The sequence below is a fragment of the Heterodontus francisci genome, chromosome 36, assembly GCF_036365525.1.
Source record: "Heterodontus francisci isolate sHetFra1 chromosome 36, sHetFra1.hap1, whole genome shotgun sequence".
NCBI lineage: Eukaryota > Metazoa > Chordata > Chondrichthyes > Heterodontiformes > Heterodontidae > Heterodontus > Heterodontus francisci.
This window is the reverse complement of record NC_090406.1, coordinates 9039053-9327410: the sequence shown is the minus strand read 5'-3', so window position 1 is coordinate 9327410 and position 288358 is coordinate 9039053. Positions and strand designations below refer to the sequence as shown.

The following is a 288358-nucleotide window of genomic DNA, read 5'->3' as shown; positions in this document are numbered from 1 at the left end:
GCGCTGCACTGTCAGAGGTGCCGTATTTCAGAGGAGACAGATCTACCCTCTCTAGTGGATGTAAAAAGATCCCATGGCACTATTTAAAGAAGAACAGAGGCGCTCTCCCTGTGTCCTGGCCAACAATTATCCCTCAGGATAACATATATTCTGATCACTTATCACAAGGCTGTTTGTGGGAGCTTGCTGTGCACAATTTGGTTGCGTGTTTCCTACTTTACAAGTCTGACTACATGCCAAAAAGTACTTAATTGACCTAAAGCATTTTGGGATGACCTGAGGCTGTGAAAGGCGCTATAGGAATGCAAGTCTAACTTTCTTCTGTTACACCATTGCCTCTAGAGTTGGGTCTTCCTTTGTGCGGGGGTGGGGGGGAGGCAGTGAGCAACACTGTCAAGTAAATAAATGACTAATTTGGAGAGGACAATGACCCCAATGTCACTGGTTACTGAGCAATAGATGTTGATGAACAACAACAACTTGTCATTTGATAGAATCCATCATGGAATAGAACATCTTAAAGTATTTACAAGATGTCTAGGAGGATCCCAGCAGAAGGTGAGGAGATCTGGGGAGTGGACAGAATGCCGTTTCTTTTGAAGGAGGTGGGTGGGAGGGGGTGTGGGGGAAGTTGGTGACGCAAGATTGTTTATGGGAGAGAGTTCCAGAGGGCAGAGGCATCATAACTGAAGGATTGGGCTCCAAAGGTGAAGTTGAAATGTAGGAAAGATCTGCAATCCATTGTTGGAGGAGCACTCAGTGACGTATCAACTGATTAGTTGGCGTCATCTTTAATGCTAAACCAACCTGAGCTATGAGACATCCTATCAAAGTACAGATGGATTTAGGAGCCTTTCTATGTAGTTATGCAGAGATGACATTTTTACAATGATTTGTGCAGTGAATCACAAAGGATATTTCTTCCCTTCCCCTTGTTCCAGCTGTGTGCATGAATACAATAAGAGAGACTTTTCCTTATCGGTGGGAGAAAGTAGTCACTGCCATATACTGCAGGTGCTGATATTGTGTTATCTCACAGTCCATGTATGTCAAACAATAAACAAAGGTGTTGCCTCAGCTCGGCCAGTGCCAAACATTTAAAAGAAAGCTTTGTTTTCAAGAAATAGAGAGGGATTTTGAAACCAGTTTCAGCTAAAAATACCTGATTTGACTTGTATTTCAGGATTAGGGACCCAGATAGAGATTCATTTATACAACACTGGCATGTAAATTTTCTTTTTTATTTAAATCTTGCCTGCGTTGCTGATGTATTGTCAAACAACCTCCTCCTTCTAAAAATAGGCAGTTAACTAAAAGGCCTGATTTCTTTCCTGCTTCTGATGGCACCAACTCATGCTGTGGTGTATTACCAGCAGTGGATGGGCACTTCACCAGCTGAGTAAGCCGACCAGTAAAACCTCCAGGCCTCCTTGCGGGCTGGGGCGATGCCCTCCTGATCCGGCATCCAGTGCCCCACGAAAGGCCTCCACTCGGGCACAAGCTGCTCCGCTGGAGCACCTCCCACACCTCCTCAACCAACTCACACCCGCTCCCAGTGACACTGCTGGGACTGAAAAGCTGCCGGCCCGCTGATTGGCTGGCAGCACTTGGAAGCGGGTCCTTTTTTTACTCGTTTGGGGGATGTGGGCATCACTGGCTAGGTCAACATTTATTGCCCATCCCTAATTACCCTTGAGAAAGTGGTGGTGAGCTGCCTTCTAGAACCGCTGCAGTCCATGTGGGGTAGGTACACCCACAGTGCTGTTAGGAAGGGAGTTCCAGTATTTTGACCCAGCGACAGTGAAGGAACGGCGATATAGTTCCAAGTCAGGATGATGTGTGGCTTGGAGGGGAACTTGCTGGTGGTGGTGTTCCCATGCATCTGCTGCCCTTGTCCTTCTAGGTTGTAGAAGTCACGGGTTTGGAAGATGCTGTCAAAGGTGCCTTGGTGAGCAGTACATCTTGGTACACACTGCTGCCACTGTGCGTCGGTGGTGGAGGGAGTGAATGTTTAAGGTGGTGGATGGGGTGCCAATCAAGCAGGCTGCTTTGTCCTGGATGGTGTTGAGCTTCTTGAGTGTTGTTGGAGCTGCACCCATCCAGGCAAGTGGAGAATATTCCATCACACTCCTGACTTGTGCCTTGTAGATGGTGGACAGGCTTTGGGGAGTCAGGAGGTGAGTGACTTGCTGGATTATTTCCAGCCTCTGACCTGCTCTTGCAGCCGCAGTAGTTATGTGGCTGGTCCATATCAGTTTCTGGTAATGGTGACCCCTAGGATGTTGATAGTGGGGGATTCAGCAATGGTAATGCCATTGAACATAAAGGGGAGATGGTTAGATTCTCTCTTGTTTGAGATGGTCATTGCCTGGCACTTGTGTGGCACAAATGTAACTTGCCACATATCAGCCCAAGCCTGGATATTGTTCATATCTTACTGCATCTGGACACGGGCTGCTTCAGTATCTGCTGTATCAGTATTCTCTTGCCTCAGCGGGGGGTGGGGGAACGTCCCCCCTGAGGCCTATTAAGGGCCTGGGCCACGTAAAATTCTTTCTTTCTTTTGGGCCTCCTTATCTCGAGAGACAATGGATACGCGCCTGGAGGTGGACGTAAAATTACGCCGTGGCTTTCAGGCCAGGCGGAGGCAGGCTCGCCCCGACTTTTTGAACGGTGAGTGGGAACTCCACCCCAACGTAAAATTCCGGCCTTGGTATCAGCAGGCACTCTGGCTGTGGGATGCACAGCCCAAAACTCCTCAGATTTGAGGGCTACATTTGCATGCATTCCACCAGAAGCCACTGTGGATTCTGATCAGAAGTAGGAATTCTGATATTTTTGCCTCTTCCTAATCTAGGGGCACAGCCACTGTCCCAGACAAGACAAGCTGACAGCACAAACTAGTGGTTAAATCTGACAACTTCCTGGTTTGTATTGTTCATTAACACACCTTGTGGTACAGTTATCTACTAAACTCTAGGGGGAAACCAATAATCTGCTGTACTCTACTGTAATGTCTACCACATTCCCCACACCACGTCTCATCTGATAACACGTTAACTGAGAATAGAGCAACCACTCTCAGCTTCTGCTAACGCTGCTTTACATCCTGGCCCAACAGAACAAAGTGACTTAAGGGCCAGTCTCCCCAATTGCCTACTCCCCCATCCCCACCCTGCCTTCCAGTAGAAATGTGCCTGGCTTCAGGTCAGTGCCCTCCTCTAATGGAACGCTGTGATACGGAAATCTCCATATGTACAAGTCTGAATTATGCTGTTCCATAGCATAGTGTATAGCTTGAGCTCCACACCTCTTCTGCTAAGCTATGGGATTCCAAATTATGATCTGTCAGACACATGTGGTAGGCAAACCCTGGTGGTTCAGTGCAGACAAATCTGTTCTATTTCCACATTTAATTCTTACTCTCTGATTTGTTGTTTCAATGCAAAGATAGCCCCCGATTTCTTTTCTCACCTGCAAACCATCTTCTTAAACCGCCCTTCCCTGTACTCCCACCTTCACCTCCAACAGTAAGTGCAGGGAGCTCATGCACTTTGCCACTAAGATCGAGACCATCCGATCAGCTGCCTCTGCCACGTCCCTCCCTTCCACTAGCCCACTGTGCCAACCTTCCTATGATGCTCCTCCCAGCCCTAGCCCTGAACTCACATCTTTCTCGAGTTTCTATCCCATCTCCTCTCATGCCCTCTCTGAGCTCATCTTGTCCATGAGACCCACCTCCTGTTCCCTCGATCCTATTCCCACTAAACTGCTGATCAACCAACTTCCCCTCCTGATCCCCATGTTAACCAATATTGTTAACGGTTTTCTTCAGGTTTTGTCCCTCTCCTTGAAAAACCAACTCTTTACCCCACCGACCTTGCGAACTACCATCCCATCTTCAACCTCCCTTTCCTCTTCAAAGTCCTTGAATGAGTTGTTGCCTCCCAAATCCATTCCCATCTTTCCCGGAACTCCATGTTTGAATCCCTTCAATCAGATTTCTGCCCTTGCCACAGTACCAAAACAGCTCTTGTCAAAGTTACAAAAGTGACATCCTATGTGACTCTGACAAAGGTAAACGTTCCGTCCTTGTCTTTCTCGACCTGTCTGCAGCCTTTGACACAGTTGACCAAACCATCCTCCTCCAATGCCTCTCCACTGTCATCCAGCTGGATGGGACTGCTCTCACCTGGTTCCATTTTTATCTATCTAATCGTGGCCAGAGAGTCACATGCAATGGCTTCTCTTCCTGCTCCCAAACTGTTACCTCTGGTGTCCCCCAAGGATCTATCCTTGGCTCCCTCCTATTTCTCATCTACATGCTGCCCCTCGCTGACATCATCCAAAAGCACAGCATTAGTTTCCCAGCTCTACCTCACCACCACTTCTCTCAACTCCTCCACTGTTGCTAAATTATCAGACTGCTTATCTGACATCCAGTACTGGATGAGCAGAAATTTCCTACCATTAAATATTGGGAAGACTGAAGCCATTGTTTTCGGTTCCTGCTCCAGTCTCTATTCCCTAGCTACCAACTACATCCCTCTCTTTAGCAACAAAAGAACAAAGGAAAATTACAGCACAAGAACAGGCCCTTCGGCCCTCCAAGCCTGCGCCGATCCAGATCCTCTATCTAAACATGTCGCCTATTTTCTAAGGGTCTGTATCTCTTTGCTTCCTGCCCATTCATGTATCTGTCTAGATACATCTTAAAAGACGCTATCGTGCCCGCGTCTACCACCTCCGCTGGCAACGCGTTCCAGGCACCCACCACCTCTGCGTAAAGAACTTTCCACGCATATCCCCCCTAAACTTTTCCCCTCTCACTTTGAACTCGTGACCCCTAGTAATTGAATCCTCCACTCTGGGAAAAAGCTTCTTGCTATCCACCCTGTCTATACCTCTCATGATTTTGTACACCTCAATCAGGTCCCCCCTTCTAATGAAAATAATCCTAATCTACTCAACCTCTCTTCATAGCTAGCGCCCTCCATACAAGGCAACATCCTGGTGAACCTCCTCTGCACCCTCTCGAAAGCATCTACATCCTTTTGGTAATGTGGCGACCAGAACTGCACGCAGTATTCCAAATGTGGCCGAACCAAAGTCCTATACAACTGTAACATGACCTGCCAACTCTTGTACTCAATACCCCGTCCGATGAAGGAAAGCATGCCGTATACCTTCTTGACCACTCTATTGACCTGCGTTGCCACCTTCAGGGAACAATGGACCTGAACACCCAAATCTCTCTGTACATCAATTTTCCCCAGGACTTTTCCATTTACTGTATAGTTCACTCTTGAATTGGATCTTCCAAAATGCATCACCTCGCATTTGCCCTGATTGAACTCCATCTGCCATTTCTCTGCCCAACTCTCCAATCTATCTATATTCTGCTGTATTCTCTGACAGTCCCCTTCACTATCTGCTACTCCACCAATCTTAGTGTTGTCTGCAAACTTGCTAATCAGACCACCTATACTTTCCTCCAACAGTCTGAGATTAAGCCAGTCTGTTTACAACCTTGGTGTCACATCTGACCCCGAGATGAGCTTCCGACCTCATAGTCGTGCCATCACTAAGATTGCCTATTTCCACCTCTGTCGACTGACTTCGCCCTTATCTCAGTTCATCTGCTGCTGAAGCCCTCATTCATGCCTTCGTTACCTCTAGACTTGACTATTCTAACACACTCCTGGCTGATCTCCAACATTCTACTCTCCATAAACTTGAAGTCGCCCAAAACTCTGTTGCCTGTGCCTTAACTTGCACCAAGTCCTGTTCCCCTATGTTTGCAAACCTACAATTGACTCCCGGTCAAGCAAAGTCTTGATTTTAAAATTCTCGTCCTTGTTTTCAAATCCCTCCATGGCCTCGCCCCTCCCTATTTCTGTAATCTCCTCCAGCCCCACAACCCTCCGAGATATTTGTGCTCCTCTAATTTTGGCCACTTGTGTATGCCTGATATTAATCGCTCCACCATTGGTGGCCCCAAGCTCTGGAATATCCTCCCTAAGCCTCTCTGCCTCCCCACCTTTAAGACACTCCTTAAAACCTACCTCTTTGACTAAGCTTTGGTCACCTGACCTAATATCTCCTTTTGTGGCTCAGTGTCCTATTTCGTTTTATTACATTAAAGGTGCTATATAAATATAAGTTTTTTTAAAGTTTCATAGGCCTGAAGGTTTGGAAAGGACTGTTCTTAATGCTGTTGCCTCATTGGTGCATAAGTGTCAGCCTTGGATCAGTGGTTGCACTCTTGCCTCTTAGTCAGAGGATTGTGGGTTCAAGCTCCACTTCAGAGACTTGAGCGCATATTCTCGGCCGCCCCTTCACTGCAGCACTGTCGGAGATACCGTCTTCTGGATGATATGTTAAACCGAGGCCCCAACTGTGGTCTCGGGTAGATGCAAAAAGGCTCGTGGCACTATTCAAAGAAGAGCAGGGGAGTTCCTGCTGGTGTCCTGTCTAACATTTATCCCTCAATCAAAATTTACTGTGTACAGTTCTGGGCACCACGCTGTAGGAAGGATGTGGTGGCACTGGAGAGGTTGCAAAGGAGATTCACCACAATGTTGCCTGGGATGGAGCATTTCAGCTATGAAGAGAGACTGAAAAGGCTTGTTTTCCTTGGAGCAGAGAAGGCTGAGGGGGGACATGATTGAGGTGTACAAGATTATGAAGGGCATTGATAGGTTAGGTAGGAAGAAAATTTTTCTCTTAGTGGAGGGGTCAAAAACCAGGGGGCATAGATTTTGGGTAAGGGGTAGGAGGTTTAGAGGGGATTTGAGGAAAAGATTTTTCCCCCAGCGGGTGGTTGGAATCTGGAACGCACTGCGGTGGAGGCAGGAACCCTCACAACATTTAAGAAGTATTTAGATGAGCACTTGAAATGCCATAGCATACAAGGCTACGGGCCGTGCTGGAATATGGGATTAGAATAGTTGAGAGCTGGATGGCTGGCACAGACACGATGGGCCGAATGGCCTGTTTCTGTGCTGTATGACTCTATGACTAAAAAAATAGACTATCTATTCATTGTTGTTTGTGGGAGCTTTCTGTGGGATAATTGGGTGCACCACTTCCTACATTCTTTCTTTGGCCTCCTTATCTCGAGAGACAATGGGTAAGCGCCTGGAGGTGCAACAGTGATTATATCTCATTAGCTGTAAAGTTCATTGGGTCATCCTGAGGTTGTGAAAGGTACTATATAATTGAAAGATTATTCTTTCTTAAATCATTAAAATCCGTTAGCTTCCTCAGCTTGAGACTGATGAAAATTGATTGATTTAGACTATATATATGACCCGTAAAGCTGCATGGTATGATCCTAGCAGCCCATCACAGCTAAAAGCTTAGACTGGGTTAAACTGTTTGATTTTGCAGTATTGCCTCTTGATTTCTGTATTCCCTGGATGACATGCTTTGAAATTAATCAGTTCAGTTATGAATATGACAAAATAACAGATTGTAAGTGAAACTAACAGCCAAAAGTGACACTCACACTGAAAAAATTGCTGTGGTTTTTACAGCGGAGTCGGGAAATGATGTGACAAAATACTCTAGCACTGAAGTTCTCCTGCTGACAGCTGTCAGCAGATCAAGCCTCGTGTCAATGATACAGTATCATCACATTGTCAGTATGCTGCAGTATGATTTGATCGCCACATTTTGGCAAGCCCCACTGTTAGACAAGAGGATTAGACAGGGGCAAGGCAAGGCAGTGGGAGTTTCATTTCTGATGTTTGCTTTCCAGCTGATGAAAATTCATTGAAGACTTTAGGGCCCAGTCACCTGAAGGCATGACCAGCAATGGTGGCGAGATTAAAATAAAAGCAAAATACTGCGGATGCTGGAAATCTGAAATAAAAACAGAAAGCGCTGGAAAAACACAGCAGGTCAGGCAGCATCTGTGGAGAGAGAAACAGAGTCAACATTTCAGGTCTGTGACCATCAGATCTGATGAAAGGTCACAGCCTGCCAGACCTGTTGCGTATTTCCAACAGTTTGTCTTTATTTTATATTAGTGGAGAGTTTAAAGTTGGGGTTGCTCAAGAGACCATAATTAGAGGAGTGGTTACCTTGGAGGGCTGTATGGCTGGCAGAGATTACAGAGATAGGGAAGGGTAAGGCCATGGGTGGGATTTGAAACCAAGGATGAGAATTTAAAATTTGAGACATTAAAGTAAGGCCTTTTCTGTCACTTCAGGTGGAAGTAACAAATCCAGTGGCAATGTTTTGAGGAAGAGCAGGGCAGTTCTCCCAGTGTCTGAGCTAATATTTATCCCTCAACCAATGTAGGTTATCTGACCGTTATCACATTGCTGCTTGCTGTGCACAAATTGGCTGCCGCATTTTCTTCATTACAATGGTGACTACGCTTCAAAAGTTGGCTGTATCACTTTGGGATATCCTGAGATTGTGTAAGGCGCTATATAAATTCAAGTTTCTGTCATTTATTGATTTTTTTAATATCTTACCTGTTTTCCCCTTCCCCTCCCTGACTCATTATATCACCTCAGGTGCCTGGCAGCCTTGTCCAAGTGTCATTATTCAGTGTGTGTTAGCAGGCTACTCACAGCCAAATCCAATACAGCCCTTGCCCATTGCCCACATGTACTCACTTACTACAGGGGTACTGGATCACAGAGTAAAGCAGCAATCCAGACTTCCAGCCCAGCTGAGGCTGATTGTGGAAGCATTGTTGTCACCCTGGCTAGATCAGATAAATCAGGAGAGATAGAACCTGAGACCTTCATTGTCCAAATGACCACTCATTGTAGAAATTCAGTAAAGCCACTGGAGGAAATCGATCCATACATATTAGAAATTCTCAGACACTCCACTCAAAAACAGGACTGTCTGGGTCAGAACCGGCCGATTTCAGTGTCAGAAGCTTAGCATCCTGTTTTCCCTTTATATTTACATATAACCACTGGCTGCTTCGATCAGTTCTTCCTCTGCTGTCATGTAGACTTTTTGCATCACGGGACCAGGAAACCAGCTTAACTCTTTAAGATGAATTTATGGTGCAATTGTTTAGCAGAGGATTTCCTGAATACAGAGCAATGGGTGAGTTTTTCACTAGATGAGCTGTTGTCTTATTTTCCCTGAAATGGAGGCAATGCTTAGTGGAAGGTGATTCCCCACAGTCCCATGGTGGAAGGGAAAGTGAGTAAAGCAGTGGAGCAGTGGTTGTTTTACTCAGACTTGTCTGCGTAACTTGAATGCAAACTTTAAGCCAAGATGCTTCCTGTTCTGAGTGGCAGTTTCCTGTTCCATGGTATAGTTGCTAAAAACAGTTTTAATTTCCAGCGCCTGTGGTCTGAACAGATTCGAAATGACATGCAGTTCAGTATTAACTGTCCATTGGATTATAGGAAAACAAAACAACGTAACTAGTTATCTTCTTGTGGCATTCACTGTGTGGAAAACTGTAAAATGCATGATAGATGTGCAGTGATGATCTCTCAGTGACTCACTGAGTAAATGCACCGCCAGGTATGATACCAAGGCTCATGAAACAGTAAGGTCCCAGATTTTAATCCCTGGCCTATGTTCGGTTAGTTGGTATCAACCAGGATGCAGGTTGGGCTGCAAAAACTGGCTCCATATAACCTACAACAACAACTTGCATTTATATATCACCTTTAACATAGCTAAATATCCCAAGGTGCACCACAGGAGCATTATCAAACCAAGCCACATATTAGGAGGTATGAAGACAGGTGACCAAAAACTTGGTCAAAGAGGTAGGTTTTAAGGAGTGCCTTAAAGCAGAAGAGAGAGGTAAAGAGGCAGAGAGGTTTAGGGAGGAAATTCCAGAGCTTAGGGCCTAAGCAGCTGAAAGCATGGCACCCAGTGGTGGAGCAATTAAAATAAGGGATACACAAGAGGCCAGAATTGGAGGAGCACAGAGATCTGAGAGATGTAGGGCTGGAAGACAAGGCTGCAAATTTTAAAATTGAAATGTTGAGCATGAGGGTGATGGGTTAATAGGACTCAGGAGAATGAGGATGTAGATATGGAACTTAGAGAGAGACTGTGAGGTTCTTGAGCAAATTGTCATAGGGAGTGACAAGGTTTTGGAGGTTTTGGAAGGCTTAAAAGTGGACATATTAGTTTAGTTTAGTTTAGAGATACAGCACTGAAACAGGCCCTTCGGCCCACCGAGTCTGTGCTGACCATCAACCACCCATTTATACTAATCCTACACTAATCCCATATTCCTATCACATCCCCACCTGTCCCTATATATTTCCCTACCACCTACCTATACTAGGGGGCAATTTATAATGGCCAATTAACCTATCAACCTGCAAGTCTTTGGCATGTGGGAGGAAACCGGAGCACCCGGAGGAAACCCACGCAGACACAGGGAGAACTTGCAAACTCCGCACAGGCAGTACCCAGAATCGAACCCGGGTCCCTGGAGCTGTGAGGCTGCGGTGCTAACCACTGCGCCACCGTGCTGCCCCAGGTCCGGACAATTTGAGTCCCAGGATGCTGTGGGAGGCGAGGGTGGAGATTGCAGGGGCTCTGACCCTAATTTTTAATTCCACTCTGGCCACGGGGGAGGTGCCAGAGGACTGGAGAACAGCTAATGTGGTCCCACTATTTAAGAAAGGTTGTAGAGATAAGCCAGGGAACTACAGACCAGTGAGTCTCACGTCAGTGGTAGGGAGACTATTGGAGAAAATTCTGAAGGAGAGCATCTATCTCCACTTGGAGAGGCAAAATTTGATTAGGAATAGTCAGCAGGGCTTTGTCAGAGGGAGGTCATGCCTAACAAATTTGATTGAATTTTTTGAGCATGTGACCAGGTGTGTAGATGAGGGGAGTGCAGTTGATGCAGTTTACATGGATTTCAGCAAAGCCTTTGACAAGGTCCCACATGGGAGACCTATCAAGAAAGCAAATGCACATGGGATACAAGGTAACTTGATAAGGTGGATTCAAAATTGGCTTAGCTGTAGGAGACAGAGAGTGATGACAGACGGCTGTTTTAGTGACTGGAAGCCAGTGTCCAGTGGCGTACCACAGGGATCTGTGCTGGGTCCCCAATTTTTGTCATTTATATAAACGACATAGATGACTCTGTGGGGGGTGGGATCAGTAAGTTTGCGGATGACACAAAGATTGGCCAAGTGGTTAACAGTGAGGTTAACAGTAGGTTACAGGAAGATATAGACAGGATGGTCAAATGGGCAGAAAAGTGGCAGATGGAATTTAACGCTGAAAAGTGTGAGGTGATACACTTTGGAAGGAGTAATGTGACATGGAAGTATTCAATGAATGGCCTGACACTGGGAGGTTCTGAGGAACAAAGGGACCTTGGTGTGTTTGTCCATAGATCTCTGAAGGCAGAAGGGCAGGTTAATAGGGTGGTGAAAAAGGCATATGGGACACTTGCCTTTATCAATCGAGGCATAGATTACAAAAGCAGGGAGGTCATGTTGGAGTTGTACAGAACTTTGGTAAGGCCACAGCTGGAGTACTGTGTGCAATTCTGGTCGCCACATTATAGGAAGGATGTGATTGCATTGGAGGGGGTGCAGAGGCGATTCACCAGGATGTTGCCTGGGATGGAACATTTAAGCTATGAAGAGATGTTGGATAGGCTTGGGTTGTTTTCGCTGGAGCAGAGAAGACTGAGGGGTGACCTGATCGAGGTGTACAAGATTATGAGGGGCATGGACAGGGTGGATAGGGAGCAGCTGTTCCCCTTAGTTGAAGGGTCAGTTACGAGGGGTTACAAGTTTAAGGTGAGGGGCAGGAGGTTTAAGGGGGATTTGAGGAAGAACTTTTTTACCCAGAGGATGGTGATGGTCTGGAATGCCCTGCCTGGGAGGGTGGTAGAGGCGGGTTGCCTCACATCCTTTAAAAAGTACCTGGATGAACACTTGGCACATCATAACATTCAAGGCTATGGGCCAAGTGCTGGCAAATGGGATTAGGTGGACAGGTCAGGTTTCTTTAATGCATCGGTGCAGACTTGATGGGCCGAAGGGCCTCTTCTGCACTGTATCATTCTGTGATTCTGTGACTCGGTGCAAGTTAGGGTGCAGGCACCAGAGTTAAATCCATAAACTTGGCTTGTACTCCTTTGCGTGATCAGATTGATGCGTGATCAGATCATGATGTTTAAAATGTTAAAAAAGGATTTGATTGGGTAGATGCAGAGAAACTGTTTCCTTGGTGAGCAAATCAAGAACAAGGGGATACAATTACAACCAGGCCATTTAGAAGGGAAATTACAAAGCACTTTTTCACACAAAGGTTGTAGAAATCTGGAATTCTCTCCCTGCAAAAGACTGAGGGTCCTGGGACAATTGAAATGTTGAAGACTGAGATCGCTACATTTTTGTTCAGTAAGAGTTACAAGGAATATGGAGCGAGGGTGGGTAAATAGAGCTATGATCTAATTGAATGGCAGACGAGGCTCAAGGGGCTGAATGGCCTCATCCTGTTCCTAAAACAAATTCTAAGGTTGTTTGCACCTTCCAGCACCAGCAAGACTGGGTGCGAACCAATCCTCCTGCTAAGCAACTTGAAACTTCCCAAGCAGGCCATGCACATGTCGATCCCTTTAAGTTACCACGCGTGCACAGCCACGCCAAAAAAAAGGGCCCACGCACTTAAACAAATCAGCCATACACTGCACACAAACAAAAATTAGAGGGTACGTTACTGTGAACCCTGTCTGCACTTACAGCTCTTATTTACTGCTTTGTTTCGGAGATTTGGAAAGGACTATCTTTCGCACTGATATCTCATTGGTGGATAATTGCAAAATCAGAAAAGTAAGATCTCTTCGACATCGGTAGCCAAGGTGGCTGTTGGAATTGCTGCGTCTCGTTTCACTATTCCCACTTAATCAGCCTGCACCCAGTGTGAAGAGCTGCTCTGTGCACAATTTATGAAGAACTATTTACATTCTTGGTGGAGAGAGGAGAGTTTCCACCCCCGATGCTATTTGTAATTCTGCAATCTCTGGTGGAAAATGTTGATGTGGGGACTGGGTTGGATCTGGCAATGGTGCAGTCCACATTTAAATATGCCAGCTGACACTGACTGCCTGGGCTCATTTGGGTGAGATACTGGAGACCATCTGGCTGGTGCACATGGAAGCATACTTCAGCATGAGTCAGTACCACAAAGGAAGAAACTTTATGGGATGGGTGGGAAAAATAATTTATTAAAAAATTATGATTATACTAAAATTATCTGACTGAGCAGTCTAGACTCACACCAGTAGGACTGACTGACTCATTGCTTATCGATCTTGACGGGATAAAACCAAACACTCCTTTAAAAATGAGTAACACACTAAACTAAGGAAACTCCAACAAGCCCCATAGTTTAGCAGCTCTCGTGTAGTGCTCTGTTTCCATTGACAGAATTGAAGGACCTGGTCATTAGCAAATATGAGCCGAGCCATTAGAAAGATTTACGACACTCCATTTAGACTTAATGGGTCCAGGGAGGAACTTTGCTTTGTTACAGAGATTTAGTGAAGGTTTAAGGAATATGCCATACTAGCTGGCAGATGTCTATGAGGGCAGGGTCATTTGAGCGCACATAATTACAGACAAATAGTGACCTGTTCATTTGGAACTTGAGACAAAAAGAAACCTGGTACTGCAATTAGAAAGAATGAATGAAAATAATTAACTCCCGATGAGCACATAGAAATAAAGGAGCTAATCGCCAGTTGATGCTGAGTTGGCTGATGTAGGGGTGAAATTGGACTCAACTAGGGAGGGGATTATAAGAAAGGATTCCAATTCCTGATCGATCCTATTCCAGTGATCACCACCCCCCCCCATCACATCTGTCTTGGAATTGCGTATGTGTGAACACCATTCTCTATGACAATGGCATATACCATGGTGGTGAATTTCATCAGGGATCTCCCAATCAGCCACTGTAACTTTGGCAGAACATCGGAGGTGCCTGCCAATCTTCCGCCAAAGTTACTGCAGCTGATCAGGAGAACCCCAGGGTGTGCTGCACTGCTGGAGGTGCTGCCCTTCAGGTGAGACATTACAATAAGGCCCCATCTGACCTTTTAGGTGGATGTGATAGATTGAGATTTGAAAAAGTGCAGGGCAGTTCTCCCTGGTGTCCTAGCCTCAACCATCACCATCAAAAAAATCAGATTATCTAGTCATTTATCCCATCGCTGTTTGTAGGAGCTTGCTGAGCACCAATTGGCTGCTGCATTTCTTATATTACAGCAGAAACCACACTTCAAAAGTGCTTCATTGGCTGTGAAGCACTTTGGGACATCATGAGGTCAGAAAGGTGCCATTTCTCTTACCGTCTTTACATCAGTACCCGTGCAGGTGCAGCCAGCCTACACACACGTTTCTCCTTATCACTGGTCCACAAAGAGACCGGCAACACAATTTTAAATTCAATTCAGGATAGCATTGCCCTTAAGGTGCATTCCCAAGACTCAGCCTGTAAAATAAAATGCTGGATATGTCACTCTAACACTTTTGCTTCCGGCATCTCCTACTGGTCTCCATGAGCCTGCTGGGCTCTGCATGTAATCCAAACTGTTCTTGTACAGCAGCCTGGATCTTGAGACACTGAGATAATTGCCCCTTTCCCACACTTGGCTGTGGATACTAAAGCCAGTCTTCCTATAAAGCAGCTGCTCTGGAGGCTGGGGAGAGCAGGGCGAAGGTATGGATGTCACTATTTTGGCACACACAAATCTGTATATGTGCAAAGTTGCAGTGTTGCATCAGGACTTTAGTCTAATACAAGCTGCTGTCGGCAGAGCTGCAGACTTACTGGCTCCACTAAATACGGCACCAGGTAGGAAAGCTCAGGACCAGTTTATCTTGATGTTACCACCAGCCGTGCAAGACCCATGCAATGGGAGCCAGTGGCTGAAAGCCAATATTCCACATCACAACAGTGACTATGTTTCAAAAGTACTTCAGTGGCTGTGAAGCTCTATAGGATGCCTTGAGGTTGTGAAAGGCGCTGTATCAATGCAAGTCTTTCTTTTCTTTATATAAAAGCAGCTACCAAGACCCAGAATGCAGAGATTTAGTCTGCATGGGTCTCATATCAGTTCCCTACAGCTGTTCATACATGGCACTGGTACAATGCATCTGCAATTGGCTGCAGTCCTGTAATGCAGAGAGTCTGCCTGTGAGTCCTGACGCAACAACAACTACCTGCTTTTATATAGCTCCTTTAATGTAGTAAAACATCCCAAGGTACCTCACAGGAGCACTGAAATAAATTTTTACACCAAGCCACATAAGGAGATAGTAGTGTAGGTGATCAAAAACTTGGTCAAAGAGGTAGGATCTTAAAGGAGGAGAGAGAGGCAGAGAGGTTTACCAAGGGAATTCCAGAACTTAAGGGCCCAAGCAGCTGAAGGCACAGCCACCAGTGGTGGAGAGATGAAAATCAGGGATTCACAAGAGGCCAGAATTGGAGAGCGCAGGGATCTGGGAGGGTTGTAGTGCTGGAGGGGGTTATAGAGTTAGGGAGGGGTGAATAAGGTCACTGAATGCCCAGAAATGAAAAAAAAAAATAACCATCTCTCACTGTGCTGAGTAGAAATAACCAACTTTCTTCACCCTGCTGAGGCACAGTCTGTACAAAAATCAAATATCATGCTGCGGCAGTTAGAACTTTCCACTGGATAGGAAATGGGACACTTGGGTTTATTCTTTTCTCTTAAATTTGCCCAGATGAATGATGTAGTTTCCAGAAGCTATGACTGGAAACTTAACTGGAAAGAAGCAAGCACTGAAATGAAGCACAGGGAGTTTCTAAGAAGCAAGCACCACAAAGAACAGACTGCACTGGGAAAGTAGGAGGGCCATGAAGGAGACTGAGGGGCTCCAAGACGGGGACGAGCTCATGCTTAGAAGCCAACTGCTTGCTTAGCTATACAGTTCACCACACCTGGAAAACATCAGCTCCCTTGCAAAATTGGCCAAGAGAACTTTCCATCGCTGTAAAGATGTTTTAATCTAATACACAACCACTAAATGTCCCTTTTTATGTGTCTGAGTCTCCCCGTCACCACCCCCCCCCCCACCCCACTTCAATGTATTCCTCATGAAATGCTGCATTTATACAAAAGCAGTGCCACGGAACATAGATGTAAATAAATTTGGTGAGACAGATGTTCAGATCAAAAGGGTTGTTTCTCCAGGCAATGACAAAAGCAAATCACAACTGATGGCTTATACTGATTCAGCACTTGAGGCTGCAGCTTCTGTTCAGTGCCAGCCGCAGATATTGAAAGCTAAGACTGTTACTTTTAGGTTTCTAGCCCATACGGGCCTTTGCCCAGCATCCAGTAATTTCTGAAGGCAAGGAAATGCAAGCTGTAATCCTGATTCTTGAATAATTGCGTGTGCACGGTGTCCTGACAGGGTTTGCAGCAGCAGCAAGCAAGCTACAAGAGGCATCACTGCACAATAAATAAATTGACGCCGGCAACCTGCATGAGAGGAGGTTTCCTGGGTGTCTCTGACCTCCAGTTAGAAGTGTCAACCGTGGCTTAGTCAGTAACCCTCCTGCCTCTGAGAATGAAGATGGTGTATTCAAGCCCCACTCCAGAGACTTAAGCACATAATGTAGGTTGACGCTCCAGGACAGTAGTGATGCAGTGCTGCACTGTTGGAGGTGCTGTCTTTCAGATGAGATGCTAAACTAAGGCTCCGTCAGCGCTCATAGATTGATATATAAAAAAAATCCCATGACCACTATCCCAAGAAGAGTAGGGGAGTTCAACCAACATTACTACAATAGATTATTTGGTCATTACATTTCTGTTTGTGGAACCTTGCTGTGTGCAATTTGGTTACAGTGTTTTCTACATTATAGCAACACTTTAAAAATTGGTTGTAAAGCTCTTTGGGACATCCTGAGGCACAAGATGAATGCAACTCTTCCTTTTTGCCTCAAAATCTCTCTTCTCTCACTATCAGCTCGTTCCCTGCCCAGCCCCTCATATTATTTTACTTAATAATTCCTCCTATCCATGCAGCAGCTGTGTTATGGTTTACATTGCTCTCCAGTTATAACTTCTCCAGCCCTTGTTACTACCCTGCTCTGATTTCTGGTTTGCATTCTTTAATCATGTGGCAGAGAAGTCAGCTGACCTGCTTGTGCAATGTCTACTACCAGGATCCTAAAAAAAAAAGGTTAACCCAAGTTAAATGGATGTTATCGGAACCCTTTGTATGCTTTCCCAGATATTGGCCATGTGCACAGTAAGTCAATGGAAATTGTGAAATAACACTGACCACTTGCTGTTATGTATCCAAACCTATATAAATCATTTGGAAATCTGGAAGAACTCTGTTTAATTTTCTCAGTTCAGACCCTTCCCACATTCAGTGTCAGGAGTCTGCATTTTACTCCCTTATTTGTGTTGAGGACATGGGCTACAGTCAGGAACGAACCATGAACAACTGCAATCCTTGTTGGACTGCTACCCTATTGACTTTTTCCTCACTGCCTCATGGAAAATCACCACTGATAGCCCAACCAAGATTTAAGACCAGAGCTTATTTAGAACTTAGGTCAAGTACCCACATCGCAGTACAGTCTGGGACAAAGCCTAGGGTCACTGGTCCAACAGGAAGCATTAAAGTTTATAAAACAAAATGTATACATTAAGGGCTCTCTGATGCATGAAGCTGAGCCATACAGACCAGAAGATCCCAAGCCAAATTACAGTCTGTGCTGAGTTAGCCCATCTCAGACTCACTGGTGGTAGAGTGTCCACAATCAGTCCTTGTACTCTGGAGCTAGGGAGTGGAACATCAATTCCTCATGTCCGTGTGCGGACATTACGGGAGGACAATACTAGGCTTGACTGTGATGCCCTCCATAATCAAACAGCCTACCAGCACACATCATCGAGACTTGTATAATGAATGGCAATTCGGTGAGGTAGAGATGGGTGGTGGGGGTGGGAGCTGGTCCTGATCGAACTCTACCCCAGAAGAGTGTAAATGAATTCAGGAGAGGAGGAGGAGAGAAAATCGGAAAAGTAAGTGTCTCCCATGTTGCAACCACTGCCTGGAAGGATTGGGACAGTTCTATTAAATATTAGCAGGCCCGGCTGCATGTGCAGAGAGAGAAACAGAGTTAGTGGGCTGGGTTTTACCCTGATGGTGGGGTTCCCTTTAAGGATGGGAATCCCGCCCCCAAGAGCTGCCGGCCAATCAGAAGGCTGGCAGCTCAGTAGTATCGGCAGTGGCACCAGGAGCGGTGGCCACTGTTGGTACTACACTAGTCCCAGGACCAGGAGCATCACTGGAGCTGTGGATCCCAGGTAAGTGTGGCGGGCTCACTAGGGCCAGGTAGGGGGGAGGGTGGTCATTGAGGGTGGGGAGCTTGTTGGCGGACGGGCAGCCTTTGCCGCCAAGGGTCCTCCGTGGGCCACAGATTGCTCAAGCGGGAGGGTTCTCTCTCCAAGCCCACAGGAAGGCCTCCTGGTTTTACTGGGCAGCTTCCCCATGTGGTGAAGGGCCTCCTACCGATTGTGAAATGCCAACGGCAGCAGGATGAGGCCCTTAAATGGCTATTTTATTGTCCCACCCCCCACACCTTCTAGACCAATGCTTCTGATCGATAACCATTCATCAGAACTGGAAAAAGTTAGAGATTTAACAAGTTTTAAACAAGACACAAGCAGGGAGGAGGTAGGGAGAGTGGAAAGAAAAAAAGGACAGTTCATGATGGGTGGAAGGCAGGAGAGATTAAATGACAAAAGGGTTGATGGTGCAACGCAAAAGTTGGATGGTAATTGGACAAGTAATGAAACAAAAGATGGGTCTAGAAAGGGTGTAAGTGTGAAAAGCAGAATCATCAGTGACAGCCACTATCCAAAAACAAACAAATTGGGAGCAGATGTGACGATCTGAAATTGTTGAACTTAATGTTGAGTCTGGAAGGCTGTAAATTGCTTTAACACAAGAAACAGGAGCAGGAGTAGACCATATGGCCCATCAAACCTGATCGGCCATTCAATACAATCTTAGGCTTCAATTTCACTTTCCCACCCATTCTCCATATCCCTTGATTTCCTAAGAGACCAAAAATCTGTCTATCCCAGTCTTAAATGTACTCAACAATGGAGCATCCATCAAGAGTTTACATTGAGCTTCATTGGAACTGTGTAGGAGGCCAAGGTCAGAGAGGTCAGTGTGGGATTCGACCAGAGAATAAATATGACAGGTGACCAGAAACACGGGGTTATGCTTCAGAACAGAGGTGTTCTGCAAAGTGGTCACCCAGTCTGAGTTTGGTCTCTCCAATGTAGAGGAGGCCACATTGTGATCAGCGAATACAGTATACTAAATTGAAAGACGTACAAGCAAATTGCTGTTTCATGTGGACGGTAAGAAGGGAAGAGGTAAAAGGGCAGGTGTTGCATCTCCTGCACTTGCATGGGAAGGGGAGGGAGTGTTGGGGGTGATTGAGGAGTAGACCAGGGTGTTGCAGAGGGAACAATCCCTTTGAAATGCTGATAGGGCAGAGGAGAGGAAGATGTACTTTGGTGGTGGCATCACACTTGGAGTTGGTGGAAATGGCACAGAATGATTTGTTGAATGTGGAGGCTTATGGGGTAAAAGGTGAGGACAAGGGGTGCCCTATCAGGGTTCTGGGAGGAAGAAGGGATGAGAACAGATGTGCGAGAAATGAGTAGAACTGGAACAGAGAGTGTTCCACATATCCCACAAAAAGGCAGGCATAGCCACGGGTTTCCCTAGCAACACCTGAGTAGTTAAAGGAAAAGTTTTTCAATGTGAGAACAAGTTCAGCCAGGCAGAGGGAGCAGATGGTGGATGGGGACTGGTTGGGCCTCTGTTCAAGAGAGAAAAGGAAAGCTCTCAGGCTGTCCTGGTGGGGGTTGGAGGTGTAAAGAGATTGGACATTCACAGTGAAAAGGAGAAGGTTAGGGCTAGGAAACTGGAAATTGCTAAAAGGGCGGAGGGCTTGGGCAGATTCATGGATGTAGGTGGGAAGAAAAGTCATCAGGATCGGCAACACTGGCTGATTTTTCCTATCCTCAACTCAGGCACACTGAAGCCAGTTGCAGCCCCCAACTTCTGATCTGGCTCATTAATCTGTACCCTCTGCGACTTCACCATGTATATCCGTAATAACACCCGGTAACTGGACAACACAGATTTAAGAAAATTGGCAAAAGAACCAGAAGAAAGATGAGAATTTTTTTTTTAATGCAGAGTGTTGTTATAATCGGGAATGCATTGCCTGAAAGGGTGGTGGAAGCAGATTCAATAATAACTTTCCAAATGGAGAGTTGGATCTATACTTGTAAAGGAGAAATTTGCAGCTCTATGGGGAAAGAGTTGGAATAATTGGATAGCTCTTTCAAAGACATGCCACAACCATGATGGGCTGAATGGCCTCCTTACTTGCTGTATGATTCTATGATTATACAGTCATCCAGGAATCTGTTGATGACACAGCTTGGGAGGGCAATAATCTATAGAATGCATAGTGACTAGGAATGTGATGTAGATATGGATAGTGCCTGTTGTGTTGTTGATTGCTTAAGATCATAAAGATTGACGCATCATGTTCCAGGTTTGAACACTGGCCTGGGGGATGGGACGGGGAAATATGTGGGTTGTACAGCAGGTTGTTTTAGATTCAAGCTTATTTTGTAGTATTCGATAAAACTTTAGGAATTATTGACGGCAGATATGTGGGGACTACTCTGCCAAGGGATAAGGAGTGTCCTTAAATAGTTCTGTTAAAACAATCTGAATGATATCATTAACCTGTTTTGCACAGTCGTTTCAAATAGTTATAACCTCTTAGTTCTGGCATTAGCTTTGTAAATCTTATTTACACCTTCTCTAGTGCCTCAAGATACTTTTTGTAACATGGAGATTAGAACTGTGCACAATGCTCTAAGTAAAGGCCGGCTTGGTCTGCAAATGAGACCCAACCCGAGTCCGACAGAACCCCATCTGACCTGAGCCCGACCCGACTCCTTCCATTTTTTTCCCGTGCCCGACCCAACCATCAGTTAACCTACCTTACATTTTTCAATTTGTTCCTTACCTGCACAAGCTTAAAATAACTGTAACAAAACCACCTTTAAAGTCCAAAAAGTAAATTAACATTAGAGTCACTTACCTGAAGTGGTGATAGAGCATGTCCATGTCATCGGGTCCCCTCGGGTTCGGGTCAGGTAGCATGCCTTTCGCTGTAAGTATATCAGCTGTGGCTCAGTTGGTAGCACTTTTGCCTTTAAGTTATAAGGTTCAAACCAGCTCCAGAGCTTTAGTGTAAAAATTTAGGTTGACACTCCAGTGCAGTACTGAGGGAGTGTTGCGCTGTCAGAGGTGCTGTCTTTCAGATGAGACATCAAACTGAGGCCCCAACACCCCCTCCCCCCAGCACCAGTGGATGTAAAAGATCCCATGGCACTGTTTCACAGAAGAGTTATCCCTCGTGTCCTGGCCAATATTTATCCCTCAATCAATATCACAAAGAACAGATTATCTGGTTATTAACACTGTTTGTGGGATTTTGCTGTGCACAACTTGACTACTGCGTTTCCTGCATTACAACAGTGACTACACTTCAAAAGTACTTCATTGGCTGTAAAGTGCTTGGAAATGTCCACTGGTTATGAAAAATGCTATATGAATGCAGATCTTTCTTTTTTCTTTTCTTTGATCTAGCCATGTTTCTATATACGTTTAGCATAACTTTACTACTTTCTATCCCTCTAGAAATGAACTGCTAAACTTTGTGTGAATCTGGACCTCTAGATCTTTTTGCTGGTCTAATCATTTAGACCCTGAGGCTGGAATTCTACCAGCCCATTGGAGACCGGCTGGGAGGTGGCAGGGGTGGTAAAATGGCGGCGAAAGGCATCTGGAGGGAAGCCCTATGTCTTTACGTTGAGACTTGATATTACCAAAGACGGCTGGGCTGGCGGGAGGAGGTCACACTGGAACACAGTGGGAAGGTAATTAAGCCTGTTAAGCAGGCAATTAACTACGATTGTTCCGGGTTTTGCCAGGTTTTTCCAATTTTATGAGGGGCATATGGGAATTACGGAACTTCAGAGCCTCACCAGGTATAGCGAAGTGGAGGCTTAGTGGGAGGTTAGTGTCGGCAGCCACTGCGGAAGATAACGTGGCTTGGTATGGAAGGTGAAACTGAGTAGAGAGGGAGTGAGCTGCAGCCACAGGCGGTGGGGTAACAGCACCCAGACAGGTACTAGGACCATGAGCCTGGAACGGGCAGGGAGGAGGGCACAGGAGGGCACACAACCAGCCTCTTACACTCAGACAACAATACCCGCCAGAAAGGGTCTACTGTCAGAGGCTCAACTTCCTGGAAATATCGGAGTAGCAATGTTGCCGAAGACTGCGCATGTGGCCATCAAGACTCCCACAGATCTGGCAGCAGTCTTCATCATGACCATCACAATCGGATCCGTCAGGTCTGTGCAAAGTTCCCGGGAAGCTGTCACAACGCAGTCATACTAAGGCAGTTCTAGAGTTCCAGGTTCCCAACTTTTTCAGACACCCTAAAATCTTCAAGGATGGTTACTGGGTGATGAGGGCTACCCATTAAATGGATGGATACTTATGCCTGTGAGAAACCCAAGCACAGATGCAGAGGAGAGATACAGTGGCGGCACAGTGGCGCAGTGGTTAGCACTGCAGCCTCACAGCTCCAGGGACCCGGGTTCGATTCTGGGTACTGCCTGTGTGGAGTTTGCAAGTTCTCCCTGTGTCTGCGTGGGTTTTCTCCGGGTGCTCCGGTTTCCTCCCACAAGCCAAAAGACTTGCAGGTTGGTAGGTAAATTGGCCATTATAAATTGTCACTAGTATAGGTAGGTGGTAGGGAAATATAGGGACAGGTGGGGATGTTTGGTAGGAATATGGGATTAGTGCAGGATTAGTATAAATGGGTGGTTGATGGTCGGCACAGACTCGGTGGGCCGAAGGGCCTGTTTCAGTGCTGTATCTCTAATCTAATCTAAAACATCTGCCACGACACATCTCGAGTGACCATTGAGCAGGCCATAGGCCTTCCAAAGACGTGGTTCCGATGCCTGTATAGATCTGGTGGAGCCCTTAAATATACCCCAGCAAGGGTCTTTCGTATCGTGATGGTGTACCTGTGCCCTGCACAACCTGGCACTACAGAGGGGAGAAACTTTGAACAATGAGGACATCCTGGAGTGCGATGCCTCCTCCGAGGATGAGGATATGGAGGGGGATGGTGACCAAGCACAAGAGGATGTAAACCCCAAGGGACAGCAGACAAGGTGTGATGAAATACACACAAGGGAGACTCGCAATTCGCAAATACAGGCATATTTCACATGAGCCTTACTTACACGCCCAGTCAATCCAATAAAACCTTCCCCTTCTGCAGACCTGTTGCTGTTACATTCAACACCCTTACCATTTCCCTGGAGCCATCATCACATGAGGCAACAGCATGGAAAATGCGGATCACATCCGGTGTGGTCCTTCTCATCACACCCTGCGCAGGAGTCGGTGAACTGTTAATGGCCCAGTAGTGTTTAAAAGAAGTAAAGAATTCTTTTAGCGGTACACCATCTCAGAATTTGTTTAAGACAAGGTTTAGTTTAGTTTAGTTTCGAGATACAGCACTGAAACAGGCCCTTCGGCCCACCAAGTCTGTGCCGACCATCAACCACCCATTTATACTAATCCTACACTAATCCCATATTCCTACCACATCCCCACCTGTCCCTATATTTCCATACCACCTACCTATACTAGGGGCAATTTATAATGGCCAATTTACCTATCACCTGCAAGTCTTTGGCATGTGGGAGGAATCCGGAGCACCCGGAGGAAGCCCACGCAGTCACAGGGAGAACTTGCAAACTCCCCACAGGCAGTACCCAGAATTGAACCCGGGTCGCTTGAGCTGTGAGGCTACGGTGCTAACCACTGCGCCACATCTAATATCAAAATATAAACCTGTGAAACCTGACTGCAGCTAGGTGGAGTTTTTCATGCACTTGCGGGTGCTCCTGCACTGTCAGCTGAGGTGGAGGAAGCCTGCCAACCTTGCTGGTCCTAGGCTCTCGATGACTGTTGAGGTCATCCTCTGGTAGCCTAAGGGGGGCTTTGAGGGGCCCAGCATATTGAGGTCCTCCTGCACAGTGCAGGAACCCACTCTGTCTCCACAGCTTCTTGAGGCTCTGATGTCACCATCAGAGTGGCTGAGGAGCCACTGTCCATGCCAGGAGTGCAGTGAGAGAAGTCCCCAGATGCTGCAGACAGCAGCTCCTCTACCCTTTCAGGGCACACATGGCCCTCGCTGTTCACCTGAGGAGTCTGAGGTCCTGGTGATGGCTCCAGGAATCTTGCTCCCCCTCTCACTCAGCCATTGCTCCACAGAGGTCATGGAGGTGGCAGTGGAATCCAGGTCCGCACGCATCTCCGGCATCCACTGGGTGGTCTGCTGGATATGGCTCTCCATGAGGGTCGCCAATCTCTCAATGGAGGAAGCCATGTGCATTCATGGCCTGACTGGGCACCTACATCGTCTGTGCATGGGCTTTCATAGCTACTGGAAGCTCCAGCATCTGCCACCTTGTGGATGTTTATTAACCTCTTGTATTTTGTTGCTGGGAGGATATTTACCCACTTGGCCATCGGATGGGAATTGATAAACTAACCTTTCAGACCTTGTCAATTTGAGACAAAGGAAACTTATTTGAATTAAAAACGGAAAATGCTGGAAAAACTAGCAAGTCAGGCAGCATCTTTGGAGAGAGAAAAATAGTTAACATTTCAACTTACTTGAATATTGTGCAGTCTCTGGTTTGCCAGTTGTTCTCAGTGCTGCTCTGGACTATTTAGATATCTGGTAATGGCTGACAGTAAAGCCTAGTTCGGGTATAAAATTAAAACTCGACCCGGGCCCGACCCGACTACAGCCAACCCGAACCCAACCTGAGCCCGAGTCCTTTCATTTTGTTTCGCGCCCGACCTGACCTGACCCGACCCGACCCGACCCGACCCGAATATCCTTCATCCGTTCCGGCAGCAGGCTATTCCTGCAGCTGGAGTTGTGGGGAATCATGGGTAAGCCTGATCCCGTAACTTCCCGGAAGCAGTGTCCAACCCGACCCGATCCGAGCCCAAATGCTGGACTCGGAATATAGACCCGACACATGTAGTTGGGTCTAGTCGGGTTTGAGTCGGGTCGCCAGGCTTTAGCTAACATCCAGCATGTGCTTGATCTACATAACAATAAAGTCAAGCTTTGAACAGCATGAAACAACAAGAAATTAGCCAGAGTACTCTGCTCTGTGACAACAACTCTCCGCAAATAACAGGACAATCTCAATCAATTCAAAACATTCCCAACTCATTTGAAGTGAACATTGGAAGTTGTTTTGTAGATGGAAGAGATTTAAAAAGTTGCTGCCTGTTCTTTATATGATAAAATTGGACTGTTTCCCTCACTCCTCCCCTTTGAGTGTTCTCCCTTCCAGTATCTTCTCTCCTCTCCCAAAGGCATAAACTCTTTCTGGGATATGGTTTCTGCAGGCACTGCTGCCCACTGGCACTGAGCCAAATGGTCATTCTCCATCCTTGAGCCAGGACAGCTGGCATTGCCAAGCAATTCAGCCACAGAGGGCATCACAGCAATGCCTGATCCATAAATCACTCTGACCTCTTTCACCTGTCGCATTATCTCCTAATGTGGCTCAGTGTCAAATTTCGTCTGATAATGCCTTGGGAAGCTTTACTGCACTAAAGGCGCTATATAAATGCAAGTTGTTGTTGTTGATGTCCACAAGATGTACATTCCAGAAAGATCCCTCACTACTAATCATGAGTGGGAACCCCAATTAATTTCCCCCCACTTCTCAGCCAAGACTGCAAGGAAGCTCCTACTGCTGCAACTGAGATTGACCAAACAGACAAAGAATTGAATCTGGGACCTTCCTGCTTTATGTGGCTCAGTTCCACACTTACCAATCTTTCTCTGTCTTATCTTAAAAAAAATTAAAATGGAAAATATCACCTACAATATAACAAGGTCATTGCCTAGCCACATCTTAAAAATCCAGTGAAGTTTCCTGCAAAATAGCCTAACAAATGTCAGTGTCATATAGAAATAAATGTATTCATAGATGATTTCATGGGATCTTACAGTGAAGAGCTCTCCAATTAGTCCCACTCCTCTGTTCTTTCCCAATAGCCCTGCAAATCTTTCCTTTGCAAGTATATATATCCAATTCCACTTTTGAAACTTACTATTAAGTTGCTTTCACCGTCTTTTTCAGCAGTGCAGTTTCTGAGCAGATTATTGATTAATTCATCAAAGTCACAGATCTATGTTAGTGGAACACACAGAGCGACTTAGAGCAGTATGGCTTGCTAATTGTCACTGCCTGCTGTATTGGGGCGCTGACTTTTGTCATAACTCCACACAGCATAAGCCCCGAGCAGACATCTGCTGCATGTGTCTCAGCATCTGCATGACAATGAACTTCACAGCCTTGTGCTCTTACATGCGCCAATATCCACATAGCAACGGCTGTGGTTTCACTCTCCCTTTGTCCTCACGCATGTGCCGGCATCTACATAACAATGTCTGTGACCCCGTGCTCCTCTCGCATGTGCCCATATCTGCATCACAATAATACAAACTCAGCAGCTGAAATGGCCAGTAATCAGCTTGAAGAGCCTGCTGTGCTGCAGAAGGCGGTGAAATGGCCAAATTGGGTTCTTCTTTGTTTGAGAGCTGTAGGTATTTCCCCGCAAGGCGCACATCTACACACACACACACAGCTGGGTCCCTCTCGTCTTTGTATCATTACTTCTTCATTTCCAATTCCCCCTCCCCCTTCCCCTCCACCCCATTTTTCCTGATGGCACTGACTCTCGCTGGGGTGCATTTCCAGCAAAATGCTGCCAGCCCTTTGCTAATCTCATCCATTCTTCAAGTAACGATAAATGTCAACAGGCTTATCCAGCTGTGGGCTGTGGTGGGGCAATTCAACCGAACTCTGTCCTTAACTGCCCACTTTTCAAGCAGCAGTCACGGAACGATGATTAGGAGGGAGAACACAGACTGATTTGTCCTCCCTGGCCTCAGCAACACGGCTATTACCAGCCGAGTTGAAATCAGCTAAATCAGCACAGAGCAGAGACTTAAGATCTTTACAATCTTTTGATCTTTACAGTTCAAAGAAAAGATTGTAGGATATGCAGCAGCTAATTTGTGCACAGCAAGGTCCCACGAGCAGTAAGGTGTTCATGACCAGATAATCTGTTTTTGTGATGTTGATTGAGGGTAAATATTGGCCAGGGCACCAGGGAAAACTCCCCTGCTCTTCTTCGAAATAGCTCCATGGGATCTTTTACGTCCACATGAGAGGGCAGACAGGGTAGAGGCCTGCTTTAGGTTGGGAAAAAGAACCCGACCCGAACCTGACTGAACCACTGAGCCCGACCCGGTCCAAGTCCCTCCGATTTTGCCCCGAGCCCGAGCCGACCCGACCCGAACCCGCCAATAGTTGGCCTGACCCGAGCCTGACCCGACCCGAACCCGCCAATAGTTGGCCTGACCCGAGCCTGACCCGACCATCCCTTTACTTACGTTCCTGACATTGAACCGTCACAGTGACATCACTCACTCACTGTGCAGACTCAGTTTCGTCCCGGACTCCCAGCTCAGGTAAGTTTTTTTATTTTTAATACTTACCAGCAGAGCACTTACCGTGTGTGTCCGGCCTGGCCTGACCCCACTCGACCTAGTCTCAGCCCGACCCGACCCGAGCCGAGCCCGAAAACCAGACCCTGAAGATGGGCCCAACCCGACCTGAACCCAACACATGTCGTTGGGTCCCGTCGGGTTCAGGTTGGGTAGTAGGCCTGAAAGACAGGGGTCTCAATTTAATGTCTCATCCTAAAGACGGCACCTCCGACATTGCAGCACCAGAGGGTCTACTTAGATTTTTATGCTCAAGTTTCTCTGGACTGTGCCTTGAACCCACAAACCCTTCCTGCATTACAGCTGTGACTACCCTTCAGAAATACTCGATTGGCTCTAACACACTTTGAAACGTCCTGAGGTTGTGAAAGGCGCTACACAAATGTAAGTCTGATTCAGGATCAAGAGTGCCACCAACTCAACCACAGCTGACATAGTTCAATTGTATATCAGGTCATGTCTGTGAGCAGGATTCCCACATACAAAGCAAAGGGAATAAAAGTCTAAATGTAGCAAACTGGCTCCTGCCCCACTGCTCCTATTTAACCTCACAACTGGCTACACATGAGTTAGGCAGACGACTATGTAGAGGAAATTGTTTCTGAACAACAGGGTGTTAAATGGAGTAACCGGTGATTATAAAACTCTGAGCACCAGACAGTGTGTAGTCTGTGGTAGTGGAACGTGTCCTTGTTTGGTGCACACCCTTTCAGAGTTCTTCAAAAACCAGAATATATCCGCCCTTCCACCCACCATTCATTTGCATAGAAACTTAACTGAAAAAGGGTTGATTTGTTTGAGGTGTATAGTTTCTGACTTACAGAATCCCAGCCCCACCCCATTGAAAAACCTACTGTACTAGCTAACTTACTGGTAATAGTGCATCTTTTTTGCAAGAGTGGATTGGGCTCAGCTGTGATGCTCAATGTGGTCAAATAGTACGCCAACACTCGTTGCTTAGGCTTACAGAAAAAGAAAATGGTCATTCGGGTAAAGGTACTGGAGGTGGCCCCGTACCCCAGAAAGGAGTCTTCAAAAGAAGAGGTGGAGGGAAAACAGTGGGCTGAGAAAAGCTTTTGTGTAGACTTTACTTCAGTATGTAGCGCTCTCACCTCTGAGTCAGAAGGTTGTGGCTTCAAGTCCTCCCCCATGAACTTCAACATATATCCAGTGCAAGTACCAAAGACGTGCTGCATTATGGCATGTGTTGTCTTTTGGATCTTACATTAATCCAAAGTCTCATCTGCCATTCTCAAGTAACATAAACAATCCCAGAGGACAGTATTAAAAGAAGAGAAGGAACTCTCCAAGTACTCTCCAGTGGTTAGCACCGCAGCCTCACAGCTCCAGCGACCCGGGTTCAATTCTGGGTACTGCCTGTGCGGAGTTTGCAAGTTCTCCCTGTGACTGCATGGGTTTCCGCCGGGTGCTCCGGTTTCCTCCCACAGCCAAAGACTTGCAGGTTGATAGGTAAATTGGCCATTATAAATTGCCCCTAGTATAGGTAGGGGAATTGAGGGAAGCTGGGGATGTGAAAGGGTAATAGGGTTAGTATAGATGGGTGGTTGATGGTCGGCACAGACTCGGTGGGCCGAAGGGCCTGTTTCAGTGCTGTATTTTGTTTTATTTTATTTTTAGAGATACAGCACTGAAACAGGCCCTTCGGCCCACCGAGTCTGTGCCGACCATCAACCACCCATTTATACTAATCCTACACTAATCCCATACTCCTACCACATCCCCACCTGTCCCGATATTCCCCTACCACCTACCTATACTAGGGGTAATTTATAATGGCAAATTTACCTATCAACCTGCAAGTCTTTGGTGGTGGGAGGAAACTGGAGTACCCGGCAAAAACCCACGCAGACACAGGGAGAACTTGCAAACTCCACACAGGCAGTACCCAGAATTGAACCTGGGTCACTGGAGCTGTGAGGCTGCGGTGCTAACCACTGCGCCACTGTGCCACCCATTAAATCTCTAAATAAAATAAAAATAATAAAATACTCTGATCAGCCGAGAAACCAAAAGGCAGATTGTGTGGCCATTTATCTATTACTTGTAGCACGATGCTGTGTGCCATGTTTTCCAACATAACAACAGTGACTCTACTTCAAAAGTTTTCCACTGGCTGTAACGCACTTTGAGATGCAGTGAGAATGTGGAAGACACTATATAAATGCAAAATGGAAATAAAAACTGGAAGAGATGTAAAACAGGCTGCCGATTTGCTATCACCCATTTTACACTATCGCATAAATCCAACCGTACCCCTGTGAATTTAGCCAGTAAGTCACTCGATATAGTTACATTTTTAAGGAAAAACCTCTGACCAATTTAGCTCTCCATAGCAATAAATATCATTTTATTGTGGTTGTATAACAGCAGATTTGATATGCATCCCTCCCTTGGTCATAGTATGCTCTTTCTGAGTGTATAAAAGTTGTGGAAAATCAATTATGTACTTAAAGGACCGCCTTGTGCAGTTATTATCTCAGTGTCTTCCAGATACAAAACACAAAAAGAAAAGAAATATAGAAAGATCGCATTTGTAAACAGCTCTAGCTGCCAATCATTCACCCAGTAACTATGGTCAAAGGCACAGCAACAGAGCAGATTCAGGGAAGGTTTAAGGCAATCACATGTCAAATCATAAAGTAAAAAGCATTTTGATTAGTCACAGACTGCTGTCTCTTTACCCAGATCAAGGCACGTGCAAGGAGCTGGGCAATAGCTTGAACAGGGGGCCGTCACAAAATGAGTCTAACTACATACAAGTGGGACCCTGTCCACGAAAGAGGTCACATGCCGACCCCAGTTCTTTTCTGAATTTCCATTTCAGCTTCAGAGTTGGAGAAAGTGTAACATCAGGATATTATTCTGACTAATTTTGCAGACGTTTGTCACAATGATAATGCAGTTGGGAGGACGGGTGAGGAAAGCATGATATTAATATCAGGATCTCTTCTCTTCTTTGGCCTCCTTATCTCGAGAGACAATGGGTAAGCGCCTGGAGGTGGTCAGTGGTTTGTGAAGCAGTGCCTGGAGTGGCTATAAAGGCCAATTCTAGAGTGACAGGCTCTTCCACAGGTGCTGCAGAGAAATTTGTTTGCACAGTTGGCTCTCCCCTTGCGCCTCTGTCTTTTTTCCTGCCAACTACTAAGTCTCTTCGACTCGCCACATTTTAGCCCCATCTTTATGGCTGCCCGCCAGCTCTGGCGAACGCTGGCAACTGACTCCCACGACTTGTGATCAATGTCACAGGACTTCATGTCGCGTTTGCAGACGTCTTTAAAGCGGAGACATGGACAGCTGGTGGGTCTGATACCAGTGGCAAGCTCGCTGTACAATGTGTCTTTGGGGATCCTGCCATCTTCCATGCGGCTCACATGGCCAAGCCATCTCAAGTGCCGCTGACTCAGTAGTGTGTACAAGCTGGGGATGTTGGTCGCCTCGAGGACTTCTGTGTTGGAGATACGGTCCTGCCACCTGATGCCAAGTATTCTCCAGAGGCAGCGAAGATGGAATGAATTGAGACGTCGCTCTTGGCTGACATACGTTGTCCAGGCCTCGCTGCCATAGAGCAAGGTACTGAGGACACAGGCCTGATACACTCGGACTTTTGTGTTCCGTGTCAGTGCGCCATTTTCCCACACTCTGTTGGCCAGTCTGGACATTGCAGTGGAAGCCTTTCCCATGCGCTTGTTGATTTCTGCATTTAGAGACAGGTTACTGGTGATAGTTGAGCCTAGGTAGGTGAACCCTTGAACCACTTCCAGAACGTGGTCGCCAATATTGATGGATGGAGCATTTCTGACGTCCTGCCCCATGATGTTCGTTTTCTTGAGGCTGATGGTTAGGCCAAATTCATTGCAGGCAGCCGCAAACCTGTCGATGAGACTCTGCAGGCACTCTTCAGTGTGAGATGTTAAAGCAGCATCGTCAGCAAAGAGGAGTTCCCTGATGAGGACTTTCCGTACTTTGGACTTCGCTCTTAGACGGGCAAGGTAGAACAACCTGCCCCCTGATCTTGTGTGGAGGAAAATTCCTTCTTCAGAAGACTTGAACACATGTGAAAGCAGCAGGGAGAAGAAAATCCCAAAAAGTGTGGGTGCGAGAACACAGCCCTGTTTCACGCCACTCAGGATAGGAAAGGGCTCTGATGAGGAGCCACCATGTTGAATTGTGCCTTTCATATTGTCATGGAATGAGGTGATGATACTTAGTAGCTTTGGTGGGCATCCAATCTTTTCTAGTAGTCTGAAGAGACCACGTCTGCTGACGAGGTCAAAGGCTTTGGTGAGATCAATGAAAGCAACATAGAGGGGCATCTGTTGTTCGTGGCATTTCTCCTGTAGATGACGAAGGGAGAACAGCATGTCAACGGTCGATCTCTCTGCACGAAAGCCACACTGTGCCTCAGGGTAGACGCGCTCGGCCAGCTTCTGGAGCCTGTTCAGAGCGACTCGGGCAAAGACGTTCCCCACTATGCTGAGCAGGGAGATTCATTGCAGCAGCTTTTTCGGGAGCAGTGAGTGAGCGAGTGAGCAGCTGGGAAGGTCAGTTTGAAAGTAAATTTAATTTCCTTTTGTTTTTCGGCGGAGGCCAGGGGGCTGCTGGGTAAGTAAAACACTATATATTTGGGCGGTTTAAAATAACTTTCCTTTCATTGCAGCAGCTTTTTCGGGAGCAGTGAGTGAGCGAGTGAGCAGCTGGGAAGGTCAGTTTGAAAGTAAATTTAATTTCCTTTTGTTTTTCGGTGGAGGCCAGGGGGCTGCTGGGTAAGTAAAACACTATATATTTGGGCGGTTTAAAATAACTTTCCTTTCATTGCAGCAGCTTTTTCGGGAGCAGTGAGTGAGCGAGTGAGCAGCTGGGAAGGTCAGTTTGAAAGTAAATTTAATTTCCTTTTGTTTTTCGGTGGAGGCCAGGGGGCTGCTGGGTAAGTAAAACACTATATATTTGGGCGGTTTCTGAACCTGAGACACCACACTTGTCGTGTCTCCCACCCGCCCTCCTCCTCTAACCAAAAAAAAAGGACTCGGTGGGGTGTTTATAAGGTAAGGCTTTTTCGATTTCTCTGGTTTATTGTGATTGGTAAAAACTTTTCGTTCCTTTTTCATTTAACTAAGTTAAGTTTAAGATTAAAAATGGCAGGAGATCTCAGACCCGTGTCATGCTCCTCTTGCTCAATGTGGGAGCTCAGGGACACGGCTGATGTCCCTGACTCCTTCACGTGCAGGAAGTGTGTCCAACTGCAGCTCTTGTTAGACCGCATGACGGCTCTCGAGCTGCGGATGGACTCACTTTGGAGCATGCGCGATGCTGAGGAGGTCGTGGATAGCACGTTTAGTGAATTGGTCACACCGCAGATTAGGATTGCTGAGGGAGAAAGGGAATGGGTGACCAAAAGGCAGAGAAAGAGCAGGAAGGCAGCGCAGGAGTCCCCTGCGGTCATCTCCCTCCAAAACAAGTATACCGTTTTGGATACTGTTGGGGGAGATGGCTCACCAGGGGAAGGCAGCAGTAGCCAGGTCCATGGCACCGTGGCTGGCTCTGCTGTTCAGAAGGGCGGGAAAAAGAGTGGAAGGGCTATAGTCGTAGGGGATTCGATTGTAAGGGGAGTAGATAGGCGGTTCTGTGGTCGAAAACGAGGCTCCCGAATGGTATGTTGCCTCCCAGGTGCACGGGTCAGGGATGTCTCAGATCGGCTGCAGAACATTCTAAAGGGGGAGGGTGAACAGCCAGTTGTCATTGTGCACATAGGCACTAATGATATAAGTAAAAAACGGGATGAGGTCCTACAAGCAGAGTTTAGGGAGTTAGGAGCCAAGTTAAAAAGTAGGACCTCAGAGGTAGTAATCTCAGGATTACTACCAGTGCCACGTGATAGTCAGAGTAAAAATGAAAGAATAGTCAGGATGAATGCGTGGCTTGAGAGATGGTGCAGGAAGGAGGGGTTCAGATTTTTGGGACATTGGGACCGGTTCTGGGGGAGGTGGGACTATTACAAATTGGACGGTCTACACCTGGGCCGGACTGGAACCAATGTCCTTGGAGGTGCTTTTGCTAACGCTGTTGGGGAGGGTTTAAACTAATGTGGCAGGGGGATGGGAACCAATTGAGGTCAGTTGACAGTAAGGAGGTAGTAACAAAAGCCTGTAAGGAACTAGATAATGAAGTCAGTGTGACTAAGGGGAAGAACAGGCAGGGAGCAGATGATGAATATAAAGGGACTGGTGGTCTGAGGTGCATTTGTTTTAATGCAAGAAGTGTAGTAGGTAAGGCAGATGAACTTAGGGCTTGGATTAGTACCTGGGAGTATGATGTTATTGCTATTACTGAGACTTGGTTGAGGGAAGGGCATGATTGGCAACTAAATATCCCAGGATATCGATGATTCAGGCGGGATAGAGAGGGAGGTAAAAGGGGTGGAAGAGTTGCATTACTGGTCAAAGAGGATATCACAGCTGTGCTGAAGGAGGGCACTATGGAGGACTTGAGCAGTGAGGCAATATGGACAGAACTCAGAAATAGGAAGGGTGCGGTAACAATGTTGGGGCTGTACTACAGGCCTCCCAACAGCGAGCGTGAAAAATAGAGGTACAAATATGTAAACAGATTATGGAAAGATGTAGGAGCAACAGGGTGGTGGTGATAGGAGATTTTAATTTTCCCAACATTGACTGGGATTCGCTTAGTGTTAGAGGTCCAGATGGAGCAGAATTTGTAAGGAGCATCCAGGAAGGTTTTCTAGAGCAGTATGTAAATAGTCCAACTCGGGAAGGGGCCATACTGGACCTGGTGTTGGGGAATGAGCCCGGCCAGGTTGTTGAAGTTTCAGTAGGGGACTACTTTGGGAATAGTGATCACAATTCCGTAAGCTTTAAAATACTCATGGACAAAGACGAGAGTGGTCCTAAAGGAAGAGTGCTAAATTGGGGGAAGGCCAACTATACCAAAATTCGGCAGGAGCTGGGAAATGTAGATTGGGAGCAGCTGTTTGAAGGTAAATCCACATGTGATATGTGGGAGGCTTTTAAAGAGAGGTTGATTAGCGTTCAGGAGAGACATGTTCCTGTGAAAATGAGGGATAGAAATGGCAAGATTAGGGAACCATGGATGACAGGTGAAATTGTGAGACTAGCTAAGAGGAAAAAGGAAGCATACATAAGGTGTAGGCGGCTGATGAAAGACGAAGCTTTGAAAGAATATCGGGAATGTAGGACCAATCTGAAACGAGGAATTAAGAGGGCTAAAAGGGGTCATGAAATATCTTTAGCAAACAGGGTTAAGGAAAATCCCAAAGCCTTTTATTCATATATAAGGAGAAAGAGGGAAACTAGAGAAAGGATTGGCCCACTAAAGGACAAAGGAGGAATGTTATGCTTGGACTCAGAGAAGATGGGTGAGATTCTAAACGAGTACTTTGCATCGGTATTCACCGAGGAGAGGGACATGACGAATGTTGAGGTTAGGAACAGATGTTTGATTACTCTAGGTCAAGTCGGCATAAGGAGGGAGGAAGTGTTGGGTATTCTAAAGGGCATTAAGGTGGACAAGTCCCCAGGTCCGGATGGGATCTATCCCAGGTTACTGAGGGAAGCGAGAGAGGAAATAGCTGGGGCCTTAACAGATATCTTTGCAGCATCCTTAAACACGGGTGAGGTCCCGGAGGACTGGAGAATTGCTAATGTTGTCCCCTTGTTTAAGAAGGGTAGCAGGGATAATCCAGGTAATTATAGACCGGTGAGCCTGACGTCAGTGGTAGGGAAGCTGCTGGAGAAGATACTGAGGGATAGGATCTATTCCCATTTGGAAGAAAATGGGCTCATCAGTGATAGGCAACATGGTTTTGTGCAGGGAAGGTCATGTCTTACCAACTTAATAGAATTCTTTGAGGAAGTGACAAAGTTGATTGATGAGGGAAGGGCTGTCGATGTCATATACATGGACTTCAGTAAGGCGTTTGATAAGGTTCCCCATGGCAGGCTGATGGAGAAAGTGAAGGCGCTTGGGGTCCAAGGTGTACTAGCTAGATGGGTAAAGAACTGGCTGGGCAACAGGAGACAGAGAGTAGCAGTAGAGGGGAGTTTCTCAAAATGGAGACGTGTGACCAGTGGTGTTCCACAGGGATCCGTGCTGGGACCACTGTTGTTTGTGATATACATTAATGATTTGGAGGAAAGTATAGGTGGACTGATTAGCAAGTTTGCAGACAACACTAAGATTGGTGGAGTAGCAGATAGTGAAGGGGACTGTCAGAGAATACAGCAGAATATAGATAGATTAGAGAGTTGGGCAGAGAAATTGCAGATGGAGTTCAATCAGGGCAAATGCGAGGTGATGCATTTTGGAAGATCCAATTCAAGAGTGAACTATACAGTAAATGGAAAAGTCCTGGGGAAAATTGATGTCCAGAGAGATTTGGGTGTTCAGGTCCACTGTTCCCTGAAGGTGGCAACGCAGGTAAATAGAGTGGTCAAGAAGGCATACGGCATGCTTTCCTTCATCGGACGGGGCATTGAGTACAAGAGTTGGCAGGTCATGTTACAGTTGTATAGGACTTTGGTTCGGCCACATTTGGAATACTGCGTACAGTTCTGGTCGCCACATTATCAAAAGGATGTGGATGCTTTGGAGAGGGTGCAGTGGAGGTTCACCAGGATGTTGCCTGGTATGGAGGGCGCTAGCTATGAAGAGAGGTTGAGTAGATTAGGATTATTTTCATTAGAAAGACGGAGGTTGAGGGGGGACCTGATTGAGGTGTACAAAATCATGAGAGGTATAGACAGGGTGGACAGCAAGAGGCTTTTTCCCAGAGTGGGGGTTTCAATTACTAGAGGACACGAGTTCAAAGTGAAAGGGGAAATGTTTAGGGGGGATATGCGTGGAAAGTTCTTTACGCAGAGGGTGGTGGGCACCTGGAACGCGTTGCCAGCGGAGGTGGTAGACGCGGGCACGATGGAGTCTTTTAAGATGTATCTAGACAGATACATGAATGGGCAGGAAGAAAAGAGATACAGAACCTTAGAAAATAGGCGACATGTTTAGAGAGAGGATCTGGATCGGCGCAGGCTTGGAGGGCCGAAGGGCCTGTTCCTGTGCTGTAATTATCTTTGTTCTTTGTTCTTTGTTTGTTCTTTGTAGTTGTTGCAGTCACCGCGGTCACCTTTGTTTTTATAGAGGGTGATGATATTGGCATCGCGCATGTCCTGGGGTACTGCTCCCTCGTCCCAGCACAGGCATAGCAGTTCATGTAACGCTGAGAGTATAGCAGGCTTGGCACTCTTGATTATTTCAGGGGTAATGCTGTCCTTCCCAGGGGCTTTTCCGCTGGCTAGAGAATCAATGGCATCACTGAGTTCCGATTTGGTTGGCTGTATGTCCAGCTCATCCATGACTGGTAGAGGCTGGGCTGCATTGAGGGCATATATCAGGATACGTATCAGAATAATGAGGTCGAGTTATGATGGCATTTTGATGCAGTTATGTAATTTTTTTAACAGCCCTCAGGCACACCATCCTATGTGTATTCAGGAGGTTATTTGACTATGGCGACAATGCAGAGGCCTCTGATCCTCTGATCATGAGATCTGCTGCTTTTACCCTCCGCTGGTTCAGGGGCTGGTTGTGAACCAGCTAGGGTTAGTTAACTCAGCACAGATTGATCAAGCCTGGGATCTTCCTACTCTCTGTAGGTGAGTCCTACACCAGGCAGTCCACTTATCAACTGAGGCACTCAGGCCTAACAGTGGAAGGTGTGATACAGACGGATAATCCAAAACGGTTTAATTCAATGCTAAAGGGAGAAAGAAAATAATTGCATTTTTATATCTTTGTTCACTATCTCAGGATGTCCCAAAATGCTTTATAACCAATGAAGTGCTTTTTGAATTGTAGTCACTGTTGTAGAAAATGTGGCAGCCAATTAGCGCACAGCAAGCTCCCACAAACTTCAATGTGATAATGACCAGATAATCTATTTTAGTGATGTTGATTGAGGGAGAACTCTCCTGTCCTTCTTCAAAATAGTGTCGTGGGATCCTTAAAGTCCAGAGGGGGCCTTGGTCTGCCTCATTCCAAAAGAGGGCATAAGTCCAAACATTCTGCCAGCACTCACTGTTTAGGTTTGCATTCGAGCAGTCACTATTACTGGAGATGTTTGGGGTCCATGATGCACGTACTTTGCATCAATGTCAGCAGGAGAGGAGGGGGAGAAAGATTGGAATTTCTTTTTAAATTAATAGTTTTATTTTTATTTGTTCAAGGGATATGGGCATTGCTGGCAAGGCCAGCATTTATTGCCCTTTCCTAATTGCCCTTGAACTGAGTGCCTTGCTAGACCATTTCATTGGGCATTCAAGAGTCAATCACATTGCTGTGGGTCTGGAGTCACATATTGGCCAGACCAAGTAAGGACGGCAGATTTCCTTCCTTAAAGGACATTACTGATCCAGATGGGTTCTTACAACAATCGACAATGGTTTCGTGGTTGCCATTAGACTAGCTTTTAAAAAAAAATTCCAGATTTTTATTAATTGAATTTAAATTTCACCGTGGTGAGATGGTCCCCACAAGTTTGGGAAAACAGGTTCTGCTACAGATTGCAGATGCAATCTACAGGGTGATAAGTAGCCTTCAACCTGCCCTTCCTTCTTCACTTCCCGTTCATGCACGCACACTGTCCATCAGCTAACAACATTGCCAGTGAGGGCATCAAAAACCTACAGATATATTTTATAGCAACTCTTGTTTCATAGGTAGTGGAAAGACATTTGTCAACAATTACACACACTCTCTTGCTTCCATTCTCCCCATTGGAGCAAGGGCAGTCATCCTGTGCCTGCTGCCGTACACCATTCAATCAATGATTTCAAAAGCAGATAAAGGAGTGAGACCCCCTCGAGCAGCTGTTACTGAATCAGACAGATGAGGCACACGCCAGCTGATCCTGACACAGGCTCCACGCTCCAACAATTGGCATTTTGTCTGCAGCCGATGACACACATTCCAAGGATTCACTGCCCTCACAACAAAAGCAATCTTCCTCAAATAATCTGCTCCGGTGCAGACACACTGCTATTGTTAGACTGAGGGTTTTGGCTGGGTTCATTGAGTCTTACTCACGATAAGAAACAACACAACTTCAGTGGGGATAGAAATCACTGTCCAAACATGTGTTAAAAGTGCCCAACCAGAGCTGAGGAATAAAAGAAGTTCATTCAAATCGCCTGAGTATGGTGTAAATTAAATATAAAATAATCGATAGCTGGCAACAACAACAATTTTATTAAATACTTTTCCCTTCAAATTTTATTCCCTCTTCCTCTGCCCCTATTTCCAGGCACCCTCCAATACGTCAACCAAATGGCTTTTCTCCTGTTGTGGGTTTAGGACAGCAAGTGTTGTTAAATCCAGTTGGTCAAAGAGTGGAGATTGTGGCCAAGTCTTAATCCCATCTTCACCTGGCTTTAGCACAATTTTTATTTTTTTATTTTTTATTTAGAGATACAGCACTGAAACAGGCCCTTTGGCCCACCGAGTCTGTGCCGACCAACAACCACCCATTTATACTAACCCTACAGTAATCCCATATTTCCTATCACCTACCTACACTAGGGGCAATTTACAACGGCCAATTTACCTATCACCTGCAAGTCTTTTGGCTGTGGGAGGAAACCAGAGCACCCGAGGAAAACCCACGCAGACACAGGGAGAACTTGCAAACTCCGCACAGGAAGTACCCAGAATCGAACCCAGGTCTCTGGAGCTGTGAGGCTGCGGTGCTAACCACTGCGCCACTGTGCCGCCTGCTACACTGTCCAGAAGGGGATAACCAATCTGTAGCTGGAAGCAAGATCAGCTAACTCAACACCATCCAGGAACTGAACCTCATTTGGTGTCAGGGATCTCACAACATTGGGCCCGTTTGGGCAAAGTGCTGTCAGTGACCTCTGATTGTGGAACAGTACAGCATTGAGACCTGCAGAGTAAAAAATAAAAACGAATCATTTTGTTTTACATTAAAATAAATCAGCTTAGATAACAAAATGAAAAGTGCCCTATGCCAGGGAATGCTGTAGTGGTCGAGGTCCTGTCTTTCAGATGAGGCGTTAAACTGAGGCTCCTGTCTCAGGTGCACATAAGAGGTCCCATGACACTATTCAAAGAAGAGCTGGGGAGTTCCCCCAGTGTCCTGGCCAATATTTGTAGCTCAGCCAACATTGCTACAACAGATTATCTGGTCATTATCACATTGCTAGGATCTTGCTGTGCACAAATTCCTGCTGTGTTCCCAACAGTAACTTCACTTCAAAAAGTACCTCATTGGCTGGAAAGTGATTTGTGACATCCTGCGATTGTAAAAGGAGCTCTAGCTTAGAACACAACAAACTGTGTGATAGAGTTGGCCGGAGTAAAAAAGAAATGTGTTGATTTTACTACCCAGCAGTAATCCCAAGTTCCTAGGTCAACACAAGGCTCTTTGTCTTTAATATTCTAAGTGTGTGAGGTGTAGACCCGTGTTGGGATGATTGCATTTTTCTTCTAATGTTACAGAGTGCTGGCGCGTGCTTTGTGATGGTACAGAGTGTAGCAATTGTCATTGTAATTGTAAAAAGAGGACAGACGCGTGCCTTGGGACAGACTGCCTGGGTCTCTATTCTGTCAGTATTCTCATTGTAATGTTGTGAGCGCTGCAGTGCTTTGCACCTGTTCCTCCCTGGCCTTCCATTCACGACAGTGTCAGTACCAGTGCCATCTGCTACCCCAAGTTAAAGGGTCTGTCCATCAAATTGGGGTGGGCGGGGGGTGGGGGGGAGAGCTGGCAAGAGCACATATAGACACACACATGCAGCACTGAGGACACAATGGCTTTTCATTAGATACTGAAGGTCAAAGGGCAACTCCATCAAAACCGACACAATGAGCAAGGACCACTGCTGACACAAGTCACAGTCCTGAGCTGGTAGCATGTGGCTCTACACCACCCCTGTCCCCCCACTATGTGGCGTTCGGATGCCTTATGATTCATTTCCATGTGAAGGTCAGCTTTGCAAATTGCGTCACTCAATCCTCAACATTACTTTTTTTATACAAATGTTTCATTCGTTTTTGGCTTTTGTTGCCCTTTATCCCCTGAAGGCAGTGGCTCTGATTGGCTTATGGTTTCCAGTGTTTCTGACTTCCCACCAGCACCCGTCTAAATGGCCATATGATATGTGTGGAATCCAGGCAGTGAGTGTCAGCCATGGGCAAGCCGAGTATAATCTGTCCTCAGCCAACATCCAAAGCCCTGCCCTCTTCAGCAGTGGGAACCTTGCCTGACATTCTTCCCTCTCGGTAGCCCATGGGTACTGAAGTCGAGTGTATCAATCACCCCTACTGCTGCTCTGGTTTAAAGCAGCTAACTTAGCACAGATTGGGAGTCAAACCTGGCAATTTCTGGGACTGTATGGCTCAGTTACTCGATGGCCTTACTGAGGCACCAGGGAAGCTAGACAATCTTCTTCTGTTGTATTTGTGACTTCTTGTTGGACACAATGTGCAAAACGCTTTAGACCAGTCTTCTCAGTCTTAGGAACATAGGAACAAGAGGAGGCCATTAGCCCCTTAAGCCTGTTCCACCATTCAATGAGATCATGGCTGATCTGCGACCTAAGTCTAAATACCCCCTTTGCTCCCATATCCCTTGATATCTTTGGCTAATAATGTATCAATCCCAGTTTTAAAATTCACAACAGATCCAGCCTCAGTCTTGTCGTTCGAAGATCATTCTATCATCTTCACATTGTTGGAGGTCTTGTTTATATGACAGTCTCAAACCAGCAGTTGTCGTGAATTTGCAGCTAAAAGACTTGGCGATAAGCCATCGTGAGTTATTTACTCTGATTCAATGTCACTTCATATCATCCGCTGTTCATCCAGATCTCGGATCTAAGCCGTACAGTCAAGTCTTAGCATCATCTGATATAAATAGTCAAAGATGAATCACCAACTGTTTACAACCAAGCTAAAATGCCAGCTTTTATCAGGCAGATCATTTAACACCTCCCTGCTCATGAATTTGACTGTGAACAGCCTACACCATAAGTCCAATGAGAGTTGTCATTCAACTAAGGTCACCCTGACCCAAACAGAAGGTGATCTCCGGCAGTGGGTTTATATGTATGCTTGTACAGTGGGGAGAGAGTATAACAGGTCAGAACAAGTCTGTGGTCAACTTAAGCTGGAGATACTTTCATCTGCAATTATAGACATGATGTGTATTCTGCCTTTGCGTCTCATGGCTTGGTGCCATCAAGGAGTGGGAGGAGGACTGAGTGCACGCTATAGAAGGGATTTGCATGTACTAGCGAGAGAAACATAGATAGAACTTGCATTTATTATAACTCCTTTCAGGTCCTCAGGGCATCCCAAAGCAACTTCCAGCCAAGGAATTACTTTTGAAGTTACTGTTATTAACATTGGTAGTTTTGCACACAGCAAAGTACTGCAAATAGTAAATGGGATAATGACCAGATAATCTGTTTTTTGGTGGAGTTCGATGAACAGTAAAACATAAGAACATAAGAAATAGGAGCAGGAGTAGGCCACACATTCAATACCATCATGGCAGATCCTTGGCCTCAACTTCACTTTGACACCCTATCCCCATAGCCCCGATTCCCTGAGAGATCAAAACTCTGTTTATCTCAGCATTAAATATATTCAGTAATGGAGCAGCCACAAACCTCTGGGGCAGAGAATTCCAAAGATTCACAATCCTTTTAGTGAAGAAATTTCTCCTCATCTCAGTCCTAAATGATCAGCCCCTTATCCTGAGACTGTTCCCCCCGTGTTCTAGATGCGCCAGCCAGGGGAAATAACCTCACAGTGCCTACCCTGTCATGCCTCTTCAGAATCTTGTATGTTTTAATGAGATCACCTCTCATTCTTCTAAACCCCAGACAGTACAGACCCAATTTACTCAGCCTGTCATCATAGGCCAATCTTCTCATCCCAGGAACTAATCTCGTGAACCTTCACAATACTGCCTCCAATGCAAGTAAACCCTTCATTAGATACAAAGGAGGGATATTGTCCAGGAGAACTCCCTTGTTCTTCATCAACAGTGCCCTTATGCAAGGGCAGATGGGGCCTTGGTTTAATGTCTGATCCAATAGGTGGTACCTGCGACCGTGCAGCACTCTCTCAGTACTGACACTGAAGTATCAGCCTAGATTATGTGCTCAAGTCTCTGGAGTGGGCCTTGAATTCACCGCCTTCTGACTCAGGTCACAAAGGTGACAAAGAAGAATAATTCCAGAGAGATTGAGGGGAAGAAACATTAAAACTCAAATCTCTGCAGTGTTCAAGGAAGATGGTTATGGTCAAGCCTCCATGAAGTGTTCAAAACATTAAATGGAGATAATTCCTGCATATATTATTAAAATGAGGCAGGATAGTCATGAGTATAAACTGGGAAAAACAAACTGAGATCAGAGACCAGGAGAAACTTCATCTCACAAAGGGTGATAAATGATTAGAATAATCTGACAGAAAAGTAGCGAACATGATTTTAGAGACACTCAGAATTAAGTTGATTCTAAGCTGAGAGATGCAGAGCACAGGGAGGATGGTTGCCCCTGGGCAGAACAGCTTTTACCTGCCTTTCTGTTATTATGTCAACCCAACAGACAGCTCTTATTATGCTGCTTACCAGACCGTTCCTGAGCTGTTTATACATTGTCATAAACAAGGCACCTGCTGCCATGCACACCTCTAGTTAAAGACAAAATAAAAGCAGAAGACTCCGGATGCAAGAAATCTGAAACAAAAAATGAAAGTGCTGGAAACACCCAATGGTCAGGCAGAATCTCTGGAGAGAGAAAAAAAAACAGAGTTTATGTTTCAGGTCAACGATCTTTCATCAAAACTGTAGTTTAAGGTGCTTTTCCCCCAACAATTCGAAACTTCCAAAACTTTACTGAGGTAATGTGCAGGACTCTTGCCTGCTAAAAATTACCCAACCACCCTCAGATGGTAAATGTGCTGCCTGGACAGGTAAAAAGAAAAGAATAATATTTATGCAGTTCCTGTGCATGCCCCTCTGAAGAGTCACAAAGCACTTCCCGTGCAATGAATTGCTTTTCTGCACAGTCACTGTTGTTAAGTAACAAACTAATTCAGGCACTGAGTGATACACAGAGGTAGGAAGATCCTACATCTGTGCAGAGGAATCAAAGACTTTGTAACATTTATATTTTCTGTATTCTACCTAAACCTGAAGGAAAGCACAAGTTAGAGTGAAAATATTACATTTATGTTTTGTTCAAAACTAAAAACTGCTCAAGCTTTGGGGGGGCATATATTATTTTAACAAAAAGTACCCCTTTTGGAGTTTTCTTTCTGGTAAACATGTTTTATTTGGAGTCCTGAGTTCTATGATGAAACTCTGGAAAGTCCCCTGAAGTAACCTTTGAAATTTGGTCAGAGGCAGACAGTCATTTCCTCCATTCTTCCCCACCTCCCCAGCAAGAATTAGGATAAAGAGTGAGTGAGGAATTCACACTCAGGTTAAAACTGCACTCCGAGCTGGGTGCACATTTGCTTGGACACTTACCCTGGTTCTGATTGATGGGCAACAGAGGAAGCATATCAGCTGATAGGTTGCACGTGTTGCCCATGCTGTAGCTGGAAGCTGTGAGCACAGTTCCCACTTCAAGCCTATGATTAACATGCACAGCAGCTGCAGAGCAAGGAGGCGGCTGAGGGCCGAGATACAGGTTCCTGTTTACACAACTTGTGTTTTTCTCTCACAAACAGCCCCCAAATGCTTCTCGTGCCCTTTAATCTGAATTGTAGCTTTCAGTTTAAGATCACGCTCCTGTCACATGATAGCATTAATGCTCCTTATCCCAAAGCCCATCAGACACTTGATTGTTTTTCATCAGGCATTATTTTTTTGCCAGTTTTTCTGCTGAAGGTGCTGACTCATGCCAGGGCTTCCGATCGTTCATTGATTACGTGTCAGCCTATTGAGGGCATCCCAGAGCTGTTGGATTCTCTCTCAGCCTGTGTCTCACACCGCCCGACCTCTATCAGGAGTCAGAACCCTGGCCTATCTTTTTCTGTGAATGGCGAGTCTAAAATAACTTTTAGAAATGGAATTGGATAAAAACCTGAAAAGGAAAAATTTGCAGGGCTACAGGGAAGGAGCTGAGGAGTGGGACTAGTTGGATAGCTCTTTCAAAGAGCCAGCACAGGCACGATGGACCAAATGGCCTCCTTCTGTGCTGTATAATTCTATGATTGGCAGAGCTCAACATGGCAGTTAATAGATTAAAAAGAAAAGACAACTGCAAATCTGAAATAAAAGCAGAAAGTGCTGGAAACACACAACAAGTCAGCCAACATCCTTACAAAGCCCAACTTTACAAACCTGCTACAAAAACAAGAAATGCTGGAATCACTCAGCAGGTCTGGCAGCATCTGTGGAAAGAGAAGCAGAGTTAACGTTTCGGGTCAGAAGAAGGGTCGCTGACCCAAAACGTTAACTCTGCTTCTCTTTCCACAGATGCTGCCAGACCTGCTGAGTGATTCCAGCATTTCTTGTTTTTGTTTCAGATTTCCAACATCCGCAGTATTTTGCCTTTACAAACCTGCTGTCTGTGTGTTTTCGGGTTGCCAACTCTGGTTTGATGTATTCCTGGAATTTTCATCACATGGCCACCAACCGTCCTACTCGGTCAAACAGCCAATTTTTCTCATTTCCAATTCTTTTTATAACTAATAATCAAAAGTGCTCGCAGAAAATAATAATTTTTAGTGCCCCGATGGTTTTTGTCCCAGAGATTCTTGCAGCAGTGTTCAGGAGATTAAACTCCAGTGCTTGGAGCCCTCAGATCAATCCTGGAGGGTTGGCAACCTGTGTGTTTCCTGCATTTTCAGTTTTTATATTGGGTTCTGCTATGGTGCCCTGTTCCTTCCTCGTGGACCCGGAGGGGAGAGGAGATAACTGGAATCAAAAATCAAAATTTAAAAAGCAACACGTATCATTTAAAGAGTTGTTCTAAGCGTTTTTTCACAATGGCATCAGAACGTTCTTTTAATATCATACCTATTCAGCCAGAGCTCCTAGAAGGCTTAGTGGATAAAGGCATCCCCAAGTGTAGCAGCAAGTTGTTTAGAGCAGAAAGTCCCAGGTTTGATTCCCAGACTGTGCTGCATTTATGATGTCTTCAGAGGGGGAGGCAGGGATCCTTCCTAGATCAGCAATGAATAAAATAAATCCACCAGGATTCGCATTTTGAATCAATATGTCTTGACCAATATTTACTCCTCAACCTACATTACAATAGCGACTACACTTCAACAAAGTACGTCAGTGCCTGCAAAGTGCTTTGGGATTTCATGGGGTTGTGATAGGTTCATAAATGTAAGCCTTTCTTTTCTTTCATCCAGTAATCTCAGTGGAAAGTTGCAATACATGGATCGGGGGCTGGCTGCAATATGCTCTCACGACCAAACATCCATAGGCACTCATTGTTTAGCCTTACTGATGAAGATTGACCATTTGGGTGAGGTATCATGATTCCCATGAAAGCATACCCAAGCAAGAATCGGCGTTTTTGTAAGTGGAAGGTTTGTAGTGGAGTTCCCCAAGGGTCAGTATTGTGACCATTGCTTTTCCTGATATATATTAATGACCTAAACCTTGGTGTACAGGGCACAATTTCAAAATTTGCCAATGATGTGAAACTTGGAAGCATTGTGAACTGTGAGGAGGATAGTGTTAAACTTCAAAAGGACATAGACAAGCTGGTGGAATGAGTGGACAAGTGGCAGATGAAATTCAATGTGGAGAAATGTGAAGTCATTCAGTTTGGTAGGATGAATATGGAGAGACAATATAAAATAAAGGGTGCAATTCTAAAGAGGGTGCAGGAGTAGAGGGACCTGGGTGTGTATGTGCATAAATCATTGAAGGTGGCAGGAGAGGGTGAGAGTGCGGTTAATAAAGCATACAGTATCCTAAGCTTTATAGAGTACAAGAGCAAGGAGGTTATGTTGAACTTGTATAAGATACTAGTTGGGCCTCAGCTAGAGTATTGCGTCCAGTTCTGGGCACTGCATTTAAGGAAAGAAGTGAAAGCGTTGGAGAGAGTGCAGAAAAGATTCATGAGAATGATTCCAGGGATGAGGAACTACATTTACAAAGATAGATTGGAGAAGTTGGGACTGTTTTCCTTGGAGAAGAGAAGGCTGGGAGGAGATCTGATAGAGGTATTCAAAATCATGAGTGGTTTGGACAGTAGATGGGGAGAAACTGTTCCCACTCGTGAAAGGATCAAGAACAAGAGGGCACAGATTTAAAGTAATTGGCAAAAGAAGCAATGGCAATGAGGAAAAACTTTTTCACGCAGCAAGTGGTTAGGATGTGGAATGCACTGCCAGAGAGTCTGGTGGTGGCAGGTTCAATCAAAGCATTCAAGAGGGAATTAGATAATTACCGGAAAAGGAAGAATGCACAGGATTATGGGGAGAAGACGGGGGAATGGCAGTAAGTGAACTGCTTGGAGAGCCGGTGCAGACACGATGGGCTGAATGACCTCCTTCTGTGCTGTAACAATTCTGTGATTCTGTAATTATGAGAGACTGGAATAAGCTTGGGGGAGGGGGGAAATTAAAAAATTGGATACCCAGGCTCCCATAGTTTTTAAATCACAGAATTAGTCATTTTCCATTCTCTTTTTAATCCAAAGTAATTCAAGTCTCCACCATGGACAGTATAACCATGTTGGCATTAGAACATGGTAGTTCTTCTCTATGCCCTGTTTCAGTTGCAATGGCAAGGAAACAGGAGATCTGATTGTAGCACTGTGTCACCTGGAGACGGAGAGAGGAGGGGCTGGGGAGGGAGGGGGGCGGTGAGGAAGAAGAAATCTGAAAGTAAAGAACAATAGAGTCAGACAGCAAGTGTGTAGGCAAGGTGCTGACTAATCGTCTCAGCCCCAGTGGCAGATGCCCTGCAATTGTGCAGAGCCCGAGGTCTGGAGCGTGCTAGAGATATAACAAGCTCCACATGTAACAGCATGCACAAACGGAACAATGCACACTCCTACCAGCACATGCTGGGCGTGAAATTCTAATTGCTCTGCATTATTTTTATGCAGATAATTCTAAACCCTCTCTTGCACTAAAGCTTTAAAGGCAATCACACAAAAAAGCAAATTCTCTTTAAGGGCGAGCGGAGCAGTGAATAAAAAAAACCTCCTCCTAGAATGAATGAGGATCTGCAATATTTCTTAATGAATTTGATCATCAAAATGGCTACAAGGGGCCAAAAGTGTTTTTAAAAATGTCATTATTTGGGAATTTTCCCAATGGATTAGTTGGTAAGACCTCCCATGGGGTGTCACATCCAACTCTCAGCTCACCTGCCTCCAGTTAAAATCAGGCCTTCTGGCTGATTTTTCCCCTCTCTTGTTTTACGTCTCAACCTAACTCAGTCGGAACCATTTCCCCACACCTCTGAGTCTGAAGGTTATGGGTTCACAACCCCTTCCAGGATTTGGTACCATAATCTAGGCTTCAGCGAGTTGCTGAGGGAGCGCTGCATTGTCTGATGTTCTGTCTTCCAGATGAGATATTGAACCAAGGCCCCATGTCAGGCAGAAACGATCCCATTGCCCAATTTGAAGAAGAATAGGAAAAGAATACTTACAGTACTGGCTACTCATGTGACTCCCACCAGCTCTGCCTGTCAGGTTTGGCCCCAGACGGGTCACTTGATTTCTACATTAAAATTGCATGGCAGCACCAGTGACATAATTGCTTCCTGACGTTTCAATGTAAAGTAGGCCCCATCTGCTTTGAGATGGGTTAAATGGCAGCAGGGAAGAGTGGGGTGCAAAAGCTCTTAACCTCCATTTGAACAATCCCTCCCCCCTTCACGCTGGGTAGACTGTGTTAAGATTTAGCCTGGAATTCCAATTCCTGGTCAACTCCCGATTCTTCCCTTCAGGTTCGCACATGAAGAATCATCAAAAATATGGGCTCTGGTTTCTTTGGAAATGTATCCCAGTGGGAATAACGTTCATGGCAGTGAAAGAGGGACACATTCTAGAAGACACAAAAGCCTCCCATCGGTCATTTTTGCATCACCTAACCCAAAGGCTTCTTGCTGTGAGGATTTTGAACATTCACAGCGCAGGTCAATGCCTGTAACACTGATTTGCTCTGTTGCCTCTTAATCCTGGCTTTGTGATTGGCAGGAGGCCTCAAAATGAATAGCAGAGGTCAGTGTTCTGAGTGTAGAGAGATCGCACCTCACTGATATCAATCACCCAGCTTTGAGCAGTTCAAGGCCTTTGAGCAGCTGCTCCAAGCAACCTGTTAGGTGCCAAATATTTTGACAGCAAAAGCTACTGTTTTTTTCCCTACTTTTCCTCCCCCATCACCAAAAAGTTGTGACACATGTTGAGTACAGTTGAACAGGTGCTATCAGCTGTGTATTATTTATGTTCTTCATTTATGAGCCAAGACAACAACTACTCGTCTTTATATAGCACCTTTCATTAATAAAACGACCCAAGGTGCTTCACAGGAGTCTTATCAAACAAAAATTTCACACCAAGCCATATAAAGAAATATTAGGACAGCTGACCAAAACTTGGTTGAAGAAGTTTAAGGCACACCTTAAAGGAGGAGTGAGAGACAGAGAGGTTTAGGGAAGGAATTCCAGATTTTAGAGTTTAGGTTTTGAAGGCACTGCCGCCAATGGTGGAGTGTTGAAAATGGGGAGTGCACAAGAGGTCAGATTTGGAGGAGTAATTGGATCATAGTATGGTCCGGTATAATAAAGATCCCAGGTTCAATCCCAGTCTGTGCTGAGGTTGTTGAGCAGCAGTAAGGGACCACGACAGTAAACCTGAGCATCATTGTCGAGAGAGAAGGAAAATCAGCCGGAATGTCGAATTCCTGATGGCTGAACAGTGGCTTTTGCTGGAAAATGTATGTTTGTGTGGGCGCTGGAAGAGATTGGGATTGGCACTGATGCCATTGACAGGCAAATATGTTTAAACAGCAATTGTGTAGGTTTAAACAAAGAAGCTACCGCTTCGGCAAAGAACTGGGAGCCTGCAAGTTTCAGCACCTTCAGGAGAGGAGGAAAGCTGACAGAGAAAGGAAGTGCTGTGTAAATTTGGGTTGGGGAGCAGGGAGAAGGTGGCTCAGTCAGATCCATGCTACTTTAGTCAGATCTTTTTAAAAATTTATTCTTGTGAGCTTTGCTGAGCAAGGCCAGCATTTATTGCCCATCCCTAATTGCCCGTAAGCAGGTAGCGGTGAGCTATCTATAACTGAGTGGATTGCTTGGCCATTTCAGAGGGCAGTTAAGAGTAAACCACATTGCTGTGGGTCTGGAGTCACATGTAGGCCAGACTGGGTAAGGATGGCAGATTTCCTTCCCTAAAGGGCATTAATGAAGCAGATGCGTCTTTATACAACAATCTGGCAGTTTCATGATCATGAGACTAGCATTTTATTCCAGATTTATTAATTAATTGTTCTGCTGGGATTTGAACTTATGTCTCCAGCGCAATAGTGCAGGCTGCTGAATTACTAGTCTAGTAACATTACTATTATGCCACTGTCCCCATGGGCTAACTCAAACGTGGAAATGGGTGGAGGATTGGAAGAAAGTTCACAACCCAGACCATTTTATCTCAATGGCTGGGAAGATTTAATTAATCAAATAGCTCAGAACTAAATACAGCTCCTAAGAATGTAAGAACATAGAAATAGGAACGAAAGTAGACCACATGACCGCTCACGCCTCCTCTACTATTAAATAAGATCATGGCTGATCTTAATCAGGGATTTGTTTGAGATTAGGTTAGGAGTGAGCAGAATGGGTCAGCCAGTCATTTAATGCACTCACTGATAATACACACTGATAATCTTTACCTGTGTAGACATTTTCTTTACTGCAAATCATCTTCCAGCCATGGAGGTAAGATTCCTATTTTTAATTTTGACTTTCACTTTCCAAGAATTTTTATACTGACAAGGCATATTAGGAAAGAAAGAACTTGCATATATACATATATATATATATATATATACACAGCGACCCAGGTTCAATTCTGGGTACTGCCCGTGCGGAGTTTGCAAGTTCTCCCTGTGACCGCGTGGGTTTTTGCAGGGTGCTCCGGTTTGCTCCCACAGCCAAAGACTTGCAGGTTGATAAATAAATTGGCTGTTATAAATTGCCCCTAGTATCGGTAGGTGGTAGGGAAATTGAGGGAAGGTAGGGATGTGGAAGGAATATGGGATTAATGTAGGATTAGTATAAATGGGTGGTTGATGGTCGGCACAGACTCGGTGTTTCAGTGCTGTATCTCTAAATAAATTAAATAAATAAATAACGTCTTTCATGGCCTTAAAATGTCCCCAAACACTTTACAGCCAATCAAACAGTTGTGATGTGTAGACATTACCACAACGTAACAGACAATTTGTGCACAGCAAGATCCCACAAACAGCAATGTGATAATGACTACACCAGCAAGAACTTTTGTGCAAATAGTGTCATTGGATCTTTCACATCCACCTGAGAGGGCAAGCAGGGTTTCTGACAGATGACACCTCCAACATGACATCTTCAGTGCTGCACAGAAATGCCAGTTTGAGTTTTGGGCTCAAATCTCTGGAGTGGGACTTGAACCCACAATCATCTGACTCCGAGGAAAAAAAGAACAATGCACAGAGCCACAGCTGACATTTATGCCAAGATGCCAAAGCACAACTTGATTCTCTCAATCCCTTGTTTTGCTCCTCTCTGCTGGATAAAGCTACTTACCCACGATAATCTATGGCATCTTGACAGCGAGACTTGACTGACCCATTGCTCTCTACCCTTTCCTAACCTCTAATGACTCCATGATTGGGATGTTGTGTTTAGCCTTTAGCCACAGAGCTATTTAAGGCATCATTATGTTCCCTCTGCATTAGTCATTAGTCCCCATTAGCAATTGTTTGTCAAAGGCACACTGCTTCATTGTAAGGCTGAGACTGGGGCCGAGCTCAAGAACGTCATCAAGTCTTTCACAGTGGTTACATACACTATTGCTCCAAAGTCTAATAAGAGTTGCTTTCATGTTACAGCAAGACCCAGTGGTGCCAGCTCCTGCTGCACAGTCTACGTGCCGCTCCAACACGAAGGTTGAGATTCGACGGTACATATAGTGGGGTAAAAGCTGTTCATCTCAGCCACCTGGCAACACATGCTGAGGTTCAGTTAGGGCTGCAGCTGACTAGCACGAGACCCACATCATCAGAAATTGCTACTAACACAGTCTTTAGCGTAACATAGGAGCTGCAAAATCCCGCATATCTGATTCCAGCAGAGTCACTGCCATATGTTAGAGATTTCTAAAAATTGCATGTATATCGTGCCTTTCACATCCTCAGGACATCCAAAAGCTTTTGAAACGTAGTCACTTATAATTTAAGGAAATGTGGCAGCCAAGTTACACACAGCAAGCAATGTGATAGTGATCAAATATTTGTTCATATATGTTGATTAACAGATAAATATTGGCCTGGACACCAGGGAGAGCTCCCCTACTCATCTTTGAAATAGCACCATGGATCTTTTACGTCCACCTGAGAGGACAGATGGGGCCTTGATTGTTGGCACAGTGCAACACTCCCTCAGTACTGCATTGGAGTGTCAGCCTAGATTTAATATCACGTTCATCCTCAACTGCTTAACTGTAACTTAAGAATGCAAGATTGATACTGCACCCTGCTGTGCTACTGTTACATGGGTGCTGGTCACTCTCCAATACCTTATCCTAAAGGCTATTCTTTATGCACGTGCCTTGCCAGTAAGTCCTAAAAGGTTATTTGATCATGGGGTTGGTGAGATGAGGCATAACAGCTACAACTGAACCAGTCTCACCCAAAGGTCACATAGAAGCACTTACCAACAATTCACTGGATAGTGTTCAGAAGCTGGAATCTTGAGCTAGTTTTCCCCCTTTCTCACCTAGAGGTACAGAGGCTAATAATAGCATTCCTAATTACCACCCCAGCTGACAGCAGTTCACTCAGCACAGACTAAGGATTGAACCCGAGACCTTTCTGACTTAGATGGTTCAGTAGGTAATATAGTGAATGTACCCACTGTGCAATTGTGGGAGCTCACAAAACTGCTGGAACATACTATGGAGATAGCAGGAAGACAGCAAAGGGTTAATAACTCCAAATACAGCACAACAGGACCTTTGCCTTATTCAAATGGGCTGCTGCACACATGCCAAGGTCAGCTCGCTGCCAATAAGTTTTTCTACGAAAAATGTGAAACAGTTTCAGAAAACCACTGAAATGAATATCGCTGGATTTATTTTATTTATTAGTGAGACTCAGAAATAAGTAAAACAAAAATTTTGCTGTGAACACAGTCTGTGAGTCTGACTGAAAGTACAAGTCTGCCACTGTGTAGGGCCCCAGTCTGCTATGGATTCAGTTTGGTCATTTCAGACTACCTCAGTCTATTCTAGGAGAGAGACAATCTGACCACAAAGTCCCTTTTTACCCTTGTTCTTTCTCTTCTTGCCAATTTACAGACATTCTCCTTCACTCTTGAAGATAAACGCACAGTTCAGGAATAAATAAACTGCGCACAGCAAGATGGGTTTTATAAATGATAGTGTGCATTTCAGTAAAAGTGAAAAACATGCTTGATCCCCACTCTGTACTAAGTAATCTGATCGTAGATAGTCCACAGTTACCCAATAAAAGGCACTATGGAGGGGAACCCATTGTTCAATGATACCTGCTAGAAAACATACCATTCTACATCAACTGAAAGTGGGTTCAGGCTTGGCTGTGATGTTGTTCACTGCCAAATAGCTGCTGGCACCCATTGCCATGGTCCACTGTACAGCACTTTTGACACAGAAAATGTCTCATGGTATTTCACAGGATGGTGAAATAAGAATAAAAAGTCTAATATACACAAGATGAACAGATGTGGAGCCACAGAGAGTTAGGAAACTTGGTTGAAGAGATGGATTTTGTGAAGGTGGCAAGAGAAGTGGCGAGACGGAGGGGTTTGACAAGGGAGAATGGCCACTGGTTGACTAAGGTAACAGAGGCCTGAGCATGAATCAAGCCAAGAGGGAAGGAGTCTGGAAAGAAAGAAGCACATTCAATATCTCACCTTACTCAGAGCTTGTTGTTGGCTGCTGCATCCAAATTGTCTCCGAACTCATAGAACAAGAAGCCAGAGTTGGGTCTGAGATGCTACAATGGCTACTTGACCTTTCGGATGAGAAATTAAACTGAGGTCTCGTCTGCTTTCTTAGGCAGACGTAAAAGATCCAATGCCACTATTTCGGAGAAGAGCTGGGGAGTTCTCCCTGGTGTCCTGGCCAATATTAATTGCTTGATCAACATCATAAGAAGAAGTTACCTGGTCATTATCACATTGCTGTTTGTGGGACCTTGCTGTGCGTAAATTGGCTGCCATGCTTCCTATATTACAACTGTGACTTCACTTCAAAATTACTTCATTGGCTGTAAAGCGCTTTGGGATGACCTGAGATCAAGAAAGGTTCTATATAAATGCAGTCTTTCTTTCTTACTTTGGAAAATGAAATGGCAAGGAGACAAAATGACTCCACTGCAAATTTCTGCGACAGGAAAAATATATATTACAGCACTGTGTAGGAGTTTCTATTTAAAGCTTATCTAAATTCACTTTATATTCACCAAACACTTGCACTTTAATTAGGGGGCGGGGGAGGGAGATATGAAAAGAGGATAAAATATACAACCTTGCTTCAAAATAGCATCTGGTCACTGAGGTTGGAGAGAGTTGGCAAGAGGACACTAAAGGATCAGTCAGTCACAGCATGAAAACAGAGAGCAGCACAGAATCAGAGGTGCATGATCTGGTTCACATTACCAAAACTGGTGGGTTGTTTTATTTTGCAGCCTTGGCAACACTGAAGATGAAGTTAATGCTCCTTGTTTCAGTTATCTAGCCCGCCCTCAGATAGCACTGTAAACGTCTACACTGTGCTCAATATTCACCTACTCCTCCCCACACTTACTCTCCTCTTACGTCAGCCCTTCACCCTCTCCTCTCACACTTAAATTCCATTAGTCCCTTTCCCCACAATTGTCGCCTATACTATCCACCATTCCCTCTGCCCCAATTACTCACTGTATCCATCACTCCACGTGTATCCATCCTCTTGTCCCTCATATTCACACACCAAATCTATCAATCCTCCCTTATTTATGTTAGAAGTGGATGTCAAGTGAGGACATAAGCCAGTTCAGATGTGACACGAGATGCGCTGCCAGCACTCCACCTAGTTTTACACACAAAGCAAGTTCAGTTGAGTGAGGAATCAGACTTCTGCTAAACCGACACAAAAAATGGGGAGGGTGGGAGGGTGGGTGGGGTAGCAGAGTGAGTGTAGAGTTGAAGGGAAAAATGGAAAAGTGATGATGTAACAGATTTAATCACATTCCCTGATGTCTTAATCCCACTCCTTTGAGGGTGGAAGCAGTGATTAAGTGAATGTGATTGTTCAAATCCCTCCATGTCCTTGCCCTTCCCTGTCTCTGTAACCCGCTCCAGCCTTACAACTCTTCAAGATCACTGCTCCTCCAATTCTGACCTCTTGTACATCCCTGCTTATAATTGCTCCACCTTTGATGATCATGCCTTCAGCTACTTAGGCCCTAACCTCTGGATTCCCTCCCTAAACCTCCCCACCTCTCTACCTCTCTCCCCTTTAAGGAGCTCCTTAAAACCTATCTCTTTGACCAAGCTTTTGATCACTGTCCTAATATCCTAATGAGAGATATCCACATATGCACACTTTGCAGTAGAAGTCCCTGGATGGCATTCAGGAGCAAGACTTCTGCCATGGCCCTTCCCTCTGTACCTCAGGGGACTGAGGCCTATTGTACAATTCCAAGTTTTGTCCCTGATGAGGTGGGCTAACTCATCACAGCCAAGGAAGCAAGTCTGAGACATTCTTAATCTAAATGATCTAGCGTTGCACTGGCAGTGCCTTTATCCTGGGATCAGCCGTGGCTCAGTTGCTACACTCTCAGTCAGAAGATTGTGGGTTCAAGTTCCACTCCAAAGCCATGTAATCTAGGCCAACACTCTACTGCAGCTCTGAGGAAGCACTGCACTGTTGGGGGTGTCATCTTTTGGATTGTTAAACCGAGGCTCTGTCTGACCTCTCAGATGGATATAAAATCCCTTGGTGCTATTTTGAAGAAGAGCAGGGGAGTTCTTTCTGGTATCTGCCTATTATTTACCCCTCAATCAATGTCATAAAATCGGATGATCTGATCATTACCACATGGCTGCCTGTGGGAGCTTGCTGTGCACAAATTGGCAGCTGAATTTCCTATTTTACAACAGTGACTACACTTCAAAAAGCTCTTCAAGTAAAGCATTTTGGGAATATCTGTCATGAAAGGCTTCTATAAATGCAAGTTATATCTCATTTTCCTTTACCCAATGGGCTAGCAAGGAAGCTCCCATTAACTTCAACCATTGGAATAAGACACTCCCATATTGGAGCCTCTGTAACAGAATCTGACAACTTTATTTTACTGACCATCCATTCTTTTTAATTATCCTAATGTCTTGTTTAATGGCTGTCAGGTAGAATTACTGCGAAGTGCTGTGATTCGGGTTTCAAAACCTCCAGTACTCAGGAGCTTTAATGTAGTTACAAATGTATTGCAAACACGCTCAGTGCAAAGTGTGTGTGCCTGCGTGTATAAATTATTTACTGCGTCGTAACCTGTTGAATAGTTACTGCAGCAGGAACATGGTTTGATTTTTGCTGTGCGATAAACAGGCTCCATTTGGGGAAAAAAAATCGTTCTGCTCCACATGACATCAAAAGGATCTGAAATATCAAAATATCAAAGCTAGTCTGAGCTCAGAACGTCTCGTGAGAAACTGTTGTTATTTGTTATTGCTGCTTCCTTGTTGTCCAGTTTGGTTCTGGTTTCCTCGCATGTCATCATTTACGTGAATGCTCAAGTAGTGAAAGAAAGGGGAATCCTACACAGGGTGGGTGACCTGGCAGCTCCTGCGCAGAGCAGTCGTGTTCCAGGCCAAAGCATCTGTCAACATGAGAGCTGGAGATGCATTTTGTTTTTCTGTTAATCAGTTAGTGACAACGAAACCTACGACTCAGGATAATCCCATCACTGACCCTCTTTCTCACATGCTAACCTGATTATCTGCAAGCACTGCCTCCACTTAGGGACAGCCACGCTGATAAAATCAAGGGCAATTTGCTACTCCTGAACTTCGTTTGAACAGAAGAAAAATATGTTTGACAAATCTACTGATTACAAACTCCCCTAATGTACTGCTTTTATAATTGCAAAACAGCCCTTAAAACTCTGTTAAATTGAATATAACTTATATCGTCAAAAATAAATTCTGCAGAAATAAGGAACAAATTAAAATCAGCGAGTTAACCCTTATTGCAGATCCCACTAAAATACATGTCAGTAGTGGAGGATTCATCACAGACAGGGTTCATCCTGACCTCACACAACATCTATAGTAACAAGGCTCAATGGAATCAGGAGCCAGAACCCTAGTTGATTTTAACCTAGCTCGCCTAAGGATGCTGAATCCACTGAGATCATCTAATTGAGGTTGCGTGTGGAGCCGGGGACTACATTCTCAATACATCACATGACAAAATCAAGGTTGCGGGGGATGGGGGCCCGCATATATGATGAGAGAACAAAGGACCAACTGTAGGACAATGAGTGCAGTATTGGCAGAGGCTTGGAATGCAGCCAGCCCACCTTGTTCATAAACTGAACATGAAAGAAGGAGTGAGAAAAAGAAACAAAAAAGAAGGGAAAGCCTTTGTGTGGGTGTCGTGCTGTCTGTGAGGTAAATATTACTCAACTTGGCCAGTGATAAAAGAATGTAATAGCATGTCATGGGATGGTTAACCTGACGGATAATTGTGAACACATGTCAGTTGTAGCACTGTCGTCAAGTCATTGTTTTCTGCATTTTACAGAATTGTGACTTGCTTATGGTACTGTGAATTTGCAAAAGCACAAACCCAGCCTGGGTCATGCAAAGTTGCAGCACTGTGTACAGTTTTGGTCTCCTTACCGAAGGAAGGATAAACGTGCCTTAGCGGGGGTGCAACAAAGTTTCGCTAGATCAGGAGTTCTCAATCTTTTTGCTCCTGAGGCACCCCCTCCCACATTATAAAAGTTCCACAGACCCCTGTAACATCATAGCACAAGTGTTTTTCTTTGTATAAAAATAATTTATACAATTAAACATACATATTTATTACTTTTGTTTTACTTATGACTGCTCTCCTCCAGTCTTTCTCCTTCTTGGAATTATAGAATGGCTACAGCATGGAAGGAGGCCATTTGGCCCATCATGTCTGTGCCAGCTCTCTCTTTTCTCCACACTCCAACTGACCAGTGACATCTCGCATAATTCTCCTTCCAATTTGCAAGTTCTTTGTAGCTTAAGCAAGCATTTCTTAAAAATACTGTATATACTGTATAAATATGGTACTGGACACAATTCTAATTCTCAATGGTACAGCAGACAATATCTCTTTTGAGAGGGGAAGAGTGAAAACACATGCACGGGGATGAACTAAGAAGAAATTTAAAGTGCAAAGAAAACATGGACACACAGCCAAGTTTGCCACCTGATTTAGCGCACATAATCATGTCTCTGGGGAAACAAGAGATGAAGCTTTAAGCCACATCCTCTCTCTCTCTCTCTCTCTCTCTAGCACCTATTCTTAGTGCTGTTCACTGGACAAAGATTCAGCATTGTATCCCCCTCCTCCCCAGCCTCCCTCCCTCCCTCCCTCCCTTCAGGGTCTACCTCAGTACGCTGCGTCCAAATACCAACCACCACTCTTGCCTTGCGCACAGATCTACTTGCTTTTCTTCTCTCTCCCCACACACTTGAACCTGTGCAAACACAGAGAGACATCAGCTCCGATTCACTCTCATTGGAGAGCATACCTTGATTGATAAGGCGCCTTAGCTGCCGCTTGTCCCAACTCCGATTTTGATTGGTCTGTTTTCACGTCAATCTTTTTCTCTACACGTTCTCCAGCTACTTTTGGCGGACTTGTTGAAACCTTCTCATGGATGCGTCGTGGGCTGCGGACCCCCGATTGAGAACCCGTACACTAGACTGATTCCTAGAATGGGAGGGTTGTCCTATGAGGAGTGATTGTGTAGAATATGTCTATATTCTTTTGGAGTTTAGAAGAATGAGGTGATCTCATTGAAATGTATAAAATTCTTAGAGGTCTTGAAAGGGTAGATGCTGAGCGGCTGTTTCCCCTGGCTGGAAAGTCTAGGACCAGGGATCACAGTCTCAGGGTAAGGGTTTGGCCATTTCGGACTGAGATGAGGAGCAATTTCTTCACTCAAATGACTGTGAATCTTTGGAATTCTCTACCCCAGAGGGTTGTGGATGCTCAGTCTCTGAGTATATTCAAGACTGAGATCTCTAGACATTTGGACACTAAGGGAATCCAGGGATATGTGAATAGGGTTGGAAACAATGTTCATGGCACAAAAAAAATTAAAAGGGCTGTGCACTTAAATAAATCGCCCACACACTCCAAAAAAAATTAGAGGGAATATTGGTGGCAGAGTAGGAGAGTGGCCATGATCTTATTGAATGGTGGAGCAAGCTCGAGGGGCTGTATGGCTGACTCCTGCTCCTATTTTTAATGCTGTTAGGTATGTTGTTGGCCAGCTTTGCAAAATGCTCGTATTTCTGTGCTTTTTTTATATAAACATCACGTATGTGCATGAAATCTATACCTATTATTTTGTATCTATCTGTGGGACATTGTACCTGCCCAAATAGCTGATATAGAGGGTAGAGGGGAAGATGCAGTGCAGTAGTGAGGGAATGTAGGACATAAAGACCTTGATTTTACCCCTCGACAGGCAGCAGAGCTTCGTGGGTGGGTGGGTTGGTGGGGGGGCAGGGTGTTGGGGCAGGAGGAGTGTTAAAATACCAAGATCAGGCAACCCAGCCCTATTCCCACCCCTTTAAATTTTAAGATGCAAAAATGAAGCCATGGATGAGACATCAACACTTCCAATGCTCCATACTCAACTCATACTTAGTGCCTGTCTTGGGGTGCCTTTGCCTGGCCTCATGTTTCTTATGTGGTATCACTCTTGCTTCTGATTCGAACGTTATGAGTTCAAGTCTCACTCCAGAAACTCAAGCACAAGAATTCAGACTTACTCTCTAGTGTGTCAGCTGTGGCTCAGTTGGTGGTATTCTTGTCTCTGAGTCATAATGTTCCAGGTTCAAGTCCCTTTCCAGGGCTTGAGTGTAATAAATCTGGGCTGATGCTCCAGTGCAGTACTTTCAGAGGTGCTGCCTTTCAGATGAGATAACTGAGGCCCCATCTGCCTGCTTTGGGTGGATGTAAAAGATCCCATGGCACTGTTTGAAGAAAAGCAGTGGAGTTCTTCCTGGTGTCCTGGCTAATATTTATCACTCAATTAACACCACAAAAACAGATTATCTGGTCATTATCACATTGCTGTTTGTGGGAGCTTTCTGTGTGCAAACTGGGTGCTGCATTTCCTGCATTATAACAGTGACTACACTTCAAAAGTATTTCATTGGCTGTAAATTCTTTGAGGTGCCTGGTGGTCATGGAAAGTGCTATATAAATGCAAGTATTTCTTTCTCTCTCAGTGCAGCACTGAGGGAGATACCATCTTTTGGATGAAACATTAAAATCGAGGCCCCTCTGCCCTCTCAGATGGATGTAAAAGTTCACTTGACACTATTTAGAAGAACAGAGGAGTTATTCCCAATGTCCTGGCCATTATTTATACCTCAATCAATCCCTGAAACAAATTATCAGGTCGGAAAGAAAGACTTGCATTTGTATAGCACCTTTCACGACACCACTAGATCTCCCAAAGTGCTTTGCAGCCAATTAAGTATTTTTTGAAGTGTTGTAATGTTGTTTGTGGGAGCTTGCTGTGCACAAATTGTCTGCTGTGTTTCCTACATTAGAACAGTGATTACATTTCAAGAGGCTTCATTAGCTGTTAAGTGCTTTGAGATATCCTGAGGTTATGAAAGACGCTATTTCTTTCTGTTCTAAGCAGTGCTACCCCAGTGGTTGCAGCATGGGGGAGAACTGCAAATGGCCTTGGAGGATGTCCTCGAGCAGCTCTAGCCCTAGAAGGCCCGGGTTTGGACTGCACCACCACGTCATGGGCGACAACAGTCTAGGCTGACGGACAGGCAGAGTGGCAGTGCTGAGAGCACACTGCTGTCACCCTGAGACAGGACACCAGGTTCATACTCCGTGGAGGCACCGCCATGTGTCGATCCCACCTCTAAGCTCCCCACTAAAGTCCGCACATTGCCAACATCTGAGCTGGTGGCTGTGAGTATCATATCAAGTGATGATGATCTGGTGATCTGTTCTGTCTTGAGGCCTTCAGCTTCAGGCATCATTGGCTAGCCAGGCAGCATTTCTTGGGTAACTGAAAGCATAAATGCACAAGGGCAGGGTTGGGGTGAGGTAAGAGAGAAGGCAAGTAAGAAGTGCACAGTTAGACCATCAGCAGCTTATACATCATCGCAGTTTGTGGGAGGACGGTGAAGTGGGCTTTGATAAGGTGCAGGTCTGCTGCTGCTGTCTATTATGGGCCACCTTGTCCTGCAAAAGAGAGGGAAATGTGTCAGTGTGTGTGGTGCTGTGTGTTTGGGTGACGTTGAGTAGCCGGTAGTGTGTGAGATGTGAATGTGCAGCTTGCAGCAATGCTAAGTGTGGGAGGGGGAGGTGAAGCTACGAATGTGAAATTTGAGTCATTGACTGTTGGTAGGCGAGTGATGGGGGTGTGGTAAATGGAGCAGTACGTGAGGCTCGTGATGCAGTTGGTAGGATATGTCAGGTAAGAATGCATTCACTGACCTTGAGCACTTTTATGACGTCATTAAACTTCTTGTGGCACTGCATCCAGGTCCTCAGCCCTATTCTGGTGGCATTGACCACAGAGCCACCTACTCCTAGTTCTTTCTCAGAACTTCTCTGGCCTCTTTACCCCTGAGGGAAGAGAGCCTCTCTCCTCCTGTTGATTTCCTGCAACAGTGACTCCTGTGCGATATCCGGGGATGAGGGGGGAATGCTCTCTGTCCCGCTGAGCCATTTCTGCTCCTCTCCCCAGGTTTTCAAATTATTTCCTAGCAGTTTCAGCCCCTGATGCAGTCTGGCTTTAAGTAGTGCCGGCGAGCTTTAAGGGTGCTAACTTCATATGATCGTGGGCCCCCTGCTGAAGCATGCAGTTACTCAGCAGCGTGTTCAACACTGGGCTTCATGCCATCATTATAATTAGCATGAAGTTTGAGCGCTGCCTGCATCACTTTGATTGGATGCAGGGTAATTGCACATCACAAACCCTGCACTTGTTTTCGGGAGCTTTCCAATTTAGCCCCCAACGTCTTTTCACTTGATGAGATATCATGAACTGTGTATATGTATCAAGGTTTTCAATGCACTGATGATTGTTTTGACTCCTTAGTATCACTCTTTGCCAAAGCAATGACTAAATAATTAAAGAGTCAGTTACTAAATTGATTATTCAAGTGTGAAGTGAGCAGACTGGGCCCAGAGAAGGTGTGGTCCTAAAGCCAGGAATCTGATGGTGGTGTCTGCTCTGTGGTTGCAAATCTAAACATCTCACAAAAGCAACTTTAAAGCATTAAATGGGAGCAGACTGCTCTGATGCACAATTAATCAGAGCAGACTGCTGGGCTAAAATCCCATTTTATACTCAACCTGACTTCCTTTTACGAGTTGAGGGTGGGTCGGGGGTGGCTTGGGTAATATCTTCCTTGCCAATGAAATTTGTACAGTTTAATATTCATTCCAATTTACTCAGCACTTTAACTCCCAAGAAACATTTTCTTTATGCTGATATATGGGTGATGTCCTGGTTTATACAAAGGTGCTTTTATGTTCCTTCAAATCAGCCAACAGCAAATGTGTGATCCTCGCCTTCAACTCTATTTGCAATTGTAAATGGCCTGACTTACCTTCCTCAGTTAGAGGCAGAGAACCACATTTTTGTGGGCTCTTACATGCTGGCAGTGTATTCAATGATTCCACTCCATTCCCTGAAATCATAGAATTTTGCTGCATAGAAGGAGGCCATTTGCTCCATTGCACCTGTACCGGCTCTTTGAAAGAGTTGTTCACTTAGTCCAATTCCATTGGCCTTTCCCTGTGTCCTTCACATTTTTTCTTTTTTAAATATTTATCCCCTTCCCTTTTAAAACTACTATGCATTCGGCTCCCCTCGTTATTCCCGGTCAAGTAGTAAATGTCTTAACAATCCCCTACAGTAGATTATGGGGTGATCCAATTCAGGTCTTTAAGATGATTAAGATAGGGTCGATAGAGAGAAACCCATTTCATCAGGTTGGGGAGGGGGAGGGTAGAACAAAACAAGGGGGCATAAACATAACATTAGAACTGAGTTATTTAGAGGTGATGTCAGGAAGAACTTCTTCACACAAAGGATAATGGAAATCTGGAAAACTCTACTCAGAAAAGCTGTTGATGCTGGGGGTCGATAGAAAATTTCAAAACTGAGATTAATAGATTTTTGTTCGATAAAGGTATTAAGGGATATGGAACCATGGTGAATAGATGGAGTTAAGATACAGGGCATTCATGATCTAATTGACTGACTCAAGGACTGAATGGCCATACCCTGTCTTATGTTCCTTCTTGTTTCTCTGTGTGGAAAAACTCATTCCTAGCCTTTTTCCTTCATAATTTTGGTGTTGATCTAATATTGATGTCCTCTAGTTACTGACTCACTCCATCCAGTGTATTTAATGTCACAGCAACAGTAAGTGTCATGACGTTGGTGCATCAAAGGTGCTGGGGGACAAATGCTTGGGTTGAATTCGAGTCCTGTACTTGCATCATCATGCTGCTGCAAACACAGAATACAAAAAAAACTAAGACCTGTATTTAAGTAGCACCTTTCATGACCTCAGGATATCCCAAAGAGCTTTGCAGCTAATATGTACTTTTCAAGTGTTGTCACTGTTGCAATGTAGGAAATGCAACAAGGTCCCACAAACAGCAATGTGATAATGACTCGATCACCTGGTTTTGTGATTTTAGTTGAGGGATCAATTTTGCCAAAACACTAGGGGGAACTCCCTGGCTCCTCTTTGAAATAGAGCCACGGAATCTTTTACCTGCATCTGACAGGACAACAAGCCTCAGTTTAATATCTTATCTGAAAGACGGCCCCCAATAGTGTAGTGCATTTGACCGAGTATGGCATCAAGGAGCCCGAGCAAAACTGGAGTCAATGGGAATCAGGGGGAAAACTCTCTGCTGGTTGGAGTCATACCTAAGGCAAAGGAAGATGGTTGTGGTTGTTGGAGGTCAATCAGTTCAGCTCCAGGACATCACTGCAGGAGTTCCTCAGGATAGTGTCCCAGGTCCAACCATCTTCAGCTGCTTCATCAATGACCTTCCTTCAATCATAAGGTCAGAAGTGGGGATGTTTGCTGATGATTGCACAATGTTCAGCACCATTCGTGACCCCTCAGATACTGAAGCAGCCCGTGTAGAAATGCAACAAGACCTGGACAATATCCGTGCTTGGGCTGATAAGTGGCAAGTAACATTCGTGCCACACAAGTGCCAGGCAATGACCATCTCATACAAGACAGAATCTAACCATCTCCCCTTGACATTCAGTGGCATTACCATCGTTGAATCCCCCACTATCAACATCCAAGGGGCTACCATTGACCAGAAACTGAACTGGAGTAGCCATATAAATACCATGGCTACAAGAGCAGGTCAGAGACTAGGAATCCTGTGGCGAGTAACTCACCTCCTGACTCCCCAAAGCCTGTCCACCATCTACAAGGCACAAGTCAGGAGTGTGATGGAATACTCTCCACTTGCCTGGATGGGTGCAGCTCCAAAAACACTCAAGAAACTCAACACCATCTAGGACAAAGCAGCAGGCTTGATTGGCACCCCATCCTCAAACATTCACTCCCTCCACCACCGATGCACAATGGCAGCAGTGTGTAACATCTACAAGATGCACTGCAGCAACGCACCAAGGCTCCTTAGACAGCATCTTCCAAATCTGCGACCTCTACCAACTAGAAGGACAAGGGCAGCAAATGCATGGGAACACCACCACCTGAAAGTTCCCCTCCAAGTCACACACCATCCTGACTTGGAACTATATCGCCGTTCCTTCACGGTCGCTGTGTCAAAATCCTGGAACTCCCTTCCTAACAGCACTGTGGGTGTACCTACACCCCAAAGACTGCAGCGGTTCAAGAAGGCGGCTCACCACCACCTTCTCAAGGGCAATTAGGGATGGGCAATAAATGCTGGCCTAGCCAGTGACGCCCACATCCCATGAATGAATTTTTAAAAAGTGCACCCTCATTGCTGCATCAGCTTGGATTTTGTGCTTACGTTACTGAAGTGGGACTGTGAACCCATGACCTTCTGATTCTGAGGCAAGAGGGCTACGCACTGAGCCACAGCTGTGACCAGCTGGCATCTTATGGGAACCGAGCGTCAAGCAGGAAAGCAAACGAGGGAGATCAGCAGCAGGAAGCTGGCATAGTAGGTGGTCTCTGAATATAAAACTATCAAGACAAGGATGCTCTGGTTGTAATCCAGGCTCGTGATTTCAAACATGCCCTGATTATCATTGTGTGGCTTACTATATGTATAGATAAAAGCAGTTCAAAGCCTTGTTTCCATCTGCACTGTACCTGCAGTGCAGACCCAGTAATTGATCCAATATATATGGGTTTCAGTACAAAAACTCCCACGACTTCCTTTGGTTTTCAACCAGCCTCCTATCCTGAAGGCAGTGACTCACACACACAGTTCTCTGGTGCTGGCAGCCCTCCAATCACACAGCAACCTAGACAGTGACTGTCAGAAGGCTGCTTGGCTGTGGAGGGGCTTCACAGACTTGTCTGATCTTGTTCTCATGTAGCATCAGGAGACACACACACGCACACACACACTGACAATCAGCTTCCTTCAGCACAGTGATTAGGAATAAGATCACTCCGGGATCCACAGGCCAATTATAATGTTCGCCCCATTCCCTCTGCTGAAATTGAGGCACCTTTACCTTGTCAGGAAGAAGTGTGAGGGACTCCTGCCATTTATAGCATTCCCTGAAATAAAGGACTTGCCCTCTGGCAATATTAGTTCACCCAGATCTACATGGGTCTTAAGCGAGTTAGTGTTGGATTAACCATTTCGTTATCTGGCCTTCTAATTAAACAGTGCAATTCCACGTGCCTCTGTTTCTATTGTGACTCTACTTAACGTTATGATTAATCCCAGATCCATGTAATGACTGTATTGATTGAAAAGTAATTTCAAAGCTACAATTTTAAATTAAAGTGAAAGTAAGTTATTATCCTAAACAATTTTTGAAGGGGCAACTGAAGATTTGAAATCCATACATAATATCACAATTCCGAAGAAGGGTCACTGACCCGAAAAGTTAACTCTGCTTCTCTTTCCACAGATGCTGCCAGACCTGCTGAGTGGTTCCAGCATTTCTTGTTTTTATTTCATAATATCACAATGTTGGGTACATTTTATATTTACTCTCCTGCAATCTTTGTGGTGAGGGTGCTTCCACAATCCTTTGTGGGTAGGGACTTTAAGGATTTTGACCAAGCAACAATGAAGGAACGGTCGATATATGTCCAAGTCGGGAGGTTGTGTGACTAGGAAGGGGACTTGGAAGGGAACTTGGAGGTGATGGTGTTCCCACACACTTGGTGTCGTTACCCTTCTAGGTGGTAGAGGTCAGGGGTCCTGCAAACAGTAAATACTGTGGCCATGGTACACCGGTGGTAGAGGGGATGTAATGTTTGGACAAGTGGCTGAGGTGCTGATCAAGCCAATTGCTTTGCTTTGTCATAGATGGTGTTGAGCTTCTTAAGTGTTGTTGCAGCTGCATCCATCCCAGCAAGTGGGGCATATTCTGTCACTCTCCTGACTTGTGCCTTGTAAGTGTTGGAGAGGCTATCCTCTGCAGCTATGGCTCATGCCAAATGTGCAGGATCCCAGGAGATGAGGCCTCTCTTATTTTTGAAAAAGAATGCAAAATACGAGAACTTTGATTTCCATGACATGCAATTAAACCCAGGTGTCAGCCTACAGTCGATAATAGGAGTGACGACAGTGCACGATCCAAAAAATTACAGTCCATGCAAGCCTTTTGTGGGGTACGTGCATGTAAGAATGTGAGTACAAAAACTTCCAGTTGAATACTGCAATGGCACCATAGGAACTGATGGAAAGCAATGATAGCACTTTAACGTGGAAAGAAAGATTGGAATTTATACGGTACCTCAGGAGATCCCAAAGCGCTTTACAGCTAATGGCATGCTAGTGAAGTGCAATGTAAGAAACATAGTTTGCACACAGCAAGATCCCATCAATGTGATAATAACCAGATAATCTGTTTTAGTGATGGTGGTTAAGGGATAATTATTGAATTGCCCTACTCAATTTTGAAATAGTGCCATGGGTTCTTTTACATCCACCTGAGGGGACAGTTGGGGCCTTGATTTAGCAGCTTATCTGAAAGACAGCACCTCTGCCAGTGTAGCACTCCCTCAGTACTGCACTGGCTTGTTAATCAGGGTGATGGATTCAGGTGTCTGGAGTGGGACTTGAACCCACCACCTTCTGACTCAAGGCAGGAGTGGTACAAACTTAGCCAAGGCTGACTGAAGATGACATGGGGGCGGGCAGGTTCACGACAGCCTGGCACCAATCACCCCCCCCCCCCCCACCCCCCCCGACCCCCACTGCCCTAGTTCAGGTCAGACTCATGTCCAATAAGAAAGACTAGGCTTTATTATCTTGGTTTGCACTTGGTCAAGGTACCAGATGGCTGCCAATGAAACTGTATCCCAGAATGAATTCGAGGAGAACCTCGAGGAGAGGAGAGTAGAATAAAGGGGTTTATATGCTTAGGAAACATTACAACTGTGTCTTATAACTTCAAAAATACTTCATTGGCTGTAAACCATTTTGGGACATCCTGAGGGTGTGAAAGGTGCTATATAAATGCAAGTTCTTTTCTTTCTAACTTCATTAAGTTTCTCCAATTCCTCTCAGAGACCAAGCTTGGATTATGCCACTGTAATTTCTACTTAGATCTGCATCGACTCAGTCCTGCCCTGAACAGCATTAGATTTTTAGCCTAAGCCCTGCAGCAAAATGCTTTTTCCCACAGAGTATGTTCTAGAGATTGGCAAGGTTCACGTATGCCATGTCTGATGGGAATCTCATCTGACGGCTTACTAAGTCCATCATTAACAGGGGAATGTTTCTGCTCACAACTGTCATCAGAATATGTAACTGCATAATGTTTGCATAGTGAATGAGAAACAGATAAAGAGAGTTAAAAACAAACAACGTAATCGCAAGTTCCGATGATGTCATAAACATTTTTGCCTCTAAGTCGAAAAGTTGCAGGTTCAAGTCCCACTCCAGAGATTTGAGCACAAAATCTGGGCTGACACTCTAGGTGCCATCTTTCAGATGAGACATTAAACCGAGACCTGCCCCCACCCCCGTCTGGCCTCTCAGACTGACAGAATAGATCCCACTGCACCACTTCAGAAAAGAAAAGAGCAGGGGAGCTCTCCTGAGTGTCCTGACCAATATTTATCCCTCAACCAATATTATTAAAACAGATTTTCTGGTCATTATCACATTGCTGTTTGTGGGATCATGCTGTGCACAAGTAGGCTGCAGTTCCTACATTCCAGCAGTGATTATACTTCAAAAAAATACTTCATTGTCTATGCTTTGGGGCTGAGGTCATGAACGACACTTCATAAATGCAAGTTCTTTTTTCTGAGCAACTGTACACGATCTCTATTGCCTCAGACGCCCTGAAACCTATCCCCGTAATATAAACTAGGAAATGAGCAAAGAGCAGCAGACTGGCACATTATGCAACGTCTTCTGCAACATAAAATGACATAAATGTTACGAAGGCAATGGAGGAACGTAGCACATCCCTATAAACACCTGCGGTTGCTTAACTTTAAACTGTGCCTGAGCTGCAAATGACCCAAACCAGCATGAGTACTTCTGGACACTTTATCAAGTCTGAGGTGTGAGAACTAGATTTATGCAGCTGGGAAACTCTCTCCTCCCCACCCCAGGAGAGGGGATGTCAGAAGTGAGAGCCCCCAGGAGACGATATGCGTGCTATCCAGGGATGACACCTCATCCCCCATCCTCCTGTTCCTTCCCCCACCTCTACTGACCCCCAGGAGAAAAGGTATGGGCAGTCCAACCCCTTCACGATGAGAAAATCTGTTTTTTTCACACAGTATCCCTGCTTTCTCTGCAGGGATTGAGATCTGTTGTTTATGCTGGCTATTTAACAGGCCAATTCAGAGAATTGTGCAGTGGAACACAGTGTCACTAGTGGGAGGTTCTCAGCTGATGTTGTATTACAAGTGCCTTTAACTCACTAATCAAATGCTGCTGAGGGTTGTAGTACTGCAGCATGAGATAATGTTTCCCGGATGATTAATTCAGTTTTTTAAGCTTTTCTGAAAGGCATTGCCGAGAAGGTTAGAACTTCCAGGAATCATCAGAATGGAATGAAATGAAAAACACTTCCGGAAACATTTTTTATGTAACAATTCTCTAAAAACATGACAAGCCTCCTCGCTTCTCCTGCTGTTGCATTCAAGCCACTGCTTCCAAATGTTCCCATTCCCCCAACCCCGCTGAATCTCCCAAGGCAGGTGAGTGAACAACAGCAACAACGAGCCCGGACAATATGGGGTTATTATTTAGAATTCTCTCTTCAAGTGAAATCTTCACTCACTGAGAAGTGTTATATTAGAAATCCAAGCATGCATTGGACAAGATTTTTCAACCACATTGGTGACGGTTGGTATGAGGACCACTGGTCTTTTTGACCTGGACTTGGGTATAATTTCAAAGTGTGCAGGTGACACAAAACTCGGAAATGTTGTAAACAATGAGGATGATAGTGACCAACCTCAGAAGGACATGGACAGACTGACGAAATGGGCAGGCACACAGCAGATAACATTTAACGTAGACAAGTGTTACATTTTGATAGGAAGAATAAGAAGAGGCAATATAAAATAAATCGAGTCATAGAGTTATTTTATGGCACAGAAGGAGGCCATTCAGCCCATCGTGTCTATGCCGGCTCTCCACGGAGCAATCCAGTCAGTCCCACTCCCCCACACAATCCCCATAGCCCTGCAAGTCTATTTCCTTCAAGCGGCCATCCAATTTCCTTTTGAAGTCAAGATTGTTTCCGCTTCCACCATCCTTGTGGGCAGTGAGTTCCAGGTCATTACCACCCGCTGCGTAAAAAAGATCTTTCTCATATTCCCCCTGCACCTCTTGCCCAAAACCTTCAATCTGTGTCCCCTAGTCCTTGTAACATTAGTTGATGGGAACAGTTTTGATACAATTTTAAAGGGGTGCAAGAACAGAGAACCTAGGGGTGTATACATAAATCTCTGAGGGTGGCAGAACTAGTTGAGAAGGCTGTGAACAAAGCACATGAAATTCTTGGCTTTATTAATAAAGGTATAAAGTACAAAAGCAAAGAAATTATGCTAAACCTTTATGAAACACTGATTAGGCCTCAGCTGGAGTCTTGTGTTCAATTCTGTGCACCACACTTTAGAAAGGATGTCAAGGGTTTTGGGAGGGTGCAGAGGAGATGTAATAGATTAGCACCAGGGAGAGGGGCTTCAGCTACATGGATAGACTGGAGAAGCTGGCGTTGTTCTCCTTAAAGCAGAGAAGGTTAAAAGGCGATTTGATATGGAAGTTCAAAAAATAAAGGGTTTTGATAAGAGTTAATAAGGAGAATCTGTTTCCAGTGGCAGGAAGGTGGTTAACCAGAGCACACAGATTTACAATGATTGACAAAAGATCCAGAGCCAACATGAGGAGACATTTTTTACACAGTGACTTGTGATTTGGAATGCATTGCCTGAAAGGGTAACAGAAGCAGATTTAATAGTAATGTACAAAAGAGAATTGGATAAATACTTGAAGAGGGAAAATTTACAGGGGCACGGGGAAAGAGCAAGGTGAGTGGAACTAATTGGATAGCTCTAGCAAAGAGTTGGCACAGGCACGGTGAGCTGAAACCCTTCCTTCTGTGCTGTATTATTCAATGATTCTATAATTGAGCACCTGACTTTCTAATATGCACCCTGAGCTGGTGGGACTCACTCCCAGGAACGTCCTATATCAATCAGCAGGCACATCTCAGGAGCACACTGTCCAATTGTAGAGTTCCAACTGCTGCTCTGAGAGAAACTAAGTCAGCAAAGGCTGGGGATGGAATTTCCTTCCTGGGCCAAGGCGGATTTTCCATGCTTCCCTCCATCTCTGGTGTTCCTCCTCCACTGGTCCCATCTTTTGTTTCTACACTAGTCTCATTATTACCTTCTGACGAAAACTCATCAACCTGAAATGTTAACCCTGTTTCTCCACGGATGCTGCCTGACCTGCTGAGTATTTCCAGCACTTTCTGTTTTTATTTCAGATTTCCATCATCTGCAGTATTTTGCTTTCATTTCAGTTGGTAGCACTGTTGCTTTTCTGTTAAAAGGTTATGGGTTCAAGCTCTATTGCAGACTTAAGTCTAACCCTCTCTATGCTGATGCTTTGCTGCAGACGCATTTTCTTTTTAGATGAAATTGTTCGAGTGGATGTTAAAGATTCCACTGTTTGAAGGTGAGCAGGGGGGTTCTTCAAATCCTATTGGTTGTAAAGCACGTGAGGGTGCATTCAGGGGTGATATAAATGGCAATTTCTTTTAAAAGTTAACTAAGGGTTAATGAATCTTTTAACTTTGCATCTCGCTCTCAGTGGTGTGCTCACACGTGAACAATTCCAGATCCTGTCTTGTATTCTCTGGCTTGGCCTGTGAAAGGGCAGTGTCTGGAAGCGACAGTGAACGTGAGAACAATCACACACTTCCTCCATGGAGAGGGCAGAATGCTGGGAAGCAGAGGGAGTTTCCTCCACACTTGCACCCTCCAAGTCACAGTAAAATCTGTCTGATTGTATCCTTTGTCAGTCTGTGAGAATTTCAGATATATCAGCTATTCAATTGTATATACAATTATCCTTTGTCCTTGGAATGAATTGTTTTTTTCAGAACTGCTGTTAATTATGTTTATTATAAAATACTCGGTGCCTCTGCAAATACTCTCCCATTTAACAAAGACCCCCCTCAGAAGGATTAGATGTTTCTTCAGTTTAAAAAGGTATTCTTCAAAACAACTATGTCAGACAAAATTATTTCATCTGTATAAACCTCCTTGCTCCTGCCGATCCCTGTAATCTCCTCCAAGCCTATAACCCTCCAAGATCTCTATACTCCTCCATTCTGGCCTTTTGAGCATCCCTGATTTTAATCACTCCACCTTGGTGACTGTGCCTTCAGCTGCCCAGGCCCTAAGCTCTGGAATTCCTTCCCTAAACCTCTCCACCTCTCTACCATTCTCTCCTCCTTTAAAACCTACCTCTTTGACTAAGCTTTTGGTAGGGAATATGGGATCAATGTAGGATTAGTATAAATGGGTGGTTGTTGGTCAGCAAAGACTCGGTGGACCGAAGGGCCTGTTTCAGTGTTGTATCTCTCTCTCTCTCTCTATCTGTCCTAATGTCTCCTTATGTGGCTCAGTGTCAAATTCTGTTTACTAACATTCCTGTGAAGTGCCTTGGGACATTTTACAATGTGCTATATAAATGCAAATAGTTGTTGTTAAGGATTGAGTCTGGGACTTGCGTGGACTGTATTTCACAACGACTCAGTGTGCGTCCTTGCTAAGCACAGGGCAGGTAGGGGAACTTTGCAGCCATTCTGTATATTTGAGCTGAAATGATGAACATCTGCAAGCTATTCGACCACAGGGGCATTGGAGCTAACCCTGTTCCTATACCACACTTGACATCCAAACATTACAGCATGGGTCACTGTATAGCGATTGGGGGCAGCAACCCTCGCTGAACTACATTGCCCAGTGACACAGGCCAGTTCCACTGTTTGGACTGGAATCAACCAGGTCAGCAATGACTAGGAATGGAACCTCAGAGCATTCTGGGCCGTGTGGCTCATTTCCAAATCAGGCAGTGCATTTACTAAGTCGGGAAGCAATGACTGTTTTCCTTATTTCCAAGTTAGACTTTCAGAGGTTGCTTAAAGTGTGGAATAAGCTACAAATGTCCCTGCATAGCGTAGTGCAACTCTATTGCATGAGAGTCAGTTTCAGTTGCAATGATTTTGCAGCTACAAGACCCGCTGTCAATTATTCTTTCAATTCTCCAGCGCTAATTTTCGAAAGCAGTTGCTTTTGGCGCTGATGTTTGCAAATACCGGCTGAAAATTATCCTTGAAATTATCCTCTTAGCACACTCCTGTGACAGTTAATGTTTAGCCGCCGGCAGCCTGTTCTCTTGTTTACTGATTACCTACAAATAGTAACGTGCTGATATTCATGTGATAACTACAGGACAACGGTCACCTCAGAGCTCAGCACTGGCCTGAACTGAAACGGGCTCAAGTGAAACCAGCAGAGAACCTTGTGACTCTTTTAAATGGGCTGTCACAGGGTGGATGAAGCCAGGTTATGGAGCCCTTCATTGCTCCCCAGCATCAATGTGCATTCTGAAAACATTTAACTGTATGTGGTAGAGGGGGAGCTCTGTTCCTAAAACTAAAGCTAAAAATGCTGCTAGTATCCTATCATCAACAACAACAACTTGCATTTATATGTATTTACATTTAACAAAGTAAAACATCCCAAGGCGCTCCGTAGAAGCAATTTTCAAGCAAAGTTTGACACCGAAGCACCAAAGGAGACATTGGAACAGGTGACCAAGGGTTTAGTCGATGCCGTAGGTTTTAAGGAGTGTCTTAGTGAAGGAGAAAGAAGTAAAGAGGTGAAGAAGTTTAAGGGGGGGGGGGGATTTCAGAGCTTGGAGCCCAAGCAGCTGAAAGTACAGCTGCCAATGGTGGAGCGCAGAAACTCTGCGATGCACAAGAGGCCATGTTTGGAGGAGCACATAGACCTTGGAGGGTTATAGGGCTGGAGGAGAGAACAGAGATAGGGAAGAGCGAGACCATGGAGGGATTTGAAAACAAGGATAAGAATTTTTAAATGAGGCATTGCTGAACTGGGAGCCAATGTAGGTAAGAGCGAAAGCGCGTGATGGGTGAATGGGACTTGGTGCGAGTTAGGATACAGACAGCAGAATTTTAGCTGAGCTCCTGTTTATAGAGGTTGCAGGGCGGGAGGTTGGCCAGGTGAGCATTGGAATAGCCAGGTCTAGAGGTAACAAAAGCATGGATGAAAGTTTCAGCAGCAGATGAGCTGAGGCAGGGGCGGAGACGAGTAATGCCACTGGAGTGGAAGTAGGTTGTCTTTGTGAAAGAGAGAATAAGGAATCAAATAGAATGCCAAGGTTGTGAACTGTCTAGTTTGATAAAAGACGGAAAAGACTTGCATTTACATAGCAGCTTTCACAACCTCAGGATGTTCCAAAGCACTTTATAGTCAATAAGGTACTTCTGAAGTGTAGTCACTGTAAGAAAGGCAGCAGCCAACTTTTGCATAGCAAGATCCCAAAAGCAATTATGCGATGACAGACAATTTGTTTTCGTAATGTTGGTTGAGACATAAATATCGACCAGAACAACCAGAAAAAAATCATCTGCTCTTCTTCAAAATAGTGCTACAGGACCTTTTATGTTCACCTGAGTGAGCAGACCGGGTCTGGGTTTAAGATTGATCTGAAAGTCAGCACCTGTGTCGGTGTAGTAATGATTGTGTCAGCCTAGATATTGAGCTGGATTTTAAATGCTCCCCCGCGCGGACCACTCATCGCACAGCTGCTGTGATATGCAGAGCGGCGGCTCATTTAAATGGCTGGGGCGGACCGCCTTCCCGCCGCCCTCCCCCACCCCTACCGATGACATGGAGGGGGCAGACAGTCCATCCCTGGCCAAGGCATTGGGTGCCATTGCACAGGCGCCAACACCATTTTTAAAGGGCTTCCAACCCTTACATTTTGTTTAAATATTTAAAGGATTAGGCATTTTAGATTTAATTTAAAAACTTAAAGAAATGTTTCTGTCTCCTCTCCCATCCATTCAGTTCATTCCTTGCCCTCTCCCCCCACAAAATACTTACCTTGTGTACCTGACCTTCCCTCCCCTGCAAAGGTCATTAACTTTTCACTTCAACCCCTTCCCACCAACCCCTCCACCAATCAGAATAGTTTGACCCCACTCACCCCACTGAAATACTTACCTGCTCCCCCCTCCCCACCAGTGTGCCACATCAGATCTTTGAACAGAGATCCAAAGGCACAGCAGTGCCAGCTGCCGATATGACAGCAGGAGCAAGGAAGTATGTAATTCATTAATGCTACTCCCGTCACCTAGCAGCAGGGGTGGGGGTGAGGCTGCCACGAGGCCTCACTGTTGCCAGCAATATCGGGTCAGGTCTTCCCTGTGGTGGATCTCTCCTGGAGACATTTTCTGGCACCCGCCCCCCCACCCCCACTCCCCCCCCCCCCCCCCACCCCCCGCCACGACCCCTGACATCAGGGGAGCTGTAAAATCCAGCCCTTTTTATTTAAGTCTCTGACATGGGATTTTAACCTACATCATTCTGACTCAGAAGTGGAAGTGCCACCCACTCAGCATGACTGAGACCCGGAAGAGCATGAGGCTGTACTGAATTGGGTGATCTCAGCTGGGGTGGCAACAGGAAGAGTGTCCTTGGGTCAGAGAAGTCATAAAAACATCAGTTTTGTTTCACTGAAGTGTCTAACAGAGTAAAAGGTGAGAATCATTTAATTGTACACTCTGAGCAATTCAGAATTCAAGCCTAGTTGACAGAATTATTTCTATGAAATTGCAAAATGACAGAACATAAGAACATAAGAAATAGGAGCAGGAGTAGGCCATTCAGCCCATCAAGCCTCTCCCGCCATTCAATAAGATCATGGATAATCTGACCCAGACCTCAAGTCCTCTTTCGTGCCAGCTCCTCATTGCCCTCAACTCCCAGATATTTCAAAAATCTATCTACCTCCTCTTTAAATACTTTCAGTGACAGCACTGGGTATACTGTGTCGCAGAGGGAATACCCTTGTACTTCCATCCCCCACTGTGTGAGAACCCAACCAGCCCTATTAACCTTCTTATCTGAGCACTTGGGGCAACATGGGAGCTGGGGTAAAATTGGAGACCACAATGCACTGTTGCAGTGAATTCAGTGACAATGATGCACCCAAAAACAGCAATGATATTTATCTTCCAACATCTCTTTGGCTTTGCATCGTTGCCGATGATTCACATCTACTGCTCATCTGTTGTGAGTCTTCAGGTGGCAGTCACAGAATCACAGAATTGTTGCAGCACAGAAGGAGGCCATTCAGCCCATTGTGTCCGCACTGGCTCTCTGCAAGAGCAACTCCCTCAGTTCCATTCCCCTGCCTTCTCCCCGTAACCCTGCACATTCTTTCTTTTCATAAAACTGTCTAATTCCCTTTTGAATGCTTCAATTGACCCTGCCTCCACATGTTATCAGGGAACGCATTCCAAACCTTAACCACTCGCTGTGTGAAAATGTTTTTCCTCATGTCACTTTTGCTTCTCTTACAAAATACTTTAAATCTGTGCTCTCTCGTTCTTGAACCTTTCACAAGTGAAAGATAGAGTTTCTCTCTATCTACTCTGTCCAGACCCCTCATGATTTTGAATATCTCTATCAAATTACCTCTCAGCCTTCTCTTCTCCAAGGAAAACTCCAATCTCTCTTCATAACTGAAATTCCTCATCCCTGGAACCATTCTTGTGAATCTTTTCTGTACTTTCTCCAATGTCCCCACATCTTTCCTCAAGTGCGGCATCCTAAATTGGAGGCAATACTCCAGCTGAGGACAAACTAGTGTTTTAAATAAGTTCAACATAACTTCCTTCCTCTTGTACTCTAGGCCCCTATTACTAATGCCCAGGATACTGCATGTTTTATTAACCCCTCTCTCAATCTGTCCTGCCACCTTCAATGACTGCACATACACACCTAGGTCCCTTGGTTCCAATACAGTCCAATTCAAGCAAGGCATTGCCGGTTGCAATGGGGCATCATAGGTCATCATTCACTGATGCAGGTGCTACTGCCGCATGCTCCTTCCTGCAATGGTGCTTTTCTGTGGTAATCTGAAGAAGTAGTTCTTCAAATTTCTGTGCTCCAGTGAGAAGACGTCAATGCTAAGTGCTTTGGTCATGTACAGACTTTTCCCAGCTGTTTAAGTCAACCTGGCATGAAATGATGTCTCATTTGCATAGCCTTGGCTGCCCAATGGGTCTTTGGGCACTATCAAGCTCTGTATACAGTGCATTCTTTGGTAGGTGACCATCATCCATTCTAATGATGTGATCTAGCCAGCGTAGTCAACTTCGCTTGAGCATTGCCATGATACTTTCTGAATTAGAATGCTGTAGTATTTCTGTGTTGGGGACTCTATGCTGTCAATGGATCCCAAGGATCTTTCTCAAGAAATGCATATGCAATGAATTCAAGCTGCATTCCTGCTTTTGATATGTAGTCCAAATTTCAGCACCTTACAAGAGCCTACTTAATATGCAGGCATTTTAGAGTCTTAGTTGTGTGGCAATTGTGAGTTTGAGGTTTTTCCAGGTTCTTGCCTAAAGCTTTCCAAATGTCACAGAAGCATTACCAATATGAGCTGATATTTCCTCATTAAGTTTCATTTCACTTGAGACTGTTAACCCCAAATAGCAGAATTTGTCGACATTGTTCAATTCAGTGCTGTTTAGTTGTAATGCTGCTTTGGACTGACCAACCTGAATCATTGTCATTGTCTTTTGTAGATGATCATGACCCCAAATTCCTCTGCATTAGGCGCTTAGAATTGACTGCAGGTCTTCAGCTGAATGCGCCATAAAAGCTGCGTCATCAACAAACAGGAGTTCACGGATCAAATCATGTCTCACTTCGGTCTTTGCTGTCAATCTGGATAGGTTGAACAGTCTTTCATTTGATCTTGTGCGTAGTAACACTCCTTCTCTAAAATCTTTATCCTGAAAAGCATACAAAAGAAGCCAGGAGAAGAAGGTGTCAAACAACCCTGCTTCACTCCACCGAGTATTGAGAATGAATCAGATGCCATTACATTGTAGATGATTCTTCCTTTCATTTCACAATGGAAAGATTTCACAATCTGGAGTAGTTTTGATGGATGACCAATTTTTTGAAGCAGGGAGAACAGACCATCTCTGCTAACCAGATCGAAGGCTATAAAAGCAACATTAGAATTAGAATTAGAACATTACAGCGCAGTACAGGCCCTTCGGCCCTCGATGTTGCGCCGACCTGTGAAACCATCTGACCTACACTATTCCATTTTCATCCATATGTCTATCCAATGACCACTTAAATGCCCTTAAAGTTGGCGAATCTACTACTGCTGCAGGCAGGGCGTTCCACGCCCTTACTACTCTCTGTGTAAAGAAACTACCTCTCACATCTGTCCTATATCTATCACCCCTCAACTTGAAGCTATGTCCCCTCGTGTTTGCCATCACCATCCGAGGAAAAAGACGCTCACTATCGACCCTATCTAACCCTCTGATTATCTTATATGTCTCTATTAAGTCACCTCTCCTCCTCCTTCTCTCCAACGAAAACAACCTCAAGTCCCTCAGCCTTTCCTCGTAAGACCTTCCCTCCATACCAGGCAACATCCCAGTAAATCTCCTCTGCACCCTTTCCATAGCTTCCACATCCTTCCTATAATGCGGTGACCAGAACTGCACGCAATACTCCAGGTAGCGGCTTCTGCTGTTCTCTGCACTTTTCTTGAAGTTGTTTAGTTTTTTAGTTTAGTTTAGTTTAGATATACAGCACTGAAACAGGCCTTTCGGCCCACCGAGTCTGTGCCGACCATCAACCACCCATTTATACTAATCCTACACTAATCCCATATTCCTACCACATCCCCACCTGTCCCTATATTTCCCTACCACCTACCTATACTAGGGGCAATTTATAATGGCCAATTTACCTACCAACCTGCAAGTCTTTTGGCTTATGGGAGGAAACCGGAGCACCCGGAGAAAACCCACGCAGACACAGGGAGAACTTGCAAACTCCACACAGTGCAGTACCCAGAATTGAACCCGGGTTGCTGGAGCTGTGAGGCTGCGATGCTAACCACTGCGCCACTGTGCCGCCCCTCTCAAGGTAAAGATCATATCCATGGTTGAACGAGCAGCTGTGAACCCACATTGGCTTTCTGGATAGACATCATTGGCAAGTTTTTGTAGGCGACTGAGCACTATCTCCCAACCAACTTCATGAAAACAGATAATCTGCTTATTATCTCATTGCATTTATGGGAGCTTGCTGTGCACAAATTGACTGCTGTGATTCCTACATTACAACAGTGACAGCACCTCAAAAAGTACTTCATTGGCAGTAAAGTGTTTTGGGACATCCTGAAGTTGTGAAAAGCATTATATAAATGCATGTCTTTCTTTATTTCAATAACTGAGGAATGTACACTTTCTAATATATCCATCCCTCCACTAGCAATTAAGGTCACTATTCCTTTGGCAAACACCCAACCCTGTCCATATTTTATCATTTGACAATCAATTCTCCCTATTCCCCAAAAAAATCTTGATGTGAATCTTGACTAAAGAGTAAATTGACAATCAGAGATATTTTCTTTCCCATAACAATGATTCCCCCATCCTTCCTGCACCTGGCTTTAAGCCCAAAATGATTTGTTGACTGAAGTCCATTAGAACAGCCTGTTCCCAGACTCTCTCATGACCCAGCTTTCCTGGAAGAGATCCCCAGACTTTGCACTTTCTGAAATTTATTCAATTTCTTTTTGCTAACATTTTTTAAAATTGGAAACAACTTAGAATGTAAAATTATTTTTCCTTTCTGTGCAAAATCATGAGAACATCATGACTCTCAAGTTCCCCTCCAAATTACACACCATTCAGGCTTGGACATATGTCACCATTCCTGCATTGTGGATGGGTCAAAGTCCTGGAACTCCCTATCTAACTTAGTGAGCACCTTCAACACACAGACTGCAGCAGTTCAAGAAGGCCCATCACCATGTTCTTAAGCAGCAACTAGGTATAGACAATAAATCCTGGACACCCTCATCTTGAGAACGATTTTTTTAAAATTTCTGTTGGCAATTACTTGTCAACCTTTTGAAGGAGAAAGGCCACTCTGCGCTCAAGATTCTGAGTCCTATGGAAAAAAGATTTCAGTCAGTTCTCCCCTGGAAATTTCTCACACAAACGGTACAGGAACACCCTCTATCCTCCGTTCTCCCTACAGCAGCCCTCTAGGCCAGAAATCTCCTTCACATTGCCACCCTTATCAAGAACTCTCTCCACGCCTGTCCACTAGACCAGGATCCCCCTCCATGTCAGCCCTCTAGATCAGGGGTGTTGAAACTATGTCTCACATATGGCTTTCAAATGTTCAAATCCCACTCTAGGACTTGAGCCCAAAAATCAAGGCTGACACTGCTGTGTAGTACTGAGGGAGTGCTACAGTGTGGGAGGTGCCGTCTTTCGGATGAGACGATAAACTGAGGCCCTGTCTGCCCTCTCAGGTTGATATAAAAGATCGCATGGCACTATTTCGAAGCAGAGCAGGGGAGGTATACCCAGTGTTCTGGCCAATATTTATCCCGCAATCGACATTAAAAAAATGGATTATCTAGTCGTTATCAAATTGCTGTTTGTGGGATCTTGCTGTGTGCAAATTGGCTGCTGCGTTTCCTACACTACAACAGTGACTACACTTCAAATAATACTTCATTGGCTGTAAAGCACGTTGAGGCGGGTCTGGTGGACATGAAAAGTGCTATATAAATGGAAGTCTTTTTTTTTCTTTCAAATACTGGCAATGTAGGCTACAAATTAGAAGCAACTTAGTTTCGCTTGCCATGACATTAATTGTTCATTTGAATATTGTGGGCCTGGAGGTTTGGAAAGGGCTATTGCCTTATTGCTGGATAAATCCAAAATCAGAACACCAAGGGGTGTACTATTGTCTACAGCTAGAGGTTTAGCAATGTAATGGAATCAGGGATTTAATCTTTACATGTCACCATCAAGGTTTCTTGGGATACACTTAAGCAAATGAAGTTATAAAGATTGGACACTACTGTCTGTCAATCGTGCTTCGGTGCAGATGAATCTTAGTGTAACATTATACCAGATTTATACCAGTATGTTCGATGTGTAACATTATATTGTCTAGGCTGTATCAACACATTGTGTAACATCATACCAGAGGTAACTAGTATCTCCCTCTGTGAAACATTAGATGGTACAATGTATCTATATCAGCACACTCACTGTGTCACATTATACTAGGTTTGTGCCACTGCATCCTCAGTATTAAGCTGAACTGAGGTAATTTAGTTTGTGCTTAGTGTAACATTATACAGCTTTGCCACAATGTGCCAAGACATCCTCAATATGAAACTGAGCCATGCAAACTGGAAGTCACAGGTTTGATCCCTGTTCTCTGCTGAGCTAGTGCAGCAACAAAGACATTATAATTGGTTTGGGCTCCAATTTAGGTTGGAAAGCGAGGAAATGGGACAAGGCTTCCCTTCCTGACTGACATTCAGTCCTTGCTGGAAAGTGTGTATTTGGTGAGGACAGGACTGGGCTTGGCTGTCATACTGTTTACAGTTAAATAATCTGCCCACTCTCTGCCTATATTCTCTGGAAAGAAGGGACCACTGGGGTGAGTTATTGGAGACAGCTATTGATTGGGAGTGTGGGGAGGGAGGATGTGGTTGGGAGTGAAATGGGTGGCGTGGAGTTTAACAAAGGAATGTGATGGTCCAGGTACAAAAAAAAGCAAAGTTTGAATAATCTTGAACAGGCTCAATTTAATCATATTGAGCATTTTACTGAAAAATCACAACTTTTTAATTGCATAGAATTACCTAGAACTTTACAGGCCAGTGTTAATGCCCCACACAAGCCTCCTCCCACCCTTCTTTATCTCTTTTTTTAATTCATTCATGGTTTAAGGGCGTCGCTGGCTAGGTCAGCATTTATTACCCATCCCTCATTGCACTTGAGAAGGTGGTGGTGAGCTGCCTTCTTGAACTGCTGCAGTCCATGTAGGATAGGTACACCCAAAGTGCTGTTAGGAAGGGAGTTCCAGGATTTTGACCCAGCGACAGTGAAGGAACGGCGATATAGTTCCAAGTCAGGATGGTGTGTGACTTGGAGGGTGTTCCCATACATCTTCTGCCCTTGTTCTTCTAGTTGGTAGAGATCGCAGATTTGGAAGGTGCTGTCAAAGGAGCCTTGGTGAGTTGCTGCAGTGCATCTTGTAGATGGGACACACTGCTGCCACTGTGCGTCAGTGGTGGAAGGAGTGAATGTTTGTGGATGGGGCGCCAATCAAGCGAGCTGCTTTGAGATGGTGTTGAGCTTCTTGAGTGTTGTTGGAGCTGCACCCATCCAGGCAAGTGGAGAGTATTCCATCACACTCCTGACTTGTGCCTTGTAGAGAGGCTTTGTGGAGTCAGGAGGTAAGTTACTTGTGCAGGATTCCTAGCCTCTGACCTGCTCTTGTAGCCAAGGTATTTATATGGCTAATCCAGTGCAATATTTGGTCAATGGTATCCCCTATCAACACATGCTTCTTTCCTTTCTCCCTCATGTGTTTATCAAGCCTCCCCTTAAATGCATCTCTGTTATTTGCCTCAATTACTCCCTGAGGTAGTGAGTTCCACATTCTCACCACTCTCTGGGGGACGAAGTCTCCTGAATTCCCGATTTGATTTATTAGTCACTATCTGAGATTTACAGGCTCAGTTTTGGGCTCCCCCACAAATTGAAATATATTCTCTACATCTGTTCTTATCAAAAAAAGCCCCAGTCTTTCCTGTTAGTAGTATCCTCTCAATTAATTTTCCTCCTCTCCTGGGACTGTGATAATTAACATGATCAACATAACGCCCTGTTCTCCCTCTCCCAGCAAACGCCTGAACTCTGTGCAACACAGAAAGTTCAGAAATACTGGGGGACTTCAGGCTGCAGTTTTGATAAGAGCGCTGTAAGCAATGGAGTAAAGTTCACAAGCAGGGTGTTCTGCAAAGTTCCCTGGTCCAGTCCAGTGTGTGCCGGACCCTCAATTCTTTGGGCCTCCTTATCTCGAGAGACAATGGATACGCGCCTGGAGGTGGTCAGTGGTTTGTGAAGCAGCGCCTGGAGTGGCTATAAAGGCCAATTCTGGAGTGACAGGCTCTTCCACAGGTGCTGCAGAGAAATTTGTTTGTTGGGGCTGTTGCACAGTTGGCTCTCCCCTTGCGCCTCTGTCTTTTTTCCTGCCAACTACTAAGTCTCTTCGACTCGCCACAATTTAGCCCTGTCTTTATGGCTGCCCGCCAGCTCTGGCGAATGCTGGCAACTGACTCCCACGACTTGTGATCAATGTCACACGATTTCATGTCGCGTTTGCAGACGTCTTTATAACGGAGACATGGACGGCCGGTGGGTCTGATACCAGTGGCGAGCTCGCTGTACAATGTGTCTTTGGGGATCCTGCCATCTTCCATGCGGCTCACATGGCCAAGCCATCTCAAGCGCCGCTGACTCAGTAGTGTGTATAAGCTGGGGATGTTGGCCGCTTCAAGGACTTCTGTGTTGCCGGACCCTACCTGCAACGAAAGGGTATGACGCTATATCAGTATCACTGCACTCAGGGTAACTGGTGTCTGACCCGAGACTGTTGCTTTGATCTTTTCCAGGGACGCTGATGATGGCCACCCATTGCTGCCACTCAGCCTTTCTCTCTCTGCAAGCGTGAATGTTTGTTGCCTTTGACCCAGCCAGGGAATCGCTGCGAGGGAAAAGACAAACAAAACAAAAACAAAACAGCTTGTTCTGGGAGTTACACACAGGGTAATGCATTCGACCCAACTAGAACGGAACAGTTTGTGAAAAGGCATTGATTTGTTTTTGAGAGGGAAAAAAAATTACAGCAGTCTTAAAAAGATTTGCCCTAAAGTTTTGCTTTATTTATTTTCCATCTCAGTGTTATCACCTACCCCTCCCGCATTGTGTTGATCATTGGTGGGATTATAGTTCTACAAGCGTCAGTAGTAATACCTTGCCTTACCCAGAGGGGATACTCCATGTGTGAGCGCAGACAGTGAGTGCCGTCAGGCAGTTTCGCTGCGGGGATTGCAATAGCCAAGCTCTATCCTGCCTTTCCCAGACATGCACTTCCACTGCGGGTAGAGGTAACGATCAGGAGCCGAGCTTCTCTTCCTCCCCAGCCCCAGGGCCATTGGATCAGCACAACAGCTGCCCCCAGCAGAGTGGGGCTTAATATGATACCAGACCATTCCTATTACTGTTTTTACATTATATCGTATTTACAGCATAGAAACAGGCCATTGAGCCCAACAAGCTCATGCCCCTTTACATGATTCACATGAGCTGCCCCTTTTGCATCTAACTCCATCAATATATCCATCTATCCTTTCTCCCTCATTAGTTTATCTAACTTTCCCTTAAGGGGCAAAAGGAGTTCCAGAGCAGGACTAGAATATGTTAGCCATGGCTCAGTTGGTGGTACTCTCGCCTCTGAGTCGGGTTTGTGTGTTTGCAAGTTCTAGTCTAGAGACTTGAGTATCTAATCCACCTGCCCCTCCCAGTGTAGTACTGAGGGAGTGCTGCGCTGTTGGAAGTACTGCCTGTCAGATGAGACTGCTCGTCCTTGGTCCCTGTTGTACAGGACTGCAAAGGTAGCCCACTGGGGCTGCAAGGCCAAGAAAAGAGCTGTCTCAAAGGCTGAGCTGGTTGAGGCAGAGAGTAGCTCAGCAATACAGACCGAGAAGTTCAATTCATGGTCTGTTCTGTGTTAACAGTTCTCAGCCAAGGCAGCACCTTGGGCACCCCAATTGGCCTTAGTGTCCCTGAGTCATAAAGTTATGGGGTCACCTTGCCCCCCTAATGTATCAACATAAACACCTTTCCCTCTAATGTATAATTTTAAACACCTTTCCTATAATGTACCTACTTAGGATGTAGCGACACATCCTGTGGACTGGTGTGCACTACACTAATGACCAGTTGCAACAGCAGCTTGACAAGAGGCGCCAATGTCAAAAACAACAACTCACAAGTGTCACTTGGCAGCTTCATGTGCAGCACTTGTGGCAGAAACTACCTCTCAAGGATTGGCCTCCACAACCAACAGCAAAGGGGCACCAAGAGAAGACACCCCCACCTAAATGGATTGTTTGCTGCGTGTCCATCGTCTTTCATAGATGGAAGGATGCCAAAACCACCTACTTAAAATCTTCCCCATGTGACCACTGAGGAGTCCACCCAATTCTTAGCATCAACAGCAAACAGTTGCTAAATTATATATTGTTAATTCTGAGAATACTGACAGTTTAAAAATATTTGGTAATTCTGTGTCTTTCCCCAGTTTGTAGTTGATTTTTTTCCCTCCTTCTCAATTTGACATTGTGTTTTCTGTTTTTCTTATTTGTCTCGCTTTCTTTCCTGGAAATGTTAAGTCATGATGGAGTATGATTCCACCAGCACTGATAGCTGTCACTTACCAGGGTAGTCATCATGTGCAAGCCAAGACACTAACTGTCAGCAGCTTATTTGACAACAGAAAGAACTTGCATTTATATATTTTCTATTCATTCACGGGATGTGGGTGTCGCTGGCAAAGCCAGCATTTATTGTCCATCACTAATTGCCTTTGAGAGTTGCCCTCTTTCTTACAACTGAGTACCTTGCCACGACATTTCAGAGAGAAGTTAAGAGTCAGCCGCATTGCTGTGGGGCTGGAGTCACATATAGGCCAGACCAGATAAGAACAGCAGATTTTCTTTCCTAGAGGACATTAGTGAACCAGATGAGATTTTAAGACAATTTGGTAGTTTCATGGTCACCATTACTGATAATTTTTTATTCCAGACTTAATTAATTAATTAAATTTAATTTCCCTAGCTGCCATGGTGAGATTTGATCTCATGTCTCTGGAACATTAATCCAGACCTTTGGATCACTCGTCCAGTACCTTACTCCCCAATTAGACTGCACTTGGATACATTGGACAGTTCTGGTCTTCATATTACAAAAACCTTACAGAGGCATGAGAAATTTCAAAAAATATTTACTAGAATGATACCAAAACTAAGAGGTTATACCTATCAGGAAAGATTGAACAGGCTGGGGCTCTTTTCTCCAGAAAAGTGAAGGCTAAGGGGTGACCTGATAGAGGTCTTTAAGATTATGAAAGGATTTAACAGAGAAGATGTTTCCACTTGCTGATGAGACCAGAACTAGGGGTCATAAATATAAGATAGTCACTAATAAATCAGATAGAGAATTCAGGAGAAACTTCTCTACCCAGAGAGTGATGAGAATGTAGAACTCGCTACCACAGGGAGCAATTGAGGTGAATAGCATGGATGCATTTAAGGGGAAGCTAGATAAGCACATGAGGGAGAAAGGAATAGAAGAATACATTGAATGAAGAAAGGTGGGAGGAGGCTTGGGTGGAGCATAAATGTTGGTATGGACCTGTTGGTCTGTTTCTGTGCTGTAGGTACTTAGTAACACTGGTCAGAAAGGCAGGAGATAGAACAGTGGGGGACAGAGGGAGCATTACAATAGTGCAAAAGAATTTGACAGTTGGAATGGGTGACACAGGTGAAGGAGAATGTTGGTCAGAATCCATCATCATTTACAGTGGCATAAATCCAAATCAGCACGAGCACAAAACCAGCCCCTTAGCTGGGCACTGTTTAAATTTGTCACATGCAATGCATTTCAAAGGCTGGATTCCAGGTCAACTCCAATCTCTGCACACAAAATAAGTCAATTGCCTAGTACAAGGTGACCTAACAGATTTCCAGACAGGTTGAATAATTTGCTTTGAATTGAAACATAAAAAACACAATGGAACCTAGTCAGATCTGAACTCTTAGTAATTTCTGCCAACTGCCAAAGTGCCTGAGCTCTTTGAACAGTCTCACACAAGGTGCTTTTTTGCAATACAGGATTGCAGCTGAAGGCAGATTCTTGCTGTTTGCTACATTCCTCGGTGTAACAGAGTCAACCCACAGTGAACCTACAGCATTATAGACCCACAAATCTGCCATTGGCTACATACAACAAGCTGGTTGCCCTGCATTTACCATTTAATCTCTATATTAAACAGGAGAGCTTTCATAGACTGGTACTCCACAGAATGTGCAGGATATGCTTATTATCTCATTGTGGGAGCTTGCTGTGTGCAAATTGGCCTCCGTGTTTCCTACAATACAACAGTAACTACATTTCAAAAGTACTTCATTGGCTGTAAATAACTTTGAGATGTTCTCATGTTATGAAAGGTGCTACATAAATGCAAGTCTTTCTTTTCTTTACTATCCAGGATACAAATGAATGACGGGGTCAGCAAGCAAATACCCCAGCAAGAGTCAGCATTCTCAGGAGTAGAGGGGAGAAAACTGGGGAGTTGGTGTGGGAAAAATTAAGCAATTTATTTTACAATTACTGCTCATTTGTAGGGAGCTGCAGGGAACAATGCATTTTGAATTTTCTGTTGAAGATCAGGAGGAAGTTGGGGTTTGGCAAACCTTTGAGCAGTAATCTCCTGCAATAAATTAACTATAGAACTTGGCAGCTCTGTACTGTCAGTTTTTGCTTGACTTGAAATAGTGGTAGATTGCCTTGTATGTTTATATTTGTTTGAACAGAGCTAAGTTCTTTCTGATTCAGTGACTAGCATTCAAGGTTCGATGTCGTATGGAGCAGAGGTTGTCGAGTCCTCCTTTCTCCTTGCTAAACTCAAAGTACAGTAAGTTCCAGAATCTTTTGTTCCTCTGTGGTCAAACAGTTTGCAATTTCTCAACAATAAATCCTGATTCTGCATCACACTGTGTGCTCAGTTACTAATATCCTTTTTAATCATCCAGACAACTTGACAGTTTTTAACGTTACTATTTTCCAACTCTGTACTGCTGTCAGATCATAGCTGCACTGATCTGAGTCTCATCCTTTTCCCTTTCCAGTTTTCCCTCCCACCATCCTTTCAGCTGACTGCTTGACTGAGGTGTATTGCCACTGTTACTGAATCACTTTGATGGCCATTATTCATGTAAGAATCTTGGAAACATCAGTATGCTATCCAAAATCTGAGTTCAATCCTCTTCTGATCTAATATCTACACATATGCACTTTGTATAGGAACAGGAGGAAACCATTTAGTTCCTTGAGCCCGTACCATCATTCAATAAGGTCATAGCTGATCTGTGACCTAACTCCACTTGCCCCATATCCTTTAACAGAAATCTATCAATCTCAGATTCAAAATTAACAATTGGCCCAGCATCAATTGCTATTTGCGGAAGAGAATTCCAAACTTCTACCAACCTTTGCATGTAGAGATGTTTCCTAACTTCACTCCTGAAAGACCTGGCTCTGATTTTTAGGCTGTGTCCCCTAGTCTTAGATTCCTGAATCAGTGTATATAATTTCTCTTTATCTATCCTATCTTGAAGACATCGATCAAATCACTCCTCAGTGCTGGACAGAAGTCAGATGTAAGAACCTTGCAAGATTTTCCCCCTTCCCTAAACCCAGGGGTGCTGCAACCAATTGTAGCCCCTCGACAATCTGTCCTCCCTGAGACAAGCTAATTCATATGCTGGAGATTGATTCACGGGCCTACCTGGTTTTCATAGCTCAGAAGGGGGAAGGCTTTATTTCTGATCTTACAAGACGGCATCTAGAGTTTTGTCCTTATTTCTGAAGATCACCTCTCGATAAACAAACCAGTGTAACCTGATGGTTCTGCTCCAGTTACATTTTTTCAGCATTTCTCTTCTGAAGCTGCTGCTCCTTTTTGTAGTACATTTCTGCAGGTGCTGACACCCCAAGTAGTCATGCTTCACACATGAATGATTCAAGGCTATTCGACTATGAGGGGTAACACCAGCTATCCTCATCGGACATCAAGGTACATGCATTTTATAGGAGGGTCACCAGACTAGAAGTGGGAATGCTGGCTGACTTTTCTCCCTCCTCCTTTGGTCAGGAGTCCTCCCCCACTTCCCCCATTCCCAGCCGCAGCCACCATCAGCTAACTCAGCATGACCAGGAATCAAACGTGCGAGCTTCTTGGCTCAGTTTGACAGCAGTTAAAACATCTACTAATGGAGCCATCCAGGAAGCAGAAACAATCCCTTTTGTGGCCAATTTTCATTGTGTACAGGTGTGCTTCCATTGAACACACATCAGTTCCAGTAACACATATCCTTGGCACAGTTACCAGTGTAAGTTCAATGACTCATTCCTTTACCTTTGCTAAATGTCACCCTCTGTCTCAATGCCCAGAACATCTGATGATTTCAGCCAGAGCTTATTCATTTAATTTAAAATCTCTCCACCTTGGTCTCTATTTTGTAAGTTATCTATTCCTTTTTAGGTCATCCCCCCCTAACCTCCTCCCTTTCCGTGACTGTCCTCTGCCCAAGAACAAGAGAGAACCCAGCAAAATTGATAGATGCTGCTAAACAGTGCAACTCACTGTTGCACCATTCACCAATTAGAACCAGTACAACACACGAGATCATCATTCACAGATTAATGATTGAAAAGAGCTGATCATCTCATTAACTGTTGAAATAAAAACAGTAAGTGCTGGAAATACTCAGTAAATCTGGCAGCATCTGTGGAGAGAGTAACAGAGTTAATGTTTCCGTTAACTCTGTTTCTCTCTCCACAGATGCTGCCAGACCTGCCAAGTATTTCCAGCACTTACTGTTTTTATTTCAGATTTCCAGCATCTGCAGTATTTTGCTTTCATTAACCGTTGAGTCAGGAGTGAGAACCACACTCTCTGGGCTGAAATTTATACTCCTGCCGTCGAAATCGGTGGCGGACAAAAACAAATGGCGGTCTGCCAGTGCAGGCCACACGTCGCGGAGCTGCTGCGATTTTTAGCGCGGCGGTTCATTTAAAAAGGTGGGGCAGACTGCAATTGTCCCTGGCAATGGCATCAGTTGCCTGTGCACAGGCACTGATACCATTTTTAAAGGGCTTTGAGCCCGACCATTCAATTTAAATATTTAAAGAAATAAGTAATAAAAATTTTTTAATCCATTTAAATTGCCCTTCTCCCACTACCCCTCCATAACCAAAATTAATTACATGCCCTGTTCTCCACCAAAACACTTACCTTGCCCAACTCAAAATATATAAACTTTACACTATAACCTTTCCCACCATCCCCTACACCAATGATATGACTTTGACCCCACTCCCTCAGCCCCACACTGAGAAACTTATCTCCTCCCCCTTTCCCACGAGTGGCCCGCCTTGGATGGCTGGACAGGGATCTGAAGCGCGGGAGTACCGGCCACCAGTACAAATATCGCACCGGGACAGACGGCGGGAACCTAAAGGTAATTAATTAAGTGATTGAGTCATTGAGCAGTGGGGGGGCCCATTACAAGGCTTCGCTGCCGGTGTCAACAGCAGGCCAGGCCCTCACAGTGTTGGGGTGTGTGGTGGCTATCTCCAGGAGGCATTTTCCGGCCCCCCACTCCCCGTCACAACCCCCAACGCCAGCGGGGTGGTGGTGGTGGTGGGTGGGTCAGTATAATTCAACCCTCTGAATTTCACTCTCCAACTTCCCCCATTTGCACAGCAGCCAGTGGAAGTGTGGCTGTTTGCATCAGAGTGAAAGCCAAATGAGCTGCTACTGGATTCCTTGTGATATAAAGTGTCATAAATAATCAATTGGCACTCCACCCTCTGCAATTCTCTGTTCTTCCCTCAAAGCACTGACTCATCTGAGATGGTTCATATGACATGGCAACTCACTGTTTTTTACCCAAGGGATCATTCTCCATATGTGGTCTTAATGTCTTTTTGGGTGTTCATAAAGTCCTGGAACAAATTTAACTTTTCATAACTTTCGATGTACACATGTTGGAAGCAAACAGTAACTAACATATGAAAGCATAGTTCATAAAGCTTTTTTAATGTTGTTATTGTCAATATTGATATTGCTGTGTTAATGATGTAGAAACTGGTTGAAAATGACGACAGTAGAGGAAACGGTGAACTGATGGAAAATCAGATTGAAAGATGGCGGTTATATTGAAGGTTAAAAATTTGACCTCTATTGTTTTTAAATGTTATGGATTATGCTTTCATATGTTATTTACAGTTTTCTTCATATCCAAAGTTATTAAAGTTTAAAGTTAGACAAGGACTTTATGAACACCCTGTATTATATGAATGCAGACACCGGAGCATGACGATAAGGGGAAATGAATTTTTACCCTACCCACCCGACAGAAACCAGGTGGGTAGGCAGTTAAAATGTCCCAGTTTACTTACCTGGCAGAAAGCTGCCTGCACCCTGCTGTGTCTGATTTTAACAGACATTTCTGTACAGGCAGCTAAGCTGCCCACCCAAAGCCAACAGGTCCTAATTCACATATGTTAATTGGGATCTGATGACATCAATTGGGCCCCTACAGCAATTTTAACTTTGGCATGAACGGGGAAGCTGAATAAAATCTTGGGTGAAGAGGATTGGGAAGTTGAGTTGATCTTTCAGGTAAGTTTTTAACTACCCTTATGGGACCTGGAGGAGCAGGACTGCACCCCCTCACCCTGAGGCCCACAAGAAATGTTTAAACCCAAAGTCCCTACCACCACCACTCCCCGTTCCCTACCAGAACACTCCCACCCTTTCCCCACACTTATTACAGAAGGTCAGCAGCTACTTCCAGTATTTTTGAAGCATGTTGATTAAAATTGCGCGACCATCAACTGCTACAGGCAGGCAGGTGGAGAACTAATCAAATTACTGCTAGAAACTCACTGGCAGTTTAAATCTCCCCCTAGGTCTGCTCTAGTCAGATAGTTGTAGGTTCAAGTCCCACTCCAGGGACTTGAACGTAGAAATCTAGGCTGACAGTCAGAGGTCCTGTCGTTCAGATGAGGTGTGAAACCTACATTACAACAGTGACTATGCTTCAAAAGTACTTCATTGACTGGAAAGTGCTTTGGGATTTTGTGAAAGGCTGTTTTTCAAACCGTGGCCCTGTCTACCCTCTCAGGTGGCTGTCAAAGATCCCCTAGCACACTTTCAAAGAAGAGCAAGGGAGTGATCCCTGGTAACCTAGCCATTTATTCTCCCACAACTAACATCACCAAAACAGATGATCTGGTCACTATCATATTGCCCTTTCTGGGAGTTTGCTGTATGCAAATTGGCTGCTGGGTTTTCTAATCTACAGCAGTGACTACGCTTCAAAAGCGCTTAATTGGCTGTAAAGTGCTTCGGGATGTCCTGAGATTGTTTGAGGCGCTATATAAATGCAAGGTCTTCTTCTATGGCTCAGTTCCGTTTCAGAGGGTGCAATAAACAGCTCAACTATAACCAATATTCCCTCTCAGCGCGCAACAATCCAGAACATACTGCACAGTACAATAATCAGGCCGCACTCAACATAGCAAAATTAGAAGGAACATTGCCCATAACCAGACTTTTTCCAACAACTTTGTAAGGAAGTCTCTATGTCAGTCTGAAAGGGATAGAAGTAGGATGTGGAAATTCATTCTTGCAGGTATGACTGATCATTATCACTTCTGTTGCAACGATTACTTATTCTTGCATTCTGTATGTCACATTATTTGAATGTCAACAATCTATGATATGTTTACTTGGTAGTGGTTGTACAGAACCTCTGGAGTACTGCATTCAGTTTTTGGAGCTGAAAGACATGTTGACCTTGGAAAGAATACAGCTCAGGTTTACTAGATTGATACTAGAGTTTAAAGGGTTAAATTAGGAGGTCAGATTGCATTGGCTTGTGTTCCCTAGAATTTAGAAGGTTGAAGGGGTGATATAATTGAGGCATTTAAATAATTAAGGGCTCAAGAGAGTGAATAAAGAGAAATTATTTCCTCTGGTGATGGACTGCAGAACAAGAGGATATAATCTTAAAATTAGAACTAGGCCATTTTGAGTGAAATCAAGAAGTTCTTTTTCCACACAAAGCATAGGGGAAATTTGGAACATGCTCCCCCAAAAGGCTGTGGATGCTGACGCTTAGTTGGAGCTTTCAAGACTAAGGTTGACAGATTTTTCTTAGGTAAGGATGTCAAGGAATATACAGCAAAGATAGGTAAATGGAGTATGAGGTACAAATCAGTCATGATATAAGTGAATTGTGGAGCTGGCTCAAGGAGCCTAATTGGCCTTCCTCTGTTTCGATGTTCTTGAGCAAAGTGGAGTGAGCTTAATTTGATGGAAATATTATGGACATTCCAAACAGAAGGTAGGGAACACTACAGGTAAGTGTATATTTTAAAATTTTCATCCCTGTTTTCAAATCCTTCCATGGCCCCGCCCCTCCCCATCTCTGTAACCTCCCCCAGCCCTACAAACCTCTGAGATCTCTGCACTCCTCTAATTCTAGCCTCTAGCAATTCCCTGATTTTAATCACACCACCATTCTGGGCAGTGCTTTCATTTGCCTAGGTCCTAAGTGCTGGAATTCCCTCCCTAAACCTTTTCGCTCTCTACCTCTCTCTCCTTCTTTAAGACCCTCCTTAAAACCAAGCTTTTGGTCACCTGTCCTAATATCTCCTTTTGTGGCTAGGTGTCAAATTTTGTTTGATAACGCTCCTGTAAAGTGCCTTGGGACATTTTACTATGTTAGAGGTGCTATAAAAACAAAGGTGACCGCGGTGACTGCAACAACTACCGTGGAATCTCCCTGCTCAGCATAGTGGGGAAAGTCTTTGCTCGAGTCGCTTTAAACAGGCTCCAGAAGCTGGCCGAGTGCGTCTACCCTGAGGCACAGTGTGGCTTTCGAGCAGAGAGATCAACTATCGACATGCTGTTCTCCCTTCGTCAGATACAGGAGAAATGCCGCGAACAACAGATGCCCCTCGACATTACTTTCATTGATCTCACCAAAGCCTTTGACCTCGTCAGCAGACGTGGTCTCTTCAGACTACTAGAAAAGATTGGATGTCCACCAAAGCTACTAAGTATCATCACCTCATTCCATGACAATATGAAAGGCACAATTCAACATAGCAGCACCTCATCAGACCCCTTTCCTATCCTGAGTGGCGTGAAACAGGCTGTGTTCTCGCACCCACATTTTTTGGGATTTTCTTCTCCCTGCTGCTCTCACATGCGTTCAAGTCTTCTGAAGAAGGAATTTTCCTCCACACAAGATCAGGGGGCAGGTTGTTCAACTTTGCCCGTCTAAGAGCGAAGTCCAAAGTACGTAAAGTCCTCATCAGGGAACTCCTCTTTGCTGACAATGCTGCTTTAACATCTCACACTAAAGAGTGTCTGCAGAGTCTCATCGACAGGTTTGCGGCTGCCTGCAACGAATGTGGCCTAACCATCAGCCTCAAGAAAACAAACATCATGGGGCAGGACGTCAGAAATGCTCCATCCATCAATATCGGCGACCATGCTCTGGAAGTGGTTCAAGAGTTCACCTACCTAGGCTCAACTATCACCAGTAACCTGTCTCTCGATGCAGAAATCAACAAGCGCATGGGAAAGGTGTCCGCTGCTTTGTCCAGACTGGCCAAGAGGGTGTGGGAAAATGGCGCACTGACACGGAACACAAAAGTCCAAGTGTATCAAGCCTGTGTCCTCAGTACCTTGCTCTATGACAGCGAGGCCTGGACAACGTCTGTCAGCCAAGAGCGACATCTCAATTCATTCCATCTTCGCTGCCTCCGGAGAATACTTGGCATCAGGTGGCAGGACTGTATCTCCAACACAGAAGTCCTCGAGACGGCCAACATCCCCAGCTTATACACACTACTGAGTCAGCGGCACTTGAGATGGCTTGGCCACGTGAGCTGCATGGAAGATGGCAGGATCCCCAAAGTCACATTGTACAGCGAGCTCGCCACTGGTATCAGACCCACCGGCCGTCCATGTCTCCGCTTTGAAGACGTCTGCAAACGCGACATGAAGTCCTGTGACATTGATCACAAGTCGTGGGAGTCAGTTGCCAGCGTTCGCCAGAGCTGGCGGCCAGCCATAAAGGCGGGGTTAAAGTGTGGCGAGTCGAAGAGACTTAGCAGTTGGCAGGAAAAGAGACAGTAGCGCAAGGGGAGAGCCAACTGTGTAACGGCCCCGACAACCAATTTTACCTGCAGCACCTGTGGAAGAGTCTGTCACTCTAGAATTGGCCTTTATAGCCACTCCAGGCGCTGCTCCACACACCACTGACCACCTCCAGGCGCTTACCCATTGTCTCTCGAGATAAGGAGGCCAAAGATAAATGCAAATTGTTGTATGTTTAATTCAGGCGTCTGGCTCCTGTTCCTGGTGCTAACCAACTCAAGCTTACAAACAATGTATTTGATAATGATGCAAACTATAACAGCTTGCAATGCAGTATTTGCCTAGTTTCCATAAACCTCATCCAGTAGTCCTGCAGCTTAAAAAAATATTTGGGACGTTTTTGGAAAGCAACCCAAATAATCTGGCATTCATGATAGCAACTGGATAATGCAGCCTGTCTAGAAATTAGCTTCACCTACCTAGCTTTCTTCCCCCATTGTCCTGCATGCAGCCTTCTAGTTCCTGACCTAAGCAGCCATTCTTTATGTGCGAGCTGCTTTGTGCATCAGCAGGTATTTGACCTGGATCACTGAATCAGGAGCAAGAATCCTGGCCAATATCTGCCTCTTTAGCCCAGCAGACGTGAAGCTGATTGTAGCACCCCAAATGCTGGATAAAATCCACTCGACACTGAAACAAGGAAGGAAATTGGGCCCCTCTGGTGTCAGCTTGTCACAGTTTGCACCCTTGCTGCCAAATTAGCAGGCTGTGGGTTCAAGACATGGACATGTAATCTAAACTGACAATTCAGTGTGATAATGAGGGAGTGCTGCATATTTGGAAGTACTCTGACTACTTAAGAGATATAACTATTAAAAAAGCAGGGTGTTTCCTTGGTCAACATTCCTTCCTCAACCATTTCCAATAAAAGTAGATTATCTAGTCATTCATTTACTACTTGCATGACTTCCCTGTATGCAAATTGTCTGCTGCATTTATCTGTACTGCAGCAGTATAATCCATTGGCTGTAAAAACTGATGTAGTGAAGATGTCATCAAGTGCTGGACAAATGGAAGTTCTACCTTTCTTTCTTGGTCTACAACAAAAACAACTTGCATTTATATAGTGTCTTTTACGTAGTAAAACATCCCAAGGGGCTTCACAGGAGCGTTATCAAGCAAAATTTGAACATATTCGACAGCCAAAAGCTTGGTCAAAGAGGTCGGGTTGAAGGAGTGTCTTAAAGCAGGAAAGAAAAGTTGAGAGATGGAGAGGTTTAGGGAGGGAATCCCAGAGCTTAGCACCGAGGCAGCTGAAGGCACGACCGCCAATGGTGGAGCAATGGTGGTGATGCTCAAGAGCCCAGAATTGGAGGAGCACAGAGATATCAGAAGGTTACAGCCAATGTCCCCTGTAATTTATTTTGTTGTTGTTGTGCACAGTCTGTTCATTTCAATGCACAGTACCTTTAAATTTTTTTGTGCGACCACCTTAAAGAGAACAAGTTGTGAGCAGCCTGCACAGTACCTTCTGCACATGCCCGAAATTTAGAAGAACATTGGTTGCAGAGCTGTAGGAGGTTACAGAGGTAGGAAGGTGCAGCTTAGTACCACATCAGACAATGCTTTGAACCACTGATCCATTAAGCAACAGTACTTCTTTGAAACTGAAGCTCATTTTTAAGTAACACTAGAACCATCACTGCCTTCAAACCAGCACTAATATTGATACATCATCACTGGGTTTGTAATGGGAAATAATCATTCATAATGTATCTATAATCAGGTCTTTAAGTAATTAAAGAATGATCTTTAAAACGATGAAAGATACAGGTAATAGATGTGACAGGTTAGTCAATTTGGAGGTTACAGGCCAAGGCGACATGAGAATGAAATTGATAAGCCTGAAGCAAAATAGAGATTAAAAAGCCTTTTTTCCCACAGTGTAATTGATGTGTGGAATAAGCCCCTAGCAAGCTTTGTCAATGTTAGTTCAGTTAAATTTTTTTACTACTATTTATTTCCTCTGATTTTCCCATACTCGTTCTTCTGATTCCAGTTCCATGGACATCAGTAACCCATTGATAGTAAAGGCCTGCTTGGGACTGCAATTGACACCCGACCCGAGCCCAACAGAACCACATCCGACCTGAGCCCGGCCCAGCCCCAGTCCTTTGATTTTTTTTCCTGCGCCCAACCCGACCCGACCACCGGAATGAAGTTGATTATATTAAAGAGGTTGTGCTCTACCTTGGATGGAATCGCTCATTGCAGACTAGTGCGGAGACTGGATGCACGTTTCCCGCCTTGACATCCTGGCTGTTCAAATCTGGAAGCTTTTCCCTCCCTGACCAAAAGACAGCACTGTGTCCAACCCAACCCGACCCGAGCCCGAATTCCAGACCCGGAAGAGAGACCCGACCCCAACCCAACACATGTCGTCGGGTCTGGTCGAGTTCAGGTCGGGTAGCCATGCTCTAATTGATAGCTCAAACCAGTGGCTGCTTTCATTTTTATATAAAATGCTTCTGAATTCTGAATTTACAGCCACACAGTAGAGTTTGGCAGGACATCGGGAGAGAAGAGTTGGGTCTAGGATCTCAGATTTCAAACAATTCACTTCAATTTGTCTAACAGGTGAACACAGGATTGATTTGCTCCTTCCTATCATTTCCAAATATGAAGCAAGCATTGAATTTTCTCCTACTTTCTTTTCCAGTTTACTTTTCCTTTTTTCTTTTCTCCACTCCTGAAGTCATTGTCTCCATCATTGGAGCCTGGTTCCACGGACATTGGGAGCCCCCTGGTTCCATGGACATTGGGCGCCCTCCAGTAACTCGCTTGAGTGCTCATTATTCATATGTGACTCTGGACAGTGAGCACAGGAAACTGTGAGTGGGTTACTGTCACAACTGGTTTTTTCGACCACACCTGAAATTTCCATTGCAGGGTCAGGAGATGAAACCTTGTGGATTTCCATTCCTTAACCCAGCAGGCTAGTAGTCATAGCACCTCTACTAATATTCAGGGCCAGATCATTTAAGCCCCATGGACTAGAGGTCAAACCCAGGGCATTCCTCATCTGTTCTAGTATTTCCTTATGTGACTCGGTGTCAAATTTTGTTTGATAATGCTCCTGTGAAGCTCTTTGGGAGGTTTTACTATGTTAAAGGTGCTGTTATAAATGTTGCGTGGACATGGAGGCTCTAGATCTGGGTCATTGACTAGGACATTAAATTGAATGCAAATTCTAATCTCTTACCACCTTACATTTCAACATAGGAATGGTGCCATCCAATTTTGTTCTTTATTTTGTCCTTTGCAGCCCCTGTCCTGCTATATGTCAATCATGGGATATTGTCCTACTTCCTCCCTTACCTTCAGTCAATTGCCCCAAGCCCCACTCCCCACCACATTAAGAGACATTTACTTGATTGACAACAGCAAGGTGGGCCTAGGGTCGGGCAACATTATAGAAGTTGCTCTCCAGCTCCTTTTAAGTGAATGCTTCTGTTGTGCACAACACAAGTGCAATATCAACAATGTGCCATAACAGGGAAAGTGTTTGTTGTATAGAGGCATTAGCTCTGGATCATTGCTGAAGGCCCTCTTCCAACTCACAAGCTCCTTCCCTACTCTCCAGTAATTTGTGAAGCAGGAGATAATCCATGAAGTTGAGTAGTAACATTCAAGCCTGACCCAAATAAGGGTCTAGTCTGCACAACAGGCAGAGCCTCCGCACCCTGCATCTGAAGTCAATTATAGCCCCCAACTATCACACCAAAAGAGACACGTTAACACAGCACAAACTGGAATTGAACCTAGCACCTTCTGGTCTGTTTGATTCACTAATTCGCTGTCTTTACCAAATGAACCATTAGGATATTTATTTATTTTTAATTGAGCCACTGCCTGATTTAAGGCTGTGACATTGACTCCTGTGTTAAGGGCAGAATATACATGCAGCTGCCTCAGCTGGAGTGCTGCCTTAGGCACAGTGTTTAATTGTGTTTTTTTAAAAATAATTTTTTCTCTAAAACCATTACTTCCTCTTCTGTAATAAGGAGAAAATGCAGGAAATGTTCAGCAGGCCTGGCAGCATCTGTAGAGAGAAACAGAGTTAATGTTTCAGGTTAGAGATGTAATCGTTTTTTCAGCAAGTACAGAGGTAGGGATAGGGGGAGGGAAGAACAAAAGGGAAGAGCTGTAATAGGCAGGAGTGATTAAATAACAAAAAAGATGGTGGCGCAAGTAAAAAGGGTGTGGTAATGGGACAAGTAAAGAAACAAAAGATGTGTCCAGATCAGGTGTAAATGGGAATAGCAGAATGATTACCTGCTGTCTGAAAAAAATGGGAGCAGTGGTTATGCTCTGAAATTGTTGAACTCAACGCTGAGTTTGGAAGGCTGTAAAGTGTCTAATTGAAAGATGAGTTGCTGTTCCTCAAGCTTCTGTGGAGTACTGTAGGAGACCAAGGACAGAGAGGTAGGGCATTTAGAAAAATTCAAGGTAATCAGGCAGAGTCAACATGGTTTTGTGAAAGGGAAATCATGTTTAACCAGTTTATTGGAGTTCTTTGAAGAAGTAACTGTGGATAAAGGGGAACCGGTGGATGTATTGTACTTAGATTTCCAGAAGGCATTTGATAAGCTGCCACATCAAAGGTTATTGCGGAAAATAAAAGCTCATGGTGTAGGAGTTAACATTTTGGCATGGATAGAAGACTGGCTAGCTAACAGGAGACAGAGGGTAGGCATAAATGGGTGATTTTCTGGTTGGCAAATGTAACGAGTGGTGTACCTCAGTAATCAGTGCTGGGGCCTCAACTTTTTACAATTTATACAAATGACTTGGATGAAGGGACTGAAGGTATGGTTGCTAAATTTGCTGCTGACACAAAGATAGGTAGGAAAGTAAGTTGTAAAGAGGACATAAGGAGGCTCCAAAGGGATATAGATAGGTTAAGTGAGTGGGCAAAGACCTGGCAAATGAAGTATAATGTGAAAAAATTTTCAATTGTCCGCTTTGGCAGGAAGAATAAAAAAGAAGCATATTATCTAAATGGTCAGAGATTGCAGAGCTCTGAGATGCAGAGGGATCTGGGTGTCCTAGTGCATGAAGTGCAAAAGGTTAATATGCAGGTACAGCAAGTAATTAGAAAAGCTAATAGAATGTTATCATTTATTGCGAGGAGAATTGAATACAAAAGTAGGGAGGTTATGCTTCAGTTATACAGGGCATTGTGAGACCACATCTGGAGTAGTGTGTACAGTACTGGTATCCTTATTTAAGGAAGGATGTAAATGCATTGGAAGCAGTTCAGAGAAGGTTTACTAGACTAATACCTGGAATGGGCAGGTTGTCTTATGAGGAAAGATTGGACAGGCTAGACTTGTATCCGCTGGAGTTTGAAAGAGTAAGAGGTGGCTTGATTGAAAGATATAAGATTTTGAGGGGTCTTGACAGGGTGGATGTGGAAAGGATGTTTCCCCTTGTGAGAGAATCTAGATATAGAGGTCACTATTTAAAAATAAGGGGTTGCTCATTTCAGACAGAGATGAGGAGAAATGTTTTCCCTCAGAGAGTTGTGAGTCTTTGGAATTCTCTTCCTCAAAAGGCGGTGGAAGCAGTCTTTAAATGTTTTTAAGGCAGAGGTAGATAGATTCTTGATCAGCAATGGGGTGAAAGGTTATCGGGGGTAGGCAGAAATGTAGCGTTGTGGTTACAATCAGATCAGCCATGATCTTATTGAATGGCGGAGCAGACTCGAGGGGCCGAGTGGCCCACAGCACAGAAGGAAGCCATTTGGCCCATCGAGTCCGTGCTGGCTGTCCATGGAGCTACTCAGTCAATCTCACTCCCTGGCTCCATCCCTGTAGCCTTGCAAGTCTATTTCCTTCAAGTGGTCATCCAATTTCCCCTTGAAGTCATTGATTGTCCCCGCTTCGACCACCCTGTGGGCAGCGATTTCCAGGTCATTACCACTCGCTGCGTAAAAAGGCCTTTCTCATATTCCCCCTGCATCTCTTGCCCAAAATCTTCAATCTGTGTCCCCTAGTCCGTGTACCATTGGTTAATGGGAACAGTTTTTCCTTGCCTATCTTATCTAAGCCTGTCATAGTCTTGTACGCTTCTATTAAATTTCCCCTTAATCTCCTTTGTTCTAAGGGGAACAACCCCAGTTTTTCTAACCAAACCTTGTAACTAAAATCCTCCATCCCTGCAATCATTCTGGTAAATCTCCATTGCACCCTCTCAAGGACAATCACATCCTGTCACAACATCCCTTTGCGTCGATGGACGGCTCACGACAACCACACAGGAACATTGCAACATGTAGACACAGTTGCCCATGTACACTTTTTTTTTTAAAGCTGCTTGTTTCCTTCAGATTCAGAATCAGCTGATGGTGCCTGCAAAATACATTTATGCATTGGGCCTCTAGAGAACAACCTTGGGGGTAAAGTTTGGAAGGACACATGGACACATTAAATGGGGAAAAAAAAGAAACTGCTCTATGCCAGCAATAGGGTGAGGTTGGGCAACCTACACAGTGAGCTCCTTAAAGCAATAGTGAATGCACCTATAGCCAGACTCTATCTCCTTGTGTATGCTTCTGTGAAATTTGTCTCACATCCTGTTCTAGTTATTCTTTCTCCTGGAGTAAGTCACATCTCGGAAAATTCTGGCATAAACCAAAGAAATAGAAACTTACTTTGACAAAGTTCCCAAAACAGACTGAGCTACTTTCAACACTTTTTACATGTATGCTATTCAGACTCAAGCCCACTTGCGGATTAATAAAAGCATTAATGTTTGCAACTATTTTAGTTCTAAATATAAAGCACATCACAATTTTTTTTAAGGCGGAGGTGTAGCAGGGGCTTTTGTAATAATATGGGGTTTTTTTCAGAAGAATTTCTGATGGGGTGTGGGGGGAGTGGTGTTCCCCCGTGACTCAGTGAGTTTATCCAGTGAATAGTTGAGCCATAAAAACCAGCAAGGTTTTATTCTCAATGTGTCTTGAGTTAGTTAGTCTCAGGGGTATGGCATTTGGGGTACTACACTTGTGCCTCAGTACCCCAAGATTAGGGGAGAGAGGTTAAGGAAATCGGCTAGAGTTCTCGCTCCTAATCACTATTCAGCAACTTTGCCGCTGAAGGAATGTCAGGTAAGGAAGGATCAAGTTTGCCAATGATGCCACTGCAGTTGAATACCTCACCAGTATTCACCATTGAGATTCACATGTGACCATATTGTGAGATACTGGAGGGCACCAGCACTTGTGGAAACATCTACAGATGAGTCAGCACCCACAGGAGGGGTTTGGATGACAGAAAACCAGCAAAGAAGGGGAAAAAAAATTGGCCCACTTGCTTTTGTGTGCAATTCTATCTGATACTCACTATAGAGCCAGGAGCCCTGATTTATATGGGTAGGGCATGAAATAACTGGCGTTCCAGCGTGCAAATGCTTTGTAATCTGAGAGATAGAGTACTGCACTTCTGCCACATGCTTTATATATAATAGAAATAAATGCAACAGCTGGTGCTGCTTGCCACTCCTGAAAATCTCATATTCTTGTAATAATCGGTAATTGCTCTTCTCCAGAATGCTAAGTTGTATAAATAGCTGCTTTCTACAAGAATACCTCCTTTGAAGGTCAGGCATACTCAGATACGAGTAAGCTCCAAATTGTGTACTATTTGAGCAGGTTTCAACTTTCATTTCAGTTATTATGTTCTGCAGAATTACTGAAACGCCCACATTTCTCAGATAGCCTCCTGATGTATGACTCATCACATTTTTAGAGATCTCTTTTTACAGTTGGTGTGTGTGAAAGTAATTGGCTGTCTTTTACTATTATTACAAAAAACTTGGAGGATTTGTGGTGCTCGTGAGGGATTTGTTTAGGTTCTGTTTTAAAGATTCCCATTTTTCTCCTCTCATCTCCTGAAGTTGCTGCACACGATAGGCTGCAGATGGACTCATAGGCATCGCCAGCCCCTCCAGTTCCTCGCCCAGCTTAGTCTATCTACATGTGTGAGCTTAGACAGTGTGTTTTCAACTGTGAAGGACATGGATGTCAAAGATCCCATGGCACTATTTTGAAGAAGAGCAGGGGAGTTGTTCCCGATGTCCTGACAATATTTATCCTTCAATCAACACCACTGATACAGATTATCTGGTCAGTATCAAATCGCTGTTTGTTGGGTCTTGCTGTGTTTCCTACATTACAACAGTGACTGCACTTCAAAAGTTGGCTGTAAAGCACTTTGGGATGGTCCTGAGGTGGTGAAATGCAAGTCTGTCTTTTTTCCTTGCTCCCAATCCTCCTTCCACATAAAGTCTAGACATGCATATGTTTTAGCAGACAACACTGGGCACCAAACAGAATTATGAAACGTTTTGTTGACCTGTCTAACAGGACACATGTGAGATAGCTTATCAGATGAGAGTGGACCTTTTAAGTGCACATGTACACTGGCTAGACTGTGGTAGTTAGTGAATAATGGGGTAATAAACAGACCTATTCAGACAAACATCTAACAAGCTGTAATCCTGTCATTTCTCTGATGAGCTGTCTGTCAGTAGCAGACACAGTGATCAGTGCCAGTGAAATAACACTGCTAATCAGTTCCATAAATTGCAGATGACTGGTCCAATCACAGAATTCCAATTGGGAAACCATGTCCATTGCATAGAATTTCTGCTTCAAACATAATGTTTAAGAGCCTTTTATACCGGTCGCCCTTTTAAGTCAGTTTCTGTGAACAGAGCAACTATGATGTGGCTCCTGCAATTTATGTTATTAAATCTGGTTTCTGTTGGCCAGCAGCCACAAGAAGCCTTCATGATCCAAATAGCTGTCACATGCTGCTTCCATGATTATATAGGCTCGCTGCTAAGGCTTGCGCATAAAGGAGTGGCCAGGTGTAGCACCCTTACTTGAGTCAGTTGTGGGTTCAAGTCCCACTGTAGAGACTTGACAAAATCTAGGCTGACACTTTAAGGTATTGCACCATCATGATCTTTCAGATGAGACATTAAACCAAGGGCTGGTCTGCATTGTCAGGTAGATGTAAAAGTGTCCACAATTTTTAGATGCTGGAAGGATGTTTCCCCTGGCTGGAGTGTCTAGAACTGAGGGTCACAATCATAGAATTAGGGGTTGGCCATTTAGGACTGAGATGAGGAGAAATTTCTTCACTTAAAAGGTGGAATTATCTGCTATAGAAGGCTGTGAATGTTTGGTTGTTGAGTATATTCAAGGCAGAGATTGATAAATTTTTGGATACTAAGGGAATCAATCTTACTGAATGGCACAGCAGGTTCAAAGGGCCAAATGGCCAACTCCAGCTCCAATTTCTTATGTTCTTATGATGCATCTCCAACAAAGATTTACAAAGTTTATTGAGGAACTTTCTTCCCTTCCTGCACCCAAAGAGTAAAGTGCAGTTAAACAGTTTACCCATCACTGACCAAATCAACTGGCTGTAGACTTTGCAATCCTAAAGCAATTTTAGGCTGCTGGTTTTCTGCGAGTAGCAGTTGGGTACTATCCCTAGGGCTATTCGTTTACTATAAAGAAGATAAACTCTACCTTGGATGGCATCTAGGACCTGAAGCTCCACTAGCCCTTAGGACCAAGGTCACAGGACTGGAAAACATCTTCCCACCGGCCCTCGCAACTGGGGCTAGCAGCTAAAAATAAAAGGGGAAATCTGAGACTTGCAGGAGTCCCAGCCCCAATATATATTTTGTCTGGGCAAATAGAATTGGGCAGAAACCAAGTGTCACAAAAATGTCTTTTGATCACCCTGCATTGATTTCAAAGAATGACTCCTTTGGCAAATTGACTGTAGAACAGCCTTAAGGATGCATTTATACCATAGGTTTGAGACAGAAACCTGCTTACAGTGATACAGAGGCAGCATAGTCAACATCTGTTGCTGGCACTGCATTGCTCTCTTCAGCTAAAGAACTTGCCACAAGCCAAATGGTTATGTCTGAAATTTGGGGAACAACCAATAGGACTCACTGTTGGCCATTAAGAGTTACATTTAAAAATGTGACTACTTTTCACCTGTTGCAATTTTAACTTGCTGCGGAGCCAGAGCGGTGTCATGAATACCTTGAGCTGGCCTTTTGCCAACTTGTTAAGATCCCCAAACACCATCACTAATTCATCAACTTCACACCCAACTTACAATATTGTCATTGCAAAGCTTCACATTGAGAGTGGATTGTACCAGGGAACATTGGTGAAATCATTGAAACCTTATAGTTTTGCCTTAACTAAAAATGTCAATTCAAATGCACCCAAGAGAGACCTGTTGTCACATAAAAAAATCTTATTCCAGGATAAGTTAGCTGTTCCCATTTCCTTTAAGTGACAGGACTCTGTCAGGACACAGAATGGCTTCAGTTACAACAATAGATTGCAGAAGTTGGGACTGTTTTCCTCAGAGAAGGCCGAGAGGAGATTGGATAGAGGTATTCAAAATCATGAGGGGTCTGGAGAGAGCAGATAGGGAGAAACTGTTCCCACTCGTGAAAGTAACTGGTAATTGAAGCAAAAGCAACAGGAGGAAAAAATTTTCATTCAGCAAGTGTTTAGGGTCTGGAATTCACTGCCTGAGAGTTTGGTGGAGGCAGGTTCAATTGAAGGATTCAAAAGGGAATTAGACAGCTATCTGAAAGGGAAGAATATGCAGGGTTACGAGGAGAAGGCAGGGGAATGGCACGAAGTAAATTGCTCATCTGGAGACCAGTGCAGACAGCATGGGCTGAATGGCCAGCTTCTACACTGTAACCAGTGATTCTGTGGCTATGAAGCCAGTAACTCCATTCAGGAGTGTCTTGAGGTGGGCTTTAACCTGAATTAAAGAGATGTATGGAACTAGAACAGTAAGTCACATTCTAGCAAGGTCTGATTTTTACAGTTAAATTCTTAAATTATCCTCCTGTGTGTGAAATAGAGAGTTGCTTAGAACAGGAACTGGCCTTTTTTGCCAAAAGGTGCAGGCATAACATCTGTACTCATATTGTTGCTATTGAAAATGGTGTGGAAAACCTAATTTTTGCAGATCAAAGATCAGATGGGAGGGGGTAAATAGTTAAACTATTTAATTAAATTTTAAATAGTTCTGAACCAAGCAAGTACAACCCTGACTTGTTGATTTGGCTTTTCAATGTGTTGCTTGCTGGCTTTTCATAATATGCCAACTATTGAAAAAGGTCACAAGTATTTCACCTCACTCCCCAAAGCAGTGGATGTTAAGATAACACAAGTCAGACCAGCATATACTTTTAAAATATTTATTGTAAACGTAATTTGCAATAGAAACATTAATTTTATTACATATATAGGAAAAGACAAAACGAAGATCACTCAGCATTATAAATAACAAAACGCTGAGCTTAAATAAATCATGACATTTAACAAGAGTTCAGAATTAAATTGCACAATGCCCATTACACAACTTTGGGATTCTATGCAGAAACCCCAATATTAAAGCTAAATGCAACAGTTCACTCCGACACCTGCTGCAATTTCCCCTCCATTGTACAAATGAAACGGTGACTCGTATGGGGATAATTTCCGTTTAGAAATTCAAACAGCTCCATTTTTTCTTTAGTGCAGCCTCGCACGGTTAACAGTTGTTCCTCCTCCAGCCTGCTTCAGGATATAAATATATCCTCCATTAAACAGTGAGCCAGGGCCTGTAAAGTCCGCTGTAAAAAGCCCTTTCATTCTGCACAACCAAGATTTACAGTCCTCTTGCAGTCTCGTATCAAACATCCTTTCCTCTTCTCTCTGCATCTCAGTCCAGTCATTTTTTAAAAAATATCTAAAGATATAAAAATGTCCTGCTTCGAAACCTTTCTGGATTCCATTTCCAAATCGGGTTTTCTTATCCCCAGCTCCTCCTCTGCAGCTGCTCTCTCGGTTCCGGCAGCAGCTGCAAGTCACTTGCTGCTCTAAAACCAGCCAAGCTTCTGCCCGGTATGCCGTCTTCTTTACCTTAAAAAATGCCTTTGCAAACAAGATTTTTTTCTCTTCTCATCCATCCGCATCTTCTATTTTTTTTTAAAACAAAAAACCGGCATACATTTCTCTTATTTAAAGGCGCTTTTTCCCCTCTGCTGTTTCAATCTTTTCAGCGTTCTTGCAGAGAAACGATAGGAACCCACTGGTTCTTGTTTCTGCTTTCCTCGCAATAGCTTCCCACTTCCTCCAGGGCTTCACATTTCCAAAAGTCGGTGTGAGAATTCTGTAAATAGAAATTTATAAAAAAAAACAGGCTTGAGAATCGCGTCAGCATCAGTAGCGCGTCAATTCCAGTCAGTTTCAGCCTTCTCACGCATCATTTCGTTTTACGATTGCAACAATTTAACTCTTTAAATGCCACGATTAGCTAAATAGCATTGCACAATTTAGAAAAAAAAAGGGAAGCTAGTTTCTTGCGGTAGATGCACATTTACAAAACTTGCCTGCAGAAATATATACATGGCAATATTTAACTCGGTAATATATTAATGGTGCCTGCACCGAAAATGTGTGTGTGTTGCGGTCATCAGAAAGGGGGTTCTTACCGTGACAAGCATGCAGTGCATGTCCCGGGGTTCGGCAGTCTCGTCCCCAGTCTCCAGAAGCTCTTCCAGCCGCTTGACTCCCCGCAGCCGCACGATGTTAATGTCGTTCTCACAGCAGAAAGCCTGGATCAGGGTGAAGTGTATCTGCAAGGCGATGTCGCCCTCGTCCTCCTCATCGGCCGCCAGGAGACACAGAACTACACTGTCTGGGTCACTGCGAGGGAACAAGAGTCAATTAGAATCGCTGTTCAAAACAAAAAAATTAAGTTGCATTTTTAAAAAATCTTTGCAGCTACTGTTCTGCACGTTAAAATTTCACGTATAGAATACTTACACATTCATTAGCTTCGCCGACTCGTAAACTCCAACTGTTAAACAGCCCTGGCGCTGTGCTGCTACCAACAAGTCTTCCAAAGCTTGATCGATCGTCTGCATCCTGCACAGAAACACACATAATTTTTTAAAAAACTATTCTTAAAAAATTAGACTGCAAACTACCTCGCCAACGGCCATATATATATATAAAAAAATAAATCGACGCGTCGTTCCTTCCACTTCATATGAAAGTTAAAAGTAACTGCAAATATGCATTTTATAAAACGAATAATCTGGTTCCTTACTTTTTGCTGGTATTGTCAGTTCCACTGATATCTTCCAGAGTCATGTTGCAGTAATTAAATCCAAGGTAAAAAGAACCCTCGAGTTCAAGACTTTAAAAAGTGATAACGTTTGTAGCTGACAGTAATAACTCCACAAGGTTGCAGATCCCAATTCGATACAAAAAAAATCCTCTTCGTTCTCCAGTTCTTTCTGCAGCTCCAGAGCGGCAGTCGCTGCCTTTTAAAGGTTACATCCCACCCACCGGCTCATCTCCATACCGCTCTTGTGATTGGCTGTGCCAACCGGTAATTAATATTAAACATCCTCCGCCACGTGGGGGCCCGGACCCAGATGTCGCCTTTTTTTTTTCAAAGTTCTGGGAATTTCCTTGTTTTTCTCTCTTGCTTTCTCGGTGACTCAGTTTCGTGTGCTACTGGGATTATGAAGCTGCAAGTGTGTCTGTATCGGAATGAAATGAATCTTCGAGAATCAAACCGCATAGTGCAATGTAAAATGAGATGATAATACTGCAATTCCCCATCACCAGGGCACTGATGTTTTATATATATAGAGAGAGAGAGAGAGCCTTATTTATTTCCCTCTTCATGTCACGCAAAGCAACATTTATTTTTTGCCTTTTAACATTGGAGCTAAAAACACATTGTCTGGAAATGTATAATTGAGGAAACACTTGCAGAATTGGCCACAAATTGTTCCAAATTAATTGCCGGAGAAAGTGAAAGGGTTAATCAACTTTAAATCTTTTCAACATTTTGCACTTTTGCATTCAGAGCGAGACTAAAATCTGCAGCCCTGCTTTGGTGCACAGACTGTATTGGACGTTGGGAGTGTGGATTGTAGGTGAAACTAAATATTAAATCTCGCGTAACGGCTGTTGTAAACTGGCCAGGAACGGAATGCAGCAGGAAATGCAATGCACTTTGCTGATCGGAATTAGAAAACATAACTAAGTGTACTTTACTTCTTAATAGTACACTCAGTTTGAGATTATAAGCAAATAGAACGAACTGGAAATAGAATCTGTTTCTCTTCTCTCTGTAGTTTCCGACGGAGAATATTCAGCGTGCGTAACGAATCAGTGGAAACTCCGACTCCCAACAACATCTCGCCTAGCACATAAACAGTCATATACAAGGAATAATTTTTATGCACCAGCTAAATGCACTTTCTGTTCGTGGACAGATAGAAAATAATTGGGATAATTACGAACTCTTTTGCGCAGGAGACCGCAGACATGTTTTGCAAAGTAGTAGTACACTTGACAATCCTGACGATCGTTTCCGTGATGTTTTGCAATTCATCTGATTGTTTACATGTATCCTTTGATATCCAGAGCAGTCTGTTATTATTGGAAAAAACCTAACCCCCCACCCCCCCCCAAAATATGTTCCTGCAGGAAAATAAAATGTCCTAGATATCTTCGTTGTATTTGTGATTGTAGCCTGTTCTCCAAATCGATCCATTTGTAGAGATCAAGTGTGTTTACATGTAACTTTCAGTTGTCGATTTACATATTTAAACACACTTGATCAGTGCTTTGTGCAATTACAGAAACCTGAGAAATGTTTTGCATTCCAAACCCGTTGATTAGCCTCTTCCTCACCAACCACCACCCCCCCCCCCACCCCCATCACCCTTGAAAGCCGTTAAAAAAAAACGAACACAGCTTGTAAACAAATTCAGAAATAAATATATTTACGAGAATCTCTTAAAACTAACCGAGGAGCGCCGTCTGGTGGTTATATTGTCCGTTGTTCTGTTAGGAGTTCACGAGTTCCATCTGGCGTTGAACTAAAGAAAAACTCAAGACTGGCACCACATAGTTTATTACTTTCCAACACGAAGCTATTTTGGGGGGTGCATTGATAGTTGGGGGGCATTGCTGGTTCGAGCACTTAAATGGTACATTTTAAACCCTTCTTACATTACAACAGTGACTACACTTTAAAGGACCAACCTGATGGTTTATGGCTGTGAAACATGGGCAACTTAACGCGACCAGGAAAAGAAGCTCAATAATTTCCATCTTCACTGTCTGCCATGCATTTCATAGAATCATAGAAAGTTTAAGGCATAGAAAGAGGCCACTTGGCCCATCGTGTCTGTGCCAGCTGAAAAATGACCAACCTATTCTATTCCCACTTTCCAGCATTTGGTCTGTAGCCCTGCAGATTACAGCACTTGAGGTGCATATCCAGACTCCTTTTGAATGAGTTGAGGGTTTCTGCCTCTACTACCCTCATAGGCAGTGAGTTCCAGACCCCCACCACCGTCTGACTGAAAAAGTTTTTCCTCATCTCCCCTCTAATTTTTCTACCAATCACTTTAAATCTATGCCCCCTAGTCACTGACCTCTCCGCTAACTTGAATAGACCCTTCACCTCCACTCTATCCAGGCCCCTCAACATTTTGTACATCTCAATCAGAACTCCCTCAGCCTTCTCTGTTCCAAGGAGAACAACCCCAGCCTATCCGATCTTTCCTCATAGCTGCATTTTTCCAGTCCTGGCAACATCCTCGTAAATCTCCTTTGTACCCTCTCTAGTGCAATTACATCCTTTCTGTAATGAGGTGACCAGAACTTCACACAGTGCACAAGTTGTGGCCCATTAGGGACAGCCAGCATGGATTCGTAACGGGAAGGTCATGCCTGACAAATCTCATTGAGTTTTTTGAAGAGGTGACTATGGTAGTGGACAGGGGAGTGTCCATGGATGTTATTTATATGGACTTCCAGAAGGCATTTGATAAAGTCCCACTTAAGAGACTGTTAACTAAGGTAGAAGCCCATGGATTGAGGGCAAATTATTGACATGGTTAGGAAGTTGGTTGTGTGGTAGGCAAGAGAGAGTGGGGATAGTGGGGTAAGTACTCCGATTGGCAGGATGCAACTAGTGGTGTCCCGCAGGGATCTGTGTTGGGGCCTCAATTATTCAAATTATTCATTAACGACTTGGATGATGGCATAGCAAGTCATATATCCAAATTTGCTGATGATACAAAGTTAGGCGGCATTGTAGACCATCTAGATGATAGCATAAAATTGCAAAGAAATATTGACAGACTAGGTGAGTGGGCAAAACTGTGGCAGATGGATTTCAATGTGGGCAAGTGTGAGATTATCCATTTTGGACCAAAAAAGGATAGAGCAGGGTACTTCCTAAATGGGAAGAGGTTACGTACAGTGGATGTCCAAAGAGGCTTGGGGGTTCAGGTGCATAAATCTTTAAAATGCCACGAGCAAGTGCAGAAAATAATCAAAAGGCTAATGGAATGCTAGCCTTTATATCTTGAGGATTGGAGTTAGTTAGTGATACAGCACTGAAACAGGCCCTTCGGCCCACTGAGTCTGTGCTGACCATCAACCACCCATTTAAACTAATCCTACACTAATTCCATATTCCTACCACATCCCCACCTGTCTCTATATTTCCCTACCACCTACCTATACAAGGGGCAATTTTATAATGGCCAATTTACCTATCAACCTGCAAGTCTTTTAGCATGTGGGAAGAAACCGGAGCACCCGGTAGAAACCCACGCAGACACAGGGAGAACTTGCAAACTCCACACAGACAGTACCCAGAATTGAACCCGGTGCTAACCACTGCGCCACTGTGGTTATGCTGCAGCTGTACAAAACCCTGGTTAGACCCCACTTGGAGTACTGTGAGCAGTTTTGGGCACCACACCTTAGGAAGGATATATTGGCCTTGGAAGGAGTGCAACGTAGGTTTACAAGAATGATACCTGGACTACAGGGGCTAAGTTACGAGGAGAGATTACACAAATTAGGCCTGTTTTCGCTAGAATTTAGAAGGTTAAGGGGTGATCTGATCGAAGTCTTCAAGATATTAACAGGAAAAGACAGGATAGATAAAGATAAACTATTTCCACTGGTTGGAGATTCTAAAACTAGGGTCATAGTCTAAAAATTAGGACCAGATTGTTCGGGAGAGATGTTAGGAAGCAATTCTTCACGCAAAGGGTGGTAGAGGTTTAGAACTCTCTCCCACAAACAGCAATTGAAGCAAGAACAGTTGTTAATTTTAAATATGAGATAGATAGATTTTTGTTAAGCAAAGATATTAAGGGATATGGGCCAAAGGCAGGTATATGGAGTTAGGCTGGGGATCAGCCGTGATCTCATAGAATGGCGGGACAGGCGCGAGGGCCTGAATGGCCTACTCCTGTTCCTATCTTCCTATGTTCCTAATCAATGAGTATTACAATTCCAGCAAAACCTCCCTGCTATTATATTCTATACCTCAGCTAATAAAGAAAAGGATTCTATATGCCTTCTTAACCACCTTATCGACCTGTCCTGCTTCCTTCAGGGATCTCTGGACATTCACTCCAAGGTCCCTCACTTCCTCTACACTTCTCAGTATTTTCCCATTAATTGTGTATTTCTTTGCCTTGTTTGACCTCCCCAAATGCATCACCTCACACTTCTCAGGGTTGAATTCCATTTGCACTTTTCTGCCCAACTGACCAGAGCATTAATATCTTCCTACAGCTATCCTCCTCGCTATCTACCACACGGCCAATCTTTGTGCCATCTGCAAACTTCTTGATCTTGCCCCCTACATTTACGCCCAAATTGTTAATACATACCACAAAAAGCAGGGGACCCAGTACTGAGCCCTGCGGAATGCCATTGGAAACAGCCCTCCAGTCGCAAAACATCCGCCAACAATTACCCTTTGTTTCCTGCCACTGAGCCAATTTCGTATCCACCTTGCTGCATTTCCCTGGATCCCATGAGATTTTATTGTTTTAATCAGTCTGCCATGTGGGAACTTGTCAAAAGCCTTGCTAAAATCCATGGAGACCACATCAACTGCACTACTCTCATCTATCTGCCTTGTTACTTCTTCGAAAAATTCAAACAAGTTGGTCAAACAAGATCTTCCCTGAACAAATCCATGCTGACTATCCTTGATTAAGCTATGCCATTCTAAGTGACAGTTTATCCTGTCTCTCAGAATAGATTCCAATAATTTTCCCACTACTGAGGTTAGACTGACTGGTTTGTAATTACTCGGGCTATCCCTTGCTCCCTTCTTAAACAGAGGTACAATGTTAGCAATTCTCCAATCCTCCAGCACCACACCTGTATCCAGTGAGGACTGGAAAATTATGGTCAGATCTTCTGCTATTTCCTCTCTTGCTTCTTTTAACAGCCTGTGGTACATTTCATCCAGCCCTGGTGATTTATCACCATTCGAGGATGCTAATCCCATTAATACTTCAGTTATTTGTGGGTATATCCTGGCTGTCCTCTCAAAGGGAGAGCTCCCAAGTGTGTTGGCACTAATCAAAAAGAGGTGGCTTCAGTAGATTGGACACGTCTGCAGGATGGAAGGCAGTCGCTTGCCCAAAGACCTTCTGTATGCTGAGGTATCCGGGGCCAGACGGCCAGTGGGGTGCCCAAAGCTCAGTTTCAAGGATGCTTGCAAGTGTGACACGAAGGCCCTAAATGTTGACTATTGCACCTGGGAGCCACCAGCTGGCGAAAGAGGGAAATGGCGACACATCCTGTGGACTGGCGTGCACTACCACGACGACCAGTTGCTACAGCAGCTTGGCAACAGGCAGCAACGCCGAAAACAACAACTACAGCATCACTTGGCAGCTTCATGTGCAGCACTTGTGGCAGAACCTGCCTCTCAAGGATTGGCCTTCACAGCCATCAGCAAAGGTGCAGCAAGAAAAGACACCCCACCTAAATGGATTGTTTGCTGTGTGTCCATCATCTTTCCTAGATGGAAGGATGACAATCAGTACACTTCAAAAGTACTTCATTGGCTGTAAAGCACTTTGAGACGTCCGGTTGTCATGAAAGGTGCTATATAAATGCAAGGCTTTCTTTTTCTTTCTTCCTATTGGCATTTATTATTACTAATATAGAACTTTTAATTCTCCGCCAATTTTTTTGAGAATTCTGATAGCGATTAATTTTCTTTGAAGACAGCCAAGTCATGCATTTCTCAAGTGGTTCATATTGTAAATACACTGCTTGCTTTTGGATGAGACATCAAACCGAGACCCTCCCAGGTGGCTGCAAAAGATCCTGTGGCACTAATTCTAAGAAGAGCAGGGGAGTTATCCTGCTGTGTCTTGGCCAATATTTGGGGAGGGAGAAGAACACAGGGAACAAAAATAAACTTTTTTTTTTAATCAAATTTTTTAAAATAATCATTTGTATCACCTGTTTTAAAAATTCATTTCAAAAGCACTGTTGCTTTCTGGCCATTCATCTTTAGAGCATATCCGATTTACAAATTTGCTCGATTACAGCACAAATTCTTATTTCCTCAGTGATTGATCCGATTGTTCAACGACACACTTTCTTCTTGCTTTTGAAAATTTCTCTCATCCTTCAATTTCCTTCCTTTCTCCCTTGGAGACAGGTACTTTTGACTACAGCACAGATTCCCAGGCCAGACCTCCAGATCTTTGCCCAGGGGTCCATTCTCAAGCCAAGACAGCAAGCTGTTTTGACACCCAAAACTAGCGTGACTAATCCTGCCTGATGGGCCGGAATTTATATTTCCGCTGCTGTAATCGGTGGCAGATGAAAACAATGGCGGTCCGCCCGTGCAGACAGCGCATCGCGAAGCCGCTGGGATATTCAGTGCGGCAGCTCATTTAAATAGCCGGGACAGACCGCCCATCCCGATGATGTGGAAGCAGCGGGCGGTCGGTCCCCGGCAATGGTGTCAGCCGCCTTTGCACAGGTGCGATGCCATATTTAATGGGCTTCGAGCCCTACATTTCAATTTAAATATTTAAAGGGAAATTGATTTTAAAAAATTAAATAAATTGATCTTGCCCCTCGCCCACCCCCTCATAACCATAGATTTAATTATCTGCCCCCAAAACACTTACCTTGTGCACCTGACCTTCCCCCAACCCCCCCCCAAAGTACATAAGCTTTACACTTTACCCCTTCCTATCATCCCTTACACCAATGAGATGACTGTGACCCCACTCCCCCGACTGCCGCACTGAAAAACTTACCTGCTCCCCCCTCCCCACCGGATGGGGATCCGTAGGCGCGGGTGTGCTGGCCACCAGCACCTCAATCGCACTGGGACAGATGGCGGGAGCAAGAAGGTAATTTATTCCTTTATTTAAATCAATTTACATATTTAAATTGGGCTCACGTCGCCGAACGGCGGGGCGGGCCGCCATGAGGCCTCGCCACCGGCAGCAATATCGGGCCAGGCCTTCCCGGCGTCAAGGCCCACCACCCCCCCTTCACGACCCCCGCGTCAAGGGAGTCTGTAAAATTCAGCCCAATGTTCTTGTGGGAGTCACGGTACAGTGTTCCAAAATCACAGAACTGTTACAGCACAGAAGGACGTGGAGAGGCCCAGCGGACGTTTCTCCTCCTTAACTCAAGGGCCATTATAACACCTCCACTGGTGCCCAAATTGGGATCAGCAAACTAAGCACAGACCAGGTGCTTAACCTGGCCTGTGCGGGCTCTGCAGCACGCCAGACGTTTACCCACTAGATTAGTGCAAGAAACGCCCAGAGTCCACGCTTTGAAGTGGTGAAAAACCATGGAGACAAGCTCACAACTTTCTTCTAGTCACAGCAACATTAATCAGTCTGTGCAGCAGAATAACTGTAACTTGCATTTATATAGCACCTGTACCTGAGTCAAATGTCCCAAGATGATTCGCAAGAACATAATCAGCCAAATTTTCACAGCATGCCAGAATTATTAGGACAGGCGAGGTAGGTTTTAAGGAATGTCTTAACGGAGGAGCGAGAGGCTGAGAGGGAATTCCAGCGCTCAGGGCCTCAGCAGCTGAAGACACGGACTCCAGTGGTGGAGGACTCAAAATTAGGGGTGCGAACAGAAGAAATAATTTGTTGATGGGCGGCCTTTTCATCTCAGCATGTGGAGGAAAAAAGACAGAACAGAGAGAGAGGGAGAAGTTCTTATTTAATGAAAGAGTAATATGGCATAATTTCAACTGCTGGGCTATCCAGTGAGATAGAGTGTACCGAAAGAAAGCTATCTCTATAGCTGGACCTACTAATCATGTTGGAATGTTTTGAGGGTTTTACTGACTTGGCGGATGTAGGATGTTGATATCAGATTATCTCAATTTTAAGAAAGAATTTTTAAAAGTCCTTCAGAGGAAACAATTTCCTAAGATACAGCATTGATTGACAGCATGTTCCTGTCTTCATAGATAGCAATTGAGTGAAATATTAACCTTTGAGATTTTCATGGGTAAATAACTGAGGTTGTAATGACTCTACAAATACCTGATTCAGTCCCTGATTTTCCACTTCCTACACAAGCTGTTTTATGGCCACTCTGATAGCGAATGATAATTTAATACTGATTAGGGACAGCTTCGTGTGTGAGCTTTTGTCCAGTAGGCACTGGACTGACAATTGCACTAAGTCATCTATCTGTCAACTGTTGTTCACTGGGTAGCACTCTCTCCTCTGAGTCAGAAAGTTGTGGGTTTAAGCCTCTCCAGAGATTCGAGCACATAAATCTAGGCTGACATTCCAGTGCAGTACTGAAGGAGCACTGCAGTGTCAGAGGTGCCCTCTTTTAGATGAGATCTTAAACCGAGGCCCTGTCTGCCCTCTCAAGTTGATCGAAAAGATCCCATGGCACTATTTGGAAGAAAAGCAACCGAGTTCTCTCCAGTGTTCTGGCCAATATTTTTCCTCCGACTGACATCACAAAAAAAAAACAGGTTATCTGGTTGTTATCACATTGCTGGTTGTGGGAGCTTTCTGTGTGTTAATTGGCTGACCTGTTTTACTGCCTTTCAGAAAGTACTTCATTGGCTGGAAAGCATTTTGGGATGTCTTGAGGTGGTGAAAGTTGCTATATAAATGCAACTTCTTTGTTTCTCTGACATTCTGTTGCCCCGAATGAAAAAAATAAATTTGCTTTCTGAATGTAAACATGTTGTTCTGAGTTGTGCATGTTGCTGAAGAGAAATGACTTGGAAAGAGATTCAAAAGTTTTGATAAGACCTTGTCTCCTGGATACAGATTATTAGTGTTTGATTTGCTGTTGCTAAGAGATTCTGGGCTTTTGTTTTTCTGGTTATAGAATGAGGGAGAAGATAATACATCGAATCACCAATTCCTAGATGGTATAAATTTATAATTTTTTCCCATTCTAGAAATGTATTATTTTCTCGATGAGGAAAACCTATTTTAGGGAAAATCTTTTTTAAAAACTTTAAAAAGGTAAAATCTTTCTTTTTTAATAGAACTAGATTCTTCTCTTTTGTTATTTATTATTTTCCTGTTTAATATTCTCCCCATCTCTCTTGAAGGTGTTACTTGTCTGTGGGATACAGGCATTGATTGCCCTCTGTTACCCTACCCTCTGTCCACTTACCATTTGAGCACTGGCAGGATATTTGACCACATGGGGCATACAGCCAAGCTTGATCCTATCCTCAGACATGCACTTCCCAATGGAAGTCATTGGAGAGTTATCAGGAGCAGGAACCCTGGCTGATCTTTTCTCTCCTTAACCCAGCAGCAATATGACAAATTGGAGAGGTTCTTCTCCGCCGAGATCACAGAACCCTGACTCAACCCAGATGTCAAAACTTGTAAAGGTGGTAATCAGCACAGCATAGCAACATTAGGAACAGAAGTAGGCCATTCAGCCCCTCAAGTCTGCTCTGCCATTCAACTGGATCATGGCTGATTATGACCTGCCGTATCTGGGCCATTCAGCCCATCATGTGTGTGCCAGCACTTTACTAAGAATCTAACACATGTTGCCAGACACCATAGAGAAAAAAAATTCTTATTTTTTCAAGTTTGGAGCAAGATCTCTTTCATACAGCAATTCTCTGCTCCGAGTCCAAATTCAATAACCCATTTGAATCTATTGTTGCCATTCCCTCTCAGAGTTTTATAAACCTAGATCATGTCCCCATCTGAATCACCTTTATGCTATCAACAACAACCTCAGGTACGTCAGTATGTCCCCATGACTTCCATTAGTACTGAAATTGTCTTATGAGGAAAGGTTGGACAGGCTAGGCTTATATCCACTGGGGTTTAGGAGAGTAAAAGGTGACTTGAATTGAAACATATGAGATTCTGAGGGGTCTTGACAGGGTGTATGGATGTGGAAAGGATGTTTCCTCTTGTGGAAGAATCTAGAACTAGAGGTCACTGTTTAAAAATAAGGTCTTGCCCATTCAAGACAGAGATGAGGAGAAATCTTTTCACTCTGAGGGTCGTGAGTCTTTGGAACCTTTGAATATTTTTAAGGCAGAAGTAGATAAATTCTCGATAAGCAAGGGGGTGAAAGGTTATTGGGGGTCGGCAGGAATGTGGAGCTGAGTTTACAATCAGATCAGTCATGATCTTATTGAATGGCGGAGCAGGCTCGAGGGGCCGAGTGGCCTACTCCTGCTCCTAATTCATATGTTCGTATGAAATGGAGATGACTGACCCTTCAAATCCATGCAAGGCATAGCGCCCAGATGACATGGAATTGAACCTCACTGGTGCTCTATGTATGGTTAAAGTAGCTTGTTTTGAGTTATAGCCCTTGAGATGGCTCCTACTATTTGATCCATTGAGTTGATAGAGGCTTTGAATTGACTGACAACTTTCAGTTCTATGTGCCCCTGCAGTTTCAGCGTCATAAAGTTTATGTTGCATATCTGATCAAACCAGTCTCCCTTTGTGATGTTTTCAGTCTGTTACCTAGCAGGCCATGAGTACATATATGTTCCAATCACTCCTTGATTAATAACAGGCACCTTAAGCACACATGCATAATCCTTATCACGCCTTGGGAAATCAGCAACAAAAGGGAGATAAATATTGGCAGTCTAGAATCTCATCCAAATGACCATTCTTTATGTGTCATTCTAGACTGTCCATCTGCAGGTATTTGATCACAGGAAGCTATCACAGTTGACCTTGACCCTGTGCTCTCAAATGCGCTTTCCACCAGGGCTCACTGTAATATGAGCAGGAACCCTGACTGATTCTCCTTTCTCCGACCTCAAGGCACTGAGATCCATTATGACATCCTAACCATTGATTGAACTGAGGTCAAGTAACTTGGCATGCAGTGAGGATTGAACTGGGGTCTTCTTGGCCAATATGGCTCAATCTATCAAATGCTCACCTGTCCAGAAAGAGTCGACAGTCTTCTGTTACAGCAACCAGCTACTTCCTAAATGATGTTGACTTCCACTTTGTTATCTGAATGTGTTAATTAATTTTTGTGTGTAAGGACTTCTTGATAGCAAATGTAAATTTGCATATCATTAGGTTGAGCCTATGCTGCTTGTCTTGCAGTCACAGTTTATCTCAAACCAGCATTACCTATTCACCTCTTCTATACTGTTTGTAATCTTTCAGTCCTTCAAGATTAATAAAACAAAAACTTGCATTTATTCACTACCTTCCATGACCTCAGGAAGTCGGAAAGTGTTTTACATCCAATAAAGAATTTTTAAATGTAGTCACTGTTGTAATGTAGGCAACACTGCAGTCAATTTTCATGTGGCAAGCTCCCACAAACAGCAATACGATAATGACCAGATCATCTCTTTTTTTAATGATGTTGATTGAGGAATAAATATTAGTCCTGGACACCAGGGAGAATTCCTCTGCTCTTCTTCAAATAGTGCCATGGGATGTTTTACGTACACCTGAGAAGGCAGTCAGGGTGTCGGTTTAACGTGTCATCTACCTCAGACAGTGCAGCACTCCCTCAGTACTGCACTGGAGAGTCAACCTCGTATTTTGCACTCCTGTCTTTGGAATGGGACTTGAACCCACAACCTTCTGACTCAATGTTACCACTGAACCATGGCTGGCACCTCCGTAGCTCAAGTTGTTCCACTTTTTTCTCTACTTCAGTGCTTTGATGCTAGGAATTAGCCTCATAATTTTCCTCTGCATTGCCTCCGGGGCTTGAATGTCTCCCCTGTGTCTCAGTGATGAGAAAAAACTATATGACTTGTCCAAGTCAGCCACACACACAGCTTGGCATGGCATTGTGACTGCAGAACTGTTCCTACAATAATGTAAAAATTCTCAAGGCTGAGAAGGTTTGAGAGATATGAATGCAGTTCAGTCCTTAAAGTTGAAGGATATTCTCTGGCATACAACCTCTTTATTATCATTTTATCAGATTTGCACTCACTCGGAATATTATCTCCTTGTGACATTGCTTCATTAAAGGAGAAAGTATTTCAACAGAATCATATTAATTTTTGTTAATGGGAAAAACTCATTAGGCCCACAAACCCATTTGTTTTGATAGTTGAGCCCCCCGTTACCCACCTTCTCATATATTCCTCAATCTTTTTTCTCTCCAAAAAGAACTTACTTGGCTCTTAAAGCTACTAATACTATCAACTTCAGTTTCCTTGCCTGCGTGCTTATTCTACAGCTAATACCACGTGGGTGGAATAAGTCTTTTGTTTAGTGGGAACAGTTCCGACTCTTTTGTCGAAGGTGCTGGTGTGAACCCCACTCCAGTTGCAGAGACCAGATTGCCAGTTCTGAATTCTGAGTAAATACCCAGCCTGGATATTTGTGCCCAATGGTTGTGGGTACCCATTCCCCCTCCCCCTCAATCGCATGGTTTGTGGGAGCACATAAGAAATCTCCTGGCATAGCGAACTAATCACCCCATCGGCTGCTATAAAGATGGCTACAGCCATGGAAGGAGCGTTCACATTGCAGCCCACGAATTCTCCCACTACTTCACACGATGTAAAGATATGAAAACAGGAACCATTTGGGAGAAAAAGTTCTGCCTGACTTATTTGCTACTTTCAACGCTCTAATCTTTTCACTTGTATCCTCTGCTACTGGAACCTCACTGAATGCTATGCCTGGATCAACTTAGTCAGTCCCTTTCACAATCAATTAGGTCAGCTTGAAGCTTCCATCCTCAATTCCAAAATTCCTTAACTTTTTGTCAGCATGGAAAGTTCCTCATATCTGAAAGTAACTTCATTACATCTCCCTGTACTCTCAAGAACTTACCCTGTAGACAGTCCTTCAGATTGAATCTGATCATATCATGTACAGGAGCAATAAATGTTTTTGATTTCCTTTTAAAGTATGCCCTAATTTGCTATTGTGGAAAAAAAAAGTTAACACTGACCTATAGTATCCTGGAATTGAACAATAAGGGAATCAAGAGAAACATAGAAACATAGAAAATAGGAGCAGGATAAGGCCATTAGGCCATTCGGCCCTGCTCCGCCATTCAAAAAAGTTCATGGCTGATCTTCTAATTCAGTACCCTGTTCCTGCTTTCTCCCCATATCCCTTGATCCCTTTGGCATTAAGAAATATATCTATCTCCTTCTTGAATATATTTAATGACATGGCCTCCACTGCCTTCTGCAGTAGAGAATTCCACAGGTTCACTACCCTCTGAGTGAAGAAATTTCTCCTCATCTCGGTTCTAAATGGCATACCCCATATCCTGAGACTGTGACCCCTGGTTCTGGACTCCCCAGCCATCGGGAACATCCTCCCTGCATCGGGCCTGTCTAGTCCTGTTAGAATTTTATAGGTTCCTATGAGATCCCTTCACATTCTTCTAAACTCCAGTGAATATAGGCCTAGTCGACCCAATCTCTCCTCATACGTCAATCCTGCCATCCCAGGAATCAGCCTAGTAAATCTTCATTGCACTCTCTCCATGGCAAGAACATCCTTCCTCAGATAAGAAGACCAAAACTGCACACAATACTCCAGATGTGGTCTCTCCAAGGCCCTGTATAACTGCAGTAAGACATCCTTGCTCCTGCACTCAAATCCTCTTGCAATGAAGGCCAACAAACCATTCACCTTCCTAATTGCTTGCTATACCTGAATGCTTGCTTTCAGTGACTGGTGTACAAGGACACCCAGGTCTGGTTGCACCTCACCCTTTCCCAATCTATCACCATTCAGAGAATAATCTGCCTTTCTGTTTTTACAACCAAAGTGGATAACCTCACATTTATCCACGTTATACTGCATCTGCCATGCAGTTGCTCACTCACCCAACTTGTCCAAATCACATTGGAGCCTCTTTGCATCCTCCTCACAGCTCACATTCCCCCCCCCCCCAGCTTTGTGTCATCTGCAAACTTGGAAATGTTACATTTAGTTCCCTCACCCAAGTCATTAATAAATATTGTGATTAGCTGTGGCCCAAGCACTGATCCCTGCGGTACCCCATTTGTCACTGCCTGCCACCCGGAAAAACATCCGTTTATTCCTACTCTCTGTTTCCTGTCTGTCTGGGGTTAGAGCGGGAAAGTGGAGTTGATCATATAACACCTTATTGAATTGTGCAGTAGGCTCAAGGGGTTGTATGACCTGCCCCTGCTCCTAATTTCCTATGTTCTTACATAGACCAGAAAAATCCTAGGTTTAATTGCTGATGTGTGTAGAGTTAGCTGGCTTCTATCTCCTTAGAATAGAGATGGAGAAAATCAGCTAGGGTTCCCATTCCTGATCACTATGGAGCGAGAATGGGATTGGGCTCAGCTGTGACATTCTCCATGAGGAATGAACACTTGGGCAAAGCATAGCATGAGTGCAGCTAGTTCTGGGGAACCATACCCAGCCAGAGTCGGGATCTTCAAGAAAAGAGCAGCTAAAACAAGGGAGTAAAAGAGAAATGTAACAATTCCATCTTCACCTGTAAAGTGAAGTTTCAAAGTGGATTTATTTTGTATCAATGGACCGAGAAGGATTAACTGGTCAAAAGAAACATTACATTTTTGTCAGATTATTTGTAGCTATGGTGTCTTTTAATTTTTTCCCCCCCATTTCTTTCAACAGAGCAGAGGATGATCATTGCTGCCTGGAAAATTCCCTCACTGCTTAGTCATTCCCCAAAATCCTGTTTTTAATGAAACCTCCAAAACCATAGACTTTTAAACTCTCATTGAAGAGTGTGCTAGACTGGAATATTGAGTATTCAGCAGAATCATCTGGTGGGTGAACGGAAATTGCTTTTTAATCTCCTCAAACTGCTTGTGTTACTGAACATTTTATGAGTAACTCTGAGCTAAGTTTCTACAAGATTTTGTGGTGAGCAGGATCACAGATTTAATTGTCTTGCAGATAGACTCTAAACATTTGTCCATCTCTTCAGATATTGAGTTGGAAATATTGAGATACTGGAGGGATAAGCTATCATAGGAATTTTAGGATACTAGAGGAATGAGTTTCGATGGGAAAGTTAGGATACTAGAGAGATAAGCTTCAATGAGAGAGTTGGAGTGCTATGGGGATCTGTTTTGATGAGAGAGTTAGGGTACTAGAGGGATGAACTGTAATGGTCAAATGGCTTTTAATTTTGAAATAAAAGCAGAAAATGCTGAAAGCATCTGCAGATCAGACAGCATCCGTGGAGAGAACAGCCAAGATTACAATTCAGCTACGGGCCCGTCGTCAGAACCTTTTTCTGGTTGAATACTGAGGAAGTGCTGCACTCTTGGAGGTCCTGTCTTGCAGAATCCATTTGCCCTCTCAGGCAGATGTAAAAGATCCCACGGCACTATTTAAAGAAGAGCAGGGGAGTCCTCCCTGATATCTTGGCCAATATTTATTCCTTAGCCAACACCTAAAAAACAGGAATAAAAACAAAAAGTCCAGCACTTTTTGTTTTTATTTCAGATTTCCAGCATCTACAGTATTTTGCTTTTATCCTAAAAAAAAGGATTATCTAGCCATTACTGCATTGATGTGTGCAATTTGGCTGCCGCGTTTCTTACATTACTACAGGGGCTACACTTCATTGACTGTAAAATAACTTGGGCATAGTGAGGTTGTGAAAGGTGCTATGTAAATGCAGGTTTTGCCTCTTCTTCATCCTTGAATACTTATGTTCTTGTGCTCAAAGCCACTAATCAAGCCTGTTAGGCAAGTGAGAAACATTCTATCCTGTACTGTAAATGATAAAAATCAAGTCATCACTTGGAACCAGATGCTGGAAGAGTGTTACTGTGTTTGAAGTATAAGCTGTCTGGAGTCTGGAGCTTTCTTTGAAGATAGTAATCCCACTCTAATTATTTTCCTCTCTTCTCCTGAAGGCACTGACTGGGTTAGTGTTCCACTAATCCCCAACTTCCCTCCAGTACTCTGCTCTTTGGTCATCCTTCATACGCAAGACTAGATAGTGAGTATTAGCAGGCTATGCAATCCTGAATTAGGTCACAGCCGAGCAGTCACCTGACATACACACACACACACACACACACACACACTTCACAGCAGGAGTCACGGGATAGCAGTTGGGAACTAGCTGGAACTCTGGTTCCTTTCCTTATTTTCAGTGTGAAAGATGAGACCCTTATGGGGTCAGGTCCACACCAACAGTGCAGTTAGCCTCTGAGCTATTAGGGGAACACTAATTGTCAAGATTACTTTGCTAATCACACCATAAAAAGGTAGAAACAAGTATTAACATAAATAAGCCTTGTGATTAATTTCCCACCTAAACCTCTCTGCCCTTTTACCTCTCTCTCCTCCTTAAAACCTACCTCTGTCATTTGTCCTAAAATTTCCTTATGTGGCTTAGTGTTAAATTTAGTCTGATTACACTGCTGTGAAGCACCTTGGGATGTTTTACTGCATTAAAAGCGCTATATTGATGCAAATTGTTGGTGTCAATTCAGCTGAGGACAGTTTCCCTTTAAGAAAAGATCATGATTCACTAACCTTCTCAAAAAAAGTTAATTCCCTTCTCTAGCACGTGGCTAAAACAGCACATGAGTGATTTACAGAAGGCAGATTTGTTTTTCTTCATTTGAAGGCTCCTTACACTCTGCTTCTGCTCTCATGTTGTACAAAATAAGATCACATGGGCCACCAGAGCGTGACTGAGTTGTGCCCCATGTGCTGACTCACCCTGACAGGCTTGTAGTGGCATTGTGTGGGGTTTCATACCAGAATCAACTAGTCACAACTTGACCGTAGCACCTCATTGGACTCTCACATGTTTACAATGAAATGGTGGTCATCCAGATTTGTTTATGTCACATTTTTCCACAATCTCCTTTGATAATTCATCCTGGGGTACAGTTCTAGACAGACCAGTAGACTTCTTCAACTATCAGTCCAAACATCAAGGGATTGATTTTAACCCCCTTTGCCTAGTGAGAATGCTGTGTGGAATTGCCTTACATAGAATTTGGCGGTACAGAAACAGGGCAACAGGCCCAAAAATATCACTGTTTATTTCCCATACAAGCCTCCTTCCAGCTTTTGTCATCTCATCCCAACAACATATTATTCCGTTCTCCCTCATATGTTTATCTAGTTTCCTCTTAAATACATCTATGCTATTCGCCTCAACCACTCTCTGTGGTTGCAAGTTCCACATTCTCACCACTCTCTGGGTAAAGAAGTTTCCCCTTAATTCTTTATTGTATTTATTACTATTTTATATTTATAGCCCCGACTATTGGATGCCCCCCACAAGTGGAAACACCTTTACTTTTACCCTATTGAACCCCTTCATAACATTAAAGACCTCTATCGGGTCACTTCTTAGTCTTCTCTTCGCTAGGCAAATAAGCCCCAGCATGACTTGTTCTTTTCTGATTGTTAGAATCTCTCTGTCCTGGTATCATTCGGATAAATCTTTTTGCACTTTCCCCGTGCCTCTTTTCTGTGATATGGAGACTAGAAAACGGGAAGGAATTAAGATCAGGCCAAGTCCCCTAATCAGCCTTTTTTTATTCTGTGATGGGATGTGGGCATCACTGACAAGGCCAGCATTTATTGCCCATCCCTAATTGCCCTTGAACTGAATGACTTGCCAGGCCATTTCAGAGTCAACCACATTACTGTGGGTCTGGAGTCACATGTAGGCCAGACCAGGTAAGGACAGCAGATTTCCTTCCCTAAAGGACATTAATGAACCAGATGGGTTTTTACAACAATTGATGATAGTTTCATGGCACAATTACTGATATTAGCTTTCAATTCCAGATTTGAAAAATTAATTAATTGAATTTATTAATTAATTGAATTTAAATTCCACCAGCTGCTGTGGTGGGATTTGAACCCGTGTCCATACGACCACACGAATTAGGAGCAGAAGTAGGCCATTCAGCCCATTGAGCCTGCTCCGCCATTTAATAAGATCATGGCTGATCTGTTTCTGTCTCGAATTCCAGACAGGGCATTAGCCAGGACCTCTGGATTACTAGTCCGGTGACATTACCACTATGCTACTGTCTCCCTGTTGCGTAAGAGTGCAAAGCTCCAGCCTGGTGGCAGCTTATCTTTACTGACTTTGAAGTTGGCCAAGGCTCCTGCTGAAGGCAATGTAAAAGTCATGGCTCAATGGCGTTACAATTGTGCAGGGAGAAATCCACCTAGTGTTACACCTGTCAGAGAAACCTGGCAAGACGCAGCAAAGCGTCTACTGGAGGCCGAGATAAATATGGTTTATTTTATTCCTCAGAGGAGTGAAAAGTAATTCTTGGGCCTCTCTTGCTCTACCTCTCCCTCTCTCTCCCCACACCGACGTCCATTTGGGGACTTACTTTATGTTGGGACCCAATCCATTAGGTCCTCGGATGCAGCTGGTTGCCACCACACTTCCTGCTCCTCACTGCCAGCTTTGATGTCATTCCTGCCAATTCAAGCAGGGCACTAATTTCAGTTACTCAAATGTCACCCGCAAGTTAAAGTCAGACTCACTTCCTATTTGATTTTATTCAAGACTGAGATAGATAGATTTTTTGGACACTAAGGGAATCAAGGGATAATGTGGGAAATTGGAGTCAAGATAAAAGATCAGTCACGAACTTATTGAATGCTGGAGCAGACTCGAGGGACCGTATAGCTTACTCCTGCTCTTATTTCCTATGTTCTTAGTTCCTTCATAACTGCTGGGTGCACATTCTGCTTAGGGCCTCCTACGCAACCCTATCCGTTGCCCCTCTCCCCATCCCTATCAAAATGGGGACCTGAGAGTTGGTAGGGTTTCCTCTTGTGTAGGATGTCACAACCAAGCCTGAACATGTTCACAAGTGATGTGAACATGTTCACAAGTGATGTACACATGTGCACTTTTCCCCTCTTGGTCAGCTTCTGGTCTGCATGAATTAGTAATCGGCCAGGTGGTTCCTTTAGCCACTGAGCTATCGGGGAGCTCTGCATTGAGTTTAATAGAGGTTTTTACAAGAGGTTCTTCAGACTGCAACTTTTCAACTTTCTTTATTTGGGAATAGCGGTACAGGAAACACTGCAACCCTTTCACTACTGTCTCTATTTTAATACTACTGCTATGGTCAACACCTTGCTGAATTTCTCTTCTTTCTGCTAACCCCATCCTATGCTGTCTTTTTTAGAGTAGAAAACCAGTGATTTTTATTTAGCAGAACTACGCACTCTTCCTTAGAGTAGATAACCAGAGTTTTTCACTTGCCAGCCTGCAATTTTCTGTCCATTATCTTTAGTAGATTGGGGTGGGGGGGGGGGGGGGGGTGGTGGGCGTGGGCGGGGGGAGGGAAGGGATAGCCACCAAAGCAGACACAGGAAATCCTGGTGATTAGCTGTATTTGAAGAACTAACATTGGCATAGGTAGAACAGATCAAATGGCCCTGCATTGTAATTTCCATAATTCATGTTCCTTGTATTCCTAAAATGGCATGGAACATTTGGGCAGGTGAACCCACATGAAAGTGACCTTCCACATACACACATGGAAGTGAAGCAGATCCCTTTTGCACCAATGGGAAACCAACGTGAGAGTGCATTTTCCATCCGGCTTCATATTGCCAAAATTATTCCCCCGAAACCAGACTTTCTGATTCAAAACCAGATGACTATCACCCCGGTCTAGACTATGCTGGGTAAGTGCAATGGTGGTTTGCATCTGTGGTGTTTGGAGAGGATGAGAGTGTGCTGGCTGTAGTTACATTTAACAGATCTGTTTTAAATACAGCTAGGGTTTCACTGAACGCCACACAGGAGAAGCAGATGGAACTGCAGCCTCTATCTGCATTGTAACACAATACATTGTTTTCCCAGGTAAAAGATGTACGGAATAAAAATACTCTGCTCCACTCACATGGCTTGACATGCAGTCTGTTACCAAGAATCTAAATACAACACAAGTATTTTAAGTGGATTCAGCTCAGCATCCTGCTGCTTTAGTCAATATTGCTGAACAATTGGAAGGTTGTTATTGCCCTGAGTACAGCATCACCTTGTCAGCGTCATGCGAGCAATTTCCACAGCAGTTCTGGCTTAACTCTTAGAATGCTGACTATCTCTCACAGTTTCCTGTTTGAGAATTTTTCTTCTTCCATTTTCAACCCTCTCTGAAGACACCAACTTTCAGTGAGGTATGATTCTGATGGTGCTAAAAGTCCTACTAAAGTAGCCATTCCTTGTTAGTAAGCTGAGACAGAAGGGGGCTGCAATTTTCAGCATCAATAGTGCAGATACAGACTAGGAGGGCATTTCAGCACTTCCTGAATTTGGATTTAAACTTTATGCATGGTCCTTCAAGCTCTACAGTATGCAACCATGTGGCCTATGAAGATAGATGTTTGGACATCTCTGGCCTCAGGGACACTGAAGCAACCCAGCTGAGATCAGCTAATTCAGCACAGACATGGGATCTTATGGTATGAACAGCTTAGCATTACCTAAGTAAGTGGCAGTGTTTTTACGCAGAAGGATATCAGGGAACTCCTTCACAACTTTTTGTCTTTGATTATTTCCCAACCAACGTGTAATTGGATTTTCAGAATCAACACGAGCTATTGAGCAAAATACCAAAATAATTGTCATCCTAATGTCCCTATTGTAAAATCATAAAATTGTACAGAAGGAGGCCATTCAGCCCATCGAGTCTATGCCGGCTGCTTCTAACGGCAGTTCAGTTAGTCCCATTCCCCTATGCTTTCCCCATATCTCTGCATTTTTTTTCTCCTTCAAGTATCTATCCAATTTCCTTTTGAAAGCTAATATTGAATCTCCACCACCCAATCAGGCAGTGCATTCTAAATCCCAACCACTCATTGCGTTAAAACGTTTTTCCTCATGTCATGTCTGATTCTGTCCCCACTTCCCGTACCACTACTCCAAATATTGGGTTCAGTGGAATATTTGTTTGTTGCAAGAATAAAAAGAGCACTTTGGCAAGGTGCCGAGGGCTGCTTGTAGTACCTGAGCATTAATAACTTTCTTGGCAAAAGGTGGCCTAAGGGCAAAAAAATTGAGATGCTCTATTCTTAGGGTAGTTGTCATCCAAATCCCTTTCAAAGATTAGTATCTGTAACGCACAGGCTTTTTGATACCATTTTTGTTTTTGAGTTGGAATGAAGGGGCTGACCCTCCGATTGAGTGCTTTCGCACAGGAATCACTTGTCAAAAAATCATGGGCTCAATGCTTGATCAGGGAATCAGCCATTAGTCCAAACGAGAGTGGACTGCCAATATTAACATTAATATAAATAGCTTTTATTTTCAAAGGGCAATGACACAGCAACTATGCTGACAAGCATCTGATCAGTTCCCCTTTCAGTGATTGCATCGGACTATGAGAAGGAGCTACTCCCCTTCTAATCGGGAATGTATGTGGGACCTTGCTGTGCAAAAATTGGCTGCCACATTTCTTACATTATGGCAGTAGCTACTCTTTAGAAGTACGTCACTGGCTGCCAAGGGAAAACTCTAAGCACAAGATGATATTGGAATGAACTGCAACACAGAAAGGTTTTCTTAAATGACCTTTAGCTGTCCTCATTTCTCTGGTTTAAAAATGTCTTCTGCAGTTTGATGACACAAATATACTTTACTTCAATATCCTTTAGGTCTTTGAAGTCTTTGCTCATGGGAACGCATAATATCAACTTTTATTATGGAGTACTTCCTCTGACAGATTGAGGAATCGACGAGATTCAGTCTTGCTTGAAGGACATTTTTTCCCTTTGAAGTTAGAGTTGTTAATTGTGCCTCATCAAATTGAATATCAATGTAACTGCTGTTTTGGCACTTGGCAAAAGTGCAGTATCTCTTAAGATTTCTCTAACTGTTAAAATAGACCTTCTGAAAGATGCACTTAAGGTACACTTAAGTAAATTATTAAATGCTGGAAATCTTCAGAAAAATCAGTAATTGCTGGAAACAATTGGGACGGATTAATGCATGGGCCCCCAGTAAAACATGTTCTGCATTTTAATGCATCATGGGAGGAGTTGTGCAGGAGGTGATGAGAGTGAGGTTGGTGCCCAGAATCCCAAGAATTCTTAACCTAGCACTGAAAACACTAGCAAGTCAATCATCATCTGTGGAGACCACAGGTGATTTAACCTTTATAGTTATTAAATTGAAAGAAAGAAGACTTGCATTTATATAGTGCCTTTCACGACCTCAGGACATCGAATAAAGTACTTTTGCTGTGTAGTCACCATTGCAATGTAGTTAAGTTGCAGACAATTTGTGCACAGCAAGCTCCCACAAACAGCAATGTGTTAATGATCAGATGATCTGTTTTTGTGATGTTGATTGAGGGATAAATATTGGTCAGGACACTGAGGATAACTCCCCACTCTTCTTCGAAATATTTCCGTGGAATCTTTTACATCTACCTTAGAGGGCTGGTGGAGCCTTGGCTTAACATCTCATCCAAAAGACAGCACCTCCAACTGTGCGGCACTACTACCCTCAGTACTGCACTGGAGTGTCGTCCTTAATATTTGTGCTCAAGTCCTGGAGTTGACGCATAACTAGCGTGCTACCAATGGAGCCTGAGTTAATTGATCATGTGCTGATAACTTGGAATCCCTATTTTCATGCTGTTCCCAATCACAGCCTTAGCCTGAAACAATGAGAGCCTGTTTCTTGATTTATCTTGCTAAAAAGAATCTTCCTAGATTCTTGTAGACAGATTGTCTTTGGGCTCCCATTTTAGAATTGGGGAAGCAGCAATATCCATTTTAATGGGACTTACCATAGCTTTATCCCAGAGTGTTGAATGAGGTAGCTATGGAGATAGTGGATGGATTGGTGATCATCTTCCAAAATTTTATAGGTTCTGGAGAGGTTCCTTCAGATTGGAAGGTGGCGAATGTTGCACCACTATTTAAGAAGGGAGGGAGAGAGAAAACAGGGAACTACAGACCTGTTAGTCTTACATCAGTAGTACAGAAAATGCTAGAATCTATTCTAAAGGATGTGATAAATGGACACTTGGATAATAATGATCTGATTGGGCATAGTCAACATGGTCTAATGAATGGGAAGTCATGTTTGACGAACCTGTTGGGAGTTTTTTGAAGATGTTAATAACAGAATTGATAAAGGTAAGTTGCTGGACATAGTATACTTGGATTTTCAGAAGGCTTTTGATAAAGTCCCCCACAAGAGGTTGGTTAGCAAAATTAAAGCACATGGGATAGGAGGTAATATACTAGCATGGATTAAGGATTGGTTATCACACAGAGAACAGAGAGTAGGAATAAACGGGTCATTCTCACATTGGCAGGCTGTGACTAGTGGGATACTGCAAGGATCAGTACTTGGGCCCCAGATGTTCACAACATATATCAATGATTTGGATGTGGGGACCAAATGTAATATTTCCAAGTTCGTAGATGACACAAAGCTAGGTGGGACTGTGTGTTGTGAGGAAGATGCAAAGCGGCTTCAAGGTGATTTGGACAGGCTTAATGAGTAGGCAAGAACATGGCAGATGGAATATGGAAAAATGTGAGGTTATCCACTTTGGTAGGAGGAATAGGTGTGCAGAGTATTTCTTAAATGGTCAGAGATTAGAAAGTGTAGATGTACAAAGGGACCTGGGTGTCCTCGTCAATAAGTCACATGCAGGTGCATCAAGTAATTAGGAAGGCTAATGGTATGTTAGCCTTTATCGCAAGAGGATTTGAGTACAGGAGTCGTAAAGTCTTGCTTCAATTGTATAGAACCTTGGTCAGAAGGCATCTGGAGTACTGTGTGCAGTTTTGGTCCCCTTACCTTAGGAAGGATAATATTGCCATAGAGGGAGTGCAGCGAAGGTTCACCAGACTTGTTTCCGGGATGGTGGGACTGCCCTATGAAGAGAGATTGGGGTAACTGGGCCTGTATTCTCTAGAGTTTCAAAGAATGAGAGGTGATCTCATTGAAACCTACAAAATACTTGAAGGGATAGCCAGGCTAGATGCAGGTAAGATGTTTCCCCTGGTTGGGGAATCTAGAACCAGGGGACACAATTTCAAAACAAGGGGGAAGCCTCTTAGGACCGAGATGAGGAGAAATTTCTTTACTCTGAGGGTTGTGAATCTTTGGAATTCTCTACTCCAGAGGGCTGTGGAAGCTTAGTCATTGAGTATGTTTAAAGCAGCGATTGACAGATTTCTAAATACCAATGATGTAAAGGGATATGGAGATAGGTGGGAAAAAGGCATTGAAGTGGATGATCAGCCATGATCGTATTGAATGGTGGAGCAGGCTCGATGGGCTGAATGGCCTACTCCTGTTCCTATATTTACATAAAAAAGGGAACTATTATATGTTCTACTATTCCAGTTGCAAAGTTTCAAGCAATAGAACATACCAGAAATTTGGATACAGCACCTGTGATTTGGAGACCACTCTGTTTTATATCTAAACAGGAGTGCTAAATTGTAAAATGTACCCTCTCTATAGAAACCTACAAGGCAAAATTTCTGTTATCCCTTTCTAATTTTGTCACTTGTTAAAGTACAAAAGCTTGATGTTAATCTATTCATGTTTTCTTTCTAGTATTTTTAATGTTCTGCGTTGTTCAGATTAAAGGAGCTTCGGATGCTTCATAGCTACATCATCACTATGGTAACCCAGCTATTTTAGGCTGTGGTAACAATTGTGTTGGGATCCAGCAGAGCACCGTGAGAACACAGGGTGCTGAAAGCACCAGTGCACTGTGTGCCATGGTAGTAAATCCTCGGTAACATCGCCGTCTCCATCCCTGACTCAGCTCATCTGTTGCTGAAACCCACATTCATGCCTTTGTTAACTCTAGACTCCAGTGGTCTCCTGTCTGGCCTCCCACCTTGCACTCTCCATAAACTCAAGCTCATCCAAAATTCTGCTGCCCATATCCTAACACAACCTAGTCCCATTCACCCATTACCCCTAACCTATATTAGCTCCCGCACAGACAGTACCCCAATTTTAAAATTCTCATCCTTGTTTTCAAATCCCTGCATGGCCTCGTCTCCTCCCTATCTCAGTAATCTCCTGCATTCCTCACCTTGATACTATACTAGCCAATTAGTGATCATCCTCCTTGGGTTCTTTGGGGCCCAGATGTCTTCAAGATGATATGCTTGATAATGGAAGTTTGGATCTAAGTCTCTGTGGAAGACTTGATAATCCCATACTTGATCTAGCAGGTCAATAGCACTGTTGATGATTGATCAGCTAGTTCAGCTCACTAATGCAACTGGAGGAGTACCCACTGCAAGCTGATGTCCTAATGGGTAGGATGGTCCTGGCTGTGAAAGCAACAAGTGCTGGTAACCATGTCAGACACCTAGATAAACAAATTAAATAAATGTGAAGAAAAGCAAATAGCTACAGATATTGAAAATCTGAAACAAAAAAAAAATCAAATAAGGCTGGAAACATGCAACAGGACAGACAGCATTTGTGGAAAGGAATTAACATTTTGGATGTGAACCCTTTGTCAAAAACATTGATATTAAATATGAGGAGCTCATTAACCTCTTTGTTTCCAAAGATAAAAATTTTATACTGGAGGTGCAGAACTCATGGCTAAACTCAAGGCAATCTGTTTGGTCTTCACTGCTTCATACATTAGCTAAAAGTCAAAATAATGCGCTTAGTATTGCCCCACTGAGATCTATTAGTTCAATGCAGACTGGGATCAAACAGCCCAATCATCTGTCTCTTACACTATCAGTCAGTATGTCTTTGTTTCCTTTTAGAAGAATGAATACATGCATTAAGTCTGTAAAGTCAATTGTACAAATGGACCATTTTGTCGCACTTTACGTACAAGAGACTATACTAGCAAACTGAGGGTTGTGCACATTGGGGATAGGGCTAATTTGATAAATCTGGGGTTTCGCTCCATCAGAGAGATATCAAGGCTCCTGCTTACTTGCAATGTATAGTCATGAGTATTTGGGTGTGGGTCTGTGGTCCCATTCTGGCCTTGGGAAGTGGTCTGGGAGTATATGGTAGAGTTGCCTGAGTCATCTGGGCTGCCAGGAAAGAACTTCAGACTGTTTAGTACCTCAGGAATTCCAGGCAGAATCCATACATTACCCACTCTAATTGATATATGCTCCATGGATGTTTCACCCACAGTTGTTGCTGGAAGCAATGTGATTTGCTACAATGGAAGAATATCCTCTTCCCACTGGCACTAACAGTTGTGCTAAGTTGCACAATGAATGAGAGGCTCAGTATCCAGTAAACATCAGCCAGGGTTCTGCAGAGAATATGAAGCATGTCATGCTCTCTGTGGCTTATCTAAGTGCTTCCGAGAATAGTTGAATACAAGGAGGCAAGACCAGAATGAGTGTTGTAATGTGCCTTTCTGGCATAGTCCATCCAGTAGTTGTCCTCCCAGGAAGTGGGGGAATATGTGTAGCATCTGTGGGCTGTGGTTAACTTGTTACGTTACACTGAGTTGGCATTCCGCTGAAAGTGTTGGCTCGGAAGATATACTTCCATTTGTTGTTGTTTAACTTCCATCAGTACTGGTTTGTGTAACATGTTTTAACTTTGAGGGGGAAAATTTTAAAATGAGCCAAAGGTTCCAGAAAATTGAGAGTTTTACACGCATTTATTTAGTGTTTCATCCCAAACAGGTTCTTTGTGGAAAAAAAACTGTTGAAATATGGATTTTAAAAACTTCTAATTTTCCTGAAATGAATGTTGAGTCTTTCTCAAACTCAGGTCTTTTATGTAGTTTTATTATTTTAGATTTTTTTTTAGATAAGAAGGATGTTCCTTGATGTAAATGTCTTTAGTTACCTTCTTTTAGCATTCCTAGCTCCACACTTATATCATTGTCAAATTTGGGAACAAAATAGGGAATGGTGTAATTGAAGTTAAATTTCTTCTGGCAGGAACAGAACCTTGTGCAACTACTTTATTTTCATATTTACAATATATGTAATCTTTTCATGACAAACCATTTCTGGCTTGAAAGGCAGAATTATAACAGTTGTCAACATGTTGAAAAATAGTGTCCAAGACTTGGGTGCTTGCATTCCTCTTAAATCTGTCACTGTTGCAAACCATGATTCTTTGTAGTTTAGTTCTTTTGTCCTTGACAATACTCCTTGAAACACAACTATTGTACCAGGAATACCATCCTGCAATCCTGTCCTCCAGTCGACCTAACATCTGGTGAGAAGTATCACATAAACCTGCAAGGGGAACAAAAGTCGAGAGATAATATTTATATATAAAACATTTCCCTTTTTAATAGCAGGATTTGATAGACATACATTAATTTTTTTTGATGTTTTACTGCCGCAGCATTGACTCACTTTATTTCGGAACTGTTCTGGTCCCAGTGCCCTTTCAAGTACCCACCTTGGCTCAGTGGTAGCACTTCTACCTCTGAGTCAAAAGGTTGTGGGTTCAGGTCCTGCTCCAGCAAATTGAGTACATAATCTAGGCTGACACTGCACTGCAGTTGAGAGAGTTCTCAACCAATACCCACCCCACCAAAATGAAAGCAAAATACTGCTGGAAATACTCAGCAGATCTGGCAGCATCTGTGAAGAGAGAAACAGAGTTAACCTTTGATTTCCATTTGTTTCTTTTACCTTGTTCACCTTCATTGCTTTCCATTTCCCTTTTGATGCTTACCAAAACTCGTTTTCACAGCCATATCTCCCTCCTCGGCAACTGTTCCGGATCCGACTTATTCCATGTGGATTTCAACTGAAGTTCCGTCCTTCATGTTTCGAATCCACCCAGGATTACAGGTATCTCCGAGACATACAACGTTCCTCGGACTGCTGTTCTCACCGCATCCTGAGATCCACACTCAGTGCCCTGTGCTGTCACATGTACACACTTGACCTCTCTCTCCGGCAGCACCGACTCACCCTATCTCTAAGCTGTCCTGCTCCGCAGTTTCATTTCATCCTTCATCTTATTTGATGCTTTAACAAAAAACCTTTTATCTTCCTTTCAGGTGCTCAGGAACGCAAGCTTGAAAGGTTATCGACCTTTCTTTCTGTCTCCACAGATGCTGCCAGACCTGCTGAGTATTTCCACCCCACCACCCCAAAAAGATCTGGAGCTAGATTTCACCAGAGCCCTGTTGCAGGGGTCGTGGCAGGGGGGCCTGGAAAATACTTCTGGGAGAGGCCCGCCATGGGCGTCAATGCCTGGAAAGCCCCAACCCATTTTACCGGCGGTCGACAGGCCTCGTGGCAGCCCCCACACCGCTCGGTGATGGAAATTGAATTTAAATATTTAAATAAATGTTAATCGCTGAATAATTACAGACCTTTTCATGACGGCCATTCCACGCCGATATTCCGGCTGGTTGCTGGAAGTCCCATGCCTTCGGATCTCTGTTCGGAGATCTGAGATGGAACACTGGTGGGGAGGGGGGAGGAGTGACGTTTTCAGGTCGGGAGTTGGGGGAGCGGGGAAAACTCTTACAAGTGACTGAGGGGATGGTGGGAAGGGGTTGAAGGGCAAAGTTAATAAAGTTCGGGGGTAAGTTCAGGATGGGAAGAAAAATTTTTTTGGGGGGAGTTAAGGCAATAAACAAATTGTTTGGTCATGGGGGCTGGTGGGAGAAGTCTTTCAATCTTTTATTAATTTTTTAAATGTAACTGTAACATCCATTTCTCTTTAAAAATTGAAATTACTCGTAAGGGCCTGAAGCCCTTTAAAAATGGCGCCGGACACCGCTGCCGGGGATGGAGCGCCAGCCCCCTCTACGTCATCAGGGACAGGCATTCCTCCCCCTCCATGTAAATGAACCGCTGCGCTAAATATCGCGGCGGCTCAGTGGCGCACATCCCGCGCATGCACTGCGCGTTTTGCCCCTGGTCCTTATGTAATCGCTGTTCATGGGATCTTGCTGTGTGCAAATTGGCTGCTGTGTTTCCCTCCATTCTAACAGTGACTACACTTCAAAAGTTCGTAATTGGCTGTAAATTGTTTTGGAATTGCTGTGAAAGATTCTATATCAATGCTGAAAATACTCAGCAAGTGAGGCAGCATCTATGGAGAGAGAAACAGCATTAACATTTCAGGTCAACCACCTTTCGCCCATACACTTGAAACATTAACTCTGTTTCTCTCTCCACAGATGCTGCCTGACCTGCTGAGTATTTCCAGCATTTACTTCAGATTTTCAGCATCCGCAGTATTTTGCTTTTCTATATAAATGCAATTGATTCTTTCGATTTCATCCTTTATTTCATTCTGTGATTCAGCTTTGTTTATGTGTGCGTTTCCCCTCCTTCTTCCCTTTGTTCTGTTCCTTTTGGAAGGCTGTTCATCAGTAATATTTCCCAGTTTAGGCAAAGAATCCCACCCAGGATCTCAACTTGTCCGTTCTCTCCACAGATGCTGTTGAGTGTTTTCAGCATTCTCTGCTTTTGTTTTAGATTTCCAGCATCTGCTGTATTTTATTTCTTTTTGCTCAAATTTATTTGACATTTGTGTTTTTTAAAATATTTGCAAGCCATTTATTTTTATCCTGTGCTTCTGCTTTAAAGGGCAGCTTTCAGTCTCTCTCCAGTTGATGGCGTATGAAGTCCATTCCAATTGCCACCAAGAACTTCCAACATTTTGAATTGTGGGAATATTGTGTTGGACTTTACTGTTGTTCTTAAGTTAGTTACGAAGGATTGGTCTTGGCAGTAAGGAAGCACAGCTAACTGGTAAACCCATATGTAAGTTCAGCACTTTGAATCAAATGTTCTCTTTTAAAAAAGAGAAAGAAAATCTAAATGGATAGAAAAAATAACCTGGGGATCACCACAGTCTCGAGTAAACACTTCTTGTTGACTCAGTTAACCTGATTTACCTGTTTCAGGTGAGTTGGAAGGCAGACTTTAAAAAAAAAGTTTGAGACGAGTTTAAGTTATACAATCTGGATTTTTTTGGGTTTGTTAATAATTGGAATGGTAACTATGATGCCTACAGTTTGTGTAGTATTGGAGAGTTGGGTCATTGCTGAGGTACCTGTGGTTGCTCCCTGTCTCCCGGCCGTTGGGCGCGCGCCCGGCGGTTGCTGCCCGCGGCTTCACTCCCGGGGGGCGGTTGTGGCGCCCGGTGTTTTTGATTTTCATTCGACGATATCGGCGCAGATTTTCCATTCCTGAGTGCGGGGACGGTGTTTCTGACTGAAATGTGACCCTACTTTATCGACTGGTTGAGTGAGTAACCGTCAAACGGGGCTGGGGTGGGTCTAAACGGGGAGTGGACTGGTTGGGTGGCAAGGTGGGGGAACCTGACCACAACTTCTGCCTTTTGGGCGTTGGGGGGAATGGGGTGGAGGGTGGTGGGGGTTGATAGGGAGGAGATCTGTAACACGAGCTAGACGAAGATGATCTTTTTTCTGCTACCTCGCTGGTTTTTTAAGTATCTTGGGGTTGAGGTGCAGGATTAGGTTCAACACATATCTGGGTAGATGTGACCAAATACAACCTCTGCCCAGGTGGTTGGGGTGGACCAGGTAGTCTATGTTTCTGGGGGAGTTGATGTTGCCTTTGAACACTAGATCCTGTCCAGCAGTACATAATGAGTATAGAGTAGGTTCCGTGTCCAGGTATTGACAGTGGTCTTGGACATGCTTTAGTCTGCATGTATGAAGTCATCTGGCCTAATATCTCCTTATGTTGCTCAGTGTCAAATTTTGTTATGTAACACTCCTGTAAAGTGCCTTGAGATGATTTATTATGTTAAATTTGCCTTATAAGTGCGAGTTGTTGATGTTTTATGTGGGATTGATCAGGCCTCCGTGTGTCTGGGAAGGTTGGTGAATGAGCAGAAAGGGTCTCAATCTGTCTGGGATTTGGCAGTGGTCTGTGTATTGGTCTTGTGACGTGCAGAGATGTGTGGCAGAGGCACTTCATCTGTAATAGTCAGAAATATATTGTAAGCAGGATTTACTGGATATTTAGTTATGTCCTGATGTGGGACATTTGTTTTAACTATTTATCTTGTAAAGGGGTGTTTTATTAGTAACCATACCAAATGTCTAGAGAGCACTGAGTAATATTTATTTTCTGAAAATATGTTGTATATTGACTGAAAACATTTGCAATTAAGTAGACAGTAGATTTTTGGAAGCACTTTGTAATCGTACATAATCTTCCTGTGCGTTATAGAGTAGAGTCATAGAGTTATACAGCACAGAAACAGGCCCTTCAGCCCACCGTGTCCGCGCCGGCCATCAAGCACCTATCTATTCTAATCCCATTTTCCAGCACTTGGCCTGTAGCCTTGTATGCTATGGGATTTCAAATGCTCATCTAAATACTTATTAAATGTTGTGAGAGTTCCTGCCTCTACCACCCCTTCAGGCAGTGTGTTCCAGATTCCAACCATCCTCTGGGTGAAAAAACTTTCCTCAAATCCCCTCTAAACCTCCTGCCCCTTACCTTAAATCTATGCCCCCGGTTATTGACACCTCTGCTAGAGGAAAACGTTTCTTCCTATCTACCCTATCTATGCCCCTCATAATTTTGTATACCTCAATCAGGTCCCCCCTCAGCCTTCCCTGCTCTAAGGAAAACAACCCTAGCCTATCTCTCTTCATAGCTGAAATACTGCAACATCCTGGTGAATCTCCTCTGCACCGTCTCCAGTGCAATCACATCCTTCCTATAGTATGGTGACCAGAACTGTACACAGTACTCCAGCTGTGGCCTATCTAGCATTTTATACAGCTCCATCATAACCATAATAATACTCATCATAAACCGTATGAGTTAATGCTGTGAATGCATCGCATTAGGTGCTGGTATCACTCAATATAATATTTCATCCAAGTGACATTTTTCATAGGGCTCAATCCTTCCCTTGCCTGATGCCCCCGTGCATGCACCTTTCCATTAAGGACTGAATTCCTTCCCACCTTCTTTCCCTTCCTCCTTCTTCCAAAAACAAGGATGTGAACTGTTTTCTAGGACCCGTATCACTAAAATGAGCTAACTTGGCTTGGGTCTGAGATTTGGTTTGGACCCTTTCCAGACTGTAGCTCTATACTGTACCATGTGGTTCATTTACTCAACAAGCAGTTGGTGAAGTTTAACATTCCCACACTGCTTGGGGTGCTTTTTCAAATTTTGGAATACGGATTCCCCAATGGATTGGTGGATGGAGGTAATGTCAGCTATTGCAGTAAGCCTTGTAAGCCAGTTCCCAAATGGGCAGCATTTCAGGTGCCATAATTGGCACCAGTGCCTCTGGAATAGGTAGAGGTTATATATTGAATCCTCCTGAAAAATGCACATGAATGTTGGGTGTGGGCAGGATTGCACTTAGCTGCGATTTCCTCTGCAGTATAGGTTGATATGAGAATGGTCAACTGGTCAATCGTCACACCTAGCCCCAGTTTTCTCCCCATCTAGTGACTTCTGGTGCGATACAACTTTACAGCTACTGTCTAAACCTAACCTAAATGGCTACTCGTAATTAGTTGGCAGACAATTTGACAGAGAATATCCCAAAAATTCCTGCCCTCAGGTAATATCCACACATTTATATCTTTCAGCAGGTGATACTAGATAGAAATCAGAAATGAGAACTGCAGCTGATAAGACAAGGCTGAAGAATTTGCAACATCTTCAGCCAGAAATGCCAAGTGGATGATCCATTTTGGCTTCCTCCTGAGGTTCCTAATATCCCAGCAGACAGTCTTTAGCCAATTTGATTCACTCCACTCCATGTGATATCAAGAAACGGCTGAGTGCAATGGGCCCCAACAACATCCCGGGTGTACTGCTGAAGACTTGTGCTCCAGAACTAGCTGCACCTCTAACCCAGCTGTTCTAGTTTAGCCTCAACACTGGCATTTATCCAACTAGATGGAAAATTGCCATGGTATATCCTGTCCACAAAAAGCAGGACCAATCTAATCTGGCTAAATATACCCCATCAGACTACTCTTCATCAACAGCAAAGGGATAGAAGGTGTCTTCGATAGTGCTATCAAGGGGCACTTATTCACTAACAACCTTCTCACCATTGCTTAGTTTAGGTTTTGCCTGGTTCCAGACCTCTTTACAGTTTTGGTCCAAACAAAAGAGCTGAAATCCAGAGGTGAGATTGACTGCCTTTGACATCAAGGCAGCATTTGTTTGAGCGTGATAGAACCAGCATGGATTTGTAAAGGGTAGGGTATGCCTGACCAACCTGATCAAAATTTTTGAAGAGGTGACAAAGGTGGTGACAGGGAATATCTGTGGTTGCTGTTTATATGGACATCCAGAAGACATTTGATAAAGTCCCTTGTAAGAGACCGTTAGCTAAAGTTGAAGCTCATGAAATTGCAGGCAAATTATTGAGCCTGGTTAGGAAATTGGCTGAGTGGCAGAAGACAGAGTAGAGATAATGAGCAGGCACTCTAATTGGCAGGATGTGACCAGTAGTGACCTGCAAGGATCTGTTTTGGGATTTCAACTATTCACCATATTTGTTAGTGACTTAGTTGATGGGATAGAAAGCCACGTATCCAAGTTTGCCGTTGACACAAAGATAGGTGACGGTGTAGATGGGTGCATAAAATTACAAAGATATTAATAGATTCAGTGAATGGACAAAACTGTAGTAAATGGCTTTTAATGTGAGGTCATCCACTTTGGACCCAAAAAGGATAGAACGGAGTACTTTCCATATAGTGAAAAGCTAGAAAGAGTGGGGGTCAAAGAAACTTGGGAGCCCATGTACATAGATCGTTCAAATGTCAGGTACAGAAAATAATCAAAAAGGCTGGTGGAATGCTGGCCTTTATATCTAGAGGACTAGAATACAAGGAGGTTGAAGTTATGCTACAGCTATACAAAGCCCTGGTTCGACCACACCTGGAGTACTGTGAGCAGTTCTGGGAACCGCACCTTCGAAAGAATATATTGACTTTGGAGGGAGTCCAACATAGATTTACCAGAATGATATCTGGACTCCAAGGGTTAAATTACAAGGAGCGATTACACAATTTAGGATTAGGTTAAGGGTTATTTGATTGAAGATTTTAAGGTACTAAGGAGAACAAATAGGGTTGATAAAAAGCAATTATTTCCACTAGTTGGGAGTCTAGAACTAGGGCATACAGTTTAAAAATTGGGGACAAACCTTTCCAGGGGTGAAGTTAGGAAATGCTTCAACATGCAAAGGTTGATGGAAGTTTGCAACACTGTTCCACAAACAGCAGTTGATTGATAGATTTCAGTTAACCAAAGATATTAAGGATATCGGGCAAAGGCAGCTATATGGAGTTAGATTGCAGATCAGCCATGATCTCACTGGGTGGTGAAACAGGCATGAGATGCGAAATGGCCAACTCCTGTTCCTGTATTCTTATTAAGGGTCCTTAGTGAAATTGAAGTCAGTGGCCTTCAAGGAAAACACTCAACTGGCTGGAGTCATACCTAGAACAAAGGAAGATGGCTGTGGTTGGTAGAGGGCAATCATCTCAGCCCCACAACATCATTGCAGGAGTTCCTCTAACATGAGGTCAGAAGTGAGGACGTTCGCTGATGATTGCAGAGTGTTCAGTTCCATTCACAACTGCTCAGATGTCGAAGCAGCCCATGCCCACATGCAGCAAGACCTGGACAACATTCAGACTTGGGCTGTTGAGTGGCAAGTAACATTCACACCACACAATTGCCAGGCATTGACCATCTCCAACAAAAGAGAGTCTGATTACCTCCCCTTGAGATTCAACAGCAATACCATCAAAGCCCCCACCATCAACATCCTGGGGGTCATCATTGACTAGGAACCTAACTGGATCAACCACATAAATACTTGGGATACTAGAACAGGTCAGAGGCTAGTATTCTGTGATGAGTGACTCATCTGCTGACTCCTTAGTGCCTTTCTATAATCTACAAGACACAAGTCAGGAGTGTGATGGAATACTCTCCACTTAGCTGGATGAGTGCAGACCTAACAACACTCAAGAAGCTCAACACCATCCAGGACAAACCTGCCTGCTTGATTGGCACCTGATCCACCACCTTAAACATTCACTCCCTCCACCACTGTTGTACTGTGCCTACAATATGTACCATCTACAAGATGCACTGCAGCAACACACCAAGGCTTCTTCAACAACACCTTCCAACCTGACCTCCACCACCTAGAAGGTTGAAGGCAGCAGGTGGATGGGAACACCACCACCTGCAAGTTCCCCTCTAAGTAACATGCCGTCCTGACTTAGAACTATATCACTTTCTTCATCATTGCTGGGTCAAAACCCTGGAATTCCCGACCTACACCACACGGACTGCAGCAGTTCAAGAAGGTGGCTCACCACCATCTTGACAAGGGCAATTAAGGATGAGCATTAAATGCTGACCTTGCCAAATACATCTATATTGCGTGAATTAATTTAATAAAGAACAAAGAGTTACCACTGCCCCTGAGTCATATAACAACAGAATATTTAGTTTTTGTTTAGGTGCCAGAGATTTTTTGTTGGCGTTTCTGTGTAAAGAGAGAACCTAATGATTTCCCCCTATCTTTTCATACTACTTGGTGATATATGCTTGCCATTGCTTTAAAAAAATCAGAAAACAATCCTAGTTAAATACTGCAGTCTTTACTCTCTATGGAAACATCAGCAAGCTGCAAGCATTTTAAATGCTGCACATTATAAAACGTGTGGTGCCCTTAATGTCCAGAATGTTTCAGGAAGTTTGTTGCAACTTTTTTCCCTATCATTTACACTTTTTAAAAATAAATCTGTAAATTAAATTTTTGTTTCGAATTGAAGCTTGGAATTGTGAATGTAACAGTTGCAGAGTACAATGTAGGCAGAAAAACTGTAAAGATTAATCTGACTGATAAGGCAACAGTTCCGCCCAAGTTGTGAAACTGTTCTGCATTTCTCTGAATCTGATAGCATTTAAGTCGCACCCAGGGCAGATGGATTTTAATCAGGACACACACAATTGTTTTTTTTTAAGAACACTATCTTCCCCAGGGGATGCATGTTCTCTAAAGATAAAAAGAAACCTTAAATGAAAACTTTCACACAGTGTCTTGCTGGCCTTGTTTCTTCCCTTCTTCTGTATAGAAAGTAGAATCCTTCATTTATATAATGTCTTGTCACATCTTCAATGTATCCCAAAGTGCTCCACATAGAATTAGTGATATGGACAGTGTTACGACTGAGGCAGGAGGAGTGCACTGTTTTTCCTAGTTCCACTTCTCCTCAGGTGACTCTATATTTATATGTTTACCCAGCTACTGATATGGTCAATCATTGACTTTATTTTTATCCCAGAATAAAATACACCAACCAGGTTTCTTTGATAAACAACAAAATTATCAGTTTATTATCAAACAAGAATTAACCAGTAATGAAGCAAAGCATTAACACACAGATTGAAATATGAAAGTTCCTTTTTTACCTTGGCCCTCATACACGAACGCACATACACAAAGAATAACTGAAAAATAAAGAGGTTTTCTCTTTTGAGCTCTGTTACAGAAAAAAAGTCAAAAAGAATACTTTGGCCAAATACTTGCTAATTCTTGAAGAAAAAAAGAAGATATGGAAAGATGTCAGTTGTCCCTTTTTGGTTTGGTGTCCTAAATGCGCGTAGATGGCTGTCACAGGGATTTTTCTAGAACAGTTCTTTTCAGGCGATGTTGAAGATCAGTTTGACAGGCTTTCCAGGAGAAATGAGATGACGGGTTTCTGGCAGGCTTTTCAGGAGAAACGCAGCATCAATTTCTCTATTTCTTACACTTGATTCTCAAAGGAAATTCTCGAAGAGATGTAAGAGGGTGCTGATGGTGGAAGCTCTCTTGGCTGGTTTTCTCCAACTGTCTTCAAAACAGTTCACGCCCCACTCACTGTCCAAAGTGTAACCAAAAACAATATTTCAAGAATCAAATCTCCTGACTTCGATAAATCTTGACCTTCTACCTCTCTGTAAATATCCTCCCCAGCTCAAAAAGCCCCCGCTGGGTACTTACCTTGAACATTGAAGTCCTGGAAACAGCCAACATCACCGGCATCGAGGCCATCCTTCTGCAAAGCTGGCTGTGTTGGGGGGGTCATATTGCTCGGATGGACGACAGTCGCCTGCCCAAGATCGTGTTGTATGGAGAGCTGACCACTGGTAAAAGAAAGAGAGGGGCCCCACGCAAACGTTTCAGGGACTCCCTGAGGAAGTCCCTTTCTGTGTGCCACGTAGACCATCATCAGTGGGAAGCACAGGCCGTAGATTGTGATGCCTGGCAATGCCACATCAGGAGTGCTACAGACACCTTTGAGACTGAGTGTAGAGCCAGCATGACAGAGAAAAGGAGGAGAAGGATGGATCCGATTGCCCCCAGCAGCGAGTACACCTTCACTTGCACCCGCTGTGGGAGAATCTGCTGGCCACGGATAGGCCTGACTAGCCATCAGTGGGCCTGCAACTAATGAGTACAACCTTCCCAAAATCTTCATTCACGAAGAAATGCCAAGAGAGCGGGTACTTACCTGAAGACAGGTGACTTTCAGTAAGGGTTGTTTACAAACCAAGTCCAAAAGACTTTCCGATGACTTTTTTTTAAATAAAAAACAAAGTCCAGCATCTATAGAATCCTTTTCTGTTTTAAAACCCAAGTCCTCAAAAAAAAATTTAACAAAAAATGGAGGCACTTTCATAACAACAGTTACAAGTTTCTACAAAAAGCTGGTAGTGTTGGTTGAGGAAGCATATCTTCAGGATACTAGAATTCCCTGCTCTTTTTTTGAGTCATGCCGTAGGGTTTGGGTTTAATGTCTCATCTGAAGAATGGACTAATGGACCTTATTTTTTAATAGTCCTGAATTTTATAGGGTAATTCAGGGAAGATCATCACAGTAAGATGAAAGATGTTCAAGTATTGTGAAGTTCAACTTGGAATTTGCCTGATGCACTGATCACTATATTAATGAGGTGTACAGACAAGGAAGTCCCAAGTTAATCAAGTGTTCAACAAATAAACCTCAACATCAGGAAATTATATTCTGATTTCAGGAAGTTAACTTTTGCCATGTCTGTTTTTCACATTTTAAATTAAATGTTTTGTAATGCGTATTAACTGCCTGTAGGCTAAGAAACAAATGGTGCCTTGTTTGTAATGTTTCACAATATGCCAGAAAAGTGTTCAAAAATTACTTGATTTTAACATTCTGTTAGTCGAGGTGCACAATTTATCTCTGTCCCTGGACTTGGTAAGGGAAAATAAGTAGGATTCTCATTTCTGGTTTCTATCCATTGACCATTGCTAGTGTCAGGAAAACCCCACCTGCCAAGACTGAGGCACACATTATTTTGCCACATGAATATTAAAACGTAAAAAAAGTGCAATCTCAGACTGGAAGGACATTTGCATAATTCAAGGCAATATGGAAACAAAGGGAGCCAGTCTGTGTTTCTCCAATACACAGAAGTGGTCAAACCAGTTCTAGTCACATGTCTAGCTGGCCGGAGCTTTTGGATTTGAACTTTCAATAAAGGATGTGGAAGAGATTGTTCCATATAAGGAGCTAGTCACATGATTAACCTGTTGAGCACCCTTGGAGCTTTTTGAATTTTAAGCTCCCAACAAAGGTTTTTGAGGCCAGAGACAAGGCTGTGTGCTCATGGAGTGAACACCTCTCCTGGAACTGAAGCAAGAATTACAGCCTCTCCTGTCTGCCTGCCTTCATCTCTTCCCACGGAACTGAATCTTGTGAAAACACGTGAAACGCAAAGAGAGAAGGGTTAGCCACGTGAACAAAGTTTTAAGCAGATTACTGGGCCCCAACGAATCACAAGACCATATCTTCAATCAAGGACTATAGCAACCTCGAGAAACAGTAACAAGAGATTGCCTCAAACTGTTCTACTTATCTTTTCTTCTCTTTTCTGTCCCTATTTTGCATGTTTATATCGTGTGCACATGCTAGCTTGAGCGCGTCGTATATCCGTAGGTGTGAGCCGTATTAGAGTTTAAGTTTAAGGTTTAATAAATTTCCTCTTTCTGCTTTAAACAAAAGAAAGCCTGTTTGTGCTTATTTATTTGCCTTATAATTGGAAAATTGTGAACAAGGATTCACAAAAGGGGGAGCTCAAAACACCGTGTGTTTAAACTTAAACCCTGTTACAATAAGACCAGGTGGAGACAGCAAGAGACCCCTAGACATTGCTCACCTGGTCATAACACTAGAAAGTGCAAGTGAGTGGCTGTTGAGCCAGTAATGGTTTGGACCTGGCTGTGATACCCTCCATGTTTCAGGAACTTGCCAACACTCACTTTCTAGGAAAATGTGCAAGTCTTGGCATTCTGGATTGGTTGCAAATGTCCTGTATTCCAGTATCTCCAGATTTGCCAAGTCGAGTGGCTTCCTGGGCCCCGGTGCTTTGATTTTTAAAGGCCCCTTACTTTCAACCCCCTCCATGGCCTCACCCTGCCCTACCTGAGTGATCTGCTCCAGCTATTTGTATCTGCATATGCCATTCATTTCAATGAAACTTGTTTACACCTCCCTGCATCCTCCTCTTCACTGTTAATGGTTGCTCTTTCAAACATACGCAGCATGGAAAAAGATCATCTTTCTCTTCTAATCGCAAGACATTACTTATCACAATATTTTTAAAGACTTTACTGACTTCCGAGAACCTTTTCCCTGCTTTCAAAAGCTTTCTTAAGAAAGACAAGCATTCTTTACAACTATGCCTTTGACCCCGCTCCATAACTTTGCTGGGTCCCTTTATTTTCCTTTTGTCCAAAAAGACACCATTCTGCACATGAGGACAGGTATAGAAGTGTAGGTTATCAAACTTTGCATGCCAGAAGGAGAGTGAATCGTGGGAGGGATTTACCATATAAATAAAACTAAGCATTTTTAAACATTGCAAAATGATTAGCTTATGTTTTAATCTTGTGTTCAAGTTAATGGATGAGAAACGTTTGAAATTTTGACGCATTTATGTCCATATTAATGAACTCTCTGGTCAGATACTTCTTAGGCCAGAGACTGAGAAAAACTTACTGTGCCCCAAGAATGTATCCCAACAAACTTACAGTCTGGGGAGAAAACCCCTTTATTGCACCAGTATGAAGTTTACACATCTAGACCATTTTTTTTTTTGAGGCCTTTCAGTGACACTCTTTGGGCCAAATTAAGCAAGTAAACTGCGCTGTGAAACCTTGTCCACTGAGAACCGGGTTGTGATTGGCCATGATAATTAAATCCAGAACCATCCCTTTGATCTGTGCTGGATTTCAGTTTAGGCATTGGAGCAAAAGGAGCAGTATTTCCATCCAGTCCTCCTACTTCTCATTGCTGATTAGTAGTAGTATCGGTAATAATGTCAACTTGGCTCACCTGTGACACTTCCAGCTCTGGGTCAGAAGGTTAGGTGTTTGAGCCCCACACCAAGCTCATCAAGAGACCAATGGCTGTTGTATTCACCACATGACAACAGTCACTGCAGTCAAAGTGCTGGGCATAATTCCACAGCTCCAAGTGGCTGTTCTTCATGAGATGGCCTTGATAGCAAGCGGCGGCAAATTATTCAGTTGTGGAAGCTTGGCTGTTTTTCTCCTTTTTTCCTCTTGGGTTCCTGAAAGTGATTACAGTGGCCTACTTGAGTCCACATAACTCAGCACATACTGTGATCAAACTCTTTAACTTTCTAGTCTACAAGGTTTGGCCTGTTCACAGCTCGAGGGGAAAAACAAGCTAGCCAGTAATGACATACAATACTGTGAAACAGTCATTTACGTTTACTTCTGGCACACTTTATTGTGAAGGCAGGTATTTTATTAGAAATATACGGTCATCTTCAGTCTTGTATTTGGTTGTACACTGTACCAATTACCTGACTCTTCAACTGGATTGCTGGAGCCTGAGCCTCCAAAGTTGTTACCTGGTCCAAGATCCATTTCGGGGTTAGATGGGAGACTCATTATACAATTTCTCTAGACAGAGGAGTAGATAAGGTAATCCACTGTTATTTATTGCAATCAGTGTGTTGGCCAGTGATTACCTGGATTGGCATTGTAAGGGAACGAGTCAAGAGTGTTGATTCTGACCATTTCTGAAAGAATTATGCTTTTTCCAATTGATATCATATTGTTGGCAGACTCACCTGTGGATCTAATGTGCTCAGTTCACCATCTTGAACAAATTTGTAACTAGTAGGGTGTAACAGTATTTCCTCCGCGCCTCCGCACCACCCCCCCCCCCCCCCCCGCCTGCATCCTCATGCAGTATTTTGTCTTTGTATAGTTCAAGAGAGGATTTAGAAGATACAAGGTGTACCTGCCCTAATAGTTGTTTAATATTAGTACCTAGTCTACACGGTCCTTTGTAGTCATGCTGAGAAGGTTTGAAATGCAGTTTGGTCACCTTTGTCTTCCTTCAAAGACAGCCAAACTTCAATGCAGGTTAAGCTTTGGCCTATAAGACATATATCAACAATGCAACAGGAGTGTTTCTATTGACATGTGCAAAATCTGGGAGAAAGCTATGAAATGGATTTGCAGCCAAAGTGGGAAAGTAGTTCTCAGAGGTGGCCTCTGGCCTGTAGCAAACTGTCAGTAAGACTTTTGGAGTCAGCTTCATGCAGCCATATCTTTGCTAAAGACTGTTGGGTGACAACCTGAATGTAGTTGGTGATGAGTAAATTTTGTTTGCAGCATTGCACTTGAGCTGCCAACCAAGGTAGCTAGCACATTGCAAGTTGCCTGCAAACGCTCTACTACTTTTTACAGGGAGATACTTCTCATAGAGCTATGGTATTGGCTCAAAAGCATTGCTGGATATGGGAACATGCACTGATGTATCCAGGATTCAGTGTCTGTCATGATTGAGTTGCAGAGAAGCAAGCAGTTTTTTTGCTGAAGCGCTGCCCTCATAACTGGTAGAATGATTATTTGATAGGGTATGGACTCCATTATTATGATGCCTTGCATACCATGAGTGCCTCCTACAGGTTTTCTGCCTAGCACAAATCTTTACTTGTCATTCACAAGTAATCAGTCACTATCCTTCTTGTAGGGGAAGGATACGTCACATCTCTCTGGGATCTAAGTAATTCCAAGATGACACAATGGGAGACTTGTGCTGCTTCAATCCTCTGTGGCAAGCCTGCTAATCTGATTACCTAAGCCAAATGACTCCAGACACTGACAATTCACCAGCTAGCCTGGTTTATCAATGGGACCTGGGGGGATAAACCTATTGCTGAGGGCTGGGGTTCTTCCCACTTGGTACTAGATAAGTCTGTGCAGGTAGGCTGCATGGTTATAGCTAGTTAAAGTCCAACAGCTAACCCTGCACACACTTTGTGGGGGTAGGGGTGTAGGGAGGTGAGTCCTTGAGTTTCGGCTACGGTCAACTATGCCTAAACTCTGGATTTGGTTAAGCTGGGTCTGTCCCCAGTATGCACCCAGGCAAATGGAAACTTTACCTGTGTTGATTTTTTTTTTCAGTAATTTGGTTTGGGTTTCTCCATGAATAAGGTTACAGGCTAATTAAAAGAATACTTCCTGGAATTGTGAAAATGGAGATGGGTTTCAGTTCAACTGATTTAATTAGTGAAAGAATGATATTGCTGCAAATTAGTTATAAAGTAGTGATTTTGCAATCACAATTCAAACTTTTTCACAGTGATCCTTGTGGATGGATACAAGCAGCCCAAGGGTTTCCAAAACACGCTATTTTCTATCGCATAAAATTGTTTGTGGATTATATTTATACTGGACTTTCCTTTGGCTATGTTCATGAAGTGTGGGGTGTGTGAAATCTCTAAACTTTGTAGGAGAGTGCAGTGATCTGAATACACAGATTATCTTGATGTTTTACTAGCTTTACAGGAAGTACAGTTTTTAACTGTCTTCACTCCTCCTAAAATGGCAGTAATTGTGATTGATTTGACTTAGAAATTAGAATATTAAAATGCTTTAGTCAACAAAGTGGATGAAAACAGATGATCCAAACACTTTTGAAAGATAGAATAGTGATCCAGTTTGGATATTGATGTTCTTCATGTTCTGTTGCCCCTTTTTTAAAAATAAAAATTGCTCTGAGCAATAAGCTTTTGCTTGGTGAGCGAGGGCAGTAGAATTCTCTGCATAATTATATATTTTAAAAATTGCGTTTGCACGCCCTTACCCTTCCCTTTCCCTGTTATAAAATCCCTGCCCACATTAATGATGAAAACTGCCTACATGCATGTGTCATGCTGTATTGATACCCATTTGCCAATGAATGTGCTGCACTGCTACCTGGTGAGAGGATGAAGTTACAATTGAGAAGTTTACCCTTATAAATATGAACATAAGAATTGTAAAAATATAGACAGAATATATTGTTACGGCCAGGTGAGGAGGGGGTCACAAGGCTCCCCTCTTGTTTTTCCTCTTATTTGACCGCAACAGAGTTTATTCCTTTTTAAACAGTGGTTGTGCTTACCACTTCAGTGAATGTTTTACTATTTACCTTTGTGGTGATCGTAAAAGAACCAATTGGACAGGTTTTCTTGAGTTTATCATACTTAACAATCTAAACCTGATCTAAATAAAATAAATACGTTCATGCACGCACTCAAACAAAACTCACGCACGCAAATAGATTAGGGTGCTGAGGGGTAGATTTATGGTCGGATTAGAGTCCAGAACAAATAAAAAAAAAATTGAGACACAGTCTGTAGGGTTGGATGATTCCATTGTCTTCCGGCTGAAGTTGTGATCTTGGAGTCTGTTGGCTAGTAAATGTGCAGTTTGTGGCTGAATCACCTGGTTCAGGCTTTACTTGGAGGCAGAATTGTAGGTGGCTTTCTTCCCCTGGTGTCTTTTGTCTTGGATCCAGCAACCAGCAGTTAGGCTTCGCACGAGTTCTTCTGCCGAGAGACAGTGAGAGAGAGAGACACACACACAAACCCCTTCTGGCTTCTGCATAGAATGAGTCACTGGTTTGACTGTCTTTGTCCAAGGGAAACTCCCAGCTTTCACAGAGATGGACTGATGGTCACATGACTGCCTCAGTGTATTCTCTGGAACCTTCTACTGAGATTCAAGGTTAGGAGTGTCCATCTCCTCAGGCCTCGGGATGCCAATATTTACAATTGGAGGGGTTTGTTCTTTCAAAGTCAGTATCAGGATGGCCTTGAATGCTGTGCTAATAAAAGCCATCTTAGATAATTCAATGACTCGAGCAAGCCATTGTTTTGGGTACAGGCTCATCAGACATGTGTCTCCTGTTGGAGGCCTTGGAATGTGTAAGGTGTTCAAAAACAAATTGCGGTGTCCATTTTGACTGCCATCTTTATTTTTTAAAGTTAACTGTAGGATTTCTTTCCATTAAAAGTTTAATGTAAGTTTCCAGCCAATGAATTACAGTTCCTCGAATAAAAACGGAAAGTGCTGGAAATAGTCAGCAGGTCAGGCAGCATCTGTGGAGAGAGAAGCAGAGTTAATGTTTCAGGTCTGTGACCTTTCATCAGAACTGGCAAAGGTTAGAAAGGTATTAGGTTTTAAGTAAGTGAAGACGGGGTTGGGTTTGGTGAGGAAGAGAAAAAAAGGAAGGTGTGTGATAGGGCAGAGGACAGCAGAGATTAAATAACCAAGATGTCAGGCCACAATGGCAAAGAGCGTGTTAATGGTTGTGGTGAACAACAAAACATTAGTCCAGAGAGTGTGTTAATGGCAGAATAATGAGCAGCTCTGTCCAAAAGCACATGAAAAACAGGCACATGGTTTAAAAAATAAAATAAGTAAAAAAAAAATACATTTAAAAAAAGGCCAGTCATGCTCTGAAATTATTGTACTCAATGTTGAGTCCGCAAGGCTGCAAAGTGCCTAATAGAAAGATGAGATGCTGCTCCTTGAGCTTGCGTTGATGTTCGCTGGAACATTGCAGCAGGCCAAGGACAGAAATGTGGGCATGAGAACAGGGAGGTGTGTTGAAATGGCATGCAACTGGAAGCTCGGGGTCATTCTTTCGGACTGAGCGGAGGTGTTCGCAAAGCAGTTTGCAGATGTAGAGGCACCCGCATTGTGAGCAGCAAATGCAGTACATAAACTGAAGAAAGTACAAGTAAATCACTGCTTCACCTGGAAGGAGTTTTTGGGGCTTTGGATGGTGAGGAGAGTGGAGGTAAATGGCCAGGTATTACACCTCCTGCGATTGCATGAGAATGTGCCATGGGAAGGGGACGAGGTGTTGGGGGTAATGGAAGAGTGGACCAGGGTGTCGCAGAGGAAACTATCCCATCAGAGTGCTGACGGGGGGGGGGAAGGGAAGATGTGTTCGGTGGTGGCATCACGCCGGAGGTGGCAGAAATGGCAGAGGATGATCCTTTGGATGGTGGGGTGGAAAGTGCAGACAAGCAGAACCCTGTCCCAGTTCTGAGAGGGAGGGGAAGGTGTTGAGGGTAGAAGTGCGGGAAATGGGTCGGACATGATTGTGGGCCATGTCAACCACAGTGATGGGAAACCTTTGGTTGAGGAAAAAGGAAGACATGTCAGAAGCGCTGTTGTGGAAGGTTGTATCATCAGTACAGATGCATCGGAGATGGAGAAACTGGGAGAATGGGATGGAGTCCTTACAGGAAGTAGGGTGTGCGGAAGTGTAGTCAAGCTAGTCATGGGAGTCGGTGGGCTTATAATGAATATTGGTATCAGTTTCTCCGTCTCCGACGCATCTGTTCTGATGATGCAACCTACCAAAACAGCGCTTCTGACATGTCTTCCTTTTTCCTCAACCAAGGATTCCCCCTCCCACTGTGGTTGACAGGGCCCTCAACCCTCTCTGACCCATTTCCCGCACCAATGTTTTGCAGTATTTTGCTTTTATTGAGACGAGATGAGGAGAAGTTTCTTTACTTAGAGGGTTGTGAATCTTTGGAATTCTCTACCCCAGAGGATTGTGTAAGCTACATTGAGTATGTTTAAAGCAGAGATTGACAGATTTCTAAATACAAATGACATAAAGGGTTACGAGGATAGTGTGGGAAAAAGGCATTGAAGTGGAAGATCAGCCATGATCGTATTGAAGGGCGGGGCAGGCTTGATAGGCTGAATGGTCTACTCTTGTTCCTATGTTACTATTTCAGAATTAAAATTCCTCATTTGGCATATCCTGTTTTCTTGACAATATGACTTTAAAATGGGGCCTGTATCATGTCTGCGGGCCCTGATCTAGTTATTCTGGTACCCTCTAAACCAGGGTTTTCCAACATACGGCACGCGGGCCAGGATCCAGCCCGCCAAAGGTTTCCATCCAGCCCGCGGATGTAAACTGTACCCGGGCTGTTCCTCAATCTCATCAGTGGTACGTGACTGGAGATGAGAAATTTACCATTGTCTTTTTGATGCAGACTGGCTTTAAAAAAAACGCGCTGAGTTTCACAGCTGACAAATCCTGACATCAAGAACGGCAGTTTCTGAACTTCGGACAGATTTGGGATTTTTTTAAAGCCCACCAGAAAACCCTGAATCTGTCTGAAATTCAGAAACTGCTATTCTCAATGTCAGGATCTGTCCGCTGTGAAACTGACTAGAGATTTAAATAAAACTGACCAACCATCTGCTGCGCGTTCCCGCTCTCTGCAACTGTCAGAGAGAGAGGGGAGTGCAGAGAGAGAGAGAGAGAGGGGAGTGCAGAGAGAGAGAGAGAGAGGGGGGTGCAGAGAGAGAGGGAGAAAGGGGAACAGAGAGAGGAGGGCAGAGAGAGAGAAGGGGGAACAGAGAGAGAGAGAAAGGGACAGAGAGGGAGAAAAAGGGGGACAGAAAGGGAGAGAAAGGGGGTTGGATAGAAAGAGAGAGGGGAGGACAGAGAGGGAGCGAGGGGGCAAACAGAGGGGACAGAGGAAGATAAAGGTTGACAAAGAGAGAGAGTGATCAAGATCAAGATCACTCCTGACGGAATGACATCAACAAGTGTGCAGGCAAACATTGACTACTTGGGCAAGCAAAAAAATGCCAGGCATCTCACTAAATCAATGTCCAACATAGTGACCAGAAAGTAAGTCAATAAATTAGTCTTCTCGTTTAAAACATCTTCACAAAAATGCACCTTTGTTGTTTTGATTAATAGTAAGATAAATTTTAATGCCTTTGTCTTTCCGAAATTGTCTCATCGGCCCCCCCATATAAGACAAAAATGGTAATGTGGCCCCCCCCCCACGCAAAAAGGTTAGACAAACCTACTCTAACTGTTTCACCTGAGGGATGCACTTCGCCTTGCCACAAATAAAGAGATAACTTGCATTTATATAGCACCTTTCACAGCCTTGGAATGTCTCAAAGGGCTTTACAGCCACTGAAGTACTTCTGAAGTATAGTCACTGTTGTAATGTAGGAGTTTGAATCCATGGCATTTGTATGAACACCAATGTTCAAATGACTAAGGATACATTTTGCTTATTAACTCTGCACATTTAATGGCACAATATATATTTGGTTTGTAATTTGATAATGTTGGTTCACCAGTGAGCAAAGGCACTGAATTGTTTGAAATTAATTTGTACAGACGAGAAAGGCCCAAGTTCAGCTGCTGGGCCTGGGCCGAGTCAGCTGGTAATAGCTGAACAGTATTTGAATGTTACGATACAAGTAATTTGATGGTGAATGCGGCCTGTTATTTGAGTTGCTTTTGAGTTTTACTGAGGAGAATCCCCCCCACCCCCCCACCACCCCCATTTTACCCTTCTGAAGAAGCCGACTCAGTGGGGTACAGTTCAAGAGACACAACAACCATTTGGTCCCTCATCCAAGTGCTCCTCTTCTTCTCGGGTAAACAACAATTGTCAGCAGGCTTTTGGACTGTAAAAGTTATTTGGGCAGTGCACAAGCCTGTTGTCTGCTAAGGTGCAATTGTGCATTTTGCAGTAGGGGCTCTAGGTAACAATCTGGAGGGGGATTTCTTGATGGTTATTTCCTCCCCCACCACCCCCCCCCCCCCCCCCAGCCCGCCACCAATTCCTTCCTCAGAGTAGGTCAGCTAGATCAGCACTGACAGGGGAGTAAACCTGGGGCTTTCCTGTTCTGTTAAATGCACATTCGGAAGAACAGTGCTGTGGTTTTGAATAATTCTTACTGCAAGAACATACTAATTTTGCAGGCTTCTAGTAAATGTAAGATCTCCCTGAAGGAGCAAATTCTATTGTGGCACTGATTAGGCTACATCTCTGGCCTTTTGTCCTAACTGTGCACACTGTGTGGGGAAACAAATCTCCAAGGCTGAATAAATGTAGTTATAGAAACATAGAAAATAGGAGCAGGCCATTCGGCCCTTCGAGCCTGCTCCGCCATTCATTATGATCATGGCTGATCATCCAACTCAGTAGCTTGTTCCCGCTTTCGCCCTATACCCTTTGATTCCTTTAGACCCAAGAGTTATTCAATTATAATTGCTCTTCCTAGCCAACCACACCCTTTACACAAAATGTCCAAATATTAGCAGCACTGATGCTACTTTAGTGTTTTGAAATTTTCTTACAACTTTTTGTTTGTGTGTATATTTTCTTGTTTTGTTTTGGAGCACTATGCTGGGAAATAAACCAACTTTTGAATTTGGGCACATCAAACACCCCTTGGTCAGGTAAGGTATAGAGTAAAGCATTGTTTTCTTTTTTTTACAAGTAAATCAATTCTAATTTTTATTTGTAAAGCCAGGGGAAAACACGAACACAGTCCCCCACTACCATAAATTTTACAGTTGAGTATCCCGTATTTGGGGACATGGCAGATATCAACACACCCTAAGTGCAATGTCTCAACCTGGGAGCACTTTTTTTTATTTTCAAAATATACTTTATTCGTAAAAAACTGTAAAAAAATACATTACAAAACCGTTCAAAAACAGCACCAAGTCAACAATACAAATAGTGCAAAGGAGATCAGTTTCCTTCAATACAGGAGTGAGTTGCCTCACAACCCTTCCTTTTCATTTTACCTGTCATGTACTTTTTGCAGCAAACAAATATTTTCTGGATACAGCCCGAGGGGTTTTCCATGGAACCAGCCCCTCAGTTCACCTTGGTGGGGGTACCTTACACAGTGGTCTTTCCCCATTGAGCCTTTGCTGCGGCTGCCCCAAGCTTTAGTGCGTCCCTCAGCATGTAGTCCTGGACCTCGGAATGTGCCAGTCTGCAATATTCGATCGTGGACAACTCTTTGCGCTGGAAGACCAGCAAGTTTCGAGCAGACCGAAGGGCGTCTTTCACCGAATTGCTAGTCCTCCAGCAGCAGTTGATGTTTATGTCTGTGTGCGCCCCTTGGAACAGCCCGTTGGGCACAGACTCCTGTGTTACAGAGCTGCTTGGGATGAACCTCGTCAAAAACCATTGCATCTCTTTCCACACGCTTTGCAAAGACAAATTCCAGAAAGAGGTGGGCAACTGTCTCTTCCCCACCACAGCCACCTTGAGGGTATTGTGTGGAGGGGGTGAGACTCCGGGTGTGCAGGAAGGATCTGACGGGGAGGGCTCTTCTCGCCACCAGCCAAGCTACATCTTGGTGCTTGTTTGAAAGTTCTGGTGATGAGGCAAAATGACTTTGGCAGTCTGCTCGGGAACCATCCGACAGGATCCACCATCTCCTTTTCCCGTAGGGCCTTGAGGATATTCTGTGCAGACCACTGCCTGATGGATTGGTGGTCAAAGGTGTTTTGCCACAGAAACTTTTCCACGAAGGATAGGTGGTACGGCACAGTCCAACTGGATGGAGCGTTCCGTGGCAATGTGACCAGGCTCATCCTTCATAACACTGGGAACAGATAGAACCTCAGCACGTAGTGACACTTGGAGTTTGCGTACTGGGGGTCTATGCACAGCTTGATGCAGCCGCACACGAAGGCGCTCATCAGGATGAGGGTGACGTTGTGTACAATTTTCCCGCCCTTATCCAGAGGTTTTAACATCGTGTCCATCCGGACCCGGTTCATTTTGGATCCCCATATGAAGTGGTAAATGGCTCAGGTGACTGCCATGGTGCAGGAGTGGGCCAGACCTGCGCCATGTACAGCAACAACATGAGCGCCTCGCACCTGATGACCAGGTTCTTACCCACAATAGAGAGAGATCGTTGCTCCCGCATGCTCAACTTATGGTGTATCCTGGCTACTCGCTCCTTGCAGTTTTGGTGCACGCCCCAGCCCTTCCGAACCATAGTCTGACCTGACGGTGAAGGAGACAAAGGATCGGTCAACCCAGTTCCCAAAGAACATGGCCTCGCTCTTGCCGTGGTTAACTTTGGCTCCTGAAGCCAGTTCGATTGGTCGCAGATGCTCATCAGTCTGCGAACGGACAGCGGATCCGAGCAGAAGACGGCGACGTCATCCATGTACAGGGAGGTTTTAACCTGAGCGCCTCCACTGCCTGGGATTGTCACCTTTCCTCTGTTCGCTTCCTTCCTAACAGACTCAGCAAAGGGTTCAATACAGCAAACAAACAAGACAGGGGAGAGAGGACAGCCCTGTCTGACTCCAGATTGGATCTGGAAACTTTCTGATTCCCACCCATTCATTGAGACTGCACTACTGATGTCTGTGTAGAGCAGTTTGATCCAATTGAGGAAAATATACTTTTTATTTTTTTTTATTTTCAAAATATACTTTATTCATAAAAATCTGTGAAAATTACATTCTCAAACAGTTTAAAACAGCATCAAGTCAAAAAATACAAACAGTGCAAAGGTGATCAGTTTCCTTCTATACAATTATGAGTTGCCTCGCAACCCTTCCATTTCATTGTCATGCCATGTACATCTTTACATTTACAGCACACAAAATTTTCCCGATACAGTTCAAGGGGTTTCCCATGAATCCAGCCCCTCAGTTCAGCTTGGTGGGGGGGGACCTTACACTGTGGTCTTTCCCCATTGAGCCTTTGCTGTGGCTGCCCCAAGCTTTAGTGCGTCCCTCAGCACGTAGTCCTGGAGGAAAAAAATATACTTTATTCGCTCCAGCATTGTGACTTAATCTCAAGCCCAGAAGAGCATTCCCACTGTAGCAGTGTAACACTTCCACCAGCTGACCATCTTAGTTATTATTCCTTGTTATAATTCGCACATATTTTAACCAAATATGGTAGTGTTGGATTCAACGTTGTAACAGTCTTGCAAAAAGGCTTTGCACAGATTCTGTGTAAAGGAGAAAAGTTAAAGGAATGTACCAACATTTACAAATTGTTTATCTCCAACCTGCAACAATTTTTCACAATTTAAATCTTCATTTATGTATCTCATTGGAGCCCTTTAAACAGAAGCTGAGGGTGCAATTGTGAACGGAGGCATATTGAACTGCAGAACAGAGATATATTAATATTAAGTACCCGGTGAAAAAGTTGGAGGGGGAAAGGTCCAACTCTATACTTCAGCAAGTCTCGGGGATCTTTTCAAGCCATGGAGGCAATGCACAGCCTGTTCCTTAGCATCAAAGTTATGATCGAGTGCTGAAACTTGGGTTTTTCGAAGTTGAAGGGTGGCAACTAAAGAGGAAACCATCATAGTGGTATGTATGGCAGTATATGGACAGGCAAAGTAAATTTGTTCTAGTCCACTACGCACTTTAGCACATAACTCAGGTGACATTAAACCAAGGGCCTTGGTTTGCTTGCTTAGCTGCACTTTAAAACATCAATTCACCCATGTCCTGACCAAAATTCCTCCCAGGAAGCCACCACAAACAGACTAACTGGTCATTCACTCATTTGCTGTTTGTGAGATCTTGCTGTGTGCAAGAATTGGCTGCCATGTTTGCTTACTTAATGGTGACTGCATTTCAAAAGTGATCACTGCTCGTAAAGTGCTTTAGCATGTCTTGAGAATGTGAAGATGTTGAATATGTTCAATAATTAAAACGGTGTTGAAATTAGCAGCAAAAAAAGTAATCTATGCTAATAGAAACTTGTGATTTGAATTCTGAAGGGAAGCCCAGTGAGCTCTCTTAACAACCTTTTGTATAAATGGATTGTCTGGAGTGATACTTAGGTTGGATTCCCAATTTGTGCTAAATTAACCTATTTCAGTTGGGGCACCAATGTGGGTTAGCAGTGGGGTGTCATTATAACTGTTCTAAGGCAAAGGAGGGAGAAAAATCCCAGAGTTTCTGCTCCCATCTGCTGTTCCAGTGTGCATTGTACATGCTGGGTAAGAGCAGCACTGGGCTTGGCTATGTTGTCCTCCATGGTAAAATAGCTTGACAACTTAAGATACTGTATGGTTATTGACATCTGCAGTCTTACAACCCTGCATAAAACGGGAAAGGGAAAAGTGCGGGAATTAGAGACACAAGCTTGGGCTGATGGGGTTGCTGTACGTGAAATCTCAATTAAAATGATCTACTATAATGAAAAATCTGCGGTTGCACAATCCCTATTAAATTCAACCTGCTATATAAACATTTTTAAAGCAGTTCCAGTGGTGGTTTCCCACTTGTAAACTACTTCCGGTGAACAGCAGACACTTTGTTAATTACTTTTATTAATAAAATTTCCTATTAGCCCAGAAGTGGACTGTGCGCACCTTTTCCCAACTCTCTGTAAATTTTGAAAAGTTCATGGCAGCTCCAGCAGATTTTCTGATCCCAACGGTTCTTCCATTTATTCAAGACTCAGCAGTGGCTGCCAAACAGGGGCTTGACGGGAGTGTTTGAGAAAGAGAAAGTAACAATTTGAGTGGAGTGAAAGATGAGGGTAAAAGAACAGATTGAGACCTGTTGGCAGATGGCTATAGTTTGGTGTGCCTGGTCAGTTTTTAAGCAACCAATGCAAGCTTCATAACAACTGTTGGTAGATTGTTACTTTATGCCAGGACTGTAAAGCTCAAAAATGTTAGCGTTCATGTGTGCAATGAAGGTATCTAATCAGTTTATGATGCTTCAAAGAGTGAATGCATTTGTAGGGTATATTGTTGAGCACTACAGACTTTGGTGGCTTAGCTGATTTTGGCTCAAGCAGTAGTGAGATCTTTAGTCATGAGGGAACAGGTTTCCTGATTCTCAGTTCTGTCTAGTGACCTTTCTGGAAAATGTATTAAGTGGGACATTGGTTGAAAATAGGATTGGTCTTGGAGGCAGCTAGGTTGCCCGTGATCAAATAGCCTGACAGCACTCATCTCCAAGTTCATCAACAAAGAATGGTCACCTGGGTAAGATACTGGAATTCTGCTGGGGCTGTCGATTTGTGCCCCAGGATGAATTACTGCCTTCAGGAGAGGAAGGAGATTAAAGGGAAAAATGCACTAAAGGTATAAATGTGTTGTGATATTTATATTTATATAGCAGCTTATTACATGAAATGTCTCAAAGCATTTTGCACAGTGAATCGCTAGGTTGTTTTAACAAGCAGCAAACTTTAACAAAGCAAATGTGTAAATGCATATGAATTAATCTCAAATAGTGGAATTGAACTTTTCAAATGAAAAATCCTTCTTTGATATCTTGGTTCATTCATTGCAAAATAAAGTATAAATGTGGTGCAGTAACAAACTGGCTAGCAGATAAATGGAATTTTTACATCTTTCCTCTTTATGTTTTTATTCTGTATACATGACCTCAAAATAGTGGAATGCTGTGCATTTTTTGACCTCCCTTTACATATTCTTTTGCTATTTAGTTATCTCACTTTCTCTCCTCCTTTCCCCCTTGCACACGTTAGAGATAAAGCTAGATGAACACAGTTTCAGGACAGTTGAAACTTCCAAACTTGCATTTTTCACAAGACCAGAGACCCTGCCCACATACATGTACTTGCTCACCACCGGCGCCTCAGGCATGTTTGAACTAGCCTGCTGTGATTTTTCCAGGACTTTATTTATGCTTTAGGTGACTGCTTGAATGCATAAAGTTGATGCTGGGTACATATCAAAAGATTTATCTGGGTCGACCAGAAATATAAACCAGTAGTTGCATTTAAATGACATTTCACATTCAAGTCCCAAAGCACTTTGTAAAAATAGGTAAGGAAGGGAAATGGAGAGGGCTGGTCAAAGGCTTGGTTGAAAAGATGTGTTTGAGAAAGTTTAGAGAAGTGGAAAGGCGAAAGGTTTAGAGTGGGAGTCCCAGAGAGAAAGGCTGACGCAGCTGAAGGCACAACTGCACCACTGGTGGGATAAAGGACGAGGGTGATGCATACAATGACAGAAATGGAAGAAAATGAGGAGAGTGGTGGGGGTGGGGGGGGGTGGGGGGGGTGCGAGGACATAGACTCAAGGTTGCAGAAATAAGATTGGTCAAGGCTGTGGATAGATTTGTAGCCCTTGTAGGTCAACAACAACAAGGGATGATGGGCAAGTGGAACTTGCTGTGGAACAGGATACAGGCGGTTGAGTTTTGGACAAGTTGGAGATTTTGGAAGTTGGTGCGTAGAAGTCCAACAATAGGAGCATTGAAGCAGTTGTTTGTAGATGTGTCAAGGCCACAGATAAAAGTTTCAGCAGCAGTGGGCCAAGGTCAGTAGTGTTATAAAGGAGGCATTGTAAATATTTCCAAGGATCAAAAGAAGCTACAAGGGAATATTGGTAAAATGGTGTTATGTGTAAGGAATTGGATTCAGTGTAAATAAATGATGAGGTGGTATACTTTTGATATTTTAAAAAAGGTAATTTTACTTTGAATAGGAGGAGGCTGTGTGATGATGGAGAACATAGGAATTTGTAGATTCAACTTCACAAGATAATTTAAAAGCAGCACCTCAAGTAATTAGGCAATAAAAATGCAGTTGTCGTGCAGGTGTTCATTAAACTAAGCCATTGTAATTTCAGGAAATGACAATGAAAAGACTGTTGCATTACTAACGTACAACTGCAACTTTTCAGGATTGACAGCCTGTCTTGTTTTTCACTTTTGTTCTGCTACTTGGAGTCTGCGGCACAGAAACAGGCCATTCGGCGCAAATGGTCTGTGCCAGCCTTTATGTTCCACATGAGCCTCCTGCCACCCTCTGTATCTCACCCTTTCAGCATATCTTTTCTCCCTCATGAGCTTATCCAGCTTCCCATTTCTGCATCTATGCTGTTCACCTCAACTACTCCTTATGATAGAGTTCCACATTCTAACCTCAAATCCTTCTTGGATTAATTTGTGACTATCTCATTTTTATGATCTCCAGTTTTGGACTCCTCCACAAGTGGAAACATTTTCTCTTCATTACCTTATCAAACCCTTTCATTATCCTAAAGATTTCTATCGGGTTACCTCATCTTTTCCCTTCTCGAGAGAAAAAAGTCCCAGCTTGTTCACACTTTCCTGATAAGTATATCCTTTCAATTCTAGTAGCGTGTGAATTTTTTTTGTACCCTTTTCGATGCCTCTAACCTTTTTATATCACGGGGATCAGAGCTCTGCACATAAGTATGATCTAATCAACTGACGAAGGTTTGATACAAGTGTAACGTCTCTAATTTTCAATGTTATCCCTCTAGAAATGGACTCCAGGTTTGGTTTACTTTTCTTATGGCCTTATTAACCTAGCTACTTTTAATGATTTATGCATCCGTACTCCCTAGATCCTTTTGCTCCATCACCCATTCAGACTCTTATTATCTGAGCAGTATGTGGCCTTCTTATTCTTCCTACCAAAGTGCACAACCTCACAGTTATCTATATTGAAGCTCACTTACCAACATTCTTCCTTTGTATTAACTATACCTCCCAATTTGGTGTTGTCAAATTTTGAAATTGTACTTTAAGCCCTGACAAAACCAGACCAAGACACAAAAGAGCCTTGCCAAAGCTCATCATGTTTGTAAGGGAATTAATGTGCAAGGATACTTGGAGCCATTTGGCCAGTTGCAATGGTTGCTACATATTTTGGAAAATAGCCTATTCAGTACTTCTCTGATATCTATGATATCTGAGAGCACCCTAACATTGGGAGGAAGTGCTAGGATGAATTTCCTTATGTCCGAGTGTAATTTTAAATGAATTCAAAATAGGATTTCCCATTTTGTACACACCAACTTTTTTTGACAAATTATTGACAGAAGGTATTTCCTATGCGTCTACCTCACTGGTAGGCTTTGCTAGTAGTGAAAATTTCAAAGATTCCCTTCTCTTTCTTACCTTTCCCTCGTGTTTGCTCTCATACTGTGAAGCAGCATAAGTACTTGATGAGAAGTAGTGAGGTGGCAGGGTGCGGTGAGGTGGCGCATGGGTGAGAGGAAGAGGGGAACCTAAAGTTCCTTAATATAAAAGCAAAATACTGCAGATGCTGGAAATCTGAAATAAAAACAAGAAATGCTGGAAATACTCAGCAGGTCTGGCAGCATCTGTGGAGAGAGGAGCAGAGTTAACATTTCAGGTCAGTGACCCTTCTTCAGAATATTCTGATGAAGGGTCACTGACCTGAAACATTAACTCTGCTTCTCTCTCCACAGATGCTGCCAGACCAGCTGAGTATTTCCAGCGTTTCTTGTTATTGTTATACCTAAAGTTCCTTATAGGTTGTCAAGCTACAAGCTGCTAACCATGTGGCAGGAATTAAAGGAGTTTATTTATAATAAAATCTTAGTAAAGGTGAGTTTGAACTGAAGCGTAGTTCACCTAAAAATGTATTTCTGCATGCACACTAATGCATAAGGAAGGACTTTGCAATAGATCATCTCTCTCTCTGTTTATATATTAGAGCCCATGTTTGCAATACACCTCCAAAGTTTTAATCGGTAAATAGTCAGAATCAAACATCTGGAAGGACACTTTCAGATTGTGTTTCAGTTGGAATATTTCTCTATAAATAAAGGCAAATGTTTTGAAATTGTAGAACTGAAAGAAACACAATTAATATTTCAGTCTTTAGAAGGTAGTGAAATTGTACCAATTGGCACACCAGAAGCAAAGTCATAGCTATTTTGCCAAGAATCTATATATGGGATGAGTGGAGGGATCTGTTCAGCATCTGTTCTGGGTGTTTTGAAACAGTGAATGCAGACCTTTTGCTGCATGTCAAATAGAAACCAGCATCATGATTTTTCTTGGCATCTTGACCTGGCAGTGCAGGAACACGTTGGACTGATTCTCGGTGGAGACGACAGTAGCTTGTCTTCGCTCTATTTGTTTGATCTACAGAACTGGAGAGGCTCAGCAAAGTTTTTGTTTAGTTTTGGACTTTCCTGCATGCAATAAGGATAGAATACAAAAATGTTTAAATTGACTACTTTGGGTTTGTCAAAGAAGTAATGCTTATTACAAAATTTACAGTGAAGGCTTCTGTTAAACAGGGATGTTTACAAGGTTTTTTTTTAAAGAAAGTAAATTGTTACACTGAAGGATGTCAAGTTGGGCAAAGGTACTGAACTGCAACTTCCATTTCAGGTTCATACTTCATGGAGGATTCTGTCAATCTGTGGTTGAAGGATACAACTTAGGAGATTTGCCTCTCGTTTGAGCATATATTTTACAGCAAGTGTCTTTACCTGAGATGACACTTCAGATTTGGCACAATGTCAATGATGATTGTGGACCCTGGTCCCGCAGAACAACAGTCCCTTCAGCAAAGTGGTTCTTGAAGCTTATTGAAGAGGCTCTGAAATATTGTCTTAAATATGCTTATCAATAGCACCACTCTAAAGCTTTAAACATCCAAACGTGGACACTGAAAATGTGCTTTTTGAAAATGCAAAAATCTGCTGTGTTCCTATTTTATAATCTGCTGATCAGATTTCTACATTCAGAAGCCTCCACACTAGATTGTACACCAAGAAAAACTGTGAATTTTGAAGGTAAGAAGCTAGGTGCTTTTATTATAAATAATGCTTTAATGTAAAATCAATTAGCAGTTACTTCCACTCCGCACAGCAACCCCCCCCCCCCCACTTCTGTCAAAGGTAGACCAGCAGTATGTTGTATCTGAGCTCTTCTGTTTCCAGTATTTAGTTTTTCATTTGTTCTTGGGATCAGGATGATTCTGCCATGGCTGCATTAATTGCCAAACTCTAGTTGCCCTGAGAAGATTGTAGTGGGCTTTTTCCTTGAAGTAAGTGGCTTACTAGGCACTTCAGAGCCCAATAAGAGTCAGCAATGTTGGAGAGCATTTTATTTGCTCCCCCCGTGGCATATTTGGAGGCAGGGAGAGCATTTAATGGGGGTGGTGGGGGGGGGGGGGGGGGGGGGTCCTCGCCACCTTCCCGGTTAGGCCCATGGCGGGTAGGCCAATTGAGCCCCTTAAGGAGGCAATTAATGCCCAATTCAGGGACTCGTACCACCACCAGTGTTAGCCCAATGGCAGGCGGGCCTGTCGCCACACGGGGAGCACGCCAAGCAAACCCGTGCAGGGTTTGGGGTTGTGGGGATGGAGGTGTGGCAGTCCCTTGTTATAAGGCACAGTGCCTGATCAAAGGACCCAGCATCAGGAAGGGGCGAAGGGGGTGCCTGCTGAGAGCCACACCCCTACACTTGCTGCTGACCCTATGACCCCACCCTGCGAAACACCTCTCACCCTGACTCACCTGTGGCCTGGGTCCCTCTCCTCTGGTGGGTCCATTACTGGCAGCAGCCACCTCCGCCGTGATGGTGAGACTAAGTGAAAGAGCAGCTGGGCTCTGATTGGCTGGCAGCTCTTGTCAGGTGGGACTTCTGTTGCCAAGGCCCTTAATCCCAGGGAAGGCCTGCTGCTGTGCACTAAAGTGCCTAATTGGCATGTAATGCAGTGGGCCTTCCACAGAGGAGGCGACATGGGGCTCTCACTGGCACTTCAACTGGTGACCAAGACCCCCATCGCTCACATTAAATTTCCCCCCTAGTTGTGTGGGACTGGAATTGCTTGTATGGTGAATGGGGCAGGGTGAAAGGTTCTCTTTCCTCAAGGACCATCTGGGTTTTTATGACAACCAGCAGCTTTCACAGTCATTTTCTTTCTGGTGCTCAATTTATTGAATTCAGTTTAACAATTTGCCATGGTGGCGTTTGAACTCAGGGTTGCTTGACCATCACCATATCTGGTACATTAAACAAAATCTAATTTCTGTGATCTGTTAAAGGCTTTTTCCCACCAAATTTCTGTCTTCTTGAAGGCACTGGCTTCTGCTAGAATTGCAACCAACACTCCTCCAATATCTTGCTCAAGTACCCATTCTTCCTTGAATGTCAGCAAACTATTCAATCCTTAAGGGATTTGGTTTTGCTGCAGCTACACAATTCCGTGAAGATAGAAAAGTTGAATATCTGAATCCATCACTGAATTATGCGTGTGCCACTCCAAGATTCATTATAGTTTCGCTTTTGTAACTTGAGACACGATCGCACATTGGAGTTTCACCAAATTATTTTCAGGTTATAACTGATTTGTGCAATAATTATGTATAGACGCTTGGTCCTTCTAATTGTAATTAAGGAAGACCTTATCTTCAACTTTCAACATGTTAAGATATACATTGCATATTAAAGTTAGGTTTATGTTAATAATTATATAGGCTACCTAATAATATGAAGTCACCATTAATCATCAAGGTTTTTGAAGTACAAAAAAATATTGATATGGAGAACAGACACAGTGGAACCTGCAATCAAACAAAATTCTCCCTGACAAGATAAAAATCTGAGCGAAATGAAAATCCGATTCTGCTTTCTAGAGATGCTCCAGAGATTTCTGAGGATTGGGACATCAGGAACCTCATTGAGTTAGGAGCTCATTCATGAGAAGAAGTGCAATACTTCATAAAATAGCCACAATTCTAACATGTCATGAATGCAAAACTAAGCCCAGTTCCACCAGTCTTCTGACTCTCAAAAATTGTCAGATAATGGCAGCATGGATATTCAAGGTTCCACTGTGTCTGTTCTCCACATCAGTCATTTTTTTGCACTTTCAAAACATCTTGCCTATTAATGGTGACTTCATATTTTAAGGAGCCTGTATAATTACTGGCATAAATCTAACACTGATATACAGTGTATATCTTGACATGTTGGAAGTTAGAGAGCTAAGGTTTTCCTTAAATCTTATTTAATATTTTTGACAGACTTCCATAACTTTATCTTTCTTATTTTTATAGATGCAAACTTGAAAACATTTTCTGAACAAGGAATCGCCAATTATTCAACGTTGCTGCTCAGTGAGGAGCATAACCTGTTGTTTGTAGGGGCTAGAGATGCAATCTTCGCTCTCAATATTGACAATGTTTCAGACAGTATTTCACAAGTAAGCATATTGAGAGAAAGCTCCTTTTATTTTATGGGTACTGCTTGTTTAAATGAATACCAAACTGGTAATTCTACGGAGACAGTGTATGCCAGGATGTACTGCAAAACTACGGTCCCTAGTACAAATCACTTTTCTAAAGATCAATCATTTCTGAACTGTTTATCATGTTTACTCCCCTTTAAGCCTGCTGGCTTATTTAGATCTCCCTGTGTCATTGTTCCTCACTGTTACGACCTCAGTAGAGACTGCTAACTTTAAAACTAGAGATATGAACTTCCCAGTGACTGATTAAAGAATCACATGACAAGATTCACATTTTAAGAGTTTAACAATTAATCTAAAAATCGACATTAGCTAAACAGTACTTAGTAGGTAGCAAATACAACAAATTACAGAGCAAGGTATTTCCCATTAACCTATTAACACACTCTAAAACCCCACACCGCATTTATATGTTACACAGTGTTCTCAGCAGTGAAACTCCAGTGTGCGATTGCATCTTGCACCGCGGTTAAGAGACCCAAATTGTTCCCAGCTGCAATAGGTTGCATCTCCCAGTGTTCTGCTCAGAGTCAATGTCCTCTTCACTCACTCCTCCAAAGCACATTCAACTGGACTTCCGTTAATAAAGCAATCTCTGGTGACCCCGTTGGTCTTTTCTCCTCCACAAGCCTTTGAAGCAGGCTCAAACCTTAGCAGCCTTTTGCTGTATCAGTGATTTAAGAGAAGCTGTTTTCCCAGAAACAGCCAACTGGACTCTCTCCCTCTATGTCTGTCTGTCTGTCTCTCTCTGTCTGTGTGCGTGTGTCTCTCTCTGTCTGTCTCTGTCTCTCCCTGTGTCTCTCTCTCTGTCTCTCTCTCTCTCTCTCTATGTTTGTGTCTCTCTCTGTCTCTCTCTCTGTCTCTCTCTCTCTCTGTCTCTCTCTCTCTGTCTGCGTATGTCTCTCTCTCTGTCTCTCTCTGTTTCTGTGTCTCTTTCTCTCCCCTCTGTGTGTCTGTCTCTGTCTCTCTCTGTCTTTATCTCTCTCTGCCTTTCTGTGTGTGTGTGTGTCTCTCTTTGTTTCTCTGTCTCACTCTTTCTGTCTCTTTTTGCCTCTCTCTCGGCTGGAATTTATATGGCGGCGGATGAAAACAATGTCAGTCCACACCTGCGGGCCCCATGTCGTGGAGCCGTCACGATAGTCAGCACGGCAGCTCATTTGAATAGCTGAGGCGGACCGCCCCCAATGACCTGGAGGGACTCATCGGTCCATCCCTGGCATTTTTAAAGGGCTCTGAGTCCTAACATTCAATTTAAATATTTAAAGGTAACATCAATAAAACAATTTAAATTCATTTAAATTGCCCCACTCCTCCCAACCCCCCCAAAAACCATAAAATGAATCACTTGCCCTCTTCCCCCCTCCCCAAAACACTTCCCCTGCCCACCTGACACCCCCACCCCCCACAAGTACATAACCTTTACACTCTAACCCATCCCACCATCCCCTAAACCAATGATATTATTTTGATCCTGCTCCCCGCCCCCCCCCCCCCCCCCACCCCTACAGAGAAACTTACATGCTCATTTCTCCACACCAGTGTTCTGCCTCTGATTCCCCCGGACAGGGATCTGAAGGCATGGGGAGTGCTGGCCATCAGCACCAATATTGCACCGGGACAGATGGCAGAGTGAGAAGGTAATTTATCCCTTTTTATTTAAATTAGTTTATATATTTAAATTTGGCCCCGTTGCTGAGCGGTGGGGTTGGGGGGGTGGGGGGGCCGCCACAAGGCCTTGCTGTCGCCGGCAATATCAGGCTGTGCCTTCCCGACGTTGAGGCCCGTGGTGGGTATCCGCCAGAGGCATTTTCTGGCCTCTCCTTCACCCGCTGCCCCCTCCCCAAGACCCCCAATGTCGGGCAGGGGCAGGGGGCATCTGTAAATTTCAGCCCACTTTTTTATCTAGGCTGCGCACCTGTCTGCTGGCCTTTGTTTTTTCGTTTCAGCCCTCAGACCTTGGAAAGCCTGTTGAATTTATCCAGGTCAAAAATGAATAGTCGTTTGCCTTTTGACAATTTCAGATACTGTAAGTCTGGCCTTAGCAAAGCCGTCCAGGCCCTCCTTTATTTTCAGATGTTAAAAATTGCAACTCAGATCTACATTTCAGAGCCCCTGGCTTCCTCTTTACAATCTGAGAGTCTGGGAGAGCGAAACCCACTGTTCTTTAGGTATTACAACTTTGCACCCTGCTTTCAAAAGAGTCTTTGATCTGGGTTCCTTGTTCTCATGGTAACCAAGACCCCTGGTTTGTCTCTGGGCAGATTTTGTATGAGTTCACATGTTTCCTCTGAATGTCCCATTTTACACTGCATTAAAGATCACAGTATTTTAAAACATAACCATATTACAAAGTCCAGTGTTCATGATACTCACTAAGATCAATGTGAATGCTGCTTGTGAGAACTCTGAGGACCTTTTGCTATTGTTTATGTGCTAAGATTATGTAACTCACCTATGCAGCCCAGAGATCCGAATTCAGTTCCCAGTCTATACTGAGTTACATGATGTTAACTGAAATGGTACATGTAGTGGTACATTGGAAGGGGGGAAAAAACAACTTGGTATCTTGCTTTTGCTTTCTATCCAGTGATTGCTGCTTGAAAGTCCATGGGTGGAATTTTGTACAGGTGGCGGGGGTCTCGATGTTGGGGAAACTGATGCTGAGATATCCGCGCGGCTCTTGTATGGAAGGCCTGCCGAATTAAGTGCCAATTAGGCACTTAACTGGATAGTGGCGGGCTTTCTTTACAATTTAGGATCCCACCACGGAAGTCTTGGCCTTACAGAGCTGTTGGCCAAACAGATGTTGGCAGCTGCAGCACCACTCCGGAGACACTGAGGAGCAGTGCTGGAACCAGGCTCAAGATAGGTCAGGGGAAGGGTCTCGCGGGGTGGGGATCGTGGGGAAGGAAGGTTGGCAGCAAGGGCAGGGGGATGGCCCACAGCAGGCCGCCCCCCCTTCCGGATGCTGGATCTCCCCCACCTCCCGCCACCAACCCTTTCACGGCCGGGAAGCAGCCCGTAAGGTTTTTCATGCCGTGCTTCCCGTGTGGCAACAGGGCCGCCTGCCGCACGGCTAATTGCGGCTGCAGCGGGAAGAGGCCCTTAATTAGGAGTTAATTACCCAGTTAAAGGCTTTGATTGGCAGTGGGTTGAAAAGGCTGTTCACAGGCCTTCCTAGCCAGGACTAAATTTCAGCCGAGGCAGGATGATGGCAAGGTTCCCCGGCACCCCCACCTCTGCCACCATCCCACCCGATTTTATGCTCTCCTGCCTCCAAACCTGCTGGAGGGAAGAACATAAAATTCTACCGCATGTATCAATGACTGAGGGCAGGCTTGGCTTGACTGAGAACCTGATGGCTGAATAATCTACTGATGCTGCCCAAATTCACATATAGGAAATTATCAAATGTGTGAGAGGCTGAAGGACTGCCAAAGCTCGTAGAGTTGTGTCTTGACATGACTTTCAAGAGATTTGTGAGAGTGGCTTTCAATAATGTGGATGACTTGATTCCCTTCTCCCCTTACCTCCCTTCAGTGGAGAAACACCGTTTTTAGCTAAGTCCCATTGGTAACTGATTTTGTAGGACTATTTCTCCTTTTCAGTTTGGAATGTAATGTTAATTGTATTGGGTGTATACTGTCAGATACTGGATTTAAAAATGCACTGGAACATATAAAAATGGTAAATACTAGTAAAATCAAAATATTATTGGTCAGTAGGCATCTGAAACCATTAGGTTGATTAATGTTTCAGTGGCGACCCTCCTTAGAACATTACAGCACTCTTAATTTATCTTTTTTATCACTATATTTACACTGCTGTATAGGCCGATAGTACTTCTAAATAAAATCAGTCGATTTTACTTTCTTGATGACATTGTTGAAATATCTGTTAACCCTTAATTCTTTTGCAGTTAGTAGTTCTGTAGCACTTCAAGATGAGATATTGTATGGGAGAAGCCTGTGAAAAAACTGGATTGCCAGAGTGGTTTGTTAGCATGTCCCCTTCAAAACAAAACTTGTACCAGCTAGTCATTCCTACTTTTTGCATTTATTTATAGCTATCAGGATTCATTAGTGAGATGAGATACTTCCTTGGGCTGGATTGGAATTCATTTATTCAGATGTGTCAGACAATGACTGATGCTATTATTGTAACTGGCTAATAGATAATAAACCATTTTTTTGGATTTAGCTTGTTATTTGGAGTGAACAAGTATTATTAGCAAAATTCAATACATCGCATGTGTTTTTAACCACAGATAAGTTTTAAAATTGTATTAAGTGCATAGTGAACTGGGTGGAACAAAAAAATGAAAACAAAATACTGCGGATGCTGGAAATCGGAAATAAAAACAAGAAATGATGGAAAAGGCCAGGCAGCATCTGTGAAGGGAGAAACTGTTGATTTTTTGGGTCGATAAACTTTCATGAGAACTGGGATGTTTTATTAATCTGGCCTTTCCCCATTAAGATCTGGACTCAAAACATCTTTGAGTTCAGTAATTTCAGAGCATGACTGGCTCTTTTTTATTTTAATTTTATTTTGTTTCACCATTTTTTTTACTTTGTGCCTGCCCATTGGTTTTATCATGTTTGTGCTTTTAGCTAGGGCTGTTCATTATTTTGTCATTAACACCCTCACTGCACTAATGCTTTGTCTTTCACCACATCATTAGCAGACTTTCTTTGCCTTTGCCCCATGACCACCTTGTCAGTTAATCTCTCTGGCCCTCTGTGCTATCAACACCTTCCCTTTTGTTCTCTTTTCCCCACCCCCGCTTTATTTGATTAAAAACCTATTACATTTCTAATCTTTGCCTGTTCTGAAATGTTAACTCTGCTTCTCTCTGCACAGATGCTGCCTGACCTGCTGAGTATTTCCAACAATTTCTGTCTTTATTTCAGACTTCCAGCATCTGCAGTTTTTTGCTTTTATTTGTTATCATCTTGAATAAGTGTCTCACTTATTGAGTTTAATTTCAAAATGTATATTTTTCCCCCTTCACTTTTATTAGCTTCTCTCCTGAGGATTGTAATTGATGCTGGGTATAATCTTGTGTTGTCTCGCCCAAGTACCCATTCTTTATGTTTGAGCTCAGGCAATGATTTTTGGCAGTCTGTCCAACTAAAAGGAAAATTCAAATTTATATTGCGCTTTTCATGACCACCAGACATCTCGAAGCCAATGAAGTACTTTTGAAGTGCAGCCACTGTGGTAATGTAGGAAAAGCGGCAGCCGATTTTCACACAGCAAGCGCCCACAAACAGCAGTGTGATGATGACCAGATAATCTGTTTTTTTTTGTGATATTGATTGAGGGATAAATATTGGCCAGGACACTAGGGATAACTGCCCCACTCTTCATCGAATTAGCACCTTGAGATCATTTACATCCATCTGAGCAGGCAGATGGGGCCTTGATGTAATGTCTCATCCAAAATACAGCACCTCTGACAGTGTAGCGCTCCCTCACGACTGCACTGGAGTGCTAGCCTTGATTTTTGTGCTGAAGTCCTGGAGTGGTACTTGAACCTGGAACCTTGTGCTGGGAGGCAAGGATGCTACCAACTGAGCCACAACTAACTAACTATGGGGGCAGGGCTGTCACAGCTGATCCTAGTCTTGCCCTTCACTCACTGTCCACATACTTTTCAGCAGGGGTTCATGCATATAAGATTGAGCAGGATCCCAAGTGAGTTTTTGTCACCCCCACTGGGCCACAGATGCTTAAAAATATATTTGATAAAAGACGAGATGGCACAGCATTTTCAAATACTTTACCACTAGCAGCTTAATTCAATTCCAAATGATGAAGGGAAATTGATATTCAGTAAAAATAAATATTCCTAAATGAAATGAGTTGGGTCTCATTCCAGTTTCCAGTGGATGCATGATCAGATTTCCTTTGTTTGAGTGCCTCTGTTTTCTTTTGGTCCCTAATTTCCTTCCCTCCAAGGGAGGCTTGCAGGAGTATAGTTCCAGGGGTCCCTTCCATCCCTGGTATTTCTCCTAACTAGCCAGTCTTTATGTGTGAGCATTTACAGTGAATGTTGGTAGGCTGTTTGACTATGGAGAACATCACAGTTAAGCATGTTTTCCCCCCCCCCCCCCCTCCTGCTTAACATCAAGGCAGGCAAACTTCCAGTGAGAGCCACTGGAAAGTGATCCCAGAGCAAGCTGGCAAGTCTCAGCAGGGTAACATAAGGGAGTTATAATCAGCCTCAGTGCTCCAAAGTTCAACAGTAAAAAAAAAAATTGGCTGGGGTCCCATTGCCGATGGTTATCTAGAAACACTTGCTGGAAAGCATGTGTGTGGATGGTAGGTGTGTACGGAACTGGGCTTGGCTGTGATTTTCCTCTCACTTAACAGATGATTACTCTCATGGGGGAATCTAGAACTAGGGAACATAGTTTCAGAATAAGGGGTCACCATTTAAGACAGAGATGAGGAGGAATTTCGTCTCTGAGGGTCGTGAATCTTTGAAATTCTCTACCTCAGAGAATTAGAGGAGGTAGAGAGAAAACAGGGAATTATACACTGGTTAGCCTGACATCAGTAGTGGGGAAAAAGCTAGAGTCCATTATATTATAAAAGATGTAATAGCAGAGCATTTGGAAAACAGTGACAGGATCGGACAAAGTCAACATGGATTTATGAAAGGGAAATCATGCTTGACAAATCTACTGGAATTTTTTGAGGATGTAACTAGTAGAATAGATCAGGGAGAACCAGTGGATGTGGTGTATTTGGACTTTCAGAAGATTTTTGATAAGGTCCTACATAAGAGATTAGCGTGCAAAATTAAAGCACATGGGATTTGGGGTAAGGTACTGACATGGATAGAGAACTGGTTGGCAGACAGGAAACAAAGAGTAGGAATAAACGGGTCTTATTCCGAGTGGCAGGAAATGACTAGTGGGGTACTGCAGGGATCAGTGCTAGGACCCCAGCTATTCACAATATATATTAATGATATAGATAAGGGAATTAAATGTAATATATCCAAGTTTGCAGATGACACAAAGCTGGGTGGGATTGTGAGCTGTGAGGAGGATGCAGAGAAGCTCCAGTGTGATTTGGACAGGTTGAGTGAATGGGCAAATACATGGCAGATGCAGTATAATGTGGATTAATGTAAGGTTATCCACTTTGGTGGCAAAAATAGGAAGGCAGATTATTATCTGAATGGCAATAGATTGGGAAAGTCGGAGGTGCAGCGAGACCTGGATGTCCTTGTGCACCAGTCGCTGAAAGTAAGCATGCAGGTGCAGCAGGCAGTTAAGAAGGCAAATGGTATGTTGGCCTTCATAGCGAGAAGATTCGAGTACAGGAGCAGGGACATCTTGCTGCAATTATACAAGGCCTTGGTGAGACAACATCTTGAGTATTGTGTGCAATACTGTTGTGGTCTCCTTATCTGAGGAAGGATGTTCTTGCTATGGAGGGAGTGCAGCGAAGATTTGCCAGACTGATTCCTGGAATGGCAGGACTGACGTATGAAGACAGATTGGGTCGATTAGGCTTGTATTCGCTAGAGTTACGAAAAATGGGAGGGGATCTCATAGAAACCTACAAAATTCTAACAGGACTGGACAGACTAGATGCAGGAAGGATGTTCCTGATGGTGGAGGAGTCCAGAACCAGAACCAGTCTAAGGATATGGGGTAAGCCATTTAGGACTGAGATGAGGAGAGATTTCTTCACCCAGAGAGTGATGAACCTGTGGAATTCTGTACCACGGAAAGCAGTTGAGGCTAAATCATTAAATATATTCAAGAAAGAGTTAGATATAGTTCTTAGGGCTAAAGGGATCAAGGGATACGGGGAGAAAGCGGGTACAGGGTACTGAGTTTGGATGATCAGCCATGATCGTATTGAATGGCGGAGCAGGCTTGAAGGGCTGAATAGCCTACGCCTGCTCCTATTTTTCTATGTTTCTGTAGAGGGTGCGTCATTCGGTAGATTTAAGGTTGAGATGATAGGCAGATTCTTGAACTATAGGGGAGTCAAAGGATATGGGGAACAGACAGGAAAGTGGAGTTGAGGCCACAATCAGATCAAGCATGATCTATTGAATGGCGGAGCAGGCTTGAGGGGCTGTATGGCCTACTCCTGCTTCTATTTCTTATGTTCTTATAAATTGCTGACTGACACTCACTATCTGGAGCCACACACAAAGACTGGTCACTTGGCAGAATGTATGAGTGCCTGTAACTAGTGCCTGTGCATTCCATACCCATGCAATGAGTCAACAGAGAGAGGAAGGGGGAAAAAGTGGCAGCTACAGAAGGAAGGGGTAACTTGCTAAAGGAATAGTTTGTCTTTTCCATATAAAAGAACTGATTTAATTATCAGTAGTCATTTCTATCAATAATTTTTTTAAATCATTCCATGATTTGATTTAAGCAGCATAAATAACATAGAAAATTGTTTTGCATTTAAAAAAATAAAATTCTCATAATTCAAATTAAGAGTTGTTTGTTTTCTTGTGTAAGCAAGTTTACTTTCCACCAAATGTTTTACTGCTCTTCACCAACTTAGCCATGCATGCAGTAGACAAATAGGTAATGTGATCAAAGAAACCATGGGTCAAAGTGATGTGCTTGAACATAATAACAATCTGTCTTGTTACGAGAAATGTCTGTTTAGAAACCTTTTACAACCATGCTCACGTGAGGCTGTCTGTTGCCTACAGGATAATTGACCTTGGACATTGACACTTTCAAATGGTTTGTTTATGCAATGGTGAAATGTGTTGAAATAGCAGTGTGGGGGTAAAAATTATCAGCAACGTTTTAACTTGTGTGTTGGGAAGCAAGTCTTTGTGAAGTGTAAACTACTATGTGAGAGTAAAAATATTAATGGAGCATCCTAATTTACAATTGTAGATTAACTGAATAAAAATAGATTTCTCACTTTTACTACAAAAGTCTGTTGCAGAGACAATGTACCATGGGACTACCATGTTACGTTTGTACAGCTGGCTAGGATGCGTCTTTCCTATAGAGGGCAGGAAGTTGCTGTTCTGTTGATGTCTTTGTTTTGGAAACTCTTTTTGACTTTGGCACAGTTTCTTCAACTGAGGTCAGTGAGTTACTGTTGACTGTAATTCTGTGTCACAGGCCAGGATTTATCCAGCAGGGAACAGGTTGTTACTTTCAGGTTCAATTTGCACCAAGTGTGAGGCTCTTAAAAAGGGGCTGTAGCTTCAAAGTATTTCCGCAAATTTTGTGTTGTTTGGGGAAGGAGAAGAGACACCATGATATGCTGTGTTTCAATATTTGGGTTATGCATTTGCTAGAAACAAATACTTGCATGAAAACCATGTTGCTTTAGTCAACAAAAATTAGTTTAAGCTAGGAGAGGACAGAGAGACTGGAATGGAGAGCAGAGAAAATGCAGGAACGGAGAGTGAGCAATATGCAAATAGAATAACAGACATACAGGGCTTGGGGGGGCGGGCGCGGGGAATGGATTCTGAGAACGTCAGGTAATACTCATTTAGGAAGGAACACGTGGAGAGAGTACAGTTATCCCTTTTGGAGGACATTTGTGTGCTCCTATCATGAGAAACTGATGTGGGTAAATCCCATAAAAACATATTTGTAAAAGGAGTCTGTGCGGTTTGTCTATGAGGCTATCTTTTTAACGCACTCGATACAATAAAGAAAACACTATTTAAGAGAAGGAAGAAGAAACTTTGTACGATCAGAGTTGCTTCAAAAAAATCGCTTCAGCATAAAGGCTGTATGAGAGGGCCCAGACTCCTGTGCTGCTCTATCTCCTTTCTTCTTCAGTCCATGCAAACAAACATTTACTTCACCAGTCTTCCAGGATACAGTCAAACATATATGTTGATGTGCAGCATTTATGTGCTATACATTTTCGGAGGCAACTATATGGTCACATTTGGCTGCTGCAACCATATGCTTGCCTCAATCATCTGTCTAACAGAAATTCCCCAAAATGCAGAATCAATGGCAGGAGAGCTAGCAGAAAAGGCAGCAGAACTTTGTATCAGTGTTCACCTAAGGAAGTGGAATCTGACAAAACATCAGTAGAAGGGGAGAGAGTAGAGGCATTGGATAGAGTAAAAATTGAGAGGGGGGAAGTACTGGAAAAGCTGGCTATGCTTTGGTTAGATAAGTCATCTGGTCCAGATGGCTTGCATCCCAGGTTGCTAAAGGAAGAGGGGTTAGAGATGGCAGAAGGGCTTGCCGTAATATTTCAATCTTCCCTGGATACGGGGAAGGTGCCAGAGGATTGGACAGTGGAAAATGTGACACCCTTATTCAAGAAAGGGTGCAAGGACAGTCTGAGCAACTACAGGTCAGTTAGTTTAACATCAGTGGTGGGTAATGTTTTAGAAACGATAATCAGGGGGAAAAAAATAAACAGACACTTGGAGAGGTTCGAGTTAATTAAGGAGAGCCAGGATGGATTTGAAAAAGGGAAATCATGCTTGACTAATCTAATTGAATTTTTTGATGAAGTAACAGAGAAGGTTGATGAAGGGAATGCGGTGGACGTTGTTTATATAGATTATAAGAAAGCCTTTGACAAGGTACCACATAAAAGGCTGGTTAACAAGATTGAGGCTCATGGAATAGGATCAGTGTCCAATTAGATTAAAAAATTGGCTTAAGGACAGAAAACAGCGAGTCGTAGTAAATGGTTGTTTTTCAGACTGGAGGATGGTGGACAGTTGTGTTCCCCAAGGGTCAGTGCTGGGACCACTGCTTTTTTTGCTATATATAAATGACTTAGATCTTGGAATACAGAGTAGAATTTCAAAATTTGCCAATGACACCAAACTTGGAGATGTGGCAAACAGTGAGGATGATATGAACCGCCCGCAGCAGGAAAAAGGCTAGCAGAATGGGCAGACAAGTGGCAGATGGAATTCAATACTGACAAGTGTGAGATGAGGTATTTTGGCAGAAAGAATAGGGTGAGGCAGTATACACATAATGTCGCAGTTCTGAAGACTGTGCAGGAACGGAGGGACCTGGGGGTGCATGTGCATCGAAGGTGGCAGGACATATTGAAAGAGTGGTTAATAAAACAGAAATAGAGGCATTTAGTCCAAAAGCAAGGAGGTCATGCGGAACCTTTATAAAGGTCTGGTTAGGCCACAACTGGAGTATCGCATCCAGTTCTGGTCACCACACTTCAGGAAGGACGTAAGGATGCAGAGGAGATATACCAGAATGGTTCCAGTGATGGGGAATTTAGTTACAAGGTTAGGTTGGAAAAGCTGGCGTTGTTCTCCTTTAGAGCAAGGGAGATTGAGGGGAGATTTAGTAGAGGTGTACAAGATTATGACAGGCTTGGATAAGTTAGGCAGGGAAAAACTGTTCCCATTAGCTAATAGTACAAGGACTAGGGGACACAGATCAAAGGTTTTGAGCAAAAGATGCAGGGGGAATATGAGGAAGAACTTTTTAATGTAGCGGGTGGTAATGACCTGGAACTCACTGCCCATAGGGGTGGTGGAAGCAGAGACAATCAATGACTTCAGAAGGAAATTGAATGGGCATTTGAAGGAAATAAACTTGCAGGTCTACAGGAATTGGGTGGGGGAGTGGGACTGCCTGGATAGCTCTGTGGAAAGCCAACATGGACTCGATGGGCCAAGTGGCTTCCTTCTGTCCCGTAAATGTCTCTGACTCTACGACTCTGAGAATCTGAAGCTAGAGTACCGGCCCTGTCAACTCTCCCACTGGCTAATTCTTTTCATGCTCCGGTTCAGTTTCCACATCATCCCACTGCATTTTCTCCAATAGCTTGGGGAAACCATAGCCCCCACGCCTGGCTTCTGCTGCTGGTGGCTGCAGGCTGAGTGGCTGCCTGCTCCTGTGAATCGATGACTTCTGATACTAGTAGTAGCTAGCAAGGGCTAACTGGCTTCAAGGGTTGTCCATGGGCTGTTGGGTTGGCTTTGGGCTGTTGGGTTGGCTGGTCTTCCAGTGTAAATGGCTCAGCTAATCACTGGAGCAACTTGCTCAGCGATCAAGGATTTGTTTGAATTGTGTAATGTGTTTTTGCATATCATGAAGTAAACTCAGCACAAAATATTGGACGTATAGACATGCATATATACACTTCAGAATGGCTGGAAAATACACCAACTCTCTGATCTCTCCCTAATTGATCTTATTTGCTATACCAGGCTCACTGGTGCCACTCTCTGTTCACTGGTTTCGGGTAGATTTTGGGAATGAATCTCCTGTCCATGCAAGAGGGGCCAGACGCAGTCAACTAAGTTTGTGTAAAAATCAAAGTTTTCTGGGGGAGCAAGTCCCCATTTTAACCCCTGCCCCTCCAGAAAACAATAGTCATGCATGATGCCCATTATTAAAATCACCACAGTGCAGTTGGCACAGGGGGAGGCGGTGGTGTAGTGGTAATGTCACTGGACTAGTAATCCAGAGGGCAAGGCTAATGCTCTGGGGACATGGGTTTGAATTCCACCACGGCAGATAGTAAAATTTGAATTCAATTAATAAATCTGGAATTAAAAGCTAGTCTAATGGTGACCTTGAAACCATTGTCGATTGTAATAAAAACTCATCTGGTTCACTAATGTCGTTTAGGAAATCTGCTGTCCTCACCTGGTCTGACTTACATGTGACTCCAGACCCACAGCAATGTGGTTGACTCTTAAATGCCTTCTGAAATGGCCTAGCAAGCCACTCAATTCAAGGGCAAATAGGGATGGACAATAAATGCTGGCCTAGCCAGTGACGCCCACATCCCATGAATGATTTAACAAAAACATAAATGGAACTTGCTGATAGCTTAGAAGATTATAAGTGACTGGTTGAGCTATTCAGGCCAGAAAAAAAAGGCCACCCTAGCATTTTCCATTTAGTGGTGCCAGTATTTTGAAGCATCTGATTAGATAGTGGACACCGTGATGCAAGGCTGCTGATTTTAACAACAACTTGTATTTATTTGGTGTCTTTAACATAATAAAACATCCTGAGGCACTTCATGGGGGTATTTTCAGACAAAATTTGACTCTGGTTCACAGAGATATTAGGACAGCTGATCAAGTTAAGTTTTATGGATTGATTAGATGGAGAGAGAAAAGTGGAGAAGTTTAGAGAGGGAATTCCAGAGCTTAGGGTCAGGCAGCTGAAGGCACGACAGCCAATTGTGGAACAAAGGAAATTGGGGATACGTAAGAGGACAAAACTGGAGGAGCACAGAATTCTCAAAGGATTGTCGGACTGGAGAAGGTTCGAAATTTAGCAAGGCGTGAGGCCATGGCGGGATTAAAAACAAGGACAAGAATTTTTAAAATCCAAGTGTGATCAGACTGAGCCAATACGGGTTGGCGAGCAGCGAGATGTTGGGTGATAGCGACTTGGTGCGAGTTAGGATATGGGCAGCAGAGTTTTGGATGCATTATTGCCTATGGGGATTGATAGGTGGGAGACTACCAAGAAAACATTGAAATAATCAATTCTGGAAGTGAAAAAAAAGCATGGATGAGGATTTCAGTAGCTGATGGGCTGAGGCAGGGGTGGAGCTGGGCGATGTTACAGAGGAAGGAGGCGTTTATGTGCAAAATTTTATGCAATTAAGTTGACTAGTCTAAGCAATCTCTCAATGGAGTGAACAGTTTAACACCACTAGCCTTTACTTTTCTCTTTATCTACAATCATCAGAAAAGCAGAGAAAATCACTGAAAAAATGAACAGTTTTAGTTCTCCTTTGCTACTGCAGTTTTCGCTGAAACATTGACGTTGATTTATGATATTTTGAGATTGTTAATGTAAATGTTAGCTGTTTTTATTGCAGTTTTCCCACGAGCCTAAACAAAATGCAATGGTATTTTCTTTCTGCTAGTAGTTTGGATATTAATGAGAGAGTTAATCAAGTTCTGCTGTCTAAAGGAGATACCAGGATACACTTTATAAACCCCATCACTGTTCAGTTTGTTTGCACTTTGTAAATTGTTTTGTTAACTTTAAGAGTCTTTTAACAGTGAAAATCTGACAACAGTTTAAATCCTTTTTTCATCTTTTCTTCTGTGACTCACAGACCAACTCTAGCTGGGTGGGTGGGTGGGAAAGTTGCTTCCAGGCCTCCCCCAGTGCTGTTCGGAACCATCCACTTGGAAGTGTGGCAAAACAGACCAATAATGTCTTGATTTTTTGTTCTGACCTCCTTCCTCTGTGAGGAAGTGCTTGGCCCCTCTGCTGTGTGCTTCTCCATAGTGATGTGTCTGGTACTGGTAACTGCAGCGGAAGCATGTTCACTTGTCTGCCGGTGTTGGTGCGATGTACTGTGCTATCGTGCAGTTCAGGCAGTTTGCCAAGTAGTTTTACACTGGGATCTGGTTTCTCAGTACTTTTACATTTGCCTTGGGTTTTGGAAGTGATATCAAGCTAGTTACTGTGTGTGACTTTCTTGTGCTGTGCTGATATTCTGTGCTGTGCCTGTGCTCTACTTTAAACCTATTTTAAAAATACTGGGCAAAATATATAGAACGTTTCACATTGAAAAACAATTCATTTCAATTTTTTTTAAAGTTCTCAAGTCTCCAAATGACCAACTCAGCACATTTCCAAGGATAAAAAGTAAGACCTTGTTGCAGCTGAACAGAAGCTGGTTAATGTAATTTTATATTTTCCAATGTCACTGACTCTAGCGAGACCTCTTATGGGAATCAGTGGTACTGCAACAGTGTAAAAGTGGCTCTACCAACCAGGTAAATATTTGTAATGCAGTGCGTATAACCATCAGTTCAGCAATGAATATAACAAATCCAGCAAAGGCCACTTAATGAAAATGCAGTGCAAGCAATGGAGATGTGCAGGCTTCCAGAATACACTCCAACTGCATAAAAGTCCTGATCCAAGCACAATGTTTGATACAGTGTTCTGAATCAAGCATAAACTGTTCTCCCAATTTAAGGGCTGAGCAGTAAAGGGAATACTGTGTCCCAGGAGTCAAGGCTAACTAGCAGAATGTTGTCTTTTTACAACCTGGCCTTGGAAATGCTAAGATTGTGGTAGTTTTTAATCAAAAGTCAGGATGTAGAGTTTCTGCTTTGGATGCAATTGGGAAGTTGTGCCCAGAATGTACTCGAAATTGCACAGGTTAGATTCCAGTTCCAGTTACTGTTAAAATTAATTTGCATAATAAAGTTAAAACCTTGCTTTAAGCAGCACCATCAGGCAAAGTAATAGAACATATTTCTTTTCTATTAAAAGGTATTCTTTGATGTATTTGAGTGGTAACTGGATACAGCTTTATTAAAACAGCTAAAAATGGGTTTATCACAAAAAGGAAGCATTTTCAATAAGTTTCCAATCCGTCACCTGTGAGCAACCTGATTCAAAATCACTGAAAATAACTTACAAAAAAACTATACTGAATCATTTACTTGTTTCATTGGTGTTCACCAGTCAGTGTCTTCTTAGATTTTTTTGACATGGAAAGGTTTTTTTAAAACATGTTTTTGGGTGTAACTCACTAATGTTTATAAATTCCCTGTACTTTTGCACTGTTCAGCTGATTTTGTCCAGATTGCACTGCTTTTATTGGCGTAAAGGAGTGGAAACTCTATCACTGGTTACCTATGCTTTTTAAAATTTGCTTACAGCTGTGTTTTTGATACAGATGTTCAAAGATTAGGTTGTTGCTGCATGTTACATTGAAATATTCCTTTTTCCATTTTATGGTCATCAATTTAATTGGGGGAACAGTTTATGCATTTATCAGAACTTCATGTTCCGTGGTCTGTTTGGATCTGGAATGTTCCGCACTCCAAAGACTGAGAGAGTCAGTGGGATTGGAACACTCGACCTAAAAAGGTGCTGGAAGCTGATTCCATAAATAATTTTAAGGAAGTTGAATGGTCACTTGAAGATGAGCAACTTACAGGGCTACGGTCAAAAAGTGGGGATGTGGGACTAAGCCTGACTGCTATTTTAAAGATCCAGCAGAGGCACAAAGGGCCAAATGGCCTCCTCCTAAGTTTCAATGATTCCATGACTGCAAAGTAGCTTGGTATTCTGGAGCTATGCTTTTCAGCGGAGCTAAGCATCTATAGTGAAAATTGCAGGTGCTTTTATACTTTGCTAATCTTTTTGACATACCAGGAAAGTGGCAATTAACACTTAGTACTTGTGCAGATTGCTTGGTATTGTCATGAAAGGTTAACATGACTCAAGAAATGATGTGGACTGCAGCAACTGGCGAATCATATTTCAAAACAGTAAAGACTGCAAAGGCTACAGGTCGGGGAGCATCTGTGGAAAAATGGGAGTCAGTTGACGTTTCGGGCCTTCCTCAGGACTGGGAAATATTACAGATGAACAGCCTTTAAAAAGAAAGGCAACAAGTGAAAGAAGAACACACACACTAAAAGAAATGTGGAATCTGCAGCGGCTTCAGAGTCTAATAGAATGGTCTGCACCCTTGTCACCAAACTTTTGGAGCCACTGCACCCTCCGTCTTGCTGGTTTTTCACTCTTCCTATTCTACTAATGTCTCGTTAGCTATTCACCCAGTGCCTTTCATTTCTTTGATTCATCTTATTATTCCTTCTTTTGTCTCCTAATTTAAGTCTCCCTCCCCATTTTTCCAGGAGATGTGGGCCGTTTCTGAACGCAAGCAGAATGAATGCATGTACAAAGGCAAATCGAGAGAGGTATGTTTTGCAATTATTTAATATTCAATGCAGGCTGAAGTTAACTGTAGCCAGTGATAAGAATGTTTTATAATAAGACAGAGCACCGATGATGGGGGAGAAAACCAGCAAGTACAGACATCCTGGAGTGACTTCAGGGTCGTTGCAGTGTGCTGCTACGTCTCCAAAAATATATTGCAGCGTCAAGGTTTGTGACAGAAAAGTTTCCACAAACTTGAATTGCCATCAGTTCAGTTTCTGGAATTTTCTACAGAAACAGAAACCCCAACTTTTGGACATAAAATATTAATTCAGCTCAGAAAAATTGATTGTTTTCTGAAACAAAAGCAAAAATTTATTTTTGAGTTCACTGAGGCAAGTTTCCACAAGTGGACATTTTTCATGTGTGAACTTAGGCAGGGAATGTCAGCAGGCTATTTATGATGGCCATCACAGCTGAATTTGTTCTGTTTAGATTTAGATATACAGCACTGAAACAGGCCCTTCGGCCCACCGAGTCTGTGCCGACCATTAAGCACCCATTTATACTAATCCCATATTCCTACCACATCCTCACCTGTCCCTATATTCCCCTACCACCTACCTATACTAGGGACAATTTATAATGGCCAATTTACCTATCAACCTGCAAGTCTTTTGACTGTGGGAGGAAACCGGAGCACCCGGAGGAAACCCACGCAGACACAGGGAGAACTTGCAAACTCCACACAGGCAGTACCCAGAATTGAACCCAGGTCGCTGGAGCTGTGAGGCTGCGGTGCTAACCACTGTGCCGCCCTAAATAGTTTCCCCCATGTGAGGTTGTGATCAAGACTGGGAGCCTAGGTTGATGTATTTCTTCTCCATTCCTATCCCTGGGTTACTGAGACCAAGTGTAACATTCCCAGTACTTGATTGAGATTGAATAGCTCCATGGTTCAAATGTGATTAGCTATATATAGGTTCTCTTGTCCTTTTAATGTAACAGCAACAACAACAACGTTGCTCTTTTAATGTCTTTCCATTGCCCTCACTTAGGGCGTTGCATTGTCTTTTTTTAAAATTTTGTTTCATGGGATGTGGGCGTCGCTGGCAAGGCCAGCATTTACTGCCCATCCTTAATTGCCCTTGAAAAGGTGGTAATGAGCTGCCTTCTTGAACTACTGGAGTTCACCTGGTGCGGGTACACCCACAGTGCTGTTAGGGAGGGAGTGCCAGGACTTTGATCCAGTTTTCTGTTATCAGTTTCAACCCATTTGCTTCCTCTCTTTGATCACTATGCCTGTTGTTCCTTTTATTTTCCTATCCTTACTGAACTGCTTGCTTACCTTTTCAGTTTTCACTTCTGACAAAGGGTTATACCTGAAACATTTATCCTGTCTTTCATCTCTCTCTAGAGGCTGAATGATCTACCTGTTTTTTTTTTGTGCTTTTACTTCCTGGTCCACAAAGCTCAGTACCACACCATGCAGTACATTTATTAGTAGTGCTGCTGGGGGAACTGCACTGTGCTATTTCATTAAAATCAATGATTATGTCACATTCAATTCAAATTATCATCTGTGTAATGTTATATGTCCTTTTCGCCAAAACTTAGAAATTGAGTTTGCCATAAGTGTTTGCCAGTTATTGCAATCTCTACTGTACCAACAAATTTTGTGCCAGGATAGATCATTTAATTTTTTTGTATAAAATATATTTATTTTGTTATGAATTAATAGCCTAATCAAAATTGATCACTTCTACTTCTGGAAGGGTTTGATACCAGTTTTTCCAGTACAGTATCACCCTGATCCTCTCCATGATGAGAGCTATTTGCTCCTCAGTGTGCTATTTTTCACACTTCTCTGCTTTATGGTATAATGCATGTCTAAGCTGTAGCTTTTTAATCATAGGAAAATAGGAGTAGGCCATTCTGCTCCTCAAGCCTGTTCCACCATTCAGTTAGATCATGGCTGATCTGTTATCTTGTCAATTCTTGGGGAAAATAGATGGTGCAGGAGCCACGCTTATGTGCTACAATGAGCCTTGTCCCTATATTTGGATAACAACATTTAATATAACTTGTAAAATCTTCATCTTGCACAGTGATTGTTGGAGGGGTAGAAATCAGAACATGAGACAACCCATATTGTTATTGTACCCCACTTTGGAATCCAATTGCAGCAGTAAAAGTGCATGCCACTTTCCTGCCTTCTGTGCCAGACACTATATATGGTATGAAGGCAGAAAGTGGTGTGTAAAATGATCTGCATAAGTTGGTAAAGGAAACCCACTGTCTTCAACGTTTATATGTAATTAATTTTTGCATTACAGACAGACTGCCGCAACTATATACGCATTCTCCATCGGTTAACTGAGACCAGAATGTATATTTGTGGAACAAATGCATTTCAGCCAACATGTGATTACATGGTCAGTACACTCATAGAGATCTGCATCACATATTGATGATCAATCAGTACTCAGAGTTTAGAATTATCCAAAAGACGCGAGACTGGGAGTTGAGGTCAATTCACTTGTGAACTTTGCTCAGTATTTTGGGTATTCATTTCATACCACGTGATGTAATTGTAGGATAATCTCAACAAGGAAATGATATGTAAAAAAGCTGATATACTGAGGTGTTTGTGCAGATTTTACCATTGGCCAATCTAATTCTGTTGTATGAGAAAAGTGTACAGACATGAGATATTGGGCTGATTTTATGGGCCTCCTAGGGACAGGAACAAAGGGAAGAGGTGGGGGGGGGGGGACCATAAAATTGCATGGGAAGTTAGGGGATGGAGTGCCTGTCGCTTTCCAGGTGCCTTGGAGTTTAGTCCGGGGCAGGGAAGGCTGAAGATGACCTTCCATCCAGAGGCCAATTGAGGCCCTCTTCTGTGAACAATCTGGTCCACAGAGGGACTATGTCCTCAAACAACCTCTCCCCACCCTCAGTGACCACCCTCTAGTTAATTGCCCAAGCACCATTAAATAGAGCAGTGGGTGGTTTCCAAAGGGCTGAAGCGGGGTTCCCCTTGCCTTTTGGAGCCAGCTTTGGGAGCCTCTGCCAGCTCCATAAAATCCAGCCCAATCTGTAGCTTGTAACATGCTATGTTTGCTCTAGAAATGCTTGTTTCATTATTATGTTTTGTCAATAATAAGCTTAATTGCTGAGAAATAAGTTATCTTTGTAAAGTAAGTCTCAAGGCAGAACCCATCCAGATGTATTAAAACCCAGAGCCTGTGGTTGCTCCCGGTGTGTATGCACGCTGTGTACACTACAGTGAAACTTGAAATGGATATCCTCCATTACACACAGTACTGAATGAGACTGCTGAAGTAACCATTACTGAAGTAATGTCCGGAACATGGTCAGTGTATGGTTTCAGTATCAGACCTAGAATTTCCTGACTCCAACCTTCAATTTTTGTGTTTTCCTGGGGATTGTTGCACCACATCACATCAGGGGGAATGTTACGACCAGGTGAGAAAGGTGTCTAGGGGTCTTTTACTGTCTTCACCGGGTCTTATTGTAACAGGGTTTAATTTTAAACATACTGTGTTTTGAGCTCCCCCTTGTTCACCACTTTCCAATTATAAGGCCAAGAAATGAGCATAAACAGGCTTTCTTAGGTTTAAAGAAGAAAAGTGAAATTTATTAAACCTTTAGACATATACTCTAATATGGTTAACGCCTACGGATATATGACGTGCCCATGCTAGCATGTATACGCGATACGCACATGCAAATAGAGATAGAAAAGAGAAGAAAAATAAAATGGAGAGGTTTGAGGCAATACCAGAAGTTTCTTGTTTACTGTGCTTCGAGCTCACTGTAATTCTTTTGTAGGTAGTCTTGCTTTTCATTGGGGCCCAGTATTCTTAAACCTTGTTTACTGTAGGAGGCTTTTCTCAGTTGGGGTTCATGTGTCTTCAATGGTTTCCGAAGCGAGATGAGAGCAGACAGGAGAGTTTTCGGTCCAGGAGAAAACAGCTTTCTGAGTTCAAAATCCCTGTTGGAAGTTCAAATTCAAAAAACTCCAACAGTCAGCCAGTCATGTGACCAAACTGGTCCGACCATGTCTATTTGTGTATTCGGCCACATTAGCAGTAAACCTGGAATGCTAGCCTTTCCACTTTCAACCTCTGGTAATCAAAGTCCATTGTGGATTAAATTGGAACAGGGAATAGCTCCTTTGTCCTTTTGAAGTACTTGTCGGTTGATATGCTAATGTCTCTCTCCAGCCAAAGACTCCAATTGTTTTTTAAAGCAAGTTCTTTCTTCACCAACAATAGTTTAAAATCAATGTTCATGTGGCAAAATTAATTTTCCTCATTCTTGGCAGGTGGGGGGCTTGCCTGACAGAGGTACTATTTAACTTTCTAATTACGTCTTCATTTTCCTCTTTAAAGATTCCTTGTACAATTTTTATTCCTGCGATTGTGAAGTTTTTAATTAAAATTTAAAACTTTTTTCATTTTTTTTCTGTTTTCTTTGCTTTGTGTCCTTTTTGCTCCCGATTTTCTTTTTCACCCTTCCCTCCACACCTGTCCTGAAGGCGCTGACTCCTGCAGATGTTGGTGGTGCTCAGATACCTTGCTCTGGTGGCCATTCTCACTAAGTAATCCAAGACAGTGGGCAAGATTTTACACCCATTAGCTTTAAATGGGTGAGATAGCTAGCCATTTTATGCCACTGGACTATTCTACTGTAAAAAGCATCACAGCTAAGCCAGATCTTTTCCTCAGCCAAGATACCCACATGCATTTTCTAACAGGGCTCACAAGATAGTGATCAGGACTGAGGGGTCTGGCTGATTTTTTTCTTTCCCCCCTCCACCCACCTCCTTTCCATTATGAAGATGTACCAAAGCCAACTGTTCTGAGCTGAGTCAAACCCAGGTCACAGAGCAGTTAGGACAGTATGTTAACCCACTGTGCACCTTGACTATCTGTATTTATATCCTTGTAATTTTTGTTGAGGGAGGGGAAAGAGAATTTTATGCCAAAGTAGAATTATGTCAGTGATTCCAAATAGCATACATTGTTTTTTATGGGAGTAAAGAGAGCTTCCAAGTTGGTATTACTGCTTTGGTATAACTGTATAAGAACTCGATGAACTACTGGGCTATCTCGTTCAATTTTCCAAACTACAATTTTAAAGGAAAACCAGTTGACATATTGTCATCAGAAAGTTACCTCCGTTGAATTTAACATATGTACACTAAAACATCTGTTGTCTGGCAGGTCATTAACAATGGCAAAATTGAGCTAGAAAACAAGCCTGAAGAGAGTAAAGGAAAGTGTCCATTTGACCCTACTCAGAGATATGCCTCGGTTATGGTCGGTACGTAATGCACTTCTTGATCAAACTTCAATATATTTTTGTTCTCGTATTACAAGAATGAAATAACTTGCCTCGATATCGTGCCTTATTAGGCTCCAAAGACTTCATGTCCAAAGAATTACTTTTTATAGTGTAATTATTTTTATGTATGCAAACGTACAGTAAGATGCCAGGAACAACAATTGAGCTAAATGGCCTATTTCTTTTGGCAGTAATTGCAGGAAGAATGTTGACCAGGACACCAAGAACACCTCTTGCTCTTCAAATAGTGCCATGGGTTTTTTTTTACATCCAACTAAACTGGCAGATAGGGCCTTGGTTTAGCATTGTAACCAAAAGGCAGGACCTCTAATCCTGCGACACTTCCTCAGTAATGTACTTGAATATCTGTCTAGATTATGTACTCAGCCCTGGAATGGGACTTGAAGCCACAGCCTACCGACAGTTTAAATGTACCAACAGAAGTATCAAAAGACTGCATCCATACACTGGAATTTGGACACCCAAACAGATAACATTATTTTCCCCAGAAAACTGCAGATTCTGGAAATCTGAAACAAAAATAGAAACTATGGAAACACTGCAAGTCAGGTAGCAATTGAAACATCAACTTATTCTATAGATGCTGCCTGGCTTACTCGTGTTTCCAGTATTTTCTGTGTGTTTTTTGTAAACATCAGGTCCAAAGGTGGAGGAAGGAAAAAGAGCAGTTGAATGGGAGAGTTCTACCTGTTGTGGTGTTACACCAAATAAACAGAATTACCAGGTTCTGCTCTTGGCTTGTCGTGAGTCAGCTGATCTGAATGGGAACAATGGTGGGAAGGTACAATTGGCCCCAATATCCATCATTTAGGAAGTGGGGGGGGGGTGGGGAGGATATGGGGTTGGTCCCACTTCTGATCAGTAATCTCAAAACCCCCTTTGGAAAGTGCGTATGTATTAACTTTGGGCGAAGGCAGGATTGATCTCCATTGTGATGATCGCCACCGCACCCGCCCCCCCCACAAAACCCCTTGTCAAATAGCACCAACTTTCACAACCTAGGTTCATACACAAAATAGCCATTTGGATAAGGTACTGGAGGTTTTGCCAGTCTCCGTGGATTCTTAAAGAAGAAAGAAAGAACTTGCTTTTATATAGTGCCTTTCACAATCTCAGCGCTTTACAGTGAATGAGGTTCTTTTGAAGTGTATCGCTGTTGTAATGTAGGAAACACAGTAGTCAATTTGGGCATAGCAAGATCCCACAAACAGCAATGAGCTAACGAACGGATCATCTGTTCTCATGATGTTAGTTGAGGGATAAACATTGGAAATCAAGGAAAACTCGCCTGCTCTTCGAAATAGTGCCACACGATTTTTTATATCCACCTGAGGGGGCGGACAGGGCCTATGTTTATATCTCATCTGAAAGACGACACCTCAGACAGTGCAACATTCCCTCAGTACCGCACTGGCGTTTCGGCCTAAATTTTGCAGTTTGTCTTTATAGCGTGATTTGAACCCACAAGCTTCTGACTCGGGTGAGAGTCCTATTCGTGACATGTATTACAATGTAGGCTACTGGCTTCAAGACAGATGGAGGGAAAGAAGAATATAATAAATATGTGAAGTCTTTTGAACAGTACGCACAGTATGTGTGTAATTTAAGATTGTAAGCTGGATAAAGTATGTAATTGAGACACAAATATTCAATTAATGGGACGGGATTCAATAGAGTGGATAGAAATTTGAAATCTAAACCATTTTCTATTCATTTGAGGCCTATTGACAATACAAGGTGTGGTAGCTTTAGTTTCTAAGCTTTTGATCAAGAACTGAATGATTTTTGGATTACCTTAATTTCATGTGTTTTAGATGGAGAATTTTACTCTGCAACGGCCAATAACTTCCTTGGCTCTGAGCCCATTCTACTGCGTAGCCTGCAAAACAACCTGAGGTCAGAGTACAAGACTTCCTGGCTAAATGGTGAGCATAATCTTGTGTGTGATGCTAAAAGGTTTTATTTGGTTGCGTGGGGGTGGGCGATGTGGGGGCAGGTGGGACTTAGTCTGCGTAAAGTTTGGTGTATTGTGTCAACTGAAATATTGAAGCCAGGGAATGTAATGTAAAACCCAGGGGAATTTTGTTCACTTTTTGTTTGTTTTTGTTTTCTTTTGTGCAGGTTAAGTCCTGATATCGATAAGCCTCTTAAGTCAGTTATACCTCTTTTTTAAAAAAACAACCCATTTCTGTTTGCTATTTTTGTGAATTAAGCGCTGGTTTAAAAGTTCTTGGTTATTAATGGCACTGTCAGTAAGTAAGACCACCTTGGATGCTCTGACTCAAAAAGCTGAAACATACAAGTACACCTTCTATCATCAAGGTGAGAGATATTGGTGCAAGTACAGCAAGATTCGATGCAGAGCAAGGCTGTCTATTGCACCAGTGTGCCTTAACCCCAAATACAGAGGGGTGCGCCCCTCCCTTTTTCCACATAATAGCCCCTCTGAATGAGATTAGTCACATTAGTGTTGTTAGGTTTAGTGCATTGGGTCCATATTTGGATTGAGGCTGCCCAAAATGTTTTCACATAGGACATTTACAGTTGTCAGACAGTGAACACCTTTATCTCATCAGTCTAGGCTAGATTTGAATCAAATATCTTACTGCTTGAGTACTCAAGGTTCAATTTTAATTGGTCCCTGGTTTACACATCAACTGCAGCTAAGGTGAGTGGGGACCAACTTGCAGTCTCCCAAACTGTTCAAAATCGTCCAGTAGCTGGTACATGAGAGTGACCCAATGATGTCTGTGCTAACCATCAGTTTTCTTTCCTGTGGGTAGGTACCTAGTCTCCATTTGCTATTTAACCCATGGCAATGCCGTGAGCGGGGAAATCAAATCTACCTCTCATTACATGGTCCGTTTGTTCGTAACTTTGGAAAATCACCTCTAAGACCATAAATTATATTAATATCGTTATATTTCATTCGTAAGACTCATGTTAACTATATTTTGGATTGAACCAGCAACTATAAGAAAAAAACTTAACCATTATGATCATAGGCTAATATTTGCCCAAGCTGTATAAATTAGTGCCATAAGACATTGTTTATAATGCTTTGACCCTTGTTTCAGCAAAATACTTTTCTCTTGCACCTTTGTTGCATCATTGTCTGCACAATATCACCAACTTAATAAGCAGACTCCAGATTTTCTTTGTGGTGCTGATCATTTTCTCTCTTAAATTGATCACTGCTGAATAAATATACTATTTTTTAAAAAACAGAACCTAATTTTGTTCATTTGGATGTGGTGCGAGAGAGTGAAGATACTGCTGATGGGGATGATGATAAGATCTACCTTTTCTTCAGTGAAACTGCTGTTGAGTTTGAATTCTACAATAAACTAGTAGTTTCGAGAATTGCTCGAGTATGTAAGGTAGGTGTTGACACTGGGTACTCTGCAAAATTCTGCAGTGGTTCAGTTTTGTTGCGATTAATAATGTGACAGGTGCTGTATGTTGTGAAGAACTGCAGCAAGCTCCATTCTGAACTTTCACCTCTGGGCACTAGGTTCAAATCCAGCCCAGACTGATGGGATTAAAGTGTCCTCTGTCAGCTGTAAATAAGAAATGAATTAGGGCAGTTTTAATTCAAATATGGATCCACAGCATTTAAACTGCTCCTAGTTTTTTTTTATTTCATTTCATGCGATGTGGTTGTTGCTGGCAAGGCCAGCATGCATTACGCATCCTTAGTCGTCCTTGAGAAGGTGGTGGTGAACTGCCTTCTTGAATCGCTGCAGTCCATCTGGTGTGGGTACACCCATCGTGCTGTTAGAGAGGGAGTTCCAGGATTTTGATCCAGCAACAGTGAAGGAACAGTGATATGGTTCCTAGTCTAGATGGTTTGTGACTTGGAGGGGAACTTGCAAATGGTGGTGTCCCCATACATCTGCTACCGTTGTTCTTCTCGGTGGTAGAGGTCGCAGGTTTGGAAGGTGCTATTAGAAGGAGGTGTGTGAGTTGCTGCAGTGCATCTTGTACATGGTACGCATTGCTATCACTGTGCATCACTGGTGGAGAGAGTGAATGCTTAAGGTGGTGGATGGGATGCTGATCAAGCGGGCTGCTTTATCCTGGATGGTGTCGAGCTTCTTGAGTGTTGTTGGAGCTGCACTCGTCCAGGCATATGGAGAGTATTCCATCACACTCCTGACTTGTGCCTTGTAGATGGTGGACAGGCTTTGGGAATCAGAAGGTGGGTTACTTGCCACAGAATTCCCAGCCTATGACCTGCTCGTATAGCTACAGTATTTAAGTCCAGTTCAGTTTCTGGTTAGTGGTAACCCCCAGGATGTTGACAGTGGGGAATTCAGCAATGGTAATGCCATTGAATGTCAAGGGGTGATGATTAGATTTTCTCTTATTGGAGATGGTCATTGCTCGGCACTTGTGTGGTGCGAATGTTACTTGCCAGTTATCAGTCCAAGCCTGAATGTTGTCCAGGTCTTGCTGTATGCGGGCACGCACTGCTTCAGTATCTGAGGAGTTGCGAATAGTACTGAATGTTGTACAATCATCAGCGATCATCCCCATTTCTGACCTTACGATGGAGGGTAGGTCATTGATGAAGCAGCTGAAGATGATTTGGCCTAGGACACTACCCTGAGGAACTCCTGCAGAGATGTCCTGGGATAGAGATAATTGACCTTCAACGACCACAGCCATCTTCCTTTTGTACTAGGCATGACTCCAACCAGTGGAGAGTTTTCCCCTGATTCCCATTGACTTCAGTTTGGCTAGGGCTCTTTGATGCCACACTCTGTCAAATGCTGCCTTGATATCAAGGACAATCACTATCACCTCACCTCTTGAACATTATTGCTACTAATCTCAGTCAGAGAGGCCATTATGTGGGGAAAAGGCACTCCTGTGGGGAGAGGGAACTCCTCTGTATTTAGAATGGAGACTATATTTTGGGTTTGGGTAAAGGAAACTTTATTCTGCATCTAATCTTGCTGTTTCTGATCTGATAGTTGATACTGATTGCTCAGTTCCCTACCATTAATATCCCTCTCACTAATTATACAAAATTCACTTTAAAAAAAACACAAAATACCTTTATCGTTGTTACATGTAGAGTGATTAAACTTTATAATTGTCTTGAATCTGCTCATTGCTCTTACTACATTTACTAGCAGTGCAAGTAATCTGAGAATAGGCTCACTGGGTGGGTGGGGAGGAAATGGTGGATGTGGTGGGTCTTGTGTCTCGAGAAGCCAACCTCCTGTTGCCAGTGATTAAGTAATGCTAGAAGTTGAAGTCATGAAGAAGCACATGCACTTTCCCACCCAACCAAAAGGGACTGAAGTGACTATATACGTTCCAAAAAAAAATGAACTGTTCCAACCACCCAGTAGATACTACTGGCCACTACAGATTGTTTTCAAGTTAATTGCATAGTTACATTAAACTAGATTATAAATGTGTGACTGAATTTACTTTTACCAAAACACAAAAGTGCTGAAAATGCATAGGAAGTCAGTCATCAGCTGAAATTTGACTAACGGTTAACATTTAGTTGGCACCCTTCATCAGAGTCAGTCTGCGTATCACCAAATCACACATTGGGTTGTATGTTTACCCATTGAACCCAACAGGGAGCTATTCAGATTTTTTAAAAAACAAGAACGGGGAAATCCTGGCCTTGCTATTAACCCCCCCACCCCCAATACAAGTGGCAGAGGGCTTGGGGTGTTTAAAAATTAAAAATTGGGAAACTCATCCTCAGCCTGTGGCTGTCACCATTTTTATGCCAGGAAGTTTGCACGGTATGCCTGTCTCCATCTTAGAAAGGTAGGACATTTCAATATCATTTAAATCAGGCTCTCACAGTGCAGTTGGGAAACCCGGCAGCGAAATGGAGGTGAGAGCTGGCAACTCTAGCAGCCCTCTGAACCGGCGAAAAGAAAAAGAAAGACTTGCATTTATACAGCACCTTTCATGACTTCAAGACATCCCTAAACGCTTTACAGCCACTGAAGTACCTTTTGAAGTGTGGTCAGTGTTGCAATGTAGGAAAGGAGCAGAAATGCTCCCTCAGCCCCTCAAGGAAGCCTTCAGCCTCACTTTTCTGATCGCGGCCTTTTCTCATTGCCCTGATTGACAATGCATTCCCCTACCCCTGCACCAAGCCCTGATCTCTCCTTCCTGTTTGCTGGGCTGTTTATTCTCCATTTCCTTCCCTATCCCCCGTCTCCCCCCCCCCCCCCCCCCCCGTCCCCCGTCCCCCCACCACCTACCACACTCAAATGTGAGTTACTTCACCAAGCACCCTCGGAAATACCATGGCAGAGATCCTGTAGTTGTACAGCTGGATGATTTACTACTACTGACGAAGGACACCTTAATCGGGTTTCTGCTGATGCTTGCCTATTCTTCTGTATTTCAGGGGGATCGAGGTGGCCAGCGGACACTCCAGAGAAAATGGACCACATTCCTGAAAGCCAGCCTAATGTGCTCTGCTCCTGACTTAAGCTTTCCATTTAACATCATTCAAGATGTCTTTGTACTGAGGACATCAAACTGGAGGAACAATATTTTCTATGCAGTTTTTACTCCGCAGTGGTAAGAATAAACAGAACTGCATACTTGCAAACCAAAGAAATGAAGTTGCCCAAGTTTGTGTAATCCTAGTTCTGTAATTGAAGTTTAATGCACCAGTTCCCCCAGTGGTTCCATTTCCTCAACAGATGTTCCTGCCTTTTTAACTTGTGTTTTGCAGACTAGACACTAGATATGATGCAGATGGTGATGCTGAACAGTTTGTTTTTCTTAATACTTCACAATAGCGACGTTGCAAATTGGCTGTACAGAACAATTTTGGCTTTTCTGACTTGGTGTCATCTACACAGTGTTATAAATGATTTGCTTTTTTAAAAAAATATTTTAGTGTCTCCTTTCCAGAAGGAGCCTCAGTCCTACAGGGGTATGATTCCATGGGGCCCTGGCAGTTTGCTGGTTCCTTGCCCAAATGCTTGTAATTTGTGTTGTAAGATTAAAACACTCAAGGCCGAATTTTGGAGTCGCAAAAGGTGGGAACGGAGGCATACAGGGCCTAAAAATACCAGTGCCACACAGCATGCTGGTTTCTTGGCACTGGCCATTTTGGCGAAGGCAGGTTCAAGGCCAGCAGGGCTACCCACCTCCACGCAGCGGGTAGCCAGTTAAGCTCATTAAAAGTCTTGTTAAGCCCACTTAAAGGAGGCCGACTAGAATTTTCCAGTCAGCTTCCAATTTCCTGAACCAACGGGGGGGACTGTTTTACTGCCTGGAAGCAGGCATCCAGTAGCAGGCCGATCTGGTGTGGGGGATTGCGGTGGGCAACACTCCATGCAGGCTTAGAGACCCTCCCTGCCTGCCTGGGTGAGGGTGCAGCCACAGGCTACCTTGTTGGGGGATTCCCCCCACCCCCCAACAATGGTGGCCTGGCTGCTGTATCTGTTTTTTAATTTAAGATTGATGAATGTTGGAGAGAGGGCGCCTCCATGCTGAAGCACTTTCTCAGTTACTTACCATCCCTTGCTGCTCCTCTCAAGCTGGAAGGCATCTGATTGGCCATCCAGCTTTGAGAGCCAGCCTGCCACCCTTAATTGATCAGAGAACCTGTCACCCTGGCAATTAAGGGGTACCTCCATGAAAGTCACAAATAGTGACTCTTTCCCCCCCGGGGGGTGGGTTCTGAATCCTGTTCCCCACCTCCAGAGTGAAAAATCCAGCCCACAGCATCAAAAGGCTATTCAACTACAAGGACATCACAACCAAGCTCAATCCTGTTCTCACCTAATATTCCCACACATGCATTTTCCATTTGGAGTCGCTGAATAGTCACTGTCAGGAATGCTGGATAATTTTATTTTCTCTCTATTCCCCTCCTCATGACTGCCCCATGGGCAGTAATGCTAATTGATTTCCCAAATGCTGGCCTGACCAAAGTTAGTTAAGTCAGTACAGATCAAGAATTGAATAAGAAATCTGCTGGTCTCCTTGGCTTTCTGTAAAAGAGATGCTCGGTCACTGGGGCATGTCAATGTTGGGTTTGTTAATGAGGTCAAGTGACATTCATTGTAAAGAAAGTGCTTACTGGTAATAACTGGTTCAGTGGGTTATGGTTCCATGAGTGCCGGTGCTGTCCAGTGCTTCCTCAAGTGGTTGTTCTTTATTAGTGAACTAAACAATGAACGTTGGCAGGCATCCTGACTATGGGGGGCATCACAATCAAATCAGATTCTGTCTTCACCTGATTTCTACACATGTACCTTTTCAGAATGGAATCCCCTGCTGATGGTTCTTTTTATTTTCCTCCTCCATACCCCAGGAGGGTTGAGTGCAATTGTAATGTCCCTATTATCACTGGCTGAGATCAGCTAAATCGGCACTATACAGGAATTCCAGCATTTTCTGATTTTCTTCCCTATTTCCAGCATCAGCAGTTTTTCCTTTTTTTCCCCTTGTTTTCTACCACATTTTTTAACAGCAGCAATATCTTTACTTCATTAATGTTTAATAGGCACACAGTGTTTATCCCTTCACCATCTATTTCAGTGAGGACCCAGTCAGGCTCAGCTGTGATGACCTTATCATACTTACACATGGAGGCAGTGCCACTGTGGTAAGGTACTAGAATGGTAGTTTCTAGACTCTCTGCCCCAGCAAGTGCCAGCACCTTTTGGAGAACTACAAAGAAAATTGGAGCGGAAACAATGGTGGTGGCCTGGCAGTGTTGCAGAATGAGAGGGCATCAGCTTTGCTCTGGGGTTCCCCAGAGATTCATTCCTGGCCTCAACTGAACTTTGAGAAGAGGATGGAATGGAAGCAAGGCATTAATCCACAGCAAGGATAGGAAGAAAAATCAGAGCTTGAATCTATTCAGGCCACCCTTCCTAGTGAATAGTTATCAAATAGCAGTGCTTTTTTATTTGTCCACTCTCTTGTTTGAGCAAATGTGTGACTTAGGTGGAGAAAAATAATTAGTTTTGTAACTATATAAATTAATTAATAACTTAAAATTAGATATAGTTCAGAATTACACATTTACAGGAATTTATGGAAGAAAAGGTAGGTGTTTTAAAATTTTAATACAGTATCAGCAATTGGGTAGTAATGGGAGAAAGGATAAAATAGAGGAAATATGTCCTATAATACAGCAGTAATTCAAAACTCTTATTTACATAGGGGAAAACAGGACATTTCTGCAGTTTGTGCCTTCAGTATGGCAAAAATTCAGGAAGTGTTCAATGAAGGGAAATACAAATCACCTGTGACAGTTGAACAGTCTCGCATCAAGTGGGTGATGTACAGTGGAACAGTCCCCATCCCTCGCCCAGGAGCTGTAAGTATTAAAACTTCCCTTTAAAATGTAATAAATATTCACAGTAACCTAGAGCTGTAGTACTTTTCTGTGCTTTCCAACTGTACTTTTTTCATTCCATCAGTAATGGTTTTGAGTTCACTGCAAGGTTGTTCAGATGACAAAATTGACTCAAGCTTTGAGCTATCATTTATGACTCATCGTGACCTATGGTTTCTTCCCCTCTTAAGTTTCCATTTTCTCTCAAGGTACTAAACCGTGCTGGGGCATAATTTCACAAGTGATGGAAACCTCCCAATGCTTTGCTTAACTGAGAGCCCTAAGTGTCGCATCATGAAGGCCAATCCAAGTTCTATCTTCATCTGAGATTCTCGTGCAAGCATGTTTCAGCAGGAGTTGCTAAATAGCTATCAGAAACTGCAGTTCTGGTAGTTTTATATCACCCCATTAATTCAGTTGAAATTAGTTACCTTTGGACACAGCAGAGGAACTTATTTTTGGTGGTGTGGAGTCCTCTATAATGTCCTGAAATAAAAGCTCCTCTTGATTCCCATATTATGACGACAGGTTTCAGTGAACTGTGTTGCCTACCCAGGGGATTTTCCAGATATGTGTTGGTAATTTGTAATATAAAATCTGAACTACGTAAAACATTTAGGCCCAAAAGAATGTAATAATTTTATAAGTGTATTTTGAACAATAATTATTTTAGCAGATTTTCCTAAGAATTCTAATTTATTAAGAATTTTAGCAAAGCTGTTTCTCAGATCACCTAAGCACTAAATGGGCCAAACTGTACAGACCAGGAAAGTTCCAGGTTTGATCACCAGTTCAGCAAAGGGACATTGCATTTGGCCCCCATGATAACTCCTGAACACTATCAGTAACTCCTAAGATGCAGCTCAAGTGTGTGATTATTGGGTGAGCTTAGGGTTTGTGCTCAGCTGTGATGGTTCCACAGTCAAGTAGCCTGCCAACATTCATTGTCTAGCCTCCTTTGTGAGGCATTGGAGCTCTGCTGGCACCTATGAAACTATCCTCTGGCTTGAAATAGTACCTTTGGGAGAGGAAGTAAGGAAACCGTGGAGGGAAAAAAAAGGAATGTATCTGACAATAGCAGATGTATCTCATTTTTAATGAATAAAGTTCAAAAATGTTATTTTCAGGAAATTCACTTTTCATAACATTTGAAGGTCCAGTTAACACACAATTTTCTTTCTCTCTTTTCCCCATAGTGCATCAACAATAATATCCATAAGAAGGGCTTCAAGACTTCTCTGGATCTGCCAGACAGAACACTCCAGTTTGTAAAGGATCATCCTTTGATGGATGATGTAGTAACCCCCATCAACAACCGACCAAAGTTAATAAAGCAGGGAATAAAGTACACCCAGCTTGCTGTAGACAGAGTTGTTGCTGCCAATCAGAAAGAATATGATGTAATTTTTCTAGGAACCGGTAAAATATTTTCTATGCAAGTATTTTCTGTCAAGAATCTCTGCTTTACATAATGTTAAATATGCACTACAGTTTTACTGTTCTATGATAGGATCACAAGAAAGGTTCACCACACTGAGGACCAGTCAGCTACTGAGAAAGTGAGACTTACAAAAGATGTGGAACTAGTTTACTAAGAAAATATATAGAATATTTAGACAAATACTTGCACTATGCCTAATACAACATCTATAGTAATGGATGGCTAACATTGAACCCCAAGGCAGTGACTTACAACACATCAAGTTGTGTTGGTTGAGCAGTTTAAATGTCATGAAATACCTGACATTAAGGAAGTAATTCAACTCATGGCTGGCTGTACTTATATCCACCAAGATGAGAAATATAAATGCTAGATATTTCCTAATTTTGGGCATCTATTTTAAGCATTGAGCACACCTGAGTCAGGCATAGAATGGTTTGAATGCAGATTAAAGCTCACTCTACACTGTCCAAGTGGTGTGCCCTTCCTTCAAATCCCACTGAACCAGTGTTAAACAGTCCAAATGTCCTTGTTCTCTTACTGTTAGTATTTTTTAAAATTTATTTTTTTATTTAGAGATACAGCACTGAAACAGGCCCTTCGGCCTACCAAGTCTGTGCCGACCAAGAACCACCCATTTATACTAACCTTACAGTAATCCCATATTCCCTACCACCTACCTACACTAGGGGCAATTTACAATGGCCAATTTACCTATCACCTGCAAGTCTTTGGCAGTGGGAGGAAACCGGAGCACCCGGCGAAAACCCACGCGGTCACAGGGAGAACTTGCAAACTCCGCACAGACAGTACCCAGAATTGAACCCGGGTCCCTGGAGCTGTGAGGCTGCGGTGCTAACCACTGCGCCACTGTGCCGCTAATTTTGTGTTGTGGACTCATTCAATTTTCATGGCATGTGTTTTTTGAGTTATTTTTGTGATTTTAGCTCCTTCCTTGCATTTAAGAAGGTGGGCATTTCACATGATGACATAAATTAACGCTGTTACTGGATGCCAGGAGATACTAGAGACCATCTAAACTTGATTCCCTCTGAATTTTCAAAGTGAGAATCTACAGGAGCTCAAGAGAGTTAGTCCTAACCTTCAGTCATCTCTGTTCCAAGGCATTAATTCTGGCACACAGCACTAACATGTCACCCAACTCTTTTCCTTGACTTTAAATGGAATCATTTACTTTTAATCTTCATTGAGCCAGTTTGAAATTCAAGGGAATATTGCGATTTTTAATCTAACAAAGTGCCATTTAATATTTTGGGTAAATATTAAGTAGTTGTTCAATATCACTTTGTTCCAATTCCATATGGAATTGGGTGCAAAATGACTTCACCAGATAAATATTTGTTCCTGAGGAAGAAAATGCAAGGGGTCTTTTGAATTATGTTTCAAATACATGCATCATCATACTCCACTTGTAGAATATTATTTGATAAGTCATAGTCATTACAGAACAGGAGGATATTTGGCCCATCAAATCAATGCTGTCTCTCTAGAGCAATCCAGTCAGTCCTATTCCCCAGCTCTATCCTGCAAGTGGTCCTACAAATTTATTTCCCTCAAGTGCCCATCTAATTTCCTTTTGAAACCATTGATCATTACCATTTCCACCACGCTCATAGGCAGCAAGTTCCAGGTCATTACCACTCACTGCATTAAAAAAAAAAGTTCTTCCTCACATCCTCGCTGCATCTCTTGCCTAAAGTCAAAGTGGTCAATAGTGTTTGGGATCGTGTACAAACTACTCTGTATTGTGGTCCAAATGGGAGCAGAATAAGTCCTTATATTTGTATCGTGGCACAGACTTTGTGATGCACCTTTTAGTCATTCTATAAGGTAACCCAAAAACTTTTGAAGTTAAATGAGTGGTGAAAATAATCTGTGTGATATTGATCTTTCCTGGGTGTGACAGACCCATAACTTCAGGCAAAAGTGGCGTTCTGAAACTAGTTTGCGATAGAATACATGGTTCAGTAGTGGAGTGCTATGGCAGGCCTCTTTTCCCCCCTCACGCCCCCCACCCCGGACTAGGAAGTGGGGAAATTGGCTAGGATCTCTGCTGCTAATTCTTATCAAGTGCTCTCCCCTTGGAAAATGCATACACACAAAAAAAAATGACTGATTCATCCTGCCTGTCCCATTAAGTTGTGATGTCTTATACTCACAATAAATACACTCCCATCCTACCAAGAAACCCATGTAATCTCCTAGAAGAGGTGAAAAGATAATAAAAACCCAGGCCAATTAGAGAAAAAAAATCTGGAAAATTTTTCTCCAAACCAGTTAGGCAATCAAAACTAGGCCTGGAAAGAACTCAGACACTGGTCAACGCTATACGTCACCTAACTCCTGTACAAGGTGATCTCTGACACAGCCAAAAACTGGTCTAGCTCTTGCTTGAAGAAGTTCAAAATCAACTACTTCCACACAAACTGGCAGCCTGTTCCAGAGGTCCACTATTCTCTGGGAAAGAAATCACCTCTTGACATCTAACATAGTTCTGGCTTCACATAACTTGAGATTGTGACCTCCCCAGTCCTCCCTAACCTATTGAGTTGAAACAATTTGTTGACACAAACATAACCTAATCCCTTCATCATCTTGTATATCTTGTATATCAAATCACTGTCCCCGCCCCCCAAGTATGCACTTCTCTAAAGTGTCGATGGATGAGAGCTGGCTTGTCTATGATGTGCTCTTTTTGTCACTGCCCAGGTTCACATGGGTAGAACTGTGGCTAGCAAGTTACTTGGAGGGCTTTAAGTCCTTGTACATCTTTAGTTGCTGCTTTCAGCAGAAGGGAGACTAGTGGAGAAAGATTTTGTAGGGGGGGATGGGTATTGGTGGGTGAGAAATTACCGTCGGGGACAAGTTTACTACATTGGGGCAGTGACTGAAAGGAAATTGGATTAATACCCAATCTAATTTCATGTAGATCTTTGTAGCAAGCAGAGAGAAGAAAGTTTCATCCCATCAGTGAAAGGACAGTTTCCTAGTTAACTACGCCACTCTAAATCCTCCTCTTTTGAGTTTAAAACAAAATCTAAAATTTTATTTGTGCCATTGAAGTGAATTAATTATCATAATTCTGGAAAATAGCATAAGCTATTCAAAATCTGCCCATCAAATAAGTTGTATGCTCTTTTTCAGATAGTGGATACCTGCACAAAGCCCTCAGCTTGAAGGGAGAAATGTTTATTATTGAGCAGGTGCAGATGTTCCTTTCTGCAGAACCAGTGCAAAACCTACAGCTTTCTCCACAAAGGGTAAAATGAGTCTAAAGTCAAATGTATTTTTCTTTTCTGAAATGTTTTGCTTTGAATGTGGATTTCATTATATAATGTTTCAATGTCAAAACTGTTATTTTTCTCCTAGGGTCAGTTATATGTTGGATCCCCATCACAGGTAGTACAAGTGCCTGTTGCTGTTTGCACTTCATATAGTAACTGTTGGGACTGTGTACTAGCTAGAGACCCTTACTGTGCGTGGGACAAAGCCACAAGCCAGTGTGTTGACATTTCAAACAAAAATACTGATGTGCTGTAAGTAAACCATGCAACAATATGGGTTATCTTTGAGGCAAATGTTTAAATTGCTGTGTCATCGTTTGGAAGAGAATAGTTGTTTACTGATGAGGCTAGGGGAGCTAAGCTGCAAAGTTTTGATTCATTTAGTTAGAGCATTACTTGCTGGCATGGTTTTTTACCCCATTATAATGTTTACTTTTACATCCTTTAGGAACTTGGTTCAGAATATAGAGAACGGAGACCCTTCAGAATGCCCCAGCCACGGTACGTTTCCTAATTATGGCTTCAATGCTGGGTTGTTCTTTTTTTTCCCCTTCTTCCCCCCCCCCCCCCCCCCCCACTCGCCTCCTCCCGCTCCCCCCTCCCAGATATTTTTCCTCAACAATTCAAACTTACTGATTTTATATATTGTCCCTATTTAATGCTGCTTATTTCACAAAATCGTACCTTTGATGAATGTAACTTCCTAAATACAGAATAACAGATGGTAATAGATGCATTCAACCTAAGGGGAAATTTTTGAAGGCCCCAGTTCCAGTGCAGAGCCTTGCTCAACAAAAATCAGGTATCTGCCCACTGTGCCTGGTTGATCTATGCGCTTGTCAACAAAGGTTCTGCAGGGCAGGATCAGAGCCTTTCATAATTCACCTTCATCTGTGGTTCTAAGTAAATCAGGACCACATACACATCCTTCATTCATTCCACAGCTCTGGGACATGTTAAAATACACCTCAACCTCATCAGAAGTCTATTTCTTGAAGCACAGTCTCTGTAGTGCAAGGCGATTGGGTAAAGAAACTAAGCAGCATTGAGGGGAAGTAAGAGGGCTGGTCAGCCTGCATTACTTTTCTAAAGTTCCTTTTTCAGAGTTGCAAAGGCCTGAGATAAATTTACCTGTACATACATTCTTTTCCAACAAATGGTGCAAGGGGAGGAAAATGAATTGTTGGGGAATAATTAACAAAAGAGTAAGGGGGGATGTGAATGAGATCAAAATAATGTAATTTGTGTAATGCAATTTAACCACTAAAAATGCAGATGAATTCATAAGTAAGCCTGCACGCAATCGTCCGACAAGTGACGGATGTGCTTGAACCTTTCTGTAGATGTAGATGCTTTGGAGAGGGTGCAGAGGAGGTTCACCAGGATGTTGCCTGGTATGGAGGGCGCTAGCTATGAAGAGAGGTTGAGTAGATTAGGATTATTTTCATTAGAAAGACGGAGGTTGAGGGGGGACCTGATTGAGGTGTACAAAATCATGAGAGGTATAGACAGGGTGGATAGCAAGAGGCTTTTTCCCTGAGTGGGGGATTCAATTACAGGGGGACACGAGTTCAAAGTGAAAGGGGAAAAGTTTAGGGGGGATATGCGTGGAAAGTTCTTTACACAGAGGGTGGTGGGTGCCTGGAACGCGTTGCCAGCGGAGGTGGTAGACGAGGGCACGATAGCGTCTTTTAAGATGTATCTAGACAGATACATGAATGGGCAGGAAGCAAAGAAATACAGACCCTTAGAAAATAGGCGACAGGTTTAGATAGAGGACCTGGATCGGCGCAGGCTTGGAGGGTCGAAGGGTCTGTTCCTGTGCTGTAATTTTCTTTGTTCTTTGTTCTTTGACTCGCTGAATGAACAGTACCATTTAGTTGTACCACTTTTCAACCTGTTTTTACCGACTGACCTCCATATGTTTCTAATGCCTTGGCTGCATCAGAAGAGCAAGTTAGATTGTTCCGTCTGTCGGCTGTCTCGAGTGCATTGAGCTGTTGGAAGAGGATTGCCAACGTCTAAAACCCAGCAAAAAAGTTGAGACACTATTAATGGCTTCAGTCCCCTTAGACTAAGGAAAGATAGAATCCTTTTAGGGTTCCTGCTGCAGATTGTTAACCAGTGGCCCCTGCTGGAAAGAGCACCTGTGCTGTATGCCACATTAAAATAGCCTGATGATGCTCACTGTTGAAGATTGCCCAAAAAATGCAAATTGGGCTAATGCCTATTAAACTGTACAGTAGTCTTTGATTTTTTTAAATTCCTGAGTATTTAAACAATGATAAAATTCCTAATGACACATTTTTTTGTTTAGAAAACGTTAAAACAGAAACCCGATTGATGATTCCTGGAAGCAACGTGGTGTTGGATTGCTATTCTACATCTAACTTGGCTCACATGCAATGGTTACTAAACAGAAGAGTGATTCCAGTAGCAGATTCAAAATACCTATACTTCAGTGATAGGCTGTTCATATTTAATGTTTCTGTGGCAGACGAAGGACAGTATGCCTGCCAGTCTGTTGAAACAGTGGCTGGAAAACCATTTGCGCAAGTCACAGCAAGATATCTCCTCCAGTCTGTGTATGGACCTGGCATAGGTCAACAGCCAATTCCAACTAAGGCACCTCCTGGTGCAAAGTCTGCAAATTCTATTGTGCCAAGCTCACCAGGCAATACTGTTCGCATGGGAAACTTGCCAATGACACAGAGTTACCTTCAGACTGAATTTACATTAAAGGGCTTCCTGGTACTCTTTGTCATGATGTTCATACTTCTCCTAGCATGGAACCTTTACAAAGGACATGTGCCAATGCCGTTGCGTCCATCTAGAAATGGAAACTCAAGGAGAACACCGTCATCTCTTCTGAACAACTCAGTGCAACAGTTGGAGGAGAAACCACCATCGCCTAAGGCCCCTCAATTACAGAGCACATTGAGCAATGTTGACCTCCCACTTACCAGTATTGCCAGTGAAAGTTCAATTGAGAAGAACAGCAATAATAACTCTATACCACTAGAAAATGCAAACTCCAGCTGTGCTAGGCCATTGTTTGTCCTTGATGAGTTAGAATATATTGATGTTGATCAGACTGAATCAAAAGCATGAGCCTAAGAAAAGGACACTGATGCTTGGGGAAATCCTCATGGTGTGAAAATACTGTGTGTGTGAGAGCAATCAGGTCATGCAATGGGACGTTTCACCACTCTCCCACCCTTTAAATTGCTCGTGGAAACCAAAACGCACATTTTTATGAAAGGAACTGCTTTATCTGGACTAATAGTAATATGGGAGAATAAGCTATGCATTCAGTAATAGACCATAACCATCAGAAATCCTATAAAAGGGTGTGGTAATCTACTTTATGTATATTTCTCCCCAGGAAGAGAGATAATGTTCCTTTTATCCCTTTATATTAAAAACCCTACAAGTTAAAAGTACTAAGGGTTTGTATTGGAAAGGTACTATAGGGTTAACTCAGTGGTCCAGCACTCCCAGCAAGGAAACCATAATTGAATGCACTGTGGGTTGGCAATAAGCGTAGAATGCCCTAATTCCCTGACCCACATTGCCTGAGTGTAGTTGTCCTCGGAGCATGGAATCACTGAATTTCCCCTTGTATGTGTTCTCGACAAGGAGCCACATGATACTTATGCTGCTGTGATTCAGTCTTACTCAGATTTTCTTTAATTTGTGTCCTTCCATGTAGTAGCGGAATATTTGCGTTACTAATGATTAACATTCATATTATCAAATCCACAGTGACCACATATTTGACGAGCTTTTTACTTTTATGATTGGCATTGGCGGAAACTATTTTAATGAAGAACATAATGATTTTTTTCTGTGCCTAATGATTCTTAAGTACATCAAGCCTATTGGATCAACCCTTTATTTTCCTGTCCTACCACTACATTCCTCAATCCTTTCTGACTTCTAATTGTTTCTTGTCATTTATTTATGCCACCCACTTCAATAGTCTTCCTTGTTAACCTTTTTCAAAACTCTATTACACTTTAGATGAAATTACTCTGCCTTTTTTGTATTCTCCTAACCTGTGTATTTTTGACACGTGTCCTCTGGTATTGAACCAGTCACTATGGTGCTGCAAACTCTATTGTTCATGAACAAAGCTACTGGAGATCCTAGAATAAACCCCAAAATTCCCTCAGGCACCACGATAGCTCAGACTGAGTTATAGAGGGCAAAGTGTCCATGACTCTTGCTGAATTACCTGGCATCAGCCAAGGTATTACAATCATCCATGCTTTTGGAGCGGCAGGACAGTGAGCCTTGGTTCCTGCTGCTGATTACTTTTCAAGGATTCCTGCTGGGAAGTACACATATGGTTATCAAGTAAGGACAGGATCAGGTTTGGTTGGGATTTCTCCTATGGTGAATAGTCACATTGTACTCTTGTCTACGCTCACGATTGAAGAATAGTTAGTCGGGCAGGGTACAGGAAAGAGACTGGAACTTTACCCCAGAGTGAGTCAGCACCTTCAGGAAGTAGGGGCAGAAAATAGGCAACCAAACCCCCCTTCCCGCATCTGAATACATCACTCAGTTTAACATAATTTACTCTATTTGCTCTGCTTTGCCAGTTTATAAACATAATCTCCCCAACTCTGATCCTACTGATCAGCTGTTTTACACTCTCATCAAGCCATTGCTTAACAGCATTGAAATTATAGACAAGACTTCCATTTGCAGAATAACCCAAAGTGTATCATGCTTTTACAGTCACCTTGCAGATTATTTTCATGAAACTGCAATAATATAGGCATGATCAAACAGCAGCTACCAAGTATTGCAGGGGATCAGTTTGCAAAAGAGATAATCTTGTCAAAAATGCAATGGTGTGAAATATTTAGAGTAGCAACCAACAAATTTTAAACCTTTTATTGCTTGGATAGGTGGGCCTGGCATGTTTTGCGGAAACCAGGAATAATAATATAATTTAGTTTTAAAAGTTTCCCTTTGTTTTTGTTCAAAGTTTTTAAAGAGAAAAGATCTGCAAAGTTTGATTGGGTAGCTTATTAGTTGGTTGTCCTTTTTGAGGTTTAACCTTAACTAATGCTGTCATTCACCTTTTTTTAAGCTCTAAAAATTCCTCACTTGAATCTGAGGTGGTGAAGCCTGATAGCCTTGGGGTTAAAATGTTCAATAGTCCGAATGTGTAGTCAGCGTTGACTGAGTTTCCATATCCTTCCGAGATTGATAGGGATGATAAAAGCAGCCAAGGTTCCCATGCCTGATTGTCATGCAGTGACCTGTGCTGGAAGTGGTGTCCCAACATAATCAATTAGCCTGCTCGCATCTCCTGCCAAGGCTCACACTGGAAGAATGGTCACTCTAGTGAGGTACTGGAATGCTGTTATGAAACTGTACCGTGAATCAGTACCCTCTAGGGAGGGGTAAAGTTGATTTTGGGGGTATGAAGGGTAGGAAATGGAGAGCAGGAAAATGTTGGTAGTGTGATTAAAAAACTTTGTGGGTGGTAAAAATACAAAGCCAAATACATACCTTGCACCTGAGCTGAGCAGCTTTTTCAATTTTAGTAAACTTCAGAGAATTTTTAAAAAAATCTTCCAACTATTTTAAATCTTAAACTTCCCATTACTATAGCAATTGAGACAGATTCTTCAGTGTTGCCCATGTCCTAATTCGCACGCAACAAGTTCCGTTCACCTATCACCAGTGTGCTCGCTGACCTATATTGGCTCCCAGTCCAGCAACATCCACCCATAGCCTCACCCCTCAATATCTCTATAACCTTCTCCAGCCTTATAACCCTCAAAGATATCTGCATTCCTCCAATTCTGACTTCTAGCAGTTCTCCATTTTTAATCATTCCATCATTGGTGACCATGCCTTCAGCTGCCAAGGCCCTAAGCTCTGGAATTACCTCTCTCCTCCTTTAAGAGACACTGCTTAAAACCTACCTCTTTGGCCAAGCTTTTGGTCATCTGTCCTGATTTTGCCTTATGTGGCTTGGTGTCAAATGTTGTTTGATATCACTCCTGTGAAGTGCCCTGTGTACCATGTTAAATGCAAGTTGCTGTTGTTGAGTCCTGAAAAATTGTATTGAAAATATATTTGAAATTGTTTTTTTTAAATACAGCTTTTTCATGTCTTTTCCCTGAAAGAGGACTGGCTGAGTGTGTCTAAGTTCACATTTATTATGCATGTTTCGACTGAGGTTTGTAGCACCATCTCTATCTAATAACTTCCATCTGACTGCTCTACACAAATTACTTATTGTACAGACAAATTTATATTTTTATACTTGAATTTTTTTGTGTTCTGGTTGTTTTATATGCTTGCATGTTGTACATAAATTTTTGTAAGAACTCTCTTTCCAGCACACGGTCATATATGTATCCTGTAAAACCACCAGAGGAGAATACTTGACATTAACTCCTCAGTTTTTTTTAAGGGTGAAAACGGCATTTCCCATTGAAGATTTATGACCCTGGCGATCTCTAGGACACTATATTGATTGTGTGTTCACAAAGGCAATGTTACTATTAATACGCCTTGGGCGCTATAAGTTACCCTACCCTCTCCACTTTTTACTCTTGGTAAACTTACTGCTGCATGTTTCCTCCTCCATTTTATGATTTTCTGGGTCGTGGGATGTTGACAGAGCTGGGATTCAGTGCTGCTCTTTTTTATTTTCTTGCTCTACAGTGAGAAGGTAAAGGAAGTGGATTAGGATGCAGCCCCAACATTCAATGTGCAGGTGGAAGGGAATTATCGAAATCGAGCCAACTGATCCTACAGGGTATTTTTCTCTCACTTCCTGTGAGGAAGAGTCTGGCCTGCGCTCGGTCACAGTGGCAGAATTGAAATCAGGAACTTTGCACTAATAATATTAGCTATAGCCACTGAACAGTGTTTGATCAGCCATGCTGAAGTATCACCATGAGTGGCTTTTGCGGTTGGAGTTCTGGCCCTTAACATTGTTAGTAAATAACAATACACCTTGCCTAAATGTTTCCCTTTGTTAACTGTTTCCTTCACATCTTTTCTGCATTGGTGAGTGGGAAGAAATCGAATGCTCCTACATTGTGGGGAATAATGCATCCCCCTTTATAATTTGGAATATTATAAATGGGTGGTCGTTTTAGCAATTACTGCACAGAACAGGCTGAATATGTTTTGGTGCTGCAGACAGGAATCAGTTTACATAGCCCGTCAAACAAGTGGGAGAATACCAGAAAATTTGCAGTACAATGTTAAATTACATGGAGGAAAATAACTCAAATTGTTGTTTTAAGGTTGGCCTTTAATTTTGTAGGTTTTTTGTGTGCTCATTTATTACAAAAAATGAAACACGCACACAATTTTTGTCATGCCTATAATCCTAACTGCATACATGTGCTTGGCATGAAAATTAAAAACCTAAATTTCTCCCCATGCTCAATCCGACGAAAATTTAGCCCTACGTTCATATCTCACTTTAGACTAATGAAACTTAGGGGGCACCTTGAATGCATTTTTTCAGATGAGATTGTGTTGTAATATTTTGCATCAATTTACTGTAGAAAACTACTATGTTGATGGGCATCAATGGGATCATTTATATCCACTCTTATTTATTTACAGAAGCTCTTCGTTTGGCTTAATGGGCAAATGCTCCTGCCTTGTATGGCACCAGGAGATCCCAGGTTCACTTCCCCTTGTATGTTGAGTTAGCTAATCCCAGCCAGAGATATAATTGGGCTCAGTATCCCTGCGGCCAGGGAAGTCAAAGAAAAATGAATTGGGGATCCTGTTCCTGATCCCTAATTAATGAGTTCCTGCTGGTGGGTGACAGGGTTGAGTTTGACTATGATGGCCTCCATTGTCAAAAAGCCAAGTCAATGAGCTCACACCAGAGGAGTGGCTACTTTGATGAAATACCAGAAAGAGGCTGATGCCTGTGGTATTGCAACCCAGCATGGAGTCAATTCAAGACAAGGAGGAGGCAGGGAGGAAAAATTGGATGGGACGAGGGGAAGTTGCAGATGTCAGCCTTGCTGTAATATCAAGAAAGAAATTGGTATACAAAAAGGATCTTTTGATTGTGGGCACAAGGCCACCAAGAAGGAATCACCATTGGAGTATTGGCCTCATGGTCTTTGTTGCATTTTCTTGACTCTGGTTGACTGACTTTCCACCAGAAACATTTTTGCATTGACATCTCTTTAAAAAAAAGTTCACTCTTTTTTATAAATGCTTTCATCAAAATGTTAGCAGTGTTTCAGATTAGCCTGTTTTCAATGTGCAGCTGACTCCTGTTTTTTTAAAAATTTGACTTGTTAAAGCTTTTTAAAACTATTTCAGTACCAAACTAATACAAAAAAAACTTCCAAAAATCTAATGAATATTTTAAAGTGGAATTGTAGAAACGTACAGAGCTACCTGAGATTTCTGAATGTGTAACATTTTTGGAATAAATACAAAATTTGTAATCTTTTTGCTGGAGAAATGCTACTGCCCTCAGTTAGTAACCAGTATATGCTTCCTCCATCAAACTCTATCAGATACTATTTACTAATCCAGTTTTAAAAAAGTGTTCTTTTATTTTAAATATGTTACCAAACACTATTGCAACATAATTCTTGTACAGAAATTGTGATTAAATGAGATTTTAAAGTTTTTTCCAGACGCTATTCTTTTTAACAGCCTTTCCAGACCTAAACGGGAACTACGGGGACGGTTCTATCCACTCATTTTGGTGGCAGTCCTGTCTATCTTAGTGATGGTCTTATCTATCTGGATGTAACTCACTTTGTCAAAATACCAAACTTTAATTGTTTCAGAGTTCTACTGCAGTTGTTATCGTGCGAAGTCCCAAGATGAAAAACTTCTTACAGCTCCATTTGTGGATAAAGTCACCTAATGGTGTCGCAGTGAGCCCCGTGGATTTCAGTCCATGCATAGGGCAGTAGTAAGGGCACGATAGTTGGTCTCAATAGCTGTTTGCTAGCCATAGGAAAAATTAATCAGGATCTTGTTCCTGAATGGTATCTGGTGACCCCTACTGGAAAGTCTATGTGTCTACACCATGTGAGAAAGCATTGGGTTCATCTATGCTGGCACAATTGTTTCTGAAAGAAGCCAATTAGGTTCTGATATGAAGAATGGCAAATCAGGCGAGGGAGGCTGTGGATCTGCATCCCTGCACGAGGCAGTGCCTTAATCTTTTTGAAATTGTTACGTGGGCTTAATATGAATCAGCAATGACGTTAATAATTTCAACAAAACTCGGAAGAGGAAGTCTATGGGTTGCCTTGGTTATTACTGTTTCAATGAAGCACATTTCAGCAAAATACGCCAGCTTCAGTATATTTTGGTTCAGAGGAAACATTGATACGTGAGCTCCGTTGCTAGTTCTGCCTCCTATACTTGATAAACGTGTCACGCAGGTCTCCAGATACCTGCATTAGAGGGTGTAAGGGCACAAATCAAACAAAAACATCTAAAGTTTTCAAAAATGTCAATTTACAGGAAAAAGAACAGCTTTCACCTGATTGTTTAACAAACATATATTTTATAATATCACGATTTCATAACAGCATAGTGCGTTTCATACTTTTTATCAACAATATGAGAGTGGTATGAACAAGGCCATGAGCAATATATAAAGAAAAAACTTGCATTTATATAAGGTCTTTCATGACAGCTGGAGGTTCCACAGTGCTTTATATCCAATTAATTACTGTTTGAAGCGTAGTCATGCTTGTAATGTAGGGAAGCACAGCAGCCAATTTGCGCACAGCAAGTTCCCACAAACTGCAATGAGATAATGACCAGATAATGTGTTTTAGGTTAAGGGGTAATATTGGCCAGGACACTGGTGAGAACTCCTCTGCTCTTCCTTGAATAGTACCAGGGGATCTTTTACGTCCACTTGAGAGGCCAGACAGAACCTCCGTTTAACATCTTATCCAAAAGACAGCACCCCTGACAGTGCAGCACTTCCTCACTACTGCACTGGAGTGTCAGTGTCTGGATTATATGCTCAAATATTTGGACTGAGACTTGAAGCTACAACCTCCTGAACCTGTGATGAATGCTACCACTGAGCTGTACAAACCTAATGCTTATATTTTAAATAGTTTATTCAATTTATCCAGTAAGTAAATGAACCACACAGACTGGGAAAGTCTCAAGTTTGACCCTCAGTCTATGCCAAGTTACTCAATCTCAGCAACATCAGCTGTAAGGGCTCTGTAGTTGACCTCCATGCCATGTGTTGGGGAGAGCAATATCACCAGGTATCCAGTCCTACCTTGCTATCCGGTGACCCCTGATGTGAGTACACCTGTGTGACAGTCAGATGATAACAGGATTGGAGTTGGTTATGAAGCAATTTTAAAAACAAAAAAATGTGTTGACTTAAAATAATTTTACAAGCCAAAGGATTGAACAGTGATTCATCATTTGCCCCCTGGATAAATAGCATATGGACAGCAAATCAGTATTGTGATTTCACAGAAATTATACCTCTAATAATTTGGTTTCAAAGCTTCATTTGTTTGTTGGATGGGATCTTAATGTGTCAAAGCAAATTCTTTTGATTCCTACCCCAACACCTTTTTAATGTTTCATAACACAGCAATGGAAATGATGTCACGTTACATTTGAACATGAGTTATTGCGACCAATAAAGATTAGGGCCCTTCCAGTTTACATTAAGGTGGTTTAATGTTTAAAATGGCAGGCAGTCTCTGTCCTGTACAGTTATAAATATAAACAGGCCAACTTACCTAATTCTGGTGAAAGCGGAGACCCATTTCATGGGTGTCATGAGTTTTGGCAGAATTCACCAGCACCACTTCTGCTCAACTCAGGTGGAAGGAAATGTAAACAGCAGATTAAAGCATTTTTAGCACTGTTCCCTGAAACTTGTAGCACAATGTAAACACCCCTTAAGAATCAACAGGATAAACTCTTACCACGATCATGATCAACGCCACTTAGTTCCATTAATGCCACAATATTAAACAGATTTAACATTTTGAATTTCACTTTTTTTAATGATCAATCTTCAAACTTAGATTCTATGTTTTGGGGGTTCTGGGCAGGGGGAGAAAGAGATGAGAAGCCTAGCATTTTGAGACTTGGGAATCTGCAAATTATTTGCACAAACAAAACAATCATGGGAATCGCATTAGATTTTCAAAGGTCATGCATCCTGCTGGTAAGTCTCAAGTACCATTTGATGGTCATTAATGTTCAGCAAGAACCACATCGTATCACCTAAGATAATGGCCTAGTTCAGTCAGTTTCTTGTACTGAGATGGTGCTTCAATCTGAGCTCAGTGTATGAAAACGTGATTTAATAATAAACGATACTCCTCACATTCAGGAAGTGTTACGTCAAACCATTCAAAGCTGTTCACAAAATGAGCTACTGTTGAAGTGAGTGGATTTGCGTAGTCAAACGTGGCAGCATTCTCTACGAGCAGTGCTCCAGATAGAGCAGTGAGATGAATGAACAGATGATATTAGTTGATGGAGGAGGTTAGTGGAGTTACTGCAGTTATACTGTCCCTGTCAGTACAGAAGCTTCACACATGCATTCCTTTTTTTGCCTAGTATGTCTGTATCCATTGTTGTGAAAGATGGAGGCTGGAGTAAGTGCTACAATGATCCCACTGTCAGATTGTCAGTGCTGGTGTGAAACCAATTCTTAGGGTAACTGTGGTTTATACCAGTAAAATCCAGGCATGTGAAACAGTGTCTGAGGACAGAATTGAGCCAGTCTGATCTCTCCTCTCCAATAAGTACTGTAGTGCATTATGTAGAGAGTCAGGACCTCTAGGATAGGCTTTGTGGTGACCTCTGTTAGTGACACCGGCCCCATCTTTACACCTAACTCTCTAACCTTCACAAGGGCAATTAGGGATGGGTAATAAATGCTGGTCTAGCCAGTGATGCCCACATCCCATGAATGAATTACAAATGTGACGCTCAGTGGTTAGCACTCTTCAGGGTGTGGGTTCAAGTCCTACTACAGATCTTGCACATACACTTTAGACTGTCATTTCAGTGCAGTACTGAGGGACTGCTGCATTGGTAGAGGTGCCATCCTTCAGGTGTGCCATTAAACCAATGCCATGTCTGCCTCTAACACTATTTAGATGCATTTAAAAGATATCATGCTATTCAAAGAAAAGCAGGGAGTTCTCTTCGTGCCCTGGGCAACCACTGTTCCTGTCTTCATAGGAAATCAGGAAGAATTTATCTATGCACGGTATTTTGAGGCTGTGGAATGCATTGGTGAATGGAAGCAAAGACCAGATGTTCCATAAGTGGCTGAGGAAAAGGGTGAATAAAGGGATACGGTAACAAACAGACACATTGGATTAGGACTAAAGAAAGTAGTATTATCATACTCATTTATACAGTGCCTCTCAACCTCAGGATCTCTCATAATGCTTCGCTGCCAGTGAATTATTCTTAAAGTGTAGTCACTGTTGTAGATGGTGAATAGTCAATTTGCACACAGAAAGATCACACAAAGACCAATGAGACATGTCAGCCATGGCTCAGTTAATAGCATTCACATCTCAGTCAGACGATTGTGGGTTTAAGTCCTACTCTGGAGACTTGAGTACAAAAATTTAGCCTGACACTCCCACTGCAGCACTGAAGGAATGCTGCACTGTCAGACGAGCTGTCTGCTGAATGAAACATTAAACCTGACCCCCTGTCTGTCCTCTCAGGTGGACGTAAAAAAATCCATGGCACTATTTTGAAGAACGGGGGAGTTCTCCCCGGTGTCTTGGGCAACGTTTATCCCTCAGGCAACATCAATACAGAAAAATGCCCATTATCACATTACAGTTGTGGAATCTTGCTATGTGCAAATTGACTGCTGCATTTCCTACATTACAACAGTAGCTACACTTCAATAGTACTTCATTGTCTGTAAAAAACCTGTGGGATGTCCTGAGGTGATGAAAGTTGCTATATAAATGAAAGTCTTTCTTTAAATGATCAGATACTGTGATACTGGAAAAGCTGCCCTGCATCTTGTTCAATAGGATCTTTTATGGCCACTTGAGAAGGCATTCGGGGCATTGGTTTATCAAATATTAAATACTGTTTCTGAAATAATTCTTCTAATGTGATACTGCAATACCATTGACAGTGAAGGGGAGATGGTTATATTCTCTCTTGTTGATGATGGTCATTGTGTGGTGTGAATGTTACTTGCCACTTATCAGCCAATTTAGCCATCTCACCTTTATGTTCTCTCCAGCATTACTGTCGCTGAATGCCCCACTGTCATCATTTGGGAGGTTACTGTTGACCAGAAACTGAATTGGACCAGCCACATAAATGCTTTGACGACAAGATTAGGGCCCTTCCAGTTTACATTAAGGTGGTTTAATGTTTAAAATGGCAGGCATTCTCTCTCTGTCCTGTACAGTTATAAATATAAACAGGCCAACTTACCTAATTCTGGTGAAAGCGGAGACCCATTTCATGGGTGTCATGAGTTTTGGCAGAATTCACCAGCACCACTTCTGCTCAACTCAGGTGGAAGGAAATGTAAACAGCAGATTAAAGCATTTTTAGCACTGTTCCCTGAAACTTGTAGCACAATGTAAACACCCCTTAAGAATCAGCAGGATAAACTCTTACCACAATCATGATCAACGCCACTTAGTTCCATTAATGCCACAATATTAAACAGATTTAACATTTTGAATTTCACTTTTTTTAATGATCAATCTTCAAACTTAGATTCTATGTTTTGGGGGTTCTGGGCAGGGGGAGAAAGAGATGAGAAGCCTAGCATTTTGAGACTTGGGAATCTGCAAATTATTTGCACAAACAAAACAATCATGGGAATCGCATTAGATTTTCAAAGGTCATGCATCCTGCTGGTAAGTCTCAAGTACCATTTGATGGTCATTAGTGTTCAGCAAGAACCACATCGTATCACCTAAGATAATGGCCTAGTTCAGTCAGTTTCTTGTACTGAGATGGTGCTTCAATCTGAGCTCAGTGTATGAAAACGTGATTTAATAATAAACGATACTCCTCACATTCAGGAAGTGTCACGTCAAACCATTCAAAGCTGTTCACAAAATGAGCTACTGTTGAAGTGAGAGGATTTGCGTAGTCAAACGTGGCAGCATTCTCTACGAGCAGTGCTCCAGATAGAGCAGTGAGATGAATGAACAGATGATATTAGTTGATGGAGGAGGTTAGTGGAGTTACTGCAGTTATACTGTCCCTGTCAGTACAGAAGCTTCACACATGCATTCCTTTTTTTGCCTAGTATGTCTGTATCCATTGTTGTGAAAGATGGAGGCTGGAGTAAGTGCTACAATGATCCCACTGTCAGATTGTCAGTGCTGGTGTGAAACCAATTCTTAGGGTAACTGTGGTTTATACCAGTACAATCCAGGCATGTGAAACAGTGTCTGAGGACAGAATTGAGCCAGTCTGATCTCTCCTCTCCAATAAGTACTGTAGTGCATTATGTAGAGAGTCAGGACCTCTAGGATAGGCTTTGTGGTGACCTCTGTTAGTGACACCAGCCCCATCTTTACACCTAACTCTCTAACCTTCTCAAGGGCAATTAGGGATGGGCAATAAATGCTGGTCTAGCCAGTGATGCCCACATCCCATGAATGAATTACAAAAGTGACAGCTCAGTGGTTAGCACTCTTCAGGGTGTGGGTTCAAATCCTACTTCAGATCTTGCGCATACACTTTAGACTGGCATTTCAGTGCAGTACTGAGGGACTGCTGCATTGGTAGAGGTGCCATCCTTCAGGTGTGCCATTAAACCAATGCCATGTCTGCCTCTAACACTATTTAGATGCATTTAAAAGATATCATGCTATTCAAAGAAAAGCAGGGAGTTCTCTTCGTGCCCTGGGCAACCACTGTTCCTGTCTTCATAGGAAATCAGAAAGAACTTATCTATGCACGGTATTTTGAGGCTGTGGAATGCATTGGTGAATGGAAGCAAAGACCAGATGTTCCATAAGTGGCTGAGGAAAAGGGTGAATAAAGGGATACGGTAACAAACAGACACATTGGATTAGGACTAAAGAAAGTAGTATTATCATACTCATTTATACAGTGCCTCTCAACCTCAGGATCTCTCATAATACTTCGCTGCCAGTGAATTATTCTTAAAGTGTAGTCACTGTTGTAGATAGTGAATAGTCAATTTGCACACAGAAAGATCACACAAAGACCAATGAGACATGTCAGCCATGGCTCAGTTAATAGCATTCACACCTCAGTCAGAAGATTGTGGGTTTAAGTCCTACTCTGGAGACTTGAGTACAAAAATTTAGCCTGACACTCCCACTGCAGCACTGAAGGAGTGCTGCACTGTCAGACGAGCTGTCTGCTGCATGAAACATTAAACCTGACGCCTTGTCTGCCCTCTCAGGTGGACGTAAAAAAATCCACGGCACTATTTTGAAGAACGGGGGAGTTCTCCCCGGTGTCCTGGGCAACGTTTATCCCTCAGGCAACATCAATACAGAAAAATGCCCATTATCACATTACAGTTGTGGAATCTTGCTATGTGCAAATTGACTGCTGCATTTCCTACATTACAACAGTAGCTACACTTCAAAAGTACTTCATTGTCTGTAAAAAACCTGTGGGATGTCCTGAGGTGATGAAAGTTGCTATATAAATGCAAGTCTTTCTTTAAATGATCAGATACTGGGATACTGGAAAAGCTGCCCTGCATCTTGTTCAATAGGATCTTATATGGCCACTTGAGAAGGCATTCGGGGCATTGGTTTATCAAATATTAAATACTGTTTCTGAAATAATTCTTCTAATGTGATACTGCAATACCATTGACAGTGAAGGGGAGATGGTTCTATTCTCTCTTGTTGATGATGGTCATTGTGTGGTGTGAATGTTACTTGCCACTTATCAGCCAATTTAGCCATCTCACCTTTATGTTCTCTCCAGCATTACTATCGCTGAATGCCCCACTGTCATCATATTGGGAGGTTACCATTGACCAGAAACTGAATTGGACCAGCCACATAAATGCTTTGGCGACAACAGCAGATCAGAGGCCGGGAATTCTGTGGTGAGTAACTTACCTCCTGTCTCCCCAAAACCTATCCACCATCTGCAAGGCACAAGTCAGGAGTGTGATGGAATACTGTCCACTTTCCTGGATCAGTGCAGCTCCAACAACTCTCAATAAGCTCGACACCATGCAGGACAAAGCAGCCCGCTTGATTGGCACTCTATTCACCATCTTCAACATTCACTCCCTTCATTCCTACCAGTGGCAGCAGTGTGTACCATTTACAAGATGCACTGCAGCAACTTACCAAGGTTCATTCAACTGTACCTTCCAAACCCACGACCTCTAACCCTAGAAGGACAAGGGCAGCAGACGTGTGGGAACATCACCACCTGCAAATTCCCCTCCAAGTCACACACCATCCTGACTTGGAACTATATTGCCGTTCCTTCACTGTCGCTGGGTCAAAATTCTGGAACTCCCTTCCTAACAGCACTGTGGGTGTACCTACCCCACATGGACTGCAGCGGTTCAAAAAGGCAGCTCACCACCACCTTCTCAAGGGCAATTAGAGCTGGGCAATAAAAGCTGGCCTAGCCAGCAACGCCCACATCACACGAACAAATTTTTTAAAAAGCCCAAATCTGAACGTTGCCCATGTTTTGCTGCATATGGACACGGATTACTTCAGTATCTGCAGAGACACAATTGGTACTGAATATTGTGCAATCATCAGTGAACATCCCTACTTCGAACCTTATGATGGAGGGAATGTTATTGATGAAGCAGTTGAAGATGGTTGGAGCTAGAACACTACTCTGAGGAATTCCTGTAGTGATGTCCTGGGGCTTAGATAATTAGCCTCCAACAACCACAACCATCTTCCTTTGTGCTAAGTATGCCTCCAATCAGTGAGGCATTTCCCCCTGTTTCTCACTGACTCCAGTTTTGCTCGGGCTCATTGATGCCATACGCAGTCAAGTGCTGCCTTGATGTCAAGGGCAGTCACTCTCACCTCACCTCTTTTGTCCATGTTTGGACCAAGGCTGTAATGAGGTTTGGAGCTGAGTGACCCTGGCAGAACCCAAACTGAGCATTCGGTGAGCAGGTTATTGCTGAATAAGTGTCGCTTATAGCACTGATAATGACACCTTCCATCACTTTGCTGATGATTGAGAGTAGACTGATAGGGTGATAATTGGCCCGTTGCATTTGTCCAGTTTTTTGTGGACAGGGCATATCTGGGCAATTTTCCACATTGTCGGGTAGATGCCAGGGTTGTAGCTCTACTGGAATAGCTCGGCTAGGGACGTGGCTAGTTCTGGAGCACAACTCTTCAGTACTACAGCCAAGCTATTGTCAGGGCCCATAGTCTTTGTAGTATCCAGTGTCTTCAGCCATTTCTCGATATACAAGGAGTGAATCGGATTGGCTGAAGACTGGCATCTGTGATGCTGGGGACCTCAGGAGGAGGCTGTGAATGTATCATCCACTCGGTGCTTTTGACTGAAGATGGTTGCAAATGTTTCAGCCTTTTCTTTTGTACTGACGTGTCGGGCTCCCCCATCATTGAGGATGGGAAATGTTTGTGGATCCTCCTCCTCCAGTTAGTTGTTTAATTGTCCACCACCGTTCACAACTGGATATAGCAGGGCAGCAGAACTTTGACCTGATCCAGTAGTTGTGGGATCGCTTAGCTCTGTCTATCGCATGCTGCCTCCTCTGTATAGCATGCAGAGTGTTGTATTTATTTATTTATTTTATTTAGAGATACAGCACTGAAACAGGCCCTTCAGCCCACCGAGTCTGTGCCGACCATCAACCACCCATTTATACTAATCCTACACTAATCCCATATTCCTGCCAAATCCCCACCTGTCCCTATATTTCTCTACCACCTACCTATACTAGGGGCAATTTATAATGGCCAATTTACCTATCAACCTGCAAGTCTTTGGCTGTGGGAGGAAACCGGAGCACCCGGCGAAAACCTACACAGACACAGAGAGAACTTGCAAACTGCACACAGGCAGTACCCAGAATTGAACCCAGGTCGCTGGAGCTGTGAGGCTGCGGTGCTAACCCCTGTGCCGCCCACAGTAGCTTCACCAGGTTGGCACCTCATTTTTAGGTATGCCTGGTGCTGCTCCTGACATGCTCTCCTGCACTCTTAATTCAACCAGGGCTGATCCCCTGGCTTCATGGTAATGGTCGAGTGAGGGATATGCCGGGGCATGAGGTTACAGATTGTGGTTGAATACAATTTTGCTGCCGCTGATGATGGCCCACAGCGCCTCATGGATCCTCAGTTTTGAGCTGCCAGATCTGTTCTGAATCTATCCCATTTAGCACAGTAGTAGGATCATACAACACAATGGAGGATATCCTCAGTGTGAAAAAGAGAAGAAAATTGATAGGTGGGACAGAACCCAAATAGCACCGGAAGCTGATCCAACCCTACCTGTAAAGAGGGTTTCACAGACAACAGTTGCTTATAATATTTATATCGACAAATTTTATTTTAAAATGCTGTTGATGGGCATGGCCTGAGGTTGTGACGTGGACAGAATTTCCAGGTTAAAAATTTCACAATTGGCTGAGGGACGAGTGTTTGCCAGAACAGCTCAACTTCAAATGCTGCCTTGCAATCTTTAAGGTCCATGTGAATCATTAATCCAACTGAGTTTAACATCTCATCCAAAGGACAGCATTCCCCAACAATGCAGCATTCCCCTAGAGCATTGATCGAGATTATCAGGGCAAATCCTTTTGTGTGGCTTAAACTTACAACCATCTGATTCAGAGGCAAGTATGCTAGCAACTGAGCCAAGCATATTGCTCTGAATCATAATAAAATAACTCCACTATCCAGATTCAGGACTCCAGTCTATTTTCCTTTGAAAAGTTCAGGCTATTCTTGCATAGTTGCATGTATATACTAGGCTTACTTTGTTCTGTGATGGAAATTGCCTCAGGAAACCTTTCTAGTCTTTCAAATTGAAACAAATATCTTTTGAAAGGGAGACCATTCATCTTTCTCAGATTACAGCATCCCTTCAGAACCCCACTGAAACTATAAAAAGAAGCTTTTGGTCTCACCTAACGGGCCACAAAGGCGTTGAGATTAAAGCTGCTATGAAACAAGATTTGTATCATTTTGTGGTCTTTATCAAGGTGGAAAATTATATCAGTTTGAAGTGTCAGTATGAATTACTTGGTAACACTCACCTTTTGAGTCAGAATCATGGGTTCACTCCAGGACATGTGCACATAATCTTGGCTGACACTTCAATGCAGTACTAATGGAGTGCTGCACTGTTGGAGGTGCCGTCTTTTGGATGAGATTTTAAAGTGAGACCCCATAAGCCCTCTCAGGGAAACAGGAATGATCCCACGGTACCAATCGAAAAAAAGAGCAAGAGAGTGTCCTAACAATATGTATCCCTCAATCTGGAAAGAACTTTTTTATCTTTCATCTTTAAGTGTCTTTTACAACCTCAGGATGTCCCAAAGTATTTTACAGCCAATGAACTACTTCTTGACGTATACTCACTATTGCAATGACAAGAAATGTGGCAGTTAATTTCCACACAGTAACATGGGATTTTTTTTACATCAACCTGAAAGAGCAGCAAAGGCCTCAGTTTAACATTTCATCCATAAGGAGGCATTTCCAACAGTGCTGTACCCCTTCAGTATTGCACTGAAGGATTAGTCTACATTATGCGCTCAAGATCTACAATGGGGCTAACATCCATGAATCTTCTGAATCAGAGGCAAGAGTGCTACCACTGGGCCAAGGTTCACATTAAGTAATACACTTTGAAAGTAAGACTAGCGAAAGGACATACAGTTTTAATGCTGTGATTTTAAATAAAGGAGCAGAGGGACATAGGTGTGTAGATGCACAGGCTACTAAAGTAGGCAACACAAATGGATAAGGCCCTAAAAGGCAGAATATTTGATTTTGTATTGACTCCATCCCTCATGTTGGCAACAGTCTAAGGCTGAACCAGACTGTTCACATCCTTGGTGTCATATCTGACACCGACATGAGCTTCCAACTGCATATCTGTGCCATCACTAAGACTGCATATTTTCATCTCTAACATCGCCCAACTTTGCCCCTGCTTCAGCTCATGTGCTGGTAAAACCCTCATTCAAACCTTTGTCATCTCTAGGCTTAATTATTCTAACTCACTCCTGGCCAGCCTCCCACATTCTACCCTCTGTAAATTTGAGGTCATCCAAAACTGTGTCCTAACTGGCACCATGTCCTGTTTACCCATCATCCATGTGTTCCCTGACTTACCATGGCTCCCGGTTAAGTAACATCTCAATTTTAAAATTCTCATCCTTGTTTCAAATCCCTGCATGGCTTTGTTCCTCCCTAGCTTTGTAATCTCCTCCAGCCCTACAACCGTCTGAGATATGTTTATTCCTCTAATTCTGGCCTCTTGAGCATCCCCGATTTTAATTACTCCATCACAGGCTGCCGTGCCTTCAGCTGCCTTGGCCCTAAGATCTGGAATTCCCTCTCTGCTTCTCTGTCTCTCTTTGCTCCTTTAAGACGCTCCTTAAAACCAAGCTTTAGTCATCTGCCCTATATCTCCTTATGTGGCATGGTGTCATATCTTGTTTTATAATGCCTTCGGATGTTTTATTACGTTAATGGTGCTATGTAAATACAAGTTGTTTTTGTTGTTGCATTTTCCCCACACTGACTGTGAAACATTTTGGGATATTTTAAGGTTGGGAAAGGCACAATATAAATGTATGTTCTTTCTTTATATTTCTCTACATTGAACTGCATCCGCCACATACCTGTCAATCCTGCTATGTATATGTCCTCCTGCAGTCTTTCACAATCCTTGTCACATAATAATGTTAGCACTTTAGTGTTGAACTAAATTTCAACACTGTCGCTTAATTTCTTAATACAGATCACAGATGTAAATGAAACCATCTCCAATACATCCCAATGACTGCATTCTCATCTGTTCAATTTGCTCAGTTTTACTTTTGCATTATTACAGGCTACTCAGTCCAACAGAGCCAACTGTGTAACAGCCCCAACAACCAATTTTTTCTGCAGCACCTGTGGAAGAGTCTGTCACTCTCGAATTGGCCTTTATAGCCACTCCAGGCGCTGCTTCACAAACCACTGACCGCCTCCAGGCGCTTACCCATCGTCTCTCGAGACAAGGAGGCCAAAGAAGAAGAAGAGTCCAACAGATCCATGCCAGTGTTTATGCTCCACATGAGCACGTCTACGTCTAACCCCATCAACACATCCTTATGTTTCTTTCGATCTCGTGCTTATCTAGCTTCCCCTTAAATGCCTCTATGCAAGAATAAAGTTCTATAAGGTCAATAAGCTCCCTGCCATGGTCCAAAAAAATACTCTATAAAATGCTTTTTTTTTAAACAAACAAATCAGGAATTGCATTACTATTTTAACAGCCTATATAAAATGCATCTGTTAAAAACCTTAAAGCGTATTGCATTATTATTATTTTAATATTCTATAAAATTCATTTTAAAAACGTATACAGAATTGCATTATTTTAATATGCTATATTTTATATTCTATATAATCTATTATTTTAATAGTCTATATAAAATGCATTTTTAAAAACAAACATTAGGAATTGCATTAATTATCAGGTTAATATTTGCAAAGCTCAGGCACAGCAGTTCAAGCATGCGCAGTGCGGCGAGCGTGCTTGTGCTCTGGCACTTCCGGCGCCACGTGTGCTGCGCCTGCGCGGCGGGGAGCAAGATGGCGGCGATGCAGCAACAGGGGGAGGCCGATCAGCTGTTCGATGTCAGGAACAGTTTCTACATCGGTAGCTACCAGCAGTGCATCAACGAGGCGCAGAAAGTTAAGGTGAGGTCCGAGTCATGGGTTCGTCGCCTGTTTTTATCTTCGGTCATTTTAAATTCATGATCTGGGTCTCGCCTTTCCTCAGTGGTCCTGGGGTGTATTTTTTTGGGGAGGCCCCAGGTAATGAAGAGATGAATCTTGTGAAGAGTCACCCTGCCTCAGTGAGCAACCTTCAGGCCTCAGTCATTTAAGGTTGTGGATGTACCACTTCAGGGCTTTAGCACGTGATATAGACTGACAACTCAGTGCTGAGGTTCAGCTGTAGTTTTGGTAATGCTGTTCTTTGGATGATGCATTAAATCAAATCTACCTCTTCTACTGGTTCTGGGAGATGTTAAAAATCCCATTAAAGCTATTTCTGTAAGAACTGAGAATTTTCCATCAAAAGCAGTTTAGTCATTTATCTCTGCTGTGTGTGGGGCCCTGCATTCGCCGATGGACCTGTTATTGCACTTGAAAGTAATTTGCTGATCAGCGGTGGCGAAAATGACAGTTTCTGAATAAATTTGAGAGATAAGTCACTTGTTGCAACAAATTTCATTTGTTAGCATTCTGATTGTTGTTCTGCTGAACTTTGCTCTGTCTGTCCAAATATACCATCTTACTTGCTCTTCCACCTTGATTGACCAATGGAAACAATCAATTCTGTTTCCTTTTAGTGTTTGTTCTAAATGTGAGGCTACAGAATTTTACAGCACAGACGGAGACTATTCAGTCCATTGTGTTTGTGCTGGCTGTCTTTATTTGTTCATGGGATGTGAGCATTGCTGGCAAACCCATCATTTATTGCCCATACCTTACTGCCCTTGAGAAGGGCCATCTTGAACCCCGGCAGTCCAATTGCTGTAGATACACTCACAGTGCCTTTAGGGAGGAAGTCCCAAGATTTTGACCCAGCAACAGTGAAGGAAAGACGATATAGTTCCAAGTCAGGATGTAATGTGACTTGGAGGGGAGTTTGCAGGGGGTGGTGATGTTCCTATGCACCTGCTGTACTTGTTCTGCCAGGTGGTAGAGGTTGTGGGTTTGGAAGGTGCTGTCGAAGGAACCTTGGCGAGTTGCTGCAATGCATCTTGGAGGCAATGCAACTACAGTGTGCTGGAGGTAGAGGGAGTGAATGTTTAAGGTGGTGGATGGGGTGCCAATCAAGTAGGCTGCTTTGGCCTGTTGGAAAGAGCTTATCCACTTAATGGTCTCTGGGTCAAAGCTTGTCAGTCTTTATAACGAGCCATTTTTCAAACATGGTCAAATACGCAGTATTTTAAAAGCAGAAATGCTGTTACTCAAATGCCAATAATCTCTGTTCTTGGCATTTCTTCGCTGACAAAGATTTTGGGAAGGTTGTAGTCAGCGGTTGCAGGCCTGCCGGTGGCTAGTCAGGCCTATCCGTGACCGGCAGATTCTCCCACAGCGGGTACAAGTGAAGGTGCAGTCGCTGCTGGGGGCAATTGGATCTATCCTTCTCCTCTTCTCTTTCATGCTGTTTCTTCACTCAGTCTCAAAGGTGGCTGTAGCCCTCCTGATGTAGCATCTCCAGGCATCACGATCTATGGCTTGCGCTTCCCACTAGCGATGGTCGATGTGGCGCACAGAGAGAGACTTCTTCAGGGAGTCCTTGAAACGTTTGCACTGGGCCCCTCTGTTCCTTTCACCCATGGTCAGCTCTCCATGCAACACTATCTTGGATAGGTGACTGTTGTCCATCCAGGCAATGTGACCCGCCGAACCCAGTTGACTTTGCAGGAGGATGGCCTCAATGCTGGCGATGTTGGCTGTTTCCAGAACTTCTGTGTTTGAGATGCAGTCCTGCCAGCGGATCTTGAGGATGCTGCGCAGGCAGCGCTGATGGAAGCGCTCTAGAAAGCGTACATGACATTGGGCCTGTGACTCGGTGCAATGCAGAAAGGTGGTCATGACACTGGCTTTGTACACTTTTAGTTTGGTCTGTGCTCTGAGGCTGTGATTGCTCCACACATGTTTGTAGAGTCTGCCAAATGTATTGTTTGCTTTTGAGAGCCTATTGTCCACTTTGTTGTCTATTTGGGGAGCATCTCATTGATGCCACCATAAGTAAATTGCTTTATGGCATTCAGCTCTGTTCCCTCGATGACTATGCTTGGTGGTCTATATTCTTCTTGGGGTGCAGGCTGATGCAGGACTTCAGTTTTCTTTAAACTGATTTTTAGTCCTAAGTTGTGCTGCCTTGGAAAAATGTGTTGTTATACGTTGTGGGTCTGACTGATAGTGGGCCAGGAGAGCATAGTCATCGGCAAAAAGAAGTTCACGGATGAGTTTTTCTTGTGTCTTTGTGTGAGCCTGAAGGTTGAAAAGGTCTTCCATTGCCTGCTGCAGTATCATGCTGAAAAAAATGGTGAATAGAGCCAGGGTCAGCATACACCCCTGCTTCACGCCCTTGGAGATATGGAAGGGACTTCAGAGGTCGCTGTTTTGCTTGACTTGTCCGTACTGATTTTCATGAAATTGTTTCACCATGGCCAGGAACCTGGGTGTGCATGTTTTTCAAGAATTTTCCAAAGTCCATCTCTGCTCACAGTGTCGAATGCCTTAGTGAGGTCTGCGAAAGTGACGTACAGGTCTTTGTTTTTCCCATGCCACTTTTCTTGTAATTGAGTGCAAATACCATGTCCGTGGTGTTTCTGTTTGGTCTGAAACCACACTGAATCTGTGGAAGGTTTTCTTCCATAATGGTAGGCACAAGCTTGTTCAGAAGTATTCTAGCCAGGATCTTCCCAGCAATAGAAAGGAGGGTGATCCCACTGTAGTTGGAGCAGTCTGATTTTTCTCCTTTTGCTTTTGTACAAGGTGATTATAAACGGCATCGCGAAGATCCCGTGGAATCCTGCCCTGTTCCCAGCAGGCCGTGAAAAACTCATGGAGCTCATTGTGTGGGGCAGGACCACCATGCTTCAAGGCTTCGGGTGGAATTCCATCGGCTCCAGGGGCTTTGTTCTTCATCCGGTTGGCGGTCAGTTTCCTCCAGAGTTGGACTCTCATCCATTTGTTGTTTGAGAGGGTGTTGTTGGATGCGATTGATGGCAGTATCATGCACGGTGCACTTGGTGCTGAAGAGAGTTTCAAAGTGCTCTGACAAGGGATCAAGGAGCGACTCCTTGTTGGTGTGTAGGGTCTTGCCATCAGCGCTGCTCAAGGGGTTTTGGGTTTGACATGCTGGTCCATAGACAGATTTTAGTGCTTCTTAGAAACTTATGTTGCCAGTATCAGTGTACAGTTGAGTTTTTTCCGCAAGTGTGATCCAGTCATTTTGGATGTGTCTCAGTTTACATTGAAAGGTGCTGCATGCTTGACGGTAGGCTGTCTTTTTCTCTTGGTTGGCAGGCTGAGCCAGGTGAGCCTGATGAGCTGACTTTTTAAGCAGAACTTGAATTTCCTTGTCATTTTCATCAAACCAATCCCTATTCTTCTTGGTGCTGGGTCCGATGACCTTGTTGGAAGTATCCAGTACTGCAGCTTTGATGTGGTCCCAGAGTTCTTCTGGAGTGGAATCAGCAGTGAGATCAGGATGTTCCAGTCTAGTCTGTAAGGTTGCTTGATATCTATCTCTGCAAGATGAGGTTTGCAGGTTGCTGACTCAAAATTTCTTTGGTGGGTTGTCTCTAGGCCTGTTCTTGGGCTTAGGCTTGAAGTGGAAGTTCAGCTTTGAACGAATGAGCCGGTGGTCTGTATGGCGATCAGCACTAGGCATGACTCTAGTATGCAGGATGTGGTTTAGGTCACTCTAGCGCACAAAGATGTAATCTATCAGGTCCCTGTGTTTAGAGCCGGGATGGATTCATGTGGTCTTGAAGCGATCTTTTTGTTGAAAGAAGGTGTTGGTTATGGACAGCTGCTTTTCTGCACAGAGTTCCAAGAGTCAACGTCCGTTTTCATTACAGTTTCCAACTCCATGGTCTCTGAGCACTCCCGTGCCAGGCTGTCAGAGCCCACGCTGGCGTTGAAATCACCAAGGATGATGATTTTGTCTTTGGGTGGGGCATTCTGGATGAGTTCACGGAGATCTGTTTAGAACTTATCTTTGTCAGCTGGGTTAGCCTTCAGGGTTGGAGCATAAATGCTGATGAGAATTACATGCTGCTGGTCCTGGAGGGGCAGGCACAGGGGCATGATCCGTTTGGAGTGGCCGATTGGCAGGCTTGAAAGTTTAGTGGTGATAGTCTTCTTCACCATGAAGCTGACACCGAAGAGACGTCGTTCACCTTGAGGTCTACCTGACCAATAGAGGGTGTAGCCAGCGTTGTGTTCTGTCAGGCTGCCTTGCTCCGAGAAGCTGACCACACTCTGGGCTGCTATATCAATATCTGGTCTGGCTAGCTCATGGGCCACCAGGGCTGAGCGTTGTTGGGGGCGGCTGTTGTCACCAGAGTCGAGCATTGTTCTCACGTTCCACCAGGCGAGTTTCAGAATTTTTCTTCTTTTCCCACCTTTTGAAGCGGGGTTAGGAGTATGGGTTTCCTTCTCTGTCGTAGTTTGACCGCATTAAGATATGCCCGTTGACTGCAGCAAGCCAACTGGGTGGTAGGGAGACAAGCATTTGTTTAGGCCACCTTTTCTAGGCCCCTCTCCAATTTTGGAGCAAGCAGTGCTGTCCGTCAAAAAGGCTGCTTGGTCGCTCAGGGTGCTACCGGGTGGTGATATCGTCCCTAGGTCATCATCAAAACGAACAATATCCTGAACCGCCTGCATGCAGGATTGGAATTGCGGCTGCCAGTGCCATCTTGCACCTGCCATTTTCGCCCCTTTCCCATCACTACAGGACTTACTTGTTGAGTTATAGTCGGGGTGGATGGATTTCCTTCCTGCCTGCGCGTGGTGCTTTAAGGTGGAGTACAGTTTGCGCTGACTGACCCCACCCTTTAAGCCTGGAGTTCATCTCTCGTGGCCCAGTGAACTGGGACGGCAGCAGCGAGATCTCCATGCCATGGGTTTGGATTTAGAGTTTCCCTCTCTTAGGTGGGTTGCCGACTAAGGCTTGAAGAGACCCTCCTTACCTTGCTATTTTATTCATAGCTGTTATACCAACAATCGTAGCCCATGCTCTATGGTGTGGTACGCCTTTGGTCCTTGAGCCGCTCGGAATCCTTCCGCCCTGACTATTACCTTTATCGAGAAAGACATCCGCCCAGGTGGTGTCATGTTCATCATTTCTCTCCTCACTACGTTTCGCCCATCGGCCGAGACGGTGTACCGGGGTGTGGTGCTTGGAACCAGCAGTGAGAGCTGGGTGTAGATGAGGACCAGTGATTCTGTAAATCTGAGTTCTTTTTGCATTCAGTCTGGTTCAGTAAATATACTGAGTCGGATGTGTAGGTAAAATCAATTACTTTATTTGCGCATTTAGCCGGCTGACTTACTCTAATACAACGACACTGACTCCACCCAGAGTCTGTCTGGTCCACTAGAGTAAGTGAAGTTTGTGATACAGGTACTACTGTTTATACATTAAGATTCATGCTACACCTCCTTGTTTAACCAATCAGTGCGGTACAATTCGACTTCACCCACGTGGTGACATGCAGTACATCTGTTACTGAGGTTAACAATACACTCCATTCTCAATACATACTTGTTACTAATAATATATTGTTTTGTACCAGCAAGATAAAAGAAAGCGGACAAGCAAGCTAATTAGCAAGAGCATAGGAATCATCAATAACCATTCTGGTCTCACTCCCTACATGGATCATGAGTTCTGTCTCTACCTTGTGACAAGTAATTGCGGCGCATCCTGCTATCTCTATTAGGTGTACATTCCTGAGTGTTTCGTGCAGTCTGCAGCTACAAGTAGTGGCAGCTCACGAAGATAAGAGGGGCCTAGCACTCCTTATCACTCACACAGGGATGGACATCATTTGATTCACAGGAGTCCATTTGTTCCAAACCACAGGGAGTCACACAATCAGGCCATAAAGAACAGATGTCCTTGCAATTACCAGTGTCGGCTAGTCTTTACAGTCTCACACGCTCTGCCTTTACTTTTAACTATTTCATTGTGGTTTCTGCCACTTAAAATCAAAGCTCAGCAAAGCTACTATTTCTAACTTGGCTATATTTCCCATTAAGCATAGTGCCATACCTTTCTGCTCACTTCCACAATTCCAGTCCATCCTACAAATTGGATGCAGCTGACTGAAAATACAAGGGTACTACCTCAATCTGAACACCCCATATACACGAAGAAATGAAAAACAAAACACACATTTCAACAATGCTTTAAAGTTTTTTACAAAAAAAGTTGTTAATTGTACTTGTCAGAAAGTATCAATGTTAGTAGTTTTTTTAAAAAGTCCTTTTAATTGCAATCAAAATGGATTTGATCAATGGAGGTTGGGAGCTGCGTGCGGCTCCACACCTCATGATGCAGACCCCTGATGTAGACAGTGCTAAATGATTCCGCAGTCAACAAATCAGAGCAATACTCAGTAGCCATACCTCCCCTAATGGCAGGAGATGGGGAGGAGGAGGCTCCATGAACTTCACAATCCTCAACTATAACAAAGCCCACCATGTGAGCAAATGAGACGAGTCTGATGTATATCCAAATAGCTTCAACCAAAAATGCAGACTGGGCGGTACCGCTCCTATGGTCTCCATTTTTCTTAAATGGAAGTGTCTAGCTAATTCAGTTCACTCCACTACCAGAAGTAGCTGAGTTCACTGGACACAGTGAAGGCTATTATCCCAACAGCAGCCCCAAAAGGTTTTGGATGCTGGGTAAATTAATATTTCAAGCCTAAGATGAATAGATTTTTATTAGGTAAGGGTATTAAGGGATATGGAGTTGAGGTACAGATCAGCCGTGATCTAATTGAATGGCAGAACAGGTTTGAGGGGCTGGACAGCCTACACCTGTGTTTCTATCCTGTTTGTAGTGCTGCATATCAGAACTATTGCTCTCATTTTGCTGGGCTGCACTAGCTTGTCTTTGACACCGGTATTTACTTGACAATGAGTACAATTGTTCAGGTATCTCCAGTCTACCAAAAGCAGGGTAAATCTAGCCTAGTCTATTACCACCCTATCAGCCTCCTCCTAAATTATGAGCAAAGTGATGGAAGGACTCAGAGTGCTATCAAGCAACACCTACTTCAAATAACAGTTTGGATTCTGCCAGAACCACTTGGCTCTAGATCTTGTCATACCCTTGAGCCGAACATAGTTACAAGGGTTGAATGCTAAAGGATAGGTGAGAGTTGCTACCAGTGACAACAAGGAGTTCTAGCAAAACTGGGGTCAAGGAGATAATCCTCCAGTGGCTTAAGTTGTGGCCTGGTATAAGGGGAGACGGTGGAGGCCAAACATTGCAGCCTCAGGTAATCAAAACAAGAATGCTGGAACCACTCAGCAGGTCTGGCAGCATCTGTGGAAAGAAAAGCAGAGTTAACGTTTCGGGTCAGTGACCCTTCTTCGGAACTAGCAAATATTAGAAATGTCAAAGGTTATAAGCAAGTGAGCCGGGGGTGGGGCAAGAGATAACAAAGGAGAAGGTGCAGATTGGACAAGGCCACATAGCTATATAGCTGACCAAGAGGTCATAGAGCAAAGGCAATCTCACCCATCCGGCAGCCTCAGGTCATTGCTACAGGAGGTTATCTCCCAATCTTCATCTGTTGCAGCACTGACCTTCCCTTCGTCATGGGGTCAGGAGTGTGGCTGTCTGTTGCCCATTCTGCAGTGTTCAACTCTTCCACTAATCAAACAACCCAAGTCCATACCAGCCTGTTGCAAAACCTAATAACATCCAAGCTTGAGTTAACGCATCAGGTAAATTTGCATCACCATGTGTCAAGTAGTGACCATCTCCAATAACTTCTGACCTTCAACAGCACCAGTCTAAATCCTCACCATCAGCAGCAGCACCTGATCAACAGAAGCTAGAAGCTTTAACTGGACCAGTCATATCAACATGACTACAAGATCAGAGTAGTGGATGGATACTCTGCAATGAGTGGTTCACCTCCTGACTCCTCTAAGCTTCCCACAATCTAAAAGGTTCAAGTCAGATTTATGATCAAATACCACTCACTTGGTTGGGTGCAGCCTGCAAATATACTCAAAGCTTGATATCAACCATGCGAGGACAGGCAGCATGTATGGTGCCCTGTCACTGTACTCCGTATCCACTGATGAAAGGTCACAGACCTCAACTCTGCTTCTCTCTCCACAGATGCTACCTGACCTGCTGAGTATTTCCAGCATTTTCTGTTTTTATTCCACTTTTTCCACCACTGGTGCACCATGACTTCTGTATGATCTACAGTAACCAGGCTTGCTTTCACAGGAGCTCTGAGCTTTCTAACCTCTATAACCAAGGGCATAGAAATGCCATCATTTCTAAGTTTCTCTCCAGTTCTGGTATCATCCTGACTTGAACATATATTGTCAATGGCCTGAAATTTCCTACTTAATCTCATCATTCACACATCATCAACAGAGGCACTGCAAGAGAAGGCCCCTCGCCACTCTCTTAGGGAAGATAATGATGGGCAGTAAGAATTCAGTTTTGCCCACATTCCATTAACATAAAAGGTTCTATTCCTTTGCCCTTTTCACATAACCATATTTTTTTTCTTTTTCAAATGCTAATCCAATTGTCTTTTTAAAAAAACTACGGTTTCTGCTTCCACCACTTGGCTGTTCCACGTCTTAGCAACCCCCGTGTAAATAAATAAATTTTCTTAAGCTCTCCTTTCATTCTATTGACACTAATCTTCACTACATACCCAATTCACTTAGTTACCAACTCAACCAAACCACGAAGCAACATTTTTTCTCCATTTATCTTATCAGAAACCTTCATGTCATCTCTGTAAACCATGGAAAAATATTTAGATGATGGGAGCAGCAATACTGAGTCCAGACAGACCAGAGAAAATCGAATTCAAACTCTGATCTCTGCATCCACTAATCTGAATGTATGTGGTGTACTGCAGTTAGCTTTAGCAGCCCTGAACCAGGAATAAAGGGGAAAATATTAGTTGGTATTCCTGCTCATGGGCAAGGACAGAATTGAGTGCTGTGATTTCTACTCCCACTTGAGGTACTGGAATGCAGCTGTTGTCAGTGAACATATACAAAGGATGAATTATTCAGAACATATTTAATAATGTAATCTGAACATGGAGGTCAATGTTGTAAACTATTTTGGCTATATTGTCATGACATTTAAGCTTAATGAACCCCAGTGAAATCACTTTGTAATCATTCCTTGTTATCCATTGTTTATTATTTAAATATACATTACATTCTTGGAAACTCTTAAGCAAACATGCAGAAAGAAATCAAGCTGTATTAATCCATTTGAGAGAGGGCAAATAGGTTCCAATTCTATTCTTCTTTTGTTACCATTTGCAAAGTTCACTTTTTAAATACTTAATTACATGGCTGTGTTTCCCTGGATAATTATCAATGCAGATTGCTGTACAATGGCTCACCATGTCCCAGCACACTGACTTCAAAATCTTTGTCTTTGTTGGCAACTCGCTCTGTGACCTTGTTCCACTCTCCTACAGCCTCCTCCAGTTCTCCTTGAACTCTGGTCTGTTGTACACTTAAGCATCACTGGCAGAGTCTTCATCCATGTCCCATAGAATTCCCTTCCTGAGTCCCTGTACCTTGTTGCACCCATTGTCCCCCTGAAAAGTCTCCCATATCTATTAATTTTTCTCTTTTCAAATGACTTGGAAGATTTTTGCTTTCGTAAAGCTGCTACATGAGAGGGGCAAGAGTTCCTAGAGTGTGTTCAGTAAAATTTTCTATAATATGTTTCCAGTCCAACAAGAAAGGAAGCATTGCGAGACCAGGTTCTTGGGAATGAGGTGAACCAAATGGATCACCTGTCATTAGGGGAACAATTAGGGAACAGTGATCATTGTATCATGAGGTTTAGCTTGGCTATGGAAAAGGACAAGGAACAATCCAGAGTAAGAATAAATACATGGACATGCATCTGAAGTGCTGTAACCTGCAAGGCTATGGACCAGGTGCTAGAAGGTGGGATTAGATTGGGCAGCTAGATTTTTCAGCCGGCGCAGACACGATGGGCTGAATGGCCGCCTTCTGTGCCATAATTTTTCTATGGTTCTAATTAGGGGAAAGCCAACTTCAATGAGGTATGCGTGATCTGACCCAAATAAATTGGTCTCAAAGGTTGGCAGGCAAAACTGTAACTGAACAATGGGCTTCCTTTAAAAAAGAGCTAGTTCAGGCACAGTCAAGATATAATCTCTCAAAGGGGAAAGGTAGAACTCCCTGGATGACAAAAGAGACAGCGATTAAGATGCAGAAGAATCCTGGGATTGCTGCAGTGTTCCAGTGAACATCAACGCAAGCTTAAGGAACAGCATCTCATTTACCGATTAGGTACGCTACAGCCTGCCGGACTGAACATTGAGTTCAGTAATTTCAGAGCATGACGGGCCCCCCATTTTACTTTTACTTTTAGTTATTTTTAAAAATATTTTTTGTTTTCTTTTAGTTCAGTTTGCCTACCCACTTTTTTTTTCATGTTTGTGCTTGTGGCTGTTCAGTTTTCAGTCCGTTAACACCCTATCTGTACTAATGCTTTGTCTTTCAACACACCATTAACATATTGTTTGCCTTTGCTCCATGACCATCTGTTTGGTTATTGTTTGTGACCTTGTCCTATCTACACCTTCTCCTTTGTTATCTCTTGCCCCAACCCCGCTTTACTTGCTTAAAACTTTTCATATTTCTAATATCTGCTAGTTCTGAAGAAGGGTCACTAACCTAAAACGTTAACTGTGCTTCTCTGTCCACAGATGCTGCCAGACCTGCTGAGTATTTCCAGCATTTCTTGTTTTTATTATCACTGTTCCCTAAATGTTGCCCTACTGACACTTAATCCATTTGGCCCACCTCATTCCCAAGAATATAAAAGGGAATAAATAGTAAAAGGGTGGTAAAAGGAGGAGTGGGGTCGATTAGGGACCAAAAAGGGGATTTGCACATGGAGGCGGGGGCATGGCTGAGGTATTAAATTAATACTTTGCAGCTGTTTTTACCAAAGAAGATCTTGCTGCGCAGGTCACGGTGAAAGAGGAGGTAGTTCAGACACGAAGGGTTTAAAATTGATAGGGAGGTGGTATTGGATAGGCTTTCTGTACTTAAAGTGGATAAGGCACCAGGACTGGATGAGATGCATCCAAGGGTACTGAGGCAAGTGAGAATGGAAATTGCGGAGGCACTGGCCATAATTTTCCAATCTTCCTTAGACTCGGGTGGTGCCAGAGGACTGGAGAATTGCAAACGTAACACCCTTGTTCAAAAAAAGGTGTAAAGATAAGCCCAAAAACTACAGTCCAGTCAATTTAACCTTGGTGGGGGGGAAGCTTCTAGAAACAATAATTCGGGACAAAATTCATAGTCACATGGACAAATGCAGGTTAATTAAGGAAAGCCAGCACAGATTTGTTGAGGAAAAATTGTATTATACTTGCTTGCTTGAGTTTTTTTGATAAGATAACAGAGGTTTGAGGGCAATGCTTTTGAGGTGGTGTACATGGACTTCACAAACCACTGACCACCTCCAGGCGCGTATCCATTGTCTCTCGAGATAAGGAGGCCCAAAAGAAGACATGGACTTCCAAATGGACTTGATAAAGTGCTACACAACAGACATGCGAGCAAAGTTAGAGCTCATGGAATAAAAGGGACAGTAGTAACAAAATTGGCTGAGTGACAGGAAACGAGTGTAATGGTTAATGGATGTTTTAGGACTGGTGGAAGGTTTATAGTGGAGTTCCCCAGGGTTCAGTGTTCGGACCCCTGCTCTTCCTGATTTATATTAATGACCTAGACCTTGGTGCACAGGACACAATTTCAAAATTTGTGGATGATTTGTGGGTGGCACCGTGGCGCAGTGGTTAGCACCGCAGCCTCACAGCTCCAGGAACCCGGGTTCGATTCTGGGTACTGTCTGTGCGGAGTTTGCAAGTTCTCCCTTTGACTGCGTGGGTTTTCGCCAGGTGCTCCGGTTTCCTCCCACAGCCAAAGACTTGCAGGTTGATGGGTAAATTGGCCATTGTAAATTGCCCCTAGTGTAGGTAGGTGGTAGGGAATATGGGATTAGTGTAGGATTAGTATAAGTGGGTGGTTGATGGTCGGCACAGACTCGGTGGGCCGAAGGGCCTGTTTCAGTGCTGTATCTCTAAACTAAACTAAACTAAATAGGGGCATTGAGTACAAAAGCAAACAAGTTGTGTTAAACTTGTATAAAACACTGGCTTGGACTCAACTGGAAAATTGCATCCAGTTCTGGCCACCACACACTAGGATCGATGTGAAGGCATTAGAGAGGGTGCAGAAAAGATTCATAGGAATAGATCCAAAGATGAGGAGGAACTTCAGTTATGACGATAGATTGGAGAAATAAGAACTGTTTTCCCTGGGGAAGAGAAGGTTGAGAGAGGATTTGATAGAGGTGTTCAAAATCATGAGGGATCTGGACAGAGTAGATGGGGAGAAACTGTTCCCATTGGAAGGATCAAGAATCAGAGGGCACAGACCTAAGGTAATTGGCAAAAGAAGCAATGTTGACATGAAAATGTTTCCACACAGCGAGGGGTTAGGATCTAGAATGCACTGCGTTAGATTGTGATGGAGGCAGGTTCAATCGAGGCATTCAAGAGAGAATTGGATTGTTATCTGAAGAGGAAGAATGTGCAGGGCTATGGGGAGAAGGTAGGGTAGTAGCGCTAGGTAAATTGCTCCTTGAGAGCCAGCACAAAAGTGATGGGCTGAATGTCCTCCTGTGCTTGTTGGATCCTATTAGTTACACAAAGAGAGACGAAGTCCGACTGTAGCTATAAGAAACTTTATTGCAGTACTTCTTGGTTACATCATCAGCAAAGCAAACAACAACAACACCTGGGCTCTTTTCTCCTCTCCTTTCTGAGCAGGGAAATCAAGCCTTTCTTATAGTTCTTCCTACAAATCAGTGACACCCCTTTTATTTTCCCAACTGGTTTACAAACTCTGCAGTTTCTTGGTGTCATGGCCTGATTGGGGTACTGCCTTGTCACCTTGTTGCACCTCCTTACTCTAGCAGTTTCTCATCCCCCCTATCTCCTTGGACCATTAGGCTGATTGCTATACAATGGGCTACTATTATACAGCCTGCAGCTGTCCTGTTAGTTTTTGCTTGTTAGTACTTCTTCTACTGATAAGCTGTCTGTGCAGCCCTGAAACTATGAAGTCAATTCTGATAAGCTGTCTCTGCCGCTCCGAGGTTAGTTTGTTAGTAGTACATGATTGATTATTTCACCTTAAATGTCCCCATATTATTCTGTCCCCACAGTTCTGTAACCATGCTATGAAAGAATAGAAGTGTCTCGGCAATATGATTGAAAAATGATATAATCAGAAAATCTTTTAAGTGACAAGTATTGCATTACAAACCCAAATTGGGAGGCGGTGGCATAGTGGTAATGTCACTGAACTAATAATCCAGAGGCCCAGGCTCTAGGGACATGGGTTCAAATCCCACCATAGCAGATGGTGAAATTTGAATTCAATTAATAAATAGTCCAATGGTGACCATGAAACCATTGTTGATTGTTGTAAAAACTAATCTCCTTCAGAGAAGGAAATCTGCTGTCCTTACTTGGTCTGGCCTACATGTGACTCCAGACCCATAGCAATGTGGTTGATTGCCCTCTAGCAAGCCATTCAGTTCAAGGCAATTAGGGATGAGCAATAAATGCTGGTCTTGCCAACAATGCCCACATCCCATGAATGAATTTTTTAAAATGAGCACGAGAAAAGTAAATTAACTCTTAAGATGGCAAATGTTGAGTGAAATAAAACCCCCAAAATGCAAGAAATAGCTTTGTATTTTTGCCCTTTGGAGCTTCCGCCACTGAACTTGTGACTAATCCCCCCCCCCCCCCCCCAATTTATATGGTAGATGTATTCCCACAAGCTTATTAACTGATAATATTTGTCCAATAAGTCTGGTTAGCTTTTTAAAAATGTTTTACTACATATGAACATACAAATTTGGAGCAGGAGTAGGCCACTCAGCCCCTTGAGCCTACTCCGCCATTCAATAAGATCATGACTGATCAACTCCACATTCCTGCCTACCCCAATCACCTTTCATGCCTTGGCTTATCAAGAATCCATTTACCTCTGCCTTAAAAATATTTAAAGACTCTGCTTCCACGGCCTTTTGACGGAGGGTTCCAAAGACTCATGACCCTCAGAAAAAAATTCTCCTCGTCTCTGTCTTACATGGGTGACCCCTTATTTTTAAACAGTGATCCTTTGTTCTAGATTCACCCACAAGGGGAAACATCTTTTTCCACATTCACCCTGTCAAGACCCTTCAGAATCTTATAGGTTTCAATCAAGTCGCCTCTTACTCTTCTAAACTCCAGTGCATATAAGCCTAACCTGTCCAACCTTTCCTCATAAGACAACCTGCCCAGTCCAGCTATTAGTCTAGTAAATCTTCTCCGAACTGCTTCCAACGCATTTACATCCTTCCTTAAATGAGAAGACCAATACTGTGCACAGTACTCCAGATGTGGTCTCACCAATACCCTGAATAACTGAAGCATAACCTCCCTACTTTGGTATTCAGTTCCACTCGTAATAAGTTATAACATTCTATTCGCTTTTCTAATTACTTGCTGTACCTGCATACTAACATTTTGCGATTCATGCAATAGGACACCCAGATCGCTCTGCATCTCAGCTCGGCAATCTCTCAACATTTAGATAATGCTTTTTTTATTCTTCCTGCCAAAATGGACAAGTGAACATTTTCCCACATTATACTCCATTTGCCAGATCTTTTCCCACCCACTTAACCTATCTACGTCCCTTTGTAGCCTCCTTATGTCCTCTTCATAACCTACTTTCCTACCTGTCTTTGTGTCATCAGCAAATTTAGCAACCATATCTTCAGTCCCTTCATATAAATTGTAAAAAGTTGAGGCCCCAGCACAGATCCCTATGGCACACCACTCGCTACATCCTGCCAACCAGAAAGTGACCCATTTATGCCTACTCTGTTTCCTGCTAGCTAGCCAATCTTTTATCCATACCAAAATGTTACCCCACACCATGAACTTTTGTTTTCCGCAATAACCTTTGTTGTGGCACCTTATCAAATGCCTTCTGGAAATCTAAGTACCATACGTCCACCAGTTCCCCTTTATCCACAGCCATGTTACTACTTCAAAGAACTCCAATAAACTGGTTAAATATGATTTCTCTTTCACAAAACCATGTTGACTCTGCCTGATTACTGTGAATTTTTCTAAGTGCCCTGCTATAACATCTTTTAATGGCGTCTAACATTTTCCCTATGATGATAAGCTAATCTTTTCCTGCTTCCTAGTTTCCTGCTTTCTGTCTCCCTCCCTTTTTGAATAAAGGAGTTACATTCCTATTTTCCAGTCTAATGGAACCTTCCCTGAATCTAGGGAATTATGGAAAATTAAAACCAACGCATCAACTATCTCACTAGCCACTTCTTTTAAGACCCCAGGATGAAGTCCATCAGGATCCAGGGACTTGTCAGCGCGCAGCTCCAACAATTTACTCAGTACCACTTCCCCCGTGATTGTAATTTTCTTGAGTCGAGTCCCCCCCCCCCCCCCCCCCCCCCATTTTTTGATTTACAGCTATTTCTGGGATGTTACTTAGAACAAATAAAATTACAGCACAGGAACAGGCCCTTCGGCCCTCCAAGCCTGCACCGATCCAGATCCTCTATCTAAACATGTCGCCTATTTTCTAAGGGTCTGTATCTCTTTGCTTCCTGCCCATTCATGTATCTGTCTAGATACATCTTAAAAGATGCTATCGTGCCCGAGTCTACCACCTCCGCTGGCAACGCGTTCCAGGCACCCACCACCCTCTGCGTAAAGAACTCTCCACGCATATCCCCCCTAAACTTTTCCCCTCTCACTTTGAACTCGTGACCCCTAGTAATTGAATCCCCCACTCTGGGGAAAAAGCTTCTTGCTATCCACCCTGTCTATACCTCTCATGATTTTGTACACCTCAATCAGGTCCCCCCTCAACCTCCGTCTTTCTAATGAAAATAATCCTAATCTACTCAACCTCTCTTCATAGCTAGCGCCCTCCATACCAGGCAACATCCTGGTGAACCTCCTCTGCACCCTCTCCAAAGCATCTACATCCTTATAACCTCTATGGTGAAGACCAATGCAAAATACCTGTTCAATTCATCTGTCATCTCCTTATTTTGCCTTATTGCCTGATGCTCTGTAGATAAAGGCACCATTTACTGCAGCACAAAGCCTTATGAATCTGAAGGTCCCAAGGTTTTATTTGTGTGCTTAACTTGGCTGATCTAAACCAGAAGTGCCATTAGAACAATATAATTAGCCTGGTATAGGGAGAGGAAATTTAACCAGGGTTTTCACTGCTGATCACGAGCTTATTGGAAGTATAGGTTTGTGGAAAGCAGGTGAGGACAGGATTCAGCTCATTTGGCTTCAAGGCCAACTAATCTGCCAATGCTCCCTATCTGGGATCACCCATGAAAATGGCCGTTTAGGTGAGATACTGGAGGACCTCCTGCGAAACAGTCTGAGCATCAGCATTGTCGGAGAATTGATTGAAGTATTTTTTAAGTATCTGCAATTTGTTTTTGTCGCTAATTGGTTGGTTTGCCTTTCAGCTCTCCAGCCCAGAAAAAGAAGTTGAGCGAGATGTTTTCCTTTATAGAGCTTATATTGCACAGGTATGAACAGCAAGTTCTTTATGGAAACAATATTTCCTCTGGTTATTCTGGATAAACAGTTTATTTCAGCATGTGCTAACTTTCAACCTTTCCCTAATGACCCAACTTCTTGTTTCCAAGGCAGAAGTGCTTCATGTGGCAAATCTGAGGTCAGATCCCGACCATTCTGTAATGTGACTCATTACACACTCAGTGCGAAGCACACAAGTAGGTCAGGGTTGACGCTTCCTCAGATTTATCCCCACTTCCCATGGAGAGGTTCTGGCATCCATACAGCTCTCCTGAGGTGCAGATAACAAATTCGGAACAGGAGGAGGCCATTCAGCCCTTCAAGCCTGTTTCCCTGTTCAGCTGGATGTTACCTGATCTGTATTTCAACTCCATTTATCCATATTGGTAACTTAACCCTTAATACTCTTAATTAGCAAACATTTATCAGTCTCTGCTTGGAAATTTTCAATTGAACCCCAGCCTCAACAACGTTTTGGGGGAAGAGTTCCCTATTCTCACTACCTTTTATGTGAAGAAGTGCTCCCTGACGTCACTCCTGAATGGCCCAGCTCTAAGGTTATGCCCCCTTGTTTTGGAATTCCCCCGCTAAAGGAAATAGTTTCTACCTACCCTATCAAGTCTTTTAATCATCTTAAACATCTCAATTAGATCATTGCTTAATTTTCTATATTCAAGGGAATACAGGCCCAGTCTGTGTGACTTTTTCTCAGTTTAACCCTTTGATCCCCGATATCATTCTGGTGAATCTGCACTGCATCACCTCTGAGGCTAATATAATCCTTCCTGAGAACTGAATGTTACTCCAGATGGGATCTAACCAAAGCTCTGTACAGCTGTAACATAACTTCCACCCCTTTGAGGTAAAGGCCAACAGTCCATTAGCCATTTAAATTAATTATCACCATTTAGAAAATACTCTGATCTATCTATCTTGGGTCCAAAATTGATGACCTCACACTTTCAACTCAACAGAGTCTTGCTTTTGAACCTAAATAACGCTGCTCACTGACAAAGTGCATTCTTTTTCCACTTTGTCTTTTATGGACAATCGGGTTATTCTGTTAAATGTGTATAACCATTTGCAATCTGCTGGCTTTATGCTTTGCTTAACATTAAAGTTGTATGTAAAACGATTCCACAAAATCTCCCAATGCACAACATGCATTTGGGTTGGTAATTTAGACTCGTATGTAACTACACTATAGATTTTCAAATTCATTTTCAACATTATTAATCTAACCAAAATCACTGAAATTTAAATGAAAATCCTAACTAATCAGAAACAAACTTATTTTTATCATCTTAGAGAAAATATGGTGTGGTATTGGATGATATCAAACCGGGAGCTGCTGCGGAATTACAAGCTGTAAGAATGTTTGCTAAATATTTGTCCAGTGAGGATCAAAGGTAAGGGACTATAATATATTTTGTACTTGAGTTGAGTTAACCGATCTCAACTTGAGTGCTGCAGTTGCCTCAATGCAGCTAGCCTCGATAATAGTCATCTAGGCATCCCACTTCTGCTGGAAAGTATGATGTAGAGATGTTGGGTGTGGATGTGATCAAGTTTGGTTGTGATGCTATCTGTGGTCAAGTGTTCATTGCGAGGTTACAGTTCATTGTTCTTTGCTAACTTGCCCAACTGGCTGTTATTCCTAATGTGGCATGTTGGTACTAATCAGCAGGCTAATCCATGTGGACATTATAGCCAGACATAATCCCATCACTTGATATCCATGTACGTTACAGTACATGTCACTCAAAAGCAATCACGAGTGGCAATTCAGTCCCCTTTCTACCCTCTAATTGACATTGGTAAGGCCAGTTGGAATACCCTAGCTAACATAACTAACCTGTCTTCAAGCAGTAGTTAATAAAAGTAACCAAGCTTTGTCCAAAGAACTAGAGTTTAAAGTAACTCTATCAGTATAGAAAATGAAGATTTATGATATCACTTCTTATACAGAGATGCTACCATAGCAGAAATGGAGAAGAAGATGGCAAAGAGTGTTGATATTAACAACACGACTTTCTTGCTGATGGCAGCTTCGATCTACTTTCACGAGCAAAATACTGATTCAGCGCTGCGCACACTGCACCAAGGAGAGAGTCTGGAGTGGTGAGTAGGAATGTGCAGGTACCACTTGTCACCTGTCTCTCTCATAATCTGTGCTTCATACACAATGGATTACCTCGAGGTAAAGTTATAATTACATAGGAAAATGTTTAGTGCACATTAGAATCTCTCAAAAAGCAGTAAGTTGACCAATTAATGTGTTTCGGAGGAGGTGCTGACTAGGACTCTACAAGAACTCTGTCCTCTGAAATGCGCTTAAGATGTACCTGAGCTGTAAAAAGAGTAGACAATCCAAAAGGTATTCATCTGACAAAGCAGCACTCCAGTGTCTGCCTGGACCATTTACTCATATACCCTGAGACCACCAACCATTGCACACCAACCTCCCCCTGACAGCACCCCCCACAGTTCGACCCCCCCAGAATCATCTTATCCATACATTGAGACTCTGTTGAGGCCATCTGTCAATATAAGAGGAAAGTCTGGTGTGATCCTTAGAAACATGCATAGACATGCTGCGTTGCTGGTCTATGACTCACAAGGATGCATGCAAGTGTTCTGTCTGCTTTTGCATTGTGTAGAGTGACAGTTAAGAGCTCGCAAGCAACCATTCACATGCAGTCTTATCCCCTGGGCCTTTCATACTTTCTGTGGAGAAGTGTCTAGCTTCTGGGGAGGTACGGTTAGGAACAGTTTTTGTGTGGAGATGTGAGAGCATAAGCAACTTTCTCATTCCGCTTCTAACTACAGTCAATCACTGAGCTTGGTATTTCTTTGTGACCTGGACCTTTTCTTCAGGTAATGATAGTTATTTATGGTGAATTGCAGTATGCATGCACTTTGTTCATAGTCCAATAATGCTGGACCAATAGTATGCATTTACAATGCACCTTTGCAGAAAATCACACCAAGCATTTCAAAGAGACGACACTGCAGATGAGTGTTAAAGTAGTAAGGAAGGTGGCAAAAGCAAGATTTATAGAAGCCTTTAAACTTGGGAGTGGAAGCAAGGCAGAGGGCTTAGAGACAGTCTCACTCTAAAATGATTGTTACAGTGGTGCACTACCTTTCCCAGTCTGGATACTGAAATGACGAAGGGGATAGAAAGTTAAAATGATGTGAGGATTTGTTTTTGGAGATGGGAATTGGAATACTGAGTACTGAAAATTCCTTCTCTGCTTTGCTCTGAAGTCTCTGAGCAGTAGGTTTGTGTTCCCTGTGTTAAATGCCTATCTTGGTAACGATGCAGATTAATTTGTTTGTCTCCTTCACCCCTCTAGCATGGCTATGTCGATACAGATCTTCCTGAAGCTTGACCGACTGGATCTGGCTCGGTAAGTGCATTGCTAAAGTTGCAGCTGATTTTATTGCCAGCACTCTTGTATTACTGAGGCCAAACCTGCTTGCACTTTACTAGAGAAACCATGCATGTAGAGATCTCCCACCCCCAAAATAAGGTAAATGCCTGTGAATGTGAAGTTTTGTTTTGAAGGGTTGTTTGCTAGTAGCTAACAAACTTTCCCATGTTTTCCAATCTGTTTGGTTAACTAGATAGCTTGGGCAAAGTGAATGGTTTGTTCACTTTGAGCCCCATTTAAAGGGGCAGCTTGTACAGCAAGGTTGCTTTTTAAATCTGTTTAGAAGATTTCATTGCTTTTTTTTTTGTTTTGTGGCCATTTTCTTCTCTCCTGAAGCCATCAATACAGCTCCAGAGCTGTAACAGTCGCTCTCGTCCAAATGGCCATTCAAGTGTGAGCCTATACCTTGAGAGCGAGCCCTGAGATTAGCGATGGCTGCCAGGGATCTTGTTGGTCACCTGAACTGAGTGTAATTAAGTTCACTGCAAATCAATTAGTTTAAGACCCTTTTGCTTTTTAACGTGTTTCTATGAAATTCTGTTTTAACTGAATGCTGGTGACCTCATTGAGGTGCTGTCTAGGAGATGTTGGCTCCCTCATATGGCTGAGTTCAGTACCTTGTTCTGGCTGATCTCCAGGAAATCAATACATGAATTTGTGCAAACAGGAAACTTGCACAGCAAATGTGCAGATTAACTGAGCAACTCCACAAATGAATGTAATGCTTTGTGTCTTTGATTTAATGATTTTACTGAATGGTTTGAATCATTTTATTGGCTTATGTCGCCCTTTATTTCATTTTACACCTCACAATCAGTGCTGAAACTAAATCCAATTTTTACTTCAGTCCAAGCTCCCTGAATTCATGTGGATTTATGGAGTCCAGAGCTTCAAATCTGTTTTGTCACAGAACTAACACAGCACTTAGCTTTTGTTTTCCTCTGTGGCCAGTGTTGAAGACTGTCCAATGTATCTGGTTACCAGGAACCTTTGAACAATCGAGAACTGTAAAAGGCCATTTAGCTCATTGACGTTCACCCCAAGTCCAACATCCAGCCTTGAGGAGCATAATGTCTTTGTCTGGTGCTCCACGTCTGATGGATTATTCCAAATATTTATTACTTAAAGAAAATATTTGTAATGCTTTAAAGCTCTTTTAAATTTAAAATTTTCATCTGGGCCCACTCTCCTTTTAAAGTAATATTTTGGATATCTGATTGAGGTCCTGTAAGCTTTCTCTTTCTGCAGCTAAAGTTATTCTAATCCTTCCTGAAAGTTAAGAATTATGCTTCCTGCCTTCATCTGTTCTGGCCAGTGCGTGATAATTGGGGAGTGAAGGGAATTTTGCATGTATAAGCAAAAAATAAAATTAAAATGAGTTGTACCACTCAATGCAGACACTGCACTTTGCACAATAAACATTGATTAATATAGTGTTTTTTTTATCAGAATGATATTTGAAGCCTGTTGGTGTGCAATCCACTCCGTGCAGTTGGAATTTATCAGGCAATTTAATTCTGTTGCTGCTTTCCAAACTTAAACCCTGTTGAGGAAATTCATAAAGCAGGTTGAGTTAAACGAACACAATACAATTAGTCCTGCTTCCCCTAATTGGAAAGCTGAGTTATTCAGCGACTAGCTGAGACTTGCAGACCAGGAAGGTCTGAGATTCATTGGTCAGTCTGTTGTTAGTTGCTCTGAACGGGGATCGTGTTGGGTCAGAGAAAAGAAAATTGGCCAGATTATTGCTGCTGTTGACTATCCAGTTGTTCTCCCTAGCCCCATCTTGGTGGAAAATACACCTGGACATTGGGTGATTGGCATTTTATTCTCTATTCTCCCCATTACTTGATTGAGTAACCTATTGATGTCTTGGTCAAGTCTCACTTGAGAAACTTGAGCTGTTTGGAAAAATATTGGAGGGCATCTGCTGTCAATAGAATTATTGGGAGTTAATTCCTTCAGGAATGTGTGGGGAAGAAAGCTACTGAGTAAACAATGTTACAAAGCTGCTGTCACGTTCAGATGGTTAGTTGGAGAATTCTGGTCACCTGCATTGCATAATCATTGACCTAATCCCTTTAATCCAGAAAGGAGCTGAAGAAGATGCATGAGCAAGATGAGGATGCCACCCTGACACAGTTATCGACAGCCTGGGTGAACCTGGCTATGGTGCGTATCCTACAAATATACAGAATCTAATGACACTAACAGGCCGGGTAAACTTGTTCCTGTGAAAATGGGTAGGAGGAAGGAAATGTGAAATAAAACAAGTTACGTTTATGCAGCACCATTCCCGTGACAAAACGTCACAAGGAGCTTTACAGGAGTGGCCTCTGAACTGGAATTGAGAACAAAGCTAGAACACTGGTAAAGGTACTGTTTGAGGAGGCAGGGTGTTTTCAGGTCGGAAGTCTGTCTAATCTAATTGCATCTGCAGTAAGGGATGCTCCTCTGTTTAAACATGTCTCTTCTAATCTATGCCTTTATTTCTGTTTTTCTTCTTGTCCCATTAGGACCTTCTGCCCTATCTCTTCCCGTTCCTGTTGCTAAGTCAAGCCATCTTTTATTTCTCCCTTTTTGTGTACTTTGCCTTTCCTAATTCCTATCCCAACCCATCACTACTGCGCTGCCGTTTCAGGTTTGAGCCCCCTTGGATAAGTCCACTGCAACCCTTTGTGCCTCACTTGGCATTCCGTGAATTGCTCATTGAGACACTCATTGCTGTCTCTGAACAAGCAGCAAACCTCCTCACCATCCTTCCTCCTAGCTTATCCACTCAGTGATTCCCACCAACCTCCTTCCCATCCCACTACCCCCTTGGAATCTGTCACCAAATCAATCACCATATCACTCTTCATTTTTCACCAGAATGTCCATTCACTTGTGGACAAGGCCCTTTCTTTCTACAGTCTTTTTGTGGGCAATTGCATGGACATCTGGCTTTGAATGAAACTTGGCTAATTGGTGATACCTTCCCATTTACCAAAGCCTCATCACCTGGTTATGCTTTCTACCACCTACCCCACCCAAACAAGTGCTGACCAACATAGGCTGCCAGTCTCCCCAGTGCCTCCAATTTAAAATTCCCACCTTTGTGTTTAAATCCCTTCATGGCCTCTGTAATTACCTTCAGCTCAACAAACTCCCTCCCTCCCTGACTCTCTCCCGCTGACTATTGTTGTTTGTACAGCCCCACCCCCTCCTTTGCCTCACCACAGGCTGCAATGTCTTCAGCTACATAAGCCCCACAATCTCGAATTCCCTCCCTAAGTCTCTCCACCTGCCTTGACTGTTCTTAAAACCCATGTCCTTGATGCAGTTTTTGATTGGTTACCACTCTTAATATCTCCTTTGGCTTGCCATCTGTTTTTGTTTCCTTGTGTCTTTGAAGTGTCTTAAGATGTTGTGCTATATAAATGTAAGCTGTTGTTCTATTATGACATTGTAACTTGGTGGGTTGAATCAATCCGAGATTGAAACCACTACTATAGTTAGAAAAGCTTGGAACTTCTATATATGTTCTGTTAACTCATCCTGTGCTGTACAATTGCCAGTTCTCTGGTGAACCTATTTTATTGTCTACTCTACAGGGTGGGGACAAGCTGCAGGATGCCTATTACATCTTCCAGGAAATGGCAGATAAGTACACAGCAACCTTGCTGCTTTTGAATGGACAAGCTGCCTGTCAGATGGCACAGGGAAAGTGGGATGATGCAGAAGGAGTTCTACAGGAGGCACTAGACAAGGTAGGTGTAGGAGGGCTATTAGTGTGTGATCGCATGGGGAGTGGGGTAGAAAACTATAGAAGAGAGGCCATTTGGACCATCGCATCTGCAGCAGCTCTTTGCTAGAGAAATGTACAGCTCGTCCCACTGCCCTGATATCTACCCATAGCCCTGTATTTTCCTTCGCTTCAAATAGTTAGCCAGTCTTCGCTTAAAAGGTGAAGTGGTCTCTACCTCAACTACTACATTTGACGAAGCATTCCATGCTCCATTAATCCATTGTGTAAGAAATTTCTCCTAACTCCTCTCCTCCCTCTTGGTGACTATTTTAAATTAATGGCCCCTCCTCACTGGCTCCCCAACCAGATGAAATAATATTTCCCTATTCACCTTATAATTTTAAAAAGTCTATTAAACCTATCAGCCTTCTTATCCCCAGTGGAATAGTCTCCGTATAAGTTTTTCCTCAATTATAGTTTCCAATCCCCAATCTTATCCTGGTGAATCTACGCCATGTACTCTATGGTTTTCATGTCCTTTATAATGGGGCACCCTAAACTGCACACAATATTCTTAACTATGACCTGAACACTGCTCTAGAAGGAAGAGTACCCTTCACAATGTGTGATTACACATTGGGTAGGATGTAGATTTAGGGGCGGGTTAAGAGTTTTTGTGCTGTTGTAGCACTGAGCTTTTTGGTCGCGCAGGTGAACAGGTCCATGGTTCACCCCCCTGTCTTGTGTTAGCTGACCTGCACTCAAGTTAGGACATTGAACCTTGGCCATTTGAGCTAGGGAGGGGAACTTGAGGCAGGGTTCCTGCTTTCTAGTGGTCCCTGCAGGAAAGTGCACATGAACATCAGCTGAGATTGAGGTTTGGTTGTGATGCTCTCCATAGTTAACTGGCCAGGGACCATCACCGTCCAGGCTAACACTTAAGGGCTAGTCACTATCTGACGGTACCTCAGCAGCACTTAATCCCTTCAGGAGAGGAGATAAGTAGATTGGAGTGATGGGTGAGGGGAGATAACTCTAAACACTAAGCTAGTACAGCCTCTTGCATAAATTCACCATTAGCCACATGTCTTCAATCTGCTGCTAAGTGTTACATTAGATGAAGGCCAGGCTATGTTATTTGTGATAAGTTATAGATGAGAAACATTTATTTAAATATGAAACTACCAATGTATTGTTAATGGGTATGTTTATTCCATACTGTACAAAAAGACTTTTGCTGCCACCTTGTGGTTGAAAAATGTTCCAACAGAGAAAATGAGGACAGTGTGGGTTTTGGGGAAGGCAGTTCCACAATCCCGTGTTGGCATAGAGCTCAGTAACCTCAATGTCTGATGTGCGCTCCATATTCAGTGTGAGAGATTATAGCATTAGTCCTCATGTCAGAGCTACTCTTCCAATTAAAATGTTTTGTATTAATATAGGCTGCTGAGTACAGAGTTTGCACACAGACCTGTATTCAGACTTGATTTGAGGGAATGAGTTGCTGACTGCAAGGAACCAGAGGTAAATGAGTTTCAGCAGGCACAAGGAGGGCTCAGTCCAGTTCTCGCCAGTTCTATTGCCGAGCGGCTACAGAGCATTCTGGAGGGTGAGGGTGCACAGCCAGAGGTGTGGTCCACATTGGTACCAATGATATAGGTAGGAAAAGAGATGAGGTCCTACAGGCTGAGTTTAGGGAGTTAGGAAAGAGATTAGCAAGCAGGAACTCAGAGGTAGTAATATCCAGATTACTCCCAAGGCCACGTACTAGTGAGTATCGAAATAGGAGAATACCCCAGATGAATGCATGGCTGGAGAGATAGAGAGGGCTTCAGATTTCTGGGGCATTGGGACCCGTTCTGGGGAAGGTGGGACCTGTACAAGCCAGACGGTCTACACCTGTACAGGACTGTGATGAATATCCTTGCAGGAAGGTTTGTTGGTGCTGTTGGGGATGGTTTAAACTAGATTGGCAGGGGGATGGGAACCTGAGGGCAGTTTCAGATAGGACAAATTCAGGGAATGGGAGGCAGAAAATTAGCGAGTGACTCTGAAAGACAGAAGAAGCAAAGGTTAAAAAATGTGCAGCACAGGAATTTGGTAGTTAAAAGGTATTTATTTAACTGCAAGGAATATAGCAAATAAAGCCCATGAGCTGAGGGCACAGATAGACACGTGGCAGCATGATATCAATGCTATAACGGAAACATGGCTTAAAGAGGAGCAAAAATGGCAGTTCAACATCCCTGGATATAGAGTTTTCAGGCAGGATAGAGAGGGGGATGGAAAAAGGAGGGGTGTAGCATTATTGGTTAAAGAATTAATTACAGCTGTGAGGAGGGATGATATGCTAAATGAATCACCAAATGAGGCCATATGGGTTGAGCTCAGAAATAAAAAAAAGGGCAGCCACACTCCTAGGAGTGTATTATAGACCCCCAAATAGTGAGAGGGAGATTGAAAAGCAGATATGTAGGCAAATTTCTTGGTGCAAAAACAATAGGGCAATCATATGGGGATTTCAACCACCCTAATATCAACTGGAATACAAACAGCATGAAGGGCACTGAGGGCACAAAATTCTTGAACAGCATTCAAGAGAACTTTTTTAGCCAGCACGTAACAAGCCCAACGAGAGGGGGTGCAATTCTAGATTTAATCTTAGGAAATGAAGCTGGGCAAGGGGATAAAGTAGCAGTGGGTGACCATTTTGGAGATAGTGATCATAATACAGTTAGATTTAGCATTATTATGGAAAAGGACAAGGATAGAATAGGAGTAAAAGATCTAAATTAGGGGAAGTCAAATTTTACAAAGCTAACAGGTGATCTGGCGAAAGTGAACTGGATACAGCTATTTGAAGGAAAATCTGTGGCAAACCAGTGGGAGGCATTCAAAAGCGAGATTCTACGGGCAAAGTGTTGACATGCCCCACAAACAAAAAGGGTGGTACTGCCAAATCTAGAGCCCCTTGATTATCTAGAAGCATACAGGGTAAGATAAAGCAGAAAAAGAAAGCTGATGACAGTCACAAAAACTTCATATCGTTGAGTATAGAAAGTGCAAGGGTGAAGTTAAAAAAAAAAAAAAATTATAGCAAAGAGAGGAATGAAAAAATATTAGCAGGTAAAAATCAAGGAAAACCCAAAGATGTTTTATCAGTACATTAAGAGCAAGAGGATAACTAAGGAAAGGATAGATCCTATCAGAGATGTACAAGATAACTTCTGCGTGGATGCAGAAGATGTGGGCAGGGTTCTTAATGAGTACTTTGTCTTCACAAAGGAGAGGAATGATGCAGACATTGTAGTTAAAGAGCAGTGTGAAATATTAGATACAATAAGCATAATGAGAGAGGAAGTATTAGAGGGTCTGACATCCTTGAAAGTGGATAAATCAACAGGGCCAGATGGATTGTATCCTAGGCTGCTAGAGGAAGCCAGGGAGGAAATAGCAGATATGGGTGGGGCAGTGGTTAGCACCGCAGCCTCACAGCTCCAGCGACCCGGGTTCAGTTCTGGGTACTGCCTGTGCGGAGTTTGCAAGTTCTCCATGTGACCACGTGGGTTTCCTCCGGGTGCTCCTCCCACAGCCAAAGACTTGCAGGTTGATGGGTAAATTGGCCATTGTAAATTGCCCCTAGTGTAGGTAGGTGGTAGGAGAATGGTGGGGATGTGGTAGGGAATATGGGATTAATGTAGGATTAGTATAAATGGGTGGTTGTTGGTCGGCACAGACTCGGTGGGCCGAAGGGCCTGTTTCAGTGCTGTATCTCTCTATGCTCTGAGGATCATCTTCAAATCCTCATTAGATACAGGCGAGGTACCAGAGGATTGGAGGTCTGCAAACGTTGTACCATTATTTGAAAGGGGTACGAGGAATAGACCAAATAATTATAGGCCAGTCAGTCTGACCTCGGTGGTGGGCAAATAATTAGAATCAATTCTGAGAGATAGGGTAAACTGTCACTTAGAAAGGCACGGATTAATCAGGGATAGTCTGCGTGGATTTGTTAAGGCAAGGTCATGTCTTACTAACTTAATTGAATTCTTTGAGGAAGTAGCAAGGAGGATTGATGAGGGTAGTGCATGGATGTTGTCTACATGGATTTTAGTAAGGCATTTGACAAGGTCCCACATAGTAGACTGGTCAGAAAAGTAAAAGCCCATGGGATACAGGAGAATGTGGCGAGTTGGATCCAAAATTGGTTGTGACAGGAAACGAGGGATAATGGTCGACGGATGTTTTTGTGAATGGAAGGCGGCTTCAAGTGGTGTTCCACAGGCCTCAGCATTGGGTCCCTTGCTGTTTGTGGTATATATTAACGATATGGACTTAAATGTGGGAGGCATGATTGGGAAATGTACAGATGACACAATGACACAAAAATTGGTCGTGTAGTTGATGGCAAAGAGGATAGCTGTAGATCCAGAGTGATATCAATGGTTTGGTTGAGTGGGTGGAAAAATGGCAAATGGAATTCAGTTTGGAGAAGTGTGAGTTAATGCATTTGGGGAGGGCAGACAAAGCAAGGGAATACACAATAAACGGGAGGGTGTTGGGAGGTCCCTGAATGTGGCAGGACAGGTAGATAAAGGGGTGAAGACATATGGAATGCTTTCCATTATTGGCCAAGGTGTAGAATACAAAAGCAGGATGTAATGCTGGAACTGTATAAAACACAGGTTAGACCACAGCTGGAGTATTGCGTACAGTTCTGGTCACCACGTTGCAGGAAGGACATAATTTCTGTGGAGAGCATACAGAGGAGATTTACAAGAATGTTGTCAGGGCTTGAAAATTGCAGCTATGAGCAAATATTGGATAGGCTAGGATTGTTTTCCTTAGAGCAGAGGAGGCTGAGGGGTGACTTAATTGAAGTGTACAAAATTATGAGGGGTCTAGATAGAGTAGACAAGAATGACCCGTTTCCCCCAGCAGAGAGGTCAGTTACCAGGGGGCACAGATTTAAGTTGATTGGTAAAAGGATTAGAGGGGACAGGAGGAAAAGCTTTTTCATCCAGAGGATGGTGGGTGTCTAGAATTCATTGCCCGGATCGGTGGTGGAGGCAGAAACCTTCAACTCATTGTAAAAGGTACCTGGACCTGCACCTGAAGTGCTGTAACCTGCAAGGCTATGGACCAGGTGCTGGAAGGTGGGATGAGATTGGGTGGCTAATTTTTTCAGCTGGCGCAGATATGATGGGCTGAATGGCCTCCTATGCAGTAACCTTTCTATGGTTCTATGGATCCAAACTCTCAGTGACAAGTTGAGCAACATTCGTAGTCTAAGCTTGCATCTGAAGCATGGCCACTTGTTCAGCGTACCTAAAGCAACAACATCATGTGGGATTACTTCTCTTGTGGGGGGGGTGGGAGGAACAAAGCTAGAGTAAATTAGGGTAGGGGGAAAATCCCCCAATGAGGGCTTAATGATGGAAAAACTGTGTTTTAATCTTGGCCACAGAAAATACTACAGATTTGTTCTGTTCCTCTAAAGTTTCCATAGATTTCATAATATAAAATCCATCAAACATTTAAATGTAACTCTAAGTTGAGTGACATGATTTTCTACGGTCACATCTCTCTATTCCTGAAGCCACCGACTCCTCACTGGGGTTCAGTTCTCACTAGTGCTGGGCATACTGCATTGCCTCCTCCAGTAGCCACTTTTTATATGAGCCTCAATAGCAAACGACTGTGATATCCTCGCAGTAGAATAGTGTGCATTCAATCCTGTCCTCACCACATACACACTGGTATCTGGGGCAGGAACCCTGGCACAAAATAGGGATCATACCTGTGGCGCAGCTACACTCTGGCTCAACTCTGAGCAATGTTGGGGTAGGGGGTGGTTCAATACTATAACATAAAATGCTTCATTATGCTTAAAATAAAGACTGACATTTTAAGACAGATGTGAAGATTTTCTTTATGTATCTTGATCTTCCTCTGTAGCATGATGTGAAGGAAGCTGAAAATGCAAATTTCCATCTTGTAACAGGCTTGAGCTTAGCACCTTGTGAAAGAGTGTAGCAGATCCGTTTCATACTGGCACAGCAGCACTGTTGCTCTGTGGCTCCAATTTTCCATCCAGTTATTTGAGCACTTGTTCTGGAGACTTTGTTTTTTCAGTTAGACGCTCCCTTCCATTGGAAGTAAAGCTTGAGTCACATGTTTGTAATCTACTTCAAATGGTGAACCATTCTTACTTTTTCTCCTGTTCGCCTTTGATTCCCACAGGACAGCAGTCATCCAGAAACTCTCATTAATCTCGTCGTACTTTCACAGCACCTGGGCAAGGCTCCTGAGGTAAGGCTTAAGCTCATTTTGTCAGTAAGGTGCTCATGAATGAGAGCTAGAGCTCCCCCTAGGGCTTAGTAAGTAAATGCACCACCCAGTGTGGAATTGAAATAATCTGACAAGGAGTGCCTCAGCCAGAAGTGTAGGGGCACTAAAATTGGTCTTCCATCCATGGGTAAGAAAGGGTGAGGGGTGTAATTGCTTATTTTATGTGTGCATCAAGTACACTAGATTCTCTTTATCCAGCAATGAGTCTCCATCTCGTACACTGTCCCCGCTTATCCCAGACAACTCTCCAGATTAGATTGTCATAGGCTTCAGTTACAAGAGCACCACTTAAACAATATTACTCACACCTAGTATTTCTGGCAGTTGAAGCAGATGTTTGCATCTGGTTGAAATGAGATTTCTTTACAATTCTGGTCAGGTCGATGATAAACCTCGAATAGGTATCTGAACGGGTCACTTAAGTTGTGTCAGTGTCAACCTTCCAGGCTCCAAGTGTAGGTATGTGTAATTCCCTTAATAGCACAGCTTTGCTTTGAAAGAAAATAATGGTGTCTCACTGTTCTTGTGATGGGACAGTGACAAGTCACAGTTACTGCCTCTCCGATTAGGCACACTCCATAGGATGGGATACAGAGACAAGATTCATTTTGGTAAATTGTCTGAGTAAATACACACAAAACTCTCCCGTTGTGCAATAGCAAAGAGTATCGGATGGTAGCACAAGCTTTGCTGTTAAATGAAACTGACATCTTTGGAACTAATGTGCAATTTGTAACTGTGGTTAGGGATTTCTTGTCCCGCGCCATGCCGCTAGTCACCTCCAAGATCTCTGCTGTCAGGTTATACTGGCGATTACTTATAGCGGTATTCACCAGTGTGCCTACTATATGTTGTGGGGACTCTATTTATTAAAACAAATCTTGTTTCTTCACCTTATTACACCCGCGGCTTTTAAGCTACTATCATTGCACCAATACGAAACACTCTAAATCCAGATTGCTGCACAATGAGCTTTGCTGTTTTTGGCTAGGCTGTTCTCTGTGCCATTGATGATGTGTAAATAGATTAAATTGTACTGTGGATCTGTGTGCACTGCAAGTTGGCTTGAAGATGCATCAATTCCATTAACCATCCTGTTCCCATGGCAACTTTCACTTTTCATCCAAACTTCTGTTTGGGCTGGGTAAAGTAGAAGGCCAAAGCCCGATAATCTATCTGCATCAGTGAATCAAGTTGTGTAGATTTAACCAGGAGGGGGGAAAAAGGGCACACAAGACAGAATTGCACAGCAGTTCAGTCAGCGTCAGAAAGATGTTCAACATTTCAGAAGATTCTTCATCAGAACTGATGAGACCTCTCTCTGTGAAATCTATTCAGTGTTGCGGCTGGTTTATTGTAGTATATTTTGTAACCGGCTAAGTACTATTAAAAGTGTTACCAACCATGAGACTTGTAGTGATGCCAGACACTACCCACCACTAGCAATGCCCTGTCAGACTTAAAACATGCTCTTCCTTATCATAAACAGGTTAGCAATCGCTACCTCTCCCAGTTGAAGGATGGACACAAAGGGCACCCGTTTCTTAAAGAATATATGGCCAAGGTATGTGAAGCAGCTAAAAACACACTTACATAACCACTGACTGCAAATTTAATAGTGAATTTTTTTGGTTGAATAAGGGATGTTCATTTCAGTAGGATGAATTCCTTTTAAAAAGAACATATCTGAAAAGTCTCACATTTGATCCCTGGTCTTTAGAACTGATCTTGGCTACAGCAGTAATTAGGGGAATATATTGTGATTGGCTTATGTCTTTCTCCTTGGTAGGAAATGCTAAAACCAGCATGGCTTACAGTTCCTAATTGCTATCCAGTAATCTCTCAATAATAGATGCTTAATATGGACAGTAGGTGAGGATAAAAGCCCAAGTGGAGCTTCAACAGCAGCATGAACTGGTTAGGCTGAGTCACTTGTTTCTGTGCAGTTCACTCTACAGTTGAATTAACTAGTTGATGCTCACTGTTCAGCCACATGGAATAGTTACAGCTAATCAGGTAGCATTTCAGACTTTTGTCAATGTCACTGTGGCTTCCTGCAAATTTCCCCTTCCCTTCATGTAGGGAAAGCAGGGCCTCTGCTTGTAGTGTTTCTTGATAGCGCCATCAATCTTGGTAAGTTTGCTCGATGGGAACTTCCTGTGTGACTATTTCTGGTAAATCCATGTCTCAGTACAAAGCACCTTAGTGTACTTAATTATTAAAATAAAAAGAATACGACTTGCGTTTATATTGTCCTATTCACAACCTTCCCAAAGTGCGTCACAGCCAGTGAAGTAATTTTGAAGTGTTGTAATGTAGGAAATGCGGCAGCCAGTTTTCACACAGCAAGATCCCACAAACAAATGTGATAATGACTGGGTAATCCGTTTTTAGTGATGTTGCTTGCGGGTTAATTATTGTCCAAACTATTGAAAGAGTGGCACTAGAATCTTGCAGTAGGGGGAGTATTTTTCATACTACAGTACGCTGTAGCCTTGGCTATAATTGACATTCACATCAGATATGACCCCAGTGGGCTGTTTGGTGCACTGAATTAATGGAATTGAAAAGTATAGTTATGATGCTTTGTTCAAATAGAGAGTGAGACTGAGCATAGCATGATCCAAATGACATTTCCCCAGCAGTAGGTTCAGAACATCTTGTCCACAGTTGTCAACTAGATTTCATGATTCTATAGCTGAAAGAAGAGCAAAATGCTGCTGTAGCATTACAATCCTGGTCAGATGACCCAGAAGCGAAGTGCAGCATGAGTATGTTCAAAAGATGGGATCTGTAGTACAGTCAGCAACAGCTCCTTGTATGGTTCTGCAGTATCCTTCCAACAGGAATCCACAAGGAGCGCAGTGACCTGGTATCGCCTTTTCATCTGTGTGATTTGTGTTTCTGCTAGTCTCTGTTACTGTTCTAAGGGTGGAACTAAATGGGGAACACAGTTATCCCTATATGTTCACTATTCTGATGATTAAATAATTCTGTGCTCTGAACTGTCTACACAGGAGAATGAGTTTGATCGATTGGTGTTGCAGTACGCTCCAAGCGCATGAGAGGAATGGAAACGCTGTATTTGAAGTTGGCGGAATCCTTTCCATAATTCTCGGACTGTTTTCTGTTAAGCCTGTCAACTGTAGAAAAATATTTTTGGAAGTAATGCCTGAGTAACTTAAATGTTGTATAAAGTGACCAGACAGCAATCATTATCACCTTACTTGTGATTCATTTGTTAAATATTAAAAGCTTTATTTGTTCTGTTTGAGATTAATTTTGGTCAATTAAACTTGCTGAAATCTGTAAAAGCTCTACAAATTTCTAATAAAAATGTCAGTTATGTTAATTTTAAGGTTATTTTGTTTATGAAATTCATCATGCTCCTAGCTGCCATAATTCACAGAATGTGAGCCACATTGTCAAGGCTACTTTTATTACCCACCCCTGGTTGTTTGAATGCTGCAATCCTTGTGCTGATGGTTCCTTGTTAGGTAGTTGGCTTGTCTGATCGATAAAGCTCCCACATCCACCTCACACTTAAGGTCCAGGTTCAGTCTTTAGTCTGTGCTGAGTTACGTGATCTCTGCTGGAACAGCAGTAGGAATCATTCATTTGGACTTAGTGCCCCTGACCCTGGTAGCAGGAAAGATCATTGCTGATTTGATTGCTGACCATTGCCTGCTGCTAGATGCGAATGTTGGGTTGACAGTGGGATTGGGCTCAGCTGTGATGCACCCCAGGATCCAATAGCTGCCAATATTCCTTGTTGATCTGGTCTTGCATTCGAAGAGTAGCCACTCAGGGAGGTACCAAAGGGGGGCTGGCCCTTTGGAACTGCATTCCAGCAAGAAACAGCACATGGTGAGAGAGGAGAGCTGCAACTTAATACTATTAAACAATCCCTTAAGATATTGTGAATTTACACAGTACTTCTCACAGGGCAGTGCTTTGGCTTATGATGGATATCAAACTGGGTTGTTAGTTAATGTGGCTAATTTCAGTTAGTTGAGTAGCCTAATCTGGTGGCTAAAGAATATTTTTTATTGTCTAGCATTCCCAGCAGATACTGTCTAGCCTAAATAAATAAAGTTCCTACTGCCCTTTCTATATAAGTGGAGTGTGTGTGTGGTCCTAGTTTGTAGCTCTGAATTGCTGGTTGAAATGCTGAGGTCAGGCATTGTGTCGGGTAAGCCTTCGACCACGCCTCTCGGGTAATGTGTGGGGGAGGCAGTGAAAAAGAGGGGAAGCAATATAACATCCCCTCCCCCACAATCACAACCACCATCTCAATGCCCGCTATGGAAGAGTTCCTCACAGTCCCAGTAGAGTTTCTATACTCCTTGCTGCGTGTTGGTTTGTATTTACCCTTAATTCTGATTATTTCCATGCATTAGAGCCCCATTCACTACACATTGGATTAAAATATTATATTCACTTTTGCCGATTTGTTGGAATCCTCCCTTCACCTCTCAACTGCCCTGAGTAAAATTTGATTTTGTGACAAATTTGACCGTTGTAGTGCTGAACCTGTATATTTGTTCTGTGTAACCCCCCAAGATTCTACAATGCATGAGAGAGACAACACAAAAAATGCTAAGATATAACACACCACTTCTGTTCTTTCTGTAGACTTGTATTGCATGAGACTAACTGCACTAATCCAGAGTCAAATGTACACCAGTGAACAACACGCCTGTGTTATCCATTAATTTTTCTTGTGTCTTTGACTGGAGTCAGTATAAGGCAGTTTATATATTTGTTCTTGGAATATGGGTGACGTCGGTAAGGCTGCAATTATTGTCCATTTCTAGTTGCCCTGAGAAAGTAGTGCTTGGCTGCCTTCTGGAATCCTTGTGATGATGCTGTCATAATGGTGTCAGGTAGGGTGTGCCAGGATAATAAAGGGTGATGTGTCCCAAGTCAGGATGCTATGTGACTTGGAGATGAATATTTTCTCATCGTAGATCAGAAATTTACAGCATGGAAGGAGGCCATTGTGCCTGTGCTGGCCAACAAGTAGCCATCTGGTCTAATCCCACTTTCCAGTCCTTGGGCTGTAGCCTTGTAGGTTACGGCACTTCAAGTGCCTGTCCAAGAATTTTTAAATGTTATGAGGGTTTCTGCCTCTATCACCCTTTCAGGCAGTGAGTTCCAGGTCCCCACCATCCTCTGGGTGAAAAAGACAGATCCTCTGACCCAAAGATATTTTATCAGTACATTAAGAGCAAAAAGAAAGGGCAGGGCCTATCAGAGGTGTACAAGGGAACTTAAATGTGGATGCAGAAGATGTGGACAGGGTTCTTAATGGGTTTTTTGCCTCTGTCTTCACAAAGGAGAGTGATGATGCAGACATTGTCATAAAAAAGGAGTATGAAATATTAGATACGATTAGCATAATGAGAGAGTAAGTATTAGAGGTGTCTGACATCTTTGAAAGTGGATAAATCGCCAGGGCCGGATGGATTGCATCCCAGGTTGTTAAAGGAAGCCAGAGAGGAAATAGTGAATGCACTGAGGATCTTCAAATCCTCACTGGAGATGGGTGAGTTGCCAGAGGATTTGGCAGTCTGCGAACATTATACCATTGTTTAAAAAGGGTGCGAGGGATAGGCCAAATAATTATAGGCCGGTCAGTCTGACCTCCGTGATGGCTAAATTATTAGAATCAATTCTGAGGGACAGGACAAACTGCCACTTAGGCACAGATTGATCAGGGATAGTCAGCATAGATTTGTTAAGGCAAGGTCATGTCTTACTAACTTAATTGAATTCTTTGAGGAAGTAACAAGGGGGATTGATCAGGGTAGTGCAGTGGATGTTGTCTACATGGATTTTAGTAAGGCATTTGACAAGGTCCCGTGTGGCAGACTGTTCAGTAAAATGAAAGCCCGTGGGATACAGGGGAATGGCAGATTGGATCCAAAATTGGCTCAGTGACAGGAAACAAAGGGTAGTAGTCGACGGATGTTTTTACAAATGGAAAGCTGTTTCCAGTGGCGTTCCACAGGGCTCAGTGTTGGGTCCCTTGCTGTTTGTGGTATATATTAATGATTTGGACTTAAATGTGGGAGGCATGATTGGGAAATTTGCTGATGACACAAAAATTGGTCATGTAGTTGATAATGAAGAGGATAGCTGTAGACTCCAGAATGATATCAATGGTTTGGTTGAGTGGGTGGAAAAGTGGCAAATGGAATTCAATCCAGAGAAGTGTGAGTTAATGCACTTGCAGAAGGCAAATAAAATGAGGGAACACACGATAAACGGGAGGATATTGAGAGTGATAGAAGAAGTGAGAGACCTTGGAGTGCATGTCCACAGGTCCCTGAAGGTGGCAGGTCAAGTATATAAAGTGAAGAAGGCACATGGAATGCTTTCCTTTATTAGCCAAGGTATAGAATGCAAAAGCAGGGATGTAATGCTGGAACTGTATACAACACTGGTTATGCCACAGCTGGAGTATTGTGTACATTTCTGGTCACCACATTACAGAAAGGACATAATTGCTCTGGAGAGAGTACAGAGGAGATTTACAAGAATGTTCCCAGGGCTTGAAAGTTGCAGCTATGAGGAAAGATTGGATAGGCTAGGGTTGTTTTCCTTAGAACAGAGGAGGCTGAGGGGTGACTTGATTGAGGTGTAGAAAGTAATGAGGGGCCGAGATAGAGTAGACAGGAAGGAGCTGGTTCCCCTAGCGAAGAGGTCAATTACCAGGGGGCACAGATTTAAGATGATTGGTAGAGGGATTAGAGAGGACATACAGAAAAACTTTTTTCATCTAGAGGACGTTGGGTGTCTGGAATTCACTGTCAGGAATGGTGGTGGAGGCAGAAACCCTCAATTCTTTTAAAAGGTACCTGGACATGCACCTGAAGGGCTGTAACCTGCAAGGCTATGGACCGGGCACTGGAAGGTGGAATTAGATTGGGCGGCAAGCTTTTTCAGCCAGCACGGACATGATGGGCTGAATGGCCTCCTTCTGTGCTGTTATTTTTCTATGGTTCTATGACAGCGCAGCATGCCCTCAGTACTGCACTCAAATATCAGCCTAGAGTTTTGAGCTTTGATCACTGGAGTGGAACTTGAACCAACAATCTTCTGACTTAGAAGCAACCATAACTACCAACTGAGCCATAAGTGACTCAGTCTAGTGGCTGCTGTGGTGGGATTTGAACTCCTTTCTCTGGATTACTAGTCTAGTAATATTGTACAACACTGCTGTTCCTTTGCAGCCTTGTCCTTCATGGTAGTCAAGGTCAGGTGGAATAATCTTTAATTCATTTGTCAAATGTGCTATCTGTTATGCAACTGTGAATAACAAATGGTGTGTACATTATTTCCAGAGTGCATTCACTTAAAGTTGGTATGTTCAAATTGTTGGCTTGTAAGCCTTGGCAATACTAAGTACCACATTACAGTGCATGTATGAATTGTAACAAAAACAAATGGTGTCACGGACAAAAGTGGAACAGATGCTGATTTAGAACTGACAAACTAAGCTCAGTTCTTCCAAATGGTGAGGGAGACAACAGGTGCGTCAAGTCTAGTTAGATTAGGTTAAGAGGAATATATTTTATTTATTTTACAAACAATTGTTTGAAAATGTTTTTTTTCCCCTCCTCTCAGTGTCTCCACCATCCACAGTCAGGGGCAACATAACGTTTTCAGATGCTGTGGCCCATGGCAGGATTTTTCTCTTCCCTCCTGGCTATGCCTTTGTGAAAGCACACAGCACCAGGCCTGGATTCATCACCTGCCCATTACAGCCTCTCTGAGAATGGTAGTTCTCTACACAGAGCACTGCAGGTGCAGTCAGCCTTTAAACTTTTTTCTAATCTACTGAAAGAACTAACGTGTGCTACAGCACAGTTCCGCATGTATCAGTTACCCTCCGTGCCTTACCCATGCTTCATGACTGAGAGTCTATTGTCTATTTTGACTGTGGGGGGCATCATAGTCAATAATGACCCTGTCTTCTGAAATCCACAGACACGCATCCAGTTCACATTCTGATGGGGTTGCATAATTTTGACTTTATGCAATAGCAATGAAAATTAAAAATCGGGAGAGATGTAAAGTGGGTTGCCAATACATTATCATCCATTTTACAGCATTGCACAAAGTCAAAATTACCTCCTCTCGAGTAGGAGCTCACGAGCCCGGGGGGTACTGAAAATAAATGTTGCACCCCAGGCTCAGAAGAGCTAACTCAGCAGATGCCATCGATGAAAACTTCTGCTCTGCAAACCTTTACCAATTGAGCTGTCAGAGGAGGTTTGATTTAATGTTATTCTCAGTTAAAAGTAGAACATCACTATGGAGGGAAGTTTTTCTGCATGGGATGACTCAATTTCTCTGAACACTTCAATAATTAGCCTCACTAGCATCATTAAATTGCCTTCAGCAGCTTTGAATGCAAACCACAAAGGAATGCACTGCACCATTTAACTCACGGCTTTACTGGTTGGTATCAAAGCATGGTGTAAACAGATTGCAGGTAGACCCAGAAGATATGAAACGTGTGATACTCATAGGGATTACCATAACTCATTTGGTAAATTTCCTCATCAATTGTGATTAATCAAATTGCTTCACTCATAGAATATGAATTATTATGTGGAGCTTGAATAGATTCTTAATCAGTAATTTCCCCAGTCAATTTCCTCCCTTTCACTACTGATTGGTTGACTCTTGCTAGAGTAAAGATGTGTGTATGCTGGTTGGCCTGACGTGGCTCATCATTTAATGGGAAGACAGTGAGCACTGGTAAGCTTTATTGTAGTTTATATTATTGCAAATATTGTAGACCGCCTGAAACCAATACATGTATTTTCTAGCAGGGTGTTATGAGATAACAATCAAGAATGTAAACCATGGCTGATATTTTCCCCTTCCTAGTCAAGGATTACTGCCCTACCCAATGGACAGACTGTCATGGAACCTGGAATCTTTCTGATTCATGTGGTCAGTTCCATGATGGACATGGTATTTAGCTCCTTAACCACTGGAACATCTTTTCTTTCTATCTAGCTTATTGTTGTTGAACTAATCCATACTGTTTAATGACTGTTCATGTTCATGTCACTTACAACTACCTGTCACATTGTACAATCCCATTGCACTGTTAGGATTTTTAAAAAAACAGCAAATATAAAGAAAAGAAACTTAACACTGGAAACTTGCAATAAATATAAATGATACCAGAATTACAACTGAATTAGCATCTGTTAACATCTCAGGTTGAGATACTTTGTCAGATCTGTAAAGCTAACCTGCCTTATCTCTTATCAAATGTTGATGGTCCTGCTGCATATTTGCAGAAGTTCCTAGGGGTGAAGGGGAAGAGTTCCCATGTGCATTGGGAACCTTGTCCATGTCGGTATTGTTCATGCGTGAATCCGAGCAAACATCTATCAGTTTTGGAAGTGTGCGATGCACATTCACAGTTTAATGTAATTACACGATCAGTAGAGACACATTTATAGCCACTCCAGGCGCTGCTCCACAAACCACTGACCACCTCCAGGCGCTTACCCATTGTCTCTCGAGACAAGGAGGCCAAAGAAGAAGAAGAAGATACACATCCTAACTTAACACGTTACAAATATTTCAAATTTATGTTTCACAAAAATTCTAAGTCAGCATTCTGTTCTGATTCTTCCATCAAGAATCTTCTGAGGAAGAATCCCCCCCCACCCAGTGTCATCGTGGGTAAATGCACCACTTAGTGTGTTGCTGAGAGGTATAGAACAGGAAGATCTCAGGTCGGTGCTAAATTCGCTCAAATTGGCCTCTGCATTCCAGGATTAAGGAAGGTAAAAGTCAGCTACAATAACTGCTCCTGTTTACTATCCTGTATCCCCTAATGGAACACTAGATGAGGATGGAAGTTATGATGCCTCTCATGAAGGAATAGCCTACCAAAATTCACCACCTAGTCTCACATGTGAACTATGGCCACTGTAGTGAGTTCTTTATGTTGTCTGATGCAATATAAATGAGATGTGTGGCATCCAGTTATGCTTAAGATCTCGAACAGGTTTATTAACAGCTAACGAGTATATACAGAGCCTTTGTCTTGGTGTTATAGTTGCAGAATGACTGGTTTGTAGACACATGACTACATCCTGGTACTTGGCTCAGTAGCATACTGAGATCTTAAAGGGACATCACTCGTAAAGTGATCACACAACAGCCACTGGGATATCTCTCTCCTTCTAACAGGGATGCATTTGCATAGAATTAGCTGGGTATGTGCTGCAAACAAATCCCAGCTGATAGTGATTACTACAGGTCATTTGATTAACCTTCTGAGTGCTGGATGCACAAACTAGAAAAGTATCAGATTACAAAGTCAGCAACAAGGCAACAGTGAACTGAAATATCCAACAGGCAGCAGGTCTTTAAGGGGTTAAACAATCTATAAATAGAAGAGTTGATGTGCTCAGTTGGAGAAAAAAAAAAGAGAAGTTGAGTGTGTAGTTTCTAAGCTTGCAGGAAATGGGCAGTTTAATTCTTGCTGGTCTGAGCTAGATGTAAACCAGAGATTAAGGACAATATTATAACACCACGTCATTCAATAACTGGGGGAAGGATCTACTGAATTTGTGGTCAGGTAATTGATCAGCAACTACAGTGAGGAAAACTACAAGTGTTTCTGAACTGCAACCTATTTCACTTTTAATTAGGTTTTGTCTTCATTATTTATCTAGATGAGGGTGTAGTGTGCAGATTCACCAGAATTATACATGGCTTACAGGGTCCAATTATGTAACCAGGTTGCATAAGCTTAAGAGAGGGAATCGGATATGGGGAAAGAGTAGGGAGGTGGAACTAATTAGATAGCACTTTCAAAGAGCTGGTACAAGTTTGATGGGCTGAATGGTCTTCTTATGGACTGTAAGACTCTATGAAACCTGGCTTGAGTTTAGAAGGTTGACAAGTTATCTAACTGAGATATTCAATTTTTTTTAAAATTGGATTTGATAGATTTCATACAGATGCCCTCTGGAGGGGGAATCTGGAACGAACAGGTACAATGTGAGGCCATTTAGGAGTGAGATCAGGAAACACATTTTCCACACAAAAAGTAATGAAAATCTAGAATTCCCTGCCCCAGAAAGCTGATGGTCAATTGAAACTTTCAATTGACTATCAACAGATTTTTAATAAGTAAGTGTAAGGGAAGTGGACTGAAGCCAAATAAATGAATTTCAGGTACAGATACATGATCTAAGTCAACAGCTAGAGGGGCTGAATAGTCTACTCCTGCTCCTAAGTTGAACTGTTAGAAAGAAGAACATGCGCAATGATGTCTTCAGAACTTAAGAAAATAAAATTCATAAGAATGATTGATAAAACAGACAACAATGAAGAAGATTCCAATAGCTTAAATTGTCTTGACCCAAAGCTATAAGCGTCTCATGTTTCAGGAGCTTATGGTTTATATGTTGGGTGGTGTTTTGTGAAAGATCCCTGATATTTTTGTATGTTGTTATCAGAAATGGAACACTAATGAGGCTGTATTATTTTAAGATCCGATCATTCCAAGTACTGAATGTCCCTTTGCTCTTGGCCTAATCTCAGCGTCTGTTTCCCTTCAGGCCCAGACAGCCACCAGGTGTAGAATGAATCTACGGTCAGGCAAAGCCACATCAGCAGAGCCTTTGACCCCTCGGACTCCATGCTGTCCCAAGGGTCGAGATAAAGCTCTGACAACACCACTGGGAAGAGAACTTCGTGACACTTCAAAGACACCTTATTTGGCAACAAAATCGACACATGACGCCCCTTCAAGGGTAAGAAGAAAATTTCCTTGTTCTTCATGTCACGTAACTGTCATTCCATTTGGACAGCCAAATAAATATCCAATGAATCATTCCAACAGTTGATTTTGATGTTTGTCATCTGCTGAACTGTCTTTTCTTGTTCCACCAAACATCCAAATACAACAACTTGCATTTCTATAGTGTCCTTTAATGCAGTATAACGTGCCAAAGTGCATCACAGGAGTGTTGATCAACAGAATTTGACACTGAGCCACATAAGATATTAGGACCAAAAGCTTGGTCAATGCTGTTGGTTTTAAGGAACATCTTAAAGGAGGAAAGAGAGGTGGAGTGGGTTAGGGCAGGAATTTCAGGGCTCGGGCAGCTGAAGGCATGGCTGCCAATGATGGAACGATTAAAATCAGGGATGCTCAAGAGGTCAGAATTGGAGGAGCAGAGAGATCTCGGAGGGTTGTGGGGCTGGAGGAGGTTACAAAGATGGAGTGGGGTAAGGCCATGGAGGAATCCAAACACAAGGATGAGAATTTTAAAATCGTTGCTGAACTCAAATGCCACTGTAGGTCAGTGAGCAGAGGGGTGATGGGTGAATGAGACTTGGTGCGAGTTAGGATATGGGCAGCAGAGTGTGGATGAGCTCAGGTTTATGGTGGGGATGGAGTTCGTGGGTGGGTGTGAGGAGGGGGTGTGGTTAGTGCACAAAGTGGATGGTTTGCCAGGACAGCATTGGAATAGTCGAGTCTCTAGATAACACAGGCACGCATGAGGGTTTGAGCAGAAGATGAGCTGAGGTGGGGTGGAGATAGGCAATGTTACTGAGGTGGAAATGTACATTGTCGTTTGTCTTATTCCTCTTCTCTATATCCTTACTGTGTTAAAATTGAAACTCAGAAAACTATATTCTAATTAATTCTTTACCACAACCTCAAAACTATGAAACTCACTGTGCCTCCCCTTCTTCCTACAATTTGTGATTCTTTAAAACATGGGCTAGTTGTCCCTTAGGCACTGCTTCCTAGTTTGCCCTATCTTATCTTGTTTTTCATCTTTGTGATCTCCAATACTCTGGTGTTTAGGGGACTTCATTTGGATTCCTTGATAATTAAAGAAAGATTCTCTCTAGTCCATGCTTCCATGGCAATTGATGTAAAGGTTGGGCTGTTTGATGGCAATTTCGCAATTACTGTAGCAATAATAGGATCTGCCACATGGAGGCATTGACTTAATTTGGATTTGATCTGAAACATTAACTCCATTTCTCTCCTCACAGACGCTGTCCGACCTGCTGAGTGTTTCCAGTATTTTCTGTATTAATTTCAAATTTATTGGACTTTTTTTTTTTTGCTTACTTTGTTACATGGGAAACAGATGCCAGGGACATGAGTTGCATTTTCTTGTCTGTATAAATATTGTAGTTTTATTTTTTTAATATTGTCTGTATAAATGTTGTAATTTTATTTTCTTTAATGTGAAATGATGAGGATTGAGAGAATCAAACTTGTCAGTATATCTCCGCCTTTCTGTCCTGCGATTGCCCCCGAGACCCCCTACTTTCTGCAGTATGGTTCCATGCATGCTGACACTTCTCTGGTACCTCATCTAAACGGCCATTGGTCATGTGTGAGCCTGGTAGCGGGCTGGCTATTCAACTGTGGATCAGATTAGACTGATGCTGCTCTCACCTGGCCCCCACCCTGACACATTTTCCAGCAGGGATTTACTGGATGGGGGTTGTGTAGTGAGTTTAGTTTTACACTCTGAATTGAATATTGTTTTAAATCATTTTCTCTTTCTCCTGAACCAGACTGGACGAGGTGTGACATTTGGTCAGATTCCTTCAGAAGATTATGGCAACGAATCTGATTCGTTCACAACCACACCCAGAGCCACGAAATTAAGAGGCAAACACTGGCAGAACACAGAGCTGGACAGAGGTATGAATTCAATCTTCATTTATTATGTGGTTGTGGGTAATGGTTGTATTTTTTTTTACTGTCATTCTAACTCCATTTTAAAACCTCACACAATCCCCAATTGCTTCAGTGAGTATATGAACCGTCCAGTGTGACACCAATCAACACAGACCAGAAACTCCTAAGTTCGAACCCTAATTCTCTGTTAGTTGATGGATGGTGGAATGGGAGATTTTAATTAGCTTCAATGTCCCTTGACTGTGATAATCGAATCAGTGAGTTGTCCCTATTTGGTGTTCAGAGAAATGCAGGCATTGGCTGTAATGGGACGACGCTCAGCTGCGATGAAGGAATAGCCTGCCAGCACTCACTGTCAAGGCTGACACGACATTGACAACTTGCATTAATGTAGTGTCTTCAACGCAGTAAAACATCCCAAGGTGCTTCACAGGAGCGTTATTAAACAAAATTGGGCACCAGGCCACGTAAGGAGATATTAGGACAGGTGACCAAATGCTTGGTCAAAGAGTTAAGTTTTAAGGAGAGTCTTAAAGGAGGAAGGAGAGGCGGAGAGATTTTAGGGAGGGAATTGCAGAGCTTAGGGCCCGGGCAGCTGAAGACATAGCTGTCAATGGTGGAAAGAAGGAAAAAGAATGACCACTTGAGTGAGGCAGAAGAGGGCAGCTTCCATAAGAGGCTGTCCGGCCATATGGATAAGCGGGAGATATCCCGAATACCCCTGCAAGTGGTTCTCTAGCACTATGTTATTGGCGCCCCTGTCCCACCACCCCACTTTTCAGGTGAGCAGGTCCAACCCTGGCTGCTCCTTATGAAACTGGATTCCTACATGAGACAGACCTTTGGGATGGGGTGGGAAGGGTTCATGAAACGCTGTCTGTCACGGATACATACAAACCATTCCTTTGCATTATTCACTCATCTCTTTCAACCCTACTTGACCTGTCTTTTTATGGGCTTTTATTATCCCCAGGGTTTGAATACACTTCCAAAGCAATAAAATTAAACACGTGGGTGAGGTTTCAGGATGAACATCAACAACTTGCAACGATTACCAACACCAAGGTCAACCGAGCTCTGCCTGCCTTTCCGATCTCACTTCCTGTGTCCAGTGGTAAGTTTAGGATGTCGGAATGTGAAACTGGAAGGAGAGATTTGTACCATTCTTTGTACTGACAATTCTCCAACCAACAAACTTGGAAGTGCATGTCACCAGCAAGTCACAAACATAAATGTTTACAGCACAGAACAAGTCCATACAGGCTGTCCTGGGTCTAATCTGGAGCAACTATTCCCACTGCCCTCTTCCCTTCCCATAGCCCTGCAACATATGCTGCTTCACACATTTATCCATTTTCACTTCAGATGCAATGCGGCATAGAAATTGCTGGATGAAAAAAGACCAAGTTTATTTCCATGGCTTCCTGCAATCCTGGTAGTTGCATGATAAGATAACAATGGAGTTCTTGACTAATCATAACAATTAAACTCTTATCAATTAGTTTACAACAGACCCAGAAATTACAAGAGGAAAAGCCCCCATTAGTGGAGAACATTGTCAACTATAGGTCCAAAGTCACCTGTTCCTCCTAAGCACATGACACTCAAATTACACGTATACTGTATCCCAAAATGTTATGTTCTGAAATAAATCTATTTTAATTTGCACTTGAATCAATACATTCACGAGAATGGTTCCAGGGATGAGGAACTTCATTTATGACGATGGATTGGAGAAGTTGGGACTGTTTTCCTTGGGGAAGAGAAAGGCTGAGAGGAGATTTGATAGGGGTATTCAAAATCATGAGGGGTCTGGACAGAGTAGATAGAGAGAAACTGTTGCCACTCGAAAGGATCAAGAACGAGAGGACACAGATTTAAGGTATTTGGCAAAAGAAGCAATGGCTACATGAGGAAAAGCTTTTTCACGCAGTGAGTGGTTAGGATCTGGAATGCACTGCCTGAGAGTGTGGTGGAGTCAGGTTCAATTGAAACCTTCAGCAGAGTATTGGATTGTTGTCTGAAAAGAGAGAATGTACAGGGTTACAGGGAGAAGGCGGGGGAATGGCACTAGGTGAATTGGTCATTTGGAGAGCTGGTGCAGACACGATGGGCCGAATGGCCACCTCCTGTGCTGTAACAATTCTGTGATTCTATGATTCTGTAATTAACTCTGCCTCAACCACTCGGTCTGGTTAAGCTTTCCATACTCCCTCTTGCATATGCAACACTTGCATGGTTGTTTCGAGTGGAATTTTCTTTACTTCAAACCTGATGGTTTAGGAAAATAGTTTGTTTAAAGTGTTTGTTTATTTTTTATTTCTCCATCTTTTCCCTGTTGCCAGACTGAGGGTGGATGAAGGGAGGGAGCTATGAGCAGTTGTATGTTTGTATGTACTGAGATCCAGCCAGCCTATAAAGCTCATGGTGAAAGGACTGTAACCCTGGTCCAAGCTCATTCTGGATCAGCAGTCAAAGGGACATGAAGCTATCTAAAGAAAGAAAGACGTGCATTTATATAGTGCCTTTCATGTCCAATGGACATCCCAAAGCGCTTTATAGCCAATGAAGTGCTTTTGATGTGTAGTCACTGTTGTAAAGTAGGAAATGGGACAGCTGATTTACACACAGCAAGCTCCCACAAACAACAAAGTGGTAATGACCAGATCATCTGTTTTTTGTGATGTTAATTGTGGGACAAATATTAGCCAGGAGAACTCCCTGCTCTTCAATAGAGTGCCATAGGATCTTTTATGTCCACCTGAGAGGACAAACAGGGCCTCGGTTTAACAATTCAGCCAAAAGACAGCAGCTCTGATAGTGCAGCACTCCCACAGTACTGCACTGGAGTGGGACTTGAACCCACAACCTTCTGACTCGGGGGAGAGTGTTACCATTGAGCCACGGCTGACACTGGTCACCAAGTACTGGATACTTGCCTTTCACCAATCTTCACTGAACCATGAAGGATTGAACCCAAATCTGGACCGGTTCCTTCAAATTATCATAACTTAAAAGGTGTTATATCCATTTCTTTGATTTTCTATTCCTGGAGGCCGCCTGACTTCCAACACCTTCCCTTCTTACAGACGTATACCAAACCTAACCCCCTCCTATTCCACTGCACAGCTTCTGATATGCAGCCATCCTTTTTTTAATTCAATCATGGGAGGTGAGCATTGCTGACATGGCCAGCATTTATTGCCCATCCCTAATTGCTGTTGAGAAGGTGGTGGTGAGCTGCTTTATTGAACTGCTGCGGTCCTCCTTCTATTTGTGTGAATTATACTTGATTGAAACAAATATCCTGAGGGGTCTTGACAGGGTGAATGTGGAAAGGATGTTTTCTCTTGTGGGAGAATCTAGAACTAGGAGTCATTATTTAAAAATAAGGGGTTGCCCATTTAAGACAGAGATGAGGAGACATTTTTTTTTCCAAGAGGGTCGTGAGGCTTTGGAATTCTTTTCCTCAAAAGGTGGTGGAAGCAGAGTCTTTAAATATTTTTAAGGAAGAGGTAGATAGATTCTTGATGAGCAAGTGGGTGAAAGGTTATCGGGGGTAGGTGGGAATGTGGAGTCGAGGTCACAATCAGATCAGCCATGATCTTGTTGAATGGTGGAGCAGGCTCGAGGGGCCGAGTGGCCTATTCCTGCTCCTAGTTCATATGAATAATTTACATTCCGATAGTTAACATCCAATGTGCTCCTTCTGAAGGTAATGGTTTTGTTTGAAGCTGACCCCTTTGCTCCAACAGACTTGGAGACCAACAGAGATTTGGATGGAGATTTGGAGCCCTTGAAGATGACTTTCTCCATAAATTTGTCAGTGGGTGCGTCCTGCCTTTATGAAGAGAGAGAGGACTTTAATCAGTGAGTAGAGAACGAAACGTCTACCTGTGGGGCTGGTGAAAATAAAATTGGTCCACTTTCAGATCTTGGGTGGGTTGGGTAGGAAATATCATTGATCAATCCACGTGATTTTAAAAAGAACATTGCGGGTTTGTACTTAATTTGATTAAAAATAAACTGCAGCAACTTTGTATTTTTGTAAACTTCCGAACATTTATAAATAAAAAAAACTTGAGTGCTTCAAAAGGAGGAGGGATGAACTCTGGGAAGGAAGTTAAAACAAGAGAAGACTGTTCGGCTGCTCAAATCTGTTCCACCGTTCAATTTGATGATGGCTGATCTGTCTGTTAACTCCATCTACCCTTCGTAAAACCTAACATGAAAGTAATGGAATTTAAAGGGCCGGAGTGGGAAGGAGGAGACTGAAGGCATAATTGGAAAAAATGATTTTTGTTTGGAAGTTTTTGAAGCAATCTTTGGAGGAGAGTTTGAGGTTCGGAATGCAGTAGCTGTAGGATCAACATGCAGAGTGGAGCAGAGGAATCCGAGATGGACAGTAGTCTGAAGTTGGATGAATTCAGGGAGTGGAGGTTTGGGTTGAGATGTGTGGCTGCAGAAGATCATTTAACTGAGTTGGGAGGGATATGAAAGTGAAAAAGAAACTTGAAGTCAAAAGTTAGCCACAGGCAAAACTAGTTTTCTGCCCACACCACGAAAAAAGTTAGCATTGTATTTTTTATGAATAAAACATAACTTGTGTTAATACAGTTGAATATAATGATTTGTTAATGCGGGAGAATTGCAACTTATTCATCTGGACCCACTGAAAGAATTGTTTGTGCTCAGCATGAAGGAGGTTGGTGAAGCTGCATTCTGTCAGAGGCTCTGGGGACTTTTAATTTCAGCCTATATTGGTATTTGCAAGTGTCCTGTCTGCTGAGTGTGAGTGTCTGAAGTAGAACAAGACTGTACAATTTTATTACACTTCCCAGTGACTGTCTCCACAACACAAATCTCCCCACAAATGTAATACCTACTGACTCTTGCAAGGATTGCTGATGTCACTAATGGAAATATCACACGTGCAGTAAAGTGATTACTTCAGTTGAGGTTGAGGAATGTTACCAGGGCACACTCTGCACCTACTCTGCACTATAGAGAGATTAAAAACTTGTATTTAAACTGGCCTCTTGCATATCCCCGATTTTAATTGCTCCACCATTGGTGGTTGTGCCTTCAGTGGCCCAGGCCATAATTTCTGGATTCCCTCCCTAAACCCCTCTGTGTTTCTATCTCTCTCTCTTTCTTTCCTCCTTGAAGATACTCCTTAAAAACTAACTTTGACCAAGCTTTTGGTCATCTGCCTTAATATTTTCTTGGTATGTTTTACTACATTAAAGGAGCTTTTATAAATACAAGCTGTCATTATGTAGCACGTATCTTTCCAAAATATTCTGAAGAACTTCACAGGCAAAAAATTGCTTTGAAGTACAATTACTCGTCTAGGCCAATGTATAACAATTACAGTGTCATAAAATTGTAGAAATGAAATAAATGATGCATTACTGGCAGAGTTGGTTGAGGGTAAAGATGTTCTATTCTCAGCTCTCGGTCACCTTGAAGAGTTCAAATATAAATGTAAAAGCTAAAGATGCTTTGTTATAGCATAACACAGGCTAGTCAGCAATACTGAGGAGGAATGATTGACTGTGTTCCCCTGAGTGGGTCAGGTGTATGTACAGGGATTTGATCACTAAAATCCATCTTATTTTACTGTGATCCCAGATTTCAAACATTTTTTTCCAGAGATAAATTAATCAAGGAATTGCAAAATTCGATGAAAATGACATTTCAAAAATCTGTCCTTCCTCTGAAAACCCGTAGCGTGCCTGATTATTCGCTTGTTCTGGGGCTGGTGAGTATTGTGTTTAGTTACGATAAGTCAAATAAACAGATGCATTTTGACTTGTGATCCTTTGACCCACTTAAAGACCTAAGACCCAATGAGTGGTCTCTCTCTTTCAGCTAAAGTCTCTTCGAGAGCAAAGTATCTGTGCTGATGAGCTCGAATAATTTGTTTTGCTCAATGTTGAGTTGGCTGGATTAAGATGCTGGTTAAACTCGTGTATTTAGCTGAGAACAGTGATCTATTTTAAACATTTTGTTTCTGATTGAAATGGGGTAAGAGGTAAATATAAACTGGGCATCTGCAATTTTCTTTGGTGAAAACTTTACCCAGTCCCAGTCATGAAGAAAGGCCAGTTGGGTGCAGAATGAGGGAGTGGTCAGTACCCATTGAACTGTACTGGAGCATAACCCTTTCTCCCCTTCCCCACCTACCCACCACCATCCAAATAATGAGCAACTGTAGCTGCAAGTGTTGGAGAATCTGACACTGGCTGCACTGTATTTTAACTAATTAGCTGGTTCCTATGCCCATTATTGCAGACACTTTGTATTGATTTTCCATTGGAATCCAAAACAGACCCAACTTCCTCATCCACCCAGCCTAAACCACTCCGCACCCCCCACTCCCCCACCCAACCCAAAATTAAGCATAGGAGCTTAAAATGTACAAAGGCACAGAGCAGGCGAAACACTCAATGGGGGTGGGGGGGGGGGGGGGTGGTGGTGTAACAGTTTCCAGCCTCCCTATTACCCAACTGCAATCCTTTGCTATTTGACCTTTCTCTAATTGTAGGACGAGACCCTTGTTCATTGTCAGCTGACTGCCATGGAGAACACAGAGTATGTATTCCCCGTCCACTTTCAGGATAAGAGTTACCAGGTTTGTCAATCTTGTGTGTGTGTGTGAATAACAACCCATTTGGCCGAGTGGGTTTATGCTGCACATGAGCCTCCTCCCACCCTTCTTCCTCTAATCCCACCAACATATCCTCCTTATTCCTTTCTCCCTCATGTATTTATCTAACTTCCCTTAAATGCATCTATGCTATTCACCTCAACTCATCCCTGTGGTAGCAAATTCCACATTCTCACCACACTCTCATAAAAAGGTTTCTCCTGAATTCCCTATTGGATTTATTCATAACTATCTTATATTTATGACCCCCCTTGTTCTGTCTCACCACAAGTGGAAACATCCTCTCTAAGTCTACCTGATCAGATCCCTTTATAATCTTAAAGATCTCTACCAGGTTACCATTCAGTTTTCTCCTTTCTAGAGAAAAGAGCCCCAGCCTGTTCAATCTTTCCTGATAGATATAACCTTTCTGTTTTGGTATTATTCTAGTAAACCTTAATTGCACCTTCTCCAGTGGCTCTATCTCCTTTTTTATAATATGGAGACCAGAACAGTTCACAGTACTCCATGTGTAAACTGACCAAAATTCTGTACAAGTTTAACATAACTTTCTGCTTTTCAGTTCTCTCCCTCTAGACATGAACCCTGGTGTTTTTTTTTTTTAATGGCCTTATTAACCTGCATTGCTACTTGTGGTCATTTATGCATCAGTTTTCCTAAATCGCACTGATCCTCTGCCCCATTTAGACATATATTTTCCAAGAGGTATGTGGCCTCCTTATTCTTCCTACCAAAATGTACCACGCCACACTTTTATCCACCTTAAAGTTCATTTGCTGATTCTTAAGTTTTTATGTTAAAATTGTTAGCTGGCGGTGGGATTATACAGTGCATTGTCACTTTATTTAACTTTGTTGCTGTATGGGTCTGTCTATGCAACTGTTAAATGATATACAGCACCTGACTAGAACTGGCCAAATACCCTAACAATCTGGGTAGTGTTCCTGCAGGGATAATTGGTGATATCCAAATGTGCATCACCCCTCCCTTCATAAAAATCAGCATAACAGAATAGGGGGACTTCTTCCTATCCCCCTCAGTGGTAAGATTGGCCTATCCTATGGTATCTGCGCTGACCACAAAGCCACAGTCAACAACTCGTTTTTAACCTTCTCGCACAGACTATTAGGACACGTGGTGTGCAACTGTACAACATGAATAATGTAGCAAGTGTCGTTTAAGCACTGTGTAGACTGACTAAATCTGATGCTTAATTGAATGTTGCAAATAAATTTGGAAAAAAAATGATCACTGGCCATCATTGACTTTTGTTTCACTGAGACAGACTGTAACCCACTGGCTTTCAAAATTGGTACATCCTCAGTCCCCCTCCCGAGCTGCAGAACAAGAAGATTTATTTAGTGCTTTCTTGTGGGCTCTGATAATAGACTATTCAGTCCAATGTTGCAGTGAATAGTGGAGTTCGTTATCTATAAACTGCTCGGGATGTCCCCACAGCCCACACACTGTTAATTGTGCACCTGCATTCACACTCATTGTCTGTGGTCAATCTGTGGGGGAGGTGGTGGAGCGGCTAAAAGGCAGGGTCATTCACAAAGAGTCGGGAGCTTTTGTCCGCAGGCGCAGCCCCCAGTAAAAGAGGCCCGTTGCCAGAAATTTGTGCTGAGTTCTTCCAGGTCCGCATCAACCCAACGTGAGACCCTGCTCCATTTCCCAGTCTTTCCAGTGTTTTGAACTTGTATAATGCCTGAATTAATCGAGCTTTTTATGGGAGGGGTTGGTGAAAAGAGAGGGGGAGAAAAAAGACACATCATGAGGAAGCGGGATGAAGCCGCAGTGAGGGGGCACCACTTCCACTGCTTAAGAAATAATTCAGCAGCAGTGATATCAGGGTAGTGCTGGTTTCAGTCACCTTGTGTCACAGTTGGACTCTGGATAATCCCAGAAGTGCAGACACTGAGATTACGACTGCAATGTTGATATGTGGCAATGACCTTTGGTGTTGGGGAATTAATAAGAGAACCAGAGCTAGCTTTAAAGTCGTTTTGCTTTAAAATGACTGGATACAAAGATATTGCTAGCCTGAATGTCTTCTATTGACAACAAAGAAATATTGTTTACTCGAGTTACTCGCCGCAGGATTCCTAGCCTCCGACCTGCTCTTGTAGCCACAGTATTTATGTGGCTGGTCTAGTTCAGTTTCTGGTTAATGGTGACCCCCAAAATATTAATAGAAGGAGATTCAGTGATGGTAATGCCATTGAACATCAAGGGGAGACGGTTAGATTCTGTCTTGTTTGAGATGGTCATTGCCTGGCATTTGTGTGGTGTGAATGTTACTTGCCACTTATCAGCCCAAGCCTGGATGTTGTTCAGGCCTTGCTGCATCTGGGTATGGGCTGCTTCATTATCTGAGGAGTTATGAATAGTACTGAACTTTGTGCAATCATCGGCAAACATCCCCATTTCTGACCTTTTGGAGGGAAGGACATTGATGAAGCAGTTGAAGATGGTTGGGCCTAGGACACTACCCTGAGGAACTCCTGCAATGATGTCCTGGAGCTCAGATGATTGACTTCCAACAACCACAACCATCTTCCTTTGTACTAGGTATGGCTCCAATCAGTGAAGAGTTTCCCCCCGATTCCTATTGACTCCAGTTTTGCTAGGGCTCCTTGATACTCAGTCAAATGCTACCTTGTTGTCAAGGGCAGTCACTCTCACCTCACCTTGAGTTCAGTTTTTTTGTCCATGTTTGGACAAAGGCCGTAATGAGGTCAGGAGCCGAGTGGCCCTGGCGGAACCCAAACTGAGTGTCAGTGAGCAGGTTATTGCTGAGCAAGTGCCACTTGAGAGTAGACTGATAGGGCGGTAATTAGCCTGGTTGGATTTGTGCTGCTTTTTCTGTACAGCGCATACTTGGGCAATTTTCCACATTGCTGGGTAGATGCCAGTGTTCTAGCTGTCCTGGACCAGCTTGGCTAGGGGCACGGTCAGTTCTGGAGCACAAGTGTTCAGTACAATTGCTAGAATGTTGTCAGGGTCCATCGCCTTTGCAGTATCCAGTGCCTTCGGCTGTTTCTTGATATCATGTGGAGTGAATCAGATTGGCTGAAGATGCTGGGGACTTCAGGAGGAGGCCGAGATGGATCGTCCACTCGGCACTTCTGGCTGAAGATGGATGCAAATGCTCCAGCCTTGTCTTTTGCACTTGATGTGCTGGGCTCCCCCCCCCCCTCGTTGAGGATGGGGATATTTGTAGAGCCTCTCCTGCTCCTGTTAGTTGTTTAATTGTCCATTATCATTCACGACTGGATATGACAGGACTGCAGAGCTTGGATCTGATCCGTTGGTCATCGGATTGCTTAGCCGTGCCTATCACAAGCTGCTTCTGCTATTTGGCATGCAAGTAGTCCTGTGTTGTAGCTTCACCAGGCTGACGCCTCATTGTTAGGTATGCCTGGTGCTGTTCCTAGTATGCCCTCCTGCACTCTTCATTGAACTAGGGTTGGTCCCCTGGCTTGATGGTCATGGTAGAGTAGGGGATATGCCGGGCCATGAGGTTACATATTGTGGTTGAATACAGTTCTGCTGCTGATGATGGCCCACAGCACCTTATGGATGCCCAGATTTGAGTTGCTCGATCTGTTCGAAATCTATTCCATTTAGCACTGTGTGAGTACCAAGCAACACAATGGTGGGTATCCTCAGGTGGAGACGGGACTTGGTCTCCACATGGACTATGTGGTGGTCACTCCTACCAATACTGTCATGGACAGATGCATCTGAGACAGGTAGATTGGTGAGGACGGGGTCAAGTAGGATTTCCCTTCTTGTTGGTTCTCTCACCACCTACCGCATACCCAGTCTAACAGATATGTCCTTTAGGGCTTGGTTAGTAGTGGTGCTACTGAGCTATTCTTGGTGATGAACATTGAAGTCCCCCACTCAGAGTAAATTCTGCGCCTTTGCTTCTTCCAACTGGTGTTCAACATGGAGAAGCACTGATTCATCAGCCGGGGGTGGGGGGTGGTAGGTGGTAATCAGCAGGAGGTTTCCTTGCCCATGTTTGACCTGATGCCATGAGACTTCATGGGGGTCTAGAGATAATGTTGAGGGCTCCCAGGGCAACTCCCTTCCTACTGTATACCACTGTACCTCTGGTGGAACAGGACATACAGGGATGGTGAGGGTGGTGTCAGGGACATTGTCTATGAGGTATGATTCGGTGAGTATAACTGTCAGGCTGTTGCTTGACTAGTCTATGGGACAGCTGTCCCAATTTTGGCACAAGCCCCCAGATGTCAGTAAGGAGGACTTTGCAGGGTCAAAAGGGCTGGGTTTGCCATTGTTGTTTCCAGTGCCTAAGGTGATGCCAGGTTGTCCATCCGGTTTCATTCCTTTTACTTAACTTTGTAGCAGTTTGATACAACTGAGTGGCTTGCTAGGCCATTTCAGAGGGCAGTTAAGAGTCAACCACATTGCTGTGGGTCTGGAGTCACCTGTACGCCAGACCAGGTAAGGATTGCAGATTTCCTTCCCCAAAGGACATTAGTGAACCAGATGGGATTTTACAACAATTGACAATGGTTTCATTAGACTAACAGACTAACTTTTTTTAAATTAGATTTTTAATAATTGAATTCAAATTTCATCATCTGCCATGGTGGGATTCAAACCCATGTCCCCACAGCATTAGCCTGGACCTCTGGTTACTAGTCCAGCGACATTACCATCATGCCACCACTCTTGCAGGCTATTTGTAGTTTTCCTCGGAGTATGTTTGCCGGTAAATAGGAACAAGTTTCTTGGCAATGACAACAACTACTATTTGTATTTACATGGCACCTTAACATAGTAAACAGATACCAAAGTCCTTTGCAGGATTTGACACTGAGCCACATAAGGAGATATTAGGACAGATGACCAAAAGCTTGGTCAGAGAGGTACATTTTAAGGAGCATCTTAAAGGAGGAAAGTGAGGTAGAGAGGCGGAGAGGTTTACAGACGAAATTCCAAAGCTTGGGGCTTGGCAGCTGAAGGCATGGCCGCCAGTGATGTAATGATTAAATTCGGAGATGTGCAGGAGGACAGAATTAAAGCAGCACAGATATCGTGGAGGATTGTGAGGCTGGAGGCAGTTATAGATGGGGGGGTGTGAAGGGCAAGACCGTGAAGGGATTTGAAAACCAGCATGAGAAGTTTAAAATCGTGGCGTTGGTAGACTGGGAGACAATGTAGTACAGGAAACGTGCTCTCTTGTATGACTGGATGTTGGGAGGGGATGTTGGAAAGAGGAAACCGAAGATAAAAGGGTTTCTCCTCTGTCCCTTCCTGTTTTTCAGGTCTATGTGAGGTTAAGGCCCTACTGCAAGGAGTTCCTTCAAAGTCTGTCCCAGTTCTATGAGGTAAACACAGTGAACACAATGGGTATGATCCCTTCACATTGTCCCAATGATGTGCCTTGGGCAGGTCAATGCTCTACACTCTATCCTAATCCATTGCCTCTTTTGTCTATTAGATCATCCTGTTCACTACTGCTACAAAGGATTACACTGACAAACTGCTGGATATATTGGACCCACACAGGCAGATGATCAGGCAAGTAATTCACGTTTGTGTGGAAAGCCTTGGCTAATACATACTTGAGCTGAACCTTCGCCCTGTTGTGGCACAGCCCTATTACAGGTTGCTGGTGTAGTTGCCTCCTTTGAATGGTGATCTTGAAATCTAAGTCTGAACAGTTTAGCTCCAGGTTAAGAGTTAAACATTATTATTTCCGGATTTTATGGCACCTACAATTTTGCTCTTCTCCATCTTGCTACTGTCTTGCAGTCTGGGCCTGGGTACTTGCATAGTATTTCACATGGGTTATTTAATAAAAATGCTTTCCAAGTGAAATTCAGTATTTAGATGAGCAACATAACATCAGCCCTGGATTTTCAATAAGTCTCAAAATAGTTTTAAATGTTTCATACAAAAGCAAAATACTGTGGATGCTGGAAATCTGAAGTAAAAGTAGAAAATTCTGGAAATACTCAACAAGTCTGGCAGCATCTGCGGAAAGAGAAACAGAGTTAACGTTTCAGGTGATGACCTTTTGTTTGTCCCTCTCTCCACTGATGCTGCCAGACCTGCTGAGTATTTTCAGCACTTTTTGCTTTGGAATTAATTTTTTTTCATTCCTTTCTCAAAAGTGATAGTAATGTATGTGGTTGTGGGCATTTTCAGGACAAACTAAGGTTGGCTGGTATTGAGTTAATGAACTAATTTGAGAGATTCTCCCTTTATGGTTCAGTTTGTAACTACAATATGTAATGGGGAACAGTCCCAGATTCTATCTCTGACCTGTGCTGATCTTGGTGACAGTGGAAACTGGGGACTGAGAGTGCCGAGGACTGTAATCCATGGAAAAGCCTGATTCTGTTCTCTGCTGACAGCCACACAGATGGTCTTCCAGCAGGAGTCACTGGATATTGACCGAGAGTGAGGATGTTGGCCAACTCCTCTCCTGATTCAGGGGCACTGAGGCCTCTATTGCTCTTGCTCAGGTCGAAGATTGAAGTTGGTCTTGTGACTTTGTTCCACATTAGACAATGCAATCTCTAACTGAGCTCGTGGGCCACTTGCATGTTTGTCTTCAATAGACTTCAACTTTTCATAATGGAATCCAACAGCACCTCCCAAACCATTGAGTAGGACAAGAGCAGCAGACGCATGGGAACACCACCGCGGCCAAGTCGTACACCATCCTGACTTGGATATATATTACTGTTCCTTCGTCGCTGGTTCAGAATCCTGGAACCCCCTAATGTCGGAAGCACCTTCGCCACTCAGACTGCAGTGGTTCAAGAAGGTGGCTCGCCATATGTCCATATGAATTAGGAGCAAAAGTAGCCATTCAGCCCATTGAGCCTGCTCTGCTGTTTTAACATGAGCATAGCTGATCTGTTTCTGTCTCGAATTCCACACTCCCATCTACCCCCCGATAATCTGATTCCTTGCCTAACAAGAATCTATCTACCTCACCTTAAAAATATTCAGTGATCCCGCCTCCACCACCTTCTGAGGCAGAGAATTCCAAAGTCACACAACCCTCAGAGAAAATTTCTCCTCCTCTCTGTCCTAAAAGGGCGACCCCTATTTTTGGACTCCCCCCACATCTCCTCCATGTTCATCCTGTCAAGACCGTTCAGGATCTTATAAACTTCAATCAAGTCTCCCCTCACTTTTCTAAACTCCAGTGTAAGTAAGCTTAGTCAGTCCAACCTTTCCTCATAAGACAACTGACTCATTCCAGATATCAATCTAGTAAACCTCCTCTGAACCGTCTCCAACGCATTCACATCCTTCCTTAAATCAGGAGACTAAAACTGCACACAGTATTTGAGATGTGGTCTCACCAATGCCCTGTATAATTGAAGCATAACATCCTTACTTTTATTTTCAATTGCTTTTGTAATAAAGGATAGCATTCCATTACCCTTCTTTATTACTTGCTGTACCTGAATACTAACCTTTTGTGCCTCATGCACTAGAACACCTAGATCCCTCTGCACCTCTGAATTCTGCAGTCATTCTCAGTTTAAGTAATACTCTGCTTTTTTTATTCCTGCCAAAGCAAACAACTTCATATTTTCCCACATTATACTCCATCTACCAGATTTTTGTCCACTCACTCAACCTAGTCTGCAACTTCCTTATGTCCTCTTCACAACATACTTTCCGACTTATCTTTGTGTCATCGCTCCCCTCATCTAAGTCTTTGATATAAATTGTAAAAAGTTGAGGCCCCAGGACAGACCCCTGTAGGACTCCACTTGGCACATCCTGCCAATCAGAAAAGGACCCATTTATGCATACTCTCTGTTTTCTGCCAGCCAGCTAATATATTCCCCCTACACTATGAGCTCCTACTTTACGCAATAACCTTTTATGTGGCACCTCGTCAAATGCCTTCTGGAAATCCAAGTACAGTACGCCAACGGGCTCCCCTTTATCCAACACGCATGTTACTCATTCCAATAAATTGGTTAAACATGATTTCCCTTTCAAAAAACCATGCTGACTATTCCCAATTACCTTGAGTCTTTCTAAGTGCCCAGCTATAACCTCCTTAATCAATTCTAACACCTTCCCCACGACAGACGTCAAGCTAACTGGCCAATAGTTACCTGCTTTCTGCCTCCCCCACTTCTTGAATCGAGGGGTTATATTTGCTACTTTCCAGTCTGATGGAACCTTTCCAGAATCTAGCAAATTTTGAAAAATTAACACCAACGCTTCTACTACTTCATTAGACCCCTCTTTTAAGACCCTAGGATGAAGCCCATCAGGACCCATTAGTTTGGTCAGTACCACTTCCCTGGAGATTGCAATTTCACCAAGTTTCTCTCTTCCTTCCACTTCCTGATTTATAGCTATTACTGGAATGTTTTTAATATCTTCTATAGTGAAGACAGAAGCAAAATTCTGTTCATTCCATCCACCATTTCCTTATTACATTTCTAGCTAGCTTCCTATCGTACTCTAATATCTCGCTCTTGATTAACCCCACCTTCTTAAGGGCAGCTGGGATGAGCAATAAATGCTGGCTTTGCCAGCTATGTCCGTATCCCAAGAATGAATAAAAATAAAATCTCAAAACAGGTTTATCACAGATCCTGCTGTTGCATGGAAATTGGATGGAAGAGGCCAGTGAATAAGTTTTAGAATAATTCATCCACTTGGCCAATTTTAAATGGAAGAGTCTATGAAATGTTCCTTGTCAATGAAACTAAATCTTTTGCAGGCATCGTCTGTATCGGAAGCAGTGTGTCTGTGTCCAGGGGAACTACATCAGGGAACTGACGGTCCTTGGCAGGGACCTGGCAAAGACGGTTGTTGTAGACAGCTCGGCTGATACTTTTGCTTGGCAGGTGAAGCAATTTTATTGTGTTCCATGGAACTACTTCCTGTGTTGATTAAAATTGTCTTGTTTGAGTAGCCATAGCTCTGTTGTTAAGGAATATGTTGCCAAGGTGCACAACATAGATTTGCCTCGTCTCCTCTTCGTGGGTAACCCTGGCTATTCAACCATGAGTTGCATCACAGTTGAACCCTATCTTGTCTTCCAGCTCATGATACTGGCTGTTTTCTTGAATGAGTGCAGTGTCCTAGCCTCAACTAACCTTATTGATATCTGTCCAAAATATGTTCTTTACAACCCTGAACCTGTGCTCTCTGGTCTGCTGCTCTAATATAGCTTGGGTTCGCTTGATGTACCTTCTGACCCCTTTGAAACATCTTTTCTTCAAGACAGGAAGGGAGAAATTAACCACAGTTCCCATTCCATTGTCACTATCTAATGAGCTCTGCATGGAAATGCATGCATTGGACGTTGAGTGAGTGAATGGGGTCAGCTGTGATGCCCTCTATGTTCGAATAGCCTCTTGAGGCACTAGAGGGCAGCAGGTGCTCATGACATTGTCAAGCAGCAGGTGCTGGTACACTTGAAAAAGAACAGGAGGGTATCCATACTTTTGATAGTTCCTCTGATATTTATGTTCTTGAAAACTGGCTCCTTTTGTTACTAATTTAATATTAATTGTGGCTCAAAGATCTGATTCAAATCCGCGGCCGCTTCGAATCAAGAGAACCCACGATGAATGTATCTGGCAATCAGGTATGTGACATGACCTAGGTTGGGATAAGGAGTGAGACTAAACTCAAAGGGACAGCAATCACATTGTATTAACTCACCGAATTAGAATCAGACTCTCATTATTTCAGGACTGTGAACATTGAAAAGACACATTTTGTTTGTGACTCAGCTGACGATATTAGATTGCACATACAAGCCCAGGGGCTGTCTGTCACACAGCATTCTCTTTTTGGCTGGGGGATAGCTTTAGTCCCTGGGGATTCTGAGAATTTGGAGATCACAGTCTTGCATTGTAGGTCCTTCTCATTAAAAACTGGGTTGGGTCTGTCCAACATTCTTTTTCTGCAGTGCACAGAAAGAGAGTGAATGTTTGTGGGAAAGTAGTCCTGTTGAAATGAATAACTCGGTGCATGGAAATCTTGGACAGGAACTAATATCCTACCTGTCCTTGGCACAAACTGTTGTAGTAGGAGCACTATTCATCCTGATGTCTGAAAACAATTGATCTGATTAATAGAGAAATCTGGCTTTGAATCCTACAGTTCAGGGCAGTAATGCTACTCGACATGATGTTCTGTGAGCTTTGTGGCTAATACACTGGGTGGGCTTTTAGAAACATTCCAATTTCTCCTCCTAGATTGCAAATGGAATACAAATCAAAAGCTGGTTCAAAGATCCAAGAGACCTTGAGCTCCAGAAACTCATCCCATTCTTGCAGAAACTGGCAGAACTGGTGAGTGTTGGTGAGAATCCAAGATTGATATTTCTTTCTGGCCTCTTGAGCATTCCCGCTTTTAATCACTCCACCATTGGCCGCTGTACCCTCAGCTGCCTAGGATCCGAGCTCTGAAATTCTCTCCCTCAATCTCTCTGCCTCCCTACCTCATTCCACCTTTTAAGATGCTCTTTAAAACTTACCTCTTTGACCAAGCTTTTGGTCACCAGTCCCTAATATCTCCTTCTGTGGCTCTGTGTCAAATTTTGTTTAACGCTCCTGTGAAGGGCCTTGGGATGTCTTACTATGTTAAGGGTACTATATAAATGCAAGTTGTTGTTGACTCTAGTAGGCCTGGCCTTAGAAAATGAATTGGGTGACCTAAGCTTTTATTTTCTTTCCTCCCATTTGATTGTCCATCATCTTCATTGTTACACACAATTGCCAGATCGAGAAGGCAGTCAGGCACCTTGGTATTTACCAATGGTCCTGTATGACCAGCTGCTAAATAGCTCACTCACTCAGCCAGGAAACAGCAAGTAGCTTGGGAGGC

The 288358-nt window shown here is 43.3% G+C and overlaps 4 protein-coding genes across 16 annotated transcripts in view; 3 read left to right on the top strand and 1 right to left on the bottom strand.

The window, feature by feature from the left end:
• Positions 1-90412: 90412 nt before the first annotated feature.
• Positions 90413-213504, top strand: LOC137351571 (semaphorin-4E-like). Of its 8 annotated transcripts, none has more exons than XM_068016119.1 (15): positions 90413-90506; positions 165874-166280; positions 168552-168697; positions 185358-185420; positions 187716-187814; positions 190632-190731; positions 192588-192698; positions 194002-194153; positions 197168-197343; positions 199951-200107; positions 201322-201544; positions 204732-204847; positions 204957-205123; positions 205320-205372; positions 207189-213504. In XM_068016119.1, the coding sequence occupies exons 2-15, from the start codon at positions 166160-166162 to the stop codon at positions 207980-207982; spliced, it is 2478 nt and encodes an 825-aa protein (XP_067872220.1). In that variant the 5' UTR covers positions 90413-90506; positions 165874-166159; the 3' UTR covers positions 207983-213504. The 8 variants fall into 8 exon arrangements, with proteins under 8 accessions (XP_067872220.1, XP_067872217.1, XP_067872216.1 ...); XM_068016116.1 differs by lacking the exon at positions 90413-90506 and adding an exon at positions 138224-138307; XM_068016115.1 differs by lacking the exon at positions 90413-90506 and adding an exon at positions 138254-138450.
• Positions 106476-108590, bottom strand: LOC137351572 (growth arrest and DNA damage-inducible protein GADD45 beta-like). The gene is made up of 4 exons (XM_068016124.1): positions 108388-108590; positions 108102-108203; positions 107768-107981; positions 106476-107445 (listed from the first exon to the last, which is right to left on the bottom strand). The coding sequence occupies exons 1-4, from the start codon at positions 108429-108431 to the stop codon at positions 107332-107334; spliced, it is 474 nt and encodes a 157-aa protein (XP_067872225.1). The 5' UTR covers positions 108432-108590; the 3' UTR covers positions 106476-107331.
• Positions 213505-226653: 13149 nt separating the features above from the next.
• cope (COPI coat complex subunit epsilon) lies at positions 226654-260442 on the top strand. The gene is made up of 10 exons (XM_068016114.1): positions 226654-226791; positions 243503-243565; positions 244884-244984; positions 245544-245696; positions 246935-246988; positions 249103-249184; positions 250606-250761; positions 256983-257051; positions 258580-258654; positions 260108-260442. Exons 1-10 carry the CDS (start codon positions 226684-226686, stop codon positions 260153-260155), a joined length of 909 nt encoding a protein of 302 aa, XP_067872215.1. The 5' UTR covers positions 226654-226683; the 3' UTR covers positions 260156-260442.
• A 93-nt stretch (positions 260443-260535) lies between these two features.
• LOC137351567 (CTD small phosphatase-like protein 2-B) overlaps positions 260536-288358 on the top strand; it is a 42255-nt gene continuing 14432 nt past the window's right edge. For 2 of the 6 annotated variants that reach the window (XM_068016110.1, XM_068016106.1), the window contains exons 1-11: positions 260536-260957; positions 268700-268894; positions 270687-270816; positions 271787-271927; positions 274569-274683; positions 276469-276577; positions 277364-277450; positions 282793-282855; positions 282969-283048; positions 286239-286365; positions 287728-287823. In XM_068016110.1, coding sequence (XP_067872211.1) covers positions 260955-260957; positions 268700-268894; positions 270687-270816; positions 271787-271927; positions 274569-274683; positions 276469-276577; positions 277364-277450; positions 282793-282855; positions 282969-283048; positions 286239-286365; positions 287728-287823 — 1146 coding nt within the window. In that variant the 5' untranslated portion in view covers positions 260536-260954. Of the gene's footprint in view, positions 260958-264722; positions 264903-265342; positions 265863-267623; positions 267712-268699; positions 268895-270686; positions 270817-271786; positions 271928-274568; positions 274684-276468; positions 276578-277363; positions 277451-282792; positions 282856-282968; positions 283049-286238; positions 286366-287727; positions 287824-288358 lie in introns of those variants that run through there. The other 4 variants (XM_068016108.1, XM_068016109.1, XM_068016107.1 and 1 more) reach the window with 4 other exon arrangements.

What these genes read in the sequence shown, in the direction of transcription:
- LOC137351572 (XM_068016124.1), bottom strand. Translation starts at nt 108,431, where the DNA reads ATGACTCTGGAAGATATCAGTGGAACTGACAATACCAGCAAAAA. An exon ending in ACTGACAATACCAGCAAAAA is followed by an intron (nt 108,204 to 108,387) that starts GTAAGGAACCAG and finishes GTTTCTGTGCAG; the next exon opens with GATGCAGACGATCGATCAAG. An exon ending in TGCACTGCATGCTTGTCACG is followed by an intron (nt 107,446 to 107,767) that starts GTAAGAACCCCC and finishes TTCTATTTACAG; the next exon opens with AATTCTCACACCGACTTTTG.
- LOC137351571 (XM_068016119.1), top strand. Translation starts at nt 166,160, where the DNA reads ATGTGCTTTTTGAAAATGCAAAAATCTGCTGTGTTCCTATTTTATAAT. An exon ending in GAATTGCTCGAGTATGTAAG is followed by an intron (nt 194,154 to 197,167) that starts GTAGGTGTTGAC and finishes TCTGTATTTCAG; the next exon opens with GGGGATCGAGGTGGCCAGCG. An exon ending in TACAGCTTTCTCCACAAAGG is followed by an intron (nt 204,848 to 204,956) that starts GTAAAATGAGTC and finishes TTTTTCTCCTAG; the next exon opens with GGTCAGTTATATGTTGGATC.
- cope (XM_068016114.1), top strand. Translation starts at nt 226,684, where the DNA reads ATGGCGGCGATGCAGCAACAGGGGGAGGCCGATCAGCTGTTCGATGTC. An exon ending in TTGTCCAGTGAGGATCAAAG is followed by an intron (nt 244,985 to 245,543) that starts GTAAGGGACTAT and finishes CTTCTTATACAG; the next exon opens with AGATGCTACCATAGCAGAAA. An exon ending in CCTGGGTGAACCTGGCTATG is followed by an intron (nt 249,185 to 250,605) that starts GTGCGTATCCTA and finishes TCTACTCTACAG; the next exon opens with GGTGGGGACAAGCTGCAGGA.